Raw genomic sequence first — 278979 nt, 5'->3', positions numbered from 1 at the left:
GCACAAAACATATAGCAAATAAGGCACAAATACTAAAGCCACTAATATGGGGCAAATTACTCCAGAAAAATGGAGAAACAGCAATGATGAATCAGTGCCTATGTGATTTCTGCCAAAGACAAGCGCTGTCATAAAGGTGGCTTATTGGAAAAGGGTCCAGCAGTTATAGGCAGGGGCGTAACTACAATGGGTGCAGGGGTTGCAATCGCACCCGGGCTCTGGAGCCTAAAAGGCCCAAAAAGTGGAAGTTCAGTGAAGGTCTCTGAGTGAGTCAAAAAAGACCAAGCCATGTGGATCAGTTTGCAGAGGTAACAGTTCTTATCTAGTGAGAGAACAGGCAGCAGGGAAGCTCTTAAAGGAGACATGGGAGGTTGAAGAACACTAGCCATGAGCAGATAGCTGGTTAATCTGCAGGATAATAGTGTTATGAAAGTGCCCAGCTGCTGTACAGAAAGCATTTGGGAGAAAATTAACTTTAAATGGAACCTGTGACTAGAAAAACACTATTAACCTGCAGATATGGGGTTAATCTACAGGATAATAGCATTACTAACCTGCCCAGGGCCCGCTGCATTGAGAAAATTAACTTTATTCTCCCCGGCAGCATTTGATTTCAGTCACGGGGGTGGTGTCGGCGCTGGTTCAATCATTGCTCTAACCATACAGAGCGGTGGTTGTAACCGCGCCCCCCGGCACTGACTGACAGCCGGCCTAAATGCAAAGGGGAAGGGACAGCGGGAGTTTCAATGGAGTTCAGGTTCACATATACACGGATGGAAATCATATACACCAGGACGGGAGGTCCATATACACCAGGACGGGGGAATCATTTATACCAGGACTGGGGGGGGCATATATACTAGGATGGAGGGCCACATATACCAGGATTTTAAATCATATATACCAGAATAGGGGGATATATATACCAGGATGGGGGGATATATATATACCAGGATGGGGGGGATATATATACCAGGATGGGGGGATATACAGTACAGACCAAAAGTTTGGACACACCTTCTCATTTAAAGATTTTTCTGTATTTTCATGACTATGAAAATTGTACATTCACACTGAAGGCATCAAAACTATGAATTAACACATGTGGAATTATATACTTAACAAAAAAGTGTGAAACAACTGCAAATATGTCTTATATTCTAGGTTCTTCAAAGTAGCCACCTTTTGCTTTGATGGCTGCTTTGCACACTCTTGGCATTCTCTTGATGAGCTTCAAGAGGAAGTCACCGGAAATGGTTTTCACGTCACAGGTGTGCCCTGTCAGGTTTAATAAGTGGAATTTCTTGCCTTATAAATGGGGTTGGGATCATCAGTTGTGTTGTGCAGAAGTCTGGTGGATACACAGCTGATAGTCCTACTGAATAAACTGTTAGAATTTGTATTATGGCAAGAAAAAAGCAGCTAAGTAAAGAAAAACGAGTGGCCATCATTACTTTAAGAAATGAAGTTCAGTCAGTCCGAAAAATTGGGAAAATTTTGAAAGTGTCCCCAAGAGCAGTTGCAAAAACCATCAAGCGCTACAAAGAAACTGGCTCACATGAGGACTGCCCCAGGAAAGGAAGACCAAGATTCACCTCTGCTTCTGAGGATAAGTTTATCCGAGTCACCAGCTTCACAAATCGCAGGTTCACAGCAACTCAGATTAGAGACCATGTCAATGCCACACAGAGTTCTAGTAGCAGACACATTTCTACAACAACTGTTAAGAGGAGACTTTGTGCAGCAGGCCTTCATGGAAAAATAGCTGCTAGGAAACCACTGCTAAGGACAGGCAACAAACAGAAGAGACTTGCCTGTCCTTAGAACACAAGGAATGGACATTAGACCAGTGGAAATCTGTGCTTTGGTCTGATAAGTCCAAATTTGAGATCTTTGGTTCCAACCACCGTGTCTTTGTGCGACGCAGAAAAGGTGAACGGATGGACTCTCCAAGCCTGGTTCCCACCGTAAAGCATGGAGGAGGAGGTGAGATGGTGTGGGGGTGCTTTGCTGGTGACACTGTTGGGGATTTATTCAAAATTGAAGGCATACTGAACCAGCATGGCTGCCACAGCATCTTGCAGCGGCATGCTATTCCATCCGGTTTGCGTTTAGTTGGACCATATTTTATTTTTCAACAGGACAATGACCCCAAACACACCTCCAGACTGTGTAAGGGCTATTTGACCAAGAAGGAGAGTGATGGGGTGCTACGCCAGATGACCTGGCCTCCACAGTCACCAGACCTGAACCCAATCGAGATGGTTTGGGGTTAGCTGGACCACAGAGTGAAGGCAAAAGGGCCAACAAGTGCTAAGCATCTCTGGGAACTCCTTCAATATTGTTGGAAGACCATTTCCGGTGACTACCTCTTGAAGCTCATCAAGAGAATGCCAAGAGTGTGCAAAGCAGTCATCAAAGCAAAAGGTGGCTACTTTGAAGAACCTAGAATATAAGACATATTTTCAGTTGTTTCACACTTTTTTGTTAAGTATATAATTCCACATGTGTTAATTCATAGTTTTGATGCCTTCAGTGTGAATGTACAATTTTCATAGTCATGAAAATACAGAAAAATCTTTAAATGAGAAGGTGTGTCCAAACTTTTGGTCTGTACTGTATATACCAGGATGGGGGGATATATATATCAGGATGGGGGGAATATGTATATCAGGATATGGGGCCATATATACTTGGATGGGGAACATGTATACCAGGATGGGGGGCCATATATTCCAGGATGGGGGCCATATATACCAGGATGGGAGGGACATATATACAAGGATGGGGGAACATATATACCAGGATTGAAGGACAAATACATACTGAGGAGGAGGAGGAACAGAAGCTGGTTTCCTGTGCTACAGATGGTACTACCCACACCACCTTCATCCCATTTGTTCAGCAAGAAAGGCCTCAAGAGGAGGAGGAGAGGGAGGACGAGGTGGAGAAGATGGACAGGTGTCCTCTTGGTGGTGACAGGGAAGTCTTGGCTGTTGGCAGTCTGGCACACATAGCTGAGTTTATATTCCACTGCCTTTCTCGTGACCCTCACGTTGTACGCATTTTGGCCAACTCTGATTACTGGTTGGTCAGCCTTCTAGACTCGACCAAGTAGGATGCCGACACTCACATGTGAAATAATTAGCCGTTTATTGTTGTCTCAACCAGGCCCGGCGTCAGCACTCGGGCAAGAGCCGGGGTCCTGAGCAGGCAGGGGGCTCACTCGCTGTTGGGAATCCCGCCACGCTATGGGACCCATGAGCGGTGCCAGCGCCCCCCCCCCCGTTTCCTCAGGGCTCTGGCACAATACTTACCTCTCCCCGTGCCTCCGCAGCAGGTCCTGGAGGAATAGGTGGTGCCCATAATACCGTATGGAGGACTATACTGTCCGGTCTGCACTGTGCGCTGCGAGGATTCGCCGGTTTCTGAGCTATTGTCGAATTTACAATAGATATCACTCATGTAATATAAGAAGTGAAATCTTTGGCATTGTACTATATATGCACTGCTCAAAAAAATAAAGGGAACACTCAAATAACACATCCTAGATCTGAATGAATGAAATATTCTCATTGAATACTTTGTTCTGTACAAAGTTGAATGTGCTGACAACAAAATCACACAAAAATCATCATTGGAAATCAAATTTATTAACCAATGGAGGCCTGTATTTGGAGTCATCCCCAAAATTAAAGTGGAAAAACACACTACAGGCTGATCCAACTTTGATGTAATGTCCTTAAAACAAGTCAAAATGAGGCTCAGTATTGTGTGTGGCCTCCATGTGCCTGTATGACCTCCCTACAATGCCTGGGCATGCTCCTGATGAGGTGGTCTCCTGTGGGATCTCCTTCCAGACCTGGACTAAAGCATCCACCAACTCCTGGACAGTCTGTGGTGCAACGTGACGTTGGTGGATGGAGCGAGACATGATGTCCCAGATGTGCTTAATCGGATTCAGGTCTGGGGAACAGGCGGGCCAGTCCATAGCTTCAATGCCTTCATCTTGCAGAAACTGCTGACACACTCCAGCCACATGAGGTCTGGCATTGTCCTGCATTAGAAGGAACCCAGGGCCAACCTCACCAGCATATAGTCTCACAAGGGGTCTGAGGATCTCATATCGGTACCTAAAGGCAGTCAGGCTAGCTCTGGCGAGCACATGGAGGGCTGTGCGGCCCTCCAAAGAAATGCCACCCCACACCATTACTGACCCACTGCCAAATCGTTCATGCTGTAGGATGTTGCAGGCAGCAGATCACTCTCCACAGCGTCTCCAGACTGTGTCACGTCTGTCACATGTGCTCAGTGTGAACCTGCTTTCATCTGTGAAGAGCACAGGGCACCAGTAGCGACTTTGCCAATCCTGGTGTTCTGTGGCAAATGCCAAGCGTCCTGCACGGTGTCGGGCCCTCATACCATCCTCATGGAGTCGGTTTCTAACTATTTGTGCAGACACATGCACATTTGTGGCCTGCTGGAGGTCATTTTGCAGGGCTCTGGCAGTGCTCCTCCTGTTCCTCCTTGCACAAAGGCGGAGGTAGCGGTTCTGCTGCTGGGTTGTTGCCCTCCTACGCCCCCCTCCACAATTCCTGTTGTACTGGCCTGTCTCCTGGTAGCGCCCCTGAAGCCTCTGGACACTACGCTGACAGACACAGCAAACCTTCTTGCCACAGCTCGCATTGATGTACCATGCTGGATGAGCTGCACTACCTGAGCAACTTCTGTGGGTTGTAAAGTCCGTCTCATGCTACCACGAGTGTGAAAGCACAGCCAACATTCAAAAGTGACAAAAACACCAGCCAGAAAGCACTGGTACTGAGATGTGGTCTGTGGTCCCCACCTGCAGAACCACTCCTTTATTGAGGGTGTCTTGATAATTGCCAATAATTTCCATCTATTGTCTATTCCATTTGCACAACAGCATGTGAAATTGATTGTCAATCAGTGTTGTTTCCTAAGTGGACAGTTTGATTTCACAGAAGTTTGATTTACTTGGAGTTATATTCTGTTGTTTAAGTGTTCCCTTTATTTTTTTGTGCAGTGTATATGTCTCTGCTGTATCTGTGCATCATGAATCGTGGTATGTGTTAAAGAGGCAACTGAGACTCTTTCGCCCGGGGCCCACAAAACCCTGGATCTGGCCCTGGTCTCAACACACAAGTCATCAGACGTTTCAGCCCCTCCTGGGCTTTTTTCAATAATGTGGGTTGAATTCATTTAAGGTCTTATATAGGTAACATTAGGGAAATTACACCATAATGAGGCTAATTACAAGATAATATAATCAGCACAGTAAAATAGCATAATTACAATAGACTATAATTTCACTGGATCATGTATATGCACATTATAGTTATTACTTCTACAATCCCTTCACGTGTTAATAAAATATAAAACCTCCAGAAATCAACTTATTATATAACATTTCTATAAATACATGATACAAAGCTTATTTCATTTGTCTAAATGTTGATATATCAAAATCACCTTACCAACTGTTACATCAGTAGTGTAATCTTTAATACTAAAATATTGTGACTCTTGCTTCTCTTAGACTAAATGGTGAAACCATCGCCCTTTATATGTAAGATTTTATATGTTTATATGGACTTTCTCATTTTTCATTTTAAATCTTATGTAAATCAGGTTTATTAATATAATGCATTACAAGGAATACAAACTTTGAGAATTAAGCGGAATATGGCGTATCGCAATATAGCAATTTTATAGCTTGTTTAGAGAATGCCATTTGTAATTAGATAACACTTAAAGATTGTAGACCATTCTAATCATTGATAACAAGTATATTCCATAATAGAATATGATAATGTAAGTATAGTGATATGTAGAAGAAAAGGTGTGAATAAAAAGGAATGGGTTAAGGGAGAGAGGAAGAAAGCATTGGCGAGGGGGAAGAAGGGAAGGGAGTTAGGTTTTGGATCTCTCCTCTGGACAAGTCCGGGCCCTCAGCCCGGTGAGAAGACAAGGTCGATTGGACCAGGATGTAACCAATTTGTGATGCTCAATATATCTGGAAAATGGTGTTGAGCATTCTCCTTTTGAGGTATGAATTAGTGTTCTGTTAACCTGGCAACCCAGTCTGATGTTTCCCTGAACACAATCCAGGGGGCCAAAGTATTATAAATCTTGTCAGAATTTCCGGCAACTTAGCCTATCAATTGCTCCATTCTATAGATGTTATTGAGTTCAGATATGAATTCAGAACGTGGTGGTGATTTTTCTTGTTTCCAGTACTGGGGGATCAGATTCCTGGTAGCCATGAGAAAGTGTCTGAGAAGTCCCTTCTTAAATCTAGATATTGAAATGTCACTTAAAGATGATAAGACTAACTCCATTGACGGTTGGATATTGTGTATAGAGAGTTTGTTGTAGAGTTCAAATATTGCCACCCATAATTTCTTAATAGGTGGGCATGCACACCATATATGTAAGTACGAGCCTTTGTTTTCCAAACATCTCCAGCAGGAGTCTGAAGTTGTGGGGAACATAGAGTGGATGGCAGAGGGACATCTATAACACCGTGATAGGACCTTATAGCTCCTCTCCTGTGACACCGAGCATAGCGAAGACCTGAATGTGAATAGGAGGATTTTCGATCGATCCTCGGATGATAGGGGTCCTCCCAGTTCACTCTCCCATTTTGAGAAGAACAAAGGAAAATCGTGTGTGGTTGTTTGACCTTCTTGGTATGATTTATATAATAAAGAGACGGTGTGATCTGGAGGGCTCTTTATTACGCAAAGTGTTTCGAAAGGCGGAAGTGGTCTAAATACATTGGTTTGTTTGGCCATTGCGTTAATGAAGCTTTTTAGTTGTTCATGAAACCAGGAACCTGCAGGAGGTTCTTCACGAAGAAAATTTCTTGTAATCTTATTCCGGTTTGATTTATGTAATCATTAATAATAGGTTGTGAGTTTTTTATGTTTGTTTAAGAAGATTATTTTGTTGATGCCTGCTGGGAATGAAGGGTTATCATAAACTGGAGTTAATGGACCGGATGTGGGCGATATATGAAGAGACCTATTCCTTTGTCTAAAGAATAGTGTGAGATTTTTGGTAAGGAAGGGGAGGGGCTCGCCTCTTTCCTCCACAGCTTTTGTAGACCACAGGACTACCTACGGGTCACGACAGAAGAGGTCCTTTTCAAAGTTAACCTATTTTTTGTTGTTTTTATTATGGATAGATCTAGTACACATGTTCCGAGTGAGGCAGAGCTATAAAGAGTCCAATTTGGATTTATTTTATAGGAAGTAAGAGAGGTGTGGTCGGTTATGAGACCATAGGAATCTGGTAATCGCTTTCTTAAGTCGGGAGAAAAAGGAAGCAGGTAAATGCAGTGGGATTGTTTGTAAGACACGGTAGAAGGTCCATTTTTATTGCATTGACCCTGCCAAACCAAGATAGCTGTAGTTTGTGCCATTCCTCTAGATCAAGCTCAGCTTTATATAAAGCATTCTTGAAGTTAGCGTCATACAATTGGGATGTTTTGGCGGTTATTTTAATTCCTATATAGGTAATCGAATTAGAGCACCATTTGAAGGGAAAGGCGGCACCTAATTGGGTCACTAATGATGGTAGCAATGATATGTTCATTATCTCAGATTTGTGGGAGTTCATTTTAAAATTACTTAGGGAGCCAAATTTGTGTAATTCCGAAATGATATTTGGTATACTTATGATCGGGGATGTAATATATAAAAGGATATCATCCGTGAATAATGCTAATTTATGTTCCTCCGATTGGAGCTTGACTCACTTGATCGAGGAGTTACCACGTATTGCAGTTGCAAGGTATTCCATGGTTAGTATGTATAGGAGGGGTGAAAGGGGGCAACCTTCCCTCTTGCCATTCCATATTGGGAACGGGCTTGAAATGGAACCATTAACTTTAACTTGAGCAATAGGAGAGGTGTATAGTGCAGTTATTCTGCGGAGCATATTCTCCCGCAGTCCAATTCCCTCGAAAGCTTGAAATATGAGTTCCCAGTGTAGCCTGTCGAACACTTTTTCTTCGTCAATTGACAGGATACACATGGGATCCCCCCCCCTTCCCCCGCTTCATCTATCAACAAAATAGTCCTTATGGTGTTGTCTCTTGCCTCACGTCCCGGGATGAATCTCACCTGGTCCTGATTTATCAGTCTTGGGAGAAGAGGACACAATCTTTTTGCGATCATTTTTGCATACATTTTTGATGTCTAGGTTTATCAGGGAAATGGGGCGATAACTACTGCACGATGATAAATCTTTCCCAGGTTTGGGGAGCGCTGTGATGTGGACAGATCAGGCCTGAGATGGAAAAGAGCCTCCCAGTGATATGAAGTTACATACTGATAGGAATAGAGGGCTTATCAGTTCAGAAAACTGTTTATAGAAACCAGTGGAATATCCATCTGGGCCAGGGCTTTTCCCTTGCTTTATTTCTTTCATGGTTGTACTGACTTCTTCAAGCGAAAAGTCTTTCTCTAAATGTAATAGTGCTTCCTCTGGGACTGCGGGTAATTTATTCTGCTGCAGATATAATTTGATTTTATTGCGGAGTGACTGCACTGGGAGGTTTTTAAAATGCCCAGCTCTATTGTAAAGAGATTTGCACTATTTCCTTTTAAATCTTAGTTGTTTTTTGTTATTTTTTTTTTTACAAAAAATCTTAATCTTTTATTGCTGTTCTGTATTTCAAATTTATAATTTGCATATTCTTTACATTCCATATTATTAACGGTATAGAAGATGTGGTTTCAATTATCTAGAGACATACAGATATTTCAACTCTGTGTCCAGAAATAGTATTCCCATAAACTTTTGTACAAAAAGTTTGCAGATCAACGTGTGACCGATGTCGGAAAAAAAGGAAAAGAAATACATTTAATTAACTGAAAAAAGGATGACTAAAGACATGTTAACTACACTGTGTGCTGAATTATTAGGCAAGTTGTATTTTAGAGGATTATTTTTATCATTTATCAATAACTATGTTTGCAATCAACCCAAAAGACTCATAAATATCCAAGCTTAATATTTTTGGAAGTTGGAGTGTTTATTTTCACCAGGTAAACCAATATCAGTGCACAAAATTTAGAAATAAACATTTCTGACATGCAAAAACAAAAAAATTAGTGATCAATATAGCCACCTTTCTTTATGATGACAATCAACAGCCTTCCATCCATAGATTCTGTCAGTTGCTTGATCTGTTTTCAATCAACATTGCGGGCAGCAGCTACCACAGCCTCCCAGACACTGTTCCAAGAGGTGTACTGTTTTCCCTCCCTATAGATCTCACATTTTATGATGGACCACAGGTTCTCTATGGGGTTCAGATCAGGTGAACAAGGGGGCCATGTCATTATTTTTTCTTCTTTTAGACCCTTACTGGCCAGCCACGCTGTGGAGTAGTTGGATGCATGTGATGGAGCATTGTCCTGCATGAAAATCATGTTTTTCTTGAACGATACCGACTTCTTCCTGTACCACTGCTTGAAGAAGTTGTCTTCCAGAAACTGCCAGTGGGTCTGGGAGTTGAGCTTCATTCCATCCTCAACCCGAAAAGGTCCCACAAGTACATCTTTGATGATACCAGTCCATACCAGTACCCCACCTCCACCTTGCTGTCATCTGAGTCGGAGTGGAGCTCTCTTCCCTTTACTGATCCAGCCTCTGGCCCATCCATCTGGCCCATCAAGAGTCACTCTCATTTCATCAGTCCATAAAACCTTTGAAAAATCAGTCTTAAGATATTTCTTGGCCCATTCTTGACGTTTTATCTTATGTTTCTTGTTCAAAGGTGGTCGTTTTTCAGCCTTCCTTACCTTGGCCATGTCCCTGAGTATCACACACATTGTGCTTTTTGATACTCCAGTAACATTGCAGCTCTGAAATATGGCAAAACTGGTGGCAAATGGCATCTTGGCAGCTTCACGCTTGATTTTCCTCAATTCATGGGCAGTTATTTTGAGCCTTTTTTGGCCAACACTCTTCTTGCGACCCTGTTGGCTATTTGCCATGAAACGCTTGATTGTTCGGTGATCACGCTTCAAAAGTTTGGAAATTTCAACACTGCTGCATCCCCCTGCAAGACATCTGTAATAATTATAATGGATACCACAGGAGTCTTTTTGCGTGGAACAAAGATACAACAGAACACAGCTTATAGGTGTCAAAGTGTATATTATAAACACACGGTGATTCAAACAAGTGCAGACGAAAACTCAAAGTCCATAAACACTCAGGGGAAAATGCAATCAGCAGAGCAGTCTATAAAGCGCAGTTCACACTAGAGGATGTTAGAAAACAAGGAAGTCTTTATCAAGTCCATACACAAATATATATATAGATGCAAGGAAGTCCAAATAATATATATTAGATAATCCAGGGAGGCCTGGGTAGGAAGTCCCAGATAATGCAGCACAGTCCCGTGCTCTAAATTCAATCAGCAAAGCAATCTGTAAAGCACAGTTCACACTAGAGGATGCTAGAAAACAAGGAAGTCTTTATCAAGTCCATGCAAGGAAGTCCATACAATATATATACTAGATAATCCAGGGAGGCCTGGGTAGGAAGTCCCTGATAGCTGCAGAGCACGGGACTGTGCTGCACTATCTAATGCAGGTGAGTCAGAACAGAAACCAGCTTACTTGTTAGCAGAATGCAGGTGAAGACTGAGGCTCAGAGGTAGCAGCAGGAGCAGCCAGGAGAAGGAGGAATACAGGTAACAACTGAATGCAGCAGAATCTCTGAGAGCAGGTAACAGAAGATCCACACAAGTCTGCATGGCAGAGCAGGAAACTAGGAAACCACCAGGAACAGGTCACAGGCAGAATACTCTAGCACTGATTAGAGGCTGGGGTGGAGTTATAAAGCAGGAAGGCAAGGGGCACATGAGACGAAAGACACCATCTTGAAAGAGGGCAAAAATGGCCAAAATGTAATTAAAAATATTTGCAGTCCTGATATTACTCCCTCCTTAGAAGTGGCCTCAGGACGATCCTGGACCTGGTTTCTCGGGGAATCTCTGATGGAAACGAGTAATTTTCTGTTGGGCATTGATGTTTTCCACAGGTTCCCAAGAGTCTTCTTCAGGGGGATACCCCTGCCATCTTATCAGATATAGGAGCCGATTCCTGCAAAACCTAGAATCAATAATCTCTTCCACCACAAATTGTTCCTGCCCATCAATCACCACAGGCTGCGGAGGTGGCACAACACGTCCCTGGAAGGTATTAGGAGGTATAGACCTTAGTAAAGAAACATGGAAAACTGGGTGTACCTTCATAGTCCTAGGCAACTTCAGACGGCAGGCCACAGAGCTCACAATACCGTTGATCTTTAAAGGGCCGATGAATTTCTGCCCAAGTTTCTGTGAAGGAACGTTCAACTTCAGATTTTTAGTGGATAACCACACGGAATCTCCTACCTTGAACATGGACGGGTGCCGGTTTACGGAATCTATCAGCCGATTTCTTGTAACGTTCCTGAGCTGAGGTCAAAGATTCCTTCAGAACCTCCAGATTTTGCCTTATTGCAGTCAGCCTCTCCTCTACAGCTGGAACCGGAGCATTAATCGGAGACCTAGGTAAGATACTCGGATGGTAAAACAGATTGGCAAAGAAAGGTGTGAACTTAGTGGAGGCACTCTGAGAATTGTTATATGAGAATTCAGCTAATGGAAGTAACTCCGACCAATCATCCTGAAGATGGCTGACATAGCATCGTAGATATTGTTGCAAGGTCTGGTTGGTACGCTCGGTTTGACCGTTCGTCTGGGGGTGATAAGCGGAAGAAAGAAAGACATTAATATTGAGTGCAGAGCAAAACTCCTTCCAGAATCTTGAGGTAAACTGCACTCCACGGTCAGAGATGATTTCATCCTGGACCCCATGCAGCCGAAAAACATTCTGTATAACCAAGTTCACTGTATCCTTAGCTGAGGGAAGACCGGGGCTAGTAACAAAATGAGCGGCTTTAGTCAGGTGATCCACTACCACCAGGATCGTATTCATGCCACCTGATGTAGGCAGCTCCACAATGAAGTCCATTGAGATAGAGCCCCATGGGCGGGACGGAACAGGTAATGGTTGAAGAAGACCCATAGGTTACATACGAGGAGTCTTATAATGAGCACATACCTCGCAGGAGAGAACATAGTCCTTAGTATCCTTCAAGCAAGTTGGCCACCAGAAAAATCGGCTTAGGAACTCTTGTGTCTTCTGTACCCCCCTGTGACCAGCCACCTTGGAGTCATGGACCAACTTGAGGATCTGCAGACGAACGGCCTCAGGGACGGAGATACATCGATCCCTGAACCACATGCCACCCTTAAGGACAAGATTAATATCAACAGGTGAATTGGCCAGAAATACATCACGGTCATAGGCCTCCTTGAACTCCTTCCACAAGTCCTGATCGTGGATAACTCCGATGAAGTTGGCATCGGATAGAATGGTCTTGGACGGGGCTCCAGGTACTGAATCCGCAGCATGGATTCCGGATAAAGCATCAGCCTTCCCATTACAAGAACCTGGATGGTACGAAATAACAAAATTAAATTGATTTAAAAATAGATTCCAACAAGCCTGACGAGGAGAAAGACATCGAGCGGATCTGAGAAACTCCAAATTGCGATGGTCAGTCAGCACTACGATCTGTTGTGTGGCTCCTTGCAGATGATGCCTCCATTCTTTGAAAGCTACAATAATAGCTAGCAGTTCCTTGTCTCCCACATCGTAGTTTTTCTCAGCTGAAGTAAGTCTACGGGAAAAGAAAGCACAAGGGTGTAGCAGACTCTTCTCTCCAGTTCTTTGGGAGAGAATGGCCCCTAAAGCATTATCAGAAGCATCCACCTCCACAATGAAAGGAAGTGCTGGGTCTGGGTGGATCAACAGCGGTGCTGAGGTGAAACAAGCCTTAAGTCAATCAAAAGCCTCTTGAGCCTGTGATGACCACTTAAAGGGCTTTTCCTTCTTTGTCAAGGAAGTAATGGGACGGACAATGTCAGAAAAATTTCTAATAAAACGTCTATAGAAATTTGCAAAACCAATAAAACGTTGGACCTCTTTAACGTTTCTGGGTACTGGCCAGTCAAGGATTGCCTGAATCTTACCAGATTCCATGTTCAGTCCCTGAGGAGAGATGACATAACCTAAAAACTGTATTTCAGAACGATGGAACTCACACTTCTCCGGCTTAATATACAGATGGTTCTCTTTCAAACGTTTCAAAACAGTTTTGACATGTTCTTCATGTTCCTGTAGAGAGTCAGAAAAAATTAAAATATCGTCCAAATAAATCACCACAAACTGATCCAATAAATCTCTAAAAATGTCATTAGCCAGATGTTGAAATGTCGCAGGGGCATTACAAAGCCCGAAGGGCATCACCAGATATTCAAAGTGTCCATACCGGCATCTGAATGCTGTCTTCTATTCATCACCGGAACGAATACGCACCAAATTATAAACCCCACGAAGATCTAGTTTAGAGAACACAATGGCATGGTGGACTTTTTCCAATAATTCTGGAATCAAAGGCAAAGGATAATGATTCCGTATGGTTACCTTATTGAGTTCCCGATAGTCAATACAGGGTCTTAGGGTCCCATCCTTCTTTTTTACAAAAAATATAGGCGCCCCTGCTGGTGAGGAAGAAAGACGTATAAAGCCTTTGGCCAGATTTTCATCAATATACTCCTTCAAGGCTTGAAGTTCAGGTGCTGCCAAAGGATATACGTTGGTAAAAGGAATAGCCGCCCCAGGAAGCTGCTCAATGGGACAGTCATAATGCCTATGTGGAGGAAGCTGATCTGCTTTCTTCTTGGCACAGATGTCAGAGAATGCTTTATACGCTGAAGGTAAAGTGAATACCTGTACAGTAGCTTTTGTATCGGTGGACTCAGGGACAGGTTCAGTTATCGCTGGATTGCTCCTAGTCGGAAAAATAATCTCCTTGGTCTCCCAGTTGATAGTCGGGTTCTGAGAACGCAACCAAGGGATGCCTAAAATCACAGGGAAATGAGGAGACAAAATTAACAAGAAAAAAAGTTGCTCCTGATGATTAGGCTCCAACAAAATCTTAAGAGGTACAGTCTCCTGATCCACAGGCCCGGAGATTAAAGGTGACCCATCCACTGTTTCCATGGTAATTGGAGAGGCTCTTCGCTGTATCTCAATACCATGTTTTTGGGCAAATGTAATGTCCATAAAGTTGCCCCCTGCACCAGAGTCAATCATAGCTGCACTGGAAATCCACTGCCCTGAACACAGGATCTTAATAGGGAGTGAACAGTGAGAGTTCTTATCCTTCAACTTCTTGGGAGGTGTAGTCATAGAGAGAGAATGGAATGCAGCATTTAATGGCAGGCTACATTCAGAGATGTCAGATTCATCATCAGTGTTATCATACTCTCCTACCGCTGCTAACACCTTGTTAGGCCGCTTGGGACAGTTGATTAGAAAGTGGTCAGATTGGCCGCAGTAGAAACATAGCCTCTCTCGCAGGCGGTGCTCCCGGCGCTCATTACTCTCACGCCTCTGCACAGAATCAATTTGCATGGGCGCTTCTTCTACCTCCCGAGATGTTTTACCTGCAGGCTCTTTGGGAGGAAGGAAAAAGTTATACATACGATTAAATACAGACAATTTCTCCTGCCTATGTTCAGTAAGGCGTATGTCTATGCGTACACAATGCTGTATAAACATTTTTAGCTCTTGTGGTGACTCAGAGCGGGCCAATTCATCTTTTACAATGCTAGACAGACCTCTCTTAAAAATAGGTAATTGTGCATAACTGTCCCAATTGGTATCTACCGCTAATCTCCTAAATTCAGTAGCATATTCAACAACAGAACGTTTACCCTGGCGTAAAGATAGTAAAGCAGACTCAGCGGTTGCACGGCGGTTAGGGTCATCAAACATTAATGCCATAGCGGCTAAGAAATCATCCAAATTATTTAACCGTGGATCACGAGACTCGATCATCGGATTCGCCCAGGCGAGTGCTCGTGAGGTCAGCAGCATAATTACACACAATACCTTAGATCTATCAGTAAGGAAGCGGTCAAAAATATAGCATACACTAATTCACAAAGCCACGATATTTGTCACGTTCACCATTAAATCTGAACGGAGGCAACTTAGGTGGGCTAGCTGGTGGCGGTATCCCAGAAGGTTAAGTCACTTGTGCCGCCATTTGAGTACTAATGTCCTGGAAAGCCCATCCGTACTGGGAGTCCAAGCCCGCTAGTTTTTTTTCCTGGGCCGCCATTCGGGTATTTAAGTCCTGTAAAGTTTGTCCAGATGCTTGTTCATTACATTCAAAGCCTCCAAGTTTCTTTTGCAGACCTTCCACCTCCTTCTGAAGAGATCTAATTACGGAATACACCTGCTCTAATTTGCTTTCTGCAGACATTGTTCCAGCAGACTCCTTATTTTAGGCTAGAGTATCCTGTAATAATTATAATGGATACCACAGGAGTCTTTTTACGTGGAACAAAGATACAACAGAACACAGCTTATAGGTGTCAGGCTATGTGCCCACGTTGCATTTATGAAGCAGAAAATTTCTGCTGCATAAATGCAAGTCCTCTCCCGGAAAAACGCATGCGGAATTCCGCACGCGTTTATCGCGCATTTTTCGAGCGTTTTCCACATGCGGAATTGCCTTGCGTTTTTTATGCATTGGACTAAGGCAATTCCGCTTGCGGAAACGCAAAATTAAATGACATGCTGCGGATTTTTGAACGCGGCATAAACGCTGCGGAAAAATCCGCAGCATGTGCATAGAAGTTGCGGAATCCCATTGGGGACCATGGGGTGCGGGTTACCATGCATTTTTCAAGCGTTTACGCTGCGGAAATTCCGCAGCATATACGCTTGAAAAATGCTACGTGGGCACACAGCCTCAAAGTGTATATTATAAACACATGGTGTTTCAAACAAGTGCAGACGAAAACTCAAAGTCCATAAACACTCAGGGGAAAATGCAATCAGCTGAGAAGTCTGTAAAGCGCAGTTCACACTAGAGGATGTTAGAAAACAAGGAAGTCTTTATCAAGTCCATACACAAGTATACATATACATGCAAGGAAGTCCAAACAATATATATTGGGTAATCCAGGGAGGCCTGGGTAGGAAGTCCCAGATAATGCAGCACAGTCCTGTGCTCTTAATGCAATCAGCAAAGCAATCTGTAAAGCACAGTTCACACTAGAGGATGCTAGAAAACAAGGAAGTCTTTATCAAGTCCATGCAAGGAAGTACATGCAATATATATATTAGATAATCCAGGGAGGCCTGGGTAGGAAGTCCCTGATAGCGCAGCACAGTCCTGTGCTCTGCAGCTATCTAATGCAGGTGAGTCAGAACAGAAACCAGCTTACTTGTTAGCAGAATGCAGGTGAAGACTGAGGCTCAGAGGTAGCAGCAGGAGCAGCCAGGAGAAGAAGGACTACAGGTAACAACTGAATGCAGCAGAATCTCTGAGAGCAGGTAACAGAAGATCCACACAAGTCTGCAGGGCAGAGCAGGAAACTAGGAAACCACCAGGAACAGGTCACAGGCAGAATACTCTAGCACTGATTAGCGGCTGGGATGGAGTTATAAAGCAGGAAGACAAGGGGCACATGAGACAAAAGACACCATCTTGAAAGAGGGCAAAAATGGCCAAAATGTAATTAAAAATATTCGCAGTCCTGACATAATGTATTGTTTATTCAAGGGGTGAATAAATAAACAAGTAGAATGTGAACATCAAGAGTGAACACTGATGGTGAAGATATGACAAATATGAGAATACTAAGGTGTAAAGAAAGTAGAAATCCATCTCACGTACCATTATGATAGGAATTCCATTGAATTCCTGGATGTGAAAACTAAAAGAGATAATCAAAATTGCCTACAAACGGATTTATTTTGTAAATCAACGGCAGTTAATGCACTTTTGCACGCCTCTTCTTCACATCTCCCAGCCATGGTTTGGTCCATTCCTATTGGCCAAATTCTGCATCTATGTAGAATCTGTTTAGACAAGGCTGACTTCGAACGTTATGCATTGGAGCTTAAATCTAGATTCCTAAATAGAGGATACAGCCGTTGTTTCATCAAAAAAGCTTTTAATAGAGCAAGACATACTTTACGTCATGAAGCACTGTATTCCACCAGACCAAATATAACTATCAAACAATTGTATTAGATTTAGCACACAGTACCATGGACAAACAAACTTGTTGTGTCAATGTCTGGAGAAATCCTGGCCTATATTGCTTGCTGATCCCATCCTTTCTAAATAAATAAATAAAGGACTTTACTCTGTGTGTGTTTTTTAACTTAAACTTACGGGTCTAGTTATGGCGGCGTCTGATAGACGCCTCTCCATTAATAACCATTTGGCTTGATGTCAGCTGACATTACAAAGCTGACATCAACCCCAATACTATTACCCCAATAAATACCGCCTATGGCAAGTGGGAAGAGCCGGGCAAAGCTTCAGAATTGATGCATCTAATGGGGCAGCTGCAGGCTGCTATTTTTAGGCTGGAGAGGGCTAATATCCATGGCTGCTTTCCAGTCTGAGAATATCAGCCCACAGCTGTCTGGTTTAGCTTGGCTGGTTGTCAAAAAGTGGGACCCCACACAGTTTATTAAATTTATTTATTTAAATAATTTTAAAAAATGGCGTGGAACCACTCTATTTTTCTATTGTTCTAGCCCGCAGCTGTCAGCTTTACCCACGCTAGTTATCAAGACTAGAAGAGACCACGCCATTTTTTTATTTTATTTATTTACACGACGATCCCCGACTGCTACATCCAGATGACATTAGTAATGTGACCGCTCAGCACGACAGCCAGAACACACTGCCAGTAGCATGAGAACGCAGCTGTAGTGACGAGCGATGAAGTAATTAAGATTACAGCATGATCCGTCTGTTGGCACTTCTTTTAACTGCTTCTGGCTTTAAAAGCTGTGAAGTCGCTAAAAGAAGTGATCGGTCTTTTCTTCTAGCAGCTTCCGCTTGGAAGCCACCACTATTTTGTATATATTTTTTTATACAGTAGTGTTCAAAATAATAGCAGTGCGTTCAAAAACATGAGTTAAGTACAAAATCTTTATAGTAATTTTTATTTCCATGCATTGGGAACATTGCACAATGTTTCCTAATTCAAAACATGTAGAGAAATGTATAACATTTTAACTACCGTATTTTTCAGACTATAAGATGCACTTTTTTTCCTCCAAAATTTTGGAGGAAAGTGTGGGGGGGTGCATCTTATAGTCCGACCATATATACATATGTACTGGTGTGCCCACTGCTAAAGAAAATGAACATTCCCTGCTCCCTACGCCCATGGGCGTGGAAAGCAATGAATATTCATTTTCCTTAATAGCGCGCACTCTGTAGCAGCAGCGCGGCTCCTGCTGCGGCCGGCGGTCTGTTTGCCCGCTATTAAAGTCCATGAATATTCGCTACAACCCACTCCCATGTGTTGTAGTGAATATTCATGGTCTTTAATAGCACTGTGGCTACAGTGTGTACGCTATTGAAGAGAGTGAATGGTCACTGCTCCCCACGCACACACAGTCCCGGTGTGGGGAGCAGTGACTATTCCGGCACAGCACCTCACTGTGTGAGGGCGCATGGTAGGGACGCCATGCGCAGCTCACACAGTGAGAGTGTCGGCAGCAGAGTGGGGCGCAGCGCTGGAGGAGAGAGGAGGTGAGTATGATTGTTTATTTTTTTTGTGGGCAGCGTGATAGGTATCAGGGGGTGCTAAGCATACCAGAATCAAGGGGTTCCATGCATACCAGTGTTGCACAGGTTTTGGATCCCCACAGTTGCGGTAGAAACTTCACAGAGCAGATTACATGGGATAACAAGCTTTTACTTCTCAGAACATGAGGTAAAGGAAAAAACGCACAGTCACTCAATACTACATCAGGAAGTAAGTGCAAAACAGAAAATACAAAAGAGACTTTTTTCTTTTTTACAATACAGTAAACAAGGAAACTGTACACAACATTGCCATCTACTGTCAGATCAGCATAAAGTCCTCCTTCACACAAAGAAGTCCACAACTGTTGCATATACCAACACCCTTTCTCAACAGTAAGGACTTATTCAGTCAAACCCAATTTCTTCATTAGTCTCTGATGTCTTTCAGCATTCAATGCCTTTGTGAAAATGTCTACTGTCATATCTTCAGTTGGACAATATTCTAATTTCAGGATTCCTTGTTCCTGATGGTCCCTCAAGAAATGATACTTCACATCAATGTGCTTGGTTCTTGGGTTAACTCTTTCCATCTGAGCAAGAACAAGACATCCCTGATTGTCCTCATTTATTTTTGTTGGATCCAACTGTGCTTGTCCTAGGTCTGTTATCAATTGTCATAACCATAGAACTTCTTGACTCGCATGTTCAGCTGCAACATATTCTACTTCTGTTGTCGACAGCGTTACTATTGATTGTTTTTTACTAGTCCAACTAATTGGTCCACCTGAGAGAAAGAAAAGATAGCCACTGGTACATTTTCTGTCAGTTGGATCTCCAGTCCAATCTGCATCAACGTATCCAGTTAAAATGCATTTATCACTTGTAGGCAGTTTCAGTTTAACGTTGCTGGTTCCTTTCAAATAACATTACTCTCTTCACAGCATTCCAATACGCTTTATTTGGCTTGGACACTTTTCTACTCAGAATTCCTACTGCTGCTGCAATGTCTGGCCTTGTAACAGTCGCTAGATACAGTAATTTTCCTATCGCCATTCTGTACTCTTCATTATTTGGTAACACATTTTTCTCACTACTCATCTCTTTAAGATAATTAGTTTCCATTGGAGACTTTTCTGTTTTCGCATCCTTCAATCCAAATGTTTCGGTTATGTTTTGAATCGTGATTTTGATAAAGTAGGAAACTTCCATCTTCTTCTGTTTCTATCTGTATTCCTAAGTACTGTTTCACATTTCCCAAGTCTTTGATCTTGAAATGTTGATTCAGGATTTTTAGTATGTCCTCTTTATCCCTTTATTTTTCAAAACAAACTAAAATGTCATCAACATATACGAGTACATAGATCCATCTGTCCATTAGTCTTTTTGTGTACAGGCAAGGATCAGCTTTGCTTCTTTTAAATTTTTCATTTGTGAGCACCTCCCTGATTTTATCATTCCATGCTTTAGCAGCTTGTTTTAAACCGTATACACTTTTCTGTGATTTGCAAACCATGTTTGGGTTACTTTCATCTTTGAATCCTGGAGGTTGTTTCATGTAAATATCTTCTGTTAAACTTCCATTCAAAAATGCTGTCTTTACATCCAGATGTTTCAGTTCCACTTGTTTCATTGCTGCAACTGCAAGCAAAGTTCTTATTATAGTATGTTTGACAACTGGAGCAAATGTTCCATCGTAGTCTTCTCCATATTTTTGAGAATAACCTTTAGCTTCGAGTCTTGCTCGATATCGTTCAGCTGTGCCATCTGTTTGGTACTTTACTTTAAAAACCCATTTACATCCTATAGCTTTTCTTCCTTCTGGTAATTCTGGTAGTGTCCATGTTTTTGAGTCATGCATGGATTTTATTTCTATTTCTGTTACCTCTATCCATTTATTGGCTTCTTCTTCAGGAAGTCGAGATATGTCTTCCCAAGAGGTAGGCTCATAAATTTTACTTGAACTTGCCTTATATAAAAGGCGTAATCGTGGTTTTCCTTTGTTTTCTCTTATTGAACATCTCTGTTCTGTGTCTGCTTGTAGTTGTTTCTCTTCACTTTCAGTATTCTGTTTTTTATTAATTTCAGCTTCTTTTTCATCAGATATTCCTTCAGCTATATCAATGCTGTTTTGCTCATTTTTTCTTTCCAGTGAAATCATAGTGTCTTCATTTAAATCCTCAATGAATGTCACACTGTTACTCACCATAACTCTGTCTGTTTTGGGATCTAGGATTCTATAGCCTTCGCAATTTTCACTATATCTAACAAATATTCCTTCCATGGACCTATTTTGAAGTTTGGAACGTTTTTCTGTTGGAATGAATACAAAAACTTTACAACCAAAAACTCTTAAATGATTTACACTTGGTTTCATACCTTGCCACAGTTCATGTGGTTTTTTTTAAGTTTTCTAGAAAAGTTGGTTCTGTAGAAATGTAGCTGTCATTACTGCTTCACCCCAATATTTTTCTGATAGTTTGGAATCTGTCAGCATACACCTTATCATTTCAGTCAGAGTTCTGTTTTTCCTTTCTGCTACTCCGTTTTTTCTTAAGTAGTTTTCTATTTGGTGTCCTGTGAATTCACCTCCATTATCACTTCTAATGACAACTGGCTTCCTCTGAAATTCGTTTTTCGACTTTGTCACGTAGTCTACTAGTTTATTGAAAACTTCGCTTTTGTTCTTGCTTAAGTATGTGACTGTGTATCTTGAGTAGTCATCTATAAAAGTCACCATATATCTATTGCCTCCAGATGTAGTCACTTTCATGGGTCCACATATGTTAGTATGCACCAAATCAAATGGTCTTGTACTTTTCGTTTCACTTCTTTAGGAATAGATATCCTTGTGGCTTTTGATTTTATACAACATTTACATCTTACGGTAATTGAGCAGTCAGATATCAATAAATCCGTTGTCAATTCTTTCCTTTGTAGCTCCATTATACTTTCAGGATGTCTGTGTCCTAGACGTCTATGCCACATGTGAATACAATTCTTGTGATCATGTGAACACAACTGCATCTGTTCCTTTAATGTGTCTAGATGATATAATTGTTCATCTGCCTACACAAAATACAAGAGAGACATTTTTCTTTTTTACAATACAATAAACAAGGAAACAACATCGCCATCTACTGTCAAATCAGCATAATGTCCTCCTTCACACAAACAAAGAAGTGCGCAACTGTTGCATATACCAACAACCAGGAATATGGGTGCCATGCATATCAGGATCAAGGGGTGCCATGTATACCAGGATGGGGGATAAAGGGGTGCCATGCATACCAGGATCAAGGGGTGCCATGCATACTAGGATCAAGGGATGCCAAGCATACCAGGATCAAGGTTGTGCCACGCATACCAGGAACAAGGGGTGCCAAGCATACCAGGATGGGGGATCAAGGGGTGCCATGCATGCCAGGATGGGAGATCAAGTGGCGCCATTCATACCAGGGTGGGGGATCAAGGGGTGCCATGCATACCAGGATGTGGGATTAGGGAATGCCATGCATGCCAGGATGGGGGATCAACAGGTGTCATGCATGCCAGGATGGGGGATCAAGGGGTGCCATGCATACCAGGATGGGGGCTTGGGGTGCCATGCATACCAGGATGGGGATGAGGGCCACGTGTACCAGGATGGGGATGAGGGCCACGTATACCAGGAAGGAGGGGTCATACCATGATTGAGGATATTAACAGAAGTGGGGGACATTACCCCAGTACCAGTGTCAGCAGCAGACCCCCTCCCACATAACAGTGCATCATGACCACATTTTTTGCTTACATTTTTTTTCTATTTTCCTCCTCTAAAACCTAGGTGCGTCTTATGGTCCAGTGTGTCTTATAGTCCAAAAAATACAGTACTTTACTAATTTACAGTACTTTTTAATAACAAAAAATGAACATTGGGCTGTTCTAAAAATAGCAGTGTCTACATTTGTCTTTACAAACGCACAATACGTACAATATGTACTCTTTTTTTTTGAGGATTTAGCATTCCTGTGAATCACTAACCTAATATTTAGTTGTATACCCACAGTTTTTTAGAACTGCTTCACATCTATGTTGCTTAGAATCAACCAACTTCCGGCACCTGTCAACTGTTATTGCAGCCTAGGATGCTTTGACTACATCCCACAATTTTTCAGCATTTGTTGGCTTTGCCTCAGAAACGGCATTTTTGATGTCTCCCCACAAGTGTTCTATCAGATTAAGATCCGGGGATTGGGCTGGCCACTCCATAACCTCAATTTTGTTGGACTGGAACCAAGATTTTGCTCGTTTACTGGTGTGTTTAGGGTTGTTGTCTAGTTGAAACATCCATTTCAAGACCATATCCTCTTCAGCCTAAGGCAACATGATCTCTTCAAACATTTTAATTAGTGATGGGCGAGCACTAAAATTCTCGGGTGCTCATTCGTCGGGTCGAGCAAATTGGAATGCTCGTGTGCTCGACCCGAGCAACGAGCCCAATGTAAGTCTATGGGAAACTCGAGCATTTTTCCAGCGGCCCCCCCGGTGGTTTGCAGAGGGACTAGAAATTGTAGAAATCAATGGGAACAGTGCTCAAATGACATGGGAACAGCATGGAGAAGACCCCTGGAAGCATTTCTGACTCCCAGGTCACTGCTGTGAACAATGTTGTCAGAGTATTACGCCACTTTTATGGACTCACAATAAAACATACAAAAATGAAACCAAAATTGATTTTACTGGGAAAAATGTTAAAGAACATCCTTTGCAGGGTAAAGACTTGAATATAAGGCAAAATAAATAACCAAAAACAAAAATGCTTCTCCACACCTTGGGCTATGTTCACACATAGCGTTTTTGATGCGTTTTTGCACTTTTGCTTTCAACCAAGACAAATGCATTCACTGGGAAATGTCATTTTAACATTTTACAACCTTAACTGGCCATGTGGTGTGTGACACATCATCAGACACATCCTGTTTCATTTATGATGGAGGGACTCTGAAAGTCACAAAGCCTATTTTTATAGGGGCAACAGGCGTTCATTACTATTCTTAAAGGGCCAGCAGTCGGTCCTCGCTTTTGTTAGAGAGCCATCAGCCGGCTATGCTTTGTTGTTCCCATTATTAACGAGTGGGTCTCCTATACTATTATTGCGTATGCAGTGACCGCAAGGGCTGCCAAACATTTGTATGCACGTAACCCAATACCCCTTTGAAGAGACAAAGAGGAGGGTCTCAGTAACAAAAATGTTCCCATTATAAAGGAGCAGGTCTCCTGTAGTGGTAATGCCGATGCTGTGACTGGAAGGCCTGACAAAATTTAAGAAAATCCCCACTACCAATTTAAAGACACATAGAGCAGGGCCACAGTAAGGACATGTTCCCATTACAAAGGAGCGGTTGTGCTATACAGTTATAGGGTATGCAGTAAGGACAACGGCTGCCAAAAATTTGGAGGCACTCCAATGCCCCTTGGAAGAGACGTAGAGGGCCTCATGAAAAAATTTTCCCATTATTAGGAAGTGGCACTTCCATAGTGTTTGCCTATGCAGTGAATGCAAAACCTGCCAAAAATTTGGGGGAACTCCAATGCCCTTTGCAAGACACGTAGAGGAGGTGATATGGTAGATATGGTGGTGAATGATATGGTGATGGAGGATGAGGAGAAGGAGGAGGACAAGAGCAAATAGACAAAATCAGTAAGCGTATACCCATGTGTGGGTGTGAAGAGGTGCATGGGAATAGACCTTCCAAAAAAAACCACTGGATTTGAGTTTATGTTATGCTGCTATCATTCGGTGGTGTTGAGAAGTCTGGCCCAATCCAGCCCTTGTTCATTTTTATAAGAGTCAGCCTGTCAGCATTTTCAGTTGACAGGCGGATGCGCTTATCAGTTATAATTCCACTAAAAGCCCGCTCTGACAAAACGCTAGCAGCAGGGCAGGCCAGGACCTCCAAGGCGTAGACAGCCCGTTCATGCCACTTGTCCAGCTTGGATACCCAATAATTCTAAGGCACAGAGGAATCATGGAGGACGTTGGTACGGTCGGCAAGGTACTCCCTCAGCATCTTCCCAAACTTTGCGCTCCTTGTGAGAGTAACCCACGCCTCAGGGCCTGTAAGATGGGAGGGTCTGAGAAAACTCTCCCAGAACTTTGACAATGTTCCCCTGCCTCTGCTGGATTGGAGTTATGTCTCTCTCACCTGTACTCCTTGGTTGTCCATTGAACTGTGACCTCTACCGCCAGCGTTTTTAGATGGAAATTTTTTTAATAATTCCGCAACAAGGGCCTTCTGGTACTGCCCCATTTTAGTAGACCTGTCCGCTTCGAGATAGAAAGTTCTCCTTGTAGCGTGGGTCTAGAAGTGTCACCAACCAGTAATGACTATCGCCCAAAATTCTGAGAACGTGAGGTTCACGGGAAAGGCAGCGTAACATAAACTCAGCCATGCATGCCAGACTGCTAACAGGCAAGACTTCCGTGTCCTCACCAAGAGGACGAGTGACCATGCTCTCCTCCTCCCTGTCTTTAGGCCATCCATGCTGAATAGACAGTATGACATTTGTGCATGTAGTACTGTCTATAGTGCATGACACTAGCTCCTGTTCTTCCTCCTCCTCTTCCTCATTGTCACCCAATCCACGTTGGGATGAGATGAGGCTGAGCTGTGTGTAATCACCCTGTATGGTTCCTTGTTCCATCTCATCATGCTCCGCCTGCAATGCATCCTCTTTGATTGTGAGCAGAGCGTTTCAGAAGACAGAGAAGCGGGATGATGATGCTAATTATGGCGTCATCGTCGCTCACCATCTTGGTGGAGTCCTCAAAGTTTTGGAGGATGGTACATATGTCTGACATCCATGTCCACTCCTGAGGTCTTATGTGTGGAGTCTGAACTGAATACCGATGGCCTTGTTGATGCTGGTAGTCAACAACTTTCCTCATCTGCTCACAGATCCTTCCCAACATCTGCAATGTAGAGTTCCAATGCGTGGGGACATCACACACCATTCGGTGAGCCGGAAGCTGCAAACTCTGCTGAAACACAGCAAGGGCGGAGGAAGCTGTAGGTGACTTTCTAAAATGGGTACACAGGTGGCGTACTTTGACAAGCAGATCCGGCAGCTCAGAGTAGGTTTTGAGAAACCGCTGAACCACGAGGTTAAGCTCATGGGCCAGGCATGGTACGTGTGTGAGCTCGCCTCACCTCAGAGCCGCCACCAGGTTCCAGCCATTGTCACACATGACCATGCATGGCTGTAGGTTCAGCGGTGTCAGCCACAGATCTGCTTGCTATTTCAGAGCTGTCCATAACTCTTCAGCATTGTGCGGTTTGTCACCTAAGGATATTAGCTTCAGCACAGCCTGTTGCCGCTTGGCTGAGGCAGTGCTGCAGTGCTCCCAGCTTCTGACTGATGTGGTCATTTCGGAGATGGAGGCTGAAGAGGAGGAGGATGAGGTGCAGGAACGGTAGACTGTGGGGGCAACCCTCATTGACCTAGGGCCCACAATCCTTGGCGTCAGGAGGATGTGTTCCATCCCAAAGTCTGACTGGTTCCCGGCTTCCACTATGTTAACCCAGTGTGTCGTCAGCGAGATGTACCATCCCTGTCCACAAGCACTTGTCCACATGTCCGTGGTTAGGTGGACTTTCCCAGTAACTGCATTGTTGAGGCCACGGCTAATGTTGTGGGACACGTGCTTGTGTAATGCGGTGATGGCACACCGGGAGAAATAGTGGCGGCTGGGGACCGAGTACCGAGGGACGACCGCCGCCATCAGGTTGTGGAATGTTTCCATCTCCACGAGCCGAAAAGGCAACATTTCGAGCGCAAGCTGTCGCGAAATGTGAGAATTTAGTAGTGTGGCCTGTGGGGCAATGACTGAGTATTTGCGTTTGCGTTCCAAGGACTAGGGTAGGGACAACTGAACACTGCGCTGGGACAAGGACGTGGACATGCTTGCTGATGGTGCTAGTTGAGAGTGCAACGACAAGTGCAGGGCAGGAAGCATCTTCGCATGTGCATTGGTCAGGGGATTGGCTTGCATGCACAAAAGTGGAAGAAGCAGTGGTGCCACCCACAGACACTGTTCCTGGACCCTGGGGTTCAGCCCACAAAGTCGGGTGCTTTGCTGCCGTTTGCCTGATCATGATGGTGGTGGTCAGGCTGGTAGTTTTGCTCCCCCTGCTGATGCTGGCCTGGCAGGTGGTGCAAATGGCCTTTTTGGGGTTATCGGCAGAGTCTTTAAAAAACAACCAGACTCGGGAAGACCTAACAGTTGTACTGGCAACTTCCGTCGTGTTGGTGTTACGGAGAATGGTTGCCCCCCTTCTGTCTGCGGCCACCACACTGCTTCTTCCTGCCTGTTGTGCCTCCCTCCCCCTGTGTGCTCCCTTCCCCTGTGTGCTGCTGTCCTCACTCTGTATGTCCCCCGACCACGTTGGGTCAGTTACTATATCATCCACCACCTCGTCTTCCACTTCCGCACCCTGGTCCTCCTCTTTCTTCCCACCCCCGCTTTCATGTGACTGTGGCTGCTCAAATATTTGGGCATCGCTACATGCGATCTCCTTTTGCCCCACTTCAAGTGGACCAGGCGAGAGGCCCAAATCTATAAATGGAAGAGTGAACAGCTCTTTGGAGTGTCCAAGTGTGGGATCAGTTGTCTCCGGGCATTCGGCATGGTGGGAGGAAGAGGATCAGGGTAAGGAATATGCAGTCCAGACTCACCTCTACTGAGACTTGACCGTGTGGAAGACAGGGTGGTGGTGGTGGCTAAGTGACTGGAAGCTTTATCTGCTATCCAATCAATAACCTTTTCACACTGCTCTGTGTTCAATAGTGGTGTTCTGCGGTCCCCTATTAATTGGGACAGGAATGTCGAGCGAGAAGATGTGGGTGTTTGTTGTGGCACAATTTCAGCTAGCCCACGGCCTCGTCCTCTGCATGCACCATCATCACCATCACGTCCACTTCCCCGTCCCTTGCCATGCGCCTTGCCCATTTTAAATACAGGACAATATTTTCCACGTTCACTACAAATGGCTGGAATTGAACCGCAGCGATATATGATACGTGTGACGGAAAACCATAGTTTTAAATAGCTGGCCTGTAGGTAACTATTTTTAACAGTGAACTGGTGTCAATAACTTCGCTAACACACTGCAACAAAATTTAAATGGAGGCCAGAAATGGCAGAATTTTGAGCGCACTTATATGTGATCCGTGTGACGGACAAACTACAGTTTTAAATAGATGGATTTTTAGCTCTGTAATTTGGAAAGGATCTGGCTGTATTCTGCAGTGCCAACAGGCAAATGGAGCAGAAAAACGGTGTTCTCTGGATTGCTTTTTAAACAAATAATCAGGATTAAGATAAAAAAAAAATATTCCTGGCCCCTGATACCTGGGACTATTTCTAGAAATATCTGTAAAAGCACCAGCAGCAGACAGAACTGGAATGGACTCTCTTGCTATATGCACTGCAGTCTGCCACATACACTGCCTGCCTGCCTAGCACTGAAATCTATGCAGCTGGATTAGTCCTCAGAAGGACTGTTAGTTGAGATGGATATGTGTATAATATATGGTGGTATACCTACACTAACTAAGAAACAAGCAAATCTCTCCCTAGCTCAGCAGCACCTTTACCTACACTGCCTGATTCCGGAGTAGACTGTGACGAGCAGGTCTGATATAGACTTAATGACGCTGTGAGGCCAGCCAATCACTGTAATGCCACAACCAACATGACCAGCATTACCGTGTGTGGCAGACAATCCCTGCATGTTCATTGGCTCTCTAAAGAGCGCCAAACATGCAGGGAGGGGACCCGAGCTCCTGCCGTGCAACCCCGGAAATACTGGGCGAGCTCCGACATCTCGAGCAGTGAGATGCTCGGGTGAGTACTGAGCAGTAGCGAGCATGCTCGCTCATCATTAATTTTAATATATGCCAACTGGTCCATGATCCCTGTTATGCGGTAAAACAGGTGTGCCCTGTCAGGTTTAATAAGTGGGATTTCTTGCCTTATAAATGGGGTTGGGACCATCAGTTGTGTTGTGCAGAAGTCTGGTGGATGCACAGCTGATAGTCCTATTGAATAGACTGTTAGCTGCATTTTTTCTTGCCATAATACAAATTCTAAGTAAAGAAAAACGAGTGGCCATCATTACTTTAAGAAATGAAGGTCAGTCAGTCCAAAAAATTGGGAAAACTTTGAAAGTGTCCCCAAGTGCAGTTGCAAAAACCATCAAGCACTACAAAGAAACTGGCTTACATGAGGACCGCCCCAGGAAAGGAAGACCAAGAGTCACCTCTGCTTCTTAGGATAAGTTTATCCAAGTCACCAGCCTCAGAAATCGCAGGTTAACAGCAGCTCAGATTAGAGACCAGGTCAATGCCACACAGAGTTCTAGCAGCAGACACATCTCTACAACAACTGTTAAGAGGAGAATTTGTGCAGCAGGCCTTTATGGTAAAATAGCTGCTAGGAAACCACTGCTAAGGACAGGCAACAAGCAGAAGAGACTTGTTTGGGCTAAAGAACACAAGGAATAGACATTAGACCTTTGGTTAAAACCACCGTGTCTTTGTGCGACGCAGAAAAGGTGAACGGATGGACTCTACATGCCTGGTTCCCACCGTGAAACATGGAGGAGGAGGTGTGATGGTGTGGGGGTGCTTTGCTGGTGACACTGTTGGGGATTTATTCAAAATTGAAGGCATACTGAACCAGCATGGCTACCACAGCATCTTGCAGCGACATGCTATTCCATCCCGTTTGCGTTTTGTTGGAAAATCACTTATTTTTCAACAGGAAAATGACCCCAAACACATCTCCAGGCTGTGTAAGGGCTATTTGACCAAGAAATAGAGTGATGGGGTGCTACGCCAGATGACCTGGCCTCCACAGTCACCAGACCTGAACCCAATCGAGATAGTTTTTGGTGAGCTTGACCGCAGAGTGAAGGCAAAAGGGCCAACAAGTGCTAAGCATCTCTGGGAACGCCTTCAAGATTGTTGGAAGACCATTTCCGGTGACTACCTCTTGAAGCTCATCAAGAGAATGCCAAGAGTGTGCAAAACAGTCATCAAAGCAAAAAGTGGCTACTTTGAAGAACCTATAATGTAAGACATATTATCAGTTGTTTCACACTTTTTTGTTAAGTATATAATTCCACATGTGTTAATTCATAGTTTTGATACCTTCAGTGTGAATGTACAATTTTCATAGTCATGAAAATACAGAAAAATATTTAAATGAGAAGGTGTGTCCAAACTTTTGGTCTGTACTGTAGGTCTGACACCACAGAAAGAGAAACGTGCCCATATCATGATGCTTGCACCACCATGTTTCAATGTCTTCAGAGTGTACTGTGGCTTGAATGCCGAGTTTGGGGGTCGTCTAACGAACTGTCTGCGGCCCTTGGACCCAAAAAGAACAATTTTACATTCAGCAGTCCACAAAGTGTTTCACTTTAGGCCAGTTGATGTGTTCTTTGGCAAATTGTACCAGCTTCAGTACATGTCTTTTTTTTAACAGTGGAACTTTGCGGGGACTTCTTGCTAAGAGATTAGCTTCACACAGGCATCTTCTAACTGTCACAGTACTCTCAGGTAACTTGAGACTGTTTTTGATCATCCTGGAGCTGATCATTGGCTGAACCTTTGCCATTCTGGCTATTCTTTAATCCATTTGAATAGTAGTCTTCCGTTTTCTTCCACGTCTCTCTGGTTTTGTGTTCCATTTTAAAGCATTTTAGCTGAGCAGCCGATCATTGTCTGCATTTCTTTATAAGTTTTACCCTTTCCAATCAACTTTTTAATCAAAGCACACTGTTCTTCTGAACAATGTCTCGAACGACCCATATTTCTCAGGCTTTCAAGGAGAAATGCATGTACAACATGTGCTGGCTTCACCCTTAAATAAGGGCCATCTGATTCACACCTGTTTCTTCACAGAATGATTGACCTCACTAATTGAACTCCACACTGCTATTATTTTGAACAAACCCCCTTTCAATTAATTATTCAAATACACAGACTCAAAAACACACAGATCATGAATGCGGAGTCTAGTGGTTTTCTTAGAATCTACTGCACCAACTGGTAAATTGTTTGACATGTGGTAATATAATTTATATAAAAAACAGTGATTAATCTGGTTAGTCATATTGGACTGCTATTATTTTGAACACTTCTGTATATGTTTTTAATGTATTTTGTGATGTCTGACAGCGAGTTATTAGTAAGTCCTGGGACTTAGTTGCACTAAGTGGTTTGTGAAGAGATCCCACAATACTCCAATACATCTAGTAGTAAGTCCTCCATAATTCCATACATGGTATATAATAATGCATGAAAGACAATCAAAGAAGAAATGCTTAAAACTAAGTTATCAATAGATATAATTCTCAACAGACAAACACAACTATAGCGACTAGAGATGCGCGAACGTCTCGAGAACTAACCAAGTATTCTCGGCGTGCTCGTCAAATATGTTTGCGTCTCCGTGGCTGCATGTCTCATGGCTGTTAGACAGCCACAACCCATTGTGCTGGTGCTTGAAATCATTGTCTTTTTCTGTAAAACATGGTTACCTCCAAGGAAATAGGTGCAGTCATCATTCCTTTGTATTAGAACGGCTTTACAGGCAAGGACATGCTGATCGTAAAATTATATACTACATACACACTTATATGTACACACTATTGTCTACACTATATACTACATACACACTTATAAATACTCACTGTTGCACTTCTCAAAACTGAAAATCAATCACTTATCAAGAACATTCGTCAAAAACTTCAAAGACAGAGGTTCCTCAGCTGAGAGAAAGGCTTCACGGCATTCAAAATTTTCCAGCAAGTGCCAGGACTCTTTCCTAAAGAGGATTCAGCTATGGGATTGGTTTAACACTAGTCCAGAGCTTGCTCAGGAATGGTAGCAGGCAGCTGTCAGTGCTTCTATACATACAGTGAAGTGAAGCATTTTAGAGGTAGGCCTGGTGTCAATAAGGGCAGCAAAGAATCCACTTTGTAAAAAAAAGCATCCAGTATGACTGACATTCTGCAGGAAGTACAGGAATTGCACTACAGAAGACTGGAGTAAAGTTATTTTCTTTTATGAAGTCCCCTTCAGACTGTTTGGGACATCCAGAAGAATGATTGTTTGGTGATAAAAGGGGTTGAATGTTACCATACGTCCTGTGTTATGCCAACTGAAAAACATCCTGAGACAATTCATGTGTGGAATTGCCTTTCACCTAAGGGAGTGGGCTTACTCACAATTTTGCCTGAGAACACTGCTATAAATAAAGAATGGGATCTAAACATCCTCCAAGAGCAATTTGGTGAACAGCCATTTTCCCAGCATGATGGAGACCATGTCACAAGGCCAAAGTGATAACTAAAAGGTTTGGTGAACAAAACATTACAATTTTGGGTTCATGGCTAGGAAACACCCCAGATCTCAATCTCATTGAGAACCTGTGGTGAATACTCAAAAAGCGGGAGGACAAACAAAAACACAGAAAATGTGATAAACTCTGAGCACTGATTAGACAAGAATGGGCCATCAGTCAGGATTTGGCCCACAAGCTTTTATCCAGCTGCCAGGGTGAAGGACAGAAGTTTTGAAAAATAAGGGACAACACTAACTATTGAGTTTTCACATAAACTTGATGTTTTTGTCAATAAAAAATAAAAACTTATGAAATGCTGATAATTGAAACATCTGACTAAAAAATAAAAAAAAACTCACTGAAACAGCAGTTTGTGAAAAGCTAAATTTGTGTCATTCTCAAAACCTTTCGACACGACTGGTTGCCGTATGTTGAGTCAGGAAGGAATTTTCTCCATAATATGGGGCAATTAGCATCTGCCTCTTGGGGTTTTCGTCTTCCGCTGGATCAACATCTTAGGTTATATTGATCTTGATGGACTTATGTTTACTTTTTATGACTGTACACACTATTATGAACAATATATATTACATGCACACTTATATACACACACACTATTGTCTACACAATATACTGCATACACACTTATATGTACACACTATTGTCTACACAATATACTGCATACACACTTATATACACACTATTGTGTACACTATATACTACATACACACTTATAAATACACACTATTGTCTACACAATATACTGCATACACACTTATATGTACACACTATTGTCTACACAATATACTGCATACACACTTATATGTACACACTATTGTCTACACTATATACTACATACACACTTATATGTACACACTATTGTCTACACAATATACTGCATACACACTTATATACACACACACTATTGTCTACACTATATACTACATACACACTTATATGTACACACTATTGTCTACACTATATACCACATACGCACATATATACTCACTATTGTGTACACTATATACTACATACACACTTATATACACACACTATTGTGTACACTATATACTACATACACACTTATATGTACACACTATTGTCTACACTATATACTACATACACACTTATATGTACACACTATTGTGTACACTATATACTACATACACACTTATATGTACACACTATTGTGTACACTATATACTACATACACACTTATAAATCCACACTACTGTCTACACTATATACTACATACACACTTACATGTACACACTATTGTCTACACTATATACTACATACACACTTATAAATACACACTATTGTCTACACTATATACTACATACGCACTTATATGTACACACTATTGTCTACACTATATACTACATACACACTTATAAATACACACTATTATCTACACTATATACTACATACACACTTATATATACACACTATTGTCTACACTATATACACACTTATAAATACACACTATTGTCTACACTATATACTACATACACACTTATATGTACACACTATTGTCTACACTATATACTACATACACACTTATAAATACACACTATTGTGTACACTATATACTACATACACACTTATAAATACACACTATTGTGTACACTATATACTACATACACACTTATATATACACACTATTATCTACACTATATTCTACATACACACTTATAAATACACACTATTGTCTACACTATATACTACATACACACTTATAAATACACACTACTGTCTACACTATATACTACATACACACTTATATATACACACTATTGTCTACACTATATACTACATACACACTTATATATACACACTATTGTCTACACTATATACCACATACGCACATATATACTCACTATTATGTACACTATATACTACATACACACTTACATGTACACACTATTGTCTACACTATATACTACATACACACTTATAAATACACACTATTGTCTACACTATATACTACATACACACTTATATGTACACACTATTGTCTACACTATATACTACATACACACTTATAAATACACACTATTGTCTACACTATATACTACATACACACTTATATGTACACACTATTGTCTACACTATATACTACATACACACTTATAAATACACACTATTATCTACACTATATTCTACATACACACTTATAAATACACACTATTGTCTACACTATATACTACATACACACTTATAAATACACACTACTGTCTACACTATATTCTACATACACACTTATAAATACACACTATTGTCTACACTATATACTACATACACACTTATAAATACACACTACTGTCTACACTATATTCTACATACACACTTATAAATACACACTATTGTCTACACTATATACTACATACACACTTATAAATACACACTATTGTCTACACTATATACCACATACGCACATATATACTCACTATTGTGTACACTATATACTACATACACACTTACATGTACACACTATTGTCTACACTATATACTACATACACACTTATAAATACACACTATTATCTACACTATATACTACATACACACTTATAAATACTCACTGTTGCACTTCTCAAAACTGAAAATGCAACATCAAGAAGGAAAAGTTATGGAATTATGGAAATTGTAGGATCGACTACTGACAGCTCTTATTGCAACTGCTGACAATTATATCCCAGATGTGTTCGATGGGAAACAAGTCTGGAAATGCTGCAGGCCATTATAGCATGTTGAGGCCAGGCAGGCTGCTTCCAATAGCTTGAGCAATATATGGCCTCGCATTGTTGTGTTGAAAATCGGCCACTTGCACACTTTGGAGAAATGGTCGTAGCACTGGTTCCACCACCAAATCGATATAATGATGAAATGTTAGTGCACCTGGAGTGAAGTCTAGAATGGTCCACCTATCATACATTATCCCACCGCACACCATATTCCCGGTAATAGGTGTCACGCTGGGAATGGGGAGAACCCAGCGTATAATGACGGGAAAGGGAAAGAAGCCCTAAATCTAGGGAAGGGGAGAGTGGAGACCCCTAAACAGAACTAATGACAAACCCTAACTGCCCTATCGACCCTAAATAGGTTCGCCGAGCAGGATACCTAGCCCTAGCAGACCCTAAGGCTAGGCCCTAGGAAGTGAGCGGGAGGGATGAGCACTAAGTCGGCCCCACTAAAGACTAAAGAACACACAGGGGATACTCACAGGGGAATACACTTAGCTCCAAGATGACACAGGAGAAAGCATGGCAACAATCCACGAAGAAACTCCAAGGTAATTCTAGTCGACCACTAGAATCCAAAGCCTGAATAGGTATAACATGCTATCACCAGCAACACTCTGAGAATCTGAGTGTATTTGAGGAAACAGAAAGGAAATGCTGACTAACAGCAGAAAGGTGAGGATAAAGCAGGGTCCTAAAGGGAAAGGTATAATCCCCAAGCAAGGTGAGGGTCACTGCTGGGTCCTAAAGAGAAAGGTATAGTAAAAAGATCATGGAGACGTTAGTAAAGCCAAACGCAGCAACCTTCTACCGTTGGACACCGCAAGACTGTTAGTCAACCCTGACACACTCGTGACAGTAGGACATCTTCATGCCATCACCCACATGGTTTCCAGACAAATCTACAGCTATCATTGTGTCTACGACAAAAGCGAGACTCATTGTTGAAGAGAATAGGTCTCCATTCCAGCCTCTAGTGCAGTTTTGCTCTGCATCAAGATAGCCTTTAAGAGCGGCGTAGTGAGTTCAATGGACCATCCATAGCTGGTGATCTAGCTTGTAGCTTAATGTAGTGCAAACGGGAGGTGATCATTTGATCGCTTCTATAATGCTTCAGAATACTTTACACTGACAGGCAAACTATTAGCCCACACATAGTCATCTACGGGGTTAACTGATCGGAGACCAATTCTATTGGGCTTTATGCCCAGCGCTGTTAATAGCAGCCTGTGTGCGATCCTTTTGCAGCACATATTTTTCTAATGCGCTACCATAAAGAGGCAACAGTTAAATTATTATACAGCGGTCATTAAGGAGGAATTCTATCTATACTTAAAGCTTAACAATCCCCGATATTACTGACTCCTTCCAAAACCTACGGTAATCTGGCCATGCACCTTAGATAACTGTTGGCTTAACACACTGATCCTGACTCCCCCAAAAGCAGGAACATTTGGCTAGGCCGTGAGTTCCTGTGCTCTTCATGACTTGAGTAGAGTAAGTCCCTGCAGAATCATGTGGCAGTGGGTTATCTTCCCACAGAACTAAAGTATTGGGCAATTATATTCCAACCATCTGATCCTTTTATCCCCTGACTTAGCCTGTTACGTTAAAGCCAGGAGTCCCCCAATATAATAGATATAATTTGCGGGTTGAGCCATCTTTTAACTAATGAGTATTGTCCGGTCATACCAAGAAGCAACCCACTTCTCTATTTAACGGGACTCCCTCATAAAATTGTAAAGTACTTATTCAAACATGCAACTTTATTATTGGGATTTTTAATTCTATAGTTTACAGCTCATTGCCCAAAGTACTGGCCACCTAGGCAAGATTTGCTATAGAGCTTGTGAGCGCTGCTCTGAAGCTGGCCATATTACTGGATTACACCCTCTCCAGCCTCCGTGCACTCTGTCGATGCTGCAGAGGAAAAGCTACCTCTACTAGCAGCATCAGAGAAACCAGGTAACCCTCTAGTCACCCCTGGGAACTTTAGGCCAATAGCCTTTCTAAACTGGGATCTGAATATTTTTTTCTAAATTGTTCACTAAATAGTTACATCAAGTTCCATCACAGAAAAAGAAACAGCCTTACCAACACCAGGTCAGAATACCAATGCACTAACAGGATGCAGCAGACCCCCATGATAAAGGCAGTATTCCTATCCCTAATGCCGAAAAGGCCTTTGATACGGTTTACTGGGCTACTTAGACAAAGTACTCATCAAATTTGGTTTGACTGGCTTTATCAAATCGTTTATAACGTCCCTATATTCCAACCCCAACGCCATGGTTCTTTCTTCCAGTTCCTTATCATCCAACTTGAAAAGCTCGAATGGAACCAGCCAGGTCAACCCCAATAATTTTTGCATTAATTATGGAGCACCTGGCAGAGTCCATTCGTCCCAATTCAGACATTTCTGGTCTTAGCGTTGGTAACTTTAAAACATGTTAGCTGATGACTTAATTACAGTTATATGAAAAAGTTTGGGCACCCCTATTAATCTTAAGCTTAATGTTTTCTTAAAATTGGTGTTTTTGCAACAGCTATTTCAGTTTGATATATGTAATAACTGTTGGACACAGTAATGTTTCTGCCTTGAAATGAGGTTTATTGTACTAACAGAAAGTGTGCAATCTGGATTCAAACAAAATTTGACAGGTGCATAAGTATGGGCACCCTTATCATTTTCTTGTTTTAAATACTCCTACCTACTTTTTACTGACTTACTAAAGCACTTTTTTTGGTTTTGTAACCTCATTGAGCTTTGAACTTCATAGCCAGGTGTATGCAATCATGAGAAAAGCTACTTAAAGTGGCCACTTGCAAGTTGTTCTCCTGTTTGAATCTCCTCTGAAGAGTGGCATCATGGGCTCCTCAAAACAACTGTCAAATGATCTGAAAACAAAGATTATTCAACATAGTTGTTCAGGGGAAGGATACAAAAAGCTGTCTCAGAGATTTAACCTGTCCGTTTCCACTGTGAGGAACATAGTAAGGAAATAGAAGAACACAGGGACAGTTCTTGTTAAGGCCAGAAGTGGCAGGCCAAGAAAAACATCAGAAAGGCAGAGAAGAAGAATGGTGAGATCAGTCAAGGACAATCCTCAGACCACCTCCAGAGAGCTGCAGCATCAACTTGCTGCAGATGGTGTCACTGTGCATCGGTCAACTATACAACGCACTTTGCACAAGGAGAAGCTGTATGGGAGAGTGATGCGAAAGAAGCCGTTTCTGCAAGCACACCACAAACAGAGTTGGCTGAGGTATGCAAAAGCACATTTGGAGAAGCCAATTTCTTTTTGGAAGAAGGTCCTGTGGACTGATAAAACCAAGATTGAGTTGTTTGGTCATACAAAAAGGCGTTATGCATGGCGGCAAAAAAACACAGCATTCCAAGAAAAACACTTGCTACCCACAGTAAAATTTGGTGGAGGTTCCATCATGCTTTGGGGCTGTGTGGCCAATGCCGACACCGGGAATCTTGTTAAAGTTGAGGGACGCATGGATTCCACTCAGTATCAGCAGATTCTTGACAATAATGTTCAAGAATCAGTGATAAAGTTGAAGATACGCAGGGGATGGATCTTTCAGCAAGACAATGATCCAAAACACTGCTCCAAATCTACTCATGCATTCATGCAGAGGAACAATTACAATGTTCTGGAATGGCCATCCCAGTCACCAGACCTGAATATCATTGAACATCTGTGGGATCATTTGAAGAGGGCTGTCCATGCTCGGCGACCATCAAACTTTACTGAACCTGAATTGTTTTGTAAAGAGGAATGGTCAAAAATACCTTCATCCAGGATCCAGGAACTCATTAAAAGCTACAGGAAGCGACTAGAGGCTGTTATTTTTGCAAAAGGAGGATCTACTAAATATTAATGTCACTTTTCTGGTGAGGAGCCCATACTTATGCACCTGTCAAATTTTGTTTGAATGCAGATTGCACATTTTCTGTTAGTACAATAAACCTCATTTCAAGGCAGAAACATTACTGTGTCCAACAGTTATTACATATATCAAACTGAAATAGCTGTTGCAAAAACACCAATTTTTATAAAACATTAAGCTTAAGATTAATAGGGGTGCCCAAACTTTTTCATATAACTGTATCTACTCCACAGATATAGAAATATCTCTTCATGCCATCATCGCTTTTCTATAATCTTTTACTGACATTTCATTTTATAAACTAAATGGCAATAAACCTTAAGAATTATATGGTGACCTTTCCGCTTGTGATCAGCACAAGATTGCCAATTTTGCCAATGTACAAATGACAATTTACATTGATTTATTTATTTACATCTTGTCACAACAACCGTGACTTTATTGGGTCACAGCTGTTTTATTTACCGTATTTTTCGGACTATAAGATGCACCGGGCCATAAGACGCACCCCAAATTTTAGGGTGGAAAATAGGAAAAAAAATTTTTTTTATAAGATGGGGGTCCATCTTATAGTCTGAATAGGTATCTTACTTGGGGGGGCGGTGGAGCTGGGGTCACAGAAGGCAGGGTCGTTCAGGAAGCCGGCGGAAGTGGAGGCATGCTGGTACCTGGTGGCTGGGGGCCTGGCGCTGGGGGCTTGGTTCCCTGGTACCTGGTGCCCTGGTATCTCGGTTGCTGGGGGCCTGGTGCTGGTGCCTGGTGCTGGGGTGCTGGGGGCCAGGGTGCTGGTGGCCTGGTACCTGGGGTGCTGGTGGACTGGTGCCTAGTACCTGGAGTGCTGGTGGCCTGGTACCTGGGGTGTGGCCATTTTCCTGTAGAGCACAGCTTTAGGAACATGGCCGCGGCCACCGGAAGCCGCTCACTCTGCTCTGCAAACTTTGCTCACAGAAATACACCAGCCCCGCTACCCGGCCAGGCCCAGCCCCCAGCCAAATACCGGCCCGCCTCACCTCTTCTACCGCCGCTGCCCTGCGATCCCGCTCCACCACCACCGGTAAGTTGTGTTCGGACCATAAGACGCACCCCCCATTTTCCTCCCAAATTTGGGGGGAAAAAAGTGAGTCTTATGGTCTGAAAAATACGGTATACCATAACATTTATACAGCAGTGATCAAAAATATACCCTTATCTGGGTGTATGATACTTTAATATATAATCATATTTTATACAAAGCAATAAAAGTTACATTTTATTCACAAACTTTATTCCCCTCCTCTCCTCTTTTCCTTATTAATCTATAGTCTTATAGGGGTGTACACTAATGTGAATAAATGTCCGATGAGATTTGACAATAAACTTATTGCAAATTTGAGACAACATCGTCACATTGGGCACACTATGGCAACCACACTTCATTTTCCACACCACCTCTACTTTAACAAATCCTACCTCTTGTATATGATCTGACTCCCTCTCCGGCACCTATCTCTTCCTTCCCCTCTTTCTTCCTCCTTATTGCTTTCCTCACTATTTTCATCTCTATATTTTATATAAGTCAAACATTTGTATGAATTTTTTTTTAAATACTATTGCATCATTTATCTTTTGAAACTTTAACAAAAATTTACAGTTTAAAAGAAAAAAAATTCCACAAGGCCTTAAAAAAGTTGTCCAGTACTTTATATTACCCCCCCAATGAATCCCCCCAGGGCCCCTAAGGATTTTTGTAAATACCTTACGTTGCTGTTTCTGCCTGTGAGCGGCGCTATCCTTGGCCGCTCACAAGCATCACGTGACCCCATGATGACGTCACGACAAATGAGGCGTGACTTAGCGCTGGGGTCCCCACGGTGGCTGCTGAGTTGTGGGCTGGGTTACCCCCCGCATCACACCCAGCATCCAACGTGCGCTTTCCCAATGAATGGGGAGAGGCAGAGCGCAGTGGATGCCGGGTGTGACGCGGGGGAGTAACCCCGCCCACAGCCTGGCATCCACCGTGGAACGCAGAGGACAGAGACCCCCGGCTGCTGCCAGCACTTGTCATGACGTCAGCGGATGTCAGAGTCAGCTACAGCCGGGGGTCACGTGATGCCTGTGAGCAGCCAGTGATAGCGCCACTCACAGGCAGTATCTGCAGTGTAACGTAATTACAAATATCCTTAGGCGCCCCGGGGGGATACATTGCGGGGGTAATATAAAGTACTGGACAACCCCTTTAATTCTCCCTATCAATGTTCAGGCTCATAATAAATTGAAACTTGAATCGCTTTTCCTATTTAGGTGGTTGGAAGAAGTCATTCCATACTTGGGGATTATACTATCAGCTTCTCACATGATTATTAAGAAACATTTCTACCATCTTTATCATTCACATGAATCTGAACTGGACAGGTTCTCACACCTAGCCCTTTCTTGCCTAGCAATAATCCAATCCTTATCAAATTAATCTCACAGATGGATGCAGTTTGAAAACTTTTTTGCTAAATTTGGTTTCGCCAGGCGAACTCTTCAGTCTGAATACATCAAACCTACCTCCTGTTCCCCTATACTCCCAATTATGTTATCTACTGTTTCCCTTTGGAGAACCTGGGAAATGTGTCCTCTATGTGAGATCTCAATTAGAGAATTAGAGCCCCATATCCCTTATCAATTCTGTCTACATGGGAGGTAAGCAGTCTGAGGACTTGGCAGATATTAGCAAGGATTTATTGTTTCTTTAGTTAGACGCAATTATTAAAAAGTAATAGCGCCAACGTGGATCTTTCTATCAATACTTGCAGATCAGACACATCTTATTGTCCTTCTATTATCAACACACATCCCCTCTTTCACCCTTCCACCATTACCTCTTTATTGAGGATACGTCTGAAAAAGTTTTGTAAACCTTCTATAAGATACTGAATTCCCATTTTCACCATGAAAGTGTTCTCACTACCAATATCCATTCAATAGTCATGGTTCATCAGGACTGGTCCCTGTGGTCCCCCCCCCTAGTGGTCCCTATTATTATGCTGTAATGTCCTATCCCCATCTTCTCCGCATCTCTACCCCTCCTATTATTTCCACTTTTTCACATGCTGGATGTTTTCATCACTCAATGTTATGGTAACTTTCATCTATAATTTGTCTACACTTTTGCGTTTTCTGTTCATTGTTTGTATATTTTTCTTTGTTTATAACAATCAATAAAACTTATTGGAGAAAGAAGCGCTCCAAGCTAACGATTCCCTAATCCATCCTAAATATCTATGTGATGGAGGCAGATTAAGATACTCACCAATCACCGTCTTCTCCCTTCCTCTCTTCTCTCCCTCACTGCTCCTATACTCATGTATGCCTGATTCAGCCGAGCATGCATGTGCTTTCCATGGGAGGATAATGGGCCTGTCCCACAAAATTCAGTCAATTCAGATGATTTTCCTTTAATGTGAATGGGCACTAAAGAGCTGGACCACATGAACGCTATGGGGCCCATGAACAGGAGGAGCCTAGTGCCGAATGCTTATATTGTATATATACAGCATAAGTTATGATGGCTTATAAGGAGTAGACTCACAAGCTGAGCCCACTCCATACCGAGTGGGTGCCGGCTGTTTTACACAGCAGACAGCCACTCGTAATTGCTGCAATTCAAGCTAGCTCTGATTGCAGCTGTTTAACCCCTTAGCTTCCATAGTGACCAGCAATTATGGTACCTAAGCAGCTAGACAGGGGGTCTCTGTGACCACCACTGGGTTGCTTAATGGCAGCCAGGGGCCAATAAGAGGTCCCATTTCGAATCTTTGCTATGGGGTCTGTGGATTTCTATGTACACCCCTCTATGACCTGATAAGAATTATCCTGAGGGTTAAGCAGGTGGACTAACATGTTCTGTGCCCTCCCAGTATTCCTCTCTCTGCATATCATACCATGAGTATCCACCTTAGTACATGCCGTATTCTGAAAATCTTATTTACCGTATATTCCGGCGTATAAGACGACTTTTGAAGACTGAAAAATCTTCTGTCTAGTCTGGGGTCGTCTTATACGCCGGTAATGCTTTTGAACTTTCAGAAATTGACATGCGGGGATACTCTGGGGGTGTTAATAAGCTGCCGTGGCCGTATCCCTGCCATGTCGGAGTTAATATAAGGTGGAGGGAGTTAAAATACGGCGGCGGTAGGTCCAGATAGTCAGCGCTTCTGTGCTGAAACGGACACATCGCTGCGTATTCCCAGCTCCGGACACAGCGCAGGGCTTCTGTGCCGACAGCTTTCACTTGTCACAGAAGCGGTGCGCTGTGTCCGGAGCTGGGAAGTTCGCATCGCTTCTGTGACAATATATGAAAAGCCGGCAATTCAGCAGCGGCATAAGCCGGCACCCGACAATTTAGAATAGAAAGAATAGAGCTTCACACATAGATTAGATAGATAGAAACATGTCAGTCACATATATATGAAGTACAGTGACAGTATTGCTTACTGTACTTGTCATTTAGTGTAAAGGATTTATTAAAACAAATAATAGTGTTTTCATGCACCGTCTCTTTAAAAAAGCCGGCCGGCAATTCAGCATCTGTACCCGACAATTTAGAACAGAAAGATAGAGCATCACACATAGATTAGATAGATAGAAACATGTCAGTCACATATATATGAAGTACAGTGACAGTGCTGGTTACTGTACTTGTCATCTAGTGTTAAAATAACGGATTTATTAAAAAAAAAATTGGCGTGGGGTTCCCCTTAATTTTAGTCTCTAGCGGAGGTTAAGCAGACAGCTGGGGCAGATGTTTGAAGCCTGGGAAGGGGATAATACCCACGGAGCTTCCCAGGCTACTAATATCAGCCCCCAGCTGAATACCTAGCCGTTACTAGCTATTAAAATGGGGGATCCCAAAAAAATGACGTGGGGTCCCCCCTATTTTAATAGCTAGCAAACGCTAGGCAGACAGCTGGAGGCTGAAATTAATAGCCCAGGAAGGGAGCCATGAATATTGGCCCCCTCCCAGGCTAGAAACACCAGCCGTCAGCCGCCCCAGAAATGGCGCATTCATAGGATGCGCCAATTCTGGCACTTAGCCTCGCTCTTCCACGCTGCCCTGTAGCGGTGGCAGGGGGTAATAGGGCTGGGGTTGATGTCAGCTTATAATGCCAGCTGACATCAAGCCCAGGTTAGTAATGGAGAGGCGTCTATAAGACACCCCCATTACTAACCCCATAGTCAAAGTTAAAAAAAACACAAACACCCAGAATAAACTCCTTTAATTGAAATAAAGACACAATTGTTCTAAATTAAACCATACTTACCATCACGCCCATTCCAGCTGAAGCCAACGATCTCCTGCAATAAAAGAAAAATAATAAACCAACCTCATCCTTACCTTTCCATGGTTCCCAGGACGGGTCCAGCTCTGCTACATCGAGATGACAGACTGGACCGCAGCAGAACGCTGCCATCCAGCCTGTCATCCCGCAGACACTGAGAAGCGCAGGCATGCTTGTGCTCCTCAGTGTCTGACTGTGACGGCATCCAGATGAGCCGACAATGAACTCAGCTCACCTCCTGGACGTCCGTCACTGACAGCGTGGGAAACTTCTACTGCGCATGCGGGAAGCAGGAGAATTTTCCCACGCTGTCAGTGACGTGCATGAGGTGAGCCGAGTTCATTGGACATGATCTCGGCTCATCTGGATGCCGTCACAGTCAGACACTGAGGAGCACAAGCATGCCTGCGCTTCTCAGTGTCTGCGGGATGACAGGATGGATGGCAGCGTTCTGCTGCGGTCCAGCCTGTCATGTGAATGTAGCAGAGCTGGACCGGTCCTGGGAACCATGGAGAGGTAAGGATGATGTTGCTTTATTATTTTACTTTTATTGTAGGAGATCGTTGGCTTCAGCTGGAATGGGCGTGATGGTAAGTATGGTTTAATTTAGAACATTAAAAAATTGTGTCTTTATTTCAATTAAAGGACTTTTTTCTGGGTGTTGTGTTTTTTTTAATTACTTTACTAGAAATTCATGGTGGTCATGTCTAATATTGGCGTGACCCCATGAATTTCGGGCTTAGGGCCAGCTGATAATGCCAAGCTGGCCCTAACCCCTTTAGGTTACCCAGTGAGCCACCGCACCAGGGCCCTGGATGAGTTGGGTACAGCGCCAGAAGATGGCGCTTCTATGAACGCGCCATTTTCCGGGGTGTCTGCGGACTGCAATTTGCAGCGGGGGGGGGCCCAGAAAGCTTGGGTCTCCCTGCGCTGCAGATTCCAGCCCCCAGCTGCCTAGTTGTACCTGGCTGGACACAAAAATAGGGCGAAGCCCCACGTATTTTTTTTTTTAATTATTTCATGAAATAATTAAAAAAAAAAGGGCTTCCCTATATTGTTGTCTCCGGCCAGGTACAAATAGGCAGCTGGTGGTTGGGTGCAGCCCGTTCCTGCCTGCTGTACCTGGCTGGACACAAAAATATGGCGAAGCCCCACGTCAACATTTTTGGGAAAAATTAATTACAAAATTAATAATTTAGGGACTGCATCTTTATTAACCCCTCAATTGTCATTTAGTGTTAAAATAAAGGATTTTTTAAAAAGAAAATTGGCGTGGGATCCACCATCATTATAGTCTCTAGCGGAGGTTAAGCAGACGGCTGGGGCAGATGTTTGAAGTCTGGGAAGAGGGTAATACCCACGGAGCTTCCCAGGCTACTAATATCAGCCCCCAGCTGAATACCTAGCCTTTACTAGCTATTAGAATGGGGGACCCCCCCAAAAAATGACGTGGGGTCCCCCCTATTTTAATATGTTTATGAGTGACAGTTTTCCTGCTATATACCTGCATGTCATAAGAATTTAAATTAAAAAAGGACCATGTTAAATTCAAATCTGTTTTTTTTTAATTTTTACCGGTGTTTGGTATGCGTTGGAAAAGGGGTAGTCTTATACGATGAATATATCCTAAACTCTATATTTTAACAGGAAAGTAGGGTGGTCGTCTTATACACCAGGTCGTCTTATACGCCGGAATATACGGTATCTGTTTTCTTTTCTAAAAGTGTTTATTTTACATCAACATGAAACATAAGTATGGAAAATTTCTATTAACTGATTAGCTGCAGTGGTCACCCAATGGCCACTGCGAGAAGGAGAAGCCAGGAGGTCGGCGGGGACACTGACAGCAGCAGTTCTGGGGGTCTGAAAGGTAAGTATGAGATTATTATTCCAAGGCATCTGATATTCATAAGATGTATATATATATCTCCTATGCTTTAGACACATATACACACCTTAAGAGTGTTAGATGGTTAATAATAATATAATATAATATTTTTTTTACAATGTGTATTATAATATATAATAATATAACATTTTATAATATGTATACAACAGATTGGACAGTCGGCCATCATGACAGCGCGTTGTTGGTCTCACATGTGATGTCACAGTGACATAGAATGCTGTGAGGTTATACAATCTATGCACTCGGTGACATCAGCGCCATTTTCAGAGTTGAAGTTTTCGCTGAGACTCTACCGTGGTTTTGGAAGTGCGAGCTAGTTTGTTTCATACATCTAGTGCTTTACTTCTACAGCTTCTTATTGATATTTTGGCACCATAACATCCGTGCCATCAGAGAACTTAGTTCTCATTTTCTATCACTCTACCATCTCAGCCCCGGGAAACTGAACCATGACTTCCAGGGAGCTGCATCAGCTTATTGCTGACAACGAGACTTGGATGAGCCGACCAGAAAATCAGGGTAAGTGAGAGAATATTCCCACCTTATAGGATCTTTTCTGGGAGGAGATTTCCCTGGGGTAAGCGGTTTCAGTGCACTCAGTGCATCCTCCACCTTCCCATTCATAGTCCTTGGGGGCTGTGTTAGTCGCAGTCTGGTTCCACCCCTGCTCTGTGATGTCTGTAGAGAGGGGATCCACTGAGCAGGTTTATTTAGCCCAAACATTAATCAATTTTTGCTCCTCTCCCTAAACTCCAAAGCAACAGCAGGTTCACTCCGTTTGGCTCGAAAGTGTATTTTTATAAACTTTTGCATATTTATAGTACATTTTATTTCTTTATAGGTCAGGCTATGATTGTCCATCAATTGAGATCTTCTCAAAGGGATCAGAGAAGACTAATTACTACTGGTGGACACAGAACAGACGCCACTGCTGTCACTGCGAGAGGCAGAGAAGCCAGAACTCCTCTCCGGCAAAGAGGACAAGAGAGCAGGGAAAGAAGCCGCTCTCCGCTTAGACCAGTCCCTGCAGAGCCCTCCAGAGAAACATCAGAGAGCAGAAGGGATGACAGTGGATCCTCAGACACCGCCACTGAGTTTGAATTCAGACGGCCATTTCCCGTTCTGCCGAGCCACAGACTCAGGGAGTCTCCAGCTGCAAGTGGATCTCCTGTACAATTACTGCAGGCAAACCGTCTGTTCAACATCATCTTTCAGCAGCAGGGAATGGGAGTGATGACGCCTCCGCCACAGATGCGGCCACCATCACCACCTGCACAATATAATCTGCAGGAAAGGCAGCAGACTTGGCGAGCTCAGCAAATTAGGAACCTCCCAACAAGAACTGTAACATCTCAGGAGGAGTCGTGTGTCATCTGCATGACGGATTATGAGACCGGAGAGGGAGTCACAGTGCTACCATGCAATCATTGTTTCCATCAGGGTTGCATCTCTGCCTGGCTCAACTCCAACCTTCGCTGCCCCCTGTGTCGCAAACACTGCTTCCTTCTAAAATTCAGTGGAACATCTTAAATCTTCATGGAAGAAGTTAAGAGTTTGGCAGTGATACTAGAAGAGTCCATCTTGTACGTCAGCCCAGGTAAGAGAGAACATATAGATTACATCTGCATTCATTTCAGTTGGTAAAAAAAATAATTCACCTTTACTTCTGTTCTGTCTTTTCTTTAGTTTACCATCAGCTTTGGGAAACATCGGACCAGTACTGAGTTCTCAGATGAGGATCAATGAAATAGCGGTCTTCTTTCTGTGATATTATTGAGACTCTGAAGAAGAAACCTGCTCCTGCACATGACGATTTTCGGATGAACCCCCTTCTCTCTTTTCTGTGAGGGGATTTTGAAGATGCTCTGGAAAGTAGATAGAGAGGAAACCAGGCTCTCCAATATAAGCCGAAAGTTAGAAGTTTATTACAACAATCATCAGCAAACGTCTGTGTGCAATGGGCCAACGTTTAGGTCACATGACCTTGTTCATAATATATATATATATATATATATATATATATATATATATATATGTATACACATTAAAAAATGTTATACCAATTATATTGATTCTGTGTCTTTCACCTTATTTGCATGGTATGCATACTGGGAACTCCATAACATTATGCTCAGAGCAGGTGGATTGATGATAAATGTCTATTCTAAAAAAAAAAAGTTGTACAAACGTCAAAAAGAATGAACATATGTACTGAAATGTCAAAGGGACTTGCTGTGCATATGATCATTCTGTTGTCACTTCTTTTAACTGCTTCAGGCTTCAAAATCTATGAAGAGGCTAAAAGAAGCGATTGGTCTTTTCTTCTAGAAGCTTCTGCTTGGAAGTCGCCACTATTTTATATATAAACTGATTTCGCAGTGAAAACGCAGCAAAAAACGAACACAAAGACATCACAAAAGCCACTTCAGGTAAAACTCGATGGACACCATGATGAGGATATCTGGCTGAGTGTCTACTGATCACTGCTTGTAACCCCTTTTTCTCCATAGGGATAGTGTAGTGATAGACGGGTGGGATATAAGTATTAATGTATGTATGTTTTTAGCTCAAGTGGGTGGGAAGTATAATTAGGTAATTGGGAATTAATCGTATATTAGTACTGTCTGCTATTGTTATTAGTGTGCACTGTGTTAGTGTGGTGATTAGTAGTATATGAACTGGAGACTTGTGTGTAATAAATATCCTTTATTCATACACGGTTTTGTCTCAGTTAGAATATAGCAATTAACACAAGTGTCCCAGGTAAGTCACTGCATACCACTTCAACAATAAATATAATCCCACAGCTGCAATATTAAAATCAAATTATAGACACAGAATAGAAATATGCGCAGAAATGAAACATCAGAAATGTATTTGATAATGCTTTGATTTGAGAGTCCTCAGTGGTTGATTCCTTTTAATGGCTAACTGAAAAGATAGTAACAAATTGCAAGCTTTTGAGACTACTCAGGTCTCTTCATCAGGCTAGTATACCACAAAATCTGAAGAGTCACATATTTATTCACAATAAGACACAGAAATAATGCAATAGATGCAACAGGTGACGGAAAGCAGAGTTATTATGGGAGAAATAAACAGTTCTGGCTATAAATATTTTAGCAGTTAATAGATAAGGAGTGTGAAGGTTTTATTGTCCTGTGACTAGGTCTAGTGTTATGATGGCCTCACAAGTCTGAGGGGCACATTCCTTAGTTGATGTAAAATGACATAAATCCATGCGACACATTCATTCCTGCTCTGAAAGTGTTAAAGGTCACCATTAGTTTATATTCTGAGATTCTTCTTTCTCTTTGAGATTTGAAATGACCTTTTAATACCAGTAATTTCATGTCTTTTATGCTATGATCAGGGGAACAAAAATGCTTGGCTACAGGTAGATCTATTCTTTTTTCTTTTATTGTGTGGTGATGATTCATTCTTGTCCTAAGTTTTTGCCCTGTCTCCCCTACATAAAGACCCCCAGCTGGACATTTGGTACATATAATTAAGTACACTACGTTAGATGTGATACAGCTGAACGTACCTGGGATCTTATAGTCCTGATGTGAGTTGGGTATCATCATCTTGTCTGTGGTCATTATAAACGGACAGGTTTTACATTTTTTCTGGTTGCAAGGAAAGGTACCTGTAGCTGGAGGAGATGACAGAAAGCTTCTGACAATGATGCTTCTTAGATTTGGGGGCTGCCTGAAACACAGAAGTGGGGGGTCTGGAAATATGGATTGTAATCGGGCATCTTTTTGTAGTAAGGGTTGTAGTTTCCGTGTAGCTCTCCTTAGCGCCTCCAGATTTGAATTGTAGGTGACTACTAGAGGCACCCGGTTGCTTTCTTGTTTGGTTTTGTAATGTAGGAGGTGATTCCTTGGTATTCTGGTGGCTCTTGTAATCTGGTTCTCAATTGTTCTTGGATGGTGGCCCTGATTCAAAAGGTCTGAGACCAAGAAGGTGTTTGTCTCTATCCATAGGGTTGGAACATATCCGATTGTATCTGACGGCTTGTCTGTAAACAATTTAAGGTATGTAGGACGGTCGATTGGTTTCCTGTACAAGGATGTCTCTATTTCATTGTTCTGTAGCTTGATGATGGTGTCCAAAAAGTTAATTTCAGTACAGGAGTAGTTGAGTGTTAGGTTGATGGTGGGATGAAATCGATTAAAGTGTTCATGGAACGTCTTCAGCTGTTGCTCAGACCCCGTCCAGATGATTAAAATATCGTCAATGAAACGATAGTAGGCCAGAGGCCTGATGGGGCATGAGGACAAAAAGTCACTTTCAAGCTTGGCCATGAAAAGATTTGCGTACTGTGGATCCATTTTACTTCCCATCGCTGTACCAGTTTCCTGTAGATATATGTTGTTATCAAATTCAATGTAATTGTGGGTGAGGATGAATTCTGTAAGTTTGACCACAGAATCAGCAACAATTCCTGTATTTTCTATGAAGATTTTGCAGGCATTTAATCCATCCTGATGTGGGATGTTAGAATACAAAGATTCCTCATCCATGGTGGCCAGGATGGTTCCTTCTGGTAGAGGACCTATTGCTGCTAGTTTATTCAGTAGGTCTGTTGTGTCCTGAATGTAGCTGGGTGTAATCTTTACCAGTGGTTTAAGAACACACTCTATTCTATTAATTTGATAATGCTAAAATCAATAAAACAACATATAAACATAGCAGGGAAGGGAAACCGTTAACCAATCCACATATAGAAGAGCCTAATGCTATTTGAAAATAAGCTATGACTCCATGTGATCACTAATTAAACCACGCAGATATATAACCCCACGTCTAAGGTGCATTGTGCTGGAGAAAAGAAACCTAATAAATCAAGGTTTTCCATGGAGAAGTCTATTGGCATAAAACAGTAAACATGAATCAAATAAAACACAGATTATAGGGACTAGCCCGTCGTAAAGTGCACAGTGCAATGCTTGGAGGCTTTGAATCCCGGTAGTACTGATTTGAAAGGAGTTGTCACTTAGAACTTACTGTTAGTAGTCAGATCTACATGTGTATGCACCCCCGACAACGCCGTTTCGCCAGTGCATCTTCCAAGGGGCGTTAACTAGGGAGGGGACAGTGTTCCTTATATATACAGCCATTAATCAAAGTTTTTAGCCTTATATCCAATTATTGCCATGGGTGGAAGGCGGCACATGAAGCATTCCTCAGTAACTCATAGATGTAAAAGGTGACTTCAGGATTGTGCGCTTGGAACGCATACGTGGCACTCACACTGTTCCGAGTGCGCAAGGCCGGAAGACACTGAGTGCCATGAATGCGCATGCGCACAAGCCCAAGGAAAGGAAGTAAGTAAAGTGTGCGGCTAGCAAATACCGCTAGGTGTACAAAAGATGGGGGAGCCCAGATCGCTATTGGACAGGACTCATATCACATCGTGGGTAAAGGAGGTGGAAAACGTAATACATAATACATAGTAATCCTAATAAACGCTTGAACCTGGTATATAAGTCAGATGGAATTAGAAGCTACAAGAGAGAGGATGGATGAAATAACCTATTACTAATGACAGCAATGATGTTAGACATAATACCATAAGCACTGTGGGTGAATAAGTGCGGAGCAAGTGCACTAGTGTACTAAGAGATACATAAAAAAGTGAATAATAAAAAGGGTTAACCTGTTACAATAATAATAGCAATAATATTGAACATAAATGCCATAAGCACTAACAATGAATACGTGCAAAATAAGTGCAGTGGTGTACCAAAAAATGTGTGGGGGATAATAAATATTCCCCAAATTATTAAAAAATATAGCAATAAAAAGTGTGCTAAAAATATCCCCCAGCAATAATGATAGACAATCAATATAAGTGACATGAACACCTGGGGTCACGTAGAGAAAGGTACAAACAGTACAAAAATATGTATACTCAGTGAATATCCCTGATCAAAAGGGACATGAAATGCATATGGAACATATACTGTATGCCATAGATGTCCATAAGGTGAATTAAACAAATATATTTTGATAGGTAAACAGGTCTATATAATACCCTTAAGAAGAGATGGACAAGGGAAAATAGGAGAAACAAAGTTACCCCAAAACAGCAAATGAATCAGGGGGTCATATGAATATGATATCACTGTAATCATACAGTCATACAGGCCAGAAGAATAAATCAGTCTTATCACTTTTACCGCATGGTGAACGGTGCAAAAGAATGTACAGTATAAAAACAATAGCTGAATTGCTGTTTTTTATTCATTCTGTGTCTGAAAAATCTTAGTAAAAAGCAATCAAAAATTGTTATGTAAACCAAAATGGTACCAAAAAAATCTTCAACTCGTTGTGAAAAATAAGCCCTCATACAGCTCTGTTCGTTAAAAGATAAAGAATTTATAGCTCTCACAATATGGCGACAAAAAAAAATATTTTTTTTATAAACAATCATTTTTACTGCGTGACAGCAGCAAAACATAAAAAACTATATAAATCTGGTATCGCTGTAATTGCACTGACCCGTAGATTAATTTATACCGCACAATGAGCAGCGCAAAAATAAAAATAAAAACTGTTCTTGTACTACTGTCTATTTGTTCATTCTACATCCCAAAAATTGGAATATGGCTCGATTCACATTTATCCTGCGCTCTCTGTTGAGCGCTTACATTGGAGTTTCTATGTAAATCAGAGAAAACGCGATTCAGACAAAACACGATTCAGACAAAACTCCCAATGGAACCACTCACTATAAAGAGGCAGATGGAGGCACTTTGGACTCTGGTGTCTGTTACAGTGGTGTCACATTATTTTATGCATCTTTTTAGCGCACAAGTGTGGGCGACCACAGTTTTGTGCACGCCAAAAAAGATGGATACCACCGGAATAGACGGCAAACAGAGTCCAAAGTGTCTCCATCTGCCTCATTATGATGGATGGTTCCTCTGGGGATTTCGTTTGAATCGCATTTTTGTGAGATTTACTCAGAAACCGTGTTATAAATGCTCAGCGTAGAACACAAGAATGTGATCCCACCATACTGAAAGTGATCAAAAAATATTTTGTACTCCAAAATGTTACCAAAAAAACCCTAACTTTTCCTGCACAAAACCAGCCCCCACTCAGATCTGCCATCTGTCACTGGAAATGTAGAGGGTTCCCATGTTACTGGTAGAAGAAAGACTCTGGAAAAGCAACATGGCTCCCACCCCTCAAATAAAATACAGTGAAATATACGCTCCCAAATACCGCCTCCTTCTGAGCCCCACTGTGCCTAAACTACAGTAAGAGGCTACATTTTTGGCATTATTGTAGCTGGAAGAGCGCACTTAACATTTTACGGGTTTTCCCCAGAAACACCAACTGGGCACAATGTGTGGGCACTGAGCTGGCATAGTTGCAATTCTCCCCCCAAAAAACTATGGCGTGGATGTTACAAAATAGTCACTTGAGCCGTAGATGAATTCATTGAGAGGTCCAAATTCTGCAATGGGGTCTCTTTTGGAGGTTTTCTGCTGTTCTGGCACCTTAACAGCTCTGCAAATGTTTCCCGAAAATTGTTCTAGCAAAATCTGTGGTTCAAATCCAAATAGCGCTCCTTCCTTCTCAGCCATGACGTGAGGCTAAACAGTAGTTTCTGACAACATATAGAGCATCACCATATTCGGGAGAAATTGCAGAATAACTTTTGGGGTCCAGTTTCACCTACTAACCCTCATGTAACTGACACATTTGTAGCTAATAAAAAAAAATTACATTTTAACAACTAAAATGTGAAATTTCCACATTCCAATGTTATAATATTCTGTGAGGCATCTGTAGGTTCAAAATACTCACTACACCCCTTGATGAATTCCTTAAGCAGTAAAGTTTCCAATATGGGGTCACTTGTGGGGGTTTCTGCTGATCTTACACCTCAGGGGCTCGGCTAATGGCACCCTCAATTTATTCAAACAGAATCTGCATTCTAAAACCCAAGTGGCGCTTCTACTCATCCGATCCCTGCCGTGTGCTCAAACTCTAGTGTACAACCACATATGGTGTATTGCCACATTTGGTAAAAATTGCATAATTTATAGAAGGAACTAAAGTTCAAAATTCATAGAAGGAGCCCACCGAACCTTCAGGATTTGAAGAGTGCTTGTGTAGAAGAATTGGCCAAAATCACTCCTGAGCAATGCATGCGACTAGTTTCTCCATACGGGAGGCGTCTTAAAGCTGTCATCACCACCAAAGGCTTTTGTATGAAGTATTAAATACATTTCAGGAAGCTTGTTCAATACTTTTTCCCTGTGTCATCTTCATTATTACACATGATTTCATTTATGGACATTTATGGTTTCATTTCTTTGCCTGTGTGGATTGGATGGGTTTTTACTGAAATCTGGTGAGAATTTCATGTCAATAGCACCATTCAAAACATATTTATGTAGAACATTGGTGAAACGTTCAATACTTATTTCACTCGCTGTATATTTGCAGTTATTGTATTGCTTGGATTGTTAGAAACAGAGCTATATAAATCAATAAATAGTATTTTGAGAACCCGGCAGAGACATCTTTGTTTTATTAATAAGGATACATTGCATCAATTTGGTGACAACTGCAAAGGCCCCACATTTGTTTCTATAAAGGCACAATATCTGTTCCCATTGGACTGTCGTCTTCTGCATTAGTCTTATATATTTATCTTCTACTATTTTCATATGTAGCAAGTCAAAAAGATGCCGGAATTAATAAAGAAGAGAGTTTTACTCAGTTTTTTTCCTGCACATGAACATTCATAGAGGGAGAATGAGATTTTATTATATTGAATATGTGGAAACATGGCTTAATATAAAGAAAAACATACATTAGTGCATTACCTGGAAAGATGATTTTCTGTCTTTTCCATTTCATTTCGGTGGTCATTCTCCAAGGCGAGAAGCGCAACAGTTACAAGCTCTTTGCTGTAGAGCTTACAAGTGCTGCTCTGAAGTTGGCCAGATGAGTGAATCCAACCAGCTTGAGTACTTCTGTGATCCTCCGATGCTTCATATAGCGGCATGGGAACTAAGTTTGGGCCAATTGCGCATCTATGATGCTTCTCCAAAATGTCAGTCAGTCCGGAGCGCACTTTGCCCTGCCGAGCAGAAAGTAGGAAGACAGGGGAGCAGCGCGCTTCTGAAGAAGAAATGAGAATAATCATTTAAAGATATGCTACAAAGGCTGCAAGTTATCACCTTTCGACCGAAAAAGTAAATACTTGCTGACCACTGGGTATCCCACACTGGGACCTCCTCAGTTTAAAACATGGGGCTCTAGAGTGTCCCATTTGAATTGAATCATCCCAGAAATGTGTAGTCTTGTTACCATTACAAAACAATAGAAAAATCTTACTTACCATCTGTCTCGTCATCCTGTGTGGCAGCGCCTGGAGAAACTGCATTTCTTCCTCCTTCCTGGATTATCCTTTGCTTCCTTCTCTGGCAATTGGGACAGGAGGTCGGTGCCGCAGCTTTGAGTGTTTTCAGTTCACATTTCATGCAGTGTTGTGCATGTGACTAGCCCAGGGGATGGGGGAAGACTCGGTTACCCGGGCCTTTAGCCTTAAGGAGGTCGCGGTGGTCGGCTTCCGGGCCCGTATTCTGGGGTCTCTCTTTAAAAAGGCGTTGATAGATATCAAGTTTATAAAAGTTCGTGACGCCACCTATGGTTTCTGATGATATTCACCAGCGCTGCGCAGTCCACTGAGGCCAGTGATAAGGCAGCTGGATGGTATGGCTCCCCACAGGTGGAGCTAGGCCTCAGGGCAGGGTACGGACGGGGTATGCAGGACAAGGAGACTCAGCCGAGTCGGAGCAAGAACAGGGACAGACACAATAGTCACTTCAGTACCTTTTACTGATGGAAATTCAGGCACTCCCCGGAGCACTGTAGGGTGAAGGGTGTATGTCCGGATCCTCCCCAATGAGCGGGTTTTGGGCCTCCTGCTTCTTGACTCTGCGTAGTAAGTTTCTGACCTGCCTGGAGCAAGGCCTAACTTTGTCTCTGTCCTGCGCTGGCTGTCCTTGTGGTAGGGCCTTCTCTTGGAGTGCACGCTCCCGACCTACGGGGCCTATGGGTCTCCTGGCTCTGGTACGAATCAGCATGGGACTTGTAGTTCTCCAGGGATTCCGGTTTATCTTACTGGGTCATGGAGATCCCGGTAAGCTTCGGACCCGGTGTCCGGTAACTGCTTCTTCGGGGTGAGCTAGTTAAGCTCCTCTGCCCCCTATGAACTAACTCTCTACTCTCTTTCGGCCTACTCGGGCCCTCTCTAGGCTACTCACACTAATGGCAGCTTGCCGCGCTTCACCGATCTTATGGCGCTGGCACACCTGAAGCTCACCTCTCTGAGCTACATGGAGTCTTGATCTGGATAAGCTCCACTGCAGGCTAGCAATTGCAGGAGCTGGAACAGGCTTTTGTCCTCTGAGGTAACTCCTCTCAGGCTGTACTGGACTCACGGCTAAACCAGACTGAACTAGACTTTGACTCCAACTAACTGCTGCCTAGCTCCACCTTCCCTTTTATATCGCTAACGGGCTCCCTCTCGTGGTCTGAGGTGGAAGGTGGAGATGTGTGAATGGTTATGGGGGCCTCTTGAGGAGGAATCCATCAATACACCCTTCTAGGATTTGTGATACCAAGCACAGCTGGGCTTCACACATGGTTAGCACAAGTATCCCAGGTGAGCAATTCCAGAACGCTGGATTTCTGGACCTCCAAGCTGGTTCACACATAGAGCGCCTCTGTGTTTTTTTCTGTTCCATTTGAATGGAGGGATATAGTTTTGCACAAGCTTCATTACTCCATTCATTGCTCCATTTATTTACTGCCACTGCTGGAGATATAGGGCCCGACTCATCAAGTTGTTTTCAACAGTTTTCTAGTGTTCAACACTTTGAAACGTTGCAAAATTTTGGTCGCAATTCAAAGTAGCACAAAAATGTTGCGAATTTTAGCATTTTTACTCCACTCCTGGCTGGATCCACCAAAAGTTGCAAAACTAAGGCAGTACTGTGCTTGTGGAAGCCTGACGGGCAAATTCATCAAGAATTATGCCACTTTAGGTGCATAAATATTCTATCCATAGAAATGACTAGGAAAATGATTTTAATCATTTTGTGAGTGCTTTTTCAGGCCCCAGTCTTAAAGAAATCGGCAAATCTTATTCATGAATGCTTTTCATTAAGAGGCGCACAACACTTAATGAACTTGGCATATCTGATGAGTGGTGTGCGTGTACGTGTGCCCCTTCAGAAGTGTTACTCCAGTCAAGGACTACAGGAACTGGAGTAACATATCTGGAGACGAAATGGTTCAACTTTTGAAGAACTTGACAGCGGGCAAAGCAACGCCCCGTCCTACATCGTCTCTTCTGCAGCTTCACCCATTCATCATCATCTATCAGTATCCTTGTTTCATTCCGGTCAGTCCTGTAAATTACTATTCTGGAGTTTTACCAGTGGATGTGTCGGCCAGTTTTGCCCAATCTATGGCTATTTATGCCATTCTAGGAGTTGCAGTTCTGACGCCAGCAGAGAGCTGCCGGCTGGGAACATTGGTATAAGGCATTGTAACAGCGTTGTATCAGTAAGGACTTACCCGTGGAACGTCTGCTTCTTGTAGCAAAACTTCTCTGCATAAAGTGAGAAAAGAAAGAAGACAATTCGAGTTTGAAGAACTAAAAATTAAATAAATAAAAAATAAATATTTCCATTGGATTTGTTTTAATAATTATTTGTTTTGCTGTTTATCTTCCCATTCTCTGCTTATGATATCTTTTGACGTACAGAATAATAACAAAGGATGGTATAGAAGTATTTACAGTGACGTGAAAAATAAAAGTATGACCCCACGTGTCTGTAGCACTCCTGACAATGTCTGGGCATGCTCCTGATGAGACAATGGGCGGTATACTGGGTTATCAGGGCATTGGTGAGCTCCTGCATAGTTTGTAATGTTACTTGACTTTGTTGGATGCCTGATACAGAACAAACCACCGGATCTCAAAAGGATTCAGCTCTGGGAAACATGAGGGCCAGTCAAAGGCATAAATGTCTTCCTCATCCAGAAACTGTCTCCACAGTCTGATCACATGAGGATGGATATTGTCTTGTACCAGGAGAAACCCAGGACAACTGCACCGGTGTATTGTCTGACAATGGCTCCAAGGATTTCATCACAGCACCTAACAGCAGTCAGGGTACCAAAAGTGGAGGTTTGTGTGACCCCCCATGGTTTTGCCTCCCCAGATTATCTCTGACAAAATCAAGGCACAACTTCCATTCCAGATGGAATAGACAATTGATTATAGTAAAACACGACCCCCAAAAAGTAGGATCTCTTCTTATAATTGGTGATATGTTATTTATTTATCCATCCCCATCTCAAAAATTGTCTTCTGCATTTGTTAAAATTCCAGAAGTTCTTTGAACCCATCATATCTTCTCATAGACTTTACAATAATGTCTTAAGAAAAAGTTAAGACTGAAGATTTTAGGTTTATGTGAACCATTAGTGATCAGCAAAAAATGTAACATTTCATGTAATATCTTGTAACATCTTTAACCTTAACTCCTAAACTGCCTTGTGCCTATACACCTTAGATAGTAGTCCAGTTATGTCTCCCATGTCCCCCATGTCCATCAACACATCAACACTAGTGATGGGCAAGCACTAAAATGCTCGGGTGCTCGTTGCTCGGGTCGAGCACAGTGGAATACTCAGGTGCTCGACCCGAGCAACGAGCCCAATGTAAGTCTATGGGAAACTCGATCATTATTCAGGTGGCTCCCCCCGGCAGTCTGCACAGGGCTTAAAAATTGCCCAAATCAATGGGAACAGTGCTCAAATGACATGGGAACAGCATGGGGAAGACCCCTGGAAGCATTTCTGACTCCCAGGTCACTGCTGTGAACAATGTTGTCAGAGGTATTACGCCACTTTTACGGACTCACAATAAAACATACAAAAATGAAACCAAAATGGATTTTCCTGAGAAATATGTAAAGGAACATCCTTTCCAGGGTAATGACTTGTATATAAGGCAAAATACATAACCAAAAACAAAAATACTCCTCCACAGCTTGGGCTATGTTCACACGTAGCGTTTTTGATGCATTTTTGCACTTTTGCATTGCTTTCAACCGTGACAAATGCATTCACCAGGAAATGTCATTTTAACATTTTACAACCTTATCTGGCCATGTGGTGTGTGAGACATGATCAGACACATCATGTTTCATTTATGAAGGAGGGACTCTGAAAGTCTCAAAGCCTATTTTTATAGGGCCATCAGGCGGCCTTTACTATTCTTAAAGAGCCAGCGGCTGGCTATGCTTTGTTGTTTCCATTACTAAAGAGTGGGTCTCCTATACTGTTGTTGCATATGCAGTAAATGCAAGGGCTACCAAAAATTTGGACCTACTCCAATGCCCCTTGGAAGAGACGTAGAGGAGGGCCTCCGTAAAAAAAATGGTCCCATTATTAGGAAGTGGGTCTCCCATTGTGTTTGCCTATGAAGTGAATGCAAGGGATGCCAAAAATCTGGAGGCACTCCAATGCCCCTTGGAAGAGACGTGGAGGTCAGAGGGCTTACTGAAAACAATGTTCCCATTATTAGTAAGTGGGACTCCCATAGTGTTGGCCTATGTAGTGAATGCAAGGGCTGCCAAAAATTTGGAGGCACTCCAATGCCCCTTGGAAAAGACGTAGAGGGCCTCATGAAAAAATGTTCCCATTATTGGGAAGTGGGTCTCCCATAGAGTTGGCCTATGTAGTGAATGCAAGGCCTGCCAAAATTTGGGAGGCACTCCAAAGCCCCTTGGAAGAGACGTAGAGGACCTCATGAAAAAATGTTCCCATTATTGGGAAGTGGGTCTCCCACAGTGTTGCCAAAAATTGGGAGGCATTCCAATGCACCTTGGAAAAGACGTGGAGGAGGACCTCATAAAAAAATGTTTACCATTAGAAAGGAGCGGGTCTCCTATACTTGTAACGCCCATGCACTAAGTGTATGGGCTGACAAACATTTACCCCTGGGGGTATACATGAACATACTGTATAAAACATTTTTTTTACTAGCATCATAAACACCCTTTAAAAAAAATATGTGGGTGTTGCATCACAGACCATGTCACCCTGGTGATATGGTGGTGGAGGATGAGGATGAGGAGAAGGAGGAGGACAAGAGCAAATAGCCAAGATCAGGAAGCATATACCCATGTCTGGGTGTCAAAAGGTGCATGGGAATACACTTCACAAAAAAGAAACTGGATTTGAGTTTATGTTACACTGCTATCATTCAGTGGTATTGAGAAGTCTGGCCCAATCCAGCCCTGACAAAACGCTAGCGGCAGGGCAGGCCAGGACCTCCAAGGTGTAGAGAGACAGTTCATTCCACGTCTCCAGCTTGGATACCCAATAATTATAAGGCACAGAGGAATCATGGAGGATGTTGGTATGGTCGGAAAGGTACTCCCTCAGCATCTTCCCAAACTTTGCACTCCTTGTGAGAGTACCCCGTGCCTCAGGGCCTGTGCGATGGGAGGGGCTGAGAAAACTCTCCCAGAAGTTTGACAGTGTTCCCCTGCCTCTGCTGGATTGGATTTGTGTCCCTCTTTCCTGTACTCCTTGGTTGTCCAACGAACTGTGACCTCTGCCACCAGCGTTTTCAGATGGGAATTTTTTTAATAGTTCCGTAACAAGGGCTTTTTGGTACTGCCCCATCTTTGTAGACCTGTCCGCCTCAGGAATAAGAGATAGAAAGATCTCCTTGTAGCGTGGGTCTAGAAGTGTCATCAACCAGTAATGACTGTCTCCCAAAATTTTGAGAACGCAAGGGTCACGGGAAAGGCAGCGTAACATAAACTCAGCCATGCGTGCCAGGCTGCTAACAGGCAAGACTTCCGTGTCCTCACCAAGAGGACAACTGACCATTCTCTCCTCCTCCTCCTCCCTGTTCTCAGGCCATCCATGATGAACATACGGTATGAAATTTGTGCAGGTAGTACCGTCTATAGTGCATGAAACTAGCTCCTGTTCTTCCTCCTCCTCCTCCTCTTCCTCATTGTCACCCAATCCACGTTGGGATGAAATGAGGCTGGGCTGTGAGGAATCACTCTGTATGGTTTCTTGCTCCATCTCATCGAGCTCCTCCTGCAATGCATCCTCTTTGATTGTTAGCAGTGAGCGTTTCAGAAGACAGAGAAGCGGAATTGTGACGCTTATTATGGCATCATCACCACTCACCATCTTGGAGGTGTCCTCAAAGTTTTGGAGGATGGTACATATGTCTGACATCCATGTCCACTCCTGATTTCTTATGTGTGGAGTCTGAACTGAATACCGATGGCCTTGTTGATGGTGGTAGTCAACAACTGCCCCCTTCTGCTCACAAATCCTTCCCAACATCTGCAGTGTAAAATTCCAATGCGTGGGGACATCACACACCAGCAAATGATGCTGAAGCACGGCTAGGGCGGCGGAAGCTGTAGCTCACTTTCTAAAATGGGCACACAGGCGGGGTACTTTGACAAGCAGATGAGGCAACTCCGGGTAGGTTTTGAGAAACCGCTGAACCACGAGGTTAAGCACATGGGCGAGGCATGGTATATGTGTGAGCTCGCCTCGCCTCAGAGCCGCCACCAGGTTCCTGCCATTGTTACACACGACCATGCCTGGCTGTAGGTTCAGCGGTGTCAGCCACAGATCTGCCTGTTCTTTCAGAGCTGTCCACAACTCTTCAGCATTGTGCGGTTTGTCACCTAAGCATATTAGCTTCAGCACAGCCTGTTGCCGCTTGGCTGAGGCAGTGCTGCAGTGCTTCCAGCTTGTGACTGATGTGGTCATTTCGGAGATGGAGGCTGAAGAGGAGGAGGAGGCTGAGGAAGATGAGGTGCAGGAGCTGTAGACTGTGGGGGCAACCCCGATTGACCTAGGGCCCGCAATCCTCAGAATCGGCAGGATGTGTTCCGTCCCAAGGTCCGACTGGGTCCCGACTTCCACTATGTTAACCCAGTGTGCCGTCAGAGAGATGTATCGTCCCTGCCCACAAGCACTTGTCCACGTGTCCGTGGTTAGGTGGACTTTCCCAGTAACTGCTTAGTTGAGGGCAATTATATGTGATCCGTGTGACGGGCAAACCACAGTTTTCAATAGATGGATTTTTAGCGCTGTAATATGGAAAGGACCTGGCTGTATTATGCAGTTCCAACAAGCAAATGGCGAAGAAAAACTGTGTTCTCTGGCATGGTTTTTAGGCTATGTGCCCATGATACAGAAATGCTCTGGATTTTTTCCTGAGCATTTCTGCATCTCCCTGGCAGAAAAAAAGCATGCGGATTGTGCATGCGTTTTTCCTGCCAGGGACAACCGGATGTGAAGCGTTCTTCACATGCATTTCCGCATGCGGGTAGACAAGCGCTTTCCAAGCGATTTTAGCATCACTTGGAAAGTGCTTGACAACTTGGTCACACTATATAAATCCAGGCAAACGTCATGGATTTATATAGTGTGACCTTAAAGAATGGTAAAAAATTAAAAAATAAATATATGCTTACCTTCTGATGGCCCGTGCAGTCTTTATTCGCTCCGTCCTGGCTTGTCGGCAGCTCGCGGTACACTGAAGGACCTGCCGTCACATGACTAAATGACGTCAGCGCAGGTCCTTCCGTCCACCGCTATCTGCCGGCAAGCGAAGACAAGCACACCGGGGGCCATCAGAAGGTAAGCATCATATTTATTTTTTATTTTATTCTTTTTTTTTACAGTTTGTATGGTACCCGGGTCCGGAGGAGAGTCTCCTCTCATCCAGACCCGGGTACCATCCGCACATTGAAACGCTTGGATTCCGCATGTACAGATCCAGTGATGCGGAATCCAAGTGTTCCAATGCCAGTCAATGGCAGCGAAAATGCAGAGCTTCCGCAAAATAATTGGTAGTGCTGCGTTTTTTTCCGCAATGATAATCCGCAGCTGAAATTTCCGCAGCATGTGCAAAGCACATGCAAATTATCATTAGGCAACATGGCAGGCCTTCTACCATGCGTTTTTTAAGCATTTCTGCAGCATTTTTGCCCTGCGGAAACACTTAATAAACGCATCGTGGGCACACAGCCTTAAGCAAACAATCAGATAAAGATAAAAAGAAAATATTCCTGGCCCCTGATACGTGGGGCTATTTCTACAAATATAATATCTGTAAAAGCACCAGCAGACAGAACTGAAATGGATCCTCTTGCTATATGGACTGCAGTCTGCTATATACCCTGCCTGCCTGCCTAGCACTGGTATCTCTGCAGCTGGATTAGTCCTCAGAAGGACTGTTAGTTCAGATGAATATGTGTAGAGAATCTTGTGGAATACCTACACTAACTAATAAACAGCCAAATCTCTCCCTAGCTCAGCAGCACCTCTCCCTACACTATCTGATTGCAGAGTAGACTGATGAGCACGGCGGCGCTAGGTCTGGTATAGACCTGATGATGCTGTGCGGCCAGCCAATCAATGTAATGCCACAACTAACATGGCTGCAGCATTACAGTGTGTGACAGACAATTCCTGCATGTTGAATGGCACTCTAAAGAGCGCCAAACATGCAGGGAGGAGACCCCAGCATCCGCCCGAGCATCCCGGAAGTACTCGGCGAGCTTCGAGCATCTCGAGTACTGAGATGCTCAGGCGAGTACCGAGTACTTGCGAGTATGCTCGCTCATCACTAACCAACACAGATGCCTTAGCCTGGAGAAAACCAGTACCTGATTTCTAGGAAGTGAAAAGGACAGATCTCTTGGTATATGATTAATGAGAAACTCTCAGCTATATTATCTGATATTTTTCATTCACAAGTCCATGTTTAAACGTTTAAGTGGACAATAATAGTTCCAGTGTCATCAGCATTTTGGATCAGTGTGACATCAGTATTTGGTCTGTGTGTCCATATTTAGAACACTATGGAATAGTGCAGAGACAAACGGGGCCGGGAGAAACAAAATGCTCCTGATGTGAGCGTCGCATTGCGCATGCGCGGGAAATGAGTTACACCAGTGCACGTCACAGGGCCCTGTGACGCGCAGGGGATGGGGGAACATGCTAAATAAGCAGATAGGCGGGGATTTCTGGGCTAACTAAAGATATAGGCAGGGATTTCTTCCCTTCCGGGGGACGCCAAGCATGTGAAAACAGATTTTATAATACTACATTTCTCTGCATTCAGAACTCTACTATGGGCCATACAGGTATGAATAGATTGTATGCCCATATTAGAGGTCTGAAATCTCGCAGGGGGTGACAGTTCCCTTTAAGAAACATTTCTACCATTTTTATCATTCACATAAATCTGTGCACCACTTTAAACAGCTGTGCAGTGTTTTTTTGCATAAATCTGAACTAGACAGGTTCTCACACCTAGCTCTTGCATAGCAGTAATCCAATACTTATCAAATTAATCTCACAGATGGATGCAGTTTGAAAATGTTTTTGCTAAATTTGGTTTCGCCAGGTGGACTCTTCAGTCTGAGTACATCAATCCTACCTCCTGTTCCCCTATTCTCCCAATTATGTTATCAACTGTTTCCCTCTGGTGATGTCACGAGTGTGTCAGAGGTGACAGACTGTCGCCCTGCAGTGGGTTGCAGGAGATCTCTACGTTTGGCATTGCAGACAGCTTCTTAAATAAGAGGCTGTCTTTACAACTGAGCGGCTACCTCTCTCTTGCTAATTATCTCTCTGGCCTGGGTGTATATATACCTGGTGTGTCTGAGAGGGAGTCGCTGGCTATATTCATTTCTACTTGTGAGGCTTAGCAGGAGCAGTTCTTTGTCCTCTCTGGAGTTTGAGGCCGTGGGCATATTTGGAGTCATCTAAAGCTAAGCAATTTCCCCCTGTTTTGTCTTCCCTTGTTGTCTATAGTGTTTACTGGAGGTTCACTAATGCTCATCTCCTTCCATCCCTAGCCATAGCCATACGCCAGGGAAAGTAGGGCAAGGCACGCGTGCGGCGATTGCTGAAGAGGCATTATAGGGACGGTAGTTGAGACAGGGTGACGCTAGACCAGACTATGAGGTCTCCACTTCCCCCTTTCCCTAGTGTCTGGGCTCCCTTTCCCTTTTCCCTCTGTGTTACACCAACACCTGCCATGACAGGTGAACCTGGGTGAGAGCAAAGGTGTCATTCCCCTACTTGAGATCTCGATTAGGGTAATAGAGCCCCATATGCCTTATCAAAATCTGTCTACATGGGAGGCAAGCAGTCCCAACCTTCTCCGCATCTATACCCCTCCTATTATTTCCACTTTTTCACATGCTGGATATTTTCATCACTCAATGTTATGGTAACTTTCATCTATAATTTGCCTACGCTTTTGCGTTCTCTGTTCATTGTTTGTATATTTTTCTTTGTTTATAAAAATCAATAAAACTTATTGGAGAAAGAAGCGCTCCAAGCTAACGTTTCCCTAATCCATCCTAAATATCTATGTGATGGAGGCAGATTAAGATACTCACCAATCACCGTCTTCTCCCTTCCTCTCTTCTCTCCCTCTCTGCTCCTATACTCATGTATGCCTGATTCAGCCGAGCATGCATGTGCTTTCCATGGGAGGATAATGGGCCTGTCCCACAAAATTCAGTCAATTCAGATGATTTTCCTTTAATGTGAATGGGCACTAAAGAACTGGACTATTTCTGATATGAATTTCAATTATTTACCTTGTATGATATTTTTTTCCATATTATATGTATGACCTCAGTAGCATACACCCAATTTTGGCAGGCCACATGACCGCTATGGAGCCCATGAACAGGAGGAGCCTAGTGCCGAATAGCCCCATCCCCTGCATATATCGTATATATACAGCATAAGTTATGATGGTTTATAAGGGGCAAACTCACATGCTCAGCCCACTCCATATCCAGTGGGTGCCGGCTGTTTTACACAGCAGACAGCCAATCGTAATTGCTGCAATTCAAGCTAGCTCTGATTACATCAGTTTAACCCCTTAGCTTCCATAGTGACCAGCAACTATGGTATCTAAGCAGCTAGACAGGGGGTCTCTGTGACCATCACTGGGTTGCTTAATGGCAGCCAGGGGCCAATAAGAGGTCCCATTTCAGATCTTTGCTATGGGGTCTGTGGATTTCTATGTACACCCCTATATGACCTGATAAGAATTATCCTGAGGGTTAAGCAGGTGGACTAACATGTTCTGTGTCCTCCCAGTATTCCTCTCTCTGCATATCATACCATGAGTATCCACCTTAGTACATGCCGTATTCTGAAAATCTTATTTATCTGTTTTCTTTTCTAAAAGTGTTTAATTTACATCAACATGAAACATATGAATGGGAAATATGTATTAACTGATTAGCTGCAGTGGTCACACAATGGCCCCTGCGGGAAAGAGAAGCCCGGAGGTCGGCGGGGACACTGACAGCAGCAGTACTGGGGGTCTGAAAGGTGAGTATAGGATTATTATTCCAAGGCATCTGATATTCATAAGATGTATATATATATATCCTATGCTTTAGACACATATACACACCTTAAGAGTGTTAGATGGTTAGTAATAATATATATTTTTTAACAATGTGTATTATAATATATAATAATATAACATTTTATAATATGTATATAACAGATTGGACAGTCGGCCGTCATGACAGCGCGTTGTTGGTCTCACATGTGATGTCACAGTGACATAGAATGCTGTGAGGTTATACAATCTATGCACTCGGTGACATCAGCGCCATTTTCAGAGTTGAAGTTTTCGCTGAGACTCTACCTTGGTTTTGGAAGTGCGAGCTAGTTTGTTTCATACATCTAGTGCTTTACTTCTACAGCTTCTTATTGATATTTTGGCACCATAACATCCGTGCCAGCAGAGAACTTAGTTCTCATTTTCTATCACTCTACCATCTCAGCCCCGGGAAACTGAACCATGACTTCCAGGGAGCTGCATCAGCTTATTGCTGACAACGAGACTTGGATGAGCCGACCAGAAAATCAGGGTAAGTGAGAGAATTTTCCCACCTTATAGGATCTTTTCTGGGAGGAGATTTCCCTGGGGTAAGCGGTTTCAGTACACTCAGTGCATCCTCCACCTTCCCATTCATAGTCCTTGGGGGATGAGTTAGTCGCAATCTGGTTCCACCCCTGCTCTGTGATGTCTGTAGAGAGGGGATCCACTGAGCAGGTTTATTTAGCCCAAACATTAATCAATTTTTGCTCCTCTCCCTAAACCCCAAAGCAACAGCAGGTTATTTCTCTTTGGTTCAAAAGTGTTTTTTATAAACTTTTGCATATTTATAGTACATTTTATTTCTTTATAGGTCAGGCTATGATTGTCCATCAATTGAGATCTTCTCAAAGGGATCAGAGAAGACTAATTACTACTGGTGGACACAGAACAGACGCCACTGCTGTCACTGCGAGAGGCAGAGAAGCCAGAACTCCTCTCCGGCAAAGAGGACAAGAGAGCAGGGAAAGAAGCCGCTCTCCACTTAGACCAGTCCCTGCAGAGCCCTCCAGAGAAACATCAGAGAGCAGAAGGGATGACAGTGGATCCTCAGACACCGTCACTGAGTTTGAATTCAGACGGCCATTTCCCGTTCTGCCCAGCCGCAGACTCAGGGAGTCTCCAGCTGCAAGTGGATCTCCTGTACAATTACTGCAGGCAAACCGTCTGTTCAACATCATCTTTCAGCAGCAGGGAATGGGAGTGATGACGCCTCCGCCACAGATGCGGCCACCATCACCACCTGCACAATATAATCTGCAGGAAAGGCAGCAGACTTGGCGAGCTCAGCAAATTAGGAACCTCCCAACAAGAACTGTAACATCTCAGGAGGAGTCGTGTGTCATCTGCATGACGGATTATGAGACCGGAGAGGGAGTCACAGTGCTACCATGCAATCATTGTTTCCATCAGGGTTGCATCTCTACCTGGCTCAACTCCAACCTTCGGTGCCCCCTGTGTCGCAAACACTGCTTCCTTCTAAAATTCAGTGGAACATCTTAAATCTTCATGGAAGAAGTTAAGAGTTTGGCAGTGACACTAGAAGAGTCCATCTTGTACGTCAGCCCAGGTAAGAGAGAACATATAGATTACATCTGCATTCATTTCAAATGCTAAAAAAAATAATTCACCTTTACTTCTGTTCTGTCTTTTCTTTAGTTTACCATCAGCTTTGGGAAACATCGGACCAGTACTGAGTTCTCAGATGAGGATCAATGAAATAGCGGTCTTCTTTCTGTGATATTATTGAGACTCTGAAGAAGAAACCTGCTCCTGCACATGACGATTTTCGGATGAACCCCCTTCTCTCTTTTCTGTGAGGGGATTTTGAAGATGCTCTGGAAAGTAGAGATAGAGAGGAAACCAGGCTCTCCAATATAAGCCGAAAGTTAGAAGTTTATTACAACAATCATCAGCAAACGTCTGTGTGCAATGGGCCAACGTTTAGGTCACATGACCTTGTTCATAATATATATATATATATATATATATATATATATATATATATATATGTATACACATTAAAGAATGTTATACCAATTATATTGATTCTGTGGCTTTCACCTTATTTGCATGGTATGCATACTGGGAACTCCATAACATTGTGCACAGAGCAGGTGGATTGATGATAAATGTCTATTCTAAAATAAAAGTTGTACAAACGTCAAAAAGAATGAACATATGTACTGAAAAGTCAAAAGGACTTGCTGTGCATATGATCCGTCTGTTGTCACTTCTTTTAACTGCTTTTGGCTTCAAAAGTTATGAAGTGGCTAAAAGAAGTGATTGGTCTTTTCTTCTAGAAGCTTCCGCTTGGAAGTCGCCACTATTTTATATATAGACTGATTTCGCAGTGAAGCCGCTGCAAAAAAACTAACACAAAGACATCGCAAAAGACACTTCAGGTAAAACACCATCAGAGCTTTATTCAAACGTTTTCCTACAAGAAAAATGCAGATATACTGAGGTCTAAAAGACGCCATGTGCACATACCCTGACAGCGAGTCATTAGTAAGGCCAGGGATACAGGTACTTTGACTGGAGTTACACTAAGTGGTTTGTGCAGAGACACCACAATATCTAGTAGTGAGTCCTCCATTATTCCATACATAGTTACAGTACAGACCAAAAGTTTGGACACACCTTCTCATTTCAAGATTTTTCTGTATTTTCATAACTATGAAAATTGTACATTCACACTGAAGGCATCAAAACTATGAATTAACACATGTGGAATTATATACTTAGCAAAAAAGCGTGAAACAACTGAAAATATGTCTTATATTCTAGGTTCTTCAAAGTAGCCACCTTTTGCTTTGATGACTGCTTTGCACACTCTTGGCATTCTCTTGATGAGCTTCAAGAGGTAGTCACCGGAAATGGTCTTCCAACAATCTTGAAGGACTTCCCAGAGATGCTTAGCACTTGTTGGCCCTTTTGCCTTCACTCTGCGGTCCAGCTCACCCCAAACCATCTCGATTGGGTTCAGGTCTGGTGACTGTGGAGGCCAGGTCATCTGGCGTAGCACCCCAACACTCTCCTTCTTGGTCAAATAGCCCTTACAGAGCCTGGAGGTGTGTTTGGGGTCATTGTCCTGTTGAAAAATAAATGATGGTCCAAATAAACGCAAACCGGATGGAATAGGATGCCGCTGCAAGATGTGGTGGTTGCCATGCTGGTTCAGTATGCCTTCAATTTTGAATAAATCCCCAACAGTGTCACCAGCAAAGCACCCCCACACCATCACACCTCCTCCTCCATGCTTCATGGTGGGAACCAGGCATGTAGAGTCCATCCGTTCACCTTTTCTGCGTCGCACAAAGACACGGTGGTTGGAACCAAAGATCTCAAATTTGGATTCATCAGACCAAAGCACAGATTCCACTGGTCGAATGTCCATTCCTTGCATTCTTTAGCCCAAACAAGTCTCTTCTGCTTGTTGCCTGTCCTTAGCAGTGGTTTCCTAGCAGCTATTTTACCATGAAGTCCTACTGCACAAAGTCTCCTTTTAACAGTTGTTGTAGAGATGTGTCTGCTGCTAGAACTCTGTGTGGCATTGACCTGGTCTCTAATCTGAGCTGCTGTTAACCTGCGATTTCTGAGGCTGGTGACTCGGATAAAGTTATTCTCAGAAGCAGAGGTGACTCTTGGTCTTCCTTTCCTGGGGCGGTCCTCATGTGAGCCAGCTTCTTTGTTGCGCTTGATGGTTTTTGCAACTGCACTTGGGGACACTTTCAAAGTTTGCCCAATTTTTCAGACTGACTGACCTTCATTTCTTAAAGTAATGATGGCCACTCGTTTTTCTTTACTTAGCTGCTTTTTTCTTGCCATAATACAAATTTTAACAGTTTATTCAGTAGGACTATCAGCTGTGTATCCACCTGACTTCTGCACAACACAACTGATGGTCCCAACCCCATTTATAAGGCAAGAAATCCCACTTATTAAACCTGACAGGGCACACCTGTGAAGTGAAAACCATTTCCGGTGACTACCTCTTGAAGCTCATCAAGAGAATGCCAAGAGTGTGCAAAGCAGTCATCAAAGCAAAAGGTGGCTACTTTGAAGAACCTAGAATATAAGACATATTTTCAGTTGTTTCACACTTTTTTGTTAAGTATATAATTCCACATGTGTTAATTCATAGTTTTGATGCCATCAGTGTGAATGTACAATTTTCATAGTCATGAACATACAGAAAAATCTTTTTAACTTTTTGTCTGTACTGTACATAGTAACATAGTTTTTAAGGTTGAAGGAAGACTAAGTCCATCTAGTTCAACCCATAACCTAACATGTTGATCCAGAGGAAGGCAAAAAAACACATGTGGCAAACACTAAGCTCCACATTGGGGAAAAAAATTCCTTCCTGACTCCATATGACAATCAGACTAGTTCCCTGGATCAACGCCCTATCAAGGAATCTAGTATATATAACCTGTAATACTATATTTTTCAAGAAAGACGTCCATGCCCTTCTTAAATTTTAGTAGTGAATCACTCATTACAATATCATGCGGCAGAGAGTTCCATAGTCTCACTGCTCTTACAGTAAAAAATCCCTGTCTGTGATTATGATTAAACCTTCTTTCCTCCAGACGTAGAAGATGCCCCCTTGTCCCCTTGTCTCAGGCCTCAGAGTAAAAGGATCAGTAGACAGGTCTTTGTACTGTCCCCTCATATGCTTGTACATAGTAATAAGATCACCCCTAAGCCTTTGTTTTTCCAAAGTAAATAACCCCGAGTGTAATAACCTGTCTTGGTATTGCAGACCCCCCAGTCCTCTAATAACCTTGGTCGCTCTTCTCTACACCCGCTCTATGTTTTTCTTATTCACCAGAGACCAGAACTGTACATAGTATTCTAAGTGTGGTCGCACTAATGACTTGTATAGAGGTAAAATTATGTTCTCCTCATGAGCATCTAGGCCTCTTTTAATACATCCCATTATTTTATTTGCCTTTGCAGCAGATGCCTGACACTGGCCACCAAACGTGAGCTTGTCGTCCACCAATACACCCAGTTCTTTTTCAGTTACAGTTTTGCCCAGTGTTTTACAATTAAGCATATGATTATACATTTTATTTCCTCTGCCCAAGTGCATTACCTTACATTTATCCCCATTGAAGCTCAATTGCCATTTATCAGCCTAAGCTTCTAATTTACATAGATCCTCCTGTAATATAAAATTGTCCTCCTCTGTATTGATTACCCTGCAGAGTTTAGTGTCATCTGCAAATATTGAAATACTACTCTGTATGCCCCCTACAAGGTCATTAATAAATATGTTAAAAAGAAGCTGGCCCAATACTTACTCCTGTGGTACCCCACTGTTAACTGAGACCCAGTCTAAGTGTGTTCCATTAATAACTACCCTTTGTTCTGACGCGCCCCCAGGGCCGTGGGGTACTCGGCAGCCGGGCCTCTGGTTGCTGGGGTATATCATGGTAGCTGGCCCGGTCCGTGACCCAGGGCGGTCAGTCAAAGGGGGAGATATAGGGGATTTGTGAAAGTGTTCGTGACGCCACCTGTGGATTGCGGCTAGAGGGAGCCGCCGCTGCGGAGCAGTCCTCTGGAGCTGGTGTTACGGCAGCAGGGATGGTGTGGCTCTCCACAGGTAGAGCTTGCTCCAGGGCAGCGTGGGGTGTAATGGATGGTGGTGCAGGGGAGAGACGGCAGGACAGTCTCGGAGGAAAGACGGACACTCACAAGGGGGTAAGCTTCAGTACCTTTACTGGTGATGTTGCAGGCACGGTCCAGGGTACTCCAGGTGAAGGGCACACTTTTGGACTCTCCCCAGTGAGCGAGTATAGGGCCTCCTGATCCGTTGCTTTATTCTCTAAGCTTCTGACCTGCCTGAAACTAGGCCTAGCTTGGTTACTGTCTCTCTTTGCACCTGCTGACCTGGTGATAGTGTTAGAACCTTGCTGTTAGGTTTTTTTTCCTTTGCTGGTCACATGACCTTGTTGGCCTATTTAATCCTGCTCCGCCCTTCTGGCTTTGCTGGACTTCATTGTATATCTACTTTCTAGCTAGCCTGTGCTCTGTATCTAGCTCTGTTAGTTTGCTTGGTCTACGGACCTCTATGTTCTATCTATTTTGTTTGTTCGTCTGTCTGCTACTATTTCTGTTAGGAGGTGTCCCATATTCCTCCCAGTCCTTAGTACTTGTAGGGATTCCCTCCCCACATCTATAGGTCTCCGTACAGACTAGATTAGGACTTTAGCAGGTCTGATCGCAGGATCAGGTTCCCTGTTACATCGTAGGGATTCAGCTGAGTCCTATAGTAGGGACAGATCTCCTCTCTTTCCTTAGCTTTGGTAGCAGAACATAACAGTAAGTCCAGCCTGCAAATTCTCTAAGGAAAGATTTTTTTTTTTTGTTCCATCATGGTGTCGGTTCAGGATTTGGCTAAACACCTGCAGGGACTCTCTCTGGAAGTGGCCGAACTCCGTCAGCACGTGAGTAACTGTCCTGGAGCATATTTCTTGGAGCCTAAGGTATGTTTGCCGGATTTATTTTTTGGTGAACATCGAGAATTTTTTTCATTTAAAAATGCTTGCTTATTGTATTTTCGTTTGAGACCCAAGTCCTCTGGGGATGAATCCCAGCGCGTAGGGTTCATAATGTCACTTTTGCGCAAAGAGCCTCAGGAGTGGGCCTTTTCTTTGCAACCTAGTGATACATGCTTCAGATCAGTGGATAGTTTTTTTTCTGCTTTAGGATTATTATATGATGATCCTGACCATGTGGCATCAGCTGAGACTGAGTTGAGACGTTTAAAACAAGGATCAGGTAACGTGGAAAAATATTGTACTCATTTTCGTCGTTGGTCCACTCAAACAGGGTGGAACGATTCTGCTCTGAAAAGTCTATTTCTTGCTGGGCTCAGTGAAAGGGTTAAAGACCTGCTAATTGCTTATCCTACACCTGAGGATTTGCAACAGGCTATGCAATTAGCTATACGGGTGGATAGAAGACTGCGTGCTAGGGTTAATGAGAGCAAATCCTCTGCTATGTCAGTTTCTGGTTATGATAATGTGTGTACTAACAGTGGTGAACCGATGGAGATTGGATCGGTGGCACCTCGCTCTCAAGAAAAAGACCGTCGTTTTTCGGAAGGCTTGTGTTTCTATTGCGGAAAATCTGGTCATTTGATTAAAGGCTGTGAGCTTCGTATGAAGAAAGAAAAAAAAATGGTCAGTCACGCCCGTATTGCCTGTTTAAATTCCAAGGGTATATTTTTAGCTGCTTCCACGATTGCTCAGGAAAAATTAATGGAATTTCGGGTGTTTGTTGATTGCGGGTCTACACTGAATGTAATTGATGGGGGATTCGTGGAAAAACTCAATTTAAAACCTGAACCTTTATCATCCCCCATTGCTGTGGTTTCTGTGGATGGCTCCCCTTTGAAGAATATTACTCTCAAGGTCTGTGAATTTCCTCTCACTATTAATGGTGTTCACCATGAGAAATTGGATTTGGTAGTGTTGAATAACTTGCCTTCCCCAGTAATATTGGGTTTGCCCTGGTTAAAATTTCACAATCCTGTACTGGATTGGTCTACCAGTGAAATTAAATCCTGGAGCCATAAATGTTATGACAAGTGTTGTAACGGGCGTATTGCAGCTTTGGATAGGGGAGAATTGCCTGTTCCTATTCAGGATTTTTGGAGAGTTTTTTCTGAGAAAGAATCGCAGGTTTTGCCTCCCCATAGAGACTATGATTGTTCTATTGAATTTGTCCCTGGAGCGATTCTTCCTAAAAGTCGTTTATTTAACCTTACTATTCCTGAGAGGAAGGCTTTGGAGGAATACATACAGACAAGTTTGGCCGCCGGTCACATTAGGCCCTCTAAGTCTCCTGTGGCGGTTGGATTTTTTTTTGTAAAAAAAAAGGACGGCGGTTTACGTCCTTGTCTGGATTTTCGTGAGATTAACAAAATTACGGTACGCAATCCTTACCCACTGCCATTGATTCCTGATCTGTTTAACCAGTTATTGGGGGCCAAGTGGTTCTCTAAAATTGACCTTAAGGGGGCATACAATCTGTTGCGCATGAAGGAGGGTGATGAATGGAAGACTGCTTTTAACACTCCTGTGGGTCATTTTGAGAATCTGGTTATGCCTTTTGGTCTTACTAATGCTCCTGCATTTTTTCAGAATCTGATTAATGACATCCTTAGACCTTTGATCGGTAAAAATGTGGTTGTGTATTTGGATGACATTTTGATTTATTCGCCAGATCTGGAGTCTCATTGGCGGAGCGTGCGTGAGGTATTACAGTTATTAATGGACAATTCGCTTTTTGCTAAGCTGGAGAAATGTGAGTTCGCTGTACAGAGAATTAGTTTTTTGGGCTACATTATCTCCAGCAAAGGTTTTGAGATGGATCCGGTTAAGGTTCAGGCTGTGCAGGAATGGCCTAGGCCTATTGGTTTGAAATCGATACAGAGGTTTTTGGGTTTCGCCAATTACTATAGAAAATTCATAAAAAATTTTTCTAGTATTGTCAAACCTCTGACTGATCTCACCAGGAAAGGTGCTGATGCGGTTCAGTGGTCTTCTGAGGCCATTGAAGCTTTTGTGTATCTCAAGGAGAGGTTCACCTCTGCTCCCATCCTTATGCAGCCTGATGTTACTAGGCCGTTTTTGGTTGAGGTTGATGCTTCCTCTGTGGGGGTTGGCGCAGTATTGTCTCAGGATAACGGGGATGGATTACATCCCTGTGCCTTTTTTTCAAAAAAAATTTTCGGAGACTGAATTGAATTACGATATTGGTAATCGGGAATTATTGGCTATTAAACTCGCATTTGAACACTGGCGCCACTTCTTGGAAGGTGCGGAATTTCCCGTTCAGGTTCTTACGGATCATAAAAATCTGATATATCTTGATGCTGCCAAGCGCCTGAATGCCCGTCAGGCTAGGTGGGCACTGTTTTTCTCGCGGTTTAATTTCTCCGTTACTTACATCCCTGGTACTAAGAATGTTAAGGCGGATGCCTTGTCTCGCAGTTTTTCTCCCATAGTCGGTGCTGAGAAAGAGGAAAACATTTTACAAGAAGGTGTTGTGATAGCTGCTTTAGACTCCGTTTTGGAAGATGAGATTCTTAAAGCTCAGGAGAATGCCCCATCTAACACTCCTCATGGGAGGTTGTTTGTGCCTGGGACCTTTAGGAGAGATTTGTTTGTTGAGTGTCACGAATCTCGGTTGGCAGGTCATCCCGGAATCTCTGAGACCAAGAGACTGGTGGGTCGCAGTTTTTGGTGGCCTGGATGGCAGAAGGAAGTCATTAAGTGGGTGCGCCAATGTACTATATGTGCTAGATCTAAGTCCTCACATACTCCTGCTGCGGGGTTACTTTGTCCTTTGGAGGTCCCCAGTGCTCCTTGGACACATTTGGCTATGGACTTTATAACTGACCTTCCCCCCTCTGAGGGTTTTACTGTCATCTGGGTGGTCGTGGACCGTTTTAGCAAGATGTGTCACTTGGTTCCCTTCGTCAAACTGCCCTGCGCTAAAACTCTCGCTAAGGCCTTTGTCAAGGAAATTGTCAGACTTCATGGCGTTCCTACTGACATTGTTTCTGATAGGGGTCCTCAGTTCGTGGCTCGTTTTTGGCGTGCCTTTTGTGACAGGTTGGGAATTCATTTGTCGTTTTCGTCCGGATATCATCCTGAATCTAATGGCCAGACAGAAAGGAAAAACCAGGATGTTGAGCAGTTCTTGCGTTGTTTTGTGGCAGACAATCAAGAGGGGTGGTCTGAGTTTCTGCCACTTGCCGAATTTGCTCTGAACAATCATACATCAATCATTTAATATATGGTCCCCAGATAGGGGACGTATCAGATATTAAACTGATAAGAACAGATACTACACTTGATCTTAGCCAAAAGGCCGAGAAGCGATAACCAGAATTGGTTTCAAACTACGGAGCCACCCAAGGATCCTGAAAAGTCCATTTGTGGAGATGAGCTCCTGGACTCCCGTTAAGAAGACATGTTGTCAACCTCTAGATCCCTTACATGCCTGCACTTTTCGGCTTGCTGCTGCTGCAATCCACGCGTTTTAGATCTGCATAACTCCACCTCTTTAAACACAGCACCTTCACCCCCTGCTGTTCCCACCCGCCTCAACACCGTTGGAAGGGAGGAGAACCAATTAAGGCGGGGGGTGGGGTGGAACGAGCAGCTGTCTACCCTTAGCAGGAGGGCTCCTGATTACATACCTCTCCTGCTGCTGCTGCTGCTGGCTGTCCAGCAGCAGACTGAAGGTGGCTGCTGCTGTGCACAGGTATATAAAGGCTCAGAGCCTATTATGACACGCGCAGCCAGCGTTCCATTGCCACATTCCATCTACTGCAGGCAGGATACCTGGCTGGCTGAATGTCGCTGAGAAGCTCACAGAGACCGCCATAAGCAACAGTTTAACAGAATGCCACAGACTAATCAACCAAACTTTTTGGGTTGGGTTCTCTTTTATAGTCTGCAGGCATTAAATGAAAGAAGTCAGTGTTCCAGCAGAAGGAGACAACGTTTCAGAAAAGGCATTGTAGCAAACCAAAAAAGAAATTTTAAGCGCAGCAGAGTAACCAGCGCACATACCTGTTAGCTCAGGTGAGTTTAAAAGGCTGCTGTTGATAACAAGGGCATTTGCTAAATAGATGGTGTGTGTGCAACAATATACTGAAAGGTCAATTATATTGTGCAGCTTATCTCACCACCTGTAGTTATTTAGGTGAAAGCTCCAAAATGCTTGCCTAATATGTCTGTTTATCCAAAAGGAAGTAAAAAGGGAGAGCTAGAAAGATAGCATTGCATCACATTACATGGCAATGCAATGCACAGTTGCTGAAGTTGAACCAAAATGAGCTTGTAATCTGGCTTCTGCAACTTTGAACATGAAAAATCCAATGAGGAGAAGAAAAGCAAAGCCAAAGAGTCCATCCCAAAATCCGACAAACAAGCAAAATGAACAAAAAACATTGAATTCAATTCTTTCTGATTTTAGAAACTGCATTAAAGAAGGGGTGCACCGGTCCTGGAGATACTGCAATACCAGGTCAATGCGTGGAGTGGACAGAGCAAGCTCTTTTTCCATCTCCCTGTTCTAAAAATCCATTTAATATATGGTCCCCAGATAGGGGACGTATCAGATATTAAACTGATAAGAACAGATTTTTTTTTCTTTTTTTTTTCTTTTTTTTTTTTTTAGCCCGAATTCGTGTACAAAACCCGAGTGCGCTTAAAAAAGTGACAAGTGCCACAAAAAAAGTGCACTAGGATGCTGGTCTTCTTGAAACCCTCTCCAAAAGGAGAAGGGTCCCCCAAACCATTCCCCGTCCCTCCGAGCCAAAAGGCCACAGCGAGGAACAGGGACAAAAAGCCACCTCCAGCCGAAGCCAGAGGCGACCCAATCTTACCCCCAGCACCTGCCCGAGTTCTCACCCGAGCAAGGCACTGGGAGCCAAAGACTGTGCTCCCCTCCCGGAAGAGGGGAGCCAACAACGCTCTCCTCCCGAAAGAGGAGAGCCAGGGGGGTTCAGGGGGGAGCGGAACCTGATGGCCACACACTCCCCCCCTAGACCTGCCAAGAGAGGAACCCGTAAGGGAACCGCATCCCGACAAAATCCTAGTAGGACGTGACACACGTGAATAAGTGGACACACAGTGACAAAGAAATTAAATAAATAGTGAAGGTTTCACAGTATAATACTGCCCGGACCTTCGACCGGGAATTGAAAAATTCCCCATCCTAAGGCCAGAAGGCCCGGAATAAGGGTGTGTGCGAAGAAAGAAAATTTGAAGTGCTTGTGCAAATGTGCCATAAACTCAAGTGGGGTTCCCAATCCCAGTGAGTTAAGGCACCCCAGGGTCACCACTGCTGGGGCACTTCACACTTCGGGCTTTCGATCTTCCCCGGCCCAATGGCGTCGATCCTGGGGGGCCATGCTTTCCACCAGATGACTATATTAGCCACCTGGCATACTAACAAGCGCCTAAACCCCAGTGTGCATAATGTATCAATCTACTAGGGCGGCCAACATCCAAAACCGCCTTTTCAAAAGATACTACACTTGATCTTAGCCAAAAGGCCGAGAAGCGATAACCAGAATTGGTTTCAAACTACGGAGCCACCCAAGGATCCTGAAAAGTCCATTTGTGGAGATGAGCTCCTGGACTCCCGTTAAGAAGACATGTTGTCAACCTCTAGATCCCTTACATGCCTGCACTTTTCGGCTTGCTGCTGCTGCAATCCACGCATTTTAGATCTGCATAACTCCACCTCTTTAAACACAGCACCTTCACCCCCTGCTGTTCCCACCCGCCTCAACACCGTTGGAAGGGAGGAGAACCAATTAAGGCGGGGGGTGGGGTGGAACGAGCAGCTGTCTACCCTTAGCAGGAGGGCTCCTGATTACATACCTCTCCTGCTGCTGCTGCTGCTGGCTGTCCAGCAGCAGACTGAAGGTGGCTGCTGCTGTGCACAGGTATATAAAGGCTCAGAGCCTATTATGACACGCGCAGCCAGCGTTCCATTGCCACATTCCATCTACTGCAGGCAGGATACCTGGCTGGCTGAATGTCGCTGAGAAGCTCACAGAGACCGCCATAAGCAACAGTTTAACAGAATGCCACAGACTAATCAACCAAACTTTTTGGGTTGGGTTCTCTTTTATAGTCTGCAGGCATTAAATGAAAGAAGTCAGTGTTCCAGCAGAGGGAGACAACGTTTCAGAAAAGGCATTGTAGCAAACCAAAAAAGAAATTTTAAGCGCAGCAGAGTAACCAGCGCACATACCTGTTAGCTCAGGTGAGTTTAAAAGGCTGCTGTTGATAACAAGGGCATTTGCTAAATAGATGGTGTGTGTGCAACAATATACTGAAAGGTCAATTATATTGTGCAGCTTATCTCACCACCTGTAGTTATTTAGGTGAAAGCTCCAAAATGCTTGCCTAATATGTCTGTTTATCCAAAAGGAAGTAAAAAGGGAGAGCTAGAAAGATAGCATTGCATCACATTTCATGGCAATGCAATGCACAGTTGCTGAAGTTGAACCAAAATGAGCTTGTAATCTGGCTTCTGCAACTTTGAACATGAAAAATCCAATGAGGAGAAGAAAAGCAAAGCCAAAGAGTCCATCCCAAAATCCGACAAACAAGCAAAATGAACAAAAAACATTGAATTAAATTCTTTCTGATTTTAGAAACTGCATTAAAGAAGGGGTGCACCGGTCCTGGAGATACTGCAATACCAGGTCAATGCGTGGAGTGGACAGAGCAAGCTCTTTTTCCATCTCCCTGTTCTAAAAATCCATTTAATATATGGTCCCCAGATAGGGGACGTATCAGATATTAAACTGATAAGAACAGATCCGTTTTCAAACAAGCTTTATTTAAATCAGACATACATCATAAATTACAAACAAATCACAAAGACTTGAATAAAATATGACATAAAACAAATACAAGGTCAGATTTAAAAAGCGCATAAAAGCATAAAAAGCATAAAACACAGTTTTGCATATAATTTGCATAAATAAATACATATGTCAAATGCAAACACCATAGCTTTTTAACTTTATCTTTTTACAATCAGGTAGTATGAAAACTTTTCACAAAGAACATATCCGATACAATATTTGAAACAAATCACAAATACTGGAATAAAATATGACATAAAACTAATACAGAGTCAGAATTAAAATGCACTTAAAAGCATAAAAAGCATAAAACACAGTTTTGCATATAATTTACATAAATAAATACATATTCCAAATTTGCAAACACCATAGCTTTTTTGCTTCATTGATTCCCATCTTTTTACAATCTCTCAGGTAGTATGTAAACATTTCACAAAGAGCAAGCCCAATACAATCTTTGACAGGAATAAATTCACGTTTAAACAATAATATATTGCGCACTTTCCATAAAGCTTCTTTTAAACAGTTTATTATAAGCCATGCGACTCGTGCTTGTTTCATGGTTGGGCATTTAATTATCCCATATATTATAATGTCACAATTAAGGGTTTGTATACCACATATCCATTTTAGGAGGGTGCCCACCGTCTGCCATAGCTCTTGTGCGTAGGGGCAATCCCACAGTAAATGAAACACTGACTCGTTTGGGGCGCATCTTTCTCTGGGACATCTAGCACTAGCCACCAGCCCCCTATGATGCTGAAAAGCTCTCGTAGGGAGACATTGGTGAACAACCTGCCAAGCTAAATCCTTTTGTGAGTTGCTAAGTGCAGGACAGGCCACGTTGTTCCACACCAGGCGGCACCTGGAGATGGAAAAATTAGACACATCCTCCATCTCCTCATGTCCCTTACAAATAACTGTTAACTTACGTTGATCAAATAAAAGCTGACGATCAACTTGGGTCAGATCATATTCTGAAATGACCTTCTCCAAGATCTTGTAATGCTTAGGGGGAGATAAGAGAAAAGGACAATTAACAGTCATACTGAAGTTCAACTTTCGGAAAAGAAACCCAGTTGTATATCTAAGAAAACAAGAGAAAGCCCCAACATTATTCAAGCTTTTGCAACAAAATACAAAAAACTTGATAAATAAAAACAATTTTAAATCAGGGAACCCTTTACCCCCATTTTTCTTGCTTTTACATACCACCTCCCTCCTCAATTTCTCCATTTTGGATCCCCACAGAAAATAAAACATGGGCTTCATAAGTCTTTTAAGATACAGAGAATTAGGGGGAAAAACCATAGCGGCATACAAAATGATAGGAAGCAAAACCATTTTAATTACAAGAATCTTGCCCTCCATTGTTAGTTTTCGAGTTTGCCATAAAGAGATCTTCTGATTTAATTTATTCAAAACCAAATCCCAGTTTTCAATACCATCATTAGCAGGATTAAACAAGACACCCAGGATCTTGATTCCTACTGTTTGTGTGGGAACCCTAGGCGGATCTGACTCCCATTGACCCATAATCATACAGTCACATTTATTTATATTCAACTTAAACCCAGACCCAGCACTAAAAATTTCAGTAATTAGAATTGCTCTGTTAATAGATGCTGAGCTAGTGCCATATACAGATATGTCATCCATATATCCAATGGCTTTAACTTGTTGTCCACCCCCACCCGGAATAAAAATGCCCCTAACCACCTTGTCCCGACGCAGCAGGCACAACAGTGGCTCAATGGAGCAGACAAATAAAAGTGGGGACATGGGGCAACCTTGTTTAACACCGGAAAGAAGCTCCACCTCTCTAGTTAAAAAACCATTGACTAAAATCCGGGCAGATGACTGTTTGTATAAAAGCGCAATTTTCTGAATAAAAGAATCAGGGAACCCCATCTTTCCCATAACTTTAAAAAGATAAAAGTGGGAGACCCTATCAAACGCTTTCATAAAATCCAAAGATAAAATAGCTAGTGGCTGTTTTCTATCTTTTTGAAACCAGATAAGATCACGAATTAGGTTTAGATGCTCCCAGATTGATCTCCCGGGGACACCACACACCTGATCTGGATGAATTACATTTTTAATAACTGCTTTAAGACGACCAGCAACAACTTTAGCTAAAATCTTGTAGTCTGTATTTAATAGTGAAATAGGCCTCCAATTCTCCAACTTTGATTTATCACCTTTCTTAAAAATTAATGTAATCATACTTTTACGCCATGAATATGGTAATAAATCAGCCTTAGAGGCTTCACAAACTACTTGTATAAAATCCTCCTTAATTAGATCCCAAAAGCAAAGATAAAATTCAATAGGAAGGCCATCTGATCCAGGAGCCTTACCTTTATTAAAACTCTTAAGGGTCTCTTCAATTTCACTGGGTAAAAGTTCTTTAGCTAAAAAAATCTGGTCATCTTTATTTAAAAACTGGGATAAAACATTAAGATTCTCTGTAAAAGCAGGTTCATCAACATTTTTAATACTAAAAAGATCTCTATAAAAATTAGCAGTATGCTCTAAAATGCCCTCAGTGGAAGATTGTCCTTCTAGCTCAGTAATCACTTGTTTTTTGTCACTCATTTTTTTAAAGAAAAACCTTGAGCAGGTCTCACCCTCTTCCAAATATTTCACACGGGTATTAAATATAATTTCTTTACCCTTTTGTTCCAGGAATTTTTGGATTTCTGTCTGGATCTTGGCAATCTCATCATCCACACCAGGTACTCCCCACCCCTTAAGCTTAAGGAGAGTTTGCATCCTGACATTAAAATCTTTAAAACATTTCCTTTTTTCACGTGCCTTCCTTTTACCAATTTTAATAAAAAATTCTTTAATACGGGTTTTAACACACTCCCACCACCCCAACATACTCTGATTTGGGTGTTTCCGTCTTCTCCAACTCTCATACTTTGCATAAAACTCCGCCCTTACCAGTTCGTCTTCTAATAAGAGCACATTCAATTTCCACATACCTTTTCCAACTTTTGCTTCCTGTGGAGTTTGCAATACATTGTATAGTAATACATGATCAGAAAAAATATTTTCTATTAGACCAGCATTCTTAGGTTTAAAAACATCAGAAGAGGAAAAAATAAAATCAATACGAGATGACATCCCTCTACCCCTCCATGTATGCCCAGGGTCAGTAGGGTAGGACTTTCTCCAAGCATCTAATAATTTGAGGTCCGTTGTCAAATGTTTTAACAGACTGGATGTTTTGTCTGTTCTTCCATTAGTATCACCTCCACTCCTCCCCTCCCCCAACATGACACAGTTAAAATCCCCTCCCACTATTACAGGGGACGGACCTGATAAAAACAAAGGGATGACATTAAAAAGGGAAGCACGCTCATTTTTCTCTGGGGATGCATAAACATTAATAAGACGACAGGTAAAACCATTTAAAATAACATGAGTTGATAAGGCACGACCTGGAACTATTTCAGTGATGGATAAAACATTAACATTTTGACATTTGAATAAAATCCCAACCCCGGCAGCTTTATTTTCATTGGACCCTGACCAAATAGAGGGTCCTGCTGACCAGTCCATTTTTAAGTTGGGGTATGACAAATCGTGATCAATACCGCATTCTTGCAGGAAAAAAATGTCAAAGTTCAGAGTCATTAACCAATCAAACAAAGCAGCCCGTCTAACAGGGCTCTTTAGGCTTCTCACATTTAGTGAGGCAACACGGATTTCTGCCATGTTAGGTGTTTTTTATTGATTCATTATACTCTGAATCTGAATCAATAATTTGTGACAGAGAAGGTGAAGGAAGGGATGACACAGTTCGTAAACTGTCCGTTTCATCTGAGTCCGTGAAATCCTCAATTAAGTTAGTCCCCTCTGGGCTGAGAATTTTTGCAGCACTAGATAGAAAGACTTTACGGGACATCTGAGGCAGGTTATGCTCCTCCTGCGCCTCTTCACGACTTCTCTTACCACTGGCGCTGAGATCCATCCGATCCTCCGAATCCACCCGATCCTCACCAGGCACTGCAGCAGGTGGAATACCCGCAGACCCTCCAGGAGCACCAAGGGACATCATCTCCGGAGCAGGATGACCATCAGGACCAGCAACAGGTTCACCAACCACTGCACGACCTCTATCATCCAGGCAGGCAACAGGACATCCATCAGGAATGGTTCCAGGACATCCATCTGGACTGGCATCAGGACATCCATCTGGACTGGCATCAGGGCATCCATCTGGGTTGGCATCAGGACATCCATCTGGATTGGCATCAGGGCATCCGTCTGGATTGGCATCAGGGCATCCGTCTGGACTGGCATCAGGGCAGACATCTGGTCCAACATCTGTGCTGGCATCAGCAGGGGTATCTGGATGGACATCTGGATTCGTACCAACAGCTCCAGATTTTCGCCTCTTTTTTGGTTCCCTCTCATTTCCGCTCTGAGAAGGTGCCATCTCCCCACCAGGTGAAACCTGGACCCCTGCAGGAGTAGGCAAAGGCGTGACCTCGGCTACAGAGGCCGGGTTTTTCCGCAAAGGTACCGACAGAGCATCGACTGAGTCAGACTGTTTTTGACCTTTAGTAATGTCCACAAAGCTTTTTCTGGGGTCACCCGGGCTGACCCTGCTGGCATCAGCAGGAACTCCTGCGGAACTAGCCGCAGGCGCCCGAGAGCCACCACGAGACCTTGTCCGCATCGGACAATTACTGAACAGGTGAGTAGACATTCCGCACCCACTGCAGGTCTTACTGTTCTTACAGTCCTTTGAGGCATGACCCCATTGTCCACAGTTGTGGCACTGACTCATCCGCTCGTTCTTACAATCGCTCTGTATGTGACCAAGGTCACCACACCTACGACACCTGAATGGTTGTCCATCATAGAAGAGGTAGCCATGGTCTCTTCCCAGCACCACTGTGGAGGGGGGGTGCATAAGGCCTTCTACACCCCCAGGGTCAAGTCTGAAGCGTACCATAAAGCGTCGTTTCCCATTCCAGAAACCACTCCGACCTTTGACGTTCCCCGTAAATCTGACAGATGTACAATATCTGCTCAGAAAAAGCTCAATATCATCTGTGGACACATGGGGGTTAAACATGTATACCACAAGGGGAACGTCAACTCCGCCATAGAGACCCGTAAAAATCACTCCGTCCAACAGCTTGCTGTTACGGTGGCCCTTAACGCATTCGTAAAAGTGCTGGCAGGCAACCTTGGTCGAGAACGTGAGAATATATGTACTCTGCCCCTTCTCCTGCAGGCAGTAAACATCATGATCTTTCACGTTCAACAGATCTCTCAAAATCTGTACATAGAACTCACGGGGGTTGTCATATCCGACGTGGTTTGCTGGAACCTCGATACGCACCGAGTTCCTGATCTGGCCGGAGCCAGTGGAAAATTGAAATGAACAAGGCATCTCACCAAAGTGGCAAAGGCTTACCGTCACCACGGGCTCGGCCTTTCGCCTGGGGATCGCAACTTGTTGCCCGGGGACTAAGCCAGCTCCCTAATAGCAGCAGTGGGGTGAAGTCCCACCAAAAGGTGAGACGATCCCCCCAGGCCAAGGAGCCGGGTACCCCGGGCACCTCTCAGCCAAGACCAAGGCAGCAACCGTTAGATCACTGCACCTGATCTCAGCCAAAAGGCCGAGAAGCGATAACCAGAATTGGTTTCAAACTACGGAGCCACCCAAGGATCCTGAAAAGTCCATTTGTGGAGATGAGCTCCTGGACTCCCGTTAAGAAGACATGTTGTCAACCTCTAGATCCCTTACATGCCTGCACTTTTCGGCTTGCTGCTGCTGCAATCCACGCGTTTTAGATCTGCATAACTCCACCTCTTTAAACACAGCACCTTCACCCCCTGCTGTTCCCACCCGCCTCAACACCGTTGGAAGGGAGGAGAACCAATTAAGGCGGGGGGTGGGGTGGAACGAGCAGCTGTCTACCCTTAGCAGGAGGGCTCCTGATTACATACCTCTCCTGCTGCTGCTGCTGCTGGCTGTCCAGCAGCAGACTGAAGGTGGCTGCTGCTGTGCACAGGTATATAAAGGCTCAGAGCCTATTATGACACGCGCAGCCAGCGTTCCATTGCCACATTCCATCTACTGCAGGCAGGATACCTGGCTGGCTGAATGTCGCTGAGAAGCTCACAGAGACCGCCATAAGCAACAGTTTAACAGAATGCCACAGACTAATCAACCAAACTTTTTGGGTTGGGTTCTCTTTTATAGTCTGCAGGCATTAAATGAAAGAAGTCAGTGTTCCAGCAGAAGGAGACAACGTTTCAGAAAAGGCATTGTAGCAAACCAAAAAAGAAATTTTAAGCGCAGCAGAGTAACCAGCGCACATACCTGTTAGCTCAGGTGAGTTTAAAAGGCTGCTGTTGATAACAAGGGCATTTGCTAAATAGATGGTGTGTGTGCAACAATATACTGAAAGGTCAATTATATTGTGCAGCTTATCTCACCACCTGTAGTTATTTAGGTGAAAGCTCCAAAATGCTTGCCTAATATGTCTGTTTATCCAAAAGGAAGTAAAAAGGGAGAGCTAGAAAGATAGCATTGCATCACATTACATGGCAATGCAATGCACAGTTGCTGAAGTTGAACCAAAATGAGCTTGTAATCTGGCTTCTGCAACTTTGAACATGAAAAATCCAATGAGGAGAAGAAAAGCAAAGCCAAAGAGTCCATCCCAAAATCCGACAAACAAGCAAAATGAACAAAAAACATTGAATTCAATTCTTTCTGATTTTAGAAACTGCATTAAAGAAGGGGTGCACCGGTCCTGGAGATACTGCAATACCAGGTCAATGCGTGGAGTGGACAGAGCAAGCTCTTTTTCCATCTCCCTGTTCTAAAAATCCATTTAATATATGGTCCCCAGATAGGGGACGTATCAGATATTAAACTGATAAGAACAGATACTACACTTGATCTTAGCCAAAAGGCCGAGAAGCGATAACCAGAATTGGTTTCAAACTACGGAGCCACCCAAGGATCCTGAAAAGTCCATTTGTGGAGATGAGCTCCTGGACTCCCGTTAAGAAGACATGTTGTCAACCTCTAGATCCCTTACATGCCTGCACTTTTCGGCTTGCTGCTGCTGCAATCCACGCGTTTTAGATCTGCATAACTCCACCTCTTTAAACACAGCACCTTCACCCCCTGCTGTTCCCACCCGCCTCAACACCGTTGGAAGGGAGGAGAACCAATTAAGGCGGGGGGTGGGGTGGAACGAGCAGCTGTCTACCCTTAGCAGGAGGGCTCCTGATTACATACCTCTCCTGCTGCTGCTGCTGCTGGCTGTCCAGCAGCAGACTGAAGGTGGCTGCTGCTGTGCACAGGTATATAAAGGCTCAGAGCCTATTATGACACGCGCAGCCAGCGTTCCATTGCCACATTCCATCTACTGCAGGCAGGATACCTGGCTGGCTGAATGTCGCTGAGAAGCTCACAGAGACCGCCATAAGCAACAGTTTAACAGAATGCCACAGACTAATCAACCAAACTTTTTGGGTTGGGGTCTCTTTTATAGTCTGCAGGCATTAAATGAAAGAAGTCAGTGTTCCAGCAGAGGGAGACAACGTTTCAGAAAAGGCATTGTAGCAAACCAAAAAAGAAATTTTAAGCGCAGCAGAGTAACCAGCGCACATACCTGTTAGCTCAGGTGAGTTTAAAAGGCTGCTGTTGATAACAAGGGCATTTGCTAAATAGATGGTGTGTGTGCAACAATATACTGAAAGGTCAATTATATTGTGCAGCTTATCTCACCACCTGTAGTTATTTAGGTGAAAGCTCCAAAATGCTTGCCTAATATGTCTGTTTATCCAAAAGGAAGTAAAAAGGGAGAGCTAGAAAGATAGCATTGCATCACATTACATGGCAATGCAATGCACAGTTGCTGAAGTTGAACCAAAATGAGCTTGTAATCTGGCTTCTGCAACTTTGAACATGAAAAATCCAATGAGGAGAAGAAAAGCAAAGCCAAAGAGTCCATCCCAAAATCCGACAAACAAGCAAAATGAACAAAAAACATTGAATTCAATTCTTTCTGATTTTAGAAACTGCATTAAAGAAGGGGTGCACCGGTCCTGGAGATACTGCAATACCAGGTCAATGCGTGGAGTGGACAGAGCAAGCTCTTTTTCCATCTCCCTGTTCTAAAAATCCATTTAATATATGGTCCCCAGATAGGGGACGTATCAGATATTAAACTGATAAGAACAGATTTTTTTTTTTTTGATTGAATATATCTTTTATTAGCACAAAAAATAAGTTAACAGACAGTGTACAGTGCCGCAGCCCAGTACACACAGAATTCTACATCATATTTACATAGCATGAGGATACGACGCACTAACTAGACACATCACACCCCTATGCTACACAAAACACTCAATCTGAAAGAAAAAGCATATCAATCAATACAGTACGACGAACCGTGATAAGGGATAGGGATTGGGAAAAAGGGGATGGGGAGGGGAAAATCACAGGCCCGAAGCTTTATTGAAAGACAAGACACATAAGGGGAGAGGGGGAGGAGGGGTTTAGTCCTCATCCTCGTCCTCCGGACCGTCCATGATGGAATAGTCTCTGAGCAGGCTGTGGATCAGCCTGCGGCAGTCCTGGATGGACATCCTCTCCCTCCTCAAGATGAGCCGGTTCCTGGCGACCCAAAGGGCATCCTTGAAGCAGTTCATAAGGCGCCAAGCCTCCTGGATGGCTCCGACGGTATGAACCCCAGGGAAGAGTCCATAAAGCACAGAATGGTGCGATAGGCTCGCCCTGGGGACAGAGTTCCTCAGGTCGTCCTCAAGTGCAGTCAATAGGCGCTGTGCAAATCCGCAGTCCCAAAAAGTGTGCAAAGATGTTTCCTCCACGAAGGGGCACCTTGGGCAGTACCGGGTCTTGCACAGGTTCCGGGCATGCATGAATGACCGGACGGGCAGTCCGCCCTGAATCGCCATCCACGACAAGTCCTTGTGCCCGTTGGTCAGCCTGTCAGACGACACATTTGTCCACACAGTCTCCAGCGTGTCCTGGTGAAGTCCTGTGATGTTCTCCACGTCATCCTTGGCTCTGATTAGCTTGTGGATAGTTTTGGGCTTCCACAAGTCGGGCTTGAGTCCCTCCAGTTGATGCTCCCCCACAAATCGAACGACGTCTCCGTAGAACCATGGCGTCGTCCAGTTGTAGGGGAAGGAGCTGTCCCACTTGTCCCAGCCGAGTCGCCTCCAAAGAGGAAGCAGGAAGAAGCGAGACATGGACCTGCCCGCGGAGCCATTCTTGACTTGCAAAGTCCGGCGGACACAATCACACACAAAAGAGAATCGCAGGAGGGTGGGGATATCTGGAACGCCCTTCCCACCCTTGCGAGGCTCCTTGTACATGACGGCCCGCCTGACTCTGTCCATCTTGGATCCCCAGACAAAGTGAAACACTGTCCTGGTAATGGCCCTGCACACAGTGACGTGTGGGGGCCAGGCCTGCGCCGTGTACTGCAAGACGGGCAGGACCTCATTACGCAGGACGAGTGCCTTACCCTCACAAGTGAGGTGTCTGAGGCTCCAGAGTCCGATCCGTTGCTTCACCTTGGCCAAGCGTTCTTGCCAGGACTTGAGGGCCGCTCCTTCCTTCCCGAACCAGACTCCCAGCACCTTGAGGAAATCCGGTTGAATGTTGAAGGGGAAGGGGGCGGAGGAGGCCGGCTGCCAATCCCCGAAGAGCATGGCTTCCGACTTCCTGCAGTTGACTTTGGCCCCTGAAGCCCGGCCGAACCTCTCACACGTCTGGACGAGGGCGTCGACTGAACCACGATCAGCGCAGAAGACGGTGACGTCGTCCATGTAGAGCGAGCACTTGACCTCGTGTCGTCCCGGACCCGGTGCGGTGATCCCTCTGATCTCTCCATTCTGCCGGATAGCCTCTGCGAAGAGTTCTATAACACAAACAAAAAGAAGAGGTGATAGAGGGCAGCCTTGTCTGACCCCAGAGAGGACAGGGAAGGGGTCAGTCTTCCAGCCGTTCACCAACACCGAGCTGTGGATATCAAAATACATCAGACGGACATACGAACAAAACATGTTACCCAAACCTAACCGGTGCAGAGCTCGGCCCATGAACTCGTGGGAAACCCGGTCGAAGGCCTTCTCCTGATCCAAGGAGACCAGGGCCGCGTGTGCGCGGCGGACCTTGATGTACTCGACCGTGTCCCGCACGAGAGCGAGGCTGTCTGCGATGCGACGTCCAGGGATGCCGCAGGTCTGGTCCGGGTGGATGATCCGTCCGATCACCGTCTTAAGTCGTGTCGCCATCGTCTTGGCCAGGATCTTGTAGTCCACGTTGAGCAGAGTGATGGGACGCCAATTCCTCAGGTCGCACCTCTCTCCCTTCCGCTTGTACAAGATCGTGACCATTCCTTCCCTCAAAGATGGAGGCATTCTACCCTCCACCACCATCTCCTCGTACAGGTCCAACAGGTCCGGACAGATGAGGTCTCCCAGCGCTACATAGAGCTCCGCTGGAAGACCATCACTGCCCGGGGTCCTGCCGGTCCTAAAGGATTTAGCGGCAGAGAGCAATTCGCCCACCATCAGAGGTTTGTCCAAGGCTGCCGTGCCTGCAGGATCAAGATGGTTAGTGATACCTGACAGGAACTTATCAGCAGCGTCGGGGTCGGTAGTCTTGTGGGAGTAGAGTTCGCTGTAGAAGTCGCTGACGACCCTCATCACGTCCTCCTTCCCACGTCGCATGTTTCCGCTCTCGTCTCGCAGCTCGTTCAGGGGCGTGTGACCGGCATGAAGTTTCCTGAAAAAGAATGAGTTACATTTCTCACCCTTCTCCAGATTCTCCACTTTGGAACGGAAGACGATTCGCTTGGACTCCTCCTCAAAGTGCCTTTTCAGGCTCTTCTTGGTCTCCTCCAGCTCCTCCCTCACGTCCCAGCCGCAGTGAAGAAGGTCCTGCAGCGACCGCAGCTCGCGCTGCAGCCCTCTGAAGTCCCTCCTCTTCTCACACGCCTGTTGTCGACCCTTGGCCTGAAAGAAACAGCGAAACTCAAGTTTAACATATTCCCACCAATCAGAGACTGTTTGGAAGCTACCCTTGTAGGACTGCCACATTGCGTAGGCTGCTCTCAGCTCCTCCACGACTTCATCCTGAGCCAGCAGAGCACAATTCAGCTTCCAGGAGCCGGGCCCGGACGGAAAACCGTCGCCGAGGACACCTTGTAAGTGAATGGCTCTGTGGTCGGAGAAGAAGCAGGAGACCATCGAGTGCCTACTCTGCCTGACTGCCCGAGAGGTGAACACAAAGTCAATCCTGGAGCGGAGTGAGCCATCGGGTCGGCTCCACGAATAGTTCGTGGAGCTTCTCCCCATGGAGCCCACCACGTCCTGAAGAGAGGCCTCGGTTACCATCTCGATGAGCAGCTTGGACGTGATGTCCAACTTGGCAGATGTGCCAGAACTACGACCATCCTCCTCGATGGGGCAGTTGAAATCCCCGGCCATCACTAAGGTCCTGGTGGTGGCAAGCTGAAGCCGCAGGGTCTGGAAAAGCTCCAAACGCTCATTCTTCAGTGGGGACGCATACACGTTGATGAACCTGACAGGTTCTCCCGCCCAGTTGCCATCTACAACAAGAGCCCTGCCGCAGATGAGCTCCTGGACGGACTCAAGCGTGAATGCGCCCCCCCTGATCAGAATTGCGACCCCCGCAGACTTGCAGTCACCCCCACCGGACCAGTAGGATGGACCGTGGGACCACTCCCTGGCCAGATGTTTGAAGGACCTAGAGGAGGGAAGGGAACATTCCTGCAACATATAAACATCACACAACTGGGAAGTAAGGAAGGCATAAATAGTCTGACGTCTGAACTTGTCCTTGATGCTCCTGACATTAATGGAAAATAAGTTAATATTAGCCATCATGTAGGGAAAAAAGAAAAAGTTAGCGCAGGCAATACACCTTAGTTACCACTCCGGTCGGGTGGTCCCTCGTCGGTGTTGACTGCTGGTGACGGGATCACCAGCAGGCCCTCTTCCTCCATCTGGTCAAGCAGCGCGGCCTCGATCTCGGCGACCACCAGTTCCTCCTCTTCTGGCTCGGCCACCAGGGTCTCAACCATGTGCTCCATCTCTTCTGGCTCAGGGAGGGTATCCTCCTTTTCGCCTACGAAATCCAGAATCTTCTTTTTGGAGGATTCAGTAGCAGGGCTGTCCTCCACCTTCCTCTTTCCCCGGGTTGGAACTGGGGAGACAAGAAGAGGAAAATCCTCCTCGGAATAGATAGCGGCGGGTGGAGGAAAGGTTAATTCCACCGCTACCATGGTCTGGGGAGGGAGAGTGGCTGCCGGGGCAGGGGAAAGGACACCTGCTGAGGAGTAGGGGAAGGAGGAAGAGGAAGTGGAATCCTCAGCAGGGGTGGCCGGGGTGGGGGGGGATTGGACGGGGGTGGCAGGGGGAGGGATCGAGAGAGGGGTGACAGAACTCTTACCCTCCTTTGACTTTTTCTTCTGCTTCGGAGCTGCTGGGACCGTCGCTGGGGCTTTGGCCACCGACTCCTTGACCGCATTGGCCTTGTTCGTCTCGGCCTTGGCCGCTGGGGCCTTGGTTGTCGCGTCCTTGACCTTCACAGGCCTGGTCGTCGGGGCCTTGTCCTCCGTAGCTGGGGTCGTCGCAACCACCGATGCCCAGGATCTCTCACGCTTGGGGCAATCCTTGTACAGATGAGCCGCCAGCCCACACAGGTTGCAGGACGTCTTCTTCGGGCAGTCCTTCGAGCTGTGTCCCGTCACTCGACAAATCCTGCAGGCATCCTCCTTGCAGTCCTTCATCTCGTGGCCGTTCTTGCCGCATCTCCTGCAGTTCCGCGGCATGTCCGGGTAATAGATGAGGCCGTAGGAGTTGCCCAGGGAGAATGTCGGGGGCAGGTGCCGAAGTCCGTCTGAGTACGCCAGGTCCCTGTGAAGTCTAACGGTCACCGACCACTTACCTGTCCAGAAGCCGAGTCCATTCAGGATGTGAGAGGGTTCCTTCACAACCAAACAGAAGCGTCTCAAGAAGGTACAGATGTCTTGGCCTGGGGTGTGCGGGTTGCGCATGGAGACCGTGATCCTCCTTTCGTCCCTCTGGATAGGGCAGCTACCTGTAAAGGCAGAGAAAGAATTATCCGGTCCTTTTGCGCTTACCATTTCCCAGAACCTCCTGCAGGTGTTCACAGTGGCGAAGGTGACGAAGAAGATCCCCGTCAAGAAGGTCTGGATGCTGAGGGTGTCCGACCTGGAGAAGCCTCGATCCAGCAGCATCTTCTGGCAGAACACGTCCGAGGACATGTCCGGCACCCTCCCATCCACTTCCTTCAGCTTCAGGGCCACCGTCTGCCGCATCCATGGCTCCAGGGCTGGAGCTTCGTGGCGGGGCTTCTGGGGTCCCTTCTGCTGGCCAGTCGTGGAGGCAGAGTCCTTGGGGTCAGAATCGGCTCCTGGCTGGGCCCTCCTGGCTGTCCCCTGCTCCAGGCTCTTCTTTTCGGCCTTCCTCGCAGCGCTTGCCATGGCTTTCCTCCTGCAGTTACTTCTTGGAGCTGGATCTGGAACTCTTCCCGGAATGGGTGGAGCTATGCAGATTCTTCTCCCGTCGTGTTCTGGACAAATTCCCCGAAAGGTCTTTGTCTCGATGATTCTCTTCCTCGAAGATTCCACAGGACAGCCCGATTCTTCTCCGAGTCTTCGTCTTCTTCTGGATTCTTTAGAGCTTCTTCCTCCCACCGATATCCGCCTTCCTTCTCCGATGTCAGCTGGGCTCCGAAGCTCTTCTCCTTCCGAGTTCGATCGCTCTCGTCAAGTGTAGATCGTAGCTCTTGTGTTCTTAAAAGAACAGATACTACACTTGATCTTAGCCAAAAGGCCGAGAAGCGATAACCAGAATTGGTTTCAAACTACGGAGCCACCCAAGGATCCTGAAAAGTCCATTTGTGGAGATGAGCTCCTGGACTCCCGTTAAGAAGACATGTTGTCAACCTCTAGATCCCTTACATGCCTGCACTTTTCGGCTTGCTGCTGCTGCAATCCACGCGTTTTAGATCTGCATAACTCCACCTCTTTAAACACAGCACCTTCACCCCCTGCTGTTCCCACCCGCCTCAACACCGTTGGAAGGGAGGAGAACCAATTAAGGCGGGGGGTGGGGTGGAACGAGCAGCTGTCTACCCTTAGCAGGAGGGCTCCTGATTACATACCTCTCCTGCTGCTGCTGCTGCTGGCTGTCCAGCAGCAGACTGAAGGTGGCTGCTGCTGTGCACAGGTATATAAAGGCTCAGAGCCTATTATGACACGCGCAGCCAGCGTTCCATTGCCACATTCCATCTACTGCAGGCAGGATACCTGGCTGGCTGAATGTCGCTGAGAAGCTCACAGAGACCGCCATAAGCAACAGTTTAACAGAATGCCACAGACTAATCAACCAAACTTTTTGGGTTGGGTTCTCTTTTATAGTCTGCAGGCATTAAATGAAAGAAGTCAGTGTTCCAGCAGAAGGAGACAACGTTTCAGAAAAGGCATTGTAGCAAACCAAAAAAGAAATTTTAAGCGCAGCAGAGTAACCAGCGCACATACCTGTTAGCTCAGATGAGTTTAAAAGGCTGCTGTTGATAACAAGGGCATTTGCTAAATAGATGGTGTGTGTGCAACAATATACTGAAAGGTCAATTATATTGTGCAGCTTATCTCACCACCTGTAGTTATTTAGGTGAAAGCTCCAAAATGCTTGCCTAATATGTCTGTTTATCCAAAAGGAAGTAAAAAGGGAGAGCTAGAAAGATAGCATTGCATCACATTACATGGCAATGCAATGCACAGTTGCTGAAGTTGAACCAAAATGAGCTTGTAATCTGGCTTCTGCAACTTTGAACATGAAAAATCCAATGAGGAGAAGAAAAGCAAAGCCAAAGAGTCCATCCCAAAATCCGACAAACAAGCAAAATGAACAAAAAACATTGAATTCAATTCTTTCTGATTTTAGAAACTGCATTAAAGAAGGGGTGCACCGGTCCTGGAGATACTGCAATACCAGGTCAATGCGTGGAGTGGACAGAGCAAGCTCTTTTTCCATCTCCCTGTTCTAAAAATCCATTTAATATATGGTCCCCAGATAGGGGACGTATCAGATATTAAACTGATAAGAACAGATTTTTTTTTTTTTAATTTTAATTTGGCTATCCCCTGCAGAGGGATAAAACCGTTTATTAAAACTTTAACAAATTACAAGCATAATTACACAAATACCAAACGTTAAAAGACAAATGAAATTTACAAAACAAAAAAATACAAAGATTTTAAATAATTAGGTTCCATTGGTCAACAAGCCATTTTTTGGAAATATGTACATTCTTCTTTTTGTCAATTAAATAATAAGTATACATTTCACATAAACATAAACTTAAAACATCATTCACTGATAAAACATCTTGTTTAAAAATAGCAATGTTGCGCGCTTTCCAGAGAGATGACTTGGCGCAGTTCACTGTCTTCCAAGCCATTGTGTACTGGTCCATTGTGGGGCATTCCATAAGTCCGTATAGCACAGTTTTATATGTAAAGTCCTTGAGGTCTGCCACCCTTTCCAGTAGGGGGAGCAGTCTTCTCCAGAAATCCTTTGCAAAATTACATGTCCATAATAGATGTTCCACTGTTTCCTCTTCTTGGCATCCGGCTCTTGGGCAGATGGCAGACCTCACAAATCCTCTTCTGTATTGGAATGCCCGGCAAGGAAGACAGCGGTGCATGCAACTCCAAGCCAGATCTCTCTGTTCATTAAAAAGATAAAAAACGTTAATCATTTTCCAGATAGACATAGATTTGTCATCATCATATCTGTCAACATTACATATTTCCTCACTTTTTCGTATTTCTTTAATTAGTTTCTTACTATTTCTTAATTCCTCTATTTTCTTAGTCCCTAAATTAAAATCGGACACTATTTTCCTTAAAATCTCATAATGCGTCGACAAATTAAAAGCATGGGGCACAGATATATTAACTTCATACCATCCAAACTTTCTCATAAAAAATCCTGTATTAAAACGCATAAAAAAGGACCAATAATGATTCTTAAAAAGGGCATTAAAACAGTAAACGAACAGATGGATTAAAAGAAACCTATTAAAATCTGGAAAATCTTTACCACCTTTTACTTTTGATTTCATCACGATTTCTCTTTTCAGCTTTTCCATTTTTGAGTTCCAAAAGAAGGTAAAACAGGTTTTGGTTATCTTTTTTAAAACATTAACAGGCGGGGGGAAAACCATGCTAAGATACAATAAAAGAGGTAAAATCACCATCTTTAAAACCAATACTTTACCCTCCATTGTAAGTCTCCTCATGTTCCACATACATATTTTCGTATTTACTTTCTGTGTAACTGTTTCCCAACTATTATAACCATCATTATTTTCAGTGAATGATATACCTAAAATGGAAATGGATTCGGAGACATTAATTGGTACATCACGTAAAATCATCCCCCCAACACTTAAAATGTTACACTTATTAAAATTGATTTTAAAACCAGAAGCTAGACAAAAGGATTGCACTTGATGGAGAGTGGCCGTAAGTGATGGTGCATCTGTACACAAGACCGCCACGTCATCCATGTAGCCTACAACCTTGGCCTCCAAACCACCGCTTCCAGGCAGAGGGACACCGCATATCTGTTTATTTTGGCGTATTGCACATAACATTGGTTCCAGTGCACAGATAAACAGTAGGGGGGACAGAGGGCATCCCTGTTTCACCCCTGACCGTAAAAATACCTCTTGCGTCTTAAAACCATTCACTAAAATCTTACTTGTACAATCCTTGTAAAATGCTTTAAGCGATAGTAAAAACCCTTCTGGTATGCCCATTTTCTCTAAAACTTTAAAAAGATAAAAGTGTGAGACACGGTCAAATGCTTTTTCAAAATCAATAGATAAAATCGCCATTTTCCCCTTTCTGTCTTTTACATCCTCAATACAGTCTTTCACTAAATTCAGATTGTCCCATATACTGCGTCCCGGCACCCCACACACTTGATTAGAATGAATAACTTTGCTGATGACTTCTTTTAGACGATTTGCACAAATTTTAGCCATTATTTTATAGTCACAATTTAAAAGTGTTATTGGTCTCCAGTTTTCTAATTTTGATTTATCGCCTTTTTTGTATAGGAGGGAGACTTCACCTTTCTTCCAGGAATTTAATAAAACCTTATTATTAAAAACCTCAGTAAACAAATAAAACAAATCATCTTTTAAAATATCATAAAAACATACATAAAATTCTATTGGGATGCCATCAGGACCAGGGACCTTTCCAGTTTTAAAACTTTTAATAGTTTTTAACACTTCTTGTTCCGTTAAAACTTGGGATAAAAACTCTTGGGATGCGGGATCTAAAACAGCTGTTAGTCCTTGCAGCGACTCATCCATTAATTTATTATCTATATTTTTTCCATTAAAAAGATTAGAAAAAAAAACCTCAACTTTACCCAGCATATTTTTAATATTATTCTCACCATCTATATGGTCAATTATCACTTTTTCTTTTTTATTTTTCCTAAAAAAATATCTGGAACACTTTTCATTTTCTTCTATATGTTGTACTCTAGAACGAAAAATTATCTCTTTTCCTTTTTGTTCTAGCCATTTTGAAATCTCTTCTTTTAAGTTTGAAATATCAACTTGTACATCTATCCCATTGTCTCTGAGCTTAAATAATGTTTGTAGGCGGGTATTTAAAATTCTATATTCTTCATATTTTTCTTTGGCTCTACATATACTCTTTTTAATAAAAAAATCTTTTATTTTTACTTTCATTCTATCCCACCATACACTCATAGTCTCATTTGTTTTTTTCCCTTTTCTACATTTCCTATAAAACTCAATAAAATCTGATAAAATCTGCGGGTCGGTTAAAAGGGATACGTTCATTTTCCAGCTTTTCTTACCACATTTTTTGTTGTCATTTACTTTTATGGTAAAGGATAAAAGTTTATGGTCTGAAAATATATTAGTTAAAACTTCACATTTGGCAGGTATTGTTTTATCTGAACCAAAAATAAAATCAATCCTAGAGCTACAATTAGCATTGCTCCAAGTGAAACCGGCGTCCTCTGGGCTGTCACTATGACACTCTTTATATATGTCTATCAATTTAGCATCTTTGACTATATCATGTAGCATACCTGAGGTTTTATCGTAGTTCCTGCTTACAGAGCTGGAGCGCCGGTTTTCACCTTTTAAAACACAATTAAAATCCCCTGCTAAGATAAAAGGTTCAGAGTTATTAATAAATAATGGTAAAAGATCAAGCATTTCGGCTCTTTCATTTTTCTCTGGGGATCCATAAAAATTTAAAAACTGCCATCTAATACCATCAATAAAAGCTTTCACTAATAAAATACGACCTGGTAAAATTTCCTGAATAAAATCAATTAAAACGTTCCCTTTAAAAAGTATGGCTACACCCGCTGATCCTGCAGCATTCGATCCGGACCAGACAGATGGCCCACACTTCCACTCATCTTTATATTTTTGATATGACATTTCATGTGGGATATTACATTCTTGCAGAAAAAATACAGATGCAGTAAAACACGTAAAAAAATTAAAAAGAGCAGTTCTTCTCGTGTTAGATTTTATGCCTCTCACGTTGAGGGAAATACCTTTGAGTTCAGCCATCATTAGAAAATGTAGAAATTTTACTTAGGTAAGTAAGAGCAACGGATTTACCTGTCCGATGAACCTGATCAGACCACTGGGCTTGCGCCTCCCTCCTCATCTGATAGTATCGTCACGAGAGTCTCCGTGGAGGAGGAAAGATTACCACATTTATATAAACCCGACGCTACACTGGCATAGCTCGGAGGGCTGGCTGGCAGAACCCGCTGGGTCTCCATTGGCTGGCCATGCAGTTCCTCATCAGGTGGGTCCCCGAGGGGTTCCGCCGCCCCTGTTTGACCTGTAGAAGGTCGTCCTATAGGAGGAGGTTGCGCACAAGGCAGAGCCTCTGACTCTTCAGAGGCAGCAAGATCCCGGTCCCCACCTGTAGCAGCGGAGGCCGAAACCCCTGAGGGTCCAGCGTCCACGTCCCCTTCTGGAGAAGTGTCCATCTGTTCACCTCCTGCTGCCTCCTCCGAACCACCCTTTTTCTTTTTCTTAGGACCCACCTTTATCCACTCAGCGCCCTCAGCACTAGGAGACCCAGACTGGGCATGGGCTTCTGTGTCGGCCTTTTGCCGGTCCCTTTTGACTTTACCAGTAGTGCCCTTCTGCTCCTTCTCAGCCCTCCTTTTGGACTCCCGCAGGTCCTGCAGCCAGGTTTTGGGATTTGGTATTTTACCTGTCATAGACTCTGGAGACACTTCACTATTTGGTACGCCCTTATTGTCTCCAGAGGCTCCAGGTTGTTGTTCCTCCTCCTGAGGGGTGGTCTGATCTTTTGGTCCTTGGTCGGACGTCTTGGACTTCCCCTTTTGCTCATCTTCCCGAAATCTGTGAGGGCAAGAAAAATAAAAGTGACCTGGAGTCTGGCAAAAACTGCATTTCTTTTCCTTAGGGCATTCTTTTGTCTCATGTTCTTCACTAGCACAATTTCTACATGATACATGACAGTTTTCTTTTGAATGACCATAGCGCCCACAATTTCTGCAATATACTGGCATCCCAGAAAAGAAGAAATCCCCATTTGTTTGCCCAATTTTGAAACGGGCAGGGGGGAGCCGTATACCACCTGGTGTATTTGGATCTCTTGTACACTTCACAAGGAATTTCCACTTAGATGTCCATATGTTATATTCGTTTAATATCTTCCCAATACATTTAACACTTTTAAAATAAATTGCTAGAAATGACATTACTTCTGGAGCAGAAACAAAGGGCGAAAATATTTTTACAATAACCAGTCTTACCTCATCCAGGACGTGCTCAACAATTTGTGTCCCTTTCAAAACAGGACTATTTTCAACTTTTTTTAACTTTTCTAGTACATCTCTAAAAATACCTTCTCCGGTGAATGTGATGTCATAGTCACCTCTTCTGGGATAATCCTGGATGGAGAGAATTTCATTCCTTTGTACGCCAAGAAGGTTCCTGAGCACGTCCTGGACTACATACCCTAATTTCCTCATATCCGAGCCACCCGCCGTGAAGTGAACTCGGATAGAGTTTTTTAGCCTCGCATAAAGAGGCACGAGGTTAGGGTCAACCTCCATGGAAAAACGCAACAAGGTTGCAAATTGCAGCCGCTTGCAATCTGCGCTCCCAGTGTTCTTGCAGCGAAAAACACCTGGAAGCTGGGGGATCGCAACTCGTTACCCTGGGACTAAGCCCTCTCCCTAATAGCAGCAAGCAGGTTAAGTCCACCAAAGTGGACGATCCTGCCAGGCCAAGGAGAGGGGTACCCGAGTGCCCTTCAACCACAATCTCCTGCAATAAAGCACTTGATCGTAGCCAAAAGGCCGAGAAGCGATAACCAGAATTGGTTTCAAACTACGGAGCCACCCAAGGATCCTGAAAAGTCCATTTGTGGAGATGAGCTCCTGGACTCCCGTTAAGAAGACATGTTGTCAACCTCTAGATCCCTTACATGCCTGCACTTTTCGGCTTGCTGCTGCTGCAATCCACGCGTTTTAGATCTGCATAACTCCACCTCTTTAAACACAGCACCTTCACCCCCTGCTGTTCCCACCCGCCTCAACACCGTTGGAAGGGAGGAGAACCAATTAAGGCGGGGGGTGGGGTGGAACGAGCAGCTGTCTACCCTTAGCAGGAGGGCTCCTGATTACATACCTCTCCTGCTGCTGCTGCTGGCTGTCCAGCAGCAGACTGAAGGTGGCTGCTGCTGTGCACAGGTATATAAAGGCTCAGAGCCTATTATGACACGCGCAGCCAGCGTTCCATTGCCACATTCCATCTACTGCAGGCAGGATACCTGGCTGGCTGAATGTCGCTGAGAAGCTCACAGAGACCGCCATAAGCAACAGTTTAACAGAATGCCACAGACTAATCAACCAAACTTTTTGGGTTGGGTTCTCTTTTATAGTCTGCAGGCATTAAATGAAAGAAGTCAGTGTTCCAGCAGAAGGAGACAACGTTTCAGAAAAGGCATTGTAGCAAACCAAAAAAGAAATTTTAAGCGCAGCAGAGTAACCAGCGCACATACCTGTTAGCTCAGGTGAGTTTAAAAGGCTGCTGTTGATAACAAGGGCATTTGCTAAATAGATGGTGTGTGTGCAACAATATACTGAAAGGTCAATTATATTGTGCAGCTTATCTCACCACCTGTAGTTATTTAGGTGAAAGCTCCAAAATGCTTGCCTAATATGTCTGTTTATCCAAAAGGAAGTAAAAAGGGAGAGCTAGAAAGATAGCATTGCATCACATTACATGGCAATGCAATGCACAGTTGCTGAAGTTGAACCAAAATGAGCTTGTAATCTGGCTTCTGCAACTTTGAACATGAAAAATTCAATGAGGAGAAGAAAAGCAAAGCCAAAGAGTCCATCCCAAAATCCGACAAACAAGCAAAATGAACAAAAAACATTGAATTCAATTCTTTCTGATTTTAGAAACTGCATTAAAGAAGGGGTGCACCGGTCCTGGAGATACTGCAATACCAGGTCAATGCGTGGAGTGGACAGAGCAAGCTCTTTTTCCATCTCCCTGTTCTAAAAATCCATTTAATGTATGGTCCCCAGATAGGGGACGTATCAGATATTAAACTGATAAGAACAGATTTTTTTTTTTTTTTTTGAAAGCCCGAATTCGTGTACAAAACCCGAGTGCGCTTAAAAAAGTGACAAGTGCCACAAAAAAAGTGCACTAGGATGCTGGTCTTCTTGAAACCCTCTCCAAAAGGAGAAGGGTCCCCCAAACCATTCCCCGTCCCTCCGAGCCAAAAGGCCACAGCGAGGAACAGGGACAAAAAGCCACCTCCAGCCGAAGCCAGAGGCGACCCAATCTTACCCCCAGCACCTGCCCGAGTTCTCACCCGAGCAAGGCACTGGGAGCCAAAGACTGTGCTCCCCTCCCGGAAGAGGGGAGCCAACAACGCTCTCCTCCCGAAAGAGGAGAGCCAGGGGGGTTCAGGGGGGAGCGGAACCTGATGGCCACACACTCCCCCCCTAGACCTGCCAAGAGAGGAACCCGTAAGGGAACCGCATCCCGACAAAATCCTAGTAGGACGTGACACACGTGAATAAGTGGACACACAGTGACAAAGAAATTAAATAAATAGTGAAGGTTTCACAGTATAATACTGCCCGGACCTTCGACCGGGAATTGAAAAATTCCCCATCCTAAGGCCAGAAGGCCCGGAATAAGGGTGTGTGCGAAGAAAGAAAATTTGAAGTGCTTGTGCAAATGTGCCATAAACTCAAGTGGGGTTCCCAATCCCAGTGAGTTAAGGCACCCCAGGGTCACCACTCCTGGGGCACTTCACACTTCGGGCTTTCGATCTTCCCCGGCCCAATGGCGTCGATCCTGGGGGGCCATGCTTTCCACCAGATGACTATATTAGCCACCTGGCGTACTAACAAGCGCCTAAACCCCAGTGTGCATAATGTATCAATCTACTAGGGCGGCCAACATCCAAAACCGCCTTTTCGAAAGATACTACACTTGATCTTAGCCAAAAGGCCGAGAAGCGATAACCAGAATTGGTTTCAAACTACGGAGCCACCCAAGGATCCTGAAAAGTCCATTTGTGGAGATGAGCTCCTGGACTCCCGTTAAGAAGACATGTTGTCAACCTCTAGATCCCTTACATGCCTGCACTTTTCGGCTTGCTGCTGCTGCAATCCACGCGTTTTAGATCTGCATAACTCCACCTCTTTAAACACAGCACCTTCACCCCCTGCTGTTCCCACCCGCCTCAACACCGTTGGAAGGGAGGAGAACCAATTAAGGCGGGGGGTGGGGTGGAACGAGCAGCTGTCTACCCTTAGCAGGAGGGCTCCTGATTACATACCTCTCCTGCTGCTGCTGCTGCTGGCTGTCCAGCAGCAGACTGAAGGTGGCTGCTGCTGTGCACAGGTATATAAAGGCTCAGAGCCTATTATGACATGCGCAGCCAGCGTTCCATTGCCACATTCCATCTACTGCAGGCAGGATACCTGGCTGGCTGAATGTCGCTGAGAAGCTCACAGAGACCGCCATAAGCAACAGTTTAACAGAATGCCACAGACTAATCAACCAAACTTTTTGGGTTGGGTTCTCTTTTATAGTCTGCAGGCATTAAATGAAAGAAGTCAGTGTTCCAGCAGAAGGAGACAACGTTTCAGAAAAGGCATTGTAGCAAACCAAAAAAGAAATTTTAAGCGCAGCAGAGTAACCAGCGCACATACCTGTTAGCTCAGGTGAGTTTAAAAGGCTGCTGTTGATAACAAGGGCATTTGCTAAATAGATGGTGTGTGTGCAACAATATACTGAAAGGTCAATTATATTGTGCAGCTTATCTCACCACCTGTAGTTATTTAGGTGAAAGCTCCAAAATGCTTGCCTAATATGTCTGTTTATCCAAAAGGAAGTAAAAAGGGAGAGCTAGAAAGACAGCATTGCATCACATTACATGGCAATGCAATGCACAGTTGCTGAAGTTGAACCAAAATGAGCTTGTAATCTGGCTTCTGCAACTTTGAACATGAAAAATCCAATGAGGAGAAGAAAAGCAAAGCCAAAGAGTCCATCCCAAAATCCGACAAACAAGCAAAATGAACAAAAAACATTGAATTCAATTCTTTCTGATTTTAGAAACTGCATTAAAGAAGGGGTGCACCGGTCCTGGAGATACTGCAATACCAGGTCAATGCGTGGAGTGGACAGAGCAAGCTCTTTTTCCATCTCCCTGTTCTAAAAATCCATTTAATATATGGTCCCCAGATAGGGGACGTATCAGATATTAAACTGATAAGAACAGATACTACACTTGATCTTAGCCAAAAGGCCGAGAAGCGATAACCAGAATTGGTTTCAAACTACGGAGCCACCCAAGGATCCTGAAAAGTCCATTTGTGGAGATGAGCTCCTGGACTCCCGTTAAGAAGACATGTTGTCAACCTCTAGATCCCTTACATGCCTGCACTTTTCGGCTTGCTGCTGCTGCAATCCACGCGTTTTAGATCTGCATAACTCCACCTCTTTAAGCACAGCACCTTCACCCCCTGCTGTTCCCACCCACCTCAACACCGTTGGAAGGGAGGAGAACCAATTAAGGCGGGGGGTGGGGTGGAACGAGCAGCTGTCTACCCTTAGCAGGAGGGCTCCTGATTACATACCTCTCCTGCTGCTGCTGCTGCTGGCTGTCCAGCAGCAGACTGAAGGTGGCTGCTGCTGTGCACAGGTATATAAAGGCTCAGAGCCTATTATGACACGCGCAGCCAGCGTTCCATTGCCACATTCCATCTACTGCAGGCAGGATACCTGGCTGGCTGAATGTCGCTGAGAAGCTCACAGAGACCGCCATAAGCAACAGTTTAACAGAATGCCACAGACTAATCAACCAAACTTTTTGGGTTGGGTTCTCTTTTATAGTCTGCAGGCATTAAATGAAAGAAGTCAGTGTTCCAGCAGAAGGAGACAACGTTTCAGAAAAGGCATTGTAGCAAACCAAAAAGAAATTTTAAGCGCAGCAGAGTAACCAGCGCACATACCTGTTAGCTCAGGTGAGTTTAAAAGGCTGCTGTTGATAACAAGGGCATTTGCTAAATAGATGGTGTGTGTGCAACAATATACTGAAAGGTCAATTATATTGTGCAGCTTATCTCACCACCTGTAGTTATTTAGGTGAAAGCTCCAAAATGCTTGCCTAATATGTCTGTTTATCCAAAAGGAAGTAAAAAGGGAGAGCTAGAAAGATAGCATTGCATCACATTACATGGCAATGCAATGCACAGTTGCTGAAGTTGAACCAAAATGAGCTTGTAATCTGGCTTCTGCAACTTTGAACATGAAAAATCCAATGAGGAGAAGAAAAGCAAAGCCAAAGAGTCCATCCCAAAATCCGACAAACAAGCAAAATGAACAAAAAACATTGAATTCAATTCTTTCTGATTTTAGAAACTGCATTAAAGAAGGGGTGCACCGGTCCTGGAGATACTGCAATACCAGGTCAATGCGTGGAGTGGACAGAGCAAGCTCTTTTTCCATCTCCCTGTTCTAAAAATCCATTTAATATATGGTCCCCAGATAGGGGACGTATCAGATATTAAACTGATAAGAACAGATACTACACTTGATCTTAGCCAAAAGGCCGAGAAGCGATAACCAGAATTGGTTTCAAACTACGGAGCCACCCAAGGATCCTGAAAAGTCCATTTGTGGAGATGAGCTCCTGGACTCCCGTTAAGAAGACATGTTGTCAACCTCTAGATCCCTTACATGCCTGCACTTTTCGGCTTGCTGCTGCTGCAATCCACGCGTTTTAGATCTGCATAACTCCACCTCTTTAAACACAGCACCTTCACCCCCTGCTGTTCCCACCCGCCTCAACACCGTTGGAAGGGAGGAGAACCAATTAAGGCGGGGGGTGGGGTGGAACGAGCAGCTGTCTACCCTTAGCAGGAGGGCTCCTGATTACATACCTCTCCTGCTGCTGCTGCTGCTGGCTGTCCAGCAGCAGACTGAAGGTGGCTGCTGCTGTGCACAGGTATATAAAGGCTCAGAGCCTATTATGACACGCGCAGCCAGCGTTCCATTGCCACATTCCATCTACTGCAGGCAGGATACCTGGCTGGCTGAATGTCGCTGAGAAGCTCACAGAGACGGCCATAAGCAACAGTTTAACAGAATGCCACAGACTAATCAACCAAACTTTTTGGGTTGGGTTCTCTTTTATAGTCTGCAGGCATTAAATGAAAGAAGTCAGTGTTCCAGCAGAAGGAGACAACGTTTCAGAAAAGGCATTGTAGCAAACCAAAAAAGAAATTTTAAGCGCAGCAGAGTAACCAGCGCACATACCTGTTAGCTCAGGTGAGTTTAAAAGGCTGCTGTTGATAACAAGGGCATTTGCTAAATAGATGGTGTGTGTGCAACAATATACTGAAAGGTCAATTATATTGTGCAGCTTATCTCACCACCTGTAGTTATTTAGGTGAAAGCTCCAAAATGCTTGCCTAATATGTCTGCTTATCCAAAAGGAAGTAAAAAGGGAGAGCTAGAAAGATAGCATTGCATCACATTACATGGCAATGCAATGCACAGTTGCTGAAGTTGAACCAAAATGAGCTTGTAATCTGGCTTCTGCAACTTTGAACATGAAAAATCCAATGAGGAGAAGAAAAGCAAAGCCAAAGAGTCCATCCCAAAATCCGACAAACAAGCAAAATGAACAAAAAACATTGAATTCAATTCTTTCTGATTTTAGAAACTGCATTAAAGAAGGGGTGCACCGGTCCTGGAGATACTGCAATACCAGGTCAATGCGTGGAGTGGACAGAGCAAGCTCTTTTTCCATCTCCCTGTTCTAAAAATCCATTTAATATATGGTCTCCAGATAGGGGACGTATCAGATATTAAACTGATAAGAACAGATTTTTTTTTTTTTTTTTTTATCGAAAGCCCGAATTCGTGTACAAAACCCGAGTGCGCTTAAAAAAGTGACAAGTGCCACAAAAAAAAGTGCACTAGGATGCTGGTCTTCTTGAAACCCTCTCCAAAAGGAGAAGGGTCCCCCAAACCATTCCCCGTCCCTCCGAGCCAGAAGGCCACAGCGAGGAACAGGGACAAATAGCCACCTCCAGCCGGAGCCAGAGGCGACCCAATCTTACCCCCAATACCTGCCCGAGTTCTCACCCGAGCAAGGCACTGGGAGCCAAAGACTGTGCTCCCCTCCCGGAACAGGGGAGCCAACAACGCTCTCCTCCCGAAAGAGGAGAGCCAGTGGGGTTCAGGGGGGAGCGGAACCTGATGGCCACACACTCCCCCCCTAGACCTGCCAAGAGAGGAACCCGTAAGGGAACCGCATCCCGACAAAATCCTAGTAAGGACGTGGACACACGTGAAAAAGTGGACACACAGTGACAAAAAAAAATTAAATAAATAGTGAAGGTTTCACAGTATAATACTGCCCGGACCTTCGACCGGGAATTGAAAAATTCCCCATCCTAAGGCCAGAAGGCCCGGAATAAGGGTGTGTGTGAAGAAAGAAATATTGAAGTGCTAGTGCAAATGTGCCATAAACTCAAGTGGGGTTCCCAATCCCAGTGAGTTAAGGCACCCCAGGGTCACCACTCCTGGGGCACTTCACACTTCGGGCTTTCGATCTTCCCCGGCCCAATGGCGTCGATCCTGGGGGGCCATGCTTTCCACCAGATCACTATATTAGCCACCTGGCGTACTAACAAGCGCCTAAACCCCAGTGTGCATAATGTATCAATCTACTAGGGCGGCCAACATCCAAAACCGCCTTTTCGAAAGATTTTTTTCCTTTGAAAGCCCGAATTCGTGTACAAAACCCGAGTGCGCTTAAAAAAGTGACAAGTGCCACAAAAAAAGTGCACTAGGATGCTGGTCTTCTTAAAACCCTCTCCAAAAGGAGAAGGGTCCCCCAAACCATTCCCCGTCCCTCCGAGCCAGAAGGCCACAGCGAGGAACAGGGACAAATAGCCACCTCCAGCCGGAGCCAGAGGCGACCCAATCTTACCCCCAATACCTGCCCGAGTTCTCACCCGAGCAAGGCACTGGGAGCCAAAGACTGTGCTCCCCTCCCGGAAGAGGGGAGCCAACAATGCTCTCCTCCCGAAAGAGGAGAGCCAGGGGGGTTCAGGGGGGAGCGGAACCTGATGGCCACACACTCCCCCCCTAGACCTGCCAAGAGAGGAACCCGTAAGGGAACCGCATCCCGACAAAATCCTAGTAAGGACGTGGACACACGTGAAAAAGTGGACACACAGTGACAAAAAAAAATTAAATAAATAGTGAAGGTTTCACAGTATAATACTGCCCGAACCTTCGACCGGGAATTGAAAAATTCCCCATCCTAAGGCCAGAAGGCCCGGAATAAGGGTGTGTGTGAAGAAAGAAATATTGAAGTGCTAGTGCAAATGTGCCATAAACTCAAGTGGGGTTCCCAATCCCAGTGAGTTAAGGCACCCCAGGGTCACCACTCCTGGGGCACTTCACACTTCGGGCTTTCGATCTTCCCCGGCCCAATGGCGTCGATCCTGGGGGGCCATGCTTTCCACCAGATGACTATATTAGCCAACTGGCGTACTAACAAGCGCCTAAACCCCAGTGTGCATAATGTATCAATCTACTAGGGCGGCCAACATCCAAAACCGCCTTTTCGAAAGATACTACACTTGATCTTAGCCAAAAGGCCGAGAAGCGATAACCAGAATTGGTTTCAAACTACGGAGCCACCCAAGGATCCTGAAAAGTCCATTTGTGGAGATGAGCTCCTGGACTCCCGTTAAGAAGACATGTTGTCAACCTCTAGATCCCTTACATGCCTGCACTTTTCGGCTTGCTGCTGCTGCAATCCACGCGTTTTAGATCTGCATAACTCCACCTCTTTAAACACAGCACCTTCACCCCCTGCTGTTCCCACCCGCCTCAACACCGTTGGAAGGGAGGAGAACCAATTAAGGCGGGGGGTGGGGTGGAACGAGCAGCTGTCTACCCTTAGCAGGAGGGCTCCTGATTACATACCTCTCCTGCTGCTGCTGCTGCTGGCTGTCCAGCAGCAGACTGAAGGTGGCTGCTGCTGTGCACAGGTATATAAAGGCTCAGAGCCTATTATGACACGCGCAGCCAGCGTTCCATTGCCACATTCCATCTACTGCAGGCAGGATACCTGGTGGCTGAATGTCGCTGAGAAGCTCACAGAGACCGCCATAAGCAACAGTTTAACAGAATGCCACAGACTAATCAACCAAACTTTTTGGGTTGGGTTCTCTTTTATAGTCTGCAGGCATTAAATGAAAGAAGTCAGTGTTCCAGCAGAAGGAGACAACGTTTCAGAAAAGGCATTGTAGCAAACCAAAAAAGAAATTTTAAGCGCAGCAGAGTAACCAGCGCACATACCTGTTAGCTCAGGTGAGTTTAAAAGGCTGCTGTTGATAACAAGGGCATTTGCTAAATAGATGGTGTGTGTGCAACAATATACTGAAAGGTCAATTATATTGTGCAGCTTATCTCACCACCTGTAGTTATTTAGGTGAAAGCTCCAAAATGCTTGCCTAATATGTCTGTTTATCCAAAAGGAAGTAAAAAGGGAGAGCTAGAAAGATAGCATTGCATCACATTACATGGCAATGCAATGCACAGTTGCTGAAGTTGAACCAAAATGAGCTTGTAATCTGGCTTCTGCAACTTTGAACATGAAAAATCCAATGAGGAGAAGAAAAGCAAAGCCAAAGAGTCCATCCCAAAATCCGACAAACAAGCAAAATGAACAAAAAACATTGAATTCAATTCTTTCTGATTTTAGAAACTGCATTAAAGAAGGGGTGCACCGGTCCTGGAGATACTGCAATACCAGGTCAATGCGTGGAGTGGACAGAGCAAGCTCTTTTTCCATCTCCCTGTTCTAAAAATCCATTTAATATATGGTCCCCAGATAGGGGACGTATCAGATATTAAACTGATAAGAACAGATACTACACTTGATCTTAGCCAAAAGGCCGAGAAGCGATAACCAGAATTGGTTTCAAACTACGGAGCCACCCAAGGATCCTGAAAAGTCCATTTGTGGAGATGAGCTCCTGGACTCCCATTAAGAAGACATGTTGTCAACCTCTAGATCCCTTACATGCCTGCACTTTTCGGCTTGCTGCTGCTGCAATCCACGCGTTTTAGATCTGCATAACTCCACCTCTTTAAACACAGCACCTTCACCCCCTGCTGTTCCCACCCGCCTCAACACCGTTGGAAGGGAGGAGAACCAATTAAGGCGGGGGGTGGGGTGGAACGAGCAGCTGTCTACCCTTAGCAGGAGGGCTCCTGATTACATACCTCTCCTGCTGCTGCTGCTGCTGGCTGTCCAGCAGCAGACTAAAGGTGGCTGCTGCTGTGCACAGGTATATAAAGGCTCAGAGCCTATTATGACACGCGCAGCCAGCGTTCCATTGCCACATTCCATCTACTGCAGGCAGGATACCTGGCTGGCTGAATGTCGCTGAGAAGCTCACAGAGACCGCCATAAGCAACAGTTTAACAGAATGCCACAGACTAATCAACCAAACTTTTTGGGTTGGGTTCTCTTTTATAGTCTGCAGGCATTAAATGAAAGAAGTCAGTGTTCCAGCAGAAGGAGACAACGTTTCAGAAAAGGCATTGTAGCAAATCAAAAAAGAAATTTTAAGCGCAGCAGAGTAACCAGCGCACATACCTGTTAGCTCAGGTGAGTTTAAAAGGCTGCTGTTGATAACAAGGGCATTTGCTAAATAGATGGTGTGTGTGCAACAATATACTGAAAGGTCAATTATATTGTGCAGCTTATCTCACCACCTGTAGTTATTTAGGTGAAAGCTCCAAAATGCTTGCCTAATATGTCTGTTTATCCAAAAGGAAGTAAAAAGGGAGAGCTAGAAAGATAGCATTGCATCACATTACATGGCAATGCAATGCACAGTTGCTGAAGTTGAACCAAAATGAGCTTGTAATCTGGCTTCTGCAACTTTGAACATGAAAAATCCAATGAGGAGAAGAAAAGCAAAGCCAAAGAGTCCATCCCAAAATCCGACAAACAAGCAAAATGAACAAAAAACATTGAATTCAATTCTTTCTGATTTTAGAAACTGCATTAAAGAAGGGGTGCACCGGTCCTGGATATACTGCAATACCAGGTCAATGCGTGGAGTGGACAGAGCAAGCTCTTTTTCCATCTCCCTGTTCTAAAAATCCATTTAATATATGGTCCCCAGATAGGGGACGTATCAGATATTAAACTGATAAGAACAGATACTACACTTGATCTTAGCCAAAAGGCCGAGAAGCGATAACCAGAATTGGTTTCAAACTACGGAGCCACCCAAGGATCCTGAAAAGTCCATTTGTGGAGATGAGCTCCTGGACTCCCGTTAAGAAGACATGTTGTCAACCTCTAGATCCCTTACATGCCTGCACTTTTCGGCTTGCTGCTGCTGCAATCCACGCGTTTTAGATCTGCATAACTCCACCTCTTTAAACACAGCACCTTCACCCCCTGCTGTTCCCACCCGCCTCAACACCGTTGGAAGGGAGGAGAACCAATTAAGGCGGGGGGTGGGGTGGAACGAGCAGCTGTCTACCCTTAGCAGGAGGGCTCCTGATTACATACCTCTCCTGCTGCTGCTGCTGCTGCTGGCTGTCCAGCAGCAGACTGAAGGTGGCTGCTGCTGTGCACAGGTATATAAAGGCTCAGAGCCTATTATGACACGCGCAGCCAGCGTTCCATTGCCACATTCCATCTACTGCAGGCAGGATACCTGGCTGGCTGAATGTCGCTGAGAAGCTCACAGAGACCGCCATAAGCAACAGTTTAACAGAATGCCACAGACTAATCAACCAAACTTTTTGGGTTGGGTTCTCTTTTATAGTCTGCAGGCATTAAATGAAAGAAGTCAGTGTTCCAGCAGAGGGAGACAACGTTTCAGAAAAGGCATTGTAGCAAACCAAAAAAGAAATTTTAAGCGCAGCAGAGTAACCAGCGCACATACCTGTTAGCTCAGGTGAGTTTAAAAGGCTGCTGTTGATAACAAGGGCATTTGCTAAATAGATGGTGTGTGTGCAACAATATACTGAAAGGTCAATTATATTGTGCAGCTTATCTCACCACCTGTAGTTATTTAGGTGAAAGCTCCAAAATGCTTGCCTAATATGTCTGTTTATCCAAAAGGAAGTAAAAAGGGAGAGCTAGAAAGATAGCATTGCATCACATTACATGGCAATGCAATGCACAGTTGCTGAAGTTGAACCAAAATGAGCTTGTAATCTGGCTTCTGCAACTTTGAACATGAAAAATCCAATGAGGAGAAGAAAAGCAAAGCCAAAGAGTCCATCCCAAAATCCGACAAACAAGCAAAATGAACAAAAAACATTGAATTCAATTCTTTCTGATTTTAGAAACTGCATTAAAGAAGGGGTGCACCGGTCCTGGAGATACTGCAATACCAGGTCAATGCGTGGAGTGGACAGAGCAAGCTCTTTTTCCATCTCCCTGTTCTAAAAATCCATTTAATATATGGTCCCCAGATAGGGGACGTATCAGATATTAAACTGATAAGAACAGATACTACACTTGATCTTAGCCAAAAGGCCGAGAAGCGATAACCAGAATTGGTTTCAAACTACGGAGCCACCCAAGGATCCTGAAAAGTCCATTTGTGGAGATGAGCTCCTGGACTCCCGTTAAGAAGACATGTTGTCAACCTCTAGATCCCTTACATGCCTGCACTTTTCGGCTTGCTGCTGCTGCAATCCACGCGTTTTAGATCTGCATAACTCCACCTCTTTAAACACAGCACCTTCACCCCCTGCTGTTCCCACCCGCCTCAACACCATTGGAAGGGAGGAGAACCAATTAAGGCGGGGGGTGGGGTGGAACGAGCAGCTGTCTACCCTTAGCAGGAGGGCTCCTGATTACATACCTCTCCTGCTGCTGCTGGCTGTCCAGCAGCAGACTGAAGGTGGCTGCTGCTGTGCACAGGTATATAAAGGCTCAGAGCCTATTATGACACGCGCAGCCAGCGTTCCATTGCCACATTCCATCTACTGCAGGCAGGATACCTGGCTGGCTGAATGTCGCTGAGAAGCTCACAGAGACCGCCATAAGCAACAGTTTAACAGAATGCCACAGACTAATCAACCAAACTTTTTGGGTTGGGTTCTCTTTTATAGTCTGCAGGCATTAAATGAAAGAAGTCAGTGTTCCAGCAGAAGGAGACAACGTTTCAGAAAAGGCATTGTAGCAAACCAAAAAAGAAATTTTAAGCGCAGCAGAGTAACAGCGCACATACCTGTTAGCTCAGGTGAGTTTAAAAGGCTGCTGTTGATAACAAGGGCATTTGCTAAATAGATGGTGTGTGTGCAACAATATACTGAAAGGTCAATTATATTGTGCAGCTTATCTCACCACCTGTAGTTATTTAGGTGAAAGCTCCAAAATGCTTGCCTAATATGTCTGTTTATCCAAAAGGAAGTAAAAAGGGAGAGCTAGAAAGATAGCATTGCATCACATTACATGACAATGCAATGCACAGTTGCTGAAGTTGAACCAAAATGAGCTTGTAATCTGGCTTCTGCAACTTTGAACATGAAAAATCCAATGAGGAGAAGAAAAGCAAAGCCAAAGAGTCCATCCCAAAATCCGACAAACAAGCAAAATGAACAAAAAACATTGAATTCAATTCTTTCTGATTTTAGAAACTGCATTAAAGAAGGGGTGCACCGGTCCTGGAGATACTGCAATACCAGGTCAATGCGTGGAGTGGACAGAGCAAGCTCTTTTTCCATCTCCCTGTTCTAAAAATCCATTTAATATATGGTCCCCAGATAGGGGACGTATCAGATATTAAACTGATAAGAACAGATACTACACTTGATCTTAGCCAAAAGGCCGAGAAGCGATAACCAGAATTGGTTTCAAACTACGGAGCCACCCAAGGATCCTGAAAAGTCCATTTGTGGAGATGAGCTCCTGGACTCCCGTTAAGAAGACATGTTGTCAACCTCTAGATCCCTTACATGCCTGCACTTTTCGGCTTGCTGCTGCTGCAATCCACGCGTTTTAGATCTGCATAACTCCACCTCTTTAAACACAGCACCTTCACCCCCTGCTGTTCCCACCCGCCTCAACACCGTTGGAAGGGAGGAGAACCAATTAAGGCGGGGGGTGGGGTGGAACGAGCAGCTGTCTACCCTTAGCAGGAGGGCTCCTGATTACATACCTCTCCTGCTGCTGCTGCTGCTGGCTGTCCAGCAGCAGACTGAAGGTGGCTGCTGCTGTGCACAGGTATATAAAGGCTCAGAGCCTATTATGACACGCGCAGCCAGCGTTCCATTGCCACATTCCATCTACTGCAGGCAGGATACCTGGCTGGCTGAATGTCGCTGAGAAGCTCACAGAGACCGCCATAAGCAACAGTTTAACAGAATGCCACAGACTAATCAACCAAACTTTTTGGGTTGGGTTCTCTTTTATAGTCTGCAGGCATTAAATGAAAGAAGTCAGTGTTCCAGCAGAAGGAGACAACGTTTCAGAAAAGGCATTGTAGCAAACCAAAAAAGAAATTTTAAGCGCAGCAGAGTAACCAGCGCACATACCTGTTAGCTCAGGTGAGTTTAAAAGGCTGCTGTTGATAACAAGGGCATTTGCTAAATAGATGGTGTGTGTGCAACAATATACTGAAAGGTCAATTATATTGTGCAGCTTATCTCACCACCTGTAGTTATTTAGGTGAAAGCTCCAAAATGCTTGCCTAATATGTCTGTTTATCCAAAAGGAAGTAAAAAGGGAGAGCTAGAAAGATAGCATTGCATCACATTACATGGCAATGCAATGCACAGTTGCTGAAGTTGAACCAAAATGAGCTTGTAATCTGGCTTCTGCAACTTTGAACATGAAAAATCCAATGAGGAGAAGAAAAGCAAAGCCAAAGAGTCCATCCCAAAATCCGACAAACAAGCAAAATGAACAAAAAACATTGAATTCAATTCTTTCTGATTTTAGAAACTGCATTAAAGAAGGGGTGCACCGGTCCTGGAGATACTGCAATACCAGGTCAATGCGTGGAGTGGACAGAGCAAGCTCTTTTTCCATCTCCCTGTTCTAAAAATCCATTTAATATATGGTCCCCAGATAGGGGACGTATCAGATATTAAACTGATAAGAACAGATACTACACTTGATCTTAGCCAAAAGGCCGAGAAGCGATAACCAGAATTGGTTTCAAACTACGGAGCCACCCAAGGATCCTGAAAAGTCCATTTGTGGAGATGAGCTCCTGGACTCCCGTTAAGAAGACATGTTGTCAACCTCTAGATCCCTTACATGCCTGCACTTTTCGGCTTGCTGCTGCTGCAATCCACGCGTTTTAGATCTGCATAACTCCACCTCTTTAAACACAGCACCTTCACCCCCTGCTGTTCCCACCCGCCTCAACACCGTTGGAAGGGAGGAGAACCAATTAAGGCGGGGGGTGGGGTGGAACGAGCAGCTGTCTACCCTTAGCAGGAGGGCTCCTGATTACATACCTCTCCTGCTGCTGCTGCTGCTGGCTGTCCAGCAGCAGACTGAAGGTGGCTGCTGCTGTGCACAGGTATATAAAGGCTCAGAGCCTATTATGACACGCGCAGCCAGCGTTCCATTGCCACATTCCATCTACTGCAGGCAGGATACCTGGCTGGCTGAATGTCGCTGAGAAGCTCACAGAGACCGCCATAAGCAACAGTTTAACAGAATGCCACAGACTAATCAACCAAACTTTTTGGGTTGGGTTCTCTTTTATAGTCTGCAGGCATTAAATGAAAGAAGTCAGTGTTCCAGCAGAAGGAGACAACGTTTCAGAAAAGGCATTGTAGCAAACCAAAAAAGAAATTTTAAGCGCAGCAGAGTAACCAGCGCACATACCTGTTAGCTCAGGTGAGTTTAAAAGGCTGCTGTTGATAACAAGGGCATTTGCTAAATAGATGGTGTGTGTGCAACAATATACTGAAAGGTCAATTATATTGTGCAGCTTATCTCACCACCTGTAGTTATTTAGGTGAAAGCTCCAAAATGCTTGCCTAATATGTCTGTTTATCCAAAAGGAAGTAAAAAGGGAGAGCTAGAAAGATAGCATTGCATCACATTACATGGCAATGCAATGCACAGTTGCTGAAGTTGAACCAAAATGAGCTTGTAATCTGGCTTCTGCAACTTTGAACATGAAAAATCCAATGAAGAGAAGAAAAGCAAAGCCAAAGAGTCCATCCCAAAATCCGACAAACAAGCAAAATGAACAAAAAACATTGAATTAAATTCTTTCTGATTTTAGAAACTGCATTAAAGAAGGGGTGCACCGGTCCTGGAGATACTGCAATACCAGGTCAATGCGTGGAGTGGACAGAGCAAGCTCTTTTTCCATCTCCCTGCTCTAAAAATCCATTTAATATATGGTCCCCAGATAGGGGACGTATCAGATATTAAACTGATAAGAACAGATACTACACTTGATCTTAGCCAAAAGGCCGAGAAGCGATAACCAGAATTGGTTTCAAACTACGGAGCCACCCAAGGATCCTGAAAAGTCCATTTGTGGAGATGAGCTCCTGGACTCCCGTTAAGAAGACATGTTGTCAACCTCTAGATCCCTTACATGCCTGCACTTTTCGGCTTGCTGCTGCTGCAATCCACGCGTTTTAGATCTGCATAACTCCACCTCTTTAAACACAGCACCTTCACCCCCTGCTGTTCCCACCCGCCTCAACACCGTTGGAAGGGAGGAGAACCAATTAAGGCGGGGGGTGGGGTGGAACGAGCAGCTGTCTACCCTTAGCAGGAGGGCTCCTGATTACATACCTCTCCTGCTGCTGCTGCTGCTGGCTGTCCAGCAGCAGACTGAAGGTGGCTGCTGCTGTGCACAGGTATATAAAGGCTCAGAGCCTATTATGACACGCGCAGCCAGCGTTCCATTGCCACATTCCATCTACTGCAGGCAGGATACCTGGCTGGCTGAATGTCGCTGAGAAGCTCACAGAGACCGCCATAAGCAACAGTTTAACAGAATGCCACAGACTAATCAACCAAACTTTTTGGGTTGGGTTCTCTTTTATAGTCTGCAGGCATTAAATGAAAGAAGTCAGTGTTCCAGCAGAAGGAGACAACGTTTCAGAAAAGGCATTGTAGCAAACCAAAAAAGAAATTTTAAGCGCAGCAGAGTAACCAGCGCACATACCTGTTAGCTCAGGTGAGTTTAAAAGGCTGCTGTTGATAACAAGGGCATTTGCTAAATAGATGGTGTGTGTGCAACAATATACTGAAAGGTCAATTATATTGTGCAGCTTATCTCACCACCTGTAGTTATTTAGGTGAAAGCTCCAAAATGCTTGCCTAATATGTCTGTTTATCCAAAAGGAAGTAAAAAGGGAGAGCTAGAAAGATAGCATTGCATCACATTACATGGCAATGCAATGCACAGTTGCTGAAGTTGAACCAAAATGAGCTTGTAATCTGGCTTCTGCAACTTTGAACATGAAAAATCCAATGAGGAGAAGAAAAGCAAAGCCAAAGAGTCCATCCCAAAATCCGACAAACAAGCAAAATGAACAAAAAACATTGAATTCAATTCTTTCTGATTTTAGAAACTGCATTAAAGAAGGGGTGCACCGGTCCTGGAGATACTGCAATACCAGGTCAATGCGTGGAGTGGACAGAGCAAGCTCTTTTTCCATCTCCCTGTTCTAAAAATCCATTTAATATATGGTCCCCAGATAGGGGACGTATCAGATATTAAACTGATAAGAACAGATACTACACTTGATCTTAGCCAAAAGGCCGAGAAGCGATAACCAGAATTGGTTTCAAACTACGGAGCCACCCAAGGATCCTGAAAAGTCCATTTGTGGAGATGAGCTCCTGGACTCCCGTTAAGAAGACATGTTGTCAACCTCTAGATCCCTTACATGCCTGCACTTTTCGGCTTGCTGCTGCTGCAATCCACGCGTTTTAGATCTGCATAACTCCACCTCTTTAAACACAGCACCTTCACCCCCTGCTGTTCCCACCCGCCTCAACACCGTTGGAAGGGAGGAGAACCAATTAAGGCGGGGGGTGGGGTGGAACGAGCAGCTGTCTACCCTTAGCAGGAGGGCTCCTGATTACATACCTCTCCTGCTGCTGCTGCTGCTGGCTGTCCAGCAGCAGACTGAAGGTGGCTGCTGCTGTGCACAGGTATATAAAGGCTCAGAGCCTATTATGACACGCGCAGCCAGCGTTCCATTGCCACATTCCATCTACTGCAGGCAGGTTACCTGGCTGGCTGAATGTCGCTGAGAAGCTCACAGAGACCGCCATAAGCAACAGTTTAACAGAATGCCACAGACTAATCAACCAAACTTTTTGGGTTGGGTTCTCTTTTATAGTCTGCAGGCATTAAATGAAAGAAGTCAGTGTTCCAGCAGAAGGAGACAACGTTTCAGAAAAGGCATTGTAGCAAACCAAAAAAGAAATTTTAAGCGCAGCAGAGTAACCAGCGCACATACCTGTTAGCTCAGGTGAGTTTAAAAGGCTGCTGTTGATAACAAGGGCATTTGCTAAATAGATGGTGTGTGTGCAACAATATACTGAAAGGTCAATTATATTGTGCAGCTTATCTCACCACCTGTAGTTATTTAGGTGAAAGCTCCAAAATGCTTGCCTAATATGTCTGTTTATCCAAAAGGAAGTAAAAAGGGAGAGCTAGAAAGATAGCATTGCATCACATTACATGGCAATGCAATGCACAGTTGCTGAAGTTGAACCAAAATGAGCTTGTAATCTGGCTTCTGCAACTTTGAACATGAAAAATCCAATGAGGAGAAGAAAAGCAAAGCCAAAGAGTCCATCCCAAAATCCGACAAACAAGCAAAATGAACAAAAAACATTGAATTCAATTCTTTCTGATTTTAGAAACTGCATTAAAGAAGGGGTGCACCGGTCCTGGAGATACTGCAATACCAGGTCAATGCGTGGAGTGGACAGAGCAAGCTCTTTTTCCATCTCCCTGTTCTAAAAATCCATTTAATATATGGTCCCCAGATAGGGGACGTATCAGATATTAAACTGATAAGAACAGATACTACACTTGATCTTAGCCAAAAGGCCGAGAAGCGATAACCAGAATTGGTTTCAAACTACGGAGCCACCCAAGGATCCTGAAAAGTCCATTTGTGGAGATGAGCTCCTGGACTCCCGTTAAGAAGACATGTTGTCAACCTCTAGATCCCTTACATGCCTGCACTTTTCGGCTTGCTGCTGCTGCAATCCACGCGTTTTAGATCTGCATAACTCCACCTCTTTAAACACAGCACCTTCACCCCCTGCTGTTCCCACCCGCCTCAACACCGTTGGAAGGGAGGAGAACCAATTAAGGCGGGGGGTGGGGTGGAACGAGCAGCTGTCTACCCTTAGCAGGAGGGCTCCTGATTACATACCTCTCCTGCTGCTGCTGCTGCTGGCTGTCCAGCAGCAGACTGAAGGTGGCTGCTGCTGTGCACAGGTATATAAAGGCTCAGAGCCTATTATGACACGCGCAGCCAGCGTTCCATTGCCACATTCCATCTACTGCAGGCAGGATACCTGGCTGGCTGAATGTCACTGAGAAGCTCACAGAGACCGCCATAAGCAACAGTTTAACAGAATGCCACAGACTAATCAACCAAACTTTTTGGGTTGGGTTCTCTTTTATAGTCTGCAGGCATTAAATGAAAGAAGTCAGTGTTCCAGCAGAAGGAGACAACGTTTCAGAAAAGGCATTGTAGCAAACCAAAAAAGAAATTTTAAGCGCAGCAGAGTAACCAGCGCACATACCTGTTAGCTCAGGTGAGTTTAAAAGGCTGCTGTTGATAACAAGGGCATTTGCTAAATAGATGGTGTGTGTGCAACAATATACTGAAAGGTCAATTATATTGTGCAGCTTATCTCACCACCTGTAGTTATTTAGGTGAAAGCTCCAAAATGCTTGCCTAATATGTCTGTTTATCCAAAAGGAAGTAAAAAGGGAGAGCTAGAAAGATAGCATTGCATCACATTACATGGCAATGCAATGCACAGTTGCTGAAGTTGAACCAAAATGAGCTTGTAATCTGGCTTCTGCAACTTTGAACATGAAAAATCCAATGAGGAGAAGAAAAGCAAAGCCAAAGAGTCCATCCCAAAATCCGACAAACAAGCAAAATGAACAAAAAACATTGAATTCAATTCTTTCTGATTTTAGAAACTGCATTAAAGAAGGGGTGCACCGGTCCTGGAGATACTGCAATACCAGGTCAATGCGTGGAGTGGACAGAGCAAGCTCTTTTTCCATCTCCCTGTTCTAAAAATCCATTTAATATATGGTCCCCAGATAGGGGACGTATCAGATATTAAACTGATAAGAACAGATACTACACTTGATCTTAGCCAAAAGGCCGAGAAGCGATAACCAGAATTGGTTTCAAACTACGGAGCCACCCAAGGATCCTGAAAAGTCCATTTGTGGAGATGAGCTCCTGGACTCCCGTTAAGAAGACATGTTGTCAACCTCTAGATCCCTTACATGCCTGCACTTTTCGGCTTGCTGCTGCTGCAATCCACGCGTTTTAGATCTGCATAACTCCACCTCTTTAAACACAGCACCTTCACCCCCTGCTGTTCCCACCCGCCTCAACACCGTTGGAAGGGAGGAGAACCAATTAAGGCGGGGGGTGGGGTGGAACGAGCAGCTGTCTACCCTTAGCAGGAGGGCTCCTGATTACATACCTCTCCTGCTGCTGCTGCTGCTGGCTGTCCAGCAGCAGACTGAAGGTGGCTGCTGCTGTGCACAGGTATATAAAGGCTCAGAGCCTATTATGACACGCGCAGCCAGCGTTCAATTGCCACATTCCATCTACTGCAGGCAGGATACCTGGCTGGCTGAATGTCGCTGAGAAGCTCACAGAGACCGCCATAAGCAACAGTTTAACAGAATGCCACAGACTAATCAACCAAACTTTTTGGGTTGGGTTCTCTTTTATAGTCTGCAGGCATTAAATGAAAGAAGTCAGTGTTCCAGCAGAAGGAGACAATGTTTCAGAAAAGGCATTGTAGCAAACCAAAAAAGAAATTTTAAGCGCAGCAGAGTAACCAGTGCACATACCTGTTAGCTCAGGTGAGTTTAAAAGGCTGCTGTTGATAACAAGGGCATTTGCTAAATAGATGGTGTGTGTGCAACAATATACTGAAAGGTCAATTATATTGTGCAGCTTATCTCACCACCTGTAGTTATTTAGGTGAAAGCTCCAAAATGCTTGCCTAATATGTCTGTTTATCCAAAAGGAAGTAAAAAGGGAGAGCTAGAAAGATAGCATTGCATCACATTACATGGCAATGCAATGCACAGTTGCTGAAGTTGAACCAAAATGAGCTTGTAATCTGGCTTCTGCAACTTTGAACATGAAAAATCCAATGAGGAGAAGAAAAGCAAAGCCAAAGAGTCCATCCCAAAATCCGACAAACAAGCAAAATGAACAAAAAACATTGAATTCAATTCTTTCTGATTTTAGAAACTGCATTAAAGAAGGGGTGCACCGGTCCTGGAGATACTGCAATACCAGGTCAATGCGTGGAGTGGACAGAGCAAGCTCTTTTTCCATCTCCCTGTTCTAAAAATCCATTTAATATATGGTCCCCAGATAGGGGACGTATCAGATATTAAACTGATAAGAACAGATACTACACTTGATCTTAGCCAAAAGGCCGAGAAGCGATAACCAGAATTGGTTTCAAACTACGGAGCCACCCAAGGATCCTGAAAAGTCCATTTGTGGAGATGAGCTCCTGGACTCCCGTTAAGAAGACATGTTGTCAACCTCTAGATCCCTTACATGCCTGCACTTTTCGGCTTGCTGCTGCTGCAATCCACGCGTTTTAGATCTGCATAACTCCACCTCTTTAAACACAGCACCTTCACCCCCTGCTGTTCCCACCCGCCTCAACACCGTTGGAAGGGAGGAGAACCAATTAAGGCGGGGGGTGGGGTGGAACGAGCAGCTGTCTACCCTTAGCAGGAGGGCTCCTGATTACATACCTCTCCTGCTGCTGCTGCTGCTGGCTGTCCAGCAGCAGACTGAAGGTGGCTGCTGCTGTGCACAGGTATATAAAGGCTCAGAGCCTATTATGACACGCGCAGCCAGCGTTCCATTGCCACATTCCATCTACTGCAGGCAGGATACCTGGCTGGCTGAATGTCGCTGAGAAGCTCACAGAGACCGCCATAAGCAACAGTTTAACAGAATGCCACAGACTAATCAACCAAACTTTTTGGGTTGGGTTCTCTTTTATAGTCTGCAGGCATTAAATGAAAGAAGTCAGTGTTCCAGCAGAAGGAGACAACGTTTCAGAAAAGGCATTGTAGCAAACCAAAAAAGAAATTTTAAGCGCAGCAGAGTAACCAGCGCACATACCTGTTAGCTCAGGTGAGTTTAAAAGGCTGCTGTTGATAACAAGGGCATTTGCTAAATAGATGGTGTGTGTGCAACAATATACTGAAAGGTCAATTATATTGTGCAGCTTATCTCACCACCTGTAGTTATTTAGGTGAAAGCTCCAAAATGCTTGCCTAATATGTCTGTTTATCCAAAAGGAAGTAAAAAGGGAGAGCTAGAAAGATAGCATTGCATCACATTACATGGCAATGCAATGCACAGTTGCTGAAGTTGAACCAAAATGAGCTTGTAATCTGGCTTCTGCAACTTTGAACATGAAAAATCCAATGAGGAGAAGAAAAGCAAAGCCAAAGAGTCCATCCCAAAATCCGACAAACAAGCAAAATGAACAAAAAACATTGAATTCAATTCTTTCTGATTTTAGAAACTGCATTAAAGAAGGGGTGCACCGGTCCTGGAGATACTGCAATACCAGGTCAATGCGTGGAGTGGACAGAGCAAGCTCTTTTTCCATCTCCCTGTTCTAAAAATCCATTTAATATATGGTCCCCAGATAGGGGACGTATCAGATATTAAACTGATAAGAACAGATACTACACTTGATCTTAGCCAAAAGGCCGAGAAGCGATAACCAGAATTGGTTTCAAACTACGGAGCCACCCAAGGATCCTGAAAAGTCCATTTGTGGAGATGAGCTCCTGGACTCCCGTTAAGAAGACATGTTGTCAACCTCTAGATCCCTTACATGCCTGCACTTTTCGGCTTGCTGCTGCTGCAATCCACGCGTTTTAGATCTGCATAACTCCACCTCTTTAAACACAGCACCTTCACCCCCTGCTGTTCCCACCCGCCTCAACACCGTTGGAAGGGAGGAGAACCAATTAAGGCGGGGGGTGGGGTGGAACGAGCAGCTGTCTACCCTTAGCAGGAGGGCTCCTGATTACATACCTCTCCTGCTGCTGCTGCTGCTGGCTGTCCAGCAGCAGACTGAAGGTGGCTGCTGCTGTGCACAGGTATATAAAGGCTCAGAGCCTATTATGACACGCGCAGCCAGCGTTCCATTGCCACATTCCATCTACTGCAGGCAGGATACCTGGCTGGCTGAATGTCGCTGAGAAGCTCACAGAGACCGCCATAAGCAACAGTTTAACAGAATGCCACAGACTAATCAACCAAACTTTTTGGGTTGGGTTCTCTTTTATAGTCTGCAGGCATTAAATGAAAGAAGTCAGTGTTCCAGCAGAAGGAGACAACGTTTCAGAAAAGGCATTGTAGCAAACCAAAAAAGAAATTTTAAGCGCAGCAGAGTAACCAGCGCACATACCTGTTAGCTCAGGTGAGTTTAAAAGGCTGCTGTTGATAACAAGGGCATTTGCTAAATAGATGGTGTGTGTGCAACAATATACTGAAAGGTCAATTATATTGTGCAGCTTATCTCACCACCTGTAGTTATTTAGGTGAAAGCTCCAAAATGCTTGCCTAATATGTCTGTTTATCCAAAAGGAAGTAAAAAGGGAGAGCTAGAAAGATAGCATTGCATCACATTACATGGCAATGCAATGCACAGTTGCTGAAGTTGAACCAAAATGAGCTTGTAATCTGGCTTCTGCAACTTTGAACATGAAAAATCCAATGAGGAGAAGAAAAGCAAAGCCAAAGAGTCCATCCCAAAATCCGACAAACAAGCAAAATGAACAAAAAACATTGAATTCAATTCTTTCTGATTTTAGAAACTGCATTAAAGAAGGGGTGCACCGGTCCTGGAGATACTGCAATACCAGGTCAATGCGTGGAGTGGACAGAGCAAGCTCTTTTTCCATCTCCCTGTTCTAAAAATCCATTTAATATATGGTCCCCAGATAGGGGACGTATCAGATATTAAACTGATAAGAACAGATACTACACTTGATCTTAGCCAAAAGGCCGAGAAGCGATAACCAGAATTGGTTTCAAACTACGGAGCCACCCAAGGATCCTGAAAAGTCCATTTGTGGAGATGAGCTCCTGGACTCCCGTTAAGAAGACATGTTGTCAACCTCTAGATCCCTTACATGCCTGCACTTTTCGGCTTGCTGCTGCTGCAATCCACGCGTTTTAGATCTGCATAACTCCACCTCTTTAAACACAGCACCTTCACCCCCTGCTGTTCCCACCCGCCTCAACACCGTTGGAAGGGAGGAGAACCAATTAAGGCGGGGGGTGGGGTGGAACGAGCAGCTGTCTACCCTTAGCAGGAGGGCTCCTGATTACATACCTCTCCTGCTGCTGCTGCTGCTGGCTGTCCAGCAGCAGACTGAAGGTGGCTGCTGCTGTGCACAGGTATATAAAGGCTCAGAGCCTATTATGACACGCGCAGCCAGCGTTCCATTGCCACATTCCATCTACTGCAGGCAGGATACCTGGCTGGCTGAATGTCGCTGAGAAGCTCACAGAGACCGCCATAAGCAACAGTTTAACAGAATGCCACAGACTAATCAACCAAACTTTTTGGGTTGGGTTCTCTTTTATAGTCTGCAGGCATTAAATGAAAGAAGTCAGTGTTCCAGCAGAAGGAGACAACGTTTCAGAAAAGGCATTGTAGCAAACCAAAAAAGAAATTTTAAGCGCAGCAGAGTAACCAGCGCACATACCTGTTAGCTCAGGTGAGTTTAAAAGGCTGCTGTTGATAACAAGGGCATTTGCTAAATAGATGGTGTGTGTGCAACAATATACTGAAAGGTCAATTATATTGTGCAGCTTATCTCACCACCTGTAGTTATTTAGGTGAAAGCTCCAAAATGCTTGCCTAATATGTCTGTTTATCCAAAAGGAAGTAAAAAGGGAGAGCTAGAAAGATAGCATTGCATCACATTACATGGCAATGCAATGCACAGTTGCTGAAGTTGAACCAAAATGAGCTTGTAATCTGGCTTCTGCAACTTTGAACATGAAAAATCCAATGAGGAGAAGAAAAGCAAAGCCAAAGAGTCCATCCCAAAATCCGACAAACAAGCAAAATGAACAAAAAACATTGAATTCAATTCTTTCTGATTTTAGAAACTGCATTAAAGAAGGGGTGCACCGGTCCTGGAGATAATGCAATACCAGGTCAATGCGTGGAGTGGACAGAGCAAGCTCTTTTTCCATCTCCCTGTTCTAAAAATCCATTTAATATATGGTCCCCAGATAGGGGACGTATCAGATATTAAACTGATAAGAAAAGATACTACACTTGATCTTAGCCAAAAGGCCGAGAAGCGATAACCAGAATTGGTTTCAAACTACGGAGCCACCCAAGGATCCTGAAAAGTCCATTTGTGGAGATGAGCTCCTGGACTCCCGTTAAGAAGACATGTTGTCAACCTCTAGATCCCTTACATGCCTGCACTTTTCGGCTTGCTGCTGCTGCAATCCACGCGTTTTAGATCTGCATAACTCCACCTCTTTAAACACAGCACCTTCACCCCCTGCTGTTCCCACCCGCCTCAACACCGTTGGAAGGGAGGAGAACCAATTAAGGCGGGGGGTGGGGTGGAACGAGCAGCTGTCTACCCTTAGCAGGAGGGCTCCTGATTACATACCTCTCCTGCTGCTGCTGCTGCTGGCTGTCCAGCAGCAGACTGAAGGTGGCTGCTGCTGTGCACAGGTATATAAAGGCTCAGAGCCTATTATGACACGCGCAGCCAGCGTTCCATTGCCACATTCCATCTACTGCAGGCAGGATACCTGGCTGGCTGAATGTCGCTGAGAAGCTCACAGAGACCGCCATAAGCAACAGTTTAACAGAATGCCACAGACTAATCAACCAAACTTTTTGGGTTGGGTTCTCTTTTATAGTCTGCAGGCATTAAATGAAAGAAGTCAGTGTTCCAGCAGAAGGAGACAACGTTTCAGAAAAGGCATTGTAGCAAACCAAAAAAGAAATTTTAAGCGCAGCAGAGTAACCAGCGCACATACCTGTTAGCTCAGGTGAGTTTAAAAGGCTGCTGTTGATAACAAGGGCATTTGCTAAATAGATGGTGTGTGTGCAACAATATACTGAAAGGTCAATTATATTGTGCAGCTTATCTCACCACCTGTAGTTATTTAGGTGAAAGCTCCAAAATGCTTGCCTAATATGTCTGTTTATCCAAAAGGAAGTAAAAAGGGAGAGCTAGAAAGATAGCATTGCATCACATTACATGGCAATGCAATGCACAGTTGCTGAAGTTGAACCAAAATGAGCTTGTAATCTGGCTTCTGCAACTTTGAACATGAAAAATCCAATGAGGAGAAGAAAAGCAAAGCCAAAGAGTCCATCCCAAAATCCGACAAACAAGCAAAATGAACAAAAAACATTGAATTCAATTCTTTCTGATTTTAGAAACTGCATTAAAGAAGGGGTGCACCGGTCCTGGAGATACTGCAATACCAGGTCAATGCGTGGAGTGGACAGAGCAAGCTCTTTTTCCATCTCCCTGCTCTAAAAATCCATTTAATATATGGTCCCCAGATAGGGGACGTATCAGATATTAAACTGATAAGAACAGATACTACACTTGATCTTAGCCAAAAGGCCGAGAAGCGATAACCAGAATTGGTTTCAAACTACGGAGCCACCCAAGGATCCTGAAAAGTCCATTTGTGGAGATGAGCTCCTGGACTCCCGTTAAGAAGACATGTTGTCAACCTCTAGATCCCTTACATGCCTGCACTTTTCGGCTTGCTGCTGCTGCAATCCACGCGTTTTAGATCTGCATAACTCCACCTCTTTAAACACAGCACCTTCACCCCCTGCTGTTCCCACCCGCCTCAACACCGTTGGAAGGGAGGAGAACCAATTAAGGCGGGGGGTGGGGTGGAACGAGCAGCTGTCTACCCTTAGCAGGAGGGCTCCTGATTACATACCTCTCCTGCTGCTGCTGCTGCTGGCTGTCCAGCAGCAGACTGAAGGTGGCTGCTGCTGTGCACAGGTATATAAAGGCTCAGAGCCTATTATGACACGCGCAGCCAGCGTTCCATTGCCACATTCCATCTACTGCAGGCAGGATACCTGGCTGGCTGAATGTCGCTGAGAAGCTCACAGAGACCGCCATAAGCAACAGTTTAACAGAATGCCACAGACTAATCAACCAAACTTTTTGGGTTGGGTTCTCTTTTATAGTCTGCAGGCATTAAATGAAAGAAGTCAGTGTTCCAGCAGAAGGAGACAACGTTTCAGAAAAGGCATTGTAGCAAACCAAAAAAGAAATTTTAAGCGCAGCAGAGTAACCAGCGCACATACCTGTTAGCTCAGGTGAGTTTAAAAGGCTGCTGTTGATAACAAGGGCATTTGCTAAATAGATGGTGTGTGTGCAACAATATACTGAAAGGTCAATTATATTGTGCAGCTTATCTCACCACCTGTAGTTATTTAGGTGAAAGCTCCAAAATGCTTGCCTAATATGTCTGTTTATCCAAAAGGAAGTAAAAAGGGAGAGCTAGAAAGATAGCATTGCATCACATTACATGGCAATGCAATGCACAGTTGCTGAAGTTGAACCAAAATGAGCTTGTAATCTGGCTTCTGCAACTTTGAACATGAAAAATCCAATGAGGAGAAGAAAAGCAAAGCCAAAGAGTCCATCCCAAAATCCGACAAACAAGCAAAATGAACAAAAAACATTGAATTCAATTCTTTCTGATTTTAGAAACTGCATTAAAGAAGGGGTGCACCGGTCCTGGAGATACTGCAATACCAGGTCAATGCGTGGAGTGGACAGAGCAAGCTCTTTTTCCATCTCCCTGTTCTAAAAATCCATTTAATATATGGTCCCCAGATAGGGGACGTATCAGATATTAAACTGATAAGAACAGATTTTTTTAATTTGGCTATCCCCTGCAGAGGGATAAAACCGTTTATTAAAACTTTAACAAATTACAAGCATAATTAAACAAATACCAAACGTTAAAAGACAAATGAAATTTACAAAACAAAAAAATACAAAGATTTTAAAAAATTAGATTCCATTGGTCAACAAGCCATTTTTTGGAAATATGTACATTCTTCTTTTTGTCAATTAAATAATAAGTATACATTTCACATAAACATAAACTTAAAACATCATTCACTGATAAAACATCTTGTTTAAAAATAGCAATGTTGCGCGCTTTCCAGAGAGATGACTTGGCGCAGTTCACTGTCTTCCAAGCCATTGTGTACTGGTCCATTGTGGGGCATTCCATAAGTCCGTATAGCACAGTTTTATATGTAAAGTCCTTGAGGTCTGCCACCCTTTCCAGTAGGGGGAGCAGTCTTCTCCAGAAATCCTTTGCAAAATTACATGTCCATAATAGATGTTCCACTGTTTCCTCTTCTTGGCATCCGGCTCTTGGGCAGATGGCAGACCTCACAAATCCTCTTCTGTATTGGAATGCCCGGCAAGGAAGACAGCGGTGCATGCAACTCCAAGCCAGATCTCTCTGTTCATTAAAAAGATAAAAAACGTTAATCATTTTCCAGATAGACATAGATTTGTCATCATCATATCTGTCAACATTACATATTTCCTCACTTTTTCGTATTTCTTTAATTAGTTTCTTACTATTTCTTAATTCCTCTATTTTCTTAGTCCCTAAATTAAAATCGGACACTATTTTCCTTAAAATCTCATAATGCGTCGACAAATTAAAAGCATGGGGCACAGATATATTAACTTCATACCATCCAAACTTTCTCATAAAAAATCCTGTATTAAAACGCATAAAAAAGGACCAATAATGATTCTTAAAAAGGGCATTAAAACAGTAAACGAACAGATGGATTAAAAGAAACCTATTAAAATCTGGAAAATCTTTACCACCTTTTACTTTTGATTTCATCACGATTTCTCTTTTCAGCTTTTCCATTTTTGAGTTCCAAAAGAAGGTAAAACAGGTTTTGGTTATCTTTTTTAAAACATTAACAGGCGGGGGGAAAACCATGCTAAGATACAATAAAAGAGGTAAAATCACCATCTTTAAAACCAATACTTTACCCTCCATTGTAAGTCTCCTCATGTTCCACATACATATTTTCGTATTTACTTTCTGTGTAACTGTTTCCCAACTATTATAACCATCATTATTTTCAGTGAATGATATACCTAAAATGGAAATGGATTCGGAGACATTAATTGGTACATCACGTAAAATCATCCCCCCAACACTTAAAATGTTACACTTATTAAAATTGATTTTAAAACCAGAAGCTAGACAAAAGGATTGCACTTGATGGAGAGTGGCCGTAAGTGATGGTGCATCTGTACACAAGACCGCCACGTCATCCATGTAGCCTACAACCTTGGCCTCCAAACCACCGCTTCCAGGCAGAGGGACACCGCATATCTGTTTATTTTGGCGTATTGCACATAACATTGGTTCCAGTGCACAGATAAACAGTAGGGGGGACAGAGGGCATCCCTGTTTCACCCCTGACCGTAAAAATACCTCTTGTGTCTTAAAACCATTCACTAAAATCTTACTTGTACAATCCTTGTAAAATGCTTTAAGCGATAGTAAAAACCCTTCTGGTATGCCCATTTTCTCTAAAACTTTAAAAAGATAAAAGTGTGAGACACGGTCAAATGCTTTTTCAAAATCAATAGATAAAATCGCCATTTTCCCCTTTCTGTCTTTTACATCCTCAATACAGTCTTTCACTAAATTCAGATTGTCCCATATACTGCGTCCCGGCACCCCACACACTTGATTAGAATGAATAACTTTGCTGATGACTTCTTTTAGACGATTTGCACAAATTTTAGCCATTATTTTATAGTCACAATTTAAAAGTGTTATTGGTCTCCAGTTTTCTAATTTTGATTTATCGCCTTTTTTGTATAGGAGGGAGACTTCACCTTTCTTCCAGGAATTTAATAAAACCTTATTATTAAAAACCTCAGTAAACAAATAAAACAAATCATCTTTTAAAATATCATAAAAACATACATAAAATTCTATTGGGATGCCATCAGGACCAGGGACCTTTCCAGTTTTAAAACTTTTAATAGTTTTTAACACTTCTTGTTCCGTTAAAACTTGGGATAAAAACTCTTGGGATGCGGGATCTAAAACAGCTGTTAGTCCTTGCAGCGACTCATCCATTAATTTATTATCTATATTTTTTCCATTAAAAAGATTAGAAAAAAAAACCTCAACTTTACCCAGCATATTTTTAATATTATTCTCACCATCTATATGGTCAATTATCACTTTTTCTTTTTTATTTTTCCTAAAAAAATATCTGGAACACTTTTCATTTTCTTCTATATGTTGTACTCTAGAACGAAAAATTATCTCTTTTCCTTTTTGTTCTAGCCATTTTGAAATCTCTTCTTTTAAGTTTGAAATATCAACTTGTACATCTATCCCATTGTCTCTGAGCTTAAATAATGTTTGTAGGCGGGTATTTAAAATTCTATATTCTTCATATTTTTCTTTGGCTCTACATATACTCTTTTTAATAAAAAAATCTTTTATTTTTACTTTCATTCTATCCCACCATACACTCATAGTCTCATTTGTTTTTTTCCCTTTTCTACATTTCCTATAAAACTCAATAAAATCTGATAAAATCTGCGGGTCGGTTAAAAGGGATACGTTCATTTTCCAGCTTTTCTTACCACATTTTTTGTTGTCATTTACTTTTATGGTAAAGGATAAAAGTTTATGGTCTGAAAATATATTAGTTAAAACTTCACATTTGGCAGGTATTGTTTTATCTGAACCAAAAATAAAATCAATCCTAGAGCTACAATTAGCATTGCTCCAAGTGAAACCGGCGTCCTCTGTGCTGTCACTATGACACTCTTTATATATGTCTATCAATTTAGCATCTTTGACTATATCATGTAGCATACCTGAGGTTTTATCGTAGTTCCTGCTTACAGAGCTGGAGCGCCGGTTTTCACCTTTTAAAACACAATTAAAATCCCCTGCTAAGATAAAAGGTTCAGAGTTATTAATAAATAATGGTAAAAGATCAAGCATTTCGGCTCTTTCATTTTTCTCTGGGGATCCATAAAAATTTAAAAACTGCCATCTAATACCATCAATAAAAGCTTTCACTAATAAAATACGACCTGGTAAAATTTCCTGAATAAAATCAATTAAAACGTTCCCTTTAAAAAGTATGGCTACACCCGCTGATCCTGCAGCATTCGATCCGGACCAGACAGATGGCCCACACTTCCACTCATCTTTATATTTTTGATATGACATTTCATGTGGGATATTACATTCTTGCAGAAAAAATACAGATGCAGTAAAACACGTAAAAAAATTAAAAAGAGCAGTTCTTCTCGTGTTAGATTTTATGCCTCTCACGTTGAGGGAAATACCTTTGAGTTCAGCCATCATTAGAAAATGTAGAAATTTTACTTAGGTAAGTAAGAGCAACGGATTTACCTGTCCGATGAACCTGATCAGACCACTGGGCTTGCGCCTCCCTCCTCATCTGATAGTATCGTCACGAGAGTCTCCGTGGAGGAGGAAAGATTACCACATTTATATAAACCCGACGCTACACTGGCATAGCTCGGAGGGCTGGCTGGCAGAACCCGCTGGGTCTCCATTGGCTGGCCATGCAGTTCCTCATCAGGTGGGTCCCCGAGGGGTTCCGCCGCCCCTGTTTGACCTGTAGAAGGTCGTCCTATAGGAGGAGGTTGCGCACAAGGCAGAGCCTCTGACTCTTCAGAGGCAGCAAGATCCCGGTCCCCACCTGTAGCAGCGGAGGCCGAAACCCCTGAGGGTCCAGCGTCCACGTCCCCTTCTGGAGAAGTGTCCATCTGTTCACCTCCTGCTGCCTCCTCCGAACCACCCTTTTTCTTTTTCTTAGGACCCACCTTTATCCACTCAGCGCCCTCAGCACTAGGAGACCCAGACTGGGCATGGGCTTCTGTGTCGGCCTTTTGCCGGTCCCTTTTGACTTTACCAGTAGTGCCCTTCTGCTCCTTCTCAGCCCTCCTTTTGGACTCCCGCAGGTCCTGCAGCCAGGTTTTGGGATTTGGTATTTTACCTGTCATAGACTCTGGAGACACTTCACTATTTGGTACGCCCTTATTGTCTCCAGAGGCTCCAGGTTGTTGTTCCTCCTCCTGAGGGGTGGTCTGATCTTTTGGTCCTTGGTCGGACGTCTTGGACTTCCCCTTTTGCTCATCTTCCCGAAATCTGTGAGGGCAAGAAAAATAAAAGTGACCTGGAGTCTGGCAAAAACTGCATTTCTTTTCCTTAGGGCATTCTTTTGTCTCATGTTCTTCACTAGCACAATTTCTACATGATACATGACAGTTTTCTTTTGAATGACCATAGCGCCCACAATTTCTGCAATATACTGGCATCCCAGAAAAGAAGAAATCCCCATTTGTTTGCCCAATTTTGAAACGGGCAGGGGGGAGCCGTATACCACCTGGTGTATTTGGATCTCTTGTACACTTCACAAGGAATTTCCACTTAGATGTCCATATGTTATATTCGTTTAATATCTTCCCAATACATTTAACACTTTTAAAATAAATTGCTAGAAATGACATTACTTCTGGAGCAGAAACAAAGGGCGAAAATATTTTTACAATAACCAGTCTTACCTCATCCAGGACGTGCTCAACAATTTGTGTCCCTTTCAAAACAGGACTATTTTCAACTTTTTTTAACTTTTCTAGTACATCTCTAAAAATACCTTCTCCGGTGAATGTGATGTCATAGTCACCTCTTCTGGGATAATCCTGGATGGAGAGAATTTCATTCCTTTGTACGCCAAGAAGGTTCCTGAGCACGTCCTGGACTACATACCCTAATTTCCTCATATCCGAGCCACCCGCCGTGAAGTGAACTCGGATAGAGTTTTTTAGCCTCGCATAAAGAGGCACGAGGTTAGGGTCAACCTCCATGGAAAAACGCAACAAGGTTGCAAATTGCAGCCGCTTGCAATCTGCGCTCCCAGTGTTCTTGCAGCGAAAAACACCTGGAAGCTGGGGGATCGCAACTCGTTACCCTGGGACTAAGCCCTCTCCCTAATAGCAGCAAGCAGGTTAAGTCCACCAAAGTGGACGATCCTGCCAGGCCAAGGAGAGGGGTACCCGAGTGCCCTTCAACCACAATCTCCTGCAATAAAGCACTTGATCGTAGCCAAAAGGCCGAGAAGCGATAACCAGAATTGGTTTCAAACTACGGAGCCACCCAAGGATCCTGAAAAGTCCATTTGTGGAGATGAGCTCCTGGACTCCCGTTAAGAAGACATGTTGTCAACCTCTAGATCCCTTACATGCCTGCACTTTTCGGCTTGCTGCTGCTGCAATCCACGCGTTTTAGATCTGCATAACTCCACCTCTTTAAACACAGCACCTTCACCCCCTGCTGTTCCCACCCGCCTCAACACCGTTGGAAGGGAGGAGAACCAATTAAGGCGGGGGGTGGGGTGGAACGAGCAGCTGTCTACCCTTAGCAGGAGGGCTCCTGATTACATACCTCTCCTGCTGCTGCTGCTGCTGGCTGTCCAGCAGCAGACTGAAGGTGGCTGCTGCTGTGCACAGGTATATAAAGGCTCAGAGCCTATTATGACACGCGCAGCCAGCGTTCCATTGCCACATTCCATCTACTGCAGGCAGGATACCTGGCTGGCTGAATGTCGCTGAGAAGCTCACAGAGACCGCCATAAGCAACAGTTTAACAGAATGCCACAGACTAATCAACCAAACTTTTTGGGTTGGGTTCTCTTTTATAGTCTGCAGGCATTAAATGAAAGAAGTCAGTGTTCCAGCAGAAGGAGACAACGTTTCAGAAAAGGCATTGTAGCAAACCAAAAAAGAAATTTTAAGCGCAGCAGAGTAACCAGCGCACATACCTGTTAGCTCAGGTGAGTTTAAAAGGCTGCTGTTGATAACAAGGGCATTTGCTAAATAGATGGTGTGTGTGCAACAATATACTGAAAGGTCAATTATATTGTGCAGCTTATCTCACCACCTGTAGTTATTTAGGTGAAAGCTCCAAAATGCTTGCCTAATATGTCTGTTTATCCAAAAGGAAGTAAAAAGGGAGAGCTAGAAAGATAGCATTGCATCACATTACATGGCAATGCAATGCACAGTTGCTGAAGTTGAACCAAAATGAGCTTGTAATCTGGCTTCTGCAACTTTGAACATGAAAAATCCAATGAGGAGAAGAAAAGCAAAGCCAAAGAGTCCATCCCAAAATCCGACAAACAAGCAAAATGAACAAAAAACATTGAATTCAATTCTTTCTGATTTTAGAAACTGCATTAAAGAAGGGGTGCACCGGTCCTGGAGATACTGCAATACCAGGTCAATGCGTGGAGTGGACAGAGCAAGCTCTTTTTCCATCTCCCTGTTCTAAAAATCCATTTAATGTATGGTCCCCAGATAGGGGACGTATCAGATATTAAACTGATAAGAACAGATTTTTTTTTTTTTTTTTGAAAGCCCGAATTCGTGTACAAAACCCGAGTGCGCTTAAAAAAGTGACAAGTGCCACAAAAAAAGTGCACTAGGATGCTGGTCTTCTTGAAACCCTCTCCAAAAGGAGAAGGGTCCCCCAAACCATTCCCCGTCCCTCCGAGCCAAAAGGCCACAGCGAGGAACAGGGACAAAAAGCCACCTCCAGCCGAAGCCAGAGGCGACCCAATCTTACCCCCAGCACCTGCCCGAGTTCTCACCCGAGCAAGGCACTGGGAGCCAAAGACTGTGCTCCCCTCCCGGAAGAGGGGAGCCAACAACGCTCTCCTCCCGAAAGAGGAGAGCCAGGGGGGTTCAGGGGGGAGCGGAACCTGATGGCCACACACTCCCCCCCTAGACCTGCCAAGAGAGGAACCCGTAAGGGAACCGCATCCCGACAAAATCCTAGTAGGACGTGACACACGTGAATAAGTGGACACACAGTGACAAAGAAATTAAATAAATAGTGAAGGTTTCACAGTATAATACTGCCCGGACCTTCGACCGGGAATTGAAAAATTCCCCATCCTAAGGCCAGAAGGCCCGGAATAAGGGTGTGTGCGAAGAAAGAAAATTTGAAGTGCTTGTGCAAATGTGCCATAAACTCAAGTGGGGTTCCCAATCCCAGTGAGTTAAGGCACCCCAGGGTCACCACTCCTGGGGCACTTCACACTTCGGGCTTTCGATCTTCCCCGGCCCAATGGCGTCGATCCTGGGGGGCCATGCTTTCCACCAGATGACTATATTAGCCACCTGGCGTACTAACAAGCGCCTAAACCCCAGTGTGCATAATGTATCAATCTACTAGGGCGGCCAACATCCAAAACCGCCTTTTCGAAAGATACTACACTTGATCTTAGCCAAAAGGCCGAGAAGCGATAACCAGAATTGGTTTCAAACTACGGAGCCACCCAAGGATCCTGAAAAGTCCATTTGTGGAGATGAGCTCCTGGACTCCCGTTAAGAAGACATGTTGTCAACCTCTAGATCCCTTACATGCCTGCACTTTTCGGCTTGCTGCTGCTGCAATCCACGCGTTTTAGATCTGCATAACTCCACCTCTTTAAACACAGCACCTTCACCCCCTGCTGTTCCCACCCGCCTCAACACCGTTGGAAGGGAGGAGAACCAATTAAGGCGGGGGGTGGGGTGGAACGAGCAGCTGTCTACCCTTAGCAGGAGGGCTCCTGATTACATACCTCTCCTGCTGCTGCTGCTGCTGGCTGTCCAGCAGCAGACTGAAGGTGGCTGCTGCTGTGCACAGGTATATAAAGGCTCAGAGCCTATTATGACATGCGCAGCCAGCGTTCCATTGCCACATTCCATCTACTGCAGGCAGGATACCTGGCTGGCTGAATGTCGCTGAGAAGCTCACAGAGACCGCCATAAGCAACAGTTTAACAGAATGCCACAGACTAATCAACCAAACTTTTTGGGTTGGGTTCTCTTTTATAGTCTGCAGGCATTAAATGAAAGAAGTCAGTGTTCCAGCAGAAGGAGACAACGTTTCAGAAAAGGCATTGTAGCAAACCAAAAAAGAAATTTTAAGCGCAGCAGAGTAACCAGCGCACATACCTGTTAGCTCAGGTGAGTTTAAAAGGCTGCTGTTGATAACAAGGGCATTTGCTAAATAGATGGTGTGTGTGCAACAATATACTGAAAGGTCAATTATATTGTGCAGCTTATCTCACCACCTGTAGTTATTTAGGTGAAAGCTCCAAAATGCTTGCCTAATATGTCTGTTTATCCAAAAGGAAGTAAAAAGGGAGAGCTAGAAAGACAGCATTGCATCACATTACATGGCAATGCAATGCACAGTTGCTGAAGTTGAACCAAAATGAGCTTGTAATCTGGCTTCTGCAACTTTGAACATGAAAAATCCAATGAGGAGAAGAAAAGCAAAGCCAAAGAGTCCATCCCAAAATCCGACAAACAAGCAAAATGAACAAAAAACATTGAATTCAATTCTTTCTGATTTTAGAAACTGCATTAAAGAAGGGGTGCACCGGTCCTGGAGATACTGCAATACCAGGTCAATGCGTGGAGTGGACAGAGCAAGCTCTTTTTCCATCTCCCTGTTCTAAAAATCCATTTAATATATGGTCCCCAGATAGGGGACGTATCAGATATTAAACTGATAAGAACAGATACTACACTTGATCTTAGCCAAAAGGCCGAGAAGCGATAACCAGAATTGGTTTCAAACTACGGAGCCACCCAAGGATCCTGAAAAGTCCATTTGTGGAGATGAGCTCCTGGACTCCCGTTAAGAAGACATGTTGTCAACCTCTAGATCCCTTACATGCCTGCACTTTTCGGCTTGCTGCTGCTGCAATCCACGCGTTTTAGATCTGCATAACTCCACCTCTTTAAGCACAGCACCTTCACCCCCTGCTGTTCCCACCCACCTCAACACCGTTGGAAGGGAGGAGAACCAATTAAGGCGGGGGGTGGGGTGGAACGAGCAGCTGTCTACCCTTAGCAGGAGGGCTCCTGATTACATACCTCTCCTGCTGCTGCTGCTGCTGGCTGTCCAGCAGCAGACTGAAGGTGGCTGCTGCTGTGCACAGGTATATAAAGGCTCAGAGCCTATTATGACACGCGCAGCCAGCGTTCCATTGCCACATTCCATCTACTGCAGGCAGGATACCTGGCTGGCTGAATGTCGCTGAGAAGCTCACAGAGACCGCCATAAGCAACAGTTTAACAGAATGCCACAGACTAATCAACCAAACTTTTTGGGTTGGGTTCTCTTTTATAGTCTGCAGGCATTAAATGAAAGAAGTCAGTGTTCCAGCAGAAGGAGACAACGTTTCAGAAAAGGCATTGTAGCAAACCAAAAAAGAAATTTTAAGCGCAGCAGAGTAACCAGCGCACATACCTGTTAGCTCAGGTGAGTTTAAAAGGCTGCTGTTGATAACAAGGGCATTTGCTAAATAGATGGTGTGTGTGCAACAATATACTGAAAGGTCAATTATATTGTGCAGCTTATCTCACCACCTGTAGTTATTTAGGTGAAAGCTCCAAAATGCTTGCCTAATATGTCTGTTTATCCAAAAGGAAGTAAAAAGGGAGAGCTAGAAAGATAGCATTGCATCACATTACATGGCAATGCAATGCACAGTTGCTGAAGTTGAACCAAAATGAGCTTGTAATCTGGCTTCTGCAACTTTGAACATGAAAAATCCAATGAGGAGAAGAAAAGCAAAGCCAAAGAGTCCATCCCAAAATCCGACAAACAAGCAAAATGAACAAAAAACATTGAATTCAATTCTTTCTGATTTTAGAAACTGCATTAAAGAAGGGGTGCACCGGTCCTGGAGATACTGCAATACCAGGTCAATGCGTGGAGTGGACAGAGCAAGCTCTTTTTCCATCTCCCTGTTCTAAAAATCCATTTAATATATGGTCCCCAGATAGGGGACGTATCAGATATTAAACTGATAAGAACAGATTTTTTTTTCTTTTTTTTTTCTTTTTTTTTTTTTTAGCCCGAATTCGTGTACAAAACCCGAGTGCGCTTAAAAAAGTGACAAGTGCCACAAAAAAAGTGCACTAGGATGCTGGTCTTCTTGAAACCCTCTCCAAAAGGAGAAGGGTCCCCCAAACCATTCCCCGTCCCTCCGAGCCAAAAGGCCACAGCGAGGAACAGGGACAAAAAGCCACCTCCAGCCGAAGCCAGAGGCGACCCAATCTTACCCCCAGCACCTGCCCGAGTTCTCACCCGAGCAAGGCACTGGGAGCCAAAGACTGTGCTCCCCTCCCGGAAGAGGGGAGCCAACAATGCTCTCCTCCCGAAAGAGGAGAGCCAGGGGGGTTCAGGGGGGAGCGGAACCTGATGGCCACACACTCCCCCCCTAGACCTGCCAAGAGAGGAACCCGTAAGGGAACCGCATCCCGACAAAATCCTAGTAAGGACGTGGACACACGTGAAAAAGTGGACACACAGTGACAAAAAAAAATTAAATAAATAGTGAAGGTTTCACAGTATAATACTGCCCGGACCTTCGACCGGGAATTGAAAAATTCCCCATCCTAAGGCCAGAAGGCCCGGAATAAGGGTGTGTGTGAAGAAAGAAATATTGAAGTGCTAGTGCAAATGTGCCATAAACTCAAGTGGGGTTCCCAATCCCAGTGAGTTAAGGCACCCCAGGGTCACCACTCCTGGGGCACTTCACACTTCGGGCTTTCGATCTTCCCCGGCCCAATGGCGTCGATCCTGGGGGGCCATGCTTTCCACCAGATGACTATATTAGCCAACTGGCGTACTAACAAGCGCCTAAACCCCAGTGTGCATAATGTATCAATCTACTAGGGCGGCCAACATCCAAAACCGCCTTTTCGAAAGATACTACACTTGATCTTAGCCAAAAGGCCGAGAAGCGATAACCAGAATTGGTTTCAAACTACGGAGCCACCCAAGGATCCTGAAAAGTCCATTTGTGGAGATGAGCTCCTGGACTCCCGTTAAGAAGACATGTTGTCAACCTCTAGATCCCTTACATGCCTGCACTTTTCGGCTTGCTGCTGCTGCAATCCACGCGTTTTAGATCTGCATAACTCCACCTCTTTAAACACAGCACCTTCACCCCCTGCTGTTCCCACCCGCCTCAACACCGTTGGAAGGGAGGAGAACCAATTAAGGCGGGGGGTGGGGTGGAACGAGCAGCTGTCTACCCTTAGCAGGAGGGCTCCTGATTACATACCTCTCCTGCTGCTGCTGCTGCTGGCTGTCCAGCAGCAGACTGAAGGTGGCTGCTGCTGTGCACAGGTATATAAAGGCTCAGAGCCTATTATGACACGCGCAGCCAGCGTTCCATTGCCACATTCCATCTACTGCAGGCAGGATACCTGGTGGCTGAATGTCGCTGAGAAGCTCACAGAGACCGCCATAAGCAACAGTTTAACAGAATGCCACAGACTAATCAACCAAACTTTTTGGGTTGGGTTCTCTTTTATAGTCTGCAGGCATTAAATGAAAGAAGTCAGTGTTCCAGCAGAAGGAGACAACGTTTCAGAAAAGGCATTGTAGCAAACCAAAAAAGAAATTTTAAGCGCAGCAGAGTAACCAGCGCACATACCTGTTAGCTCAGGTGAGTTTAAAAGGCTGCTGTTGATAACAAGGGCATTTGCTAAATAGATGGTGTGTGTGCAACAATATACTGAAAGGTCAATTATATTGTGCAGCTTATCTCACCACCTGTAGTTATTTAGGTGAAAGCTCCAAAATGCTTGCCTAATATGTCTGTTTATCCAAAAGGAAGTAAAAAGGGAGAGCTAGAAAGATAGCATTGCATCACATTACATGGCAATGCAATGCACAGTTGCTGAAGTTGAACCAAAATGAGCTTGTAATCTGGCTTCTGCAACTTTGAACATGAAAAATCCAATGAGGAGAAGAAAAGCAAAGCCAAAGAGTCCATCCCAAAATCCGACAAACAAGCAAAATGAACAAAAAACATTGAATTCAATTCTTTCTGATTTTAGAAACTGCATTAAAGAAGGGGTGCACCGGTCCTGGAGATACTGCAATACCAGGTCAATGCGTGGAGTGGACAGAGCAAGCTCTTTTTCCATCTCCCTGTTCTAAAAATCCATTTAATATATGGTCCCCAGATAGGGGACGTATCAGATATTAAACTGATAAGAACAGATACTACACTTGATCTTAGCCAAAAGGCCGAGAAGCGATAACCAGAATTGGTTTCAAACTACGGAGCCACCCAAGGATCCTGAAAAGTCCATTTGTGGAGATGAGCTCCTGGACTCCCGTTAAGAAGACATGTTGTCAACCTCTAGATCCCTTACATGCCTGCACTTTTCGGCTTGCTGCTGCTGCAATCCACGCGTTTTAGATCTGCATAACTCCACCTCTTTAAACACAGCACCTTCACCCCCTGCTGTTCCCACCCGCCTCAACACCGTTGGAAGGGAGGAGAACCAATTAAGGCGGGGGGTGGGGTGGAACGAGCAGCTGTCTACCCTTAGCAGGAGGGCTCCTGATTACATACCTCTCCTGCTGCTGCTGCTGCTGGCTGTCCAGCAGCAGACTAAAGGTGGCTGCTGCTGTGCACAGGTATATAAAGGCTCAGAGCCTATTATGACACGCGCAGCCAGCGTTCCATTGCCACATTCCATCTACTGCAGGCAGGATACCTGGCTGGCTGAATGTCGCTGAGAAGCTCACAGAGACCGCCATAAGCAACAGTTTAACAGAATGCCACAGACTAATCAACCAAACTTTTTGGGTTGGGTTCTCTTTTATAGTCTGCAGGCATTAAATGAAAGAAGTCAGTGTTCCAGCAGAAGGAGACAACGTTTCAGAAAAGGCATTGTAGCAAATCAAAAAAGAAATTTTAAGCGCAGCAGAGTAACCAGCGCACATACCTGTTAGCTCAGGTGAGTTTAAAAGGCTGCTGTTGATAACAAGGGCATTTGCTAAATAGATGGTGTGTGTGCAACAATATACTGAAAGGTCAATTATATTGTGCAGCTTATCTCACCACCTGTAGTTATTTAGGTGAAAGCTCCAAAATGCTTGCCTAATATGTCTGTTTATCCAAAAGGAAGTAAAAAGGGAGAGCTAGAAAGATAGCATTGCATCACATTACATGGCAATGCAATGCACAGTTGCTGAAGTTGAACCAAAATGAGCTTGTAATCTGGCTTCTGCAACTTTGAACATGAAAAATCCAATGAGGAGAAGAAAAGCAAAGCCAAAGAGTCCATCCCAAAATCCGACAAACAAGCAAAATGAACAAAAAACATTGAATTCAATTCTTTCTGATTTTAGAAACTGCATTAAAGAAGGGGTGCACCGGTCCTGGATATACTGCAATACCAGGTCAATGCGTGGAGTGGACAGAGCAAGCTCTTTTTCCATCTCCCTGTTCTAAAAATCCATTTAATATATGGTCCCCAGATAGGGGACGTATCAGATATTAAACTGATAAGAACAGATACTACACTTGATCTTAGCCAAAAGGCCGAGAAGCGATAACCAGAATTGGTTTCAAACTACGGAGCCACCCAAGGATCCTGAAAAGTCCATTTGTGGAGATGAGCTCCTGGACTCCCGTTAAGAAGACATGTTGTCAACCTCTAGATCCCTTACATGCCTGCACTTTTCGGCTTGCTGCTGCTGCAATCCACGCGTTTTAGATCTGCATAACTCCACCTCTTTAAACACAGCACCTTCACCCCCTGCTGTTCCCACCCGCCTCAACACCGTTGGAAGGGAGGAGAACCAATTAAGGCGGGGGGTGGGGTGGAACGAGCAGCTGTCTACCCTTAGCAGGAGGGCTCCTGATTACATACCTCTCCTGCTGCTGCTGCTGCTGCTGGCTGTCCAGCAGCAGACTGAAGGTGGCTGCTGCTGTGCACAGGTATATAAAGGCTCAGAGCCTATTATGACACGCGCAGCCAGCGTTCCATTGCCACATTCCATCTACTGCAGGCAGGATACCTGGCTGGCTGAATGTCGCTGAGAAGCTCACAGAGACCGCCATAAGCAACAGTTTAACAGAATGCCACAGACTAATCAACCAAACTTTTTGGGTTGGGTTCTCTTTTATAGTCTGCAGGCATTAAATGAAAGAAGTCAGTGTTCCAGCAGAGGGAGACAACGTTTCAGAAAAGGCATTGTAGCAAACCAAAAAAGAAATTTTAAGCGCAGCAGAGTAACCAGCGCACATACCTGTTAGCTCAGGTGAGTTTAAAAGGCTGCTGTTGATAACAAGGGCATTTGCTAAATAGATGGTGTGTGTGCAACAATATACTGAAAGGTCAATTATATTGTGCAGCTTATCTCACCACCTGTAGTTATTTAGGTGAAAGCTCCAAAATGCTTGCCTAATATGTCTGTTTATCCAAAAGGAAGTAAAAAGGGAGAGCTAGAAAGATAGCATTGCATCACATTACATGGCAATGCAATGCACAGTTGCTGAAGTTGAACCAAAATGAGCTTGTAATCTGGCTTCTGCAACTTTGAACATGAAAAATCCAATGAGGAGAAGAAAAGCAAAGCCAAAGAGTCCATCCCAAAATCCGACAAACAAGCAAAATGAACAAAAAACATTGAATTCAATTCTTTCTGATTTTAGAAACTGCATTAAAGAAGGGGTGCACCGGTCCTGGAGATACTGCAATACCAGGTCAATGCGTGGAGTGGACAGAGCAAGCTCTTTTTCCATCTCCCTGTTCTAAAAATCCATTTAATATATGGTCCCCAGATAGGGGACGTATCAGATATTAAACTGATAAGAACAGATACTACACTTGATCTTAGCCAAAAGGCCGAGAAGCGATAACCAGAATTGGTTTCAAACTACGGAGCCACCCAAGGATCCTGAAAAGTCCATTTGTGGAGATGAGCTCCTGGACTCCCGTTAAGAAGACATGTTGTCAACCTCTAGATCCCTTACATGCCTGCACTTTTCGGCTTGCTGCTGCTGCAATCCACGCGTTTTAGATCTGCATAACTCCACCTCTTTAAACACAGCACCTTCACCCCCTGCTGTTCCCACCCGCCTCAACACCATTGGAAGGGAGGAGAACCAATTAAGGCGGGGGGTGGGGTGGAACGAGCAGCTGTCTACCCTTAGCAGGAGGGCTCCTGATTACATACCTCTCCTGCTGCTGCTGGCTGTCCAGCAGCAGACTGAAGGTGGCTGCTGCTGTGCACAGGTATATAAAGGCTCAGAGCCTATTATGACACGCGCAGCCAGCGTTCCATTGCCACATTCCATCTACTGCAGGCAGGATACCTGGCTGGCTGAATGTCGCTGAGAAGCTCACAGAGACCGCCATAAGCAACAGTTTAACAGAATGCCACAGACTAATCAACCAAACTTTTTGGGTTGGGTTCTCTTTTATAGTCTGCAGGCATTAAATGAAAGAAGTCAGTGTTCCAGCAGAAGGAGACAACGTTTCAGAAAAGGCATTGTAGCAAACCAAAAAAGAAATTTTAAGCGCAGCAGAGTAACAGCGCACATACCTGTTAGCTCAGGTGAGTTTAAAAGGCTGCTGTTGATAACAAGGGCATTTGCTAAATAGATGGTGTGTGTGCAACAATATACTGAAAGGTCAATTATATTGTGCAGCTTATCTCACCACCTGTAGTTATTTAGGTGAAAGCTCCAAAATGCTTGCCTAATATGTCTGTTTATCCAAAAGGAAGTAAAAAGGGAGAGCTAGAAAGATAGCATTGCATCACATTACATGACAATGCAATGCACAGTTGCTGAAGTTGAACCAAAATGAGCTTGTAATCTGGCTTCTGCAACTTTGAACATGAAAAATCCAATGAGGAGAAGAAAAGCAAAGCCAAAGAGTCCATCCCAAAATCCGACAAACAAGCAAAATGAACAAAAAACATTGAATTCAATTCTTTCTGATTTTAGAAACTGCATTAAAGAAGGGGTGCACCGGTCCTGGAGATACTGCAATACCAGGTCAATGCGTGGAGTGGACAGAGCAAGCTCTTTTTCCATCTCCCTGTTCTAAAAATCCATTTAATATATGGTCCCCAGATAGGGGACGTATCAGATATTAAACTGATAAGAACAGATACTACACTTGATCTTAGCCAAAAGGCCGAGAAGCGATAACCAGAATTGGTTTCAAACTACGGAGCCACCCAAGGATCCTGAAAAGTCCATTTGTGGAGATGAGCTCCTGGACTCCCGTTAAGAAGACATGTTGTCAACCTCTAGATCCCTTACATGCCTGCACTTTTCGGCTTGCTGCTGCTGCAATCCACGCGTTTTAGATCTGCATAACTCCACCTCTTTAAACACAGCACCTTCACCCCCTGCTGTTCCCACCCGCCTCAACACCGTTGGAAGGGAGGAGAACCAATTAACACGGGGGGTGGGGTGGAACGAGCAGCTGTCTACCCTTAGCAGGAGGGCTCCTGATTACATACCTCTCCTGCTGCTGCTGCTGCTGGCTGTCCAGCAGCAGACTGAAGGTGGCTGCTGCTGTGCACAGGTATATAAAGGCTCAGAGCCTATTATGACACGCGCAGCCAGCGTTCCATTGCCACATTCCATCTACTGCAGGCAGGATACCTGGCTGGCTGAATGTCGCTGAGAAGCTCACAGAGACCGCCATAAGCAACAGTTTAACAGAATGCCACAGACTAATCAACCAAACTTTTTGGGTTGGGTTCTCTTTTATAGTCTGCAGGCATTAAATGAAAGAAGTCAGTGTTCCAGCAGAAGGAGACAACGTTTCAGAAAAGGCATTGTAGCAAACCAAAAAAGAAATTTTAAGCGCAGCAGAGTAACCAGCGCACATACCTGTTAGCTCAGGTGAGTTTAAAAGGCTGCTGTTGATAACAAGGGCATTTGCTAAATAGATGGTGTGTGTGCAACAATATACTGAAAGGTCAATTATATTGTGCAGCTTATCTCACCACCTGTAGTTATTTAGGTGAAAGCTCCAAAATGCTTGCCTAATATGTCTGTTTATCCAAAAGGAAGTAAAAAGGGAGAGCTAGAAAGATAGCATTGCATCACATTACATGGCAATGCAATGCACAGTTGCTGAAGTTGAACCAAAATGAGCTTGTAATCTGGCTTCTGCAACTTTGAACATGAAAAATCCAATGAGGAGAAGAAAAGCAAAGCCAAAGAGTCCATCCCAAAATCCGACAAACAAGCAAAATGAACAAAAAACATTGAATTCAATTCTTTCTGATTTTAGAAACTGCATTAAAGAAGGGGTGCACCGGTCCTGGAGATACTGCAATACCAGGTCAATGCGTGGAGTGGACAGAGCAAGCTCTTTTTCCATCTCCCTGTTCTAAAAATCCATTTAATATATGGTCCCCAGATAGGGGACGTATCAGATATTAAACTGATAAGAACAGATACTACACTTGATCTTAGCCAAAAGGCCGAGAAGCGATAACCAGAATTGGTTTCAAACTACGGAGCCACCCAAGGATCCTGAAAAGTCCATTTGTGGAGATGAGCTCCTGGACTCCCGTTAAGAAGACATGTTGTCAACCTCTAGATCCCTTACATGCCTGCACTTTTCGGCTTGCTGCTGCTGCAATCCACGCGTTTTAGATCTGCATAACTCCACCTCTTTAAACACAGCACCTTCACCCCCTGCTGTTCCCACCCGCCTCAACACCGTTGGAAGGGAGGAGAACCAATTAAGGCGGGGGGTGGGGTGGAACGAGCAGCTGTCTACCCTTAGCAGGAGGGCTCCTGATTACATACCTCTCCTGCTGCTGCTGCTGCTGCTGGCTGTCCAGCAGCAGACTGAAGGTGGCTGCTGCTGTGCACAGGTATATAAAGGCTCAGAGCCTATTATGACACGCGCAGCCAGCGTTCCATTGCCACATTCCATCTACTGCAGGCAGGATACCTGGCTGGCTGAATGTCGCTGAGAAGCTCACAGAGACCGCCATAAGCAACAGTTTAACAGAATGCCACAGACTAATCAACCAAACTTTTTGGGTTGGGTTCTCTTTTATAGTCTGCAGGCATTAAATGAAAGAAGTCAGTGTTCCAGCAGAAGGAGACAACGTTTCAGAAAAGGCATTGTAGCAAACCAAAAAAGAAATTTTAAGCGCAGCAGAGTAACCAGCGCACATACCTGTTAGCTCAGGTGAGTTTAAAAGGCTGCTGTTGATAACAAGGGCATTTGCTAAATAGATGGTGTGTGTGCAACAATATACTGAAAGGTCAATTATATTGTGCAGCTTATCTCACCACCTGTAGTTATTTAGGTGAAAGCTCCAAAATGCTTGCCTAATATGTCTGTTTATCCAAAAGGAAGTAAAAAGGGAGAGCTAGAAAGATAGCATTGCATCACATTACATGGCAATGCAATGCACAGTTGCTGAAGTTGAACCAAAATGAGCTTGTAATCTGGCTTCTGCAACTTTGAACATGAAAAATCCAATGAGGAGAAGAAAAGCAAAGCCAAAGAGTCCATCCCAAAATCCGACAAACAAGCAAAATGAACAAAAAACATTGAATTCAATTCTTTCTGATTTTAGAAACTGCATTAAAGAAGGGGTGCACCGGTCCTGGAGATACTGCAATACCAGGTCAATGCGTGGAGTGGACAGAGCAAGCTCTTTTTCCATCTCCCTGTTCTAAAAATCCATTTAATATATGGTCCCCAGATAGGGGACGTATCAGATATTAAACTGATAAGAACAGATACTACACTTGATCTTAGCCAAAAGGCCGAGAAGCGATAACCAGAATTGGTTTCAAACTACGGAGCCACCCAAGGATCCTGAAAAGTCCATTTGTGGAGATGAGCTCCTGGACTCCCGTTAAGAAGACATGTTGTCAACCTCTAGATCCCTTACATGCCTGCACTTTTCGGCTTGCTGCTGCTGCAATCCACGCGTTTTAGATCTGCATAACTCCACCTCTTTAAACACAGCACCTTCACCCCCTGCTGTTCCCACCCGCCTCAACACCGTTGGAAGGGAGGAGAACCAATTAAGGCGGGGGGTGGGGTGGAACGAGCAGCTGTCTACCCTTAGCAGGAGGGCTCCTGATTACATACCTCTCCTGCTGCTGCTGCTGCTGCTGGCTGTCCAGCAGCAGACTGAAGGTGGCTGCTGCTGTGCACAGGTATATAAAGGCTCAGAGCCTATTATGACACGCGCAGCCAGCGTTCCATTGCCACATTCCATCTACTGCAGGCAGGATACCTGGCTGGCTGAATGTCGCTGAGAAGCTCACAGAGACCGCCATAAGCAACAGTTTAACAGAATGCCACAGACTAATCAACCAAACTTTTTGGGTTGGGTTCTCTTTTATAGTCTGCAGGCATTAAATGAAAGAAGTCAGTGTTCCAGCAGAAGGAGACAACGTTTCAGAAAAGGCATTGTAGCAAACCAAAAAAGAAATTTTAAGCGCAGCAGAGTAACCAGCTCACATACCTGTTAGCTCAGGTGAGTTTAAAAGGCTGCTGTTGATAACAAGGGCATTTGCTAAATAGATGGTGTGTGTGCAACAATATACTGAAAGGTCAATTATATTGTGCAGCTTATCTCACCACCTGTAGTTATTTAGGTGAAAGCTCCAAAATGCTTGCCTAATATGTCTGTTTATCCAAAAGGAAGTAAAAAGGGAGAGCTAGAAAGATAGCATTGCATCACATTACATGGCAATGCAATGCACAGTTGCTGAAGTTGAACCAAAATGAGCTTGTAATCTGGCTTCTGCAACTTTGAACATGAAAAATCCAATGAGGAGAAGAAAAGCAAAGCCAAAGAGTCCATCCCAAAATCCGACAAACAAGCAAAATGAACAAAAAACATTGAATTCAATTCTTTCTGATTTTAGAAACTGCATTAAAGAAGGGGTGCACCGGTCCTGGAGATACTGCAATACCAGGTCAATGCGTGGAGTGGACAGAGCAAGCTCTTTTTCCATCTCCCTGTTCTAAAAATCCATTTAATATATGGTCCCCAGATAGGGGACGTATCAGATATTAAACTGATAAGAACAGATACTACACTTGATCTTAGCCAAAAGGCCGAGAAGCGATAACCAGAATTGGTTTCAAACTACGGAGCCACCCAAGGATCCTGAAAAGTCCATTTGTGGAGATGAGCTCCTGGACTCCCGTTAAGAAGACATGTTGTCAACCTCTAGATCCCTTACATGCCTGCACTTTTCGGCTTGCTGCTGCTGCAATCCACGCGTTTTAGATCTGCATAACTCCACCTCTTTAAACACAGCACCTTCACCCCCTGCTGTTCCCACCCGCCTCAACACCGTTGGAAGGGAGGAGAACCAATTAAGGCGGGGGGTGGGGTGGAACGAGCAGCTGTCTACCCTTAGCAGGAGGGCTCCTGATTACATACCTCTCCTGCTGCTGCTGCTGCTGGCTGTCCAGCAGCAGACTGAAGGTGGCTGCTGCTGTGCACAGGTATATAAAGGCTCAGAGCCTATTATGACACGCGCAGCCAGCGTTCCATTGCCACATTCCATCTACTGCAGGCAGGATACCTGGCTGGCTGAATGTCGCTGAGAAGCTCACAGAGACCGCCATAAGCAACAGTTTAACAGAATGCCACAGACTAATCAACCAAACTTTTTGGGTTGGGTTCTCTTTTATAGTCTGCAGGCATTAAATGAAAGAAGTCAGTGTTCCAGCAGAAGGAGACAACGTTTTAGAAAAGGCATTGTAGCAAACCAAAAAAGAAATTTTAAGCGCAGCAGAGTAACCAGCGCACATACCTGTTAGCTCAGGTGAGTTTAAAAGGCTGCTGTTGATAACAAGGGCATTTGCTAAATAGATGGTGTGTGTGCAACAATATACTGAAAGGTCAATTATATTGTGCAGCTTATCTCACCACCTGTAGTTATTTAGGTGAAAGCTCCAAAATGCTTGCCTAATATGTCTGTTTATCCAAAAGGAAGTAAAAAGGGAGAGCTAGAAAGATAGCATTGCATCACATTACATGGCAATGCAATGCACAGTTGCTGAAGTTGAACCAAAATGAGCTTGTAATCTGGCTTCTGCAACTTTGAACATGAAAAATCCAATGAGGAGAAGAAAAGCAAAGCCAAAGAGTCCATCCCAAAATCCGACAAACAAGCAAAATGAACAAAAAACATTGAATTCAATTCTTTCTGATTTTAGAAACTGCATTAAAGAAGGGGTGCACCGGTCCTGGAGATACTGCAATACCAGGTCAATGCGTGGAGTGGACAGAGCAAGCTCTTTTTCCATCTCCCTGTTCTAAAAATCCATTTAATATATGGTCCCCAGATAGGGGACGTATCAGATATTAAACTGATAAGAACAGATACTACACTTGATCTTAGCCAAAAGGCCGAGAAGCGATAACAAGAATTGGTTTCAAACTACGGAGCCACCCAAGGATCCTGAAAAGTCCATTTGTGGAGATGAGCTCCTGGACTCCCGTTAAGAAGACATGTTGTCAACCTCTAGATCCCTTACATGCCTGCACTTTTCGGCTTGCTGCTGCTGCAATCCACGCGTTTTAGATCTGCATAACTCCACCTCTTTAAACACAGCACCTTCACCCCCTGCTGTTCCCACTCGCCTCAACACCGTTGGAAGGGAGGAGAACCAATTAAGGCGGGGGGTGGGGTGGAACGAGCAGCTGTCTACCCTTAGCAGGAGGGCTCCTGATTACATACCTCTCCTGCTGCTGCTGCTGCTGGCTGTCCAGCAGCAGACTGAAGGTGGCTGCTGCTGTGCACAGGTATATAAAGGCTCAGAGCCTATTATGACACGCGCAGCCAGCGTTCCATTGCCACATTCCATCTACTGCAGGCAGGATACCTGGCTGGCTGAATGTCGCTGAGAAGCTCACAGAGACCGCCATAAGCAACAGTTTAACAGAATGCCACAGACTAATCAACCAAACTTTTTGGGTTGGGTTCTCTTTTATAGTCTGCAGGCATTAAATGAAAGAAGTCAGTGTTCCAGCAGAAGGAGACAACGTTTCAGAAAAGGCATTGTAGCAAACCAAAAAAGAAATTTTAAGCGCAGCAGAGTAACCAGCGCACATACCTGTTAGCTCAGGTGAGTTTAAAAGGCTGCTGTTGATAACAAGGGCATTTGCTAAATAGATGGTGTGTGTGCAACAATATACTGAAAGGTCAATTATATTGTGCAGCTTATCTCACCACCTGTAGTTATTTAGGTGAAAGCTCCAAAATGCTTGCCTAATATGTCTGTTAATCCAAAAGGAAGTAAAAAGGGAGAGCTAGAAAGATAGCATTGCATCACATTACATGGCAATGCAATGCACAGTTGCTGAAGTTGAACCAAAATGAGCTTGTAATCTGGCTTCTGCAACTTTGAACATGAAAAATCCAATGAGGAGAAGAAAAGCAAAGCCAAAGAGTCCATCCCAAAATCCGACAAACAAGCAAAATGAACAAAAAACATTGAATTCAATTCTTTCTGATTTTAGAAACTGCATTAAAGAAGGGGTGCACCGGTCCTGGAGATACTGCAATACCAGGTCAATGCGTGGAGTGGACAGAGCAAGCTCTTTTTCCATCTCCCTGTTCTAAAAATCCATTTAATATATGGTCCCCAGATAGGGGACGTATCAGATATTAAACTGATAAGAACAGATTTTTTTTTTTTTTTTTTTTCTTTTTTTTTTTTTTAGCCCGAATTCGTGTACAAAACCCGAGTGCGCTTAAAAAAGTGACAAGTGCCACAAAAAAAGTGCACTAGGATGCTGGTCTTCTTGAAACCCTCTCCAAAAGGAGAAGGGTCCCCCAAACCATTCCCCGTCCCTCCGAGCCAAAAGGCCACAGCGAGGAACAGGGACAAAAAGCCACCTCCAGCCGAAGCCAGAGGCGACCCAATCTTACCCCCAGCACCTGCCCGAGTTCTCACCCGAGCAAGGCACTGGGAGCCAAAGACTGTGCTCCCCTCCTGGAAGAGGGGAGCCAACAACGCTCTCCTCCCGAAAGAGGAGAGCCAGGGGGGTTCAGGGGGGAGCGGAACCTGATGGCCACACACTCCCCCCCTAGACCTGCCAAGAGAGGAACCCGTAAGGGAACCGCATCCCGACAAAATCCTAGTAGGACGTGACACACGTGAATAAGTGGACACACAGTGACAAAGAAATTAAATAAATAGTGAAGGTTTCACAGTATAATACTGCCCGGACCTTCGACCGGGAATTGAAAAATTCCCCATCCTAAGGCCAGAAGGCCCGGAATAAGGGTGTGTGCGAAGAAAGAAAATTTGAAGTGCTTGTGCAAATGTGCCATAAACTCAAGTGGGGTTCCCAATCCCAGTGAGTTAAGGCACCCCAGGGTCACCACTCCTGGGGCACTTCACACTTCGGGCTTTCGATCTTCCCCGGCCCAATGGCGTCGATCCTGGGGGGCCATGCTTTCCACCAGATGACTATATTAGCCACCTGGCGTACTAACAAGCGCCTAAACCCCAGTGTGCATAATGTATCAATCTACTAGGGCGGCCAACATCCAAAACCGCCTTTTCAAAAGATACTACACTTGATCTTAGCCAAAAGGCCGAGAAGCGATAACCAGAATTGGTTTCAAACTACGGAGCCACCCAAGGATCCTGAAAAGTCCATTTGTGGAGATGAGCTCCTGGACTCCCGTTAAGAAGACATGTTGTCAACCTCTAGATCCCTTACATGCCTGCACTTTTCGGCTTGCTGCTGCTGCAATCCACGCGTTTTAGATCTGCATAACTCCACCTCTTTAAACACAGCACCTTCACCCCCTGCTGTTCCCACCCGCCTCAACACCGTTGGAAGGGAGGAGAACCAATTAAGGCGGGGGGTGGGGTGGAACGAGCAGCTGTCTACCCTTAGCAGGAGGGCTCCTGATTACATACCTCTCCTGCTGCTGCTGCTGCTGGCTGTCCAGCAGCAGACTGAAGGTGGCTGCTGCTGTGCACAGGTATATAAAGGCTCAGAGCCTATTATGACACGCGCAGCCAGCGTTCCATTGCCACATTCCATCTACTGCAGGCAGGATACCTGGCTGGCTGAATGTCGCTGAGAAGCTCACAGAGACCGCCATAAGCAACAGTTTAACAGAATGCCACAGACTAATCAACCAAACTTTTTGGGTTGGGTTCTCTTTTATAGTCTGCAGGCATTAAATGAAAGAAGTCAGTGTTCCAGCAGAAGGAGACAACGTTTCAGAAAAGGCATTGTAGCAAACCAAAAAAGAAATTTTAAGCGCAGCAGAGTAACCAGCGCACATACCTGTTAGCTCAGGTGAGTTTAAAAGGCTGCTGTTGATAACAAGGGCATTTGCTAAATAGATGGTGTGTGTGCAACAATATACTGAAAGGTCAATTATATTGTGCAGCTTATCTCACCACCTGTAGTTATTTAGGTGAAAGCTCCAAAATGCTTGCCTAATATGTCTGTTTATCCAAAAGGAAGTAAAAAGGGAGAGCTAGAAAGATAGCATTGCATCACATTACATGGCAATGCAATGCACAGTTGCTGAAGTTGAACCAAAATGAGCTTGTAATCTGGCTTCTGCAACTTTGAACATGAAAAATCCAATGAGGAGAAGAAAAGCAAAGCCAAAGAGTCCATCCCAAAATCCGACAAACAAGCAAAATGAACCAAAAACATTGAATTCAATTCTTTCTGATTTTAGAAACTGCATTAAAGAAGGGGTGCACCGGTCCTGGAGATACTGCAATACCAGGTCAATGCGTGGAGTGGACAGAGCAAGCTCTTTTTCCATCTCCCTGTTCTAAAAATCCATTTAATATATGGTCCCCAGATAGGGGACGTATCAGATATTAAACTGATAAGAACAGATACTACACTTGATCTTAGCCAAAAGGCCGAGAAGCGATAACCAGAATTGGTTTCAAACTACGGAGCCACCCAAGGATCCTGAAAAGTCCATTTGTGGAGATGAGCTCCTGGACTCCCGTTAAGAAGACATGTTGTCAACCTCTAGATCCCTTACATGCCTGCACTTTTCGGCTTGCTGCTGCTGCAATCCACGCGTTTTAGATCTGCATAACTCCACCTCTTTAAACACAGCACCTTCACCCCCTGCTGTTCCCACCCGCCTCAACACCGTTGGAAGGGAGGAGAACCAATTAAGGCGGGGGGTGGGGTGGAACGAGCAGCTGTCTACCCTTAGCAGGAGGGCTCCTGATTACATACCTCTCCTGCTGCTGCTGCTGCTGCTGGCTGTCCAGCAGCAGACTGAAGGTGGCTGCTGCTGTGCACAGGTATATAAAGGCTCAGAGCCTATTATGACACGCGCAGCCAGCGTTCCATTGCCACATTCCATCTACTGCAGGCAGGATACCTGGCTGGCTGAATGTCGCTGAGAAGCTCACAGAGACCGCCATAAGCAACAGTTTAACAGAATGCCACAGACTAATCAACCAAACTTTTTGGGCTGGGTTCTCTTTTATAGTCTGCAGGCATTAAATGAAAGAAGTCAGTGTTCCAGCAGAAGGAGACAACGTTTCAGAAAAGGCATTGTAGCAAACCAAAAAAGAAATTTTAAGCGCAGCAGAGTAACCAGCGCACATACCTGTTAGCTCAGGTGAGTTTAAAAGGCTGCTGTTGATAACAAGGGCATTTGCTAAATAGATGGTGTGTGTGCAACAATATACTGAAAGGTCAATTATATTGTGCAGCTTATCTCACCACCTGTAGTTATTTAGGTGAAAGCTCCAAAATGCTTGCCTAATATGTCTGTTTATCCAAAAGGAAGTAAAAAGGGAGAGCTAGAAAGATAGCATTGCATCACATTACATGGCAATGCAATGCACAGTTGCTGAAGTTGAACCAAAATGAGCTTGTAATCTGGCTTCTGCAACTTTGAACATGAAAAATCCAATGAGGAGAAGAAAAGCAAAGCCAAAGAGTCCATCCCAAAATCCGACAAACAAGCAAAATGAACAAAAAACATTGAATTCAATTCTTTCTGATTTTAGAAACTGCATTAAAGAAGGGGTGCACCGGTCCTGGAGATACTGCAATACCAGGTCAATGCGTGGAGTGGACAGAGCAAGCTCTTTTTCCATCTCCCTGTTCTAAAAATCCATTTAATATATGGTCCCCAGATAGGGGACGTATCAGATATTAAACTGATAAGAACAGATACTACACTTGATCTTAGCCAAAAGGCCGAGAAGCGATAACCAGAATTGGTTTCAAACTACGGAGCCACCCAAGGATCCTGAAAAGTCCATTTGTGGAGATGAGCTCCTGGACTCCCGTTAAGAAGACATGTTGTCAACCTCTAGATCCCTTACATGCCTGCACTTTTCGGCTTGCTGCTGCTGCAATCCACGCGTTTTAGATCTGCATAACTCCACCTCTTTAAACACAGCACCTTCACCCCCTGCTGTTCCCACCCGCCTCAACACCGTTGGAAGGGAGGAGAACCAATTAAGGCGGGGGGTGGGGTGGAACGAGCAGCTGTCTACCCTTAGCAGGAGGGCTCCTGATTACATACCTCTCCTGCTGCTGCTGCTGCTGGCTGTCCAGCAGCAGACTGAAGGTGGCTGCTGCTGTGCACAGGTATATAAAGGCTCAGAGCCTATTATGACACGCGCAGCCAGCGTTCCATTGCCACATTCCATCTACTGCAGGCAGGATACCTGGCTGGCTGAATGTCGCTGAGAAGCTCACAGAGACCGCCATAAGCAACAGTTTAACAGAATGCCACAGACTAATCAACCAAACTTTTTGGGTTGGGTTCTCTTTTATAGTCTGCAGGCATTAAATGAAAGAAGTCAGTGTTCCAGCAGAAGGAGACAACGTTTCAGAAAAGGCATTGTAGCAAACCAAAAAAGAAATTTTAAGCGCAGCAGAGTAACCAGCGCACATACCTGTTAGCTCAGGTGAGTTTAAAAGGCTGCTGTTGATAACAAGGGCATTTGCTAAATAGATGGTGTGTGTGCAACAATATACTGAAAGGTCAATTATATTGTGCAGCTTATCTCACCACCTGTAGTTATTTAGGTGAAAGCTCCAAAATGCTTGCCTAATATGTCTGTTTATCCAAAAGGAAGTAAAAAGGGAGAGCTAGAAAGATAGCATTGCATCACATTACATGGCAATGCAATGCACAGTTGCTGAAGTTGAACCAAAATGAGCTTGTAATCTGGCTTCTGCAACTTTGAACATGAAAAATCCAATGAGGAGAAGAAAAGCAAAGCCAAAGAGTCCATCCCAAAATCCGACAAACAAGCAAAATGAACAAAAAACATTGAATTCAATTCTTTCTGATTTTAGAAACTGCATTAAAGAAGGGGTGCACCGGTCCTGGAGATACTGCAATACCAGGTCAATGCGTGGAGTGGACAGAGCAAGCTCTTTTTCCATCTCCCTGTTCTAAAAATCCATTTAATATATGGTCCCCAGATAGGGGACGTATCAGATATTAAACTGATAAGAACAGATACTACACTTGATCTTAGCCAAAAGGCCGAGAAGCGATAACCAGAATTGGTTTCAAACTACGGAGCCACCCAAGGATCCTGAAAAGTCCATTTGTGGAGATGAGCTCCTGGACTCCCGTTAAGAAGACATGTTGTCAACCTCTAGATCCCTTACATGCCTGCACTTTTCGGCTTGCTGCTGCTGCAATCCACGCGTTTTAGATCTGCATAACTCCACCTCTTTAAACACAGCACCTTCACCCCCTGCTGTTCCCACCCGCCTCAACACCGTTGGAAGGGAGGAGAACCAATTAAGGCGGGGGGTGGGGTGGAACGAGCAGCTGTCTACCCTTAGCAGGAGGGCTCCTGATTACATACCTCTCCTGCTGCTGCTGCTGCTGGCTGTCCAGCAGCAGACTGAAGGTGGCTGCTGCTGTGCACAGGTATATAAAGGCTCAGAGCCTATTATGACACGCGCAGCCAGCGTTCCATTGCCACATTCCATCTACTGCAGGCAGGATACCTGGCTGGCTGAATGTCGCTGAGAAGCTCACAGAGACCGCCATAAGCAACAGTTTAACAGAATGCCACAGACTAATCAACCAAACTTTTTGGGTTGGGTTCTCTTTTATAGTCTGCAGGCATTAAATGAAAGAAGTCAGTGTTCCAGCAGAAGGAGACAACGTTTCAGAAAAGGCATTGTAGCAAACCAAAAAAGAAATTTTAAGCGCAGCAGAGTAACCAGCGCACATACCTGTTAGCTCAGGTGAGTTTAAAAGGCTGCTGTTGATAACAAGGGCATTTGCTAAATAGATGGTGTGTGTGCAACAATATACTGAAAGGTCAATTATATTGTGCAGCTTATCTCACCACCTGTAGTTATTTAGGTGAAAGCTCCAAAATGCTTGCCTAATATGTCTGTTTATCCAAAAGGAAGTAAAAAGGGAGAGCTAGAAAGATAGCATTGCATCACATTACATGGCAATGCAATGCACAGTTGCTGAAGTTGAACCAAAATGAGCTTGTAATCTGGCTTGCAACTTTGAACATGAAAAATCCAATGAGGAGAAGAAAAGCAAAGCCAAAGAGTCCATCCCAAAATCCGACAAACAAGCAAAATGAACAAAAAACATTGAATTCAATTCTTTCTGATTTTAGAAACTGCATTAAAGAAGGGGTGCACCGGTCCTGGAGATACTGCAATACCAGGTCAATGCGTGGAGTGGACAGAGCAAGCTCTTTTTCCATCTCCCTGTTCTAAAAATCCATTTAATATATGGTCCCCAGATAGGGGACGTATCAGATATTAAACTGATAAGAACAGATTTTTTTTTTTTTAATTTGGCTATCCCCTGCAGAGGGATAAAACCGTTTATTAAAACTTTAACAAATTACAAGCATAATTACACAAATACCAAACGTTAAAAGACAAATGAAATTTACAAAACAAAAAAATACAAAGATTTTAAATAATTAGGTTCCATTGGTCAACAAGCCATTTTTTGGAAATATGTAAATTCTTCTTTTTGTCAATTAAATAATAAGTATACATTTTACATAAACATAAACTTAAAACATCATTCACTGATAAAACATCTTGTTTAAAAATAGCAATGTTGCGCGCTTTCCAGAGAGATGACTTGGCGCAGTTCACTGTCTTCCAAGCCATTGTGTACTGGTCCATTGTGGGGCATTCCATAAGTCCGTATAGCACAGTTTTATATGTAAAGTCCTTGAGGTCTGCCACCCTTTCCAGTAGGGGGAGCAGTCTTCTCCAGAAATCCTTTGCAAAATTACATGTCCATAATAGATGTTCCACCGTTTCCTCGTCTTGGCATCCGGCTCTTGGGCAGATGGCAGACCTCACAAATCCTCTTCTGTATTGGAATGCCCGGCAAGGAAGACAGCGGTGCATGCAACTCCAAGCCAGATCTCTCTGTTCATTAAAAAGATAAAAAACGTTAATCATTTTCCAGATAGACATAGATTTGTCATCATCATATCTGTCAACATTACATATTTCCTCACTTTTACGTATTTCTTTAATTAGTTTCTTACTATTTCTTAATTCCTCTATTTTCTTAGTCCCTAAATTAAAATCGGACACTATTTTCCTTAAAATCTCATAATGCGTCAACAAATTAAAAGCATGGGGCACAGATATATTAACTTCATACCATCCAAACTTTCTCATAAAAAATCCTGTATTAAAACGCATAAAAAAGGACCAATAGTGATTCTTAAAAAGGGCATTAAAACAGTAAACGAACAGATGGATTAAAAGAAACCTATTAAAATCTGGAAAATCTTTACCACCTTTTACTTTTGATTTCATCACGATTTCTCTTTTCAGCTTTTCCATTTTTGAGTTCCAAAAGAAGGTAAAACAGGTTTTGGTTATCTTTTTTAAAACATTCACAGGCGGGGGGAAAACCATGCTAAGATACAATAAAAGAGGTAAAATCACCATCTTTAAAACCAATACTTTACCCTCCATTGTAAGTCTCCTCATGTTCCACATACATATTTTCGTATTTACTTTCTGTGTAACTGTTTCCCAACTATTATAACCATCATTATTTTCAGTGAATGATATACCTAAAATGGAAATGGATTCGGAGACATTAATTGGTACATCACGTAAAATCATCCCCCCAACACTTAAAATGTTACACTTATTAAAATTGATTTTAAAACCAGAAGCTAGACAAAAGGATTGCACTTGATGGAGAGTGGCCGTAAGTGATGGTGCATCTGTACACAAGACCGCCACGTCATCCATGTAGCCTACAACCTTGGCCTCCAAACCACCGCTTCCAGGCAGAGGGACACCGCATATCTGTTTATTTTGGCGTATTGCACATAACATTGGTTCCAGTGCACAGATAAACAGTAGGGGGGACAGAGGGCATCCCTGTTTCACCCCTGACCGTAAAAATACCTCTTGTGTCTTAAAACCATTCACTAAAATCTTACTTGTACAATCCTTGTAAAATGCTTTAAGCGATAGTAAAAACCCTTCTGGTATGCCCATTTTCTCTAAAACTTTAAAAAGATAAAAGTGTGAGACACGGTCAAATGCTTTTTCAAAATCAATAGATAAAATCGCCATTTTCCCCTTTCTGTCTTTCACATCCTCAATACAGTCTTTCACTAAATTCAGATTGTCCCATATACTGCGTCCCGGCACCCCACACACTTGATTAGAATGAATAACTTTGCTGATGACTTCTTTTAGACGATTTGCACAAATTTTAGCCATTATTTTATAGTCACAATTTAAAAGTGTTATTGGTCTCCAGTTTTCTAATTTTGATTTATCGCCTTTTTTGTATAGGAGGGAGACTTCACCTTTCTTCCAGGAATTTAATAAAACCTTATTATTAAAAACCTCAGTAAACAAATAAAACAAATCATCTTTTAAAATATCATAAAAACATACATAAAATTCTATTGGGATGCCATCAGGACCAGGGACCTTTCCAGTTTTAAAACTTTTAATAGTTTTTAACATTTCTTGTTCCGTTAAAACTTGGGATAAAAACTCTTGGGATGCGGGATCTAAAACAGCTGTTAGTCCTTGCAGCGAATCATACATTAATTTATTATCTATATTTTTTCCATTAAAAAGATTAGAAAAAAAAACCTCAACTTTACCCAGCATATTTTTTATATTATTCTCACCATCTATATGGTCAATTATCACTTTTTCTTTTTTATTTTTCCTAAAAAAATATCTGGAACACTTTTCATTTTCTTCTATATGTTGTACTCTAGAACGAAAAATTATCTCTTTTCCTTTTTGTTCTAGCCATTTTGAAATCTCTTCTTTTAAGTTTGAAATATCAAGTTGTACATCTATCCCATTGTCTCTGAGCTTAAATAATGTTTGTAGGCGGGTATTTAAAATTCTATATTCTTCATATTTTTCTTTGGCTCTACATATACTCTTTTTAATAAAAAAGTCTTTTATTTTTACTTTCATTCTATCCCACCATACACTCATAGTCTCATTTGTTTTTTTCCCTTTTCTACATTTCCTATAAAACTCAATAAAATCTGATAAAATCTGCGGGTCGGTTAAAAGGGATACGTTCATTTTCCAGCTTTTCTTACCACATTTTTTGTTGTCATTTACTTTTATGGTAAAGGATAAAAGTTTATGGTCTGAAAAATATATTAGTTAAAACTTCACATTTGGCAGGTATTGTTTTATCTGAACCAAAAATAAAATCAATCCTAGAGCTACAATTAGCATTGCTCCAAGTGAAACCGGCGTCCTCTGTGCTGTCATTATGACACTCTTTATATATGTCTATCAATTTAGCATCTTTGACTATATCATGTAGCATACCTGAGGTTTTATCGTAGTTCCTGCTTACAGAGCTGGAGCGCCGGTTTTCACCTTTTAAAACACAATTAAAATCCCCTGCTAAGATAAAAGGTTCAGAGTTATTAATAAATAATGGTAAAAGATCAAGCATTTCGGCTCTTTCATTTTTCTCTGGGGATCCATAAAAATTTAAAAACTGCCATCTAATACCATCAATAAAAGCTTTCACTAATAAAATACGACCTGGTAAAATTTCCTGAATAAAATCAATTAAAACGTTCCCTTTAAAAAGTATGGCTACACCCGCTGATCCTGCAGCATTCGATCCGGACCAGACAGATGGCCCACACTTCCACTCATCTTTATATTTTTGATATGACATTTCATGTGGGATATTACATTCTTGCAGAAAAAATACAGATGCAGTAAAACACGTAAAAAAATTAAAAAGAGCAGTTCTTCTCGTGTTAGATTTTATGCCTCTCACGTTGAGGGAAATACCTTTGAGTTCAGCCATCATTAGAAAATGTAGAAATTTTAATTAGGTAACTAAGAGCAACGGATTTACCTGTCCGATGAACCTGATCAGACCACTGGGCTTGCGCCTCCCTCCTCATCTGATAGTATCGTCACGAGAGTCTCCGTGGAGGAGGAAAGATTACCACATTTATATAAACCCGACGCTACACTGGCATAGCTCGGAGGGCTGGCTGGCAGAACCCGCTGGGTCTCCATTGGCTGGCCATGCAGTTCCTCATCAGGTGGGTCCCCGAGGGGTTCCGCCGCCCCTGTTTGACCTGTAGAAGGTCGTCCTATAGGAGGAGGTTGCGCACAAGGCAGAGCCTCTGACTCTTCAGAGGCAGCAAGATCCCGGTCCCCACCTGTAGCAGCGGAGACCGAAACCCCTGAGGGTCCAGCGTCCACGTCCCCTTCTGGAGAAGTGTCCATCTGTTCACCTCCTGCTGCCTCCTCCGAACCACCCTTTTTCTTTTTCTTAGGACCCACCTTTATCCACTCAGCGCCCTCAGCACTAGGAGACCCAGACTGGGCATGGGCTTCTGTGTCGGCCTTTTGCCGGTCCCTTTTGACCTTACCAGTAGTGCCCTTCTGCTCCTTCTCAGCCCTCCTTTTGGACTCCCGCAGGTCCTGCAGCCAGGTTTTGGGATTTGGTATTTTACCTGTCATAGACTCTGGAGACACTTCACTATTTGGTACGCCCTTATTGTCTCCAGAGGCTCCAGGTTGTTGTTCCTCCTCCTGAGGGGTGGTCTGATCTTTTGGTCCTTGGTCGGACGTCTTGGACTTCCCCTTTTGCTCATCTTCCCGAAATCTGTGAGGACAAGAAAAATAAAAGTGACCTGGAGTCTGGCAAAAACTGCATTTCTTTTCCTTAGGGCATTCTTTTGTCTCATGTTCTTCACTAGCACAATTTCTACATGATACATGACAGTTTTCTTTTGAATGACCATAGCGCCCACAATTTCTGCAATATACTGGCATCCCAGAAAAGAAGAAATCCCCATTTGTTTGCCCAATTTTGAAGCGGGCAGGGGGGAGCCGTATACCACCTGGTGTATTTGGATCTCTTGTACACTTCACAAGGAATTTCCACTTAGATGTCCATATGTTATATTCGTTTAATATCTTCCCAATACATTTAACACTTTTAAAATAAATTGCTAGAAATGACATTACTTCTGGAGCAGAAACAAAGGGCGAAAATATTTTTACAATAACCAGTCTTACCTCATCCAGGACGTGCTCAACAATTTGTATCCCTTTCAAAACAGGACTATTTTCAACTTTTTTTAACTTTTCTAGTACATCTCTAAAAATACCTTCTCCGGTGAATGTGATGTCATAGTCACCTCTTCTGGGATAATCCTGGATGGAGAGAATTTCATTCCTTTGTACGCCAAGAAGGTTCCTGAGCACGTCCTGGACTACATACCCTAATTTCCTCATATCCGAGCCACCCGCCGTGAAGTGAACTCGGATAGAGTTTTTTAGCCTCGCATAAAGAGGCACGAGGTTAGGGTCAACCTCCATGGAAAAACGCAACAAGGTTGCAAATTGCAGCCGCTTGCAATCTGCGCTCCCAGTGTTCTTGCAGCGAAAAACACCTGGAAGCTGGGGGATCGCAACTCGTTACCCTGGGACTAAGCCCTCTCCCTAATAGCAGCAAGCAGGTTAAGTCCACCAAAGTGGACGATCCTGCCAGGCCAAGGAGAGGGGTACCCGAGTGCCCTTCAACCACAATCTCCTGCAATAAAGCACTTGATCGTAGCCAAAAGGCCGAGAAGCGATAACCAGAATTGGTTTCAAACTACGGAGCCACCCAAGGATCCTGAAAAGTCCATTTGTGGAGATGAGCTCCTGGACTCCCGTTAAGAAGACATGTTGTCAACCTCTAGATCCCTTACATGCCTGCACTTTTCGGCTTGCTGCTGCTGCAATCCACGCGTTTTAGATCTGCATAACTCCACCTCTTTAAACACAGCACCTTCACCCCCTGCTGTTCCCACCCGCCTCAACACCGTTGGAAGGGAGGAGAACCAATTAAGGCGGGGGGTGGGGTGGAACGAGCAGCTGTCTACCCTTAGCAGGAGGCCTCCTGATTACATACCTCTCCTGCTGCTGCTGCTGCTGGCTGTCCAGCAGCAGACTGAAGGTGGCTGCTGCTGTGCATAGGTATATAAAGGCTCAGAGCCTATTATGACACGCGCAGCCAGCGTTCCATTGCCACATTCCATCTACTGCAGGCAGGATACCTGGCTGGCTGAATGTCGCTGAGAAGCTCACAGAGACCGCCATAAGCAACAGTTTAACAGAATGCCACAGACTAATCAACCAAACTTTTTGGGTTGGGTTCTCTTTTATAGTCTGCAGGCATTAAATGAAAGAAGTCAGTGTTCCAGCAGAAGGAGACAACGTTTCAGAAAAGGCATTGTAGCAAACCAAAAAAGAAATTTTAAGCGCAGCAGAGTAACCAGCGCACATACCTGTTAGCTCAGGTGAGTTTAAAAGGCTGCTGTTGATAACAAGGGCATTTGCTAAATAGATGGTGTGTGTGCAACAATATACTGAAAGGTCAATTATATTGTGCAGCTTATCTCACCACCTGTAGTTATTTAGGTGAAAGCTCCAAAATGCTTGCCTAATATGTCTGTTTATCCAAAAGGAAGTAAAAAGGGAGAGCTAGAAAGATAGCATTGCATCACATTACATGGCAATGCAATGCACAGTTGCTGAAGTTGAACCAAAATGAGCTTGTAATCTGGCTTCTGCAACTTTGAACATGAAAAATCCAATGAGGAGAAGAAAAGCAAAGCCAAAGAGTCCATCCCAAAATCCGACAAACAAGCAAAATGAACAAAAAACATTGAATTCAATTCTTTCTGATTTTAGAAACTGCATTAAAGAAGGGGTGCACCGGTCCTGGAGATACTGCAATACCAGGTCAATGCGTGGAGTGGACAGAGCAAGCTCTTTTTCCATCTCCCTGTTCTAAAAATCCATTTAATATATGGTCCCCAGATAGGGGACGTATCAGATATTAAACTGATAAGAACAGATACTACACTTGATCTTAGCCAAAAGGCCGAGAAGCGATAACCAGAATTGGTTTCAAACTACGGAGCCACCCAAGGATCCTGAAAAGTCCATTTGTGGAGATGAGCTCCTGGACTCCCGTTAAGAAGACATGTTGTCAACCTCTAGATCCCTTACATGCCTGCACTTTTCGGCTTGCTGCTGCTGCAATCCACGCGTTTTAGATCTGCATAACTCCACCTCTTTAAACACAGCACCTTCACCCCCTGCTGTTCCCACCCGCCTCAACACCGTTGGAAGGGAGGAGAACCAATTAAGGCGGGGGGTGGGGTGGAACGAGCAGCTGTCTACCCTTAGCAGGAGGGCTCCTGATTACATACCTCTCCTGCTGCTGCTGCTGCTGGCTGTCCAGCAGCAGACTGAAGGTGGCTGCTGCTGTGCACAGGTATATAAAGGCTCAGAGCCTATTATGACACGCGCAGCCAGCGTTCCATTGCCACATTCCATCTACTGCAGGCAGGATACCTGGCTGGCTGAATGTCGCTGAGAAGCTCACAGAGACCGCCATAAGCAACAGTTTAACAGAATGCCACAGACTAATCAACCAAACTTTTTGGGTTGGGTTCTCTTTTATAGTCTGCAGGCATTAAATGAAAGAAGTCAGTGTTCCAGCAGAAGGAGACAACGTTTCAGAAAAGGCATTGTAGCAAACCAAAAAAGAAATTTTAAGCGCAGCAGAGTAACCAGCGCACATACCTGTTAGCTCAGGTGAGTTTAAAAGGCTGCTGTTGATAACAAGGGCATTTGCTAAATAGATGGTGTGTGTGCAACAATATACTGAAAGGTCAATTATATTGTGCAGCTTATCTCACCACCTGTAGTTATTTAGGTGAAAGCTCCAAAATGCTTGCCTAATATGTCTGTTTATCCAAAAGGAAGTAAAAAGGGAGAGCTAGAAAGATAGCATTGCATCACATTACATGGCAATGCAATGCACAGTTGCTGAAGTTGAACCAAAATGAGCTTGTAATCTGGCTTCTGCAACTTTGAACATGAAAAATCCATTGAGGAGAAGAAAAGCAAAGCCAAAGAGTCCATCCCAAAATCCGACAAACAAGCAAAATGAACAAAAAACATTGAATTCAATTCTTTCTGATTTTAGAAACTGCATTAAAGAAGGGGTGCACCGGTCCTGGAGATACTGCAATACCAGGTCAATGCGTGGAGTGGACAGAGCAAGCTCTTTTTCCATCTCCCTGTTCTAAAAATCCATTTAATATATGGTCCCCAGATAGGGGACGTATCAGATATTAAACTGATAAGAACAGATACTACACTTGATCTTAGCCAAAAGGCCGAGAAGCGATAACCAGAATTGGTTTCAAACTACGGAGCCACCCAAGGATCCTGAAAAGTCCATTTGTGGAGATGAGCTCCTGGACTCCCGTTAAGAAGACATGTTGTCAACCTCTAGATCCCTTACATGCCTGCACTTTTCGGCTTGCTGCTGCTGCAATCCACGCGTTTTAGATCTGCATAACTCCACCTCTTTAAACACAGCACCTTCACCCCCTGCTGTTCCCACCCGCCTCAACACCGTTGGAAGGGAGGAGAACCAATTAAGGCGGGGGGTGGGGTGGAACGAGCAGCTGTCTACCCTTAGCAGGAGGGCTCCTGATTACATACCTCTCCTGCTGCTGCTGCTGCTGGCTGTCCAGCAGCAGACTGAAGGTGGCTGCTGCTGTGCACAGGTATATAAAGGCTCAGAGCCTATTATGACACGCGCAGCCAGCGTTCCATTGCCACATTCCATCTACTGCAGGCAGGATACCTGGCTGGCTGAATGTCGCTGAGAAGCTCACAGAGACCGCCATAAGCAACAGTTTAACAGAATGCCACAGACTAATCAACCAAACTTTTTGGGTTGGGTTCTCTTTTATAGTCTGCAGGCATTAAATGAAAGAAGTCAGTGTTCCAGCAGAAGGAGACAACGTTTCAGAAAAGGCATTGTAGCAAACCAAAAAAGAAATTTTAAGCGCAGCAGAGTAACCAGCGCACATACCTGTTAGCTCAGGTGAGTTTAAAAGGCTGCTGTTGATAACAAGGGCATTTGCTAAATAGATGGTGTGTGTGCAACAATATACTGAAAGGTCAATTATATTGTGCAGCTTATCTCACCACCTGTAGTTATTTAGGTGAAAGCTCCAAAATGCTTGCCTAATATGTCTGTTTATCCAAAAGGAAGTAAAAAGGGAGAGCTAGAAAGATAGCATTGCATCACATTATGTGGCAATGCAATGCACAGTTGCTGAAGTTGAACCAAAATGAGCTTGTAATCTGGCTTCTGCAACTTTGAACATGAAAAATCCAATGAGGAGAAGAAAAGCAAAGCCAAAGAGTCCATCCCAAAATCCGACAAACAAGCAAAATGAACAAAAAACATTGAATTCAATTCTTTCTGATTTTAGAAACTGCATTAAAGAAGGGGTGCACCGGTCCTGGAGATACTGCAATACCAGGTCAATGCGTGGAGTGGACAGAGCAAGCTCTTTTTCCATCTCCCTGTTCTAAAAATCCATTTAATATATGGTCCCCAGATAGGGGACGTATCAGATATTAAACTGATAAGAACAGATACTACACTTGATCTTAGCCAAAAGGCCGAGAAGCGATAACCAGAATTGGTTTCAAACTACGGAGCCACCCAAGGATCCTGAAAAGTCCATTTGTGGAGATGAGCTCCTGGACTCCCGTTAAGAAGACATGTTGTCAACCTCTAGATCCCTTACATGCCTGCACTTTTCGGCTTGCTGCTGCTGCAATCCACGCGTTTTAGATCTGCATAACTCCACCTCTTTAAACACAGCACCTTCACCCCCTGCTGTTCCCACCCGCCTCAACACCGTTGGAAGGGAGGAGAACCAATTAAGGCGGGGGGTGGGGTGGAACGAGCAGCTGTCTACCCTTAGCAGGAGGGCTCCTGATTACATACCTCTCCTGCTGCTGCTGCTGGCTGTCCAGCAGCAGACTGAAGGTGGCTGCTGCTGTGCACAGGTATATAAAGGCTCAGAGCCTATTATGACACGCGCAGCCAGCGTTCCATTGCCACATTCCATCTACTGCAGGCAGGATACCTGGCTGGCTGAATGTCGCTGAGAAGCTCACAGAGACCGCCATAAGCAACAGTTTAACAGAATGCCACAGACTAATCAACCAAACTTTTTGGGTTGGGTTCTCTTTTATAGTCTGCAGGCATTAAATGAAAGAAGTCAGTGTTCCAGCAGAAGGAGACAACGTTTCAGAAAAGGCATTGTAGCAAACCAAAAAAGAAATTTTAAGCGCAGCAGAGTAACCAGCGCACATACCTGTTAGCTCAGGTGAGTTTAAAAGGCTGCTGTTGATAACAAGGGCATTTGCTAAATAGATGGTGTGTGTGCAACAATATACTGAAAGGTCAATTATATTGTGCAGCTTATCTCACCACCTGTAGTTATTTAGGTGAAAGCTCCAAAATGCTTGCCTAATATGTCTGTTTATCCAAAAGGAAGTAAAAAGGGAGAGCTAGAAAGATAGCATTGCATCACATTACATGGCAATGCAATGCACAGTTGCTGAAGTTGAACCAAAATGAGCTTGTAATCTGGCTTCTGCAACTTTGAACATGAAAAATCCAATGAGGAGAAGAAAAGCAAAGCCAAAGAGTCCATCCCAAAATCCGACAAACAAGCAAAATGAACAAAAAACATTGAATTCAATTCTTTCTGATTTTAGAAACTGCATTAAAGAAGGGGTGCACCGGTCCTGGAGATACTGCAATACCAGGTCAATGCGTGGAGTGGACAGAGCAAGCTCTTTTTCCATCTCCCTGTTCTAAAAATCCATTTAATATATGGTCCCCAGATAGGGGACGTATCAGATATTAAACTGATAAGAACAGATACTACACTTGATCTTAGCCAAAAGGCCGAGAAGCGATAACCAGAATTGGTTTCAAACTACGGAGCCACCCAAGGATCCTGAAAAGTCCATTTGTGGAGATGAGCTCCTGGACTCCCGTTAAGAAGACATGTTGTCAACCTCTAGATCCCTTACATGCCTGCACTTTTCGGCTTGCTGCTGCTGCAATCCACGCGTTTTAGATCTGCATAACTCCACCTCTTTAAACACAGCACCTTCACCCCCTGCTGTTCCCACCCGCCTCAACACCGTTGGAAGGGAGGAGAACCAATTAAGGCGGGGGGTGGGGTGGAACGAGCAGCTGTCTACCCTTAGCAGGAGGGCTCCTGATTACATACCTCTCCTGCTGCTGCTGCTGCTGGCTGTCCAGCAGCAGACTGAAGGTGGCTGCTGCTGTGCACAGGTATATAAAGGCTCAGAGCCTATTATGACACGCGCAGCCAGCGTTCCATTGCCACATTCCATCTACTGCAGGCAGGATACCTGGCTGGCTGAATGTCGCTGAGAAGCTCACAGAGACCGCCATAAGCAACAGTTTAACAGAATGCCACAGACTAATCAACCAAACTTTTTGGGTTGGGTTCTCTTTTATAGTCTGCAGGCATTAAATGAAAGAAGTCAGTGTTCCAGCAGAAGGAGACAACGTTTCAGAAAAGGCATTGTAGCAAACCAAAAAAGAAATTTTAAGCGCAGCAGAGTAACCAGCGCACATACCTGTTAGCTCAGGTGAATTTAAAAGGCTGCTGTTGATAACAAGGGCATTTGCTAAATAGATGGTGTGTGTGCAACAATATACTGAAAGGTCAATTATATTGTGCAGCTTATCTCACCACCTGTAGTTATTTAGGTGAAAGCTCCAAAATGCTTGCCTAATATGTCTGTTTATCCAAAAGGAAGTAAAAAGGGAGAGCTAGAAAGATAGCATTGCATCACATTACATGGCAATGCAATGCACAGTTGCTGAAGTTGAACCAAAATGAGCTTGTAATCTGGCTTCTGCAACTTTGAACATGAAAAATCCAATGAGGAGAAGAAAAGCAAAGCCAAAGAGTCCATCCCAAAATCCGACAAACAAGCAAAATGAACAAAAAACATTGAATTCAATTCTTTCTGATTTTAGAAACTGCATTAAAGAAGGGGTGCACCGGTCCTGGAGATACTGCAATACCAGGTCAATGCGTGGAGTGGACAGAGCAAGCTCTTTTTCCATCTCCCTGTTCTAAAAATCCATTTAATATATGGTCCCCAGATAGGGGACGTATCAGATATTAAACTGATAAGAACAGATACTACACTTGATCTTAGCCAAAAGGCCGAGAAGCGATAACCAGAATTGGTTTCAAACTACGGAGCCACCCAAGGATCCTGAAAAGTCCATTTGTGGAGATGAGCTCCTGGACTCCCGTTAAGAAGACATGTTGTCAACCTCTAGATCCCTTACATGCCTGCACTTTTCGGCTTGCTGCTGCTGCAATCCACGCGTTTTAGATCTGCATAACTCCACCTCTTTAAACACAGCACCTTCACCCCCTGCTGTTCCCACCCGCCTCAACACCGTTGGAAGGGAGGAGAACCAATTAAGGCGGGGGGTGGGGTGGAACGAGCAGCTGTCTACCCTTAGCAGGAGGGCTCCTGATTACATACCTCTCCTGCTGCTGCTGCTGCTGGCTGTCCAGCAGCAGACTGAAGGTGGCTGCTGCTGTGCACAGGTATATAAAGGCTCAGAGCCTATTATGACACGCGCAGCCAGCGTTCCATTGCCACATTCCATCTACTGCAGGCAGGATACCTGGCTGGCTGAATGTCGCTGAGAAGCTCACAGAGACCGCCATAAGCAACAGTTTAACAGAATGCCACAGACTAATCAACCAAACTTTTTGGGTTGGGTTCTCTTTTATAGTCTGCAGGCATTAAATGAAAGAAGTCAGTGTTCCAGCAGAAGGAGACAACGTTTCAGAAAAGGCATTGTAGCAAACCAAAAAAGAAATTTTAAGCGCAGCAGAGTAACCAGCGCACATACCTGTTAGCTCAGGTGAGTTTAAAAGGCTGCTGTTGATAACAAGGGCATTTGCTAAATAGATGGTGTGTGTGCAACAATATACTGAAAGGTCAATTATATTGTGCAGCTTATCTCACCACCTGTAGTTATTTAGGTGAAAGCTCCAAAATGCTTGCCTAATATGTCTGTTTATCCAAAAGGAAGTAAAAAGGGAGAGCTAGAAAGATAGCATTGCATCACATTACATGGCAATGCAATGCACAGTTGCTGAAGTTGAACCAAAATGAGCTTGTAATCTGGCTTCTGCAACTTTGAACATGAAAAATCCAATGAGGAGAAGAAAAGCAAAGCCAAAGAGTCCATCCCAAAATCCGACAAACAAGCAAAATGAACAAAAAACATTGAATTCAATTCTTTCTGATTTTAGAAACTGCATTAAAGAAGGGGTGCACCGGTCCTGGAGATACTGCAATACCAGGTCAATGCGTGGAGTGGACAGAGCAAGCTCTTTTTCCATCTCCCTGTTCTAAAAATCCATTTAATATATGGTCCCCAGATAGGGGACGTATCAGATATTAAACTGATAAGAACAGATACTACACTTGATCTTAGCCAAAAGGCCGAGAAGCGATAACCAGAATTGGTTTCAAACTACGGAGCCACCCAAGGATCCTGAAAAGTCCATTTGTGGAGATGAGCTCCTGGACTCCCGTTAAGAAGACATGTTGTCAACCTCTAGATCCCTTACATGCCTGCACTTTTCGGCTTGCTGCTGCTGCAATCCACGCGTTTTAGATCTGCATAACTCCACCTCTTTAAACACAGCACCTTCACCCCCTGCTGTTCCCACCTGCCTCAACACCGTTGGAAGGGAGGAGAACCAATTAAGGCGGGGGGTGGGGTGGAACGAGCAGCTGTCTACCCTTAGCAGGAGGGCTCCTGATTACATACCTCTCCTGCTGCTGCTGCTGCTGGCTGTCCAGCAGCAGACTGAAGGTGGCTGCTGCTGTGCACAGGTATATAAAGGCTCAGAGCCTATTATGACACGCGCAGCCAGCGTTCCATTGCCACATTCCATCTACTGCAGGCAGGATACCTGGCTGGCTGAATGTCGCTGAGAAGCTCACAGAGACCGCCATAAGCAACAGTTTAACAGAATGCCACAGACTAATCAACCAAACTTTTTGGGTTGGGTTCTCTTTTATAGTCTGCAGGCATTAAATGAAAGAAGTCAGTGTTCCAGCAGAAGGAGACAACGTTTCAGAAAAGGCATTGTAGCAAACCAAAAAAGAAATTTTAAGCGCAGCAGAGTAACCAGCGCACATACCTGTTAGCTCAGGTGAGTTTAAAAGGCTGCTGTTGATAACAAGGGCATTTGCTAAATAGATGGTGTGTGTGCAACAATATACTGAAAGGTCAATTATATTGTGCAGCTTATCTCACCACCTGTAGTTATTTAGGTGAAAGCTCCAAAATGCTTGCCTAATATGTCTGTTTATCCAAAAGGAAGTAAAAAGGGAGAGCTAGAAAGATAGCATTGCATCACATTACATGGCAATGCAATGCACAGTTGCTGAAGTTGAACCAAAATGAGCTTGTAATCTGGCTTCTGCAACTTTGAACATGAAAAATCCAATGAGGAGAAGAAAAGCAAAGCCAAAGAGTCCATCCCAAAATCCGACAAACAAGCAAAATGAACAAAAAACATTGAATTCAATTCTTTCTGATTTTAGAAACTGCATTAAAGAAGGGGTGCACCGGTCCTGGAGATACTGCAATACCAGGTCAATGCGTGGAGTGGACAGAGCAAGCTCTTTTTCCATCTCCCTGTTCTAAAAATCCATTTAATATATGGTCCCCAGATAGGGGACGTATCAGATATTAAACTGATAAGAACAGATACTACACTTGATCTTAGCCAAAAGGCCGAGAAGCGATAACCAGAATTGGTTTCAAACTACGGAGCCACCCAAGGATCCTGAAAAGTCCATTTGTGGAGATGAGCTCCTGGACTCCCGTTAAGAAGACATGTTGTCAACCTCTAGATCCCTTACATGCCTGCACTTTTCGGCTTGCTGCTGCTGCAATCCACGCGTTTTAGATCTGCATAACTCCACCTCTTTAAACACAGCACCTTCACCCCCTGCTGTTCCCACCCGCCTCAACACCGTTGGAAGGGAGGAGAACCAATTAAGGCGGGGGGTGGGGTGGAACGAGCAGCTGTCTACCCTTAGCAGGAGGGCTCCTGATTACATACCTCTCCTGCTGCTGCTGCTGCTGGCTGTCCAGCAGCAGACTGAAGGTGGCTGCTGCTGTGCACAGGTATATAAAGGCTCAGAGCCTATTATGACATGCGCAGCCAGCGTTCCATTGCCACATTCCATCTACTGCAGGCAGGATACCTGGCTGGCTGAATGTCGCTGAGAAGCTCACAGAGACCGCCATAAGCAACAGTTTAACAGAATGCCACAGACTAATCAACCAAACTTTTTGGGTTGGGTTCTCTTTTATAGTCTGCAGGCATTAAATGAAAGAAGTCAGTGTTCCAGCAGAAGGAGACAACGTTTCAGAAAAGGCATTGTAGCAAACCAAAAAAGAAATTTTAAGCGCAGCAGAGTAACCAGCGCACATACCTGTTAGCTCAGGTGAGTTTAAAAGGCTGCTGTTGATAACAAGGGCATTTGCTAAATAGATGGTGTGTGTGCAACAATATACTGAAAGGTCAATTATATTGTGCAGCTTATCTCACCACCTGTAGTTATTTAGGTGAAAGCTCCAAAATGCTTGCCTAATATGTCTGTTTATCCAAAAGGAAGTAAAAAGGGAGAGCTAGAAAGATAGCATTGCATCACATTACATGGCAATGCAATGCACAGTTGCTGAAGTTGAACCAAAATGAGCTTGTAATCTGGCTTCTGCAACTTTGAACATGAAAAATCCAATGAGGAGAAGAAAAGCAAAGCCAAAGAGTCCATCCCAAAATCCGACAAACAAGCAAAATGAACAAAAAACATTGAATTCAATTCTTTCTGATTTTAGAAACTGCATTAAAGAAGGGGTGCACCGGTCCTGGAGATACTGCAATACCAGGTCAATGCGTGGAGTGGACAGAGCAAGCTCTTTTTCCATCTCCCTGTTCTAAAAATCCATTTAATATATGGTCCCCAGATAGGGGACGTATCAGATATTAAACTGATAAGAACAGATACTACACTTGATCTTAGCCAAAAGGCCGAGAAGCGATAACCAGAATTGGTTTCAAACTACGGAGCCACCCAAGGATCCTGAAAAGTCCATTTGTGGAGATGAGCTCCTGGACTCCCGTTAAGAAGACATGTTGTCAACCTCTAGATCCCTTACATGCCTGCACTTTTCGGCTTGCTGCTGCTGCAATCCACGCGTTTTAGATCTGCATAACTCCACCTCTTTAAACACAGCACCTTCACCCCCTGCTGTTCCCACCCGCCTCAACACCGTTGGAAGGGAGGAGAACCAATTAAGGCGGGGGGTGGGGTGGAACGAGCAGCTGTCTACCCTTAGCAGGAGGGCTCCTGATTACATACCTCTCCTGCTGCTGCTGCTGCTGGCTGTCCAGCAGCAGACTGAAGGTGGCTGCTGCTGTGCACAGGTATATAAAGGCTCAGAGCCTATTATGACACGCGCAGCCAGCGTTCCATTGCCACATTCCATCTACTGCAGGCAGGATACCTGGCTGGCTGAATGTCGCTGAGAAGCTCACAGAGACCGCCATAAGCAACAGTTTAACAGAATGCCACAGACTAATCAACCAAACTTTTTGGGTTGGGTTCTCTTTTATAGTCTGCAGGCATTAAATGAAAGAAGTCAGTGTTCCAGCAGAAGGAGACAACGTTTCAGAAAAGGCATTGTAGCAAACCAAAAAAGAAATTTTAAGCGCAGCAGAGTAACCAGCGCACATACCTGTTAGCTCAGGTGAGTTTAAAAGGCTGCTGTTGATAACAAGGGCATTTGCTAAATAGATGGTGTGTGTGCAACAATATACTGAAAGGTCAATTATATTGTGCAGCTTATCTCACCACCTGTAGTTATTTAGGTGAAAGCTCCAAAATGCTTGCCTAATATGTCTGTTTATCCAAAAGGAAGTAAAAAGGGAGAGCTAGAAAGATAGCATTGCATCACATTACATGGCAATGCAATGCACAGTTGCTGAAGTTGAACCAAAATGAGCTTGTAATCTGGCTTCTGCAACTTTGAACATGAAAAATCCAATGAGGAGAAGAAAAGCAAAGCCAAAGAGTCCATCCCAAAATCCAACAAACAAGCAAAATGAACAAAAAACATTGAATTCAATTCTTTCTGATTTTAGAAACTGCATTAAAGAAGGGGTGCACCGGTCCTGGAGATACTGCAATACCAGGTCAATGCGTGGAGTGGACAGAGCAAGCTCTTTTTCCATCTCCCTGTTCTAAAAATCCATTTAATATATGGTCCCCAGATAGGGGACGTATCAGATATTAAACTGATAAGAACAGATTTTTTGATTGAATATATCTTTTATTAGCACAAAAAATAAGTTAACAGACAGTGTACAGTGCCGCAGCCCAGTACACACAGAATTCTACATCATATTTACATAGCATGAGGATACGACGCACTAACTAGACACATCACACCCCTATGCTACACAAAACACTCAATCTGAAAGAAAAAGCATGTCAATCAATACAGTACGACGAACCGTGATAAGGGATGGGGATTGGGAAAAAGGGGATGGGGAGGGGAAAATCACAGGCCCGAAGCTTTATTGAAAGACAAGACACATAAGGGGAGAGGGGGAGGAGGGGTTTAGTCCTCGTCCTCGTCCTCCGGACCGTCCATGATGGAATAGTCTCTGAGCAGGCTGTGGATCAGCCTGCGGCAGTCCTGGATGGACATCCTCTCCCTCCTCAAGATGAGCCGGTTCCTGGCGACCCAAACAGATACTACACTTGATCTTAGCCAAAAGGCCGAGAAGCGATAACCAGAATTGGTTTCAAACTACGGAGCCACCCAAGGATCCTGAAAAGTCCATTTGTGGAGATGAGCTCCTGGACTCCCGTTAAGAAGACATGTTGTCAACCTCTAGATCCCTTACATGCCTGCACTTTTCGGCTTGCTGCTGCTGCAATCCACGCGTTTTAGATCTGCATAACTCCACCTCTTTAAACACAGCACCTTCACCCCCTGCTGTTCCCACCCGCCTCAACACCGTTGGAAGGGAGGAGAACCAATTAAGGCGGGGGGTGGGGTGAAACGAGCAGCTGTCTACCCTTAGCAGGAGGGCTCCTGATTACATACCTCTCCTGCTGCTGCTGCTGCTGGCTGTCCAGCAGCAGACTAAAGGTGGCTGCTGCTGTGCACAGGTATATAAAGGCTCAGAGCCTATTATGACACGCGCAGCCAGCGTTCCATTGCCACATTCCATCTACTGCAGGCAGGATACCTGGCTGGCTTAATGTCGCTGAGAAGCTCACAGAGACCGCCATAAGCAACAGTTTAACAGAATGCCACAGACTAATCAACCAAACTTTTTGGGTTGGGTTCTCTTTTATAGTCTGCAGGCATTAAATGAAAGAAGTCAGTGTTCCAGCAGAAGGAGACAACGTTTCAGAAAAGGCATTGTAGCAAACCAAAAAAGAAATTTTAAGCGCAGCAGAGTAACCAGCGCACATACCTGTTAGCTCAGGTGAGTTTAAAAGGCTGCTGTTGATAACAAGGGCATTTGCTAAATAGATGGTGTGTGTGCAACAATATACTGAAAGGTCAATTATATTGTGCAGCTTATCTCACCACCTGTAGTTATTTAGGTGAAAGCTCCAAAATGCTTGCCTAATATGTCTGTTTATCCAAAAGGAAGTAAAAAGGGAGAGCTAGAAAGATAGCATTGCATCATATTACATGGCAATGCAATGCACAGTTGCTGAAGTTGAACCAAAATGAGCTTGTAATCTGGCTTCTGCAACTTTGAACATGAAAAATCCAATGAGGAGAAGAAAAGCAAAGCCAAAGAGTCCATCCCAAAATCCGACAAACAAGCAAAATGAACAAAAAACATTGAATTCAATTCTTTCTGATTTTAGAAACTGCATTAAAGAAGGGGTGCACCGGTCCTGGAGATACTGCAATACCAGGTCAATGCGTGGAGTGGACAGAGCAAGCTCTTTTTCCATCTCCCTGTTCTAAAAATCCATTTAATATATGGTCCCCAGATAGGGGACGTATCAGATATTAAACTGATAAGAACAGATACTACACTTGATCTTAGCCAAAAGGCCGAGAAGCGATAACCAGAATTGGTTTCAAACTACGGAGCCACCCAAGGATCCTGAAAAGTCCATTTGTGGAGATGAGCTCCTGGACTCCCGTTAAGAAGACATGTTGTCAACCTCTAGATCCCTTACATGCCTGCACTTTTCGGCTTGCTGCTGCTGCAATCCACGCGTTTTAGATCTGCATAACTCCACCTCTTTAAACACAGCACCTTCACCCCCTGCTGTTCCCACCCGCCTCAACACCGTTGGAAGGGAGGAGAACCAATTAAGGCGGGGGGTGGGGTGGAACGAGCAGCTGTCTACCCTTAGCAGGAGGGCTCCTGATTACATACCTCTCCTGCTGCTGCTGCTGCTGGCTGTCCAGCAGCAGACTGAAGGTGGCTGCTGCTGTGCACAGGTATATAAAGGCTCAGAGCCTATTATGACACGCGCAGCCAGCGTTCCATTGCCACATTCCATCTACTGCAGGCAGGATACCTGGCTGGCTGAATGTCGCTGAGAAGCTCACAGAGACCGCCATAAGCAACAGTTTAACAGAATGCCACAGACTAATCAACCAAACTTTTTGGGTTGGGTTCTCTTTTATAGTCTGCAGGCATTAAATGAAAGAAGTCAGTGTTCCAGCAGAAGGAGACAACGTTTCAGAAAAGGCATTGTAGCAAACCAAAAAAGAAATTTTAAGCGCAGCAGAGTAACCAGCGCACATACCTGTTAGCTCAGGTGAGTTTAAAAGGCTGCTGTTGATAACAAGGGCATTTGCTAAATAGATGGTGTGTGTGCAACAATATACTGAAAGGTCAATTATATTGTGCAGCTTATCTCACCACCTGTAGTTATTTAGGTGAAAGCTCCAAAATGCTTGCCTAATATGTCTGTTTATCCAAAAGGAAGTAAAAAGGGAGAGCTAGAAAGATAGCATTGCATCACATTACATGGCAATGCAATGCACAGTTGCTGAAGTTGAACCAAAATGAGCTTGTAATCTGGCTTCTGCAACTTTGAACATGAAAAATCCAATGAGGAGAAGAAAAGCAAAGCCAAAGAGTCCATCCCAAAATCCGACAAACAAGCAAAATGAACAAAAAACATTGAATTCAATTCTTTCTGATTTTAGAAACTGCATTAAAGAAGGGGTGCACCGGTCCTGGAGATACTGCAATACCAGGTCAATGCGTGGAGTGGACAGAGCAAGCTCTTTTTCCATCTCCCTGTTCTAAAAATCCATTTAATATATGGTCCCCAGATAGGGGACGTATCAGATATTAAACTGATAAGAACAGATACTACACTTGATCTTAGCCAAAAGGCCGAGAAGCGATAACCAGAATTGGTTTCAAACTACGGAGCCACCCAAGGATCCTGAAAAGTCCATTTGTGGAGATGAGCTCCTGGACTCCCGTTAAGAAGACATGTTGTCAACCTCTAGATCCCTTACATGCCTGCACTTTTCGGCTTGCTGCTGCTGCAATCCACGCGTTTTAGATCTGCATAACTCCACCTCTTTAAACACAGCACCTTCACCCCCTGCTGTTCCCACCCGCCTCAACACCGTTGGAAGGGAGGAGAACCAATTAAGGCGGGGGGTGGGGTGGAACGAGCAGCTGTCTACCCTTAGCAGGAGGGCTCCTGATTACATACCTCTCCTGCTGCTGCTGCTGCTGGCTGTCCAGCAGCAGACTGAAGGTGGCTGCTGCTGTGCACAGGTATATAAAGGCTCAGAGCCTATTATGACACGCGCAGCCAGCGTTCCATTGCCACATTCCATCTACTGCAGGCAGGATACCTGGCTGGCTGAATGTCGCTGAGAAGCTCACAGAGACCGCCATAAGCAACAGTTTAACAGAATGCCACAGACTAATCAACCAAACTTTTTGGGTTGGGTTCTCTTTTATAGTCTGCAGGCATTAAATGAAAGAAGTCAGTGTTCCAGCAGAAGGAGACAACGTTTCAGAAAAGGCATTGTAGCAAACCAAAAAAGAAATTTTAAGCGCAGCAGAGTAACCAGCGCACATACCTGTTAGCTCAGGTGAGTTTAAAAGGCTGCTGTTGATAACAAGGGCATTTGCTAAATAGATGGTGTGTGTGCAACAATATACTGAAAGGTCATTTATATTGTGCAGCTTATCTCACCACCTGTAGTTATTTAGGTGAAAGCTCCAAAATGCTTGCCTAATATGTCTGTTTATCCAAAAGGAAGTAAAAAGGGAGAGCTAGAAAGATAGCATTGCATCACATTACATGGCAATGCAATGCACAGTTGCTGAAGTTGAACCAAAATGAGCTTGTAATCTGGCTTCTGCAACTTTGAACATGAAAAATCCAATGAGGAGAAGAAAAGCAAAGCCAAAGAGTCCATCCCAAAATCCGACAAACAAGCAAAATGAACAAAAAACATTGAATTCAATTCTTTCTGATTTTAGAAACTGCATTAAAGAAGGGGTGCACCGGTCCTGGAGATACTGCAATACCAGGTCAATGCGTGGAGTGGACAGAGCAAGCTCTTTTTCCATCTCCCTGTTCTAAAAATCCATTTAATATATGGTCCCCAGATAGGGGACGTATCAGATATTAAACTGATAAGAACAGATACTACACTTGATCTTAGCCAAAAGGCCGAGAAGCGATAACCAGAATTGGTTTCAAACTACGGAGCCACCCAAGGATCCTGAAAAGTCCATTTGTGGAGATGAGCTCCTGGACTCCCGTTAAGAAGACATGTTGTCAACCTCTAGATCCCTTACATGCCTGCACTTTTCGGCTTGCTGCTGCTGCAATCCACGCGTTTTAGATCTGCATAACTCCACCTCTTTAAACACAGCACCTTCACCCCCTGCTGTTCCCACCCGCCTCAACACCGTTGGAAGGGAGGAGAACCAATTAAGGCGGGGGGTGGGGTGGAACGAGCAGCTGTCTACCCTTAGCAGGAGGGCTCCTGATTACATACCTCTCCTGCTGCTGCTGCTGCTGGCTGTCCAGCAGCAGACTGAAGGTGGCTGCTGCTGTGCACAGGTATATAAAGGCTCAGAGCCTATTATGACACGCGCAGCCAGCGTTCCATTGCCACATTCCATCTACTGCAGGCAGGATACCTGGCTGGCTGAATGTCGCTGAGAAGCTCACAGAGACCGCCATAAGCAACAGTTTAACAGAATGCCACAGACTAATCAACCAAACTTTTTGGGTTGGGTTCTCTTTTATAGTCTGCAGGCATTAAATGAAAGAAGTCAGTGTTCCAGCAGAAGGAGACAACGTTTCAGAAAAGGCATTGTAGCAAACCAAAAAAGAAATTTTAAGCGCAGCAGAGTAACCAGCGCACATACCTGTTAGCTCAGGTGAGTTTAAAAGGCTGCTGTTGATAACAAGGGCATTTGCTAAATAGATGGTGTGTGTGCAACAATATACTGAAAGGTCAATTATATTGTGCAGCTTATCTCACCACCTGTAGTTATTTAGGTGAAAGCTCCAAAATGCTTGCCTAATATGTCTGTTTATCCAAAAGGAAGTAAAAAGGGAGAGCTAGAAAGATAGCATTGCATCACATTACATGGCAATGCAATGCACAGTTGCTGAAGTTGAACCAAAATGAGCTTGTAATCTGGCTTCTGCAACTTTGAACATGAAAAATCCAATGAGGAGAAGAAAAGCAAAGCCAAAGAGTCCATCCCAAAATCCGACAAACAAGCAAAATGAACAAAAAACATTGAATTCAATTCTTTCTGATTTTAGAAACTGCATTAAAGAAGGGGTGCACCGGTCCTTCCTGGAGATACTGCAATACCAGGTCAATGCGTGGAGTGGACAGAGCAAGCTCTTTTTCCATCTCCCTGTTCTAAAAATCCATTTAATATATGGTCCCCAGATAGGGGACGTATCAGATATTAAACTGATAAGAACAGATTTTTTTTTTTTTTTTTTTAAAACCTATTCAGGTTAAAATTAAAGTCCACTCCACAGTCCTCTTCTCCCCAAAGGGAGACAAGACGTGGACTCCAACTTAAATCATCATCAGGTTTTGGTACTTTTAATGTCAGAAAAAAAAATTACAAAAATACAACAATACTTACAAAGAAAGAAATGTTTCAGAACCTGAATGGATACCAAAAAAATAAAAATTAAATTATAACTGTATTAACAACAGTAATAACATCAAGTAAAATACTTGTAACCATTATCAAAAGCATGAACCCCAACCCAACTCAGAACCTTAAGGGACAAATCTTCAACCCTTGATGCTGAAAAAACTTGTTTCGATACACCATCTGGTATTCTATATTTCACACAAAAAACATTTTTATCTCTTATTAGTTCTTTCCTAACATTCTCTATAAGATAGTCCAAACGTTTCTCATCATACAACTTACGGTACAACCGGTTAAAATATTCTGCATTCTTTATAAACATAGGTTGTTGAAAAACAACTATATTTTCTTCCATTGCCACCTCCACTTCCTGTTCCTTTCTCTTTTCTTGCTTTTTAACCTTACCACGGCCAGTTCCCTGACTTACACCTCCCATTTCACTCTCTACCCTATCCCCCCAATCTACTCTTGTTTTCTCCATCTCCCTCTGCACTCCTACAGGTTTGCTTTCTTTTCCCTTTACCACCAACACCTTTTCTACACTTTCCTCCTTTCTCTCTACCAAAACCTTTTTAACCACTACCTCCTTCTCTTTATTTCTTTTCCTCTTTGGGCAATTCTTAAAAACATGCGTATCTTCCTGACACAAGTTGCACTTCCTCCGATCTTTACAATCCTTTGACTCATGATCACCTTTTTTGCCAAAACCACATACACCACCCGAACAATTTTCCTTTCCATGCCCGTATTGACGACAAACTCGACAAAAAGTGGGTATACCACTGAAAAAAATATCACCATTTATATTACCCAACTTAAACCTAGCTGGGGGAAGCAACACAGTCCCCTGCTCATCTTCTTTGAAACGGACCAAAAATTTCCACTTCGAAGTCCAAAAACCAAATTCATTATAAATCTTCCCTTTTGGTGTTACTGACAAACAAAAAAACTCCAAAAATGTAAGAACATCCTCTTCGTCCACCAATGGAGAGTACATTTTAACAATGATCCATTTATCTCTAACGGGGAAGTGTGGCATTACACTTATCCCCTCCATTCTTTTATCCTGGCTTGCAGTCATTTTCCTTAGATATCCTTCAAAAAAAACTTTGTCAACAAAAACTATATCATAAACACCCCTCCTGGGGTAGTCCATTATCGCCAACACTTCTTCTGTCTTCAAACCAAAAAGATCCACAAGAACTTGACTCATCACATACCTAAAATCCTTTTGATCTCGAAAGTTCTCCTGAACAACCAAACGAATAGAATTCTGCACCTTAGCGAATTCAGGCACATGATCTTCCTCTCCTTCATGTGATGCTGCAGACATCTTCTTCACAAACAGGTTCTCCTCTTCTCAATAGAAACCTTCAACACCGAAGTGCCAGGTAGATGATCGCCTCCCGTTGCCCGGGGACTAATCCGACTCCCTAATAGCAGCAGGGAGGTGAAGCCCTGCTGAAAAACAGAGCGATCCCCCCAGGCCAAGGAGCCGGGTACCCCGAGCACCTCTCAGCCAAGACCAAGGCAGCAGCCGCTAGATCACTGCACTTGATCTTAGCCAAAAGGCCGAGAAGCGATAACCAGAATTGGTTTCAAACTACGGAGCCACCCAAGGATCCTGAAAAGTCCATTTGTGGAGATGAGCTCCTGGACTCCCGTTAAGAAGACATGTTGTCAACCTCTAGATCCCTTACATGCCTGCACTTTTCGGCTTGCTGCTGCTGCAATCCACGCGTTTTAGATCTGCATAACTCCACCTCTTTAAACACAGCACCTTCACCCCCTGCTGTTCCCACCCGCCTCAACACCGTTGGAAGGGAGGAGAACCAATTAAGGCGGGGGGTGGGGTGGAACGAGCAGCTGTCTACCCTTAGCAGGAGGGCTCCTGATTACATACCTCTCCTGCTGCTGCTGCTGCTGGCTGTCCAGCAGCAGACTGAAGGTGGCTGCTGCTGTGCACAGGTATATAAAGGCTCAGAGCCTATTATGACACGCGCAGCCAGCGTTCCATTGCCACATTCCATCTACTGCAGGCAGGATACCTGGCTGGCTGAATGTCGCTGAGAAGCTCACAGAGACCGCCATAAGCAACAGTTTAACAGAATGCCACAGACTAATCAACCAAACTTTTTGGGTTGGGTTCTCTTTTATAGTCTGCAGGCATTAAATGAAAGAAGTCAGTGTTCCAGCAGAAGGAGACAACGTTTCAGAAAAGGCATTGTAGCAAACCAAAAAAGAAATTTTAAGCGCAGCAGAGTAACCAGCGCGCATACCTGTTAGCTCAGGTGAGTTTAAAAGGCTGCTGTTGATAACAAGGGCATTTGCTAAATAGATGGTGTGTGTGCAACAATATACTGAAAGGTCAATTATATTGTGCAGCTTATCTCACCACCTGTAGTTATTTAGGTGAAAGCTCCAAAATGCTTGCCTAATATGTCTGTTTATCCAAAAGGAAGTAAAAAGGGAGAGCTAGAAAGATAGCATTGCATCACATTACATGGCAATGCAATGCACAGTTGCTGAAGTTGAACCAAAATGAGCTTGTAATCTGGCTTCTGCAACTTTGAACATGAAAAATCCAATGAGGAGAAGAAAAGCAAAGCCAAAGAGTCCATCCCAAAATCCGACAAACAAGCAAAATGAACAAAAAACATTGAATTCAATTCTTTCTGATTTTAGAAACTGCATTAAAGAAGGGGTGCACCGGTCCTGGAGATACTGCAATACCAGGTCAATGCGTGGAGTGGACAGAGCAAGCTCTTTTTCCATCTCCCTGTTCTAAAAATCCATTTAATATATGGTCCCCAGATAGGGGACGTATCAGATATTAAACTGATAAGAACAGATACTACACTTGATCTTAGCCAAAAGGCCGAGAAGCGATAACCAGAATTGGTTTCAAACTACGGAGCCACCCAAGGATCCTGAAAAGTCCATTTGTGGAGATGAGCTCCTGGACTCCCGTTAAGAAGACATGTTGTCAACCTCTAGATCCCTTACATGCCTGCACTTTTCGGCTTGCTGCTGCTGCAATCCACGCGTTTTAGATCTGCATAACTCCACCTCTTTAAACACAGCACCTTCACCCCCTGCTGTTCCCACCCGCCTCAACACCGTTGGAAGGGAGGAGAACCAATTAAGGCGGGGGGTGGGGTGGAACGAGCAGCTGTCTACCCTTAGCAGGAGGGCTCCTGATTACATACCTCTCCTGCTGCTGCTGCTGCTGGCTGTCCAGCAGCAGACTGAAGGTGGCTGCTGCTGTGCATAGGTATATAAAGGCTCAGAGCCTATTATGACACGCGCAGCCAGCGTTCCATTGCCACATTCCATCTACTGCAGGCAGGATACCTGGCTGGCTGAATGTCGCTGAGAAGCTCACAGAGACCGCCATAAGCAACAGTTTAACAGAATGCCACAGACTAATCAACCAAACTTTTTGGGTTGGGTTCTCTTTTATAGTCTGCAGGCATTAAATGAAAGAAGTCAGTGTTCCAGCAGAAGGAGACAACGTTTCAGAAAAGGCATTGTAGCAAACCAAAAAAGAAATTTTAAGCGCAGCAGAGTAACCAGCGCACATACCTGTTAGCTCAGGTGAGTTTAAAAGGCTGCTGTTGATAACAAGGGCATTTGCTAAATAGATGGTGTGTGTGCAACAATATACTGAAAGGTCAATTATATTGTGCAGCTTATCTCACCACCTGTAGTTATTTAGGTGAAAGCTCCAAAATGCTTGCCTAATATGTCTGTTTATCCAAAAGGAAGTAAAAAGGGAGAGCTAGAAAGATAGCATTGCATCACATTACATGGCAATGCAATGCACAGTTGCTGAAGTTGAACCAAAATGAGCTTGTAATCTGGCTTCTGCAACTTTGAACATGAAAAATCCAATGAGGAGAAGAAAAGCAAAGCCAAAGAGTCCATCCCAAAATCCGACAAACAAGCAAAATGAACAAAAAACATTGAATTCAATTCTTTCTGATTTTAGAAACTGCATTAAAGAAGGGGTGCACCGGTCCTGGAGATACTGCAATACCAGGTCAATGCGTGGAGTGGACAGAGCAAGCTCTTTTTCCATCTCCCTGTTCTAAAAATCCATTTAATATATGGTCCCCAGATAGGGGACGTATCAGATATTAAACTGATAAGAACAGATTTTTTTTTTTTTTTTTTTTTTTTTCCAAACACTCAGAAATTAAGTTTTATAATCTTAAATCATATATCACCAACTCAAGATTTTAGTTCCATCATCGTGTTTAGATATTATATTTATATTTTTTCATTTGAATTTTTATATATAAAGTTAAACATAACAATTCCTTTACAGTTTCAACAGTTTCCAAACAATTCACAACTGACATTACTTCACCCGGTTTCCCAAACTAAATATCCCCTTTTTCCCTTTTACTTTCCTCCCAACAAAACCCCTTAACTTATTTTCTTCCTCCTCATGCTCTAACCGCATCTGTTCCCAATCATACTCTTCCTCATCATCTCTGAAAGTCACCACCTTCTCCAAAACTTTACCCTTTTCCTCTTTTACTTCTTTCTTTTCACCAGATACTTTCCTTGATCCACAATTTTCCTGTACCGTTACCTTTTTCTTCACCTTTAAACTTTCAACTTCTTTTCCCTGCTTATTCTCCTCTATAATTATCGCATCAACTTCCTTCTTCATTTTATCATCAATATCTTCCTTTTGTCCTCCAAAGTTCTTTTCAAAATTTCCTTTGCTGCTTTCCATGTAACAATACCCAGAACTCCCGTTTACCATAATCCTCCCATTATGCAAATTTTCTTCTCCTGTTGTCCACACCAAAAAACGTCTCTTTCCGTTCCAAATACCAACTTTGTTCCTGTATAATTTCTGAAACTTTACCATCTTACATTTAGATTCCAAAAAAAACATTATCTCCTCTATTTCCACAAACGGATTGTCCATGTAAATTATCACACTCTTCGGTTTCCCCATGAATGATGCACTTACTCCAATTTTCCCAGAATCCTCTTCACTCCAGCCTTTGAAAAAATGAATGCACTTTTCCTCAGAAACTAGAGTCACATCACAAACTTTACCTTGCTTTATTTCTTGCATACAGTAGATATCCTTCTCCAAAACTTTATATTTCGTCAAAATTTCCAGAATCCATTTTTCTTCCAAAAAAGTTTCTTCCGTCTCCCGTTTCACAAAAAAACGTAAGCATCTCTTCTTTTTCCAAAACTCCATCTCAACGATCCGTTTTCCTTCCGTTTTTCCTTTTAATCCTCCAAATGTTGCCACCACAGCTATGTGTGGCGACAGTTGCCCCCCACAGCTATGTGTGGTGACAAGGTGATCGCCTCTCGTTGCCCAGGGACTAATTCGATTCCCTAATAGCAGCAGGGGGGTTTAGCTCCACCGATAAGTGTAGCGATCCCCCCAGGCCAAGGAGCCGGGTACCCCAAGCACCTCCCAGCCAAGACCAAGGCAGCAACCGCTAGATCACTGCACTTGATCTTAGCCAAAAGGCCGAGAAGCGATAACCAGAATTGGTTTCAAACTACGGAGCCACCCAAGGATCCTGAAAAGTCCATTTGTGGAGATGAGCTCCTGGACTCCCGTTAAGAAGACATGTTGTCAACCTCTAGATCCCTTACATGCCTGCACTTTTCGGCTTGCTGCTGCTGCAATCCACGCGTTTTAGATCTGCATAACTCCACCTCTTTAAACACAGCACCTTCACCCCCTGCTGTTCCCACCCGCCTCAACACCGTTGGAAGGGAGGAGAACCAATTAAGGCGGGGGGTGGGGTGGAACGAGCAGCTGTCTACCCTTAGCAGGAGGGCTCCTGATTACATACCTCTCCTGCTGCTGCTGCTGCTGGCCGTCCAGCAGCAGACTGAAGGTGGCTGCTGCTGTGCACAGGTATATAAAGGCTCAGAGCCTATTATGACACGCGCAGCCAGCGTTCCATTGCCACATTCCATCTACTGCAGGCAGGATACCTGGCTGGCTGAATGTCGCTGAGAAGCTCACAGAGACCGCCATAAGCAACAGTTTAACAGAATGCCACAGACTAATCAACCAAACTTTTTGGGTTGGGTTCTCTTTTATAGTCTGCAGGCATTAAATGAAAGAAGTCAGTGTTCCAGCAGAAGGAGACAACGTTTCAGAAAAGGCATTGTAGCAAACCAAAAAAGAAATTTTAAGCGCAGCAGAGTAACCAGCGCACATACCTGTTAGCTCAGGTGAGTTTAAAAGGCTGCTGTTGATAACAAGGGCATTTGCTAAATAGATGGTGTGTGTGCAACAATATACTGAAAGGTCAATTATATTGTGCAGCTTATCTCACCACCTGTAGTTATTTAGGTGAAAGCTCCAAAATGCTTGCCTAATATGTCTGTTTATCCAAAAGGAAGTAAAAAGGGAGAGCTAGAAAGATAGCATTGCATCACATTACATGGCAATGCAATGCACAGTTGCTGAAGTTGAACCAAAATGAGCTTGTAATCTGGCTTCTGCAACTTTGAACATGAAAAATCCAATGAGGAGAAGAAAAGCAAAGCCAAAGAGTCCATCCCAAAATCCGACAAACAAGCAAAATGAACAAAAAACATTGAATTCAATTCTTTCTGATTTTAGAAACTGCATTAAAGAAGGGGTGCACCGGTCCTGGAGATACTGCAATACCAGGTCAATGCGTGGAGTGGACAGAGCAAGCTCTTTTTCCATCTCCCTGTTCTAAAAATCCATTTAATATATGGTCCCCAGATAGGGGACATATCAGATATTAAACTGATAAGAACAGATTTTTTTGATTGAAGCTGCATCCAAGGCACTGAAAAATGTGACCGAAGTCACACCAAAACAGCGCACGAGGCGAGGATTCATGTGGACCCTTCCCGGAGGAGAGGGTCCCCAATAAACCATCCCCATCCCTCCGAGCCAGAAGGCCACAGCGAGGGTCAGGGATCTCCGATGCTCTCCCTAGCCGAAGCCGGAGAAGAGCCGTTTTCGTGCTCCCAGCTTCCATCTAGGCTGCCACCCTAGTGGAGCTGGAGCCTGTGTTGGTTTCTCAGCCCAAAGCTGACCGGACCTCCGACCGGGTTTATAAAAATTCCCCTTCCTAGCCCGGAGGCCAGGAATAGGGGGGGTTGCTCAGAAAGTATGATTGGCAAAGGTGCGGCGTGCTACGAAGCCAAGTCTTTCTGGGGTTCCCAGTCCCAGTAAGCTTGGACTCCCACCAGGGCGCCTACTCCTGGGGCACATTGCTCCAAAGCCCTCACACTTACCCAGCCTAGTGACTTCGATCCTGGAGGGCCATGTTTTCCATCAGATAACTCTATGAGCCACCTGGCGTACTAACAAGTGCACCAAACCAGTGTGTAATATGCATCAATTTACTAGGGCAGCCCAAGGACAAAACTGCCTTTTCAAAAGATACTACACTTGATCTTAGCCAAAAGGCCGAGAAGCGATAACCAGAATTGGTTTCAAACTACGGAGCCACCCAAGGATCCTGAAAAGTCCATTTGTGGAGATGAGCTCCTGGACTCCCGTTAAGAAGACATGTTGTCAACCTCTAGATCCCTTACATGCCTGCACTTTTCGGCTTGCTGCTGCTGCAATCCACGCGTTTTAGATCTGCATAACTCCACCTCTTTAAACACAGCACCTTCACCCCCTGCTGTTCCCACCCGCCTCAACACCGTTGGAAGGGAGGAGAACCAATTAAGGCGGGGGGTGGGGTGGAACGAGCAGCTGTCTACCCTTAGCAGGAGGGCTCCTGATTACATACCTCTCCTGCTGCTGCTGCTGCTGGCTGTCCAGCAGCAGACTGAAGGTGGCTGCTGCTGTGCACAGGTATATAAAGGCTCAGAGCCTATTATGACACGCGCAGCCAGCGTTCCATTACCACATTCCATCTACTGCAGGCAGGATACCTGGCTGGCTGAATGTCGCTGAGAAGCTCACAGAGACCGCCATAAGCAACAGTTTAACAGAATGCCACAGACTAATCAACCAAACTTTTTGGGTTGGGTTCTCTTTTATAGTCTGCAGGCATTAAATGAAAGAAGTCAGTGTTCCAGCAGAAGGAGACAACGTTTCAGAAAAGGCATTGTAGCAAACCAAAAAAGAAATTTTAAGCGCAGCAGAGTAACCAGCGCACATACCTGTTAGCTCAGGTGAGTTTAAAAGGCTGCTGTTGATAACAAGGGCATTTGCTAAATAGATGGTGTGTGTGTGCAACAATATACTGAAAGGTCAATTATATTGTGCAGCTTATCTCACCACCTGTAGTTATTTAGGTGAAAGCTCCAAAATGCTTGCCTAATATGTCTGTTTATCCAAAAGGAAGTAAAAAGGGAGAGCTAGAAAGATAGCATTGCATCACATTACATGGCAATGCAATGCACAGTTGCTGAAGTTGAACCAAAATGAGCTTGTAATCTGGCTTCTGCAACTTTGAACATGAAAAATCCAATGAGGAGAAGAAAAGCAAAGCCAAAGAGTCCATCCCAAAATCCGACAAACAAGCAAAATGAACAAAAAACATTGAATTCAATTCTTTCTGATTTTAGAAACTGCATTAAAGAAGGGGTGCACCGGTCCTGGAGATACTGCAATACCAGGTCAATGCGTGGAGTGGACAGAGCAAGCTCTTTTTCCATCTCCCTGTTCTAAAAATCCATTTAATATATGGTCCCCAGATAGGGGACGTATCAGATATTAAACTGATAAGAACAGATAAGGTTTCAACGCAATTTTATTGATTCAAAAGTATATTTACAAAGGTTTTAAAAAAGAACATTTATAACATTACAATAAAATGATAAAACATGATAATAATCAATTCAAGTTTTTTGTAAAAACACAATTTACCATCATAAAACCATTGTAACAATTAAGAAAATCATAATTACAGATGTACTTGGGTTTATTTAATTACCACTAATTGTGTTCCATAATTGTACACACCACATAGAAGCCGCTTCTTTTGCTCCATACAGTTTTTTATCTCTGAGATAGTAAATATACATTTCACTTAAAGCTATTTTTATACAGTCTGTTGAATCAATATGATCATGTTTGAAGAGTAAAATATTTCTAACTTTCCACATGGCATTTTTAAAACAATTAATAATAATCCAGGCAACTCGGAATTGTTTAAAATTTGGACACTTAAAAAGACCATAAAAGACATAAAAGTGATTAAAATCTTTCAGGCCACATGCCCATTTTAAAAGTGGGCCTACCTTTCTCCAAACCTCCTGTGCAAAATGACAATTCCAAAAGAGATGCAATACAGACTCACTTTCCCCGCATATATCTCTTGGACATTTGGCTCTCGCCACCAGCCCCCGCCTATGTTGAAACTCACGGGTAGGGAGGCACTGGTGGACGATAGCCCAGGCAAGGTCCTTGTGTACATTTGCAAGATATTTCCCGTACACATTTCGCCACACCGTTTTGGACCTTGCCTGTGAAAAATTGGAGACAGGAATTGTGTCCTCAGAGTGTCTGCAAGCAATAGATACCTTCCTTTGGTCCCCCAATATATCAGGCTCCAATTCCTGGAGACCTAAAAGTCTGACCGTTTTCTCAAGTATCACATACTGTTTAGGTGGGCACAGGAGCACAGGAGAACTTAAAGGTAGGCTAAACCACCTTTTAAAAATCATTCCTGCTGCATATTTTAAAAAATAACTAAAAATGCCATCAGATTTAAAAACCTTAAAACAGAAGCAGAAATACTTTATATGGAAAAAGGTAAAAATATTGGGTACATCTTTACCTCCATTAGATTTACATTTGTACATCAGATCTCTTTTTAACTTTTCCATTTTTGAACCCCATAAAAACATAAAAACAATTCTTGTTACTTTCTTGATTTGTAAATTGGAAGGGGGAAACACCATTGCAACATACAACATAATGGGAATTAAAACGGCTTTAATAATTAAAATTTTACCTTCCATACTAAGGTTCCTTAAATTCCACAATGAGATCTTTTTTTCTATTTTATCCATTGCAGAGTCCCAGTTAGGGTCCCCCTCATTGGCTTGGTTAAAAATAATTCCTAAAATTTTTATGTGATTTTTCTGTATCACTATCCCAGGGGTCAAAGAGGAGTCCCATCCCCCCACATTAAAACAGTCACATTTATCTATATTTAATTTAAAACCTGAGGCTTCACAGAAAAATTGTGTGTTTCTCAATACCCTCCTCAGAGATGTGGAATCTGGACATAGTATGGTAACATCATCCATGTAACTTAGGGCTTTAAGTTGCATACCCCTACTCCCGGGAATAGGTACCCCTTTAATTACTTTATCTTTTCTCAGTATGGTTAATAGTGGTTCCATAACACAGATAAAGAGCAGTGGTGAGAGAGGGCACCCTTGTTTCACCCCTGATAATAGAGGAACCCCCTTCGTTAAAAACCCATTTACAGAAATTTGACTAAAACAAGAATGATATAAAAGCATAATGCGGGTTAAAATTTTCTCTGGAAACGCCATTTTTTTAAGAACCATAAAAAGAAATTCATGCGATACCCTGTCAAAAGCTTTTTCAAAGTCTAAGGATAAAATAGCAAGGTTTTGACTTCTCTCTTTTGAATACCATATGGTATCCCTAATTATGTTGAGGGACTCAGCTATGGTTCTTCCGGGAACACCACATACCTGGTTAGGGTGAATTAATTTGGCTATAAAGGGTTTTAAACGGACTGCAATAAGTTTAGCTAAAATTTTATAATCAAGGTTTAAAAGCGTAATAGGCCGCCAGTTTTTAAGTTGGCTCCTATCCCCTTTTTTATATATTAAAGATACCAGACCTCTCCTCCAAGATGGGGGTAATTTATTAGTATTAAAAGCTTCTTTAAACAATAAAAACATATCGTTCTTTAAAATTCCCCAAAAAGTCAGATAAAACTCAATCGGTAGACCGTCTTCCCCAGGGGCTTTCCCACTGGAGAAACTTTTAAAAATCTGTAAAAGTTCCTCACTGGTGAGATCCCTAGATAAAATACCCTGGTCTAAAATATCTAACTTAAAATCAAGGGAATTAATAGCATACTCTAAAAAGGATGGATCTATAACTTTAGTGTTAAAAAGAAGTTGATAAAAATTAAAAGCTTTTCCTAACATACCCTTAATATCATTTTCACCTTCAAGATTTAGGATTGCGTCCCTCCTCCCCATTACCTTTTTGAAGAAGAATCGGGAGCATTTCTCTCCTTCCTCCAGGTGCTGTACATGGGAGTTAAAAATTATTTGTTTTCCTTTTTCATTAAGAGCATTTTTTATTTCAGACTTAAGATTTGCAATATCATCATCCACATCAATACCAACTTCTTTTAGTTTAAAGAGTACTTGTAATCTCATATTAAAAACATAAAACCACTGCTTTTTCTTTTTTGCTTTCATTTTCCCTGCCTTAATAAAAAATAATTTAATCTTAGGTTTAATGCTCTCCCACCAATCCAGCATCGAGGCGCGGGGGTCTCTCTTTGATTGCCAGCACTGGTAGGCCTGCACAAACCTCTTTTGAATATCAATATTCTCTAGGAGAGTTGTATTTAATCTCCATGGGCCTCTTGAGGTATTTTGTTCCCCTGCTAACTCTAAAAACACAGATAAAACTTTATGATCAGAGAATAAATTAGATAAAAGAAAACATTTACAAGGTTTAAAGGCAGTAGAAGCAAATATGAAATCAATTCTAGAAGAAACTCTTCCATTGGACCATGTAACACCTGGATCCGCCGGCAAGAGTTCCTTCCAGCAGTCCTGTAATCTAAAATCATCAATTAAACTTTTCAACAAATAGGAGGTACGGTCTTTACGATTCACATCCCCACCCTGCCGGGATTCCCCATCACGTAAACAATTAAAATCTCCTCCCACTAGCAGGGGGGTTGACCCAACACAAAATAATGGCAATATTTCAAGTAAATCCGCCCTTTCCTGCTTCCCAGGAGGAGCGTACACATTTAATAAACGTAAAGAAAGTCCATTAAAAACAAGATGTATTAAAATAGCTCTGCCAGGTATAATTTCAGTCACAGATTGAATGATGGTAGAATGTCCACGGCAAAGTAGTCCAACTCCGGCAGCACGACAGTCATTAGCACCGGACCACACAGAAGCGCCCAGTTTCCAGTCTTCTTTTAAGTCCTTATAATTTAAATTACTCTGTATACCACATTCTTGTAGAAAGCAGAAATCAAAGTCCAATGTCTCTAAATAAGAAAATAAAGCAGCCCTACGTGTAGGGCTCTTTAGGGACCTCACATTTAGTGTGGAGATTTTAAGAGGAACAGACATTAAGAAGAATCAGGATCTGAAGATGGGAAGAAGTCAATACACGGCACCTCCTCCTCCGCATCTCCAGGGGTCAGGATTTGTTTAATATTACCGGGATCTGAAGCAGGCAAAAAGGCATCATCCACTTTTGACTCCTCATCTGGACCTCGACATCCGTGTTTTCTTTGGATATCAGGTTGCTTTACGTCCTCCCGTTGCCTTTTCAGAGGCTGGGAGCTGTCCATCTTTTCCAAGTCATGTGCATCTGCAGTCCTCATGGCGGTCTGGTCTATGGAACGGGTGTCATCCCTCTGGGTCGTCTTGTCCTCTGGTCTGGTCACGGAACTACTGCGACTTCTGGTTCGAGGACCAGGGCTCGACTGGGTCTTAGCCGGGTCCTTTTTACTTCGCGCCCTAGAGGTCTCTCTATCCGACACACTGGTTGATCGATTAAGGAGCGTACCCTTTTTGCCCTTACCCAAGATCACCGATGATGGTGTGGCGAATCTGGGTGCTTGCTTAATCGGGGTACTAGAGGTCTCCTCAGTTCCACATAATGCCGGTGGTGCATTCATGCTGGATGAGGACCCTTCCTCTTGACTCTGAGATACGGCAACATCTAGAGCCAGAACATCGATCAATTCCACAGAGAGCGAACCCTCGGTTAATCTTATGGAACCCCTACGACCGTCCTTCTGTGGAACTACCAGCGGGCCCTCTGGCGGAGCCGTTGAAGGATTTGTTCCGGACCCGTCAGCGTGCGCCAACCCAGGTCCAGGGGCAGGTGTAGTAATACTCCCTCCGAAGTATTCTTGGATAGTCAGTTGACCTGACTTAAACATGTCATATGTTTTTGACTTTTTGCTCGGACAATTCCTGAAGGCGTGACCTGCCTTCCCACATAGGTTACATACGATCTCAGAGTCACACGTAGCGGAGGTGTGCCCACTCTTACCGCACTTGTTGCAAAAGACTACATGAGCCCTTGTACAATTTTCTCGTGTATGCCCATATTCATGACAATTCCGGCATTGAAGGGGCATTCCTGGGTAGCGTAGGAATCCCCTGACATTACCAATGGCAAAATTAGCAGGCGGGTGGTGAAGACCACCAATGCCGCTCTGATCTGGATGGAACTTCACCAGGTATTTCCTCTTCCCATTCCAGAAGCGCTGGGAGTTGAGGATATCATGTGAGAAGCGCACTGACTTGCAGTAACGCTTCAAAAAGGTTTCGATATCGCCCTCAGAGACGAATGGGCTGTACATGAAGATCACCAAGGGTACTTCCTCTTCACCGTACAGGAAGTCAAAGCTCAGCCCGTTCAGTCTCTCATCGTCCTTGTCCGCAACCATCAGTGCTGCATGGATATTATCACAGCATGATTTAGCCATAAAGGAAATGGTATATCGCCCACGGAATTCCTGATCGTAAAGACACAGGATCTTATCTCGCTCCAGGTGGAAGAACCCAAAAAGAATCTCATGCACGATGTACTGCAGATTCTTCTCATGGCGCTGGCATTCATCCACCATGATTCTAATGGACTGTCGCAGTGGAGTCTCCCCCACCGCAAATCCAAAAGAAAAAGGCATTTTCGGCCCTCAGGGACTAAGCCCTCCCCCAATAGTAACAAGGGAATGAATCCCACAAAAGCAGGAACAAACCCAAGACCGAGGGAGGGGTACCCCAAGAACTTACACAGCCCACTAAGCGATAAAGCTCAGCAAAGGAAAACGCCCTTATTTCCTCGGGTCGCCCCGAAGACAAGACGCGATCGCTCCCCGTTGTCCGGGGACTAAGCCGACCTGCCAATAGCTGCAAGGGGGTGAAGCTCCCTCCGTTAAGAGAGAGCGATCCCCCAAGGCCAACAAGTCGGGTACCCCAGGCACCTCCTAGCCGAGACCAAGGCAGCAACCGTTAGATCACTGCACCTGATCTTAGCCAAAAGGCCGAGAAGCGATAACCAGAATTGGTTTCAAACTACGGAGCCACCCAAGGATCCTGAAAAGTCCATTTGTGGAGATGAGCTCCTGGACTCCCATTAAGAAGACATGTTGTCAACCTCTAGATCCCTTACATGCCTGCACTTTTCGGCTTGCTGCTGCTGCAATCCACGCGTTTTAGATCTGCATAACTCCACCTCTTTAAACACAGCACCTTCACCCCCTGCTGTTCCCACCCGCCTCAACACCGTTGGAAGGGAGGAGAACCAATTAAGGCGGGGGGTGGGGTGGAACGAGCAGCTGTCTACCCTTAGCAGGAGGGCTCCTGATTACATACCTCTCCTGCTGCTGCTGCTGCTGGCTGTCCAGCAGCAGACTGAAGGTGGCTGCTTCTGTGCACAGGTATATAAAGGCTCAGAGCCTATTATGACACGCGCAGCCAGCGTTCCATTGCCACATTCCATCTACTGCAGGCAGGATACCTGGCTGGCTGAATGTCGCTGAGAAGCTCACAGAGACCGCCATAAGCAACAGTTTAACAGAATGCCACAGACTAATCAACCAAACTTTTTGGGTTGGGTTCTCTTTTATAGTCTGCAGGCATTAAATGAAAGAAGTCAGTGTTCCAGCAGAAGGAGACAACGTTTCAGAAAAGGCATTGTAGCAAACCAAAAAAGAAATTTTAAGCGCAGCAGAGTAACCAGCGCACATACCTGTTAGCTCAGGTGAGTTTAAAAGGCTGCTGTTGATAACAAGGGCATTTGCTAAATAGATGGTGTGTGTGCAACAATATACTGAAAGGTCAATTATATTGTGCAGCTTATCTCACCACCTGTAGTTATTTAGGTGAAAGCTCCAAAATGCTTGCCTAATATGTCTGTTTATCCAAAAGGAAGTAAAAAGGGAGAGCTAGAAAGATAGCATTGCATCACATTACATGGCAATGCAATGCACAGTTGCTGAAGTTGAACCAAAATGAGCTTGTAATCTGGCTTCTGCAACTTTGAACATGAAAAGTCCAATGAGGAGAAGAAAAGCAAAGCCAAAGAGTCCATCCCAAAATCCGACAAACAAGCAAAATGAACAAAAAACATTGAATTCAATTCTTTCTGATTTTAGAAACTGCATTAAAGAAGGGGTGCACCGGTCCTGGAGATACTGCAATACCAGGTCAATGCGTGGAGTGGACAGAGCAAGCTCTTTTTCCATCTCCCTGTTCTAAAAATCCATTTAATATATGGTCCCCAGATAGGGGACGTATCAGATATTAAACTGATAAGAACAGATACTACACTTGATCTTAGCCAAAAGGCCGAGAAGCGATAACCAGAATTGGTTTCAAACTACGGAGCCACCCAAGGATCCTGAAAAGTCCATTTGTGGAGATGAGCTCCTGGACTCCCGTTAAGAAGACATGTTGTCAACCTCTAGATCCCTTACATGCCTGCACTTTTCGGCTTGTTGCTGCTGCAATCCACGCGTTTTAGATCTGCATAACTCCACCTCTTTAAACACAGCACCTTCACCCCCTGCTGTTCCCACCCGCCTCAACACCGTTGGAAGGGAGGAGAACCAATTAAGGCGGGGGGTGGGGTGGAACGAGCAGCTGTCTACCCTTAGCAGGAGGGCTCCTGATTACATACCTCTCCTGCTGCTGCTGCTGCTGGCTGTCCAGCAGCAGACTGAAGGTGGCTGCTGCTGTGCACAGGTATATAAAGGCTCAGAGTCTATTATGACACGCGCAGCCAGCGTTCCATTGCCACATTCCATCTACTGCAGGCAGGATACCTGGCTGGCTGAATGGCGCTGAGAAGCTCACAGAGACCGCCATAAGCAACAGTTTAACAGAATGCCACAGACTAATCAACCAAACTTTTTGGGTTGGGTTCTCTTTTATAGTCTGCAGGCATTAAATGAAAGAAGTCAGTGTTCCAGCAGAAGGAGACAACGTTTCAGAAAAGGCATTGTAGCAAACCAAAAAAGAAATTTTAAGCGCAGCAGAGTAACCAGCGCACATACCTGTTAGCTCAGGTGAGTTTAAAAGGCTGCTGTTGATAACAAGGGCATTTGCTAAATAGATGGTGTGTGTGCAACAATATACTGAAAGGTCAATTATATTGTGCAGCTTATCTCACCACCTGTAGTTATTTAGGTGAAAGCTCCAAAATGCTTGCCTAATATGTCTGTTTATCCAAAAGGAAGTAAAAAGGGAGAGCTAGAAAGATAGCATTGCATCACATTACATGGCAATGCAATGCACAGTTGCTGAAGTTGAACCAAAATGAGCTTGTAATCTGGCTTCTGCAACTTTGAACATGAAAAATCCAATGAGGAGAAGAAAAGCAAAGCCAAAGAGTCCATCCCAAAATCCGACAAACAAGCAAAATGAACAAAAAACATTGAATTCAATTCTTTCTGATTTTAGAAACTGCATTAAAGAAGGGGTGCACCGGTCCTGGAGATACTGCAATACCAGGTCAATGCGTGGAGTGGACAGAGCAAGCTCTTTTTCCATCTCCCTGTTCTAAAAATCCATTTAATATATGGTCCCCAGATAGGGGACGTATCAGATATTAAACTGATAAGAACAGATACTACACTTGATCTTAGCCAAAAGGCCGAGAAGCGATAACCAGAATTGGTTTCAAACTACGGAGCCACCCAAGGATCCTGAAAAGTCCATTTGTGGAGATGAGCTCCTGGACTCCCGTTAAGAAGACATGTTGTCAACCTCTAGATCCCTTACATGCCTGCACTTTTCGGCTTGCTGCTGCTGCAATCCACGCGTTTTAGATCTGCATAACTCCACCTCTTTAAACACAGCACCTTCACCCCCTGCTGTTCCCACCCGCCTCAACACCGTTGGAAGGGAGGAGAACCAATTAAGGCGGGGGGTGGGGTGGAACGAGCAGCTGTCTACCCTTAGCAGGAGGGCTCCTGATTACATACCTCTCCTGCTGCTGCTGCTGCTGGCTGTCCAGCAGCAGACTGAAGGTGGCTGCTGCTGTGCACAGGTATATAAAGGCTCAGAGCCTATTATGACAAGCGCAGCCAGCGTTCCATTGCCACATTCCATCTACTGCAGGCAGGATACCTGGCTGGCTGAATGTCGCTGAGAAGCTCACAGAGACCGCCATAAGCAACAGTTTAACAGAATGCCACAGACTAATCAACCAAACTTTTTGGGTTGGGTTCTCTTTTATAGTCTGCAGGCATTAAATGAAAGAAGTCAGTGTTCCAGCAGAAGGAGACAACGTTTCAGAAAAGGCATTGTAGCAAACCAAAAAAGAAATTTTAAGCGCAGCAGAGTAACCAGCGCACATACCTGTTAGCTCAGGTGAGTTTAAAAGGCTGCTGTTGATAACAAGGGCATTTGCTAAATAGATGGTGTGTGTGTGCAACAATATACTGAAAGGTCAATTATATTGTGCAGCTTATCTCACCACCTGTAGTTATTTAGGTGAAAGCTCCAAAATGCTTGCCTAATATGTCTGTTTATCCAAAAGGAAGTAAAAAGGGAGAGCTAGAAAGATAGCATTGCATCACATTACATGGCAATGCAATGCACAGTTGCTGAAGTTGAACCAAAATGAGCTTGTAATCTGGCTTCTGCAACTTTGAACATGAAAAATCCAATGAGGAGAAGAAAAGCAAAGCCAAAGAATCCATCCCAAAATCCGACATACAAGCAAAATGAACAAAAAACATTGAATTCAATTCTTTCTGATTTTAGAAACTGCATTAAAGAAGGGGTGCACCGGTCCTGGAGATACTGCAATACCAGGTCAATGCGTGGAGTGGACAGAGCAAGCTCTTTTTCCATCTCCCTGTTCTAAAAATCCATTTAATATATGGTCCCCAGATAGGGGACGTATCAGATATTAAACTGATAAGAACAGATACTACACTTGATCTTAGCCAAAAGGCCGAGAAGCGATAACCAGAATTGGTTTCAAACTACGGAGCCACCCAAGGATCCTGAAAAGTCCATTTGTGGAGATGAGCTCCTGGACTCCCGTTAAGAAGACATGTTGTCAACCTCTAGATCCCTTACATGCCTGCACTTTTCGGCTTGCTGCTGCTGCAATCCACGCGTTTTAGATCTGCATAACTCCACCTCTTTAAACACAGCACCTTCACCCCCTGCTGTTCCCACCCGCCTCAACACCGTTGGAGGGGAGGAGAACCAATTAAGGCGGGGGGTGGGGTGGAACGAGCAGCTGTCTACCCTTAGCAGGAGGGCTCCTGATTACATACCTCTCCTGCTGCTGCTGCTGCTGGCTGTCCAGCAGCAGACTGAAGGTGGCTGCTGCTGTGCACAGGTATATAAAGGCTCAGAGCCTATTATGACACGCGCAGCCAGCGTTCCATTGCCACATTCCATCTACTGCAGGCAGGATACCTGGCTGGCTGAATGTCGCTGAGAAGCTCACAGAGACCGCCATAAGCAACAGTTTAACAGAATGCCACAGACTAATCAACCAAACTTTTTGGGTTGGGTTCTCTTTTATAGTCTGCAGGCATTAAATGAAAGAAGTCAGTGTTCCAGCAGAAGGAGACAACGTTTCAGAAAAGGCATTGTAGCAAACCAAAAAAGAAATTTTAAGCGCAGCAGAGTAACCAGCGCACATACCTGTTAGCTCAGGTGAGTTTAAAAGGCTGCTGTTGATAACAAGGGCATTTGCTAAATAGATGGTGTGTGTGCAACAATATACTGAAAGGTCAATTATATTGTGCAGCTTATCTCACCACCTGTAGTTATTTAGGTGAAAGCTCCAAAATGCTTGCCTAATATGTCTGTTTATCCAAAAGGAAGTAAAAAGGGAGAGCTAGAAAGATAGCATTGCATCACATTACATGGCAATGCAATGCACAGTTGCTGAAGTTGAACCAAAATGAGCTTGTAATCTGGCTTCTGCAACTTTGAACATGAAAAATCCAATGAGGAGAAGAAAAGCAAAGCCAAAGAGTCCATCCCAAAATCCGACAAACAAGCAAAATGAACAAAAAACATTGAATTCAATTCTTTCTGATTTTAGAAACTGCATTAAAGAAGGGGTGCACCGGTCCTGGAGATACTGCAATACCAGGTCAATGCGTGGTGTGGACAGAGCAAGCTCTTTTTCCATCTCCCTGTTCTAAAAATCCATTTAATATATGGTCCCCAGATAGGGGACGTATCAGATATTAAACTGATAAGAACAGATTTTTTTTTTTTTTTTATACCATTCAGTAAAATTTTTCAAGCAACAATCAATAGTATAAAAACTCATACTACGTTGCCCAGTCTTACATCATAATGGTACTTTCTTTATTTCATATTTATAACTTTATACTGAAACAGTTGTAATACCTTTTGAATGGACAAAAAACTATAAAACATACCATTATCATAAAAAAAGACAGATCACAACACTTAAACAAGGACTTACTGGTACTTTACCAGTGACCTCCATTTTTTTACTTTCCAAAAACCTTCTGAATCAGAGCCACCACCGCCACGGCTGTCCCATAAATAAACTATGTATAACCTTGACAAAACCATCCTAACACAATTATTAACTGAGATTATTTTCCTTTTAAATAAACACAAATTCCTAACGTCCCACAGACTTTCTATTACACATGCCATTATCAACCACAACAATCTCTCTTTCACCCGGCTACTTGCACCCATCCCAAACATTACCACTCTCCAATTTATAAAATTCACGCCCGCTAGTTCCTTGCATAAACCACCCACTCCCTTCCAAACACTCTGAGCATAATCACAATTCCAAACCAAATGCATAACAGTTTCACTCGCCCCACATCCATCCCTCGGACAGACCTCTGTTCTAATCAGATCCCTCCTCTTCTGTACCTCTCTCACAGGCAAAATCTCATGCAAACTCATCCATACGATATCACGCTGCCTATTCGATATTCCTTTTATACTCAGGTTCCTCCATACACACAACGCTTCACTCGATCTCAAGCCCCTAATGTTACATTCAAACTCTCTAACACGCATCCTTCTCCTTACATTCCTTATCACTTTGAAATCACCCATAGGAACATCCAACAAATCATGCTTGACAACAAATTTTTCAACAAACTCATACCACACTGGACATTTAAACGAAACAGGCACTCTTGCATCCCTTCTCATCCATTTCAACCCAAACAACATCCATCCAGCCATATATTTAATCATAAAAGCCGTCTTGTTATCCCTACCTAACAGAACAACCACCGTTTTAATATAATTTAAACCAAGACAAAATTCAAAATTTGGGAAATCCATTCCCCCATGTTCACGTAACTTACACAAATATTCCCTTTTAAGTTTTTCCATCTTACTTCCCCAATAAAACGTAAAAATTAGCTTCTCAATCCGCCTAAAACCCCTATAAGGGGCTGGAAAAACCACTGACACAAAAAGTAACATAGGAAGAATCACTGACTTAATAATAAGGACTTTGCCTGACAATGTCAAGTCCCGTAACCTCCAAAAATTTAACTTCTGTTCAATCCTCTTACCGCATTCATCCCAACTCTCATTCCCTTTCAGATCTTTGTTAAACCACACCCCCAAAACCTTAATAGCACCTTCTTCACATATCACACCATCCATCATAACACTCGAATCCCCGAAACACTTAAAGCTACACTTCCCCCAATTCACCCTAAAACCAGATGCACCACAAAAGAAATCTAAAAGCAACCTTGCTCGATTCATAGCAGCCATATTATCACTCACCACAACAACATCGTCCATATACCCCATTACCTTTACAGTCTTTCCACCACTCCCTGGGATCAGAAGACCATTCATCACTTTCTCTTTCCGAATCATGCACAACAGGGGCTCAATCACACTTATAAACAGGACAGGGGACAACGGACACCCCTGCCTGACCCCTGATTTTATGCACACCTTCTCACTCAAACATCCATTCACTAACACTTCACTCACCACACCATCATACAAACACCTTATGGCATTCACAAAAACACTAGGAAAACCCATCCTAACTAACACCTCAAACATAAACGCATGCGACACTCTATCAAAAGCTTTCTCAAAATCCACACAAAAAACCATACATTTCCCCTTCCTAAACATACAATCTCCAATTACGTCTCTCAACAACAAGAGGTTATCAGTCATACACCTACCTGGCACCGCGCACACTTGATCATCACCAACCACACTTCCAATCACCCCACGCATACGGTTAGCCAGAATTTTGCTAAAGACTTTATAATCTGCATTGAGTAATGTAATCGGCCTCCAATTACGCAAATTCTTTTTCTCACCCTTCTTATATAGTAAAACAACTACTCCTTCTTTCATGGAATTACAAAGTACACCATTCATCCACATATATTGACATACCTCCACAAAATCAACACCAATCACATCCCATGCTTTTACATAAAACTCCACAGGCAACCCATCTTTCCCAGGTGTTTTATTCTTTTTCGCACCATCCACCACCTTTTTAACCTCATCAAAAACAATATCCTCACTCAAACACTCACGTTCCCCTGATTCAAGCTGACTCTCCAACATACCTAACACATGCTCTTTCAAACCCCCATCCACCCATTTAGACTCAAATAAACTACTATAGAAACTATGTACCTCATCCAACACTTCCCTTCCAACCACAGTCATACCATTATCATTTACAACCTCATCCAACTCATCTTTTTTACTGCACATTTTTTTAAAAAAGTACCTCGTACACTTCTCATCCATATCCAAATGCTCAACTCTCGTCCTAAAAATAATTTCCTTCCCACGCTTTTCCAAAACACACTTCATCTCATCTCTCGCTCCTCTGAGTTGATCACTAACATCAATTCCTTTCATACTCATTTTATGTAACCACTCAATCCTCATATTTAAATCTTTAAATCTGCCTCTTTCAATTGCTGCTTTTTTATAACCCCACCTCCTAAAAAAATTCTTAATTTCCACTTTCACCCAATCCCACCATACAGTCACATCCACAAAATTATTTTTCCTAGACCTCCACCATTCATACTTACTTTCGAAGTCTCTCATAACCCTAACATCCTCTAACAACCTAACATTTAGCTTCCATACCCCAACACCATGCACCATTTTTTTATCACCTTCAAACATACCCCACAAACATTCATGGTCTGTGAAAGAAAAAACATGCTGTTTAAAAAATTTACACACCAAACCTCTATTTGTATACAGCATGCGGTCAATCCTGGACACTATTCCTCCCCTATCAGCTCTATATGTGGCCGGTGGTGGCTTACTCAAAAATTCCGCTGCATCTAAAAAAGAAAAATCAGATGTAATTTGATTAAGGACCTTACCCGTGACATCAATTTCCCCTTCAGAAACACAATTGAAATCACCAACTAATAATATTGGAATCCTTCCAGGCAAAAATAAACGTATTTTCTCTAATAGTGCTAACCTATCCCCTTTGTTAATTGGACAATACACGTTAACAATTTTCACCCTCCACCCTCTCCCCTTAACCACTGCCATTATACAACGACCTGGCTCCACCACCATATAATTTTCAAAACTTAAATCCCTATTCCCCAACAAAATCCCCACACCATCATTTTTGTTTGTCATTGAACCTGACCAAATACTATGCCCATATACCCAGTCCTTTTCAGGAGGTGACTCTTCAATTCCGCACTCTTGCAGACAGTAAATATTTGCTCCAAGATTTTTTAGTTCTTCCAGTATAGCCAATCTTCTAGGCTTAGATTTTATAAGCCTTACATTTATTGACAGTACACTACAGCCCACGTTGGAGCCCATTTTTTAACCATATTCGGTAAAAAAGAACATACCCCCCACCGAAGAGTCAACCTTTCTCGTCTTGAAACTCGATTCCTGATGTTAAGCAGAGAATGCTGGCCCCCTCCTCCAAAAAAGACCTCCTAGGAGAGGCACTGTAGCTCTCGGGATAGCTCCTATCACTTAAGGGGCTGATGCTCCCAATACTGGCAGGTGAAAAATCTGGCCGGAACTTCTTTGCAGAAGACACATCAGAGTCCTCATCAGGGGGCCTCACCACAGCCCCGGTGAAGTCACCCTGGCCACCACCACCTTCATGAATTGCCTCTGAGCTTTCCAAAGCCAACACCGGCGTTGTGGAGAGTGAACCGCTCACTTCTCCCTCACCACTCATATCAAGCAGAATTGACATATCTGCAGGCTCTATCTCAACAGCGCTTCCACCAGCAGGATCGGGTGCTTGCTCCATCTCTTCCATGAAGTCCCTTACTGCCTCGATCGCCTCACCAATAGTGGCGGCAGTAGTAGGACGTGGGGACACGGCCTCTGCATATGACCTGGAACGATGGGGACAGTCCTTGAAAGCGTGTCCCTCCTCGCCACATGCATTACAAACCATGGAGTTAGTACACTCCATTGCCAGATGACCCTCTTTATTGCATTTCCCACAAAACTTCTCCACCGTGCAGTCCTCTTGGTAGTGTCCAAAGGATTTACACTTCCTGCAAAAACGCGGAGCACCAGGAAAAAACATATACCCTCTATCCCTCCCGATGGCAAAACTGAGGGGAGGGTAGTGGATACCCCCAGGTCCCTGGGGGTCCTCCTGGAACCGAACAAAAAACTTGTGTTTGCCAGTCCACAAGCCCACCTCATTCCTCACCTTGTGTGAGTAGGACACATAGCTGCAATGAAGGTTCAGGAATCTAGTAATGTCCTCCACATCCACAAGGGGGTTGTGCATAAACACAACAACTGGCACTTCCCCCTTAGTATACAATACCGTGAATGTAAGCCCATCAAGAGCCGGATGATCCAAGGCTTGCTGATCCTTTAGAGTCTTGAAAAGATTCTGGCAAGCTGCCATACGATCAAGGACTAAAACGTACCGGCCATTCTTTGGGAACTCCTGTAGGCAAATGATGTCTCCACGACCAACATTCAAAATCTTGAAGATGACGACTTCCACCAAGAACCGCAGGTTAAAGAAATTCCTCTTCGACTCCTCAATATCAATGCGAAAAGCATTTTTGACCCGAATATCATCGGTCCCGGCATAGCGAATCTTGACGCCCATTATCACCTCTCGTTTCCTCTGGACCCCCCCCAATAGCAGCAGGCAGCTTAAGCCACCTAAGTGGCGATGCTGCAAGGCCGAGGGGGAGACACTATAGGATCCTTCTGACCAGATACAAGATCTAAGCCAAAAGGCCGAGAAGCGATAACCAGAATTGGTTTCAAACTACGGAGCCACCCAAGGATCCTGAAAAGTCCATTTGTGGAGATGAGCTCCTGGACTCCCGTTAAGAAGACATGTTGTCAACCTCTAGATCCCTTACATGCCTGCACTTTTCGGCTTGCTGCTGCTGCTGCAATCCACGCGTTTTAGATCTGCATAACTCCACCTCTTTAAACACAGCACCTTCACCCCCTGCTGTTCCCACCCGCCTCAACACCGTTGGAAGGGAGGAGAACCAATTAAGGCGGGGGGTGGGGTGGAACGAGCAGCTGTCTACCCTTAGCAGGAGGGCTCCTGATTACATACCTCTCCTGCTGCTGCTGCTGCTGGCTGTCCAGCAGCAGACTGAAGGTGGCTGCTGCTGTGCACAGGTATATAAAGGCTCAGAGCCTATTATGACACGCGCAGCCAGCGTTCCATTGCCACATTCCATCTACTGCAGGCAGGATACCTGGCTGGCTGAATGTCGCTGAGAAGCTCACAGAGACCGCCATAAGCAACAGTTTAACAGAATGCCACAGACTAATCAACCAAACTTTTTGGGTTGGGTTCTCTTTTATAGTCTGCAGGCATTAAATGAAAGAAGTCAGTGTTCCAGCAGAAGGAGACAACGTTTCAGAAAAGGCATTGTAGCAAACCAAAAAAGAAATTTTAAGCGCAGCAGAGTAACCAGCGCACATACCTGTTAGCTCAGGTGAGTTTAAAAGGCTGCTGTTGATAACAAGGGCATTTGCTAAATAGATGGTGTGTGTGCAACAATATACTGAAAGGTCAATTATATTGTGCAGCTTATCTCACCACCTGTAGTTATTTAGGTGAAAGCTCCAAAATGCTTGCCTAATATGTCTGTTTATCCAAAAGGAAGTAAAAAGGGAGAGCTAGAAAGATAGCATTGCATCACATTACATGGCAATGCAATGCACAGTTGCTGAAGTTGAACCAAAATGAGCTTGTAATCTGGCTTCTGCAACTTTGAACATGAAAAATCCAATGAGGAGAAGAAAAGCAAAGCCAAAGAGTCCATCCCAAAATCCGACAAACAAGCAAAATGAACAAAAAACATTGAATTCAATTCTTTCTGATTTTAGAAACTGCATTAAAGAAGGGGTGCACCGGTCCTGGAGATACTGCAATACCAGGTCAATGCGTGGAGTGGACAGAGCAAGCTCTTTTTCCATCTCCCTGTTCTAAAAATCCATTTAATATATGGTCCCCAGATAGGGGACGTATCAGATATTAAACTGATAAGAACAGATACTACACTTGATCTTAGCCAAAAGGCCGAGAAGCGATAACCAGAATTGGTTTCAAACTACGGAGCCACCCAAGGATCCTGAAAAGTCCATTTGTGGAGATGAGCTCCTGGACTCCCGTTAAGAAGACATGTTGTCAACCTCTAGATCCCTTACATGCCTGCACTTTTCGGCTTGCTGCTGCTGCAATCCACGCGTTTTAGATCTGCATAACTCCACCTCTTTAAACACAGCACCTTCACCCCCTGCTGTTCCCACCCGCCTCAACACCGTTGGAAGGGAGGAGAACCAATTAAGGCGGGGAGTGGGGTGGAACGAGCAGCTGTCTACCCTTAGCAGGAGGGCTCCTGATTACATACCTCTCCTGCTGCTGCTGCTGCTGGCTGTCCAGCAGCAGACTGAAGGTGGCTGCTGCTGTGCACAGGTATATAAAGGCTCAGAGCCTATTATGACACGCGCAGCCAGCGTTCCATTGCCACATTCCATCTACTGCAGGCAGGATACCTGGCTGGCTGAATGTCGCTGAGAAGCTCACAGAGACCGCCATAAGCAACAGTTTAACAGAATGCCACAGACTAATCAACCAAACTTTTTGGGTTGGGTTCTCTTTTATAGTCTGCAGGCATTAAATGAAAGAAGTCAGTGTTCCAGCAGAAGGAGACAACGTTTCAGAAAAGGCATTGTAGCAAACCAAAAAAGAAATTTTAAGCGCAGCAGAGTAACCAGCGCACATACCTGTTAGCTCAGGTGAGTTTAAAAGGCTGCTGTTGATAACAAGGGCATTTGCTAAATAGATGGTGTGTGTGCAACAATATACTGAAAGGTCAATTATATTGTGCAGCTTATCTCACCACCTGTAGTTATTTAGGTGAAAGCTCCAAAATGCTTGCCTAATATGTCTGTTTATCCAAAAGGAAGTAAAAAGGGAGAGCTAGAAAGATAGCATTGCATCACATTACATGGCAATGCAATGCACAGTTGCTGAAGTTGAACCAAAATGAGCTTGTAATCTGGCTTCTGCAACTTTGAACATGAAAAATCCAATGAGGAGAAGAAAAGCAAAGCCAAAGAGTCCATCCCAAAATCCGACAAACAAGCAAAATGAACAAAAAACATTGAATTCAATTCTTTCTGATTTTAGAAACTGCATTAAAGAAGGGGTGCACCGGTCCTGGAGATACTGCAATACCAGGTCAATGCGTGGAGTGGACAGAGCAAGCTCTTTTTCCATCTCCCTGTTCTAAAAATCCATTTAATATATGGTCCCCAGATAGGGGACGTATCAGATATTAAACTGATAAGAACAGATACTACACTTGATCTTAGCCAAAAGGCCGAGAAGCGATAACCAGAATTGGTTTCAAACTACGGAGCCACCCAAGGATCCTGAAAAGTCCATTTGTGGAGATGAGCTCCTGGACTCCCGTTAAGAAGACATGTTGTCAACCTCTAGATCCCTTACATGCCTGCACTTTTCGGCTTGCTGCTGCTGCAATCCACGCGTTTTAGATCTGCATAACTCCACCTCTTTAAACACAGCACCTTCACCCCCTGCTGTTCCCACCCGCCTCAACACCGTTGGAAGGGAGGAGAACCAATTAAGGCGGGGGGTGGGGTGGAACGAGCAGCTGTCTACCCTTAGCAGGAGGGCTCCTGATTACATACCTCTCCTGCTGCTGCTGCTGCTGGCTGTCCAGCAGCAGACTGAAGGTGGCTGCTGCTGTGCACAGGTATATAAAGGCTCAGAGCCTATTATGACACGCGCAGCCAGCGTTCCATTGCCACATTCCATCTACTGCAGGCAGGATACCTGGCTGGCTGAATGTCGCTGAGAAGCTCACAGAGACCGCCATAAGCAACAGTTTAACAGAATGCCACAGACTAATCAACCAAACTTTTTGGGTTGGGTTCTCTTTTATAGTCTGCAGGCATTAAATGAAAGAAGTCAGTGTTCCAGCAGAAGGAGACAACGTTTCAGAAAAGGCATTGTAGCAAACCAAAAAAGAAATTTTAAGCGCAGCAGAGTAACCAGCGCACATACCTGTTAGCTCAGGTGAGTTTAAAAGGCTGCTGTTGATAACAAGGGCATTTGCTAAATAGATGGTGTGTGTGCAACAATATACTGAAAGGTCAATTATATTGTGCAGCTTATCTCACCACCTGTAGTTATTTAGGTGAAAGCTCCAAAATGCTTGCCTAATATGTCTGTTTATCCAAAAGGAAGTAAAAAGGGAGAGCTAGAAAGATAGCATTGCATCACATTACATGGCAATGCAATGCACAGTTGCTGAAGTTGAACCAAAATGAGCTTGTAATCTGGCTTCTGCAACTTTGAACATGAAAAATCCAATGAGGAGAAGAAAAGCAAAGCCAAAGAGTCCATCCCAAAATCCGACAAACAAGCAAAATGAACAAAAAACATTGAATTCAATTCTTTCTGATTTTAGAAACTGCATTAAAGAAGGGGTGCACCGGTCCTGGAGATACTGCAATACCAGGTCAATGCGTGGAGTGGACAGAGCAAGCTCTTTTTCCATCTCCCTGTTCTAAAAATCCATTTAATATATGGTCCCCAGATAGGGGACGTATCAGATATTAAACTGATAAGAACAGATACTACACTTGATCTTAGCCAAAAGGCCGAGAAGCGATAACCAGAATTGGTTTCAAACTACGGAGCCACCCAAGGATCCTGAAAAGTCCATTTGTGGAGATGAGCTCCTGGACTCCCGTTAAGAAGACATGTTGTCAACCTCTAGATCCCTTACATGCCTGCACTTTTCGGCTTGCTGCTGCTGCAATCCACGCGTTTTAGATCTGCATAACTCCACCTCTTTAAACACAGCACCTTCACCCCCTGCTGTTCCCACCCGCCTCAACACCGTTGGAAGGGAGGAGAACCAATTAAGGCGGGGGGTGGGGTGGAACGAGCAGCTGTCTACCCTTAGCAGGAGGGCTCCTGATTACATACCTCTCCTGCTGCTGCTGCTGCTGCTGGCTGTCCAGCAGCAGACTGAAGGTGGCTGCTGCTGTGCACAGGTATATAAAGGCTCAGAGCCTATTATGACACGCGCAGCCAGCGTTCCATTGCCACATTCCATCTACTGCAGGCAGGATACCTGGCTGGCTGAATGTCGCTGAGAAGCTCACAGAGACCGCCATAAGCAACAGTTTAACAGAATGCCACAGACTAATCAACCAAACTTTTTGGGTTGGGTTCTCTTTTATAGTCTGCAGGCATTAAATGAAAGAAGTCAGTGTTCCAGCAGAAGGAGACAACGTTTCAGAAAAGGCATTGTAGCAAACCAAAAAAGAAATTTTAAGCGCAGCAGAGTAACCAGCGCACATACCTGTTAGCTCAGGTGAGTTTAAAAGGCTGCTGTTGATAACAAGGGCATTTGCTAAATAGATGGTGTGTGTGCAACAATATACTGAAAGGTCAATTATATTGTGCAGCTTATCTCACCACCTGTAGTTATTTAGGTGAAAGCTCCAAAATGCTTGCCTAATATGTCTGTTTATCCAAAAGGAAGTAAAAAGGGAGAGCTAGAAAGATAGCATTGCATCACATTACATGGCAATGCAATGCACAGTTGCTGAAGTTGAACCAAAATGAGCTTGTAATCTGGCTTCTGCAACTTTGAACATGAAAAATCCAATGAGGAGAAGAAAAGCAAAGCCAAAGAGTCCATCCCAAAATCCGACAAACAAGCAAAATGAACAAAAAACATTGAATTCAATTCTTTCTGATTTTAGAAACTGCATTAAAGAAGGGGTGCACCGGTCCTGGAGATACTGCAATACCAGGTCAATGCGTGGAGTGGACAGAGCAAGCTCTTTTTCCATCTCCCTGTTCTAAAAATCCATTTAATATATGGTCCCCAGATAGGGGACGTATCAGATATTAAACTGATAAGAACAGATACTACACTTGATCTTAGCCAAAAGGCCGAGAAGCGATAACCAGAATTGGTTTCAAACTACGGAGCCACCCAAGGATCCTGAAAAGTCCATTTGTGGAGATGAGCTCCTGGACTCCCGTTAAGAAGACATGTTGTCAACCTCTACATCCCTTACATGCCTGCACTTTTCGGCTTGCTGCTGCTGCAATCCACGCGTTTTAGATCTGCATAACTCCACCTCTTTAAACACAGCACCTTCACCCCCTGCTGTTCCCACCCGCCTCAACACCGTTGGAAGGGAGGAGAACCAATTAAGGCGGGGAGTGGGGTGGAACGAGCAGCTGTCTACCCTTAGCAGGAGGGCTCCTGATTACATACCTCTCCTGCTGCTGCTGCTGCTGGCTGTCCAGCAGCAGACTGAAGGTGGCTGCTGCTGTGCACAGGTATATAAAGGCTCAGAGCCTATTATGACACGCGCAGCCAGCGTTCCATTGCCACATTCCATCTACTGCAGGCAGGATACCTGGCTGGCTGAATGTCGCTGAGAAGCTCACAGAGACCGCCATAAGCAACAGTTTAACAGAATGCCACAGACTAATCAACCAAACTTTTTGGGTTGGGTTCTCTTTTATAGTCTGCAGGCATTAAATGAAAGAAGTCAGTGTTCCAGCAGAAGGAGACAACGTTTCAGAAAAGGCATTGTAGCAAACCAAAAAAGAAATTTTAAGCGCAGCAGAGTAACCAGCGCACATACCTGTTAGCTCAGGTGAGTTTAAAAGGCTGCTGTTGATAACAAGGGCATTTGCTAAATAGATGGTGTGTGTGCAACAATATACTGAAAGGTCAATTATATTGTGCAGCTTATCTCACCACCTGTAGTTATTTAGGTGAAAGCTCCAAAATGCTTGCCTAATATGTCTGTTTATCCAAAAGGAAGTAAAAAGGGAGAGCTAGAAAGATAGCATTGCATCACATTACATGGCAATGCAATGCACAGTTGCTGAAGTTGAACCAAAATGAGCTTGTAATCTGGCTTCTGCAACTTTGAACATGAAAAATCCAATGAGGAGAAGAAAAGCAAAGCCAAAGAGTCCATCCCAAAATCCGACAAACAAGCAAAATGAACAAAAAACATTGAATTCAATTCTTTCTGATTTTAGAAACTGCATTAAAGAAGGGGTGCACCGGTCCTGGAGATACTGCAATACCAGGTCAATGCGTGGAGTGGACAGAGCAAGCTCTTTTTCCATCTCCCTGTTCTAAAAATCCATTTAATATATGGTCCCCAGATAGGGGACGTATCAGATATTAAACTGATAAGAACAGATACTACACTTGATCTTAGCCAAAAGGCCGAGAAGCGATAACCAGAATTGGTTTCAAACTACGGAGCCACCCAAGGATCCTGAAAAGTCCATTTGTGGAGATGAGCTCCTGGACTCCCGTTAAGAAGACATGTTGTCAACCTCTAGATCCCTTACATGCCTGCACTTTTCGGCTTGCTGCTGCTGCAATCCACGCGTTTTAGATCTGCATAACTCCACCTCTTTAAACACAGCACCTTCACCCCCTGCTGTTCCCACCCGCCTCAACACCGTTGGAAGGGAGGAGAACCAATTAAGGCGGGGGGTGGGGTGGAACGAGCAGCTGTCTACCCTTAGCAGGAGGGCTCCTGATTACATACCTCTCCTGCTGCTGCTGCTGCTGGCTGTCCAGCAGCAGACTGAAGGTGGCTGCTGCTGTGCACAGGTATATAAAGGCTCAGAGCCTATTATGACACGCGCAGCCAGCGTTCCATTGCCACATTCCATCTACTGCAGGCAGGATACCTGGCTGGCTGAATGTCGCTGAGAAGCTCACAGAGACCGCCATAAGCAACAGTTTAACAGAATGCCACAGACTAATCAACCAAACTTTTTGGGTTGGGTTCTCTTTTATAGTCTGCAGGCATTAAATGAAAGAAGTCAGTGTTCCAGCAGAAGGAGACAACGTTTCAGAAAAGGCATTGTAGCAAACCAAAAAAGAAATTTTAAGCGCAGCAGAGTAACCAGCGCACATACCTGTTAGCTCAGGTGAGTTTAAAAGGCTGCTGTTGATAACAAGGGCATTTGCTAAATAGATGGTGTGTGTGCAACAATATACTGAAAGGTCAATTATATTGTGCAGCTTATCTCACCACCTGTAGTTATTTAGGTGAAAGCTCCAAAATGCTTGCCTAATATGTCTGTTTATCCAAAAGGAAGTAAAAAGGGAGAGCTAGAAAGATAGCATTGCATCACATTACATGGCAATGCAATGCACAGTTGCTGAAGTTGAACCAAAATGAGCTTGTAATCTGGCTTCTGCAACTTTGAACATGAAAAATCCAATGAGGAGAAGAAAAGCAAAGCCAAAGAGTCCATCCCAAAATCCGACAAACAAGCAAAATGAACAAAAAACATTGAATTCAATTCTTTCTGATTTTAGAAACTGCATTAAAGAAGGGGTGCACCGGTCCTGGAGATACTGCAATACCAGGTCAATGCGTGGAGTGGACAGAGCAAGCTCTTTTTCCATCTCCCTGTTCTAAAAATCCATTTAATATATGGTCCCCAGATAGGGGACGTATCAGATATTAAACTGATAAGAACAGATACTACACTTGATCTTAGCCAAAAGGCCGAGAAGCGATAACCAGAATTGGTTTCAAACTACGGAGCCACCCAAGGATCCTGAAAAGTCCATTTGTGGAGATGAGCTCCTGGACTCCCGTTAAGAAGACATGTTGTCAACCTCTAGATCCCTTACATGCCTGCACTTTTCGGCTTGCTGCTGCTGCAATCCACGCGTTTTAGATCTGCATAACTCCACCTCTTTAAACACAGCACCTTCACCCCCTGCTGTTCCCACCCGCCTCAACACCGTTGGAAGGGAGGAGAACCAATTAAGGCGGGGGGTGGGGTGGAACGAGCAGCTGTCTACCCTTAGCAGGAGGGCTCCTGATTACATACCTCTCCTGCTGCTGCTGCTGCTGCTGGCTGTCCAGCAGCAGACTGAAGGTGGCTGCTGCTGTGCACAGGTATATAAAGGCTCAGAGCCTATTATGACACGCGCAGCCAGCGTTCCATTGCCACATTCCATCTACTGCAGGCAGGATACCTGGCTGGCTGAATGTCGCTGAGAAGCTCACACAGACCGCCATAAGCAACAGTTTAACAGAATGCCACAGACTAATCAACCAAACTTTTTGGGTTGGGTTCTCTTTTATAGTCTGCAGGCATTAAATGAAAGAAGTCAGTGTTCCAGCAGAAGGAGACAACGTTTCAGAAAAGGCATTGTAGCAAACCAAAAAAGAAATTTTAAGCGCAGCAGAGTAACCAGCGCACATACCTGTTAGCTCAGGTGAGTTTAAAAGGCTGCTGTTGATAACAAGGGCATTTGCTAAATAGATGGTGTGTGTGCAACAATATACTGAAAGGTCAATTATATTGTGCAGCTTATCTCACCACCTGTAGTTATTTAGGTGAAAGCTCCAAAATGCTTGCCTAATATGTCTGTTTATCCAAAAGGAAGTAAAAAGGGAGAGCTAGAAAGATAGCATTGCATCACATTACATGGCAATGCAATGCACAGTTGCTGAAGTTGAACCAAAATGAGCTTGTAATCTGGCTTCTGCAACTTTGAACATGAAAAATCCAATGAGGAGAAGAAAAGCAAAGCCAAAGAGTCCATCCCAAAATCCGACAAACAAGCAAAATGAACAAAAAACATTGAATTCAATTCTTTCTGATTTTAGAAACTGCATTAAAGAAGGGGTGCACCGGTCCTGGAGATACTGCAATACCAGGTCAATGCGTGGAGTGGACAGAGCAAGCTCTTTTTCCATCTCCCTGTTCTAAAAATCCATTTAATATATGGTCCCCAGATAGGGGACGTATCAGATATTAAACTGATAAGAACAGATACTACACTTGATCTTAGCCAAAAGGCCGAGAAGCGATAACCAGAATTGGTTTCAAACTACGGAGCCACCCAAGGATCCTGAAAAGTCCATTTGTGGAGATGAGCTCCTGGACTCCCGTTAAGAAGACATGTTGTCAACCTCTAGATCCCTTACATGCCTGCACTTTTCGGCTTGCTGCTGCTGCAATCCACGCGTTTTAGATCTGCATAACTCCACCTCTTTAAACACAGCACCTTCACCCCCTGCTGTTCCCACCCGCCTCAACACCGTTGGAAGGGAGGAGAACCAATTAAGGCGGGGGGTGGGGTGGAACGAGCAGCTGTCTACCCTTAGCAGGAGGGCTCCTGATTACATACCTCTCCTGCTGCTGCTGCTGCTGCTGGCTGTCCAGCAGCAGACTGAAGGTGGCTGCTGCTGTGCACAGGTATATAAAGGCTCAGAGCCTATTATGACACGCGCAGCCAGCGTTCCATTGCCACATTCCATCTACTGCAGGCAGGATACCTGGCTGGCTGAATGTCGCTGAGAAGCTCACACAGACCGCCATAAGCAACAGTTTAACAGAATGCCACAGACTAATCAACCAAACTTTTTGGGTTGGGTTCTCTTTTATAGTCTGCAGGCATTAAATGAAAGAAGTCAGTGTTCCAGCAGAAGGAGACAACGTTTCAGAAAAGGCATTGTAGCAAACCAAAAAAGAAATTTTAAGCGCAGCAGAGTAACCAGCGCACATACCTGTTAGCTCAGGTGAGTTTAAAAGGCTGCTGTTGATAACAAGGGCATTTGCTAAATAGATGGTGTGTGTGCAACAATATACTGAAAGGTCAATTATATTGTGCAGCTTATCTCACCACCTGTAGTTATTTAGGTGAAAGCTCCAAAATGCTTGCCTAATATGTCTGTTTATCCAAAAGGAAGTAAAAAGGGAGAGCTAGAAAGATAGCATTGCATCACATTACATGGCAATGCAATGCACAGTTGCTGAAGTTGAACCAAAATGAGCTTGTAATCTGGCTTCTGCAACTTTGAACATGAAAAATCCAATGAGGAGAAGAAAAGCAAAGCCAAAGAGTCCATCCCAAAATCCGACAAACAAGCAAAATGAACAAAAAACATTGAATTCAATTCTTTCTGATTTTAGAAACTGCATTAAAGAAGGGGTGCACCGGTCCTGGAGATACTGCAATACCAGGTCAATGCGTGGAGTGGACAGAGCAAGCTCTTTTTCCATCTCCCTGTTCTAAAAATCCATTTAATATATGGTCCCCAGATAGGGGACGTATCAGATATTAAACTGATAAGAACAGATACTACACTTGATCTTAGCCAAAAGGCCGAGAAGCGATAACCAGAATTGGTTTCAAACTACGGAGCCACCCAAGGATCCTGAAAAGTCCATTTGTGGAGATGAGCTCCTGGACTCCCGTTAAGAAGACATGTTGTCAACCTCTACATCCCTTACATGCCTGCACTTTTCGGCTTGCTGCTGCTGCAATCCACGCGTTTTAGATCTGCATAACTCCACCTCTTTAAACACAGCACCTTCACCCCCTGCTGTTCCCACCCGCCTCAACACCGTTGGAAGGGAGGAGAACCAATTAAGGCGGGGGGGTGGGGTGGAACGAGCAGCTGTCTACCCTTAGCAGGAGGGCTCCTGATTACATACCTCTCCTGCTGCTGCTGCTGCTGGCTGTCCAGCAGCAGACTGAAGGTGGCTGCTGCTGTGCACAGGTATATAAAGGCTCAGAGCCTATTATGACACGCGCAGCCAGCGTTCCATTGCCACATTCCATCTACTGCAGGCAGGATACCTGGCTGGCTGAATGTCGCTGAGAAGCTCACAGAGACCGCCATAAGCAACAGTTTAACAGAATGCCACAGACTAATCAACCAAACTTTTTGGGTTGGGTTCTCTTTTATAGTCTGCAGGCATTAAATGAAAGAAGTCAGTGTTCCAGCAGAAGGAGACAACGTTTCAGAAAAGGCATTGTAGCAAACCAAAAAAGAAATTTTAAGCGCAGCAGAGTAACCAGCGCACATACCTGTTAGCTCAGGTGAGTTTAAAAGGCTGCTGTTGATAACAAGGGCATTTGCTAAATAGATGGTGTGTGTGCAACAATATACTGAAAGGTCAATTATATTGTGCAGCTTATCTCACCACCTGTAGTTATTTAGGTGAAAGCTCCAAAATGCTTGCCTAATATGTCTGTTTATCCAAAAGGAAGTAAAAAGGGAGAGCTAGAAAGATAGCATTGCATCACATTACATGGCAATGCAATGCACAGTTGCTGAAGTTGAACCAAAATGAGCTTGTAATCTGGCTTCTGCAACTTTGAACATGAAAAATCCAATGAGGAGAAGAAAAGCAAAGCCAAAGAGTCCATCCCAAAATCCGACAAACAAGCAAAATGAACAAAAAACATTGAATTCAATTCTTTCTGATTTTAGAAACTGCATTAAAGAAGGGGTGCACCGGTCCTGGAGATACTGCAATACCAGGTCAATGCGTGGAGTGGACAGAGCAAGCTCTTTTTCCATCTCCCTGTTCTAAAAATCCATTTAATATATGGTCCCCAGATAGGGGACGTATCAGATATTAAACTGATAAGAACAGATTTTTTTTTTTTTTTTTTTTTTAAAACCATTCAGGTTGTTGTAAACAACAGTATGAAAGTCCGCCAAAACCTTCAAATAGTTGCTCAACTATAACTCATCATCATGGTTAATCTTTATTCTTTTTATAAATTTATGTTTCCAAAATCAGAGTTAGTATATTTGTGCTATATTACTCTCATGAAGGTACATAAAATTACTGGTACTTTACCAGATGACGCCATTTCATGACCTTCCAAATGCCCTCAGCGTCCAATCCACCACCTCTACTCTTGTCCCATTTATATATAAGGTACAACCTAGATAGAATTAACCGAATACAGTCATTAATAGGTACAGTTTTTCTTTTGAACAAAGCCAGGTTTCTCACATCCCAAAGGCTTTCCATGACACACACCATTATTAACCACAAAATCCTTTCATTCACCTTTCCACATGCACCAATACCAAACATAGCCACTCTCCAGTTAATATAACTCACACCTGCTAATTCCTTACATAGACCACCCACACCTTTCCACACACTATATGCATAATCACAATCCCACATCACATGTCTCACAGTCTCACTCGCTCCACACCCTTCTCTTGGACATACATTCGTTCTGATTAAATCTCTTCTCTTTTGCACATCTCTCACAGGCAGTATATCATGCAAAGCCATCCACACCACATCCTTCTGTTTATTCGACATACCATGCGTACCCAATTTTTCCCATGCATCCGCCACTTCATTAAATCTTAAATCATTAATATTACATTCAATCTCATTTGCTCTCATTTTTCCCATCACCGCTTTTGGTTTCTCAAACTCACACATAGACACAGCCAGCAAATCATTCTTTCTAACAAACCTTTCAATCACCTCATACCACACAGGACATTTAAAAGCCACAGGCACACTTCCATCTTTTTTCACCCAGCATAACCCATACAACATCCATCCAGCCATATATCGCAACATATATGCACCTTTGTTCTTTTTACCCATTAGCACTACCACCGTTTTAATATAATTAAGGCTCAGGAATATTTCAATATCAGGAAAATTCAGACCACCATTCTGATATGTTTTGTATAAATATTCTCTCTTTAATTTTTCCATTTTACTCCCCCAAAAAAAAGTAAAAATTAATTTTTGTACTCTTTTTATTTTTTTGTATGGGGACGGAAAGACCCCAGCAACATAAAGTAATATTGGAAGTATTACTGCCTTAATTATAAGTACCTTTCCATTCAATGTCAACTCACGCATTCGCCAAAAATTCAGTTTCTTCTCTATCCGTAACCCACACTCATCCCAACTTTCAGTACCCTTCAGATCATCATTCAGCAATATACCCAAGACTTTAATCGACCCTTCCATACATGTCACACCATCCATCTTAATCCTACTATCACCAAAACACTTAAAACAACATTTATCCCAGTTTACCCTAAAAGCAGACGCACCACAGAAAAAATCCAATAATAACTTCACTCTACTCATAGACGCAATACTCTCACTCACAATCACCACATCATCCATATATCCCAGCACCTTGACATTCATTCCTTTACTCCCAGGTATTAGCATTCCTTTTATCGCTTTCTCTCTCCTAATCATACATAACAAAGGTTCAATCACACTAACAAACAAAACAGGGGAGAGAGGGCACCCCTGTCTAACACCTGATTTAATCAGGAATTTATCACACAACCAACCATTCACTAAAACTTCACTCGTCACATCATCATACAAACATCTCACACCATCTAGGAACTTCTTAGGGAAACCCATTTTTTCTAACACTTCAAACATAAACACATGCGACACTCTATCAAACGCCTTCTCAAAATCTAAAGCCAACAACATACACTTCTGCTTTCTATCTCTACAGTCTCCCAGCACATCTCTCAACAACAACAGATTATCACTTATACATCTCCCAGGCACAGCACACACTTGATCATCCTTGACAACCTTCCCAATCACTTCACGCATACGGTTTGCTAACATCTTGCTATACACCTTGTAGTCGGAATTTAGAAGCGTTATTGGCCTCCAATTCCCCAGTTTTTTCTTTTCACCTTTTTTATAGATTAACACAACCACACCTTCTTTCATAGATTCACACAGTTCTCCATTCTCCCACATATACTTACATACTTCCGTCAGATCCGCACCCATGCACTCCCACGCTTTCACATACAACTCTACTGGTATACCATCTTTACCTGGTGTTTTGTTTTTCTGAGCACTGAACACCACCTTTCTCACTTCATCCAGAATCACATCCTCACACAAGTTCTCACATTCATCATTATCCAATTTATCTTCCAAGCTACCTAACACTTCACCCATCAAACCAGAATCAATCCATTTATCCCCATACAGTCTACTATAGAAACCATTCACCTCCTCAATCACACCCTCTCCAGTTATACTCACATCATTCTCATCCAGTAATTCATCCATATCCATTTTTTTTCCATTCATTTTTTTGAAAAAGTATCTGGTACATTTTTCGTTTTTTTCCAGGTGTTCTATTTTGGTTCTGTACATTATTTCTTTCCCCTTTTTCTCAATCACACGTTTTAACTCATTCTTTGCTTCCACTAACAAATCACTCACATCAATCCCAGACATACTGCATTTTTTCAACCATTCAATCCTCATATTTAATTCTTTGAATTTATTTCTATATATGGCGGCTTTCTTGTAGCCCCATTTTCTGAAAAATTTTTGGATTTCTTGCTTCACCCAATCCCACCATTCTAACACACATGCAAACCTGTTTTTATAGTATCCCCACCTTTCATACTTCTTTTTAAACTCACTCATCACTCTTTCATCCTCTAGCAACCTCACATTCAGCTTCCATACACCCCTCCCATGCACAAAGCTCCCTTTCTGTCTGAACATACCCCTCAAACACTCGTGGTCCGAGAAGGGGACCGCACACTGCTTAAAACTAATGCACTCCAGATTTTTGGAGAAAAGCATCCTGTCAATACGTGACTCGATCCCCCCTCTGTCCGCCCTATATGTAGGTGGTGGATTGTCCGACCTTAAAGTAGCGGCATCTGAAAAAGAAAAATCTGAAATTAAATGGGATAATTTTTTCCCGGTTACATCACCGGTTTCATCCGTAACACAATTAAAGTCACCAACAAAAATGGTAGGAATCTTTCCTGGCAAAAATAACTGAACCTTTTCCAAGAGAGCAAGACGCTCCTCTTTTCCGGTAGGACTATAGATGTTAACTATTCTTACCCGCCACCCCCTATATTTCACTATGGCAATAATGCACCTCCCCACCTCCACCACTGTGTAGCTGTCCATGCTGCACTCTGCGTTCCCCAGCAGGATCCCCACACCATCGTTCTTATTTACATTAGACCCAGACCAGATGTGCTGTCCATGAGGCCAGTCCTGATCGTCCGGCACTTCTGATAATCCACACTCCTGCAGGCAGTAAATGTCTGCTCCCAATGATCTGATATACCTGAGCACAGTACACCTGCGTCCTTTAGATTTCATCTGCCTCACATTTAAGGATAGGACATTAAGTGAAGCTTTGGAAGCCATATCAGAACTTTCTTATGGAGATTTCTACATGTCCCCCATTTCTGTATCAGCCTTGTCCTTCTGGGGGCTGGCAGCCGGACTGGTAACAGGTGAGGGCAGGAACCCCCTCTAAAAAATCGCAATCAGGGGAGAAAACCAAGTCTGGATAAGCCCGCTCACTCATGGGACTTTCACTGCCCTCATCTGCATAATGATAAGCGAGGCTGGGTTTCTTCACAGCATTCCCCCTGGTCTCTTCAGAGGACCTTGCTGCTGCTGTGAAATCCCCCTGCTCCTTTATTTCACACTTAGTGCCACTGGCACTGACACTCTGCTCCTCCTCATCATCTGCCTGCAGCTTGTCCCAGGAGACATGGGGCGTTCTGCTCAGTGCCTCCTCCACATCTCCTTCACCACAGGCAGACACAAGTACTGGGAGCTGCTCGCTGAGCTCCATGTCTAGCTCCGCCCCTCTGACGTCACCGGCTCCGTAGCTCCGCCCCCCACTCTCACTGCAGATACAGAGGCTGCTGCTGGAGCGCTCTGAGTCACAGGGATGGCAGCACTCACAGGTGTGAGATTCAGCAGCTGATTGCCTGAGGGCAGCTGATTACCTGCAGCTGAGGAGGCAAGTAACTCTTCGCTGACAATGGAGTCAGCTCCATGAGGTCGGCTCTGCTGCAGAGCATTGCTACCAGGCATTACAGGGCTGGCAGAGGCAACCTGGGCATACAGCCTGGCTCCACCAGTGCGTGCCCTGCAATCCCTGTACACATGTCCAGACTCCCCACAGCCATTACATACAACAGGGTTGGGGCAGTCCTTTGCACGGTGCCCAGGTAGATTACATTTTCTGCAGAGCATTGCTTCAGGGCAGTTCTCCTGCATGTGGCCATAGGAGTTACATTTGCGGCAGTAAAAGGGGGCTTCAGGGAAAAATAAATATCCATTATTCCTGCCAATGCTGAAATTTAAAGGGGGATAGTGGAAACCCCCAGGGCCCTGAGGGTCTATCCCAAAACGGACAAAGAACTTGTGCTTCCCAGTCCACAGTCCAGACTCCATGCTAACTACTCTGTGGGCATACTGTACATAGGAACAATGTCTTTTAAGGAAATCCGCTATTTCTTCCAGGGGAACAAAGGGATTATGCATGAAAACCACTAAGGGTATGTCCCCTCTGGAATAAAGGACTGTGAAAGTAAGTCCTGAAAGCAAGTCATTGTCAGCATTTTCCCTGAGGGCTCTGTACAGGTTCTGGCATGCACCAACAGAAGAAAAAACAAGCACATACCGTCCCTCTCTCCTGAATTCCTGCAGGCATACGATCTCCTCCTTCTTTACCTTCAGTATGTCATAAAGCACCATATTGACCAGGTATCCCAGTGAAAAATGCATTCTCTTCTCCTGCGCGACCTCGATCCTGAAACCATTACGGACCCGGGCATCCCCGGTCCCTGCGAAGTGGACAACTACTCCCATCCTTTCCAGGTTCGCCTTCTCTCTCCACCACTCCTTTTAGTACAGCATAGCTGTACTAGCCTTTAAATGACCAGACCAGGCATACTGCACTTGATCTTAGCCAAAAGGCCGAGAAGCGATAACCAGAATTGGTTTCAAACTACGGAGCCACCCAAGGATCCTGAAAAGTCCATTTGTGGAGATGAGCTCCTGGACTCCCGTTAAGAAGACATGTTGTCAACCTCTAGATCCCTTACATGCCTGCACTTTTCGGCTTGCTGCTGCTGCAATCCACGCGTTTTAGATCTGCATAACTCCACCTCTTTAAACACAGCACCTTCACCCCCTGCTGTTCCCACCCGCCTCAACACCGTTGGAAGGGAGGAGAACCAATTAAGGCGGGGGGTGGGGTGGAACGAGCAGCTGTCTACCCTTAGCAGGAGGGCTCCTGATTACATACCTCTCCTGCTGCTGCTGCTGCTGGCTGTCCAGCAGCAGACTGAAGGTGGCTGCTGCTGTGCACAGGTATATAAAGGCTCAGAGCCTATTATGACACGCGCAGCCAGCGTTCCATTGCCACATTCCATCTACTGCAGGCAGGATACCTGGCTGGCTGAATGTCGCTGAGAAGCTCACAGAGACCGCCATAAGCAACAGTTTAACAGAATGCCACAGACTAATCAACCAAACTTTTTGGGTTGGGTTCTCTTTTATAGTCTGCAGGCATTAAATGAAAGACGTCAGTGTTCCAGCAGAAGGAGACAACGTTTCAGAAAAGGCATTGTAGCAAACCAAAAAAGAAATTTTAAGCGCAGCAGAGTAACCAGCGCACATACCTGTTAGCTCAGGTGAGTTTAAAAGGCTGCTGTTGATAACAAGGGCATTTGCTAAATAGATGGTGTGTGTGCAACAATATACTGAAAGGTCAATTATATTGTGCAGCTTATCTCACCACCTGTAGTTATTTAGGTGAAAGCTCCAAAATGCTTGCCTAATATGTCTGTTTATCCAAAAGGAAGTAAAAAGGGAGAGCTAGAAAGATAGCATTGCATCACATTACATGGCAATGCAATGCACAGTTGCTGAAGTTGAACCAAAATGAGCTTGTAATCTGGCTTCTGCAACTTTGAACATGAAAAATCCAATGAGGAGAAGAAAAGCAAAGCCAAAGAGTCCATCCCAAAATCCGACAAACAAGCAAAATGAACAAAAAACATTGAATTCAATTCTTTCTGATTTTAGAAACTGCATTAAAGAAGGGGTGCACCGGTCCTGGAGATACTGCAATACCAGGTCAATGCGTGGAGTGGACAGAGCAAGCTCTTTTTCCATCTCCCTGTTCTAAAAATCCATTTAATATATGGTCCCCAGATAGGGGACGTATCAGATATTAAACTGATAAGAACAGATTTTTTTTCCGAAAGCCCGAATTCGTGTACAAAACCCGAGTGCGCTTAAAAAAGTGACAAGTGCCACAAAAAAAGTGCACTAGGATGCTGGTCTTCTTGAAACCCTCTCCAAAAGGAGAAGGGTCCCCCAAACCATTCCCCGTCCCTCCGAGCCAAAAGGCCACAGCGAGGAACAGGGACAAAAAGCCACCTCCAGCCGAAGCCAGAGGCGACCCAATCTTACCCCCAGCACCTGCCCGAGTTCTCACCCGAGCAAGGCACTGGGAGCCAAAGACTGTGCTCCCCTCCCGGAAGAGGGGAGCCAACAACGCTCTCCTCCCGAAAGAGGAGAGCCAGGGGGGTTCAGGGGGGAGCGGAACCTGATGGCCACACACTCCCCCCCTAGACCTGCCAAGAGAGGAACCCATAAGGGAACCGCATCCCGACAAAATCCTAGTAGGACGTGACACACGTGAATAAGTGGACACACAGTGACAAAGAAATTAAATAAATAGTGAAGGTTTCACAGTATAATACTGCCCGGACCTTCGACCGGGAATTGAAAAATTCCCCATCCTAAGGCCAGAAGGCCCGGAATAAGGGTGTGTGCGAAGAAAGAAAATTTGAAGTGCTTGTGCAAATGTGCCATAAACTCAAGTGGGGTTCCCAATCCCAGTGAGTTAAGGCACCCCAGGGTCACCACTCCTGGGGCACTTCACACTTCGGGCTTTCGATCTTTCCCGGCCCAATGGCGTCGATCCTGGGGGGCCATGCTTTCCACCAGATGACTATATTAGCCACCTGGCGTACTAACAAGCGCCTAAACCCCAGTGTGCATAATGTATCAATCTACTAGGGCGGCCAACATCCAAAACCGCCTTTTCGAAAGATACTACACTTGATCTTAGCCAAAAGGCCGAGAAGCGATAACCAGAATTGGTTTCAAACTACGGAGCCACCCAAGGATCCTGAAAAGTCCATTTGTGGAGATGAGCTCCTGGACTCCCGTTAAGAAGACATGTTGTCAACCTCTAGATCCCTTACATGCCTGCACTTTTCGGCTTGCTGCTGCTGCAATCCACGCGTTTTAGATCTGCATAACTCCACCTCTTTAAACACAGCACCTTCACCCCCTGCTGTTCCCACCCGCCTCAACACCGTTGGAAGGGAGGAGAACCAATTAAGGCGGGGGGTGGGGTGGAACGAGCAGCTGTCTACCCTTAGCAGGAGGGCTCCTGATTACATACCTCTCCTGCTGCTGCTGCTGCTGCTGGCTGTCCAGCAGCAGACTGAAGGTGGCTGCTGCTGTGCACAGGTATATAAAGGCTCAGAGCCTATTATGACACGCGCAGCCAGCGTTCCATTGCCACATTCCATCTACTGCAGGCAGGATACCTGGCTGGCTGAATGTCGCTGAGAAGCTCACAGAGACCGCCATAAGCAACAGTTTAACAGAATGCCACAGACTAATCAACCAAACTTTTTGGGTTGGGTTCTCTTTTATAGTCTGCAGGCATTAAATGAAAGAAGTCAGTGTTCCAGCAGAAGGAGACAACGTTTCAGAAAAGGCATTGTAGCAAACCAAAAAAGAAATTTTAAGCGCAGCAGAGTAACCAGCGCACATACCTGTTAGCTCAGGTGAGTTTAAAAGGCTGCTGTTGATAACAAGGGCATTTGCTAAATAGATGGTGTGTGTGCAACAATATACTGAAAGGTCAATTATATTGTGCAGCTTATCTCACCACCTGTAGTTATTTAGGTGAAAGCTCCAAAATGCTTGCCTAATATGTCTGTTTATCCAAAAGGAAGTAAAAAGGGAGAGCTAGAAAGATAGCATTGCATCACATTACATGGCAATGCAATGCACAGTTGCTGAAGTTGAACCAAAATGAGCTTGTAATCTGGCTTCTGCAACTTTGAACATGAAAAATCCAATGAGGAGAAGAAAAGCAAAGCCAAAGAGTCCATCCCAAAATCCGACAAACAAGCAAAATGAACAAAAAACATTGAATTCAATTCTTTCTGATTTTAGAAACTGCATTAAAGAAGGGGTGCACCGGTCCTGGAGATACTGCAATACCAGGTCAATGCGTGGAGTGGACAGAGCAAGCTCTTTTTCCATCTCCCTGTTCTAAAAATCCATTTAATATATGGTCCCCAGATAGGGGACGTATCAGATATTAAACTGATAAGAACAGATTTTTTTTTTTTTTTTTCTTCCAAACACTCAGAAATTAAGTTTTATAATCTTAAATCGTATATCACCAAACTCAAGATTTTAGTTCCATCATCGTGTTTAGATATTATATTTATATTTTTTCATTTGAATTAATATATATAAAGTTAAACATAACAATTCCTTTGCAGTTTCAACAGTTTCCAAACAAATCACCACTGACATTACTTCACCCGGTTTCCCAAACTAAATATCCCCTTTTTCTCTTTTACTTTCCTCCCAACAAAACCCCTTAACTTCTTTTCTTCCTCCTCATGCTCTAACCGCATCTGTTCCCTATCATACTCTTCCTCATCATCTCTGAAAGTCACCACCTTCTCCAACACTTTACCCTTTTCCTCTTTTACTTCTTTCTTTTCACCAGATACTTTCCTTGATCCACAATTTTCCTGTACCGTTACCTTTTTCTTCAATTTCACCTTTAAACTTTCAACTTCTTTTCCCTGCTTATTCTCCTCTATAATTATGGCATCAACTTCCTTCTTCATTTTATCACCAATATCTTCCTTTTGTCCTCCAAAGTTCTTTTCAAAAGTTCCTTTGCTGCTTTCCATGTAACAATACCCAGAACTCCCGTTTACCATAATCCTCCCATTATGCAAATTTTCTTCTCCTGTTGTCCACACCAAAAAACGTCTCTTTCCGTTCCAAATACCAACTTTGTTCCTGTATAATTTCTGAAACTTTACCATCTTACATTTAGATTCCAAAAAAACCATTATCTCCTCTATTTCCACAAACGGATTGTCCATGTAAATTATCACACTCTTCGGTTTCCCCATGAATGATGCACTTACTCCAATTTTCCCAGAATCCTCTTCACTCCAGCCTTTGAAAAAATGAATGCACTTTTCCTCAGAAACTAGAGTCACATCACAAACTTTACCCTGCTTTATTTCTTGCATACAGTAGATATCCTTCTCCAAAACTTCATATTTCCTCAAAATTTCCAGAATCCATTTTTCTTCCAAAAAAGTTTCTTCCGTCTCCCGTTTCACAAAAAAACGTAAGCATCTCTTCTTTTTCCAAAACTCCATCTCAACGATCCGTTTTCCTTCCGTTTTTTCCTTTTAATCCTCCAAATGTTGCCACCACAGCTATGTGTGGCGACAGTTGCCCCCCACAGCTATGTGTGGTGACAAGGTGATCGCCTCTCGTTGCCCAGGGACTAATCCGACTCCCTAATAGCAGCAGGGGGGTTTAGCTCCACCGATAAGTGTAGCGATCCCCCCAGGCCAAGGAGCCGGGTACCCCAAGCGCCTCCCAGCCAAGACCAAGGCAGAAACCGCTGGATCACTGCACTTGATCTTAGCCAAAAGGCCGAGAAGCGATAACCAGAATTGGTTTCAAACTACGGAGCCACCCAAGGATCCTGAAAAGTCCATTTGTGGAGATGAGCTCCTGGACTCCCGTTAAGAAGACATGTTGTCAACCTCTAGATCCCTTACATGCCTGCACTTTTCGGCTTGCTGCTGCTGCTATCCACGCGTTTTAGATCTGCATAACTCCACCTCTTCAAACACAGCACCTTCACCCCCTGCTGTTCCCACCCGCCTCAACACCGTTGGAAGGGAGGAGAACCAATTAAGGTGGGGGGTGGGGTGGAACGAGCAGCTGTCTACCCTTAGCAGGAGGGCTCCTGATTACATACCTCTCCTGCTGCTGCTGCTGCTGGCTGTCCAGCAGCAGACTGAAGGTGGCTGCTGCTGTGCACAGGTATATAAAGGCTCAGAGCCTATTATGACACGCGCAGCCAGCGTTCCATTGCCACATTCCATCTACTGCAGGCAGGATACCTGGCTGGCTGAATGTCGCTGAGAAGCTCACAGAGACCGCCATAAGCAACAGTTTAACAGAATGCCACAGACTAATCAACCAAACTTTTTGGGTTGGGTTCTCTTTTATAGTCTGCAGGCATTAAATGAAAGAAGTCAGTGTTCCAGCAGAAGGAGACAACGTTTCAGAAAAGGCATTGTAGCAAACCAAAAAAGAAATTTTAAGCGCAGCAGAGTAACCAGCGCACATACCTGTTAGCTCAGGTGAGTTTAAAAGGCTGCTGTTGATAACAAGGGCATTTGCTAAATAGATGGTGTGTGTGCAACAATATACTGAAAGGTCAATTATATTGTGCAGCTTATTTCACCACCTGTAGTTATTTAGGTGAAAGCTCCAAAATGCTTGCCTAATATATCTGTTTATCCAAAAGGAAGTAAAAAGGGAGAGCTAGAAAGATAGCATTGCATCACATTACATGGCAATGCAATGCACAGTTGCTGAAGTTGAACCAAAATGAGCTTGTAATCTGGCTTCTGCAACTTTGAACATGAAAAATCCAATGAGGAGAAGAAAAGCAAAGCCAAAGAGTCCATCCCAAAATCCGACAAACAAGCAAAATGAACAAAAAACATTGAATTCAATTCTTTCTGATTTTAGAAACTGCATTAAAGAAGGGGTGCACCGGTCCTGGAGATACTGCAATACCAGGTCAATGCGTGGAGTGGACAGAGCAAGCTCTTTTTCCATCTCCCTGTTCTAAAAATCCATTTAATATATGGTCCCCAGATAGGGGACGTATCAGATATTAAACTGATAAGAACAGATACTACACTTGATCTTAGCCAAAAGGCCGAGAAGCGATAACCAGAATTGGTTTCAAACTACGGAGCCACCCAAGGATCCTGAAAAGTCCATTTGTGGAGATGAGCTCCTGGACTCCCGTTAAGAAGACATGTTGTCAACCTCTAGATCCCTTACATGCCTGCACTTTTCGGCTTGCTGCTGCTGCAATCCACGCGTTTTAGATCTGCATAACTCCACCTCTTTAAACACAGCACCTTCACCCCCTGCTGTTCCCACCCGCCTCAACACCGTTGGAAGGGAGGAGAACCAATTAAGGCGGGGGGTGGGGTGGAACGAGCAGCTGTCTACCCTTAGCAGGAGGGCTCCTGATTACATACCTCTCCTGCTGCTGCTGCTGCTGGCTGTCCAGCAGCAGACTGAAGGTGGCTGCTGCTGTGCACAGGTATATAAAGGCTCAGAGCCTATTATGACACGCGCAGCCAGCGTTCCATTGCCACATTCCATCTACTGCAGGCAGGATACCTGGCTGGCTGAATGTCGCTGAGAAGCTCACAGAGACCGCCATAAGCAAAAGTTTAACAGAATGCCACAGACTAATCAACCAAACTTTTTGGGTTGGGTTCTCTTTTATAGTCTGCAGGCATTAAATGAAAGAAGTCAGTGTTCCAGCAGAAGGAGACAACGTTTCAGAAAAGGCATTGTAGCAAACCAAAAAAGAAATTTTAAGCGCAGCAGAGTAACCAGCGCACATACCTGTTAGCTCAGGTGAGTTTAAAAGGCTGCTGTTGATAACAAGGGCATTTGCTAAATAGATGGTGTGTGTGCAACAATATACTGAAAGGTCAATTATATTGTGCAGCTTATCTCACCACCTGTAGTTATTTAGGTGAAAGCTCCAAAATGCTTGCCTAATATGTCTGTTTATCCAAAAGGAAGTAAAAAGGGAGAGCTAGAAAGATAGCATTGCATCACATTACATGGCAATGCAATGCACAGTTGCTGAAGTTGAACCAAAATGAGCTTGTAATCTGGCTTCTGCAACTTTGAACATGAAAAATCCAATGAGGAGAAGAAAAGCAAAGCCAAAGAGTCCATCCCAAAATCCGACAAACAAGCAAAATGAACAAAAAACATTGAATTCAATTCTTTCTGATTTTAGAAACTGCATTAAAGAAGGGGTGCACCGGTCCTGGAGATACTGCAATACCAGGTCAATGCGTGGAGTGGACAGAGCAAGCTCTTTTTCCATCTCCCTGTTCTAAAAATCCATTTAATATATGGTCCCCAGATAGGGGACGTATCAGATATTAAACTGATAAGAACAGATTTTTTTTTTTGATTGAAGCTGCATCCAAGGCACTGAAAAATGTGACCGAAGTCACACCAAAACAGCGCACGAGGCGAGGATTCATGTGGACCCTTCCCGGAGGAGAGGGTCCCCAATAAACCATCCCCATCCCTCCGAGCCAGAAGGCCACAGCGAGGGTCAGGGATCTCCGATGCTCTCCCTAGCCGAAGCCGGAGAAGAGCCGTTTTCGTGCTCCCAGCTTCCATCTAGGCTGCCACCCTAGTGGAGCTGGAGCCTGTGTTGGTTTCTCAGCCCAAAGCTGACCGGACCTCCGACCGGGTTTATAAAAATTCCCCTTCCTAGCCCGGAGGCCAGGAATAGGGGGGGTTGCTCAGAAAGTATGATTGGCAAAGGTGCGGCGTGCTACGAAGCCAAGTCTTTCTGGGGTTCCCAGTCCCAGTAAGCTTGGACTCCCACCAGGGCGCCTACTCCTGGGGCACATTGCTCCAAAGCCCTCACACTTACCCAGCCTAGTGACTTCGATCCTGGAGGGCCATGTTTTCCATCAGATAACTCTATGAGCCACCTGGCGTACTAACAAGTGCACCAAACCAGTGTGTAATATGCATCAATTTACTAGGGCAGCCCAAGGACAAAACTGCCTTTTCAAAAGATTCTACACTTGATCTTAGCCAAAAGGCCGAGAAGCGATAACCAGAATTGGTTTCAAACTACGGAGCCACCCAAGGATCCTGAAAAGTCCATTTGTGGAGATGAGCTCCTGGACTCCCGTTAAGAAGACATGTTGTCAACCTCTAGATCCCTTACATGCCTGCACTTTTCGGCTTGCTGCTGCTGCAATCCACGCGTTTTAGATCTGCATAACTCCACCTCTTTAAACACAGCACCTTCACCCCCTGCTGTTCCCACCCGCCTCAACACCGTTGGAAGGGAGGAGAACCAATTAAGGCGGGGGGTGGGGTGGAACGAGCAGCTGTCTACCCTTAGCAGGAGGGCTCCTGATTACATACCTCTCCTGCTGCTGCTGCTGCTGGCTGTCCAGCAGCAGACTGAAGGTGGCTGCTGCTGTGCACAGGTATATAAAGGCTCAGAGCCTATTATGACACGCGCAGCCAGCGTTCCATTGCCACATTCCATCTACTGCAGGCAGGATACCTGGCTGGCTGAATGTCGCTGAGAAGCTCACAGAGACCGCCATAAGCAACAGTTTAACAGAATGCCACAGACTAATCAACCAAACTTTTTGGGTTGGGTTCTCTTTTATAGTCTGCAGGCATTAAATGAAAGAAGTCAGTGTTCCAGCAGAAGGAGACAACGTTTCAGAAAAGGCATTGTAGCAAACCAAAAAAGAAATTTTAAGCGCAGCAGAGTAACCAGTGCACATACCTGTTAGCTCAGGTGAGTTTAAAAGGCTGCTGTTGATAACAAGGGCATTTGCTAAATAGATGGTGTGTGTGCAACAATATACTGAAAGGTCAATTATATTGTGCAGCTTATCTCACCACCTGTAGTTATTTAGGTGAAAGCTCCAAAATGCTTGCCTAATATGTCTGTTTATCCAAAAGGAAGTAAAAAGGGAGAGCTAGAAAGATAGCATTGCATCACATTACATGGCAATGCAATGCACAGTTGCTGAAGTTGAACCAAAATGAGCTTGTAATCTGGCTTCTGCAACTTTGAACATGAAAAATCCAATGAGGAGAAGAAAAGCAAAGCCAAAGAGTCCATCCCAAAATCCGACAAACAAGCAAAATGAACAAAAAACATTGAATTCAATTCTTTCTGATTTTAGAAACTGCATTAAAGAAGGGGTGCACCGGTCCTGGAGATACTGCAATACCAGGTCAATGCGTGGAGTGGACAGAGCAAGCTCTTTTTCCATCTCCCTGTTCTAAAAATCCATTTAATATATGGTCCCCAGATAGGGGACGTATCAGATATTAAACTGATAAGAACAGATTTTTTTTTTTTTTTTTGAAAGCCCGAATTCGTGTACAAAACCCGAGTGCGCTTAAAAAAGTGACAAGTGCCACAAAAAAAGTGCACTAGGATGCTGGTCTTCTTGAAACCCTCTCCAAAAGGAGAAGGGTCCCCCAAACCATTCCCCGTCCCTCCGAGCCAAAAGGCCACAGCGAGGAACAGGGACAAAAAGCCACCTCCAGCCGAAGCCAGAGGCGACCCAATCTTACCCCCAGCAACTGCCCGAGTTCTCACCCGAGCAAGGCACTGGGAGCCAAAGACTGTGCTCCCCTCCCGGAAGAGGGGAGCCAACAACGCTCTCCTCCCGAAAGAGGAGAGCCAGGGGGTTCAGGGGGGAGCGGAACCTGATGGCCACACACTCCCCCCCTAGACCTGCCAAGAGAGGAACCCGTAAGGGAACCGCATCCCGACAAAATCCTAGTAGGACGTGACACACGTGAATAAGTGGACACACAGTGACAAAGAAATTAAATAAATAGTGAAGGTTTCACAGTATAATACTGCCCGGACCTTCGACCGGGAATTGAAAAATTCCCCATCCTAAGGCCAGAAGGCCCGGAATAAGGGTGTGTGCGAAGAAAGAAAATTTGAAGTGCTTGTGCAAATGTACCATAAACTCAAGTGGGGTTCCCAATCCCAGTGAGTTAAGGCACCCCAGGGTCACCACTCCTGGGGCACTTCACACTTCGGGCTTTCGATCTTCCCCGGCCCAATGGCGTCGATCCAGGGGGGCCATGCTTTCCACCAGATGACTATATTAGCCACCTGGCGTACTAACAAGCGCCTAAACCCCAGTGTGCATAATGTATCAATCTACTAGGGTGGCCAACATCCAAAACCGCCTTTTCAAAAGATACTACACTTGATCTTAGCCAAAAGGCCGAGAAGCGATAACCAGAATTGGTTTCAAACTACGGAGCCACCCAAGGATCCTGAAAAGTCCATTTGTGGAGATGAGCTCCTGGACTCCCGTTAAGAAGACATGTTGTCAACCTCTAGATCCCTTACATGCCTGCACTTTTCGGCTTGCTGCTGCTGCAATCCACGCATTTTAGATCTGCATAACTCCACCTCTTTAAACACAGCACCTTCACCCCCTGCTGTTCCCACCCGCCTCAACACCGTTGGAAGGGAGGAGAACCAATTAAGGCGGGGGGTGGGGTGGAACGAGCAGCTGTCTACCCTTAGCAGGAGGGCTCCTGATTACATACCTCTCCTGCTGCTGCTGCTGCTGGCTGTCCAGCAGCAGACTGAAGGTGGCTGCTGCTGTGCACAGGTATATAAAGGCTCAGAGCCTATTATGACACGCGCAGCCAGCGTTCCATTGCCACATTCCATCTACTGCAGGCAGGATACCTGGCTGGCTGAATGTCGCTGAGAAGCTCACAGAGACCGCCATAAGCAACAGTTTAACAGAATGCCACAGACTAATCAACCAAACTTTTTGGGTTGGGTTCTCTTTTATAGTCTGCAGGCATTAAATGAAAGAAGTCAGTGTTCCAGCAGAAGGAGACAACGTTTCAGAAAAGGCATTGTAGCAAACCAAAAAAGAAATTTTAAGCGCAGCAGAGTAACCAGTGCACATACCTGTTAGCTCAGGTGAGTTTAAAAGGCTGCTGTTGATAACAAGGGCATTTGCTAAATAGATGGTGTGTGTGCAACAATATACTGAAAGGTCAATTATATTGTGCAGCTTATCTCACCACCTGTAGTTATTTAGGTGAAAGCTCCAAAATGCTTGCCTAATATGTCTGTTTATCCAAAAGGAAGTAAAAAGGGAGAGCTAGAAAGATAGCATTGCATCACATTACATGGCAATGCAATGCACAGTTGCTGAAGTTGAACCAAAATGAGCTTGTAATCTGGCTTCTGCAACTTTGAACATGAAAAATCCAATGAGGAGAAGAAAAGCAAAGCCAAAGAGTCCATCCCAAAATCCGACAAACAAGCAAAATGAACAAAAAACATTGAATTCAATTCTTTCTGATTTTAGAAACTGCATTAAAGAAGGGGTGCACCGGTCCTGGAGATACTGCAATACCAGGTCAATGCGTGGAGTGGACAGAGCAAGCTCTTTTTCCATCTCCCTGTTCTAAAAATCCATTTAATATATGGTCCCCAGATAGGGGACGTATCAGATATTAAACTGATAAGAACAGATTTTTTTTTTTTTTTTTGAAAGCCCGAATTCGTGTACAAAACCCGAGTGCGCTTAAAAAAGTGACAAGTGCCACAAAAAAAGTGCACTAGGATGCTGGTCTTCTTGAAACCCTCTCCAAAAGGAGAAGGGTCCCCCAAACCATTCCCCGTCCCTCCGAGCCAAAAGGCCACAGCGAGGAACAGGGACAAAAAGCCACCTCCAGCCGAAGCCAGAGGCGACCCAATCTTACCCCCAGCAACTGCCCGAGTTCTCACCCGAGCAAGGCACTGGGAGCCAAAGACTGTGCTCCCCTCCCGGAAGAGGGGAGCCAACAACGCTCTCCTCCCGAAAGAGGAGAGCCAGGGGGTTCAGGGGGGAGCGGAACCTGATGGCCACACACTCCCCCCCTAGACCTGCCAAGAGAGGAACCCGTAAGGGAACCGCATCCCGACAAAATCCTAGTAGGACGTGACACACGTGAATAAGTGGACACACAGTGACAAAGAAATTAAATAAATAGTGAAGGTTTCACAGTATAATACTGCCCGGACCTTCGACCGGGAATTGAAAAATTCCCCATCCTAAGGCCAGAAGGCCCGGAATAAGGGTGTGTGCGAAGAAAGAAAATTTGAAGTGCTTGTGCAAATGTACCATAAACTCAAGTGGGGTTCCCAATCCCAGTGAGTTAAGGCACCCCAGGGTCACCACTCCTGGGGCACTTCACACTTCGGGCTTTCGATCTTCCCCGGCCCAATGGCGTCGATCCAGGGGGGCCATGCTTTCCACCAGATGACTATATTAGCCACCTGGCGTACTAACAAGCGCCTAAACCCCAGTGTGCATAATGTATCAATCTACTAGGGTGGCCAACATCCAAAACCGCCTTTTCGAAAGATACTACACTTGATCTTAGCCAAAAGGCCGAGAAGCGATAACCAGAATTGGTTTCAAACTACGGAGCCACCCAAGGATCCTGAAAAGTCCATTTGTGGAGATGAGCTCCTGGACTCCCGTTAAGAAGACATGTTGTCAACCTCTAGATCCCTTACATGCCTGCACTTTTCGGCTTGCTGCTGCTGCAATCCACGCGTTTTAGATCTGCATAACTCCACCTCTTTAAACACAGCACCTTCACCCCCTGCTGTTCCCACCCGCCTCAACACCGTTGGAAGGGAGGAGAACCAATTAAGGCGGGGGGTGGGGTGGAACGAGCAGCTGTCTACCCTTAGCAGGAGGGCTCCTGATTACATACCTCTCCTGCTGCTGCTGCTGCTGGCTGTCCAGCAGCAGACTGAAGGTGGCTGCTGCTGTGCACAGGTATATAAAGGCTCAGAGCCTATTATGACACGCGCAGCCAGCGTTCCATTGCCACATTCCATCTACTGCAGGCAGGATACCTGGCTGGCTGAATGTCGCTGAGAAGCTCACAGAGACCGCCATAAGCAACAGTTTAGCAGAATGCCACAGACTAATCAACCAAACTTTTTGGGTTGGGTTCTCTTTTATAGTCTGCAGGCATTAAATGAAAGAAGTCAGTGTTCCAGCAGAAGGAGACAACGTTTCAGAAAAGGCATTGTAGCAAACCAAAAAAGAAATTTTAAGCGCAGCAGAGTAACCAGCGCACATACCTGTTAGCTCAGGTGAGTTTAAAAGGCTGCTGTTGATAACAAGGGCATTTGCTAAATAGATGGTGTGTGTGCAACAATATACTGAAAGGTCAATTATATTGTGCAGCTTATCTCACCACCTGTAGTTATTTAGGTGAAAGCTCCAAAATGCTTGCCTAATATGTCTGTTTATCCAAAAGGAAGTAAAAAGGGAGAGCTAGAAAGATAGCATTGCATCACATTACATGGCAATGCAATGCACAGTTGCTGAAGTTGAACCAAAATGAGCTTGTAATCTGGCTTCTGCAACTTTGAACATGAAAAATCCAAAGAGGAGAAGAAAAGCAAAGCCAAAGAGTCCATCCCAAAATCCGACAAACAAGCAAAATGAACAAAAAACATTGAATTCAATTCTTTCTGATTTTAGAAACTGCATTAAAGAAGGGGTGCACCGGTCCTGGAGATACTGCAATACCAGGTCAATGCGTGGAGTGGACAGAGCAAGCTCTTTTTCCATCTCCCTGTTCTAAAAATCCATTTAATATATGGTCCCCAGATAGGGGACGTATCAGATATTAAACTGATAAGAACAGATACTACACTTGATCTTAGCCAAAAGGCCGAGAAGCGATAACCAGAATTGGTTTCAAACTACGGAGCCACCCAAGGATCCTGAAAAGTCCATTTGTGGAGATGAGCTCCTGGACTCCCGTTAAGAAGACATGTTGTCAACCTCTAGATCCCTTACATGCCTGCACTTTTCGGCTTGCTGCTGCTGCAATCCACGCGTTTTAGATCTGCATAACTCCACCTCTTTAAACACAGCACCTTCACTCCCTGCTGTTCCCACCCGCCTCAACACCGTTGGAAGGGAGGAGAACCAATTAAGGCGGGGGGTGGGGTGGAACGAGCAGCTGTCTACCCTTAGCAGGAGGGCTCCTGATTACATACCTCTCCTGCTGCTGCTGCTGCTGGCTGTCCAGCAGCAGACTGAAGGTGGCTGCTGCTGTGCACAGGTATATAAAGGCTCAGAGCCTATTATGACACGCGCAGCCAGCGTTCCATTGCCACATTCCATCTACTGCAGGCAGGATACCTGGCTGGCTGAATGTCGCTGAGAAGCTCACAGAGACCGCCATAAGCAACAGTTTAACAGAATGCCACAGACTAATCAACCAAACTTTTTGGGTTGGGTTCTCTTTTATAGTCTGCAGGCATTAAATGAAAGAAGTCAGTGTTCCAGCAGAAGGAGACAACGTTTCAGAAAAGGCATTGTAGCAAACCAAAAAAGAAATTTTAAGCGCAGCAGAGTAACCAGCGCACATACCTGTTAGCTCAGGTGAGTTTAAAAGGCTGCTGTTGATAACAAGGGCATTTGCTAAATAGATGGTGTGTGTGCAACAATATACTGAAAGGTCAATTATATTGTGCAGCTTATCTCACCACCTGTAGTTATTTAGGTGAAAGCTCCAAAATGCTTGCCTAATATGTCTGTTTATCCAAAAGGAAGTAAAAAGGGAGAGCTAGAAAGATAGCATTGCATCACATTACATGGCAATGCAATGCACAGTTGCTGAAGTTGAACCAAAATGAGCTTGTAATCTGGCTTCTGCAACTTTGAACATGAAAAATCCAATGAGGAGAAGAAAAGCAAAGCCAAAGAGTCCATCCCAAAATCCGACAAACAAGCAAAATGAACAAAAAACATTGAATTCAATTCTTTCTGATTTTAGAAACTGCATTAAAGAAGGGGTGCACCGGTCCTGGAGATACTGCAATACCAGGTCAATGCGTGGAGTGGACAGAGCAAGCTCTTTTTCCATCTCCCTGTTCTAAAAATCCATTTAATATATGGTCCCCAGATAGGGGACGTATCAGATATTAAACTGATAAGAACAGATACTACACTTGATCTTAGCCAAAAGGCCGAGAAGCGATAACCAGAATTGGTTTCAAACTACGGAGCCACCCAAGGATCCTGAAAAGTCCATTTGTGGAGATGAGCTCCTGGACTCCCGTTAAGAAGACATGTTGTCAACCTCTAGATCCCTTACATGCCTGCACTTTTCGGCTTGCTGCTGCTGCAATCCACGCGTTTTAGATCTGCATAACTCCACCTCTTTAAACACAGCACCTTCACCCCCTGCTGTTCCCACCCGCCTCAACACCGTTGGAAGGGAGGAGAACCAATTAAGGCGGGGGGTGGGGTGGAACGAGCAGCTGTCTACCCTTAGCAGGAGGGCTCCTGATTACATACCTCTCCTGCTGCTGCTGCTGCTGGCTGTCCAGCAGCAGACTGAAGGTGGCTGCTGCTGTGCACAGGTATATAAAGGCTCAGAGCCTATTATGACACGCGCAGCCAGCGTTCCATTGCCACATTCCATCTACTGCAGGCAGGATACCTGGCTGGCTGAATGTCGCTGAGAAGCTCACAGAGACCGCCATAAGCAACAGTTTAGCAGAATGCCACAGACTAATCAACCAAACTTTTTGGGTTGGGTTCTCTTTTATAGTCTGCAGGCATTAAATGAAAGAAGTCAGTGTTCCAGCAGAAGGAGACAACGTTTCAGAAAAGGCATTGTAGCAAACCAAAAAAGAAATTTTAAGCGCAGCAGAGTAACCAGCGCACATACCTGTTAGCTCAGGTGAGTTTAAAAGGCTGCTGTTGATAACAAGGGCATTTGCTAAATAGATGGTGTGTGTGCAACAATATACTGAAAGGTCAATTATATTGTGCAGCTTATCTCACCACCTGTAGTTATTTAGGTGAAAGCTCCAAAATGCTTGCCTAATATGTCTGTTTATCCAAAAGGAAGTAAAAAGGGAGAGCTAGAAAGATAGCATTGCATCACATTACATGGCAATGCAATGCACAGTTGCTGAAGTTGAACCAAAATGAGCTTGTAATCTGGCTTCTGCAACTTTGAACATGAAAAATCCAATGAGGAGAAGAAAAGCAAAGCCAAAGAGTCCATCCCAAAATCCGACAAACAAGCAAAATGAACAAAAAACATTGAATTCAATTCTTTCTGATTTTAGAAACTGCATTAAAGAAGGGGTGCACCGGTCCTGGAGATACTGCAATACCAGGTCAATGCGTGGAGTGGACAGAGCAAGCTCTTTTTCCATCTCCCTGTTCTAAAAATCCATTTAATATATGGTCCCCAGATAGGGGACGTATCAGATATTAAACTGATAAGAACAGATACTACACTTGATCTTAGCCAAAAGGCCGAGAAGCGATAACCAGAATTGGTTTCAAACTACGGAGCCACCCAAGGATCCTGAAAAGTCCATTTGTGGAGATGAGCTCCTGGACTCCCGTTAAGAAGACATGTTGTCAACCTCTAGATCCCTTACATGCCTGCACTTTTCGGCTTGCTGCTGCTGCAATCCACGCGTTTTAGATCTGCATAACTCCACCTCTTTAAACACAGCACCTTCACCCCCTGCTGTTCCCACCCGCCTCAACACCGTTGGAAGGGAGGAGAACCAATTAAGGCGGGGGGTGGGGTGGAACGAGCAGCTGTCTACCCTTAGCAGGAGGGCTCCTGATTACATACCTCTCCTGCTGCTGCTGCTGCTGGCTGTCCAGCAGCAGACTGAAGGTGGCTGCTGCTGTGCACAGGTATATAAAGGCTCAGAGCCTATTATGACACGCGCAGCCAGCGTTCCATTGCCACATTCCATCTACTGCAGGCAGGATACCTGGCTGGCTGAATGTCGCTGAGAAGCTCACAGAGACCGCCATAAGCAACAGTTTAACAGAATGCCACAGACTAATCAACCAAACTTTTTGGGTTGGGTTCTCTTTTATAGTCTGCAGGCATTAAATGAAAGAAGTCAGTGTTCCAGCAGAAGGAGACAACGTTTCAGAAAAGGCATTGTAGCAAACCAAAAAAGAAATTTTAAGCGCAGCAGAGTAACCAGCGCACATACCTGTTAGCTCAGGTGAGTTTAAAAGGCTGCTGTTGATAACAAGGGCATTTGCTAAATAGATGGTGTGTGTGCAACAATATACTGAAAGGTCAATTATATTGTGCAGCTTATCTCACCACCTGTAGTTATTTAGGTGAAAGCTCCAAAATGCTTGCCTAATATGTCTGTTTATCCAAAAGGAAGTAAAAAGGGAGAGCTAGAAAGATAGCATTGCATCACATTACATGGCAATGCAATGCACAGTTGCTGAAGTTGAACCAAAATGAGCTTGTAATCTGGCTTCTGCAACTTTGAACATGAAAAATCCAATGAGGAGAAGAAAAGCAAAGCCAAAGAGTCCATCCCAAAATCCGACAAACAAGCAAAATGAACAAAAAACTTTGAATTCAATTCTTTCTGATTTTAGAAACTGCATTAAAGAAGGGGTGCACCGGTCCTGGAGATACTGCAATACCAGGTCAATGCGTGGAGTGGACAGAGCAAGCTCTTTTTCCATCTCCCTGTTCTAAAAATCCATTTAATATATGGTCCCCAGATAGGGGACGTATCAGATATTAAACTGATAAGAACAGATACTACACTTGATCTTAGCCAAAAGGCCGAGAAGCGATAACCAGAATTGGTTTCAAACTACGGAGCCACCCAAGGATCCTGAAAAGTCCATTTGTGGAGATGAGCTCCTGGACTCCCGTTAAGAAGACATGTTGTCAACCTCTAGATCCCTTACATGCCTGCACTTTTCGGCTTGCTGCTGCTGCAATCCACGCGTTTTAGATCTGCATAACTCCACCTCTTTAAACACAGCACCTTCACCCCCTGCTGTTCCCACCCGCCTCAACACCGTTGGAAGGGAGGAGAACCAATTAAGGCGGGGGGTGGGGTGGAACGAGCAGCTGTCTACCCTTAGCAGGAGGGCTCCTGATTACATACCTCTCCTGCTGCTGCTGCTGCTGGCTGTCCAGCAGCAGACTGAAGGTGGCTGCTGCTGTGCACAGGTATATAAAGGCTCAGAGCCTATTATGACACGCGCAGCCAGCGTTCCATTGCCACATTCCATCTACTGCAGGCAGGATACCTGGCTGGCTGAATGTCGCTGAGAAGCTCACAGAGACCGCCATAAGCAACAGTTTAACAGAATGCCACAGACTAATCAACCAAACTTTTTGGGTTGGGTTCTCTTTTATAGTCTGCAGGCATTAAATGAAAGAAGTCAGTGTTCCAGCAGAAGGAGACAACGTTTCAGAAAAGGCATTGTAGCAAATCAAAAAAGAAATTTTAAGCGCAGCAGAGTAACCAGCGCACATACCTGTTAGCTCAGGTGAGTTTAAAAGGCTGCTGTTGATAACAAGGGCATTTGCTAAATAGATGGTGTGTGTGCAACAATATACTGAAAGGTCAATTATATTGTGCAGCTTATCTCACCACCTGTAGTTATTTAGGTGAAAGCTCCAAAATGCTTGCCTAATATGTCTGTTTATCCAAAAGGAAGTAAAAAGGGAGAGCTAGAAAGATAGCATTGCATCACATTACATGGCAATGCAATGCACAGTTGCTGAAGTTGAACCAAAATGAGCTTGTAATCTGGCTTCTGCAACTTTGAACATGAAAAATCCAATGAGGAGAAGAAAAGCAAAGCCAAAGAGTCCATCTCAAAATCCGACAAACAAGCAAAATGAACAAAAAACATTGAATTCAATTCTTTCTGATTTTAGAAACTGCATTAAAGAAGGGGTGCACCGGTCCTGGAGATACTGCAATACCAGGTCAATGCGTGGAGTGGACAGAGCAAGCTCTTTTTCCATCTCCCTGTTCTAAAAATCCATTTAATATATGGTCCCCAGAGAGGGGACGTATCAGATATTAAACTGATAAGAACAGATACTACACTTGATCTTAGCCAAAAGGCCGAGAAGCGATAACCAGAATTGGTTTCAAACTACGAAGCCACCCAAGGATCCTGAAAAGTCCATTTGTGGAGATGAGCTCCTGGACTCCCGTTAAGAAGACATGTTGTCAACCTCTAGATCCCTTACATGCCTGCACTTTTCGGCTTGCTGCTGCTGCAATCCACGCGTTTTAGATCTGCATAACTCCACCTCTTTAAACACAGCACCTTCACCCCCTGCTGTTCCCACCCGCCTCAACACCGTTGGAAGGGAGGAGAACCAATTAAGGCGGGGGGTGGGGTGGAACGAGCAGCTGTCTACCCTTAGCAGGAGGGCTCCTGATTACATACCTCTCCTGCTGCTGCTGCTGCTGGCTGTCCAGCAGCAGACTGAAGGTGGCTGCTGCTGTGCACAGGTATATAAAGGCTCAGAGCCTATTATGACACGCGCAGCCAGCGTTCCATTGCCACATTCCATCTACTGCAGGCAGGATACCTGGCTGGCTGAATGTCGCTGAGAAGCTCACAGAGACCGCCATAAGCAACAGTTTAACAGAATGCCACAGACTAATCAACCAAACTTTTTGGGTTGGGTTCTCTTTTATAGTCTGCAGGCATTAAATGAAAGAAGTCAGTGTTCCAGCAGAAGGAGACAACGTTTCAGAAAAGGCATTGTAGCAAACCAAAAAAGAAATTTTAAGCGCAGCAGAGTAACCAGCGCACATACCTGTTAGCTCAGGTGAGTTTAAAAGGCTGCTGTTGATAACAAGGGCATTTGCTAAATAGATGGTGTGTGTGCAACAATATACTGAAAGGTCAATTATATTGTGCAGCTTATCTCACCACCTGTAGTTATTTAGGTGAAAGCTCCAAAATGCTTGCCTAATATGTCTGTTTATCCAAAAGGAAGTAAAAAGGGAGAGCTAGAAAGATAGCATTGCATCACATTACATGGCAATGCAATGCACAGTTGCTGAAGTTGAACCAAAATGAGCTTGTAATCTGGCTTCTGCAACTTTGAACATGAAAAATCCAATGAGGAGAAGAAAAGCAAAGCCAAAGAGTCCATCCCAAAATCCGACAAACAAGCAAAATGAACAAAAAACATTGAATTCAATTCTTTCTGATTTTAGAAACTGCATTAAAGAAGGGGTGCACCGGTCCTGGAGATACTGCAATACCAGGTCAATGCGTGGAGTGGACAGAGCAAGCTCTTTTTCCATCTCCCTGTTCTAAAAATCCATTTAATATATGGTCCCCAGATAGGGGACGTATCAGATATTAAACTGATAAGAACAGATACTACACTTGATCTTAGCCAAAAGGCCGAGAAGCGATAACCAGAATTGGTTTCAAACTACGGAGCCACCCAAGGATCCTGAAAAGTCCATTTGTGGAGATGAGCTCCTGGACTCCCGTTAAGAAGACATGTTGTCAACCTCTAGATCCCTTACATGCCTGCACTTTTCGGCTTGCTGCTGCTGCAATCCACGCGTTTTAGATCTGCATAACTCCACCTCTTTAAACACAGCACCTTCACCCCCTGCTGTTCCCACCCGCCTCAACACCGTTGGAAGGGAGGAGAACCAATTAAGGTGGGGGGTGGGGTGGAACGAGCAGCTGTCTACCCTTAGCAGGAGGGCTCCTGATTACATACCTCTCCTGCTGCTGCTGCTGCTGGCTGTCCAGCAGCAGACTGAAGGTGGCTGCTGCTGTGCACAGGTATATAAAGGCTCAGAGCCTATTATGACACGCGCAGCCAGCGTTCCATTGCCACATTCCATCTACTGCAGGCAGGATACCTGGCTGGCTGAATGTCGCTGAGAAGCTCACAGAGACCGCCATAAGCAACAGTTTAACAGAATGCCACAGACTAATCAACCAAACTTTTTGGGTTGGGTTCTCTTTTATAGTCTGCAGGCATTAAATGAAAGAAGTCAGTGTTCCAGCAGAAGGAGACAACGTTTCAGAAAAGGCATTGTAGCAAACCAAAAAAGAAATTTTAAGCGCAGCAGAGTAACCAGCGCACATACCTGTTAGCTCAGGTGAGTTTAAAAGGCTGCTGTTGATAACAAGGGCATTTGCTAAATAGATGGTGTGTGTGCAACAATATACTGAAAGGTCAATTATATTGTGCAGCTTATCTCACCACCTGTAGTTATTTAGGTGAAAGCTCCAAAATGCTTGCCTAATATGTCTGTTTATCCAAAAGGAAGTAAAAAGGGAGAGCTAGAAAGATAGCATTGCATCACATTACATGGCAATGCAATGCACAGTTGCTGAAGTTGAACCAAAATGAGCTTGTAATCTGGCTTCTGCAACTTTGAACATGAAAAATCCAATGAGGAGAAGAAAAGCAAAGCCAAAGAGTCCATCCCAAAATCCGACAAACAAGCAAAATGAACAAAAAACATTGAATTCAATTCTTTCTGATTTTAGAAACTGCATTAAAGAAGGGGTGCACCGGTCCTGGAGATACTGCAATACCAGGTCAATGCGTGGAGTGGACAGAGCAAGCTCTTTTTCCATCTCCCTGTTCTAAAAATCCATTTAATATATGGTCCCCAGATAGGGGACGTATCAGATATTAAACTGATAAGAACAGATACTACACTTGATCTTAGCCAAAAGGCCGAGAAGCGATAACCAGAATTGGTTTCAAACTACGGAGCCACCCAAGGATCCTGAAAAGTCCATTTGTGGAGATGAGCTCCTGGACTCCCGTTAAGAAGACATGTTGTCAACCTCTAGATCCCTTACATGCCTGCACTTTTCGGCTTGCTGCTGCTGCAATCCACGCGTTTTAGATCTGCATAACTCCACCTCTTTAAACACAGCACCTTCACCCCCTGCTGTTCCCACCCGCCTCAACACCGTTGGAAGGGAGGAGAACCAATTAAGGCGGGGGGTGGGGTGGAACGAGCAGCTGTCTACCCTTAGCAGGAGGGCTCCTGATTACATACCTCTCCTGCTGCTGCTGCTGCTGGCTGTCCAGCAGCAGACTGAAGGTGGCTGCTGCTGTGCACAGGTATATAAAGGCTCAGAGCCTATTATGACACGCGCAGCCAGCGTTCCATTGCCACATTCCATCTACTGCAGGCAGGATACCTGGCTGGCTGAATGTCGCTGAGAAGCTCACAGAGACCGCCATAAGCAACAGTTTAACAGAATGCCACAGACTAATCAACCAAACTTTTTGGGTTGGGTTCTCTTTTATAGTCTGCAGGCATTAAATGAAAGAAGTCAGTGTTCCAGCAGAAGGAGACAACGTTTCAGAAAAGGCATTGTAGCAAACCAAAAAAGAAATTTTAAGCGCAGCAGAGTAACCAGCGCACATACCTGTTAGCTCAGGTGAGTTTAAAAGGCTGCTGTTGATAACAAGGGCATTTGCTAAATAGATGGTGTGTGTGCAACAATACAGTTATATGAAAAAGTTTGGGCACCCCTATTAATCTTAAGCTTAATGTTTTATAAAAATTGGTGTTTTTGCAACAGCTATTTCAGTTTGATATATGTAATAACTGTTGGACACAGTAATGTTTCTGCCTTGAAATGAGGTTTATTGTACTAACAGAAAATGTGCACTCTGCATTCAAACAAAATTTGACAGGTGCATAAGTATGGGCACCTCACCAGAAAAGTGACATTAATATTTAGTAGATCCTCCTTTTGCAAAAATAACAGCCTCTCGTCGCTTCCTGTAGCTTTTAATGAGTTCCTGGATCCTGGATGAAGGTATTTTTGACCATTCCTCTTTACAAAACAATTCCAGTTCAGTTAAGTTTGATGGTCGCCGAGCATGGACAGCCCTCTTCAAATGATCCCCCAGATGTTCAATGATATTCATGTCTGGGGACTGGGATGGCGATTCCAGAACATTGTAATTGCTCCTCTACATGAATGCCTGAGTAGATTTGGAGCGGTGTTTTGGATCATTGTCTCGCTGAAAGATCCATCCCCTGCGTAACTTCAACTTTATCACTGATTCTTGAACATTATTGTCAAGAATCTGCTGATACTGAGTGGAATCCATGCGTCCCTCAACTTTAACAAGATTCCCGGTGCCGGCATTGGCCACACAGCCCCAAAGCATGATGGAACCTCCACAAAATTTTACTGTGGGTAGCAAGTGTTTTTCTTGGAATGCTGTGTTTTTTTGCCGCCATGCATAACGCCTTTTTGTATGACCAAACAACTCAATCTTGGTTTCATCAGTCCACAGGACCTTCTTCCAAAAAGAAATTGGCTTCTCCAAATGTGCTTTTGCATACCTCAGCCGACTCTGTTTGTGGCATGCTTGCAGAAACGGCTTCTTTCGCATCACTCTCCCATACAGCTTCTCCTTGTGCAAAGTGCGTTGTATAGTTGACCGATGCACAGTGACACCATCTGCAGCAAGTTGATGCTGCAGCTCTCTGGAGGTGGTCTGAGGATTGTCCTTGACTGATCTCACCATTCTTCTTCTCTGCCTTTCTGATGTTTTTCTTGGCCTGCCACTTCTGGCCTTAACAAGAACTTTCCCTGTGTTCTTCCATTTCCTTACTATGTTCCTCACAGTGGAAACTGACAGGTTAAATCTCTGAGACAGCTTTTTGTATCCTTCCCCTGAACAACTATGTTGAATAATCTTTGTTTTCAGATCATTTGACAGTCGTTTTGAGGAGCCCATGATGCCACTCTTCAGAGGAGATTCAAACAGGAGAAAAACTTGCAAGTGGCCACTTTAAGTAGCTTTTCTCATGATTGCATACACCTGGCTATGAAGTTCAAAGCTCAATGAGGTTACAAAACCCAAAAAAGTGCTTTAGTAAGTCAGTAAAAAGTAGGTAGGAGTATTTAAAACAAGAAAATGATAAGGGTGCCCATACTTATGCACCTGTCAAATTTTGTTTGAATGCAGATTGCACATTTTCTGTTAGTACAATAAACCTCATTTCAAGGCAGAAACATTACTGTTTCCAACAGTTATTACATATATCAAACTGAAATAGCTGTTGCAAAAACACCAATTTTTATAAAACATTAAGCTTAAGATTAATAGGGGTGCCCAAACTTTTTCATATAACTGTATACTGAAAGGTCAATTATATTGTGCAGCTTATCTCACCACCTATAGTTATTTAGGTGAAAGCTCCAAAATGCTTGCCTAAAATGTCTGTTTATCCAAAAGGAAGTAAAAAGGGAGAGCTAGAAAGATAGCATTGCATCACATTATATGGCAATGCAATGCACAGTTGCTGAAGTTGAACCAAAATGAGCTTGTAATCTGGCTTCTGCAACTTTGAACATGAAAAATCCAATGAGGAGAAGAAAAGCAAAGCCAAAGAGTCCATCCCAAAATCCGACAAACAAGCAAAATGAACAAAAAACATTGAATTCAATTCTTTCTGATTTTAGAAACTGCATTAAAGAAGGGGTGCACCGGTCCTGGAGATACTGCAATACCAGGTCAATGCGTGGAGTGGACAGAGCAAGCTCTTTTTCCATCTCCCTGTTCTAAAAATCCATTTAATATATGGTCCCCAGATAGGGGACGTATCAGATATTAAACTGATAAGAACAGATACTACACTTGATCTTAGCCAAAAGGCCGAGAAGCGATAACCAGAATTGGTTTCAAACTACGGAGCCACCCAAGGATCCTGAAAAGTCCATTTGTGGAGATGAGCTCCTGGACTCCCGTTAAGAAGACATGTTGTCAACCTCTAGATCCCTTACATGCCTGCACTTTTCGGCTTGCTGCTGCTGCAATCCACGCGTTTTAGATCTGCATAACTCCACCTCTTTAAACACAGCACCTTCACCCCCTGCTGTTCCCACCCGCCTCAACACCGTTGGAAGGGAGGAGAACCAATTAAGGCGGGGGGTGGGGTGGAACGAGCAGCTGTCTACCCTTAGCAGGAGGGCTCCTGATTACATACCTCTCCTGCTGCTGCTGCTGCTGGCTGTCCAGCAGCAGACTGAAGGTGGCTGCTGCTGTGCACAGGTATATAAAGGCTCAGAGCCTATTATGACACGCGCAGCCAGCGTTCCATTGCCACATTCCATCTACTGCAGGCAGGATACCTGGCTGGCTGAATGTCTCTGAGAAGCTCACAGAGACCGCCATAAGCAACAGTTTAACAGAATGCCACAGACTAATCAACCAAACTTTTTGGGTTGGGTTCTCTTTTATAGTCTGCAGGCATTAAATGAAAGAAGTCAGTGTTCCAGCAGAAGGAGACAACGTTTCAGAAAAGGCATTGTAGCAAACCAAAAAAGAAATTTTAAGCGCAGCAGAGTAACCAGCGCACATACCTGTTAGCTCAGGTGAGTTTAAAAGGCTGCTGTTGATAACAAGGGCATTTGCTAAATAGATGGTGTGTGCAACAATATACTGAAAGGTCAATTATATTGTGCAGCTTATCTCACCACCTGTAGTTATTTAGGTGAAAGCTCCAAAATGCTTGCCTAATATGTCTGTTTATCCAAAAGGAAGTAAAAAGGGAGAGCTAGAAAGATAGCATTGCATCACATTACATGGCAATGCAATGCACAGTTGCTGAAGTTGAACCAAAATGAGCTTGTAATCTGGCTTCTGCAACTTTGAACATGAAAAATCCAATGAGGAGAAGAAAAGCAAAGCCAAAGAGTCCATCCCAAAATCCGACAAACAAGCAAAATGAACAAAAAACATTGAATTCAATTCTTTCTGATTTTAGAAACTGCATTAAAGAAGGGGTGCACCGGTCCTGGAGATACTGCAATACCAGGTCAATGCGTGGAGTGGACAGAGCAAGCTCTTTTTCCATCTCCCTGTTCTAAAAATCCATTTAATATATGGTCCCCAGATAGGGGACGTATCAGATATTAAACTGATAAGAACAGATACTACACTTGATCTTAGCCAAAAGGCCGAGAAGCGATAACCAGAATTGGTTTCAAACTACGGAGTCACCCAAGGATCCTGAAAAGTCCATTTGTGGAGATGAGCTCCTGGACTCCCGTTAAGAAGACATGTTGTCAACCTCTAGATCCCTTACATGCCTGCACTTTTCGGCTTGCTGCTGCTGCAATCCACGCGTTTTAGATCTGCATAACTCCACCTCTTTAAACACAGCACCTTCACCCCCTGCTGTTCCCACCCGCCTCAACACCGTTGGAAGGGAGGAGAACCAATTAAGGCGGGGGGTGGGGTGGAACGAGCAGCTGTCTACCCTTAGCAGGAGGGCTCCTGATTACATACCTCTCCTGCTGCTGCTGCTGCTGGCTGTCCAGCAGCAGACTGAAGGTGGCTGCTGCTGTGCACAGGTATATAAAGGCTCAGAGCCTATTATGACACGCGCAGCCAGCGTTCCATTGCCACATTCCATCTACTGCAGGCAGGATACCTGGCTGGCTGAATGTCGCTGAGAAGCTCATAGAGACCGCCATAAGCAACAGTTTAACAGAATGCCACAGACTAATCAACCAAACTTTTTGGGTTGGGTTCTCTTTTATAGTCTGCAGGCATTAAATGAAAGAAGTCAGTGTTCCAGCAGAAGGAGACAACGTTTCAGAAAAGGCATTGTAGCAAACCAAAAAAGAAATTTTAAGCGCAGCAGAGTAACCAGCGCACATACCTGTTAGCTCAGGTGAGTTTAAAAGGCTGCTGTTGATAACAAGGGCATTTGCTAAATAGATGGTGTGTGTGCAACAATATACTGAAAGGTCAATTATATTGTGCAGCTTATCTCACCACCTGTAGTTATTTAGGTGAAAGCTCCAAAATGCTTGCCTAATATGTCTGTTTATCCAAAAGGAAGTAAAAAGGGAGAGCTAGAAAGATAGCATTGCATCACATTACATGGCAATGCAATGCACAGTTGCTGAAGTTGAACCAAAATGAGCTTGTAATCTGGCTTCTGCAACTTTGAACATGAAAAATCCAATGAGGAGAAGAAAAGCAAAGCCAAAGAGTCCATCCCAAAATCCGACAAACAAGCAAAATGAACAAAAAACATTGAATTCAATTCTTTCTGATTTTAGAAACTGCATTAAAGAAGGGGTGCACCGGTCCTGGAGATACTGCAATACCAGGTCAATGCGTGGAGTGGACAGAGCAAGCTCTTTTTCCATCTCCCTGTTCTAAAAATCCATTTAATATATGGTCCCCAGATAGGGGACGTATCAGATATTAAACTGATAAGAACAGATACTACACTTGATCTTAGCCAAAAGGCCGAGAAGCGATAACCAGAATTGGTTTCAAACTTCGGAGCCACCCAAGGATCCTGAAAAGTCCATTTGTGGAGATGAGCTCCTGGACTCCCGTTAAGAAGACATGTTGTCAACCTCTAGATCCCTTACATGCCTGCACTTTTCGGCTTGCTGCTGCTGCAATCCACGCGTTTTAGATCTGCATAACTCCACCTCTTTAAACACAGCACCTTCACCCCCTGCTGTTCCCACCCGCCTCAACACCGTTGGAAGGGAGGAGAACCAATTAAGGCGGGGGGTGGGGTGGAACGAGCAGCTGTCTACCCTTAGCAGGAGGGCTCCTGATTACATACCTCTCCTGCTGCTGCTGCTGCTGGCTGTCCAGCAGCAGACTGAAGGTGGCTGCTGCTGTGCACAGGTATATAAAGGCTCAGAGCCTATTATGACACGCGCAGCCAGCGTTCCATTGCCACATTCCATCTACTGCAGGCAGGATACCTGGCTGGCTGAATGTCGCTGAGAAGCTCACAGAGACCGCCATAAGCAACAGTTTAACAGAATGCCACAGACTAATCAACCAAACTTTTTGGGTTGGGTTCTCTTTTATAGTCTGCAGGCATTAAATGAAAGAAGTCAGTGTTCCAGCAGAAGGAGACAACGTTTCAGAAAAGGCATTGTAGCAAACCAAAAAAGAAATTTTAAGCGCAGCAGAGTAACCAGCGCACATACCTGTTAGCTCAGGTGAGTTTAAAAGGCTGCTGTTGATAACAAGGGCATTTGCTAAATAGATGGTGTGTGTGCAACAATATACTGAAAGGTCAATTATATTGTGCAGCTTATCTCACCACCTGTAGTTATTTAGGTGAAAGCTCCAAAATGCTTGCCTAATATGTCTGTTTATCCAAAAGGAAGTAAAAAGGGAGAGCTAGAAAGATAGCATTGCATCACATTACATGGCAATGCAATGCACAGTTGCTGAAGTTGAACCAAAATGAGCTTGTAATCTGGCTTCTGCAACTTTGAACATGAAAAATCCAATGAGGAGAAGAAAAGCAAAGCCAAAGAGTCCATCCCAAAATCCGACAAACAAGCAAAATGAACAAAAAACATTGAATTCAATTCTTTCTGATTTTAGAAACTGCATTAAAGAAGGGGTGCACCAGTCCTGGAGATACTGCAATACCAGGTCAATGCGTGGAGTGGACAGAGCAAGCTCTTTTTCCATCTCCCTGTTCTAAAAATCCATTTAATATATGGTCCCCAGATAGGGGACGTATCAGATATTAAACTGATAAGAACAGATACTACACTTGATCTTAGCCAAAAGGCCGAGAAGCGATAACCAGAATTGGTTTCAAACTACGGAGCCACCCAAGGATCCTGAAAAGTCCATTTGTGGAGATGAGCTCCTGGACTCCCGTTAAGAAGACATGTTGTCAACCTCTAGATCCCTTACATGCCTGCACTTTTCGGCTTGCTGCTGCTGCAATCCACGCGTTTTAGATCTGCATAACTCCACCTCTTTAAACACAGCACCTTCACCCCCTGCTGTTCCCACCCGCCTCAACACCGTTGGAAGGGAGGAGAACCAATTAAGGCGGGGGGTGGGGTGGAACGAGCAGCTGTCTACCCTTAGCAGGAGGGCTCCTGATTACATACCTCTCCTGCTGCTGCTGCTGCTGGCTGTCCAGCAGCAGACTGAAGGTGGCTGCTGCTGTGCACAGGTATATAAAGGCTCAGAGCCTATTATGACACGCGCAGCCAGCGTTCCATTGCCACATTCCATCTACTGCAGGCAGGATACCTGGCTGGCTGAATGTCGCTGAGAAGCTCACAGAGACCGCCATAAGCAACAGTTTAACAGAATGCCACAGACTAATCAACCAAACTTTTTGGGTTGGGTTCTCTTTTATAGTCTGCAGGCATTAAATGAAAGAAGTCAGTGTTCCAGCAGAAGGAGACAACGTTTCAGAAAAGGCATTGTAGCAAACCAAAAAAGAAATTTTAAGCGCAGCAGAGTAACCAGCGCACATACCTGTTAGCTCAGGTGAGTTTAAAAGGCTGCTGTTGATAACAAGGGCATTTGCTAAATAGATGGTGTGTGTGCAACAATATACTGAAAGGTCAATTATATTGTGCAGCTTATCTCACCACCTGTAGTTATTTAGGTGAAAGCTCCAAAATGCTTGCCTAATATGTCTGTTTATCCAAAAGGAAGTAAAAAGGGAGAGCTAGAAAGATAGCATTGCATCACATTACATGGCAATGCAATGCACAGTTGCTGAAGTTGAACCAAAATGAGCTTGTAATCTGGCTTCTGCAACTTTGAACATGAAAAATCCAATGAGGAGAAGAAAAGCAAAGCCAAAGAGTCCATCCCAAAATCCGACAAACAAGCAAAATGAACAAAAAACATTGAATTCAATTCTTTCTGATTTTAGAAACTGCATTAAAGAAGGGGTGCACCGGTCCTGGAGATACTGCAATACCAGGTCAATGCGTGGAGTGGACAGAGCAAGCTCTTTTTCCATCTCCCTGTTCTAAAAATCCATTTAATATATGGTCCCCAGATAGGGGACGTATCAGATATTAAACTGATAAGAACAGATACTACACTTGATCTTAGCCAAAAGGCCGAGAAGCGATAACCAGAATTGGTTTCAAACTTCGGAGCCACCCAAGGATCCTGAAAAGTCCATTTGTGGAGATGAGCTCCTGGACTCCCGTTAAGAAGACATGTTGTCAACCTCTAGATCCCTTACATGCCTGCACTTTTCGGCTTGCTGCTGCTGCAATCCACGCGTTTTAGATCTGCATAACTCCACCTCTTTAAACACAGCACCTTCACCCCCTGCTGTTCCCACCCGCCTCAACACCGTTGGAAGGGAGGAGAACCAATTAAGGCGGGGGGTGGGGTGGAACGAGCAGCTGTCTACCCTTAGCAGGAGGGCTCCTGATTACATACCTCTCCTGCTGCTGCTGCTGCTGGCTGTCCAGCAGCAGACTGAAGGTGGCTGCTGCTGTGCACAGGTATATAAAGGCTCAGAGCCTATTATGACACGCGCAGCCAGCGTTCCATTGCCACATTCCATCTACTGCAGGCAGGATACCTGGCTGGCTGAATGTCGCTGAGAAGCTCACAGAGACCGCCATAAGCAACAGTTTAACAGAATGCCACAGACTAATCAACCAAACTTTTTGGGTTGGGTTCTCTTTTATAGTCTGCAGGCATTAAATGAAAGAAGTCAGTGTTCCAGCAGAAGGAGACAACGTTTCAGAAAAGGCATTGTAGCAAACCAAAAAAGAAATTTTAAGCGCAGCAGAGTAACCAGCGCACATACCTGTTAGCTCAGGTGAGTTTAAAAGGCTGCTGTTGATAACAAGGGCATTTGCTAAATAGATGGTGTGTGTGCAACAATATACTGAAAGGTCAATTATATTGTGCAGCTTATCTCACCACCTGTAGTTATTTAGGTGAAAGCTCCAAAATGCTTGCCTAATATGTCTGTTTATCCAAAAGGAAGTAAAAAGGGAGAGCTAGAAAGATAGCATTGCATCACATTACATGGCAATGCAATGCACAGTTGCTGAAGTTGAACCAAAATGAGCTTGTAATCTGGCTTCTGCAACTTTGAACATGAAAAATCCAATGAGGAGAAGAAAAGCAAAGCCAAAGAGTCCATCCCAAAATCCGACAAACAAGCAAAATGAACAAAAAACATTGAATTCAATTCTTTCTGATTTTAGAAACTGCATTAAAGAAGGGGTGCACCGGTCCTGGAGATACTGCAATACCAGGTCAATGCGTGGAGTGGACAGAGCAAGCTCTTTTTCCATCTCCCTGTTCTAAAAATCCATTTAATATATGGTCCCCAGATAGGGGACGTATCAGATATTAAACTGATAAGAACAGATACTACACTTGATCTTAGCCAAAAGGCCGAGAAGCGATAACCAGAATTGGTTTCAAACTACGGAGCCACCCAAGGATCCTGAAAAGTCCATTTGTGGAGATGAGCTCCTGGACTCCCGTTAAGAAGACATGTTGTCAACCTCTAGATCCCTTACATGCCTGCACTTTTCGGCTTGCTGCTGCTGCAATCCACGCGTTTTAGATCTGCATAACTCCACCTCTTTAAACACAGCACCTTCACCCCCTGCTGTTCCCACCCGCCTCAACACCGTTGGAAGGGAGGAGAACCAATTAAGGCGGGGGGTGGGGTGGAACGAGCAGCTGTCTACCCTTAGCAGGAGGGCTCCTGATTACATACCTCTCCTGCTGCTGCTGCTGCTGGCTGTCCAGCAGCAGACTGAAGGTGGCTGCTGCTGTGCACAGGTATATAAAGGCTCAGAGCCTATTATGACACGCGCAGCCAGCGTTCCATTGCCACATTCCATCTACTGCAGGCAGGATACCTGGCTGGCTGAATGTCGCTGAGAAGCTCACAGAGACCGCCATAAGCAACAGTTTAACAGAATGCCACAGACTAATCAACCAAACTTTTTGGGTTGGGTTCTCTTTTATAGTCTGCAGGCATTAAATGAAAGAAGTCAGTGTTCCAGCAGAAGGAGACAACGTTTCAGAAAAGGCATTGTAGCAAACCAAAAAAGAAATTTTAAGCGCAGCAGAGTAACCAGCGCACATACCTGTTAGCTCAGGTGAGTTTAAAAGGCTGCTGTTGATAACAAGGGCATTTGCTAAATAGATGGTGTGTGTGCAACAATATACTGAAAGGTCAATTATATTGTGCAGCTTATCTCACCACCTGTAGTTATTTAGGTGAAAGCTCCAAAATGCTTGCCTAATATGTCTGTTTATCCAAAAGGAAGTAAAAAGGGAGAGCTAGAAAGATAGCATTGCATCACATTACATGGCAATGCAATGCACAGTTGCTGAAGTTGAACCAAAATGAGCTTGTAATCTGGCTTCTGCAACTTTGAACATGAAAAATCCAATGAGGAGAAGAAAAGCAAAGCCAAAGAGTCCATCCCAAAATCCGACAAACAAGCAAAATGAACAAAAAACATTGAATTCAATTCTTTCTGATTTTAGAAACTGCATTAAAGAAGGGGTGCACCGGTCCTGGAGATACTGCAATACCAGGTCAATGCGTGGAGTGGACAGAGCAAGCTCTTTTTCCATCTCCCTGTTCTAAAAATCCATTTAATATATGGTCCCCAGATAGGGGACGTATCAGATATTAAACTGATAAGAACAGATACTACACTTGATCTTAGCCAAAAGGCCGAGAAGCGATAACCAGAATTGGTTTCAAACTACGGAGCCACCCAAGGATCCTGAAAAGTCCATTTGTGGAGATGAGCTCCTGGACTCCCGTTAAGAAGACATGTTGTCAACCTCTAGATCCCTTACATGCCTGCACTTTTCGGCTTGCTGCTGCTGCAATCCACGCGTTTTAGATCTGCATAACTCCACCTCTTTAAACACAGCACCTTCACCCCCTGCTGTTCCCACCCGCCTCAACACCGTTGGAAGGGAGGAGAACCAATTAAGGCGGGGGGTGGGGTGGAACGAGCAGCTGTCTACCCTTAGCAGGAGGGCTCCTGATTACATACCTCTCCTGCTGCTGCTGCTGCTGGCTGTCCAGCAGCAGACTGAAGGTGGCTGCTGCTGTGCACAGGTATATAAAGGCTCAGAGCCTATTATGACACGCGCAGCCAGCGTTCCATTGCCACATTCCATCTACTGCAGGCAGGATACCTGGCTGGCTGAATGTCGCTGAGAAGCTCACAGAGACCGCCATAAGCAACAGTTTAACAGAATGCCACAGACTAATCAACCAAACTTTTTGGGTTGGGTTCTCTTTTATAGTCTGCAGGCATTAAATGAAAGAAGTCAGTGTTCCAGCAGAAGGAGACAACGTTTCAGAAAAGGCATTGTAGCAAACCAAAAAAGAAATTTTAAGCGCAGCAGAGTAACCAGCGCACATACCTGTTAGCTCAGGTGAGTTTAAAAGGCTGCTGTTGATAACAAGGGCATTTGCTAAATAGATGGTGTGTGTGCAACAATATACTGAAAGGTCAATTATATTGTGCAGCTTATCTCACCACCTGTAGTTATTTAGGTGAAAGCTCCAAAATGCTTGCCTAATATGTCTGTTTATCCAAAAGGAAGTAAAAAGGGAGAGCTAGAAAGATAGCATTGCATCACATTACATGGCAATGCAATGCACAGTTGCTGAAGTTGAACCAAAATGAGCTTGTAATCTGGCTTCTGCAACTTTGAACATGAAAAATCCAATGAGGAGAAGAAAAGCAAAGCCAAAGAGTCCATCCCAAAATCCGACAAACAAGCAAAATGAACAAAAAACATTGAATTCAATTCTTTCTGATTTTAGAAACTGCATTAAAGAAGGGGTGCACCGGTCCTGGAGATACTGCAATACCAGGTCAATGCGTGGAGTGGACAGAGCAAGCTCTTTTTCCATCTCCCTGTTCTAAAAATCCATTTAATATATGGTCCCCAGATAGGGGACGTATCAGATATTAAACTGATAAGAACAGATACTACACTTGATCTTAGCCAAAAGGCCGAGAAGCGATAACCAGAATTGGTTTCAAACTACGGAGCCACCCAAGGATCCTGAAAAGTCCATTTGTGGAGATGAGCTCCTGGACTCCCGTTAAGAAGACATGTTGTCAACCTCTAGATCCCTTACATGCCTGCACTTTTCGGCTTGCTGCTGCTGCAATCCACGCGTTTTAGATCTGCATAACTCCACCTCTTTAAACACAGCACCTTCACCCCCTGCTGTTCCCACCCGCCTCAACACCGTTGGAAGGGAGGAGAACCAATTAAGGCGGGGGGTGGGGTGGAACGAGCAGCTGTCTACCCTTAGCAGGAGGGCTCCTGATTACATACCTCTCCTGCTGCTGCTGCTGCTGGCTGTCCAGCAGCAGACTGAAGGTGGCTGCTGCTGTGCACAGGTATATAAAGGCTCAGAGCCTATTATGACACGCGCAGCCAGCGTTCCATTGCCACATTCCATCTACTGCAGGCAGGATACCTGGCTGGCTGAATGTCGCTGAGAAGCTCACAGAGACCGCCATAAGCAACAGTTTAACAGAATGCCACAGACTAATCAACCAAACTTTTTGGGTTGGGTTCTCTTTTATAGTCTGCAGGCATTAAATGAAAGAAGTCAGTGTTCCAGCAGAAGGAGACAACGTTTCAGAAAAGGCATTGTAGCAAACCAAAAAAGAAATTTTAAGCGCAGCAGAGTAACCAGCGCACATACCTGTTAGCTCAGGTGAGTTTAAAAGGCTGCTGTTGATAACAAGGGCATTTGCTAAATAGATGGTGTGTGTGCAACAATATACTGAAAGGTCAATTATATTGTGCAGCTTATCTCACCACCTGTAGTTATTTAGGTGAAAGCTCCAAAATGCTTGCCTAATATGTCTGTTTATCCAAAAGGAAGTAAAAAGGGAGAGCTAGAAAGATAGCATTGCATCACATTACATGGCAATGCAATGCACAGTTGCTGAAGTTGAACCAAAATGAGCTTGTAATCTGGCTTCTGCAACTTTGAACATGAAAAATCCAATGAGGAGAAGAAAAGCAAAGCCAAAGAGTCCATCCCAAAATCCGACAAACAAGCAAAATGAACAAAAAACATTGAATTCAATTCTTTCTGATTTTAGAAACTGCATTAAAGAAGGGGTGCACCGGTCCTGGAGATACTGCAATACCAGGTCAATGCGTGGAGTGGACAGAGCAAGCTCTTTTTCCATCTCCCTGTTCTAAAAATCCATTTAATATATGGTCCCCAGATAGGGGACGTATCAGATATTAAACTGATAAGAACAGATACTACACTTGATCTTAGCCAAAAGGCCGAGAAGCGATAACCAGAATTGGTTTCAAACTACGGAGCCACCCAAGGATCCTGAAAAGTCCATTTGTGGAGATGAGCTCCTGGACTCCCGTTAAGAAGACATGTTGTCAACCTCTAGATCCCTTACATGCCTGCACTTTTCGGCTTGCTGCTGCTGCAATCCACGCGTTTTAGATCTGCATAACTCCACCTCTTTAAACACAGCACCTTCACCCCCTGCTGTTCCCACCCGCCTCAACATCGTTGGAAGGGAGGAGAACCAATTAAGGCGGGGGGTGGGGTGGAACGAGCAGCTGTCTACCCTTAGCAGGAGGGCTCCTGATTACATACCTCTCCTGCTGCTGCTGCTGGCTGTCCAGCAGCAGACTGAAGGTGGCTGCTGCTGTGCACAGGTATATAAAGGCTCAGAGCCTATTATGACACGCGCAGCCAGCGTTCCATTGCCACATTCCATCTACTGCAGGCAGGATACCTGGCTGGCTGAATGTCGCTGAGAAGCTCACAGAGACCGCCATAAGCAACAGTTTAACAGAATGCCACAGACTAATCAACCAAACTTTTTGGGTTGGGTTCTCTTTTATAGTCTGCAGGCATTAAATGAAAGAAGTCAGTGTTCCAGCAGAAGGAGACGTTTCAGAAAAGGCATTGTAGCAAACCAAAAAAGAAATTTTAAGCGCAGCAGAGTAACCAGCGCACATACCTGTTAGCTCAGGTGAGTTTAAAAGGCTGCTGTTGATAACAAGGGCATTTGCTAAATAGATGGTGTGTGTGCAACAATATACTGAAAGGTCAATTATATTGTGCAGCTTATCTCACCACCTGTAGTTATTTAGGTGAAAGCTCCAAAATGCTTGCCTAATATGTCTGTTTATCCAAAAGGAAGTAAAAAGGGAGAGCTAGAAAGATAGCATTGCATCACATTACATGGCAATGCAATGCACAGTTGCTGAAGTTGAACCAAAATGAGCTTGTAATCTGGCTTCTGCAACTTTGAACATGAAAAATCCAATGAGGAGAAGAAAAGCAAAGCCAAAGAGTCCATCCCAAAATCCGACAAACAAGCAAAATGAACAAAAAACATTGAATTCAATTCTTTCTGATTTTAGAAACTGCATTAAAGAAGGGGTGCACCGGTCCTGGAGATACTGCAATACCAGGTCAATGCGTGGAGTGGACAGAGCAAGCTCTTTTTCCATCTCCCTGTTCTAAAAATCCATTTAATATATGGTCCCCAGATAGGGGACGTATCAGATATTAAACTGATAAGAACAGATACTACACTTGATCTTAGCCAAAAGGCCGAGAAGCGATAACCAGAATTGGTTTCAAACTACGGAGCCACCCAAGGATCCTGAAAAGTCCATTTGTGGAGATGAGCTCCTGGACTCCCGTTAAGAAGACATGTTGTCAACCTCTAGATCCCTTACATGCCTGCACTTTTCGGCTTGCTGCTGCTGCAATCCACGCGTTTTAGATCTGCATAACTCCACCTCTTTAAACACAGCACCTTCACCCCCTGCTGTTCCCACCCGCCTCAACACCGTTGGAAGGGAGGAGAACCAATTAAGGCGGGGGGTGGGGTGGAACGAGCAGCTGTCTACCCTTAGCAGGAGGGCTCCTGATTACATACCTCTCCTGCTGCTGCTGCTGCTGGCTGTCCAGCAGCAGACTGAAGGTGGCTGCTGCTGTGCACAGGTATATAAAGGCTCAGAGCCTATTATGACATGCGCAGCCAGCGTTCCATTGCCACATTCCATCTACTGCAGGCAGGATACCTGGCTGGCTGAATGTCGCTGAGAAGCTCACAGAGACCGCCATAAGCAACAGTTTAACAGAATGCCACAGACTAATCAACCAAACTTTTTGGGTTGGGTTCTCTTTTATAGTCTGCAGGCATTAAATGAAAGAAGTCAGTGTTCCAGCAGAAGGAGACAACGTTTCAGAAAAGGCATTGTAGCAAACCAAAAAAGAAATTTTAAGCGCAGCAGAGTAACCAGCGCACATACCTGTTAGCTCAGGTGAGTTTAAAAGGCTGCTGTTGATAACAAGGGCATTTGCTAAATAGATGGTGTGTGTGCAACAATATACTGAAAGGTCAATTATATTGTGCAGCTTATCTCACCACCTGTAGTTATTTAGGTGAAAGCTCCAAAATGCTTGCCTAATATGTCTGTTTATCCAAAAGGAAGTAAAAAGGGAGAGCTAGAAAGATAGCATTGCATCACATTACATGGCAATGCAATGCACAGTTGCTGAAGTTGAACCAAAATGAGCTTGTAATCTGGCTTCTGCAACTTTGAACATGAAAAATCCAATGAGGAGAAGAAAAGCAAAGCCAAAGAGTCCATCCCAAAATCCGACAAACAAGCAAAATGAACAAAAAACATTGAATTCAATTCTTTCTGATTTTAGAAACTGCATTAAAGAAGGGGTGCACCGGTCCTGGAGATACTGCAATACCAGGTCAATGCGTGGAGTGGACAGAGCAAGCTCTTTTTCCATCTCCCTGTTCTAAAAATCCATTTAATATATGGTCCCCAGATAGGGGACGTATCAGATATTAAACTGATAAGAACAGATACTACACTTGATCTTAGCCAAAAGGCCGAGAAGCGATAACCAGAATTGGTTTCAAACTACGGAGCCACCCAAGGATCCTGAAAAGTCCATTTGTGGAGATGAGCTCCTGGACTCCCGTTAAGAAGACATGTTGTCAACCTCTAGATCCCTTACATGCCTGCACTTTTCGGCTTGCTGCTGCTGCAATCCACGCGTTTTAGATCTGCATAACTCCACCTCTTTAAACACAGCACCTTCACCCCCTGCTGTTCCCACCTGCCTCAACACCGTTGGAAGGGAGGAGAACCAATTAAGGCGGGGGGTGGGGTGGAACGAGCAGCTGTCTACCCTTAGCAGGAGGGCTCCTGATTACATACCTCTCCTGCTGCTGCTGCTGCTGGCTGTCCAGCAGCAGACTGAAGGTGGCTGCTGCTGTGCACAGGTATATAAAGGCTCAGAGCCTATTATGACACGCGCAGCCAGCGTTCCATTGCCACATTCCATCTACTGCAGGCAGGATACCTGGCTGGCTGAATGTCGCTGAGAAGCTCACAGAGACCGCCATAAGCAACAGTTTAACAGAATGCCACAGACTAATCAACCAAACTTTTTGGGTTGGGTTCTCTTTTATAGTCTGCAGGCATTAAATGAAAGAAGTCAGTGTTCCAGCAGAAGGAGACAACGTTTCAGAAAAGGCATTGTAGCAAACCAAAAAAGAAATTTTAAGCGCAGCAGAGTAACCAGCGCACATACCTGTTAGCTCAGGTGAGTTTAAAAGGCTGCTGTTGATAACAAGGGCATTTGCTAAATAGATGGTGTGTGTGCAACAATATACTGAAAGGTCAATTATATTGTGCAGCTTATCTCACCACCTGTAGTTATTTAGGTGAAAGCTCCAAAATGCTTGCCTAATATGTCTGTTTATCCAAAAGGAAGTAAAAAGGGAGAGCTAGAAAGATAGCATTGCATCACATTACATGGCAATGCAATGCACAGTTGCTGAAGTTGAACCAAAATGAGCTTGTAATCTGGCTTCTGCAACTTTGAACATGAAAAATCCAATGAGGAGAAGAAAAGCAAAGCCAAAGAGTCCATCCCAAAATCCGACAAACAAGCAAAATGAACAAAAAACATTGAATTCAATTCTTTCTGATTTTAGAAACTGCATTAAAGAAGGGGTGCACCGGTCCTGGAGATACTGCAATACCAGGTCAATGCGTGGAGTGGACAGAGCAAGCTCTTTTTCCATCTCCCTGTTCTAAAAATCCATTTAATATATGGTCCCCAGATAGGGGGCGTATCAGATATTAAACTGATAAGAACAGATACTACACTTGATCTTAGCCAAAAGGCCGAGAAGCGATAACCAGAATTGGTTTCAAACTACGGAGCCACCCAAGGATCCTGAAAAGTCCATTTGTGGAGATGAGCTCCTGGACTCCCGTTAAGAAGACATGTTGTCAACCTCTAGATCCCTTACATGCCTGCACTTTTCGGCTTGCTGCTGCTGCAATCCACGCGTTTTAGATCTGCATAACTCCACCTCTTTAAACACAGCACCTTCACCCCCTGCTGTTCCCACCCGCCTCAACACCGTTGGAAGGGAGGAGAACCAATTAAGGCGGGGGGTGGGGTGGAACGAGCAGCTGTCTACCCTTAGCAGGAGGGCTCCTGATTACATACCTCTCCTGCTGCTGCTGCTGCTGGCTGTCCAGCAGCAGACTGAAGGTGGCTGCTGCTGTGCACAGGTATATAAAGGCTCAGAGCCTATTATGACACGCGCAGCCAGCGTTCCATTGCCACATTCCATCTACTGCAGGCAGGATACCTGGCTGGCTGAATGTCGCTGAGAAGCTCACAGAGACCGCCATAAGCAACAGTTTAACAGAATGCCACAGACTAATCAACCAAACTTTTTGGGTTGGGTTCTCTTTTATAGTCTGCAGGCATTAAATGAAAGAAGTCAGTGTTCCAGCAGAAGGAGACAACGTTTCAGAAAAGGCATTGTAGCAAACCAAAAAAGAAATTTTAAGCGCAGCAGAGTAACCAGCGCACATACCTGTTAGCTCAGGTGAGTTTAAAAGGCTGCTGTTGATAACAAGGGCATTTGCTAAATAGATGGTGTGTGTGCAACAATATACTGAAAGGTCAATTATATTGTGCAGCTTATCTCACCACCTGTAGTTATTTAGGTGAAAGCTCCAAAATGCTTGCCTAATATGTCTGTTTATCCAAAAGGAAGTAAAAAGGGAGAGCTAGAAAGATAGCATTGCATCACATTACATGGCAATGCAATGCACAGTTGCTGAAGTTGAACCAAAATGAGCTTGTAATCTGGCTTCTGCAACTTTGAACATGAAAAATCCAATGAGGAGAAGAAAAGCAAAGCCAAAGAGTCCATCCCAAAATCCGACAAACAAGCAAAATGAACAAAAAACATTGAATTCAATTCTTTCTGATTTTAGAAACTGCATTAAAGAAGGGGTGCACCGGTCCTGGAGATACTGCAATACCAGGTCAATGCGTGGAGTGGACAGAGCAAGCTCTTTTTCCATCTCCCTGTTCTAAAAATCCATTTAATATATGGTCCCCAGATAGGGGACGTATCAGATATTAAACTGATAAGAACAGATACTACACTTGATCTTAGCCAAAAGGCCGAGAAGCGATAACCAGAATTGGTTTCAAACTACGGAGCCACCCAAGGATCCTGAAAAGTCCATTTGTGGAGATGAGCTCCTGGACTCCCGTTAAGAAGACATGTTGTCAACCTCTAGATCCCTTACATGCCTGCACTTTTCGGCTTGCTGCTGCTGCAATCCACGCGTTTTAGATCTGCATAACTCCACCTCTTTAAACACAGCACCTTCACCCCCTGCTGTTCCCACCCGCCTCAACACCGTTGGAAGGGAGGAGAACCAATTAAGGCGGGGGGTGGGGTGGAACGAGCAGCTGTCTACCCTTAGCAGGAGGGCTCCTGATTACATACCTCTCCTGCTGCTGCTGCTGCTGGCTGTCCAGCAGCAGACTGAAGGTGGCTGCTGCTGTGCACAGGTATATAAAGGCTCAGAGCCTATTATGACACGCGCAGCCAGCGTTCCATTGCCACATTCCATCTACTGCAGGCAGAATACCTGGCTGGCTGAATGTCGCTGAGAAGAGAGTCCATCCCAAAATCCGACAAACAAGCAAAATGAACAAAAAACATTGAATTCAATTCTTTCTGATTTTAGAAACTGCATTAAAGAAGGGGTGCACCGGTCCTGGAGATACTGCAATACCAGGTCAATGCGTGGAGTGGACAGAGCAAGCTCTTTTTCCATCTCCCTGTTCTAAAAATCCATTTAATATATGGTCCCCAGATAGGGGACGTATCAGATATTAAACTGATAAGAACAGATAAGGTTTCAACGCAATTTTATTGATTCAAAAGTATATTTACAAAGGTTTTAAAAAAGAACATTTATAACATTACAATAAAATGATAAAACATGATAATAATCAATTCAAGTTTTTTGTAAAAACACAATTTACCATCATAAAACCATTGTAACAATTAAGAAAATCATAATTACAGATGTACTTGGGTTTATTTAATTACCACTAATTGTGTTCCATAATTGTACACACCACATAGAAGCCGCTTCTTTTGCTCCATACAGTTTTTTATCTCTGAGATAGTAAATATACATTTCACTTAAAGCAATTTTTATACAGTCTGTTGAATCAATATGATCATGTTTGAAGAGTAAAATATTTCTAACTTTCCACATGCCATTTTTAAAACAATTAATAATAATCCAGGCAACTCGGAATTGTTTAAAATTTGGACACTTAAAAAGACCATAAAAGACATAAAAGTGATTAAAATCTTTCAGGCCACATGCCCATTTTAAAAGTGGGCCTACCTTTCTCCAAACCTCCTGTGCAAAATGACAATTCCAAAAGAGATGCAATACAGACTCACTTTCCCCGCATATATCTCTTGGACATTTGGCTCTCGCCACCAGCCCCCGCCTATGTTGAAACTCACGGGTAGGGAGGCACTGGTGGACGATAGCCCAGGCAAGGTCCTTGTGTACATTTCCAAGATATTTCCCGTACACATTTCGCCACACCGTTTTGGACCTTGCCTGTGAAAAATTGGAGACAGGAATTGTGTCCTCAGAGTGTCTGCAAGCAATAGATACCTTCCTTTGGTCCCCCAATATATCAGGCTCCAATTCCTGGAGACCTAAAAGTCTGACCGTTTTCTCAAGTATCACATACTGTTTAGGTGGGCACAGGAGCACAGGAGAACTTAAAGGTAGGCTAAACCACCTTTTAAAAATCATTCCTGCTGCATATTTTAAAAAATAACTAAAAATGCCATCAGATTTAAAAACCTTAAAACAGAAGCAGAAATACTTTATATGGAAAAAGGTAAAAAAATTGGGTACATCTTTACCTCCATTAGATTTACATTTGTACATCAGATCTCTTTTTAACTTTTCCATTTTTGAACCCCATAAAAACATAAAAACAATTCTTGTTACTTTCTTGATTTGTAAATTGGAAGGGGGAAACACCATTGCAACATACAACATAATGGGAATTAAAACAGCTTTAATAATTAAAATTTTACCTTCCATACTAAGGTTCCTTAAATTCCACAATGAGATCTTTTTTTCTATTTTATCCATTGCAGAGTCCCAGTTAGGGTCCCCCTCATTGGCTTGGTTAAAAATAATTCCTAAAATTTTTATGTGATTTTTCTGTATCACTATCCCAGGGGTCAAAGAGGAGTCCCATCCCCCCACATTAAAACAGTCACATTTATCTATATTTAATTTAAAACCTGAGGCTTCACAGAAAAATTGTGTGTTTCTCAATACCCTCCTCAGAGATGTGGAATCTGGACATAGTATGGTAACATCATCCATGTAACTTAGGGCTTTAAGTTGCATACCCCTACTCCCGGGAATAGGTACCCCTTTAATTACTTTATCTTTTCTCAGTATGGTTAATAGTGGTTCCATAACACAGATAAAGAGCAGTGGTGAGAGAGGGCACCCTTGTTTCACCCCTGATAATAGAGGAACCCCCTTCGTTAAAAACCCATTTACAGAAATTTGACTAAAACAAGAATGATATAAAAGCATAATGCGGGTTAAAATTTTCTCTGGAAACGCCATTTTTTTAAGAACCATAAAAAGAAATTCATGCGATACCCTGTCAAAAGCTTTTTCAAAGTCTAAGGATAAAATAGCAAGGTTTTGACTTCTCTCTTTTGAATACCATATGGTATCCCTAATTATGTTGAGGGACTCAGCTATGGTTCTTCCGGGAACACCACATACCTGGTTAGGGTGAATTAATTTGGCTATAAAGGGTTTTAAACGGACTGCAATAAGTTTAGCTAAAATTTTATAATCAAGGTTTAAAAGCGTAATAGGCCGCCAGTTTTTAAGTTGGCTCCTATCCCCTTTTTTATATATTAAAGATACCAGACCTCTCCTCCAAGATGGGGGTAATTTATTAGTATTAAAAGCTTCTTTAAACAATAAAAACATATCGTTCTTTAAAATTCCCCAAAAAGTCAGATAAAACTCAATCGGTAGACCGTCTTCCCCAGGGGCTTTCCCACTGGAGAAACTTTTAAAAATCTGTAAAAGTTCCTCACTGGTGAGATCCCTAGATAAAATACCCTGGTCTAAAATATCTAACTTAAAATCAAGGGAATTAATAGCATACTCTAAAAAGGATGGATCTATAACTTTAGTGTTAAAAAGAAGTTGATAAAAATTAAAAGCTTTTCCTAACATACCCTTAATATCATTTTCACCTTCAAGATTTAGGATTGCGTCCCTCCTCCCCATTACCTTTTTGAAGAAGAATCGGGAGCATTTCTCTCCTTCCTCCAGGTGCTGTACATGGGAGTTAAAAATTATTTGTTTTCCTTTTTCATTAAGAGCATTTTTTATTTCAGACTTAAGATTTGCAATATCATCATCCACATCAATACCAACTTCTTTTAGTTTAAAGAGTACTTGTAATCTCATATTAAAAACATAAAACCACTGCTTTTTCTTTTTTGCTTTCATTTTCCCTGCCTTAATAAAAAATAATTTAATCTTAGGTTTAATGCTCTCCCACCAATCCAGCATCGAGGCGCGGGGGTCTCTCTTTGATTGCCAGCACTGGTAGGCCTGCACAAACCTCTTTTGAATATCAATATCCTCTAGGAGAGTTGTATTTAATCTCCATGGGCCTCTTGAGGTATTTTGTTCCCCTGCTAACTCTAAAAACACAGATAAAACTTTATGATCAGAGAATAAATTAGATAAAAGAAAACATTTACAAGGTTTAAAGGCAGTAGAAGCAAATATGAAATCAATTCTAGAAGAAACTCTTCCATTGGACCATGTAACACCTGGATCCGCCGGCAAGAGTTCCTTCCAGCAGTCCTGTAATCTAAAATCATCAATTAAACTTTTCAACAAATAGGAGGTACGGTCTTTACGATTCACATCCCCACCCTGCCGGGATTCCCCATCACGTAAACAATTAAAATCTCCTCCCACTAGCAGGGGGGTTGACCCAACACAAAATAATGGCAATATTTCAAGTAAATCCGCCCTTTCCTGCTTCCCAGGAGGAGCGTACACATTTAATAAACGTAAAGAAAGTCCATTAAAAACAAGATGTATTAAAATAGCTCTGCCAGGTATAATTTCAGTCACAGATTGAATGATGGTAGAATGTCCACGGCAAAGTAGTCCAACTCCGGCAGCACGACAGTCATTAGCACCGGACCACACAGAAGCGCCCAGTTTCCAGTCTTCTTTTAAGTCCTTATAATTTAAATTACTCTGTATACCACATTCTTGTAGAAACCAGAAATCAAAGTCCAATGTCTCTAAATAAGAAAATAAAGCAGCCCTACGTGTAGGGCTCTTTAGGGACCTCACATTTAGTGAGGAGATTTTAAAAGGAACAGACATTAAGAAGAATCAGGATCTGAAGATGGGAAGAAGTCAATACACGGCACCTCCTCCTCCGCATCTCCAGGGGTCAGGATTTGTTTAATATTACCGGGATCTGAAGCAGGCAAAAAGGCATCATCCACTTTTGACTCCTCATCTGGACCTCGACATCCGTGTTTTCTTTGGATATCAGGTTGCTTTACGTCCTCCCGTTGCCTTTTCAGAGGCTGGGAGCTGTCCATCTTTTCCAAGTCCTGTGCATCTGCAGTCCTCATGGCGGTCTGGTCTATGGAACGGGTGTCATCCCTCTGGGTCGTCTTGTCCTCTGGTCTGGTCACGGAACTACTGCGACTTCTGGTTCGAGGACCAGGGCTCGACTGGGTCTTAGCCGGGTCCTTTTTACTTCGCGCCCTAGAGGTCTCTCTATCCGACACACTGGTTGATCGATTAAGGAGCGTACCCTTTTTGCCCTTACCCAAGATCACCGATGATGGTGTGGCGAATCTGGGTGCTTGCTTAATCGGGGTACTAGAGGTCTCCTCAGTTCCACATAATGCCGGTGGTGCATTCATGCTGGATGAGGACCCTTCCTCTTGACTCTGAGATACGGCAACATCTAGAGCCAGAACATCGATCAATTCCACAGAGAGCGAACCCTCGGTTAATCTTATGGAACCCCTACGACCGTCCTTCTGTGGAACTACCAGCGGGCCCTCTGGCGGAGCCGTTGAAGGATTTGTTCCGGACCCGTCAGCGTGCGCCAACCCAGGTCCAGGGGCAGGTGTAGTAATACTCCCTCCGAAGTATTCTTGGATAGTCAGTTGACCTGACTTAAACATGTCATATGTTTTTGACTTTTTGCTCGGACAATTCCTGAAGGCGTGACCTGCCTTCCCACATAGGTTACATACGATCTCAGAGTCACACGTAGCGGAGGTGTGCCCACTCTTACCGCACTTGTTGCAAAAGACTACATGAGCCCTTGTACAATTTTCTCGTGTATGCCCATATTCATGACAATTCCGGCATTGAAGGGGCATTCCTGGGTAGCGTAGGAATCCCCTGACATTACCAATGGCAAAATTAGCAGGCGGGTGGTGAAGACCACCAATGCCGCTCTGATCTGGATGGAACTTCACCAGGTATTTCCTCTTCCCATTCCAGAAGCGCTGGGAGTTGAGGATATCATGTGAGAAGCGCACTGACTTGCAGTAACGCTTCAAAAAGGTTTCGATATCGCCCTCAGAGACGAATGGGCTGTACATGAAGATCACCAAGGGTACTTCCTCTTCACCGTACAGGAAGTCAAAGCTCAGCCCGTTCAGTCTCTCATCGTCCTTGTCCGCAACCATCAGTGCTGCATGGATATTATCACAGCATGATTTAGCCATAAAGGAAATGGTATATCGCCCACGGAATTCCTGATCGTAAAGACACAGGATCTTATCTCGCTCCAGGTGGAAGAACCCAAAAAGAATCTCATGCACGATGTACTGCAGATTCGTCTCATGGCGCTGGCATTCATCCACCATGATTCTAATGGACTGTCGCAGTGGAGTCTCCCCCACCGCAAATCCAAAAGAAAAAGGCATTTTCGGCCCTCAGGGACTAAGCCCTCCCCCAATAGTAACAAGGGAATGAATCCCACAAAAGCAGGAACAAACCCAAGACCGAGGGAGGGGTACCCCAAGAACTTACACAGCCCACTAAGCGATAAAGCTCAGCAAAGGAAAACGCCCTTATTTCCTCGGGTCGCCCCGAAGACAAGACGCGATCGCTCCCCGTTGTCCGGGGACTAAGCCGACCTGCCAATAGCTGCAAGGAGGTGAAGCTCCCTCCGTTAAGAGAGAGCGATCCCCCAAGGCCAACAAGTCGGGTACCCCAGGCACCTCCTAGCCGAGACCAAGGCAGCAACCTTTAGATCACTGCACCTGATCTTAGCCAAAAGGCCGAGAAGCGATAACCAGAATTGGTTTCAAACTACGGAGCCACCCAAGGATCCTGAAAAGTCCATTTGTGGAGATGAGCTCCTGGACTCCCGTTAAGAAGACATGTTGTCAACCTCTAGATCCCTTACATGCCTGCACTTTTCGGCTTGCTGCTGCTGCAATCCACGCGTTTTAGATCTGCATAACTCCACCTCTTTAAACACAGCACCTTCACCCCCTGCTGTTCCCACCCGCCTCAACACCGTTGGAAGGGAGGAGAACCAATTAAGGCGGGGGGTGGGGTGGAACGAGCAGCTGTCTACCCTTAGCAGGAGGGCTCCTGATTACATACCTCTCCTGCTGCTGCTGCTGCTGGCTGTCCAGCAGCAGACTGAAGGTGGCTGCTGCTGTGCACAGGTATATAAAGGCTCAGAGCCTATTATGACACGCGCAGCCAGCGTTCCATTGCCACATTCCATCTACTGCAGGCAGGATACCTGGCTGGCTGAATGTCGCTGAGAAGCTCACAGAGACCGCCATAAGCAACAGTTTAACAGAATGCCACAGACTAATCAACCAAACTTTTTGGGTTGGGTTCTCTTTTATAGTCTGCAGGCATTAAATGAAAGAAGTCAGTGTTCCAGCAGAAGGAGACAACGTTTCAGAAAAGGCATTGTAGCAAACCAAAAAAGAAATTTTAAGCGCAGCAGAGTAACCAGCGCACATACCTGTTAGCTCAGGTGAGTTTAAAAGGCTGCTGTTGATAACAAGGGCATTTGCTAAATAGATGGTGTGTGTGCAACAATATACTGAAAGGTCAATTATATTGTGCAGCTTATCTCACCACCTGTAGTTATTTAGGTGAAAGCTCCAAAATGCTTGCCTAATATGTCTGTTTATCCAAAAGGAAGTAAAAAGGGAGAGCTAGAAAGATAGCATTGCATCACATTACATGGCAATGCAATGCACAGTTGCTGAAGTTGAACCAAAATGAGCTTGTAATCTGGCTTCTGCAACTTTGAACATGAAAAATCCAATGAGGAGAAGAAAAGCAAAGCCAAAGAGTCCATCCCAAAATCCGACAAACAAGCAAAATGAACAAAAAACATTGAATTCAATTCTTTCTGATTTTAGAAACTGCATTAAAGAAGGGGTGCACCGGTCCTGGAGATACTGCAATACCAGGTCAATGCGTGGAGTGGACAGAGCAAGCTCTTTTTCCATCTCCCTGTTCTAAAAATCCATTTAATATATGGTCCCCAGATAGGGGACGTATCAGATATTAAACTGATAAGAACAGATACTACACTTGATCTTAGCCAAAAGGCCGAGAAGCGATAACCAGAATTGGTTTCAAACTACGGAGCCACCCAAGGATCCTGAAAAGTCCATTTGTGGAGATGAGCTCCTGGACTCCCGTTAAGAAGACATGTTGTCAACCTCTAGATCCCTTACATGCCTGCACTTTTCGGCTTGCTGCTGCTGCAATCCACGCGTTTTAGATCTGCATAACTCCACCTCTTTAAACACAGCACCTTCACCCCCTGCTGTTCCCACCCGCCTCAACACCGTTGGAAGGGAGGAGAACCAATTAAGGCGGGGGGTGGGGTGGAACGAGCAGCTGTCTACCCTTAGCAGGAGGGCTCCTGATTACATACCTCTCCTGCTGCTGCTGCTGCTGGCTGTCCAGCAGCAGACTGAAGGTGGCTGCTGCTGTGCACAGGTATATAAAGGCTCAGAGCCTATTATGACACGCGCAGCCAGCGTTCCATTGCCACATTCCATCTACTGCAGGCAGGATACCTGGCTGGCTGAATGTCGCTGAGAAGCTCACAGAGACCGCCATAAGCAACAGTTTAACAGAATCCCACAGACTAATCAACCAAACTTTTTGGGTTGGGTTCTCTTTTATAGTCTGCAGGCATTAAATGAAAGAAGTCAGTGTTCCAGCAGAAGGAGACAACGTTTCAGAAAAGGCATTGTAGCAAACCAAAAAAGAAATTTTAAGCGCAGCAGAGTAACCAGCGCACATACCTGTTAGCTCAGGTGAGTTTAAAAGGCTGCTGTTGATAACAAGGGCATTTGCTAAATAGATGGTGTGTGTGCAACAATATACTGAAAGGTCAATTATATTGTGCAGCTTATCTCACCACCTGTAGTTATTTAGGTGAAAGCTCCAAAATGCTTGCCTAATATGTCTGTTTATCCAAAAGGAAGTAAAAAGGGAGAGCTAGAAAGATAGCATTGCATCACATTACATGGCAATGCAATGCACAGTTGCTGAAGTTGAACCAAAATGAGCTTGTAATCTGGCTTCTGCAACTTTGAACATGAAAAATCCAATGAGGAGAAGAAAAGCAAAGCCAAAGAGTCCATCCCAAAATCCGACAAACAAGCAAAATGAACAAAAAACATTGAATTCAATTCTTTCTGATTTTAGAAACTGCATTAAAGAAGGGGTGCACCGGTCCTGGAGATACTGCAATACCAGGTCAATGCGTGGAGTGGACAGAGCAAGCTCTTTTTCCATCTCCCTGTTCTAAAAATCAATTTAATATATGGTCCCCAGATAGGGGACGTATCAGATATTAAACTGATAAGAACAGATACTACACTTGATCTTAGCCAAAAGGCCGAGAAGCGATAACCAGAATTGGTTTCAAACTACGGAGCCACCCAAGGATCCTGAAAAGTCCATTTGTGGAGATGAGCTCCTGGACTCCCGTTAAGAAGACATGTTGTCAACCTCTAGATCCCTTACATGCCTGCACTTTTCGGCTTGCTGCTGCTGCAATCCACGCGTTTTAGATCTGCATAACTCCACCTCTTTAAACACAGCACCTTCACCCCCTGCTGTTCCCACCCGCCTCAACACCGTTGGAAGGGAGGAGAACCAATTAAGGCGGGGGGTGGGGTGGAACGAGCAGCTGTCTACCCTTAGCAGGAGGGCTCCTGATTACATACCTCTCCTGCTGCTGCTGCTGCTGGCTGTCCAGCAGCAGACTGAAGGTGGCTGCTGCTGTGCACAGGTATATAAAGGCTCAGAGCCTATTATGACACGCGCAGCCAGCGTTCCATTGCCACATTCCATCTACTGCAGGCAGGATACCTGGCTGGCTGAATGTCGCTGAGAAGCTCACAGAGACCGCCATAAGCAACAGTTTAACAGAATGCCACAGACTAATCAACCAAACTTTTTGGGTTGGGTTCTCTTTTATAGTCTGCAGGCATTAAATGAAAGAAGTCAGTGTTCCAGCAGAAGGAGACAACGTTTCAGAAAAGGCATTGTAGCAAACCAAAAAAGAAATTTTAAGCGCAGCAGAGTAACCAGCGCACATACTTGTTAGCTCAGGTGAGTTTAAAAGGCTGCTGTTGATAACAAGGGCATTTGCTAAATAGATGGTGTGTGTGCAACAATATACTGAAAGGTCAATTATATTGTGCAGCTTATCTCACCACCTGTAGTTATTTAGGTGAAAGCTCCAAAATGCTTGCCTAATATGTCTGTTTATCCAAAAGGAAGTAAAAAGGGAGAGCTAGAAAGATAGCATTGCATCACATTACATGGCAATGCAATGCACAGTTGCTGAAGTTGAACCAAAATGAGCTTGTAATCTGGCTTCTGCAACTTTGAACATGAAAAATCCAATGAGGAGAAGAAAAGCAAAGCCAAAGAGTCCATCCCAAAATCCGACAAACAAGCAAAATGAACAAAAAACATTGAATTCAATTCTTTCTGATTTTTGAAACTGCATTAAAGAAGGGGTGCACCGGTCCTGGAGATACTGCAATACCAGGTCAATGCGTGGAGTGGACAGAGCAAGCTCTTTTTCCATCTCCCTGTTCTAAAAATCCATTTAATATATGGTCCCCAGATAGGGGACGTATCAGATATTAAACTGATAAGAACAGATTTTTTTTAATTTGGCTATCCCCTGCAGAGGGATAAAACCGTTTATTAAAACTTTAACAAATAACAAGCATAATTACACAAATACCAAACGTTAAAAGACAAATGAAATTTACAAAACAAAAAAATACAAAGATTTTAAATAATTAGGTTCCATTGGTCAACAAGCCATTTTTTGGAAATATGTACATTCTTCTTTTTGTCAATTAAATAATAAGTATACATTTCACATAAACATAAACTTAAAACATCATTCACTGATAAAACATCTTGTTTAAAAATAGCAATGTTGCGCGCTTTCCAGAGAGATGACTTGGCGCAGTTCACTGTCTTCCAAGCCATTGTGTACTGGTCCATTGTGGGGCATTCCATAAGTCCGTATAGCACAGTTTTATATGTAAAGTCCTTGAGGTCTGCCACCCTTTCCAGTAGGGGGAGCAGTCTTCTCCAGAAATCCTTTGCAAAATTACATGTCCATAATAGATGTTCCACCGTTTCCTCGTCTTGGCATCCGGCTCTTGGGCAGATGGCAGACCTCACAAATCCTCTTCTGTATTGGAATGCCCGGCAAGGAAGACAGCGGTGCATGCAACTCCAAGCCAGATCTCTCTGTTCATTAAAAAGATAAAAAACGTTAATCATTTTCCAGATAGACATAGATTTGTCATCATCATATCTGTCAACATTACATATTTCCTCACTTTTACGTATTTCTTTAATTAGTTTCTTACTATTTCTTAATTCCTCTATTTTTTTAGTCCCTAAATTAAAATCGGACACTATTTTCCTTAAAATCTCATAATGCGTCGACAAATTAAAAGCATGGGGCACAGATATATTAACTTCATACCATCCAAACTTTCTCATAAAAAATCCTGTATTAAAACGCATAAAAAAGGACCAATAGTGATTCTTAAAAAGGGCATTAAAACAGTAAACGAACAGATGGATTAAAAGAAACCTATTAAAATCTGGAAAATCTTTACCACCTTTTACTTTTGATTTCATCACGATTTCTCTTTTCAGCTTTTCCATTTTTGAGTTCCAAAAGAAGGTAAAACAGGTTTTGGTTATCTTTTTTAAAACATTAACAGGCGGGGGGAAAACCATGCTAAGATACAATAAAAGAGGTAAAATCACCATCTTTAAAACCAATACTTTACCCTCCATTGTAAGTCTCCTCATGTTCCACATACATATTTTCGTATTTACTTTCTGTGTAACTGTTTCCCAACTATTATAACCATCATTATTTTCAGTGAATGATATACCTAAAATGGAAATGGATTCGGAGACATTAATTGGTACATCACGTAAAATCATCCCCCCAACACTTAAAATGTTACACTTATTAAAATTGATTTTAAAACCAGAAGCTAGACAAAAGGATTGCACTTGATGGAGAGTGGCCGTAAGTGATGGTGCATCTGTACACAAGACCGCCACGTCATCCATGTAGCCTACAACCTTGGCCTCCAAACCACCGCTTCCAGGCAGAGGGACACCGCATATCTGTTTATTTTGGCGTATTGCACATAACATTGGTTCCAGTGCACAGATAAACAGTAGGGGGGACAGAGGGCATCCCTGTTTCACCCCTGACCGTAAAAATACCTCTTGTGTCTTAAAACCATTCACTAAAATCTTACTTGTACAATCCTTGTAAAATGCTTTAAGCGATAGTAAAAACCCTTCTGGTATGCCCATTTTCTCTAAAACTTTAAAAAGATAAAAGTGTGAGACACGGTCAAATGCTTTTTCAAAATCAATAGATAAAATCGCCATTTTCCCCTTTCTGTCTTTCACATCCTCAATACAGTCTTTCACTAAATTCAGATTGTCCCATATACTGCGCCCCGGCACCCCACACACTTGATTAGAATGAATAACTTTGCTGATGACTTCTTTTAGACGATTTGCACAAATTTTAGCCATTATTTTATAGTCACAATTTAAAAGTGTTATTGGTCTCCAGTTTTCTAATATTGATTTATCGCCTTTTTTGTATAGGAGGGAGACTTCACCTTTCTTCCAGGAATTTAATAAAACCTTATTATTAAAAACCTCAGTAAACAAATAAAACAAATCATCTTTTAAAATATCATAAAAACATACATAAAATTCTATTGGGATGCCATCAGGACCAGGGACCTTTCCAGTTTTAAAACTTTTAATAGTTTTTAACACTTCTTGTTCCGTTAAAACTTGGGATAAAAACTCTTGGGATGCGGGATCTAAAACAGCTGTTAGTCCTTGCAGCGAATCATCCATTAATTTATTATCTATATTTTTTCCATTAAAAAGATTAGAAAAAAAAACCTCAACTTTACCCAGCATATTTTTTAGATTATTCTCACCATCTATATGGTCAATTATCACTTTTTCTTTTTTATTTTTCCTAAAAAAATATCTGGAACACTTTTCATTTTCTTCTATATGTTGTACTCTAGAACGAAAAATTATCTCTTTTCCTTTTTGTTCTAGCCATTTTGAAATCTCTTCTTTTAAGTTTGAAATATCAACTTGTACATCTATCCCATTGTCTCTGAGCTTAAATAATGTTTGTAGGCGGGTATTTAAAATTCTATATTCTTCATATTTTTCTTTGGCTCTACATATACTCTTTTTAATAAAAAAGTCTTTTATTTTTACTTTCATTCTATCCCACCATACACTCATAGTCTCATTTGTTTTTTTCCCTTTTCTACATTTCCTATAAAACTCAATAAAATCTGATAAAATCTGCGGGTCGGTTAAAAGGGATACGTTCATTTTCCAGCTTTTCTTACCACATTTTTTGTTGTCATTTACTTTTATGGTAAAGGATAAAAGTTTATGGTCTGAAAATATATTAGTTAAAACTTCACATTTGGCAGGTATTGTTTTATCTGAACCAAAAATAAAATCAATCCTAGAGCTACAATTAGCATTGCTCCAAGTGAAACCGGCGTCCTCTGGGCTGTCACTATGACACTCTTTATATATGTCTATCAATTTAGCATCTTTGACTATATCATGTAGCATACCTGAGGTTTTATCGTAGTTCCTGCTTACAGAGCTGGAGCGCCGGTTTTCACCTTTTAAAACACAATTAAAATCTCCTGCTAAGATAAAAGGTTCAGAGTTATTAATAAATAATGGTAAAAGATCAAGCATTTCGGCTCTTTCATTTTTCTCTGGGGATCCATAAAAATTTAAAAACTGCCATCTAATACCATCAATAAAAGCTTTCACTAATAAAATACGACCTGGTAAAATTTCCTGAATAAAATCAATTAAAACGTTCCCTTTAAAAAGTATGGCTACACCCGCTGATCCTGCAGCATTCGATCCGGACCAGACAGATGGCCCACACTTCCACTCATCTTTATATTTTTGATATGACATTTCATGTGGGATATTACATTCTTGCAGAAAAAATACAGATGCAGTAAAACACGTAAAAAAATTAAAAAGAGCAGTTCTTCTCGTGTTAGATTTTATGCCTCTCACGTTGAGGGAAATACCTTTGAGTTCAGCCATCATTAGAAAATGTAGAAATTTTAATTAGGTAACTAAGAGCAACGGATTTACCTGTCCGATGAATCTGATCAGACCACTGGGCTTGTGCCTCCCTCCTCATCTGATAGTATCGTCACGAGAGTCTCCGTGGAGGAGGAAAGATTACCACATTTATATAAACCCGACGCTACACTGGCATAGCTCGGAGGGCTGGCTGGCAGAACCCGCTGGGTCTCCATTGGCTGGCCATGCAGTTCCTCATCAGGTGGGTCCCCGAGGGGTTCCGCCGCCCCTGTTTGACCTGTAGAAGGTCGTCCTATAGGAGGAGGTTGCGCACAAGGCAGAGCCTCTGACTCTTCAGAGGCAGCAAGATCCCGGTCCCCACCTGTAGCAGCGGAGACCGAAACCCCTGAGGGTCCAGCGTCCACGTCCCCTTCTGGAGAAGTGTCCATCTGTTCACCTCCTGCTGCCTCCTCCAAACCACCCTTTTTCTTTTTCTTAGGACCCACCTTTATCCACTCAGCGCCCTCAGCACTAGGAGACCCAGACTGGGCATGGGCTTCTGTGTCGGCCTTTTGCCGGTCCCTTTTGACCTTACCAGTAGTGCCTTTCTGCTCCTTCTCAGCCCTCCTTTTGGACTCCCGCAGGTCCTGCAGCCAGGTTTTGGGATTTGGTATTTTACCTGTCATAGACTCTGGAGACACTTCACTATTTGGTACGCCCTTATTGTCTCCAGAGGCTCCAGGTTGTTGTTCCTCCTCCTGAGGGGTGGTCTGATCTTTTGGTCCTTGGTCGGACGTCTTGGACTTCCCCTTTTGCTCATCTTCCCGAAATCTGTGAGGGCAAGAAAAATAAAAGTGACCTGGAGTCTGGCAAAAACTGCATTTCTTTTCCTTAGGGCATTCTTTTGTCTCATGTTCTTCACTAGCACAATTTCTACATGATACATGACAGTTTTCTTTTGAATGACCATAGCGCCCACAATTTCTGCAATATACTGGCATCCCAGAAAAGAAGAAATCCCCATTTGTTTGCCCAATTTTGAAACGGGCAGGGGGGAGCCGTATACCACCTGGTGTATTTGGATCTCTTGTACACTTCACAAGGAATTTCCACTTAGATGTCCATATGTTATATTCGTTTAATATCTTCCCAATACATTTAACACTTTTAAAATAAATTGCTAGAAATGACATTACTTCTGGAGCAGAAACAAAGGGCGAAAATATTTTTACAATAACCAGTCTTACCTCATCCAGGACGTGCTCAACAATTTGTATCCCTTTCAAAACAGGACTATTTTCAACTTTTTTTAACTTTTCTAGTACATCTCTAAAAATACCTTCTCCGGTGAATGTGATGTCATAGTCACCTCTTCTGGGATAATCCTGGATGGAGAGAATTTCATTCCTTTGTACGCCAAGAAGGTTCCTGAGCACGTCCTGGACTACATACCCTAATTTCCTCATATCCGAGCCACCCGCTGTGAAGTGAACTCGGATAGAGTTTTTTAGCCTCGCATAAAGAGGCACGAGGTTAGGGTCAACCTCCATGGAAAAACGCAACAAGGTTGCAAATTGCAGCCGCTTGCAATCTGCGCTCCCAGTGTTCTTGCAGCGAAAAACACCTGGAAGCTGGGGGATCGCAACTCGTTACCCTGGGACTAAGCCCTCTCCCTAATAGCAGCAAGCAGGTTAAGTCCACCAAAGTGGACGATCCTGCCAGGCCAAGGAGAGGGGTACCCGAGTGCCCTTCAACCACAATCTCCTGCAATAAAGCACTTGATCGTAGCCAAAAGGCCGAGAAGCGATAACCAGAATTGGTTTCAAACTACGGAGCCACCCAAGGATCCTGAAAAATCCATTTGTGGAGATGAGCTCCTGGACTCCCGTTAAGAAGACATGTTGTCAACCTCTAGATCCCTTACATGCCTGCACTTTTCGGCTTGCTGCTGCTGCAATCCACGCGTTTTAGATCTGCATAACTCCACCTCTTTAAACACAGCACCTTCACCCCCTGCTGTTCCCACCCGCCTCAACACCGTTGGAAGGGAGGAGAACCAATTAAGGCGGGGGGTGGGGTGGAACGAGCAGCTGTCTACCCTTAGCAGGAGGGCTCCTGATTACATACCTCTCCTGCTGCTGCGGCTGCTGGCTGTCCAGCAGCAGACTGAAGGTGGCTGCTGCTGTGCACAGGTATATAAAGGCTCAGAGCCTATTATGACACGCGCAGCCAGCGTTCCATTGCCACATTCCATCTACTGCAGGCAGGATACCTGGCTGGCTGAATGTCGCTGAGAAGCTCACAGAGACCGCCATAAGCAACAGTTTAACAGAATGCCACAGACTAATCAACCAAACTTTTTGGGTTGGGTTCTCTTTTATAGTCTGCAGGCATTAAATGAAAGAAGTCAGTGTTCCAGCAGAAGGAGACAACGTTTCAGAAAAGGCATTGTAGCAAACCAAAAAAGAAATTTTAAGCGCAGCAGAGTAACCAGCGCACATACCTGTTAGCTCAGGTGAGTTTAAAAGGCTGCTGTTGATAACAAGGGCATTTGCTAAATAGATGGTGTGTGTGCAACAATATACTGAAAGGTCAATTATATTGTGCAGCTTATCTCACCACCTGTAGTTATTTAGGTGAAAGCTCCAAAATGCTTGCCTAATATGTCTGTTTATCCAAAAGGAAGTAAAAAGGGAGAGCTAGAAAGATAGCATTGCATCACATTACATGGCAATGCAATGCACAGTTGCTGAAGTTGAACCAAAATGAGCTTGTAATCTGGCTTCTGCAACTTTGAACATGAAAAATCCAATGAGGAGAAGAAAAGCAAAGCCAAAGAGTCCATCCCAAAATCCGACAAACAAGCAAAATGAACAAAAAACATTGAATTCAATTCTTTCTGATTTTAGAAACTGCATTAAAGAAGGGGTGCACCGGTCCTGGAGATACTGCAATACCAGGTCAATGCATGGAGTGGACAGAGCAAGCTCTTTTTCCATCTCCCTGTTCTAAAAATCCATTTAATATATGGTCCCCAGATAGGGGACGTATCAGATATTAAACTGATAAGAACAGATACTACACTTGATCTTAGCCAAAAGGCCGAGAAGCGATAACCAGAATTGGTTTCAAACTACGGAGCCACCCAAGGATCCTGAAAAGTCCATTTGTGGAGATGAGCTCCTGGACTCCCGTTAAGAAGACATGTTGTCAACCTCTAGATCCCTTACATGCCTGCACTTTTCGGCTTGCTGCTGCTGCAATCCACGCGTTTTAGATCTGCATAACTCCACCTCTTTAAACACAGCACCTTCACCCCCTGCTGTTCCCACCCGCCTCAACACCGTTGGAAGGGAGGAGAACCAATTAAGGCGGGGGGTGGGGTGGAACGAGCAGCTGTCTACCCTTAGCAGGAGGGCTCCTGATTACATACCTCTCCTGCTGCTGCTGCTGCTGGCTGTCCAGCAGCAGACTGAAGGTGGCTGCTGCTGTGCACAGGTATATAAAGGCTCAGAGCCTATTATGACACGCGCAGCCAGCGTTCCATTGCCACATTCCATCTACTGCAGGCAGGATACCTGGCTGGCTGAATGTCGCTGAGAAGCTCACAGAGACCGCCATAAGCAACAGTTTAACAGAATGCCACAGACTAATCAACCAAACTTTTTGGGTTGGGTTCTCTTTTATAGTCTGCAGGCATTAAATGAAAGAAGTCAGTGTTCCAGCAGAAGGAGACAACGTTTCAGAAAAGGCATTGTAGCAAACCAAAAAAGAAATTTTAAGCGCAGCAGAGTAACCAGCGCACATACCTGTTAGCTCAGGTGAGTTTAAAAGGCTGCTGTTGATAACAAGGGCATTTGCTAAATAGATGGTGTGTGTGCAACAATATACTGAAAGGTCAATTATATTGTGCAGCTTATCTCACCACCTGTAGTTATTTAGGTGAAAGCTCCAAAATGCTTGCCTAATATGTCTGTTTATCCAAAAGGAAGTAAAAAGGGAGAGCTAGAAAGATAGCATTGCATCACATTACATGGCAATGCAATGCACAGTTGCTGAAGTTGAACCAAAATGAGCTTGTAATCTGGCTTCTGCAACTTTGAACATGAAAAATCCAATGAGGAGAAGAAAAGCAAAGCCAAAGAGTCCATCCCAAAATCCGACAAACAAGCAAAATGAACAAAAAACATTGAATTCAATTCTTTCTGATTTTAGAAACTGCATTAAAGAAGGGGTGCACCG

General features: G+C 44.0%; 94 non-coding genes and 22 pseudogenes across 94 annotated transcripts in view; all 116 read right to left on the bottom strand.

The window, feature by feature from the left end:
* Positions 1-76231: 76231 nt before the first annotated feature.
* LOC141183396 (U2 spliceosomal RNA) lies at positions 76232-76423 on the bottom strand. Its single transcript, XR_012258362.1, has one exon. It is a non-coding gene; the product is annotated as a U2 spliceosomal RNA (small nuclear RNA).
* A 1115-nt stretch (positions 76424-77538) lies between these two features.
* LOC141183468 (U2 spliceosomal RNA) lies at positions 77539-77768 on the bottom strand (annotated as a pseudogene).
* Positions 77769-78528: 760 nt separating this feature from the next.
* LOC141183530 (U2 spliceosomal RNA) lies at positions 78529-78620 on the bottom strand (annotated as a pseudogene).
* A 1115-nt stretch (positions 78621-79735) lies between these two features.
* LOC141183370 (U2 spliceosomal RNA) lies at positions 79736-79908 on the bottom strand (annotated as a pseudogene).
* A 6801-nt stretch (positions 79909-86709) lies between these two features.
* On the bottom strand, positions 86710-86900 carry LOC141183121 (U2 spliceosomal RNA). The gene has a single exon (XR_012258128.1). It is a non-coding gene; the product is annotated as a U2 spliceosomal RNA (small nuclear RNA).
* Positions 86901-88015: 1115 nt separating this feature from the next.
* LOC141183320 (U2 spliceosomal RNA) lies at positions 88016-88215 on the bottom strand. The gene has a single exon (XR_012258306.1). It is a non-coding gene; the product is annotated as a U2 spliceosomal RNA (small nuclear RNA).
* Positions 88216-93779: 5564 nt separating this feature from the next.
* LOC141183488 (U2 spliceosomal RNA) lies at positions 93780-93857 on the bottom strand (annotated as a pseudogene).
* A 1115-nt stretch (positions 93858-94972) lies between these two features.
* On the bottom strand, positions 94973-95170 carry LOC141183377 (U2 spliceosomal RNA). Its single transcript, XR_012258347.1, has one exon. It is a non-coding gene; the product is annotated as a U2 spliceosomal RNA (small nuclear RNA).
* Positions 95171-101557: 6387 nt separating this feature from the next.
* On the bottom strand, positions 101558-101738 carry LOC141183456 (U2 spliceosomal RNA; annotated as a pseudogene).
* A 794-nt stretch (positions 101739-102532) lies between these two features.
* Positions 102533-102624, bottom strand: LOC141183574 (U2 spliceosomal RNA; annotated as a pseudogene).
* A 1115-nt stretch (positions 102625-103739) lies between these two features.
* Positions 103740-103930, bottom strand: LOC141183120 (U2 spliceosomal RNA). Its single transcript, XR_012258127.1, has one exon. It is a non-coding gene; the product is annotated as a U2 spliceosomal RNA (small nuclear RNA).
* A 1114-nt stretch (positions 103931-105044) lies between these two features.
* Positions 105045-105235, bottom strand: LOC141183119 (U2 spliceosomal RNA). The gene has a single exon (XR_012258126.1). It is a non-coding gene; the product is annotated as a U2 spliceosomal RNA (small nuclear RNA).
* A 1115-nt stretch (positions 105236-106350) lies between these two features.
* Positions 106351-106536, bottom strand: LOC141183472 (U2 spliceosomal RNA). The gene has a single exon (XR_012258409.1). It is a non-coding gene; the product is annotated as a U2 spliceosomal RNA (small nuclear RNA).
* Positions 106537-108210: 1674 nt separating this feature from the next.
* Positions 108211-108302, bottom strand: LOC141183544 (U2 spliceosomal RNA; annotated as a pseudogene).
* A 1114-nt stretch (positions 108303-109416) lies between these two features.
* LOC141183117 (U2 spliceosomal RNA) lies at positions 109417-109607 on the bottom strand. Its single transcript, XR_012258125.1, has one exon. It is a non-coding gene; the product is annotated as a U2 spliceosomal RNA (small nuclear RNA).
* A 1115-nt stretch (positions 109608-110722) lies between these two features.
* On the bottom strand, positions 110723-110913 carry LOC141183147 (U2 spliceosomal RNA). Its single transcript, XR_012258152.1, has one exon. It is a non-coding gene; the product is annotated as a U2 spliceosomal RNA (small nuclear RNA).
* Positions 110914-112031: 1118 nt separating this feature from the next.
* On the bottom strand, positions 112032-112222 carry LOC141183116 (U2 spliceosomal RNA). The gene has a single exon (XR_012258124.1). It is a non-coding gene; the product is annotated as a U2 spliceosomal RNA (small nuclear RNA).
* Positions 112223-113330: 1108 nt separating this feature from the next.
* LOC141183115 (U2 spliceosomal RNA) lies at positions 113331-113521 on the bottom strand. The gene has a single exon (XR_012258123.1). It is a non-coding gene; the product is annotated as a U2 spliceosomal RNA (small nuclear RNA).
* A 1115-nt stretch (positions 113522-114636) lies between these two features.
* Positions 114637-114827, bottom strand: LOC141183114 (U2 spliceosomal RNA). Its single transcript, XR_012258122.1, has one exon. It is a non-coding gene; the product is annotated as a U2 spliceosomal RNA (small nuclear RNA).
* Positions 114828-115942: 1115 nt separating this feature from the next.
* On the bottom strand, positions 115943-116133 carry LOC141183127 (U2 spliceosomal RNA). Its single transcript, XR_012258134.1, has one exon. It is a non-coding gene; the product is annotated as a U2 spliceosomal RNA (small nuclear RNA).
* A 1115-nt stretch (positions 116134-117248) lies between these two features.
* On the bottom strand, positions 117249-117439 carry LOC141183113 (U2 spliceosomal RNA). Its single transcript, XR_012258121.1, has one exon. It is a non-coding gene; the product is annotated as a U2 spliceosomal RNA (small nuclear RNA).
* A 1115-nt stretch (positions 117440-118554) lies between these two features.
* Positions 118555-118745, bottom strand: LOC141183111 (U2 spliceosomal RNA). Its single transcript, XR_012258119.1, has one exon. It is a non-coding gene; the product is annotated as a U2 spliceosomal RNA (small nuclear RNA).
* Positions 118746-119860: 1115 nt separating this feature from the next.
* On the bottom strand, positions 119861-120051 carry LOC141183110 (U2 spliceosomal RNA). The gene has a single exon (XR_012258118.1). It is a non-coding gene; the product is annotated as a U2 spliceosomal RNA (small nuclear RNA).
* A 1115-nt stretch (positions 120052-121166) lies between these two features.
* On the bottom strand, positions 121167-121357 carry LOC141183109 (U2 spliceosomal RNA). Its single transcript, XR_012258117.1, has one exon. It is a non-coding gene; the product is annotated as a U2 spliceosomal RNA (small nuclear RNA).
* A 1115-nt stretch (positions 121358-122472) lies between these two features.
* On the bottom strand, positions 122473-122663 carry LOC141183108 (U2 spliceosomal RNA). The gene has a single exon (XR_012258116.1). It is a non-coding gene; the product is annotated as a U2 spliceosomal RNA (small nuclear RNA).
* Positions 122664-123778: 1115 nt separating this feature from the next.
* On the bottom strand, positions 123779-123969 carry LOC141183106 (U2 spliceosomal RNA). Its single transcript, XR_012258115.1, has one exon. It is a non-coding gene; the product is annotated as a U2 spliceosomal RNA (small nuclear RNA).
* A 1115-nt stretch (positions 123970-125084) lies between these two features.
* LOC141183237 (U2 spliceosomal RNA) lies at positions 125085-125275 on the bottom strand. The gene has a single exon (XR_012258234.1). It is a non-coding gene; the product is annotated as a U2 spliceosomal RNA (small nuclear RNA).
* Positions 125276-126390: 1115 nt separating this feature from the next.
* Positions 126391-126581, bottom strand: LOC141183126 (U2 spliceosomal RNA). The gene has a single exon (XR_012258133.1). It is a non-coding gene; the product is annotated as a U2 spliceosomal RNA (small nuclear RNA).
* Positions 126582-127696: 1115 nt separating this feature from the next.
* Positions 127697-127882, bottom strand: LOC141183313 (U2 spliceosomal RNA). The gene has a single exon (XR_012258300.1). It is a non-coding gene; the product is annotated as a U2 spliceosomal RNA (small nuclear RNA).
* A 6390-nt stretch (positions 127883-134272) lies between these two features.
* On the bottom strand, positions 134273-134453 carry LOC141183455 (U2 spliceosomal RNA; annotated as a pseudogene).
* Positions 134454-135247: 794 nt separating this feature from the next.
* LOC141183573 (U2 spliceosomal RNA) lies at positions 135248-135339 on the bottom strand (annotated as a pseudogene).
* A 1115-nt stretch (positions 135340-136454) lies between these two features.
* On the bottom strand, positions 136455-136645 carry LOC141183105 (U2 spliceosomal RNA). Its single transcript, XR_012258114.1, has one exon. It is a non-coding gene; the product is annotated as a U2 spliceosomal RNA (small nuclear RNA).
* Positions 136646-137760: 1115 nt separating this feature from the next.
* On the bottom strand, positions 137761-137990 carry LOC141183467 (U2 spliceosomal RNA; annotated as a pseudogene).
* Positions 137991-138754: 764 nt separating this feature from the next.
* On the bottom strand, positions 138755-138846 carry LOC141183542 (U2 spliceosomal RNA; annotated as a pseudogene).
* A 1114-nt stretch (positions 138847-139960) lies between these two features.
* LOC141183104 (U2 spliceosomal RNA) lies at positions 139961-140151 on the bottom strand. Its single transcript, XR_012258113.1, has one exon. It is a non-coding gene; the product is annotated as a U2 spliceosomal RNA (small nuclear RNA).
* A 1115-nt stretch (positions 140152-141266) lies between these two features.
* Positions 141267-141457, bottom strand: LOC141183146 (U2 spliceosomal RNA). Its single transcript, XR_012258151.1, has one exon. It is a non-coding gene; the product is annotated as a U2 spliceosomal RNA (small nuclear RNA).
* A 1118-nt stretch (positions 141458-142575) lies between these two features.
* Positions 142576-142766, bottom strand: LOC141183103 (U2 spliceosomal RNA). Its single transcript, XR_012258112.1, has one exon. It is a non-coding gene; the product is annotated as a U2 spliceosomal RNA (small nuclear RNA).
* A 1108-nt stretch (positions 142767-143874) lies between these two features.
* Positions 143875-144065, bottom strand: LOC141183102 (U2 spliceosomal RNA). The gene has a single exon (XR_012258111.1). It is a non-coding gene; the product is annotated as a U2 spliceosomal RNA (small nuclear RNA).
* A 1115-nt stretch (positions 144066-145180) lies between these two features.
* On the bottom strand, positions 145181-145371 carry LOC141183101 (U2 spliceosomal RNA). The gene has a single exon (XR_012258110.1). It is a non-coding gene; the product is annotated as a U2 spliceosomal RNA (small nuclear RNA).
* Positions 145372-146489: 1118 nt separating this feature from the next.
* LOC141183099 (U2 spliceosomal RNA) lies at positions 146490-146680 on the bottom strand. Its single transcript, XR_012258108.1, has one exon. It is a non-coding gene; the product is annotated as a U2 spliceosomal RNA (small nuclear RNA).
* A 1118-nt stretch (positions 146681-147798) lies between these two features.
* LOC141183098 (U2 spliceosomal RNA) lies at positions 147799-147989 on the bottom strand. Its single transcript, XR_012258107.1, has one exon. It is a non-coding gene; the product is annotated as a U2 spliceosomal RNA (small nuclear RNA).
* Positions 147990-149104: 1115 nt separating this feature from the next.
* LOC141183097 (U2 spliceosomal RNA) lies at positions 149105-149295 on the bottom strand. The gene has a single exon (XR_012258106.1). It is a non-coding gene; the product is annotated as a U2 spliceosomal RNA (small nuclear RNA).
* A 1115-nt stretch (positions 149296-150410) lies between these two features.
* LOC141183453 (U2 spliceosomal RNA) lies at positions 150411-150640 on the bottom strand (annotated as a pseudogene).
* Positions 150641-151400: 760 nt separating this feature from the next.
* On the bottom strand, positions 151401-151492 carry LOC141183529 (U2 spliceosomal RNA; annotated as a pseudogene).
* Positions 151493-152607: 1115 nt separating this feature from the next.
* LOC141183095 (U2 spliceosomal RNA) lies at positions 152608-152798 on the bottom strand. The gene has a single exon (XR_012258105.1). It is a non-coding gene; the product is annotated as a U2 spliceosomal RNA (small nuclear RNA).
* A 1118-nt stretch (positions 152799-153916) lies between these two features.
* On the bottom strand, positions 153917-154107 carry LOC141183094 (U2 spliceosomal RNA). Its single transcript, XR_012258104.1, has one exon. It is a non-coding gene; the product is annotated as a U2 spliceosomal RNA (small nuclear RNA).
* A 1115-nt stretch (positions 154108-155222) lies between these two features.
* On the bottom strand, positions 155223-155413 carry LOC141183093 (U2 spliceosomal RNA). The gene has a single exon (XR_012258103.1). It is a non-coding gene; the product is annotated as a U2 spliceosomal RNA (small nuclear RNA).
* Positions 155414-156526: 1113 nt separating this feature from the next.
* Positions 156527-156718, bottom strand: LOC141183360 (U2 spliceosomal RNA). Its single transcript, XR_012258337.1, has one exon. It is a non-coding gene; the product is annotated as a U2 spliceosomal RNA (small nuclear RNA).
* Positions 156719-163109: 6391 nt separating this feature from the next.
* LOC141183092 (U2 spliceosomal RNA) lies at positions 163110-163300 on the bottom strand. Its single transcript, XR_012258102.1, has one exon. It is a non-coding gene; the product is annotated as a U2 spliceosomal RNA (small nuclear RNA).
* Positions 163301-164415: 1115 nt separating this feature from the next.
* Positions 164416-164606, bottom strand: LOC141183091 (U2 spliceosomal RNA). Its single transcript, XR_012258101.1, has one exon. It is a non-coding gene; the product is annotated as a U2 spliceosomal RNA (small nuclear RNA).
* A 1115-nt stretch (positions 164607-165721) lies between these two features.
* Positions 165722-165912, bottom strand: LOC141183090 (U2 spliceosomal RNA). Its single transcript, XR_012258100.1, has one exon. It is a non-coding gene; the product is annotated as a U2 spliceosomal RNA (small nuclear RNA).
* A 1112-nt stretch (positions 165913-167024) lies between these two features.
* On the bottom strand, positions 167025-167215 carry LOC141183089 (U2 spliceosomal RNA). The gene has a single exon (XR_012258099.1). It is a non-coding gene; the product is annotated as a U2 spliceosomal RNA (small nuclear RNA).
* Positions 167216-168330: 1115 nt separating this feature from the next.
* On the bottom strand, positions 168331-168521 carry LOC141183087 (U2 spliceosomal RNA). The gene has a single exon (XR_012258097.1). It is a non-coding gene; the product is annotated as a U2 spliceosomal RNA (small nuclear RNA).
* A 1115-nt stretch (positions 168522-169636) lies between these two features.
* LOC141183086 (U2 spliceosomal RNA) lies at positions 169637-169827 on the bottom strand. The gene has a single exon (XR_012258096.1). It is a non-coding gene; the product is annotated as a U2 spliceosomal RNA (small nuclear RNA).
* Positions 169828-170942: 1115 nt separating this feature from the next.
* LOC141183084 (U2 spliceosomal RNA) lies at positions 170943-171133 on the bottom strand. The gene has a single exon (XR_012258095.1). It is a non-coding gene; the product is annotated as a U2 spliceosomal RNA (small nuclear RNA).
* Positions 171134-172248: 1115 nt separating this feature from the next.
* Positions 172249-172439, bottom strand: LOC141183083 (U2 spliceosomal RNA). Its single transcript, XR_012258094.1, has one exon. It is a non-coding gene; the product is annotated as a U2 spliceosomal RNA (small nuclear RNA).
* A 1115-nt stretch (positions 172440-173554) lies between these two features.
* LOC141183290 (U2 spliceosomal RNA) lies at positions 173555-173747 on the bottom strand. The gene has a single exon (XR_012258281.1). It is a non-coding gene; the product is annotated as a U2 spliceosomal RNA (small nuclear RNA).
* A 306-nt stretch (positions 173748-174053) lies between these two features.
* LOC141183520 (U2 spliceosomal RNA) lies at positions 174054-174192 on the bottom strand (annotated as a pseudogene).
* A 1115-nt stretch (positions 174193-175307) lies between these two features.
* Positions 175308-175498, bottom strand: LOC141183082 (U2 spliceosomal RNA). Its single transcript, XR_012258093.1, has one exon. It is a non-coding gene; the product is annotated as a U2 spliceosomal RNA (small nuclear RNA).
* A 1115-nt stretch (positions 175499-176613) lies between these two features.
* LOC141183081 (U2 spliceosomal RNA) lies at positions 176614-176804 on the bottom strand. Its single transcript, XR_012258092.1, has one exon. It is a non-coding gene; the product is annotated as a U2 spliceosomal RNA (small nuclear RNA).
* Positions 176805-177919: 1115 nt separating this feature from the next.
* On the bottom strand, positions 177920-178110 carry LOC141183080 (U2 spliceosomal RNA). Its single transcript, XR_012258091.1, has one exon. It is a non-coding gene; the product is annotated as a U2 spliceosomal RNA (small nuclear RNA).
* Positions 178111-179225: 1115 nt separating this feature from the next.
* On the bottom strand, positions 179226-179410 carry LOC141183446 (U2 spliceosomal RNA). The gene has a single exon (XR_012258397.1). It is a non-coding gene; the product is annotated as a U2 spliceosomal RNA (small nuclear RNA).
* A 2853-nt stretch (positions 179411-182263) lies between these two features.
* On the bottom strand, positions 182264-182454 carry LOC141183079 (U2 spliceosomal RNA). The gene has a single exon (XR_012258090.1). It is a non-coding gene; the product is annotated as a U2 spliceosomal RNA (small nuclear RNA).
* A 1115-nt stretch (positions 182455-183569) lies between these two features.
* On the bottom strand, positions 183570-183766 carry LOC141183411 (U2 spliceosomal RNA). Its single transcript, XR_012258376.1, has one exon. It is a non-coding gene; the product is annotated as a U2 spliceosomal RNA (small nuclear RNA).
* A 2437-nt stretch (positions 183767-186203) lies between these two features.
* LOC141183263 (U2 spliceosomal RNA) lies at positions 186204-186386 on the bottom strand. Its single transcript, XR_012258257.1, has one exon. It is a non-coding gene; the product is annotated as a U2 spliceosomal RNA (small nuclear RNA).
* Positions 186387-186910: 524 nt separating this feature from the next.
* On the bottom strand, positions 186911-187026 carry LOC141183515 (U2 spliceosomal RNA; annotated as a pseudogene).
* Positions 187027-188143: 1117 nt separating this feature from the next.
* LOC141183344 (U2 spliceosomal RNA) lies at positions 188144-188332 on the bottom strand. Its single transcript, XR_012258326.1, has one exon. It is a non-coding gene; the product is annotated as a U2 spliceosomal RNA (small nuclear RNA).
* Positions 188333-194937: 6605 nt separating this feature from the next.
* LOC141183078 (U2 spliceosomal RNA) lies at positions 194938-195128 on the bottom strand. The gene has a single exon (XR_012258089.1). It is a non-coding gene; the product is annotated as a U2 spliceosomal RNA (small nuclear RNA).
* A 1115-nt stretch (positions 195129-196243) lies between these two features.
* On the bottom strand, positions 196244-196434 carry LOC141183077 (U2 spliceosomal RNA). Its single transcript, XR_012258088.1, has one exon. It is a non-coding gene; the product is annotated as a U2 spliceosomal RNA (small nuclear RNA).
* A 1117-nt stretch (positions 196435-197551) lies between these two features.
* On the bottom strand, positions 197552-197742 carry LOC141183075 (U2 spliceosomal RNA). Its single transcript, XR_012258086.1, has one exon. It is a non-coding gene; the product is annotated as a U2 spliceosomal RNA (small nuclear RNA).
* A 1115-nt stretch (positions 197743-198857) lies between these two features.
* Positions 198858-199047, bottom strand: LOC141183423 (U2 spliceosomal RNA). Its single transcript, XR_012258382.1, has one exon. It is a non-coding gene; the product is annotated as a U2 spliceosomal RNA (small nuclear RNA).
* A 6103-nt stretch (positions 199048-205150) lies between these two features.
* On the bottom strand, positions 205151-205341 carry LOC141183073 (U2 spliceosomal RNA). The gene has a single exon (XR_012258085.1). It is a non-coding gene; the product is annotated as a U2 spliceosomal RNA (small nuclear RNA).
* Positions 205342-206456: 1115 nt separating this feature from the next.
* Positions 206457-206647, bottom strand: LOC141183072 (U2 spliceosomal RNA). Its single transcript, XR_012258084.1, has one exon. It is a non-coding gene; the product is annotated as a U2 spliceosomal RNA (small nuclear RNA).
* Positions 206648-207762: 1115 nt separating this feature from the next.
* Positions 207763-207953, bottom strand: LOC141183071 (U2 spliceosomal RNA). Its single transcript, XR_012258083.1, has one exon. It is a non-coding gene; the product is annotated as a U2 spliceosomal RNA (small nuclear RNA).
* Positions 207954-209071: 1118 nt separating this feature from the next.
* On the bottom strand, positions 209072-209262 carry LOC141183070 (U2 spliceosomal RNA). Its single transcript, XR_012258082.1, has one exon. It is a non-coding gene; the product is annotated as a U2 spliceosomal RNA (small nuclear RNA).
* A 1115-nt stretch (positions 209263-210377) lies between these two features.
* LOC141183069 (U2 spliceosomal RNA) lies at positions 210378-210568 on the bottom strand. The gene has a single exon (XR_012258081.1). It is a non-coding gene; the product is annotated as a U2 spliceosomal RNA (small nuclear RNA).
* Positions 210569-211683: 1115 nt separating this feature from the next.
* LOC141183068 (U2 spliceosomal RNA) lies at positions 211684-211874 on the bottom strand. Its single transcript, XR_012258080.1, has one exon. It is a non-coding gene; the product is annotated as a U2 spliceosomal RNA (small nuclear RNA).
* Positions 211875-212992: 1118 nt separating this feature from the next.
* Positions 212993-213183, bottom strand: LOC141183067 (U2 spliceosomal RNA). The gene has a single exon (XR_012258079.1). It is a non-coding gene; the product is annotated as a U2 spliceosomal RNA (small nuclear RNA).
* Positions 213184-214301: 1118 nt separating this feature from the next.
* On the bottom strand, positions 214302-214492 carry LOC141183066 (U2 spliceosomal RNA). The gene has a single exon (XR_012258078.1). It is a non-coding gene; the product is annotated as a U2 spliceosomal RNA (small nuclear RNA).
* A 1116-nt stretch (positions 214493-215608) lies between these two features.
* LOC141183356 (U2 spliceosomal RNA) lies at positions 215609-215791 on the bottom strand. Its single transcript, XR_012258334.1, has one exon. It is a non-coding gene; the product is annotated as a U2 spliceosomal RNA (small nuclear RNA).
* A 6235-nt stretch (positions 215792-222026) lies between these two features.
* LOC141183425 (U2 spliceosomal RNA) lies at positions 222027-222205 on the bottom strand (annotated as a pseudogene).
* A 789-nt stretch (positions 222206-222994) lies between these two features.
* Positions 222995-223086, bottom strand: LOC141183571 (U2 spliceosomal RNA; annotated as a pseudogene).
* Positions 223087-224204: 1118 nt separating this feature from the next.
* Positions 224205-224396, bottom strand: LOC141183384 (U2 spliceosomal RNA). Its single transcript, XR_012258353.1, has one exon. It is a non-coding gene; the product is annotated as a U2 spliceosomal RNA (small nuclear RNA).
* Positions 224397-226841: 2445 nt separating this feature from the next.
* LOC141183065 (U2 spliceosomal RNA) lies at positions 226842-227032 on the bottom strand. Its single transcript, XR_012258077.1, has one exon. It is a non-coding gene; the product is annotated as a U2 spliceosomal RNA (small nuclear RNA).
* A 1115-nt stretch (positions 227033-228147) lies between these two features.
* On the bottom strand, positions 228148-228334 carry LOC141183275 (U2 spliceosomal RNA). The gene has a single exon (XR_012258268.1). It is a non-coding gene; the product is annotated as a U2 spliceosomal RNA (small nuclear RNA).
* Positions 228335-228858: 524 nt separating this feature from the next.
* On the bottom strand, positions 228859-228974 carry LOC141183523 (U2 spliceosomal RNA; annotated as a pseudogene).
* A 1115-nt stretch (positions 228975-230089) lies between these two features.
* LOC141183422 (U2 spliceosomal RNA) lies at positions 230090-230270 on the bottom strand (annotated as a pseudogene).
* An 809-nt stretch (positions 230271-231079) lies between these two features.
* On the bottom strand, positions 231080-231155 carry LOC141183525 (U2 spliceosomal RNA; annotated as a pseudogene).
* Positions 231156-232270: 1115 nt separating this feature from the next.
* On the bottom strand, positions 232271-232451 carry LOC141183421 (U2 spliceosomal RNA; annotated as a pseudogene).
* An 809-nt stretch (positions 232452-233260) lies between these two features.
* LOC141183533 (U2 spliceosomal RNA) lies at positions 233261-233336 on the bottom strand (annotated as a pseudogene).
* Positions 233337-234451: 1115 nt separating this feature from the next.
* LOC141183062 (U2 spliceosomal RNA) lies at positions 234452-234642 on the bottom strand. The gene has a single exon (XR_012258075.1). It is a non-coding gene; the product is annotated as a U2 spliceosomal RNA (small nuclear RNA).
* A 1115-nt stretch (positions 234643-235757) lies between these two features.
* Positions 235758-235948, bottom strand: LOC141183061 (U2 spliceosomal RNA). Its single transcript, XR_012258074.1, has one exon. It is a non-coding gene; the product is annotated as a U2 spliceosomal RNA (small nuclear RNA).
* Positions 235949-237063: 1115 nt separating this feature from the next.
* Positions 237064-237254, bottom strand: LOC141183060 (U2 spliceosomal RNA). Its single transcript, XR_012258073.1, has one exon. It is a non-coding gene; the product is annotated as a U2 spliceosomal RNA (small nuclear RNA).
* Positions 237255-238369: 1115 nt separating this feature from the next.
* LOC141183059 (U2 spliceosomal RNA) lies at positions 238370-238560 on the bottom strand. Its single transcript, XR_012258072.1, has one exon. It is a non-coding gene; the product is annotated as a U2 spliceosomal RNA (small nuclear RNA).
* Positions 238561-239675: 1115 nt separating this feature from the next.
* LOC141183179 (U2 spliceosomal RNA) lies at positions 239676-239866 on the bottom strand. Its single transcript, XR_012258181.1, has one exon. It is a non-coding gene; the product is annotated as a U2 spliceosomal RNA (small nuclear RNA).
* A 1115-nt stretch (positions 239867-240981) lies between these two features.
* LOC141183058 (U2 spliceosomal RNA) lies at positions 240982-241172 on the bottom strand. Its single transcript, XR_012258071.1, has one exon. It is a non-coding gene; the product is annotated as a U2 spliceosomal RNA (small nuclear RNA).
* A 1115-nt stretch (positions 241173-242287) lies between these two features.
* Positions 242288-242478, bottom strand: LOC141183057 (U2 spliceosomal RNA). The gene has a single exon (XR_012258070.1). It is a non-coding gene; the product is annotated as a U2 spliceosomal RNA (small nuclear RNA).
* Positions 242479-245245: 2767 nt separating this feature from the next.
* Positions 245246-245436, bottom strand: LOC141183056 (U2 spliceosomal RNA). The gene has a single exon (XR_012258069.1). It is a non-coding gene; the product is annotated as a U2 spliceosomal RNA (small nuclear RNA).
* Positions 245437-246549: 1113 nt separating this feature from the next.
* Positions 246550-246740, bottom strand: LOC141183055 (U2 spliceosomal RNA). Its single transcript, XR_012258068.1, has one exon. It is a non-coding gene; the product is annotated as a U2 spliceosomal RNA (small nuclear RNA).
* Positions 246741-247855: 1115 nt separating this feature from the next.
* Positions 247856-248046, bottom strand: LOC141183054 (U2 spliceosomal RNA). Its single transcript, XR_012258067.1, has one exon. It is a non-coding gene; the product is annotated as a U2 spliceosomal RNA (small nuclear RNA).
* A 1115-nt stretch (positions 248047-249161) lies between these two features.
* LOC141183167 (U2 spliceosomal RNA) lies at positions 249162-249352 on the bottom strand. The gene has a single exon (XR_012258170.1). It is a non-coding gene; the product is annotated as a U2 spliceosomal RNA (small nuclear RNA).
* A 1115-nt stretch (positions 249353-250467) lies between these two features.
* On the bottom strand, positions 250468-250658 carry LOC141183053 (U2 spliceosomal RNA). The gene has a single exon (XR_012258066.1). It is a non-coding gene; the product is annotated as a U2 spliceosomal RNA (small nuclear RNA).
* Positions 250659-251773: 1115 nt separating this feature from the next.
* LOC141183050 (U2 spliceosomal RNA) lies at positions 251774-251964 on the bottom strand. Its single transcript, XR_012258064.1, has one exon. It is a non-coding gene; the product is annotated as a U2 spliceosomal RNA (small nuclear RNA).
* A 1115-nt stretch (positions 251965-253079) lies between these two features.
* On the bottom strand, positions 253080-253270 carry LOC141183049 (U2 spliceosomal RNA). The gene has a single exon (XR_012258063.1). It is a non-coding gene; the product is annotated as a U2 spliceosomal RNA (small nuclear RNA).
* A 1115-nt stretch (positions 253271-254385) lies between these two features.
* LOC141183048 (U2 spliceosomal RNA) lies at positions 254386-254576 on the bottom strand. The gene has a single exon (XR_012258062.1). It is a non-coding gene; the product is annotated as a U2 spliceosomal RNA (small nuclear RNA).
* A 1115-nt stretch (positions 254577-255691) lies between these two features.
* LOC141183047 (U2 spliceosomal RNA) lies at positions 255692-255882 on the bottom strand. The gene has a single exon (XR_012258061.1). It is a non-coding gene; the product is annotated as a U2 spliceosomal RNA (small nuclear RNA).
* A 1109-nt stretch (positions 255883-256991) lies between these two features.
* On the bottom strand, positions 256992-257182 carry LOC141183046 (U2 spliceosomal RNA). Its single transcript, XR_012258060.1, has one exon. It is a non-coding gene; the product is annotated as a U2 spliceosomal RNA (small nuclear RNA).
* Positions 257183-258297: 1115 nt separating this feature from the next.
* Positions 258298-258488, bottom strand: LOC141183045 (U2 spliceosomal RNA). Its single transcript, XR_012258059.1, has one exon. It is a non-coding gene; the product is annotated as a U2 spliceosomal RNA (small nuclear RNA).
* Positions 258489-259603: 1115 nt separating this feature from the next.
* LOC141183219 (U2 spliceosomal RNA) lies at positions 259604-259794 on the bottom strand. Its single transcript, XR_012258217.1, has one exon. It is a non-coding gene; the product is annotated as a U2 spliceosomal RNA (small nuclear RNA).
* A 1115-nt stretch (positions 259795-260909) lies between these two features.
* LOC141183044 (U2 spliceosomal RNA) lies at positions 260910-261100 on the bottom strand. Its single transcript, XR_012258058.1, has one exon. It is a non-coding gene; the product is annotated as a U2 spliceosomal RNA (small nuclear RNA).
* A 577-nt stretch (positions 261101-261677) lies between these two features.
* Positions 261678-261866, bottom strand: LOC141183343 (U2 spliceosomal RNA). Its single transcript, XR_012258325.1, has one exon. It is a non-coding gene; the product is annotated as a U2 spliceosomal RNA (small nuclear RNA).
* A 6605-nt stretch (positions 261867-268471) lies between these two features.
* On the bottom strand, positions 268472-268662 carry LOC141183043 (U2 spliceosomal RNA). Its single transcript, XR_012258057.1, has one exon. It is a non-coding gene; the product is annotated as a U2 spliceosomal RNA (small nuclear RNA).
* Positions 268663-269777: 1115 nt separating this feature from the next.
* On the bottom strand, positions 269778-269968 carry LOC141183524 (U2 spliceosomal RNA). The gene has a single exon (XR_012258414.1). It is a non-coding gene; the product is annotated as a U2 spliceosomal RNA (small nuclear RNA).
* Positions 269969-271083: 1115 nt separating this feature from the next.
* On the bottom strand, positions 271084-271270 carry LOC141183327 (U2 spliceosomal RNA). Its single transcript, XR_012258312.1, has one exon. It is a non-coding gene; the product is annotated as a U2 spliceosomal RNA (small nuclear RNA).
* A 6390-nt stretch (positions 271271-277660) lies between these two features.
* LOC141183138 (U2 spliceosomal RNA) lies at positions 277661-277851 on the bottom strand. Its single transcript, XR_012258144.1, has one exon. It is a non-coding gene; the product is annotated as a U2 spliceosomal RNA (small nuclear RNA).
* A 1115-nt stretch (positions 277852-278966) lies between these two features.
* LOC141183042 (U2 spliceosomal RNA) overlaps positions 278967-278979 on the bottom strand; it is a 191-nt gene continuing 178 nt past the window's right edge. Inside the window, exon 1 of the small nuclear RNA XR_012258056.1 lies at positions 278967-278979. This exon is cut by the window's right edge and continues 178 nt beyond it. This is a non-coding gene — a small nuclear RNA (U2 spliceosomal RNA).

Source organism: Phyllobates terribilis, unplaced genomic scaffold (genome assembly GCF_046119375.1).
Source record: "Phyllobates terribilis strain yellow unplaced genomic scaffold, ASM4611937v1 Scaffold_38__1_contigs__length_12584779, whole genome shotgun sequence".
Lineage (NCBI taxonomy): Eukaryota > Metazoa > Chordata > Amphibia > Anura > Dendrobatidae > Phyllobates > Phyllobates terribilis.
The sequence above is the reverse complement of the archived record's forward strand: the minus strand, read 5'-3'. Positions and strand labels throughout refer to the sequence as shown.